Source organism: Hyaena hyaena, unplaced genomic scaffold (genome assembly GCF_003009895.1).
Source record: "Hyaena hyaena isolate Hyena2069 unplaced genomic scaffold, ASM300989v1 scaffold_36, whole genome shotgun sequence".
In the NCBI taxonomy this organism is placed as follows: Eukaryota; Metazoa; Chordata; class Mammalia; order Carnivora; family Hyaenidae; genus Hyaena; species Hyaena hyaena.
In genome coordinates, this window is record NW_024080668.1 from 2,990,759 (window position 1) to 3,213,075 (window position 222,317).

The 222,317-nt window shown below is 42.3% G+C and overlaps 3 protein-coding genes and 1 non-coding gene across 7 annotated transcripts in view; 3 read left to right on the forward strand and 1 right to left on the reverse strand.

The window, feature by feature from the left end:
- LAYN (layilin) overlaps positions 1-13,075 on the forward strand; it is a 20,437-nt gene extending 7,362 nt beyond the window's left edge. Inside the window, exons 4-8 of the mRNA XM_039229226.1 lie at positions 1,569-1,726; positions 6,154-6,186; positions 6,795-6,878; positions 9,441-9,537; positions 11,874-13,075. Coding sequence (XP_039085157.1) covers positions 1,569-1,726; positions 6,154-6,186; positions 6,795-6,878; positions 9,441-9,537; positions 11,874-12,237 — 736 coding nt within the window. The 3' untranslated portion in view covers positions 12,238-13,075. The remainder of the gene's footprint in view (positions 1-1,568; positions 1,727-6,153; positions 6,187-6,794; positions 6,879-9,440; positions 9,538-11,873) is intronic.
- A 40,777-nt stretch (positions 13,076-53,852) lies between these two features.
- On the forward strand, positions 53,853-176,325 carry SIK2 (salt inducible kinase 2). The gene is made up of 15 exons (XM_039229233.1): positions 53,853-54,015; positions 73,757-73,873; positions 76,186-76,249; positions 139,125-139,286; positions 152,802-152,926; positions 153,358-153,481; positions 154,794-155,014; positions 156,771-156,923; positions 163,200-163,364; positions 170,613-170,841; positions 171,320-171,604; positions 171,733-171,896; positions 172,860-172,991; positions 173,665-173,756; positions 174,635-176,325. The coding sequence occupies exons 1-15, from the start codon at positions 53,881-53,883 to the stop codon at positions 175,212-175,214; spliced, it is 2,748 nt and encodes a 915-aa protein (XP_039085164.1). The 5' UTR covers positions 53,853-53,880; the 3' UTR covers positions 175,215-176,325.
- Positions 176,326-177,566: 1,241 nt separating this feature from the next.
- PPP2R1B (protein phosphatase 2 scaffold subunit Abeta) lies at positions 177,567-210,587 on the reverse strand. 4 transcript variants are annotated; one of them, XM_039229235.1, is made up of 17 exons: positions 210,450-210,587; positions 209,558-209,648; positions 209,060-209,160; positions 205,245-205,477; positions 204,780-204,927; positions 200,062-200,217; positions 198,981-199,095; positions 198,524-198,594; positions 197,789-197,923; positions 196,851-197,024; positions 193,954-194,014; positions 189,805-189,959; positions 189,306-189,448; positions 188,837-188,928; positions 184,492-184,601; positions 178,315-178,395; positions 177,567-177,710 (listed from the first exon to the last, which is right to left on the reverse strand). In XM_039229235.1, the coding sequence occupies exons 1-17, from the start codon at positions 210,561-210,563 to the stop codon at positions 177,618-177,620; spliced, it is 2,073 nt and encodes a 690-aa protein (XP_039085166.1). In that variant the 5' UTR covers positions 210,564-210,587; the 3' UTR covers positions 177,567-177,617. The 4 variants fall into 4 exon arrangements, with proteins under 4 accessions (XP_039085166.1, XP_039085165.1, XP_039085167.1 ...); XM_039229234.1 differs by having other exon boundaries at positions 184,492-184,604; XM_039229236.1 differs by having other exon boundaries at positions 177,632-177,710; positions 178,315-178,415; positions 184,492-184,604.
- A 6,682-nt stretch (positions 210,588-217,269) lies between these two features.
- On the forward strand, positions 217,270-217,381 carry LOC120229933. Its single transcript, XR_005527879.1, has one exon. It is a non-coding gene; the product is annotated as a U6 spliceosomal RNA (small nuclear RNA).
- Positions 217,382-222,317: the final 4,936 nt, after the last annotated feature.

The window sequence follows — 222,317 nt, forward strand, 5'->3', positions numbered from 1 at the left end:
TGTGAGCTGGTCCTGGGCCAGAATTATACTCAATACCTGGGCTCAATATGCTCCCACTGTAATGGGTAGTCTTGACGATATTTCAAGTTTTTGAATACCAATGTCACCTTGTGTCCTGTGCCCAACATATTTTATAATATTTGGATATTCTCCTTCCTCCAGTGTATGGAACTCTATGAAATGGCCAGAGGCACCTTTGGAAGAGCAGGAAAATTATCCCCATGTGTACCAACCATGGCGTGATAGGGTGCTTCCTCCTGACAACCTGGCCTCTTCTTCTATCAGTGAATTCCAAGCCTGACACCTGGCTCAAGTCCACAAACTAGGTGCCAGGCATAAAATTCCATCCATTCCATCATCAGTAAGATGAAATAACATAAAGCCATAAGACCAGTGGGGAAGAGAACAAGACAAGTCAATTTAGGAGGTCTACCAACTGGGTTAGAAAATGGCCTGGAGGTAATGAATGGGGTACAGAGCCCAGCCCAAGTCAGGGCCCCCAACTAGCCAGGCACATCGTCCAAGTAGTGTTGCAAATTCAGTTGTTGTCCAGGCAAATTCAATCCAGGAGGCATAGCGAAGGACCTTCCCTTGGGTGGATGGCAACACGCCACTCAAGCAGAGCCGTACTGAGGTGCTATGAGATCTGTCTCTCAGCTGCCTCCTGATGAGGGGCTCTGACAAGATCCAGGCAAGGCAGCAGGGCCCAGCTAAGTGATCTGAGCATGGGGGCAAGATCGGGGCCCCAGAAGGAAGCAGCTTGGGTGGGTAAACATGTAGACTATGAAACCCAGCCCTGAGTCAGTGAGTGCTCACAGTATTTAGACTCTATGGAACCCAAGGCCCTAAAATGGCACCCATATATTCAACGGGGTGGCAGTGCCATTTAATTCCAAGTACCACTGGACAGTGGGGCTCAGGCTGCTAATGGAGCTAGGAAAACAAAGACAAGAAACGTGGCAACAGAGGCTGAAGGAGGGGCTCCTCCGCCTGATGAAGTGAAAACAAGATAAAAACTGAAATAGACTAGGTGGGCCCTCTGCTCTGTCCCCACCCCCTCACCTGCCTTGAGAGCCTCCCCATTTTGGAAAGTCAAGCTCAGATGCTTGAATTTTCCTTCTACTTCCTAGGGCTAGTAAGGCAGTTATGACAGTTGAAAAGCATAGAGAGATACGAATAAGGCAAGCTCTGGCTGAGATGAGCCAGGCCTCTTTTTAGTGCATCTGATTTCTACAACAAAGAGAAACGAAAGCCAGTTTGCAAAAAGCAAGCAGTAAGATCATCCCAGACAGGCCCTCCTAGCTGCTTTTTCTCATAATTACTTTGCAGACATCCTATGGTAATATATTCCTCCCTGCAAAGAGTCTGTGGCAAGTGTCAGATGATTGATTGTGACGTCCATCTTAGAAAGCACGTGGTTCTACTTATTGGCCACGCTTCAATTCCTCTCTTTCTGTGTTATTGTCTCCTGAAGCAGAATCCTAAAATCGTGGCTCAATGGAACTCGATGGGAAAAGTCTTAGGGCTTCTTTCTCCAATTGTCGCCGTTGTTGACCCTTTTCCCGCAGGAACTGGTATGTGGATGAGCCTTCGTGTGGCAGCGAGGTCTGCGTGGTCATGTACCATCAGCCATCGGCACCTGCTGGCATCGGGGGCCGCTACATGTTCCAGTGGAATGACGACCAGTGCAACATGAAGAACAATTTCATTTGCAAATATTCCGATGGTAATGAATCTTTTCCCGAGTCCTGTGGCTGAATCCCCATCTTCCCCTCTTACTTCATAAGCAGCTGCTAGTTCCCAGAATTTGCTATGTGTTCTCTGAGAAAGCTTGCTGGGGATGCCAGCAGTGTTGGACACTGGGGAAGGTAGTGACAGTTCGTCATGGAGGAGACTTCTAGCTAAAGAGAGGAGGATCTGATGCTAAGAGGAGGGATGAAGAAAAGAAAGGGTCTAATTTATGTCTTACAAAGTGAGAATCATGACCAGTTCAGGAAACAAAAAGCCGTCTAAGTGGACAGATTCTTATTCTTTCCACATGTGAGGTTGGCTGTAGGAGCTTGGAAAAAAGAAGAAATAGGAAAGGAAGCTGGCCATGGTTCCTGCAAGTCTTCCGACAGCCACGTGACATTACTTTCTGAAGCTTTAAAGAAACAGAATAATGGCCCGAGGAGGTAGATGAGGGAGTACACTGATTTCACTGGCCTTGGACAGATAGCGGGCACCTTGAGCAGCAGACTTAAACCACCCTCTACAGATGCCTTGCAAATTCACCTGGCATTGGCTTCCAGATCTGTTAAGGGTTCTGAACTGGCTTCAAGGCTGCAGTCTCCCTCTGCTGGGGTTTCCCAAACTCCCCCATTGTAACTGACTTAGGTCTAAACTTGATGTGACTTTTTTATCTGTCCCTGAAGGTTCTCAGATCCCTAAAGCCACAGCTCAGTCCCAGTCCTCCGCTTTCCTGGCAGGAATAGAATGACTGGTTACTTATATCTAGCTGAGGATTAAGTAGTCTTGTCATTCGAAAACGGTTTGAATTGAACTATGCTCTTACTGTGATTTTTGCCGCTAAAGGTGTTCTTCCTCCCTCTCCCCCACCTTCACCCCACCCCAGGGGGACTCTTCCCTGCAGAGGCCGGCCTTCCTGCCTCACAGAGCTGGCTCAGGCAGGGAGGTGGGGAGACCAGGGCTGGCTTAGCAAGTTGCCTCTTCAGAGCATTAAAAGCAAGGCACTTAGCACAAGCTGGCTTCCCATCACTTCTGTTGATTGTGTCCTATTGGCTCTGTGGTTTAAAACGTTGTACTTTTTAAACATTTTTTAAAAGACATATGCAATTTTAAAAGTTGTTTTCAGATCTTTTTATTTTTGAACTTTGAACCGTGTGTGTGTATATATATAATAGTCATAATATGATATTCATATACATACACACTATTCTTTGCTGCTTTTGCTATTACCTGAATGATACTGAGTCCTGGCAGGAAAAAAAAAAAAAAAAAAAAACATGTACAGGATTAAGGAGTAGAGTATAATGAAAGGATATTTACAGAAGGGTGGCAAAGAGCAAGAGACGGTGAGGTGCCCAGGGACTGGCCACAAGGGGGCGCTGTTACTACCCCTGAGCCTAAAGGAGCAAGTGGAGAGAATGGTTTTAGCAGAGCCCAGAGAGAGGCTGGGGTCATGGAAGAGAAGCCACCCACCAGGAGCTATAACGCAGCTACTGTCAAACTGTGGTGGTTGCAGGAAGGGAGCCTGGGGAATAAATCCTGGGACCTCTCTCTGCTCTCCTACCTCTGCCTCCCATCAGCTAAGCCCAAGCAGAAGTGAAAAGGCGAGAGTGTCCCAACAACACAGTGCATAGATGTCTGCTCCTGGGACACAGGACAGACTAGATCTGGCAGAGAGAGGTGAGCATGTGGAGAAAAACTAACACGTTGTCTTTATGTGGCCACCCATCTCCAGAATGAGTTCACACCCCTTAGCCATACGAGAAGCTGAATGATCAGCTCTCTTCACCTCACCCCCATTCCCCTCTGTACTCTGTGAAGTTGCCCAAAAGCTCTTGACTCTGTTCCTTGTGCTTGAAACACTCCTCCCCTTTCCCAGACAACTCATCCTCACCTTTGGGGTTCACGTTGAACATCACCTTCTCTCAGAATGGCTGAGGTCAACAGGTGATCGTGGATTGGATCCTGGAGGGTGATGACGGTTTTCTATAAAGCGCAGCATTAGGACAATTGGCAGAATTTGAATACGGTGCATAGATTAGGTAATAGACTATCAGCGTCAATATCTTGGTTCTGATCACTGTACTGTGATTACATAAGAGACTCCCCCCAGCTCCGCACACATCTTTTTAAATACATATTGAAGTACTTAGAAGTAAAGAGTAACCATGTCTGCAGCTAATTCTTAGGAGAAAAGTTATGCATATCTCTGTGTGTGTTTTAGATATAGATAAAAATACAGATATATAGATATAAATATAGAGAGATACAGAGAGACAGAATAATTAAATAAATGAAATATGATAAAATTGTAACTTTTGGGAGAAGGCTATATGGGCTTTCCTTGTAGTATCCTAGCCGATTTTCATAAATCTGAACTTTTCAAAATAAGAAGTTAGAAAAAATCTCCTTTGGGAAACTTTCCAAGGGCCCCTCAAAACTGAGTTAGATATTCCTCCTGGGGGGATCAGAGCACCTCACACAGTATTATAACTGCCTATTTATCAGTTTGTGCCTTTCACTACCTGGTTGACATGAGGTCTGGAAACATGCACTTCGGAGCAATGAATCCCTGCACTTGATGGGCTAGGGGATGGTCATCCAGGGCGGCCCCAACAGGAAGGCAAACTATCTATTATGCCAGAGTAGCAAGAGACTGGTTGAATAACATCTAAAACTAGACTTGACAGCATTGACGATGTAGCATGAGTGGCATGCTAGCCAGGGCTGAACTCTCGCTTACTTCTGAGGTCTGTGAAAGGCATAGGTGTATCCAGTGAAAATCAAAGACAAATCATCTGAGGCCCTGCATTGCAGATGCATCGCAGGGAGTGATGGAATGCTGCATTCTTGTGCCTCATTTAATGCAGTTTTGCACCATGGATGGAGCTATAGAGGGACAAGAAAATGAATAGGTCATGTGCTGTTCTTGAATACATATAATATAACATATGTATTATAATGTAATGTCAGAAGTTAGTATTCGTTAATATTATCCTGTATTTCCATATGCTATGCCCATCCCATAGAGCATAAGAGCCATGGAGGCTGGAACTATTCTCATTTGCTATTGCATCTCCACGACCTAGTAGAGTTTGTCTCCTTGCAATTTAAACTTTCATTTGAGTTTATTTGGTTCAAATCCCAGTTCAGCTACTCACTAGCTATGAGATTTGGACAAGTTATTTAATCTCCCTGTACCTCAGTCACCCGTAGTAAGAGCAACTACTTCATTAGACTGTTATCAGGGTAAGTTGTGTTTGTTTTTATAAAACACTTAGAACATGATGATGTTTCTATCATAAACAGGCACTATATAAGTGGGTCTTTTAAATAAGTAAATGGATTTGCATCACACACACACTTATTGGAAGATGATTAAAAGTTTCCTTTCTGAATGAAACTTCAGAATGGCCTTAAAGTCCTGCGAATTCCAAAATCACGCCCTTAAGGACCCCATCCCAGAGCATCTCATTAGCATGAGAGATTTACTGCCAGTACCTGGGGGTGACACACTCCCAGTCAAAGGTAAAAATATTCGTTGTAGATCTTCTGTGCAACCTGATCGTCCTGAGGCTCTTTGCGACACTTTGAATGACTCAGGTTCTAGGTCACCAGTATCTGCCTTGGGGCCAGCAATGGTCTGCTTACAACACCCCCTACAACCGCTTCCACTGCTTGAACATTGCGTTTGTTACTCTCTAAAACATCCCTAAGTGAGAGTTGTTAAAATGTCTTGGATTGCTTTCCTTGGGGGGGGGGGGGGGGGGGGGGGGGGGGGGGGGGGGGGGGAGGATGGCTTTAAAATAATCTAAGCCTGAGTGTAGCTGGGGAGGGGAGGGATTACCATTGAAACCAGATTAGCCATATGTTGACAAGAATTCAAGCTGAGTGATGGTACATAAAGGTTCATTATACCAGTCTTTCTACTCTTGTTTATATTTGGAAATTTCCATATTTAAAATTTTAAAATACTTTGGGGCACCTGGGTAACTCCGTCAGTTAAGCATCTGAATTTTGATTTCAGCCCAGGTTATAATCTCACAGTCATGAAGACCAGCCCCACCTCAGGCTCTGTGTTGACAAAGCGGAGCCTGCTTGGGATTCTCTCTCTCTCTCTCTCTCTCTCTCTGTCCCTCCCCTGCTCTTTCTGTCTCTCAAAAATAAATTCTAAAAAATAATAATAAAATAAATAAAACTTTAAAATACTTTAAAAAATACCCAAGTAAAGTTGGGGGAAGGCTAGCCTTGATGCAAAAGTGATTCTTTTGGCTTGCTAACCCAGTTCCTGGCATTGAGTAACATAAAATAAAGTTTATTGGAAGACTAAGTGAGTAAATAAGTGGACGCCATGATCTGGTCAATTTCATTCAGATGACATGGAAATTTACTTATTATTTTCATATTTGTTTCCTTCTGACACAGAGAGGCCAACAGCTCCTTCTACAAAGCCTGGAGGTAAGCTATCATCTGAGATGTGGGTTCATTTGGACTGTTTCACACGCCCCCTTTATGGGTTTAGAACCCTATGCCCTTTAGACCAGATTTTCCAACAGAAAGAGCACAGGTGTTAAATCATGCCTTTTGGAGTAGATGCACACTCTGCCCTGCCAGGTAATCATTAATCTCTCCCTGGCATTGCCTATTTCTCCCAAAGCTGAAAAGCAACAACCACAAATTCAGTTTGGGATGTGACTTGTCATTATTGACAATCTGAAAGGAATAATTCCATCTAATGAGAAAAGAAGTGAGCCAATCGGATAAATTATGCTCCTAGAAGTGAGTCGTGGGCTCTTCCCTTTGGCACCTCTGTATCTTATGTGCCTTGACGCCAGCTGCCTGCTGTCTGTTTCAGTACATGATTCTTGGCAGCAAATATCTCACCAGGAAGATGAAGACAATTGAACCTGTAAGCCAGCAAATTCAACCCTTTACTTTTCTATGCTTATAAACGGCCCAGTCAAACAGCTACTCTTTTTTTGGGATTCCTACCTACAACCTGGTTGGACCTCATATCTGGATTATGAGCACTTTCTCTGGGTTCTCAAGTCTGCGTCTGTCTCCAGGTGAAGGAACAGAGCCAGTGACACCCGTGCTTCCGGAAGACACGGGGAAAGAAGATGCCAAAGAGACTTTTAGAGAAAACAAAGGTATGGACGGAACTCTCGTGGGAAAAATAGATGACAGGACTCTCTGGATCACAAACTACCACGGTTACGTTACCTACTTTGTTCTTTCCTGCAGCTACTTAAAAAGTCAACTAGACAGGGCATCTGTGACTTTGCAGAAAGTGCATGAAGTTTTGGGTTTTGTTGGTGAAGCCACAGGGGAAAAGCAGACTAGCCAGGAGGTGAAATGCCTCCATGGGGATGAGGCTGGGGGGTGCCCAGCAATTGTGGGGTGGGGGTGGGGTACTGAGAGAATGACCGTGGAGGAACAAGAGGGAGAAAACCAGTCCTTGCGCGACATTCACTTGTGAAACAAATAGAGGAAAGGGACAAAAACATTTCCCAACTGGAATCATAAAAAGGATCGGAGAAAATGGGGTGATAAATTGGAGCGCTGATGGAATTTCAAACTCGGCTCTCACCTGGAGTCTCAGGAGGGAGATCTGGGTTTGCATTGCTAGGCAACCCTAAAAAAAATGCTTCATTGCTCTGTGCTTTAGTTTTAATGTTCCGCATGACAGAAGTAATGCCACGTTTCTCACCTATCCGCGAGCCTCCCTGTGTCCATCAGATGAAACCGGATGTTGTAATACTGTAGTTCAGTTCTGACACTAGCCACCCCAAGGTAGGACAGGGCCCACAGGTTAAGGGCACAATCCGCAGCTAGATTGTCCACACTTCAGACATCAGTCACAAGTTCAGGGGTCCCGAGGCCACCCCCACTTCTGATCAGCTGGCTACAAATCCGGAGGATGCCCACCACCCCTCAGGCTTGATAACTCTCTAGAACAACTCACGGAATTCAGGAAAATACTCTATCTATGACTGCATTTTATCGTAAAGGATACAAATCACCACCAACCAACTGAAGGAACAGATAGGGTACGGTCTGGGAGGGTCCTGTGTGGGGCCTCTGTGTCCTCTCCCTGGGGAATAAGGATGCCTCATCACCCTTCTGGCACATCACTGTGTTCATTACAGAGGCGTGATTGATTTGATCAGTGGCCATGAAGTTGAACCCACTCTCCACCCCTGTTTCTGTCCTGAGACCCCAGCAGCCCCCTTCCTGAGACATCTCATCAGCATAACCTCTGATACGGTCTGAGGGGCTCCTGAATAACAAAGTTACTCCTTTTTTTTTTTTTATAAGGTTTTTTTTTTTTTAATGTTTTATTTATTTCTAGGAGAGAGAGAGAGACAGTGTGAGCAGGGGAGGGTCAGAGAGAGAGGGAGTCACAAACTGAAACAGGCTTCAGACTCTGAGCTGGTAGTCAGCACAGAGCCCGACGCGGGGCTCGAACCCACGAACCGCGAGATCATAACCTAAGCGAAAGTTGGACGCTTAACCGACTAAGCTACCCAGGCGCCCCTAACAAAGTTACTCCTATTACCTGAGAAATTCCAAAGATTTGGGGCCTCCCTTCCAGAACCCAAGCAGGAAAGCCAGTCAAATGTTTTATTGTACAACAGATAAAATGTGTTAAAATGCTTTGAAAAAAGGACACGGTGCTCTCCAGAGGTGGGTGGCATTTTCATTGCTCATTGTTTATATGGTGGCATTGAAAGTGGGTTTTGGTTTGGGTTCTTTGTATGTGTGTGTGGTTATTAGGTTTGTGGCCTCACAGGAAAACAAAGCAACAGTGTCTAGAAGGTTGGGAACCTTGGACGAGTGGGAGTAAGGAAGGGGTCAGTCCCCAGTCCTTGATTCCTCCTCAAGCCCCACGACAGAAAATTATTTGGTTCTAAGTCTTAAAGGACAGGAAAGGTCAGGGTAGCAGGCCTCTGACTGTCCTCCACGGTCACTGCTCTTGGCCCCAACTGGATCCAATTAGCCTTAGTCAGGTTTGTTGGAAGGTTCCAGACTGATTCATGGGCTTCACATGACGTTCTCTTTCCTGGTGAAAGCACTGAGACTTCTTCTTCCCTCCCTCTTCCCTGCCCCATCTTGGGAACTACCATTTTTTTTAAAAATATTTTTATTTATTTCTAGGAGAGAGAGAGAGAGAGACAGCGTGAGCAGGGGAGGATCAGAGAGAGAGGGAGACACAGACTGAAACAGGCTCCAGGCTCTGAGCTGGCAGTCAGCACAGAGCCCGACGCGGGGCTCGAACCCACGAACCGCGAGATCATGACCTAAGCGAAAGTCGGACGCTTAACCGACTAAGCCACCCAGGCGCCCCGGGAACTACCATTTCTGCTCTGAGAGCCAAAGACATCAACCCTGCCCAACAGCCCCTGCTTTGTTAAGAGAGATGGAGGACAAGAAAAGAGAGAATCTCTTCTGGGAAAAAACAAAACAAAACAAAACTTAGTTTAAAAAATACCTTTCTGATATTTTGCAAGAGACTCCAACATTTTCTCTATTACTTAGGATAACAGGACAGGTAGAAAATGCTCACTTATTGGAACTAGACTTTGCTAACTGTATACTATTTCCTTCCAGGAATGCGCTCTTTGAAATACTCTGTGGATTATGCTTTTTTAAAGCCTATTTTGAAGCTCATAAAAACCACTAATGCTGATAATATGCGATTTTCTTTTCAGAAGCTGCCTTAAATCTTGCTTACATTCTAATCCCCAGCATCGTCCTTCTCCTCGTGATCATCACAGTTGTGTGTTGGCTTTGGATCTATAGAAGGAGGCAAGTAAAACCATCATTGTGTGAGCCTTTGTCTCTTCTGGACTCTTTGAGATTTGGGCATTGCTCTGTTTACTTCATTCAAAAGCCATAGTAGCGCCAGGAGAATCACCACTGCAGATGTGAGAGTAGATTCCCTGATGGGCTCAGGACATTCAGAAGGACTAAGCATTTGGGCTTGGTTGTGATTAGGAGAGTGATCTTATATTCTTTCATTTTCATGTGTGGAAGATTTTACATGACTTGGGGGAAACTGTGTTATTTGCCTCCTTTGTATCCACACATCACTCAGCAAAGTGCTTTCATGATTATATACACTCACTCCAAAAAGGTTTGTTAGTTGAGTGAAGGAATAAATGGTGACCCATCAAAAAATAACTATTCTGGGGCCTTCTGGCAAACATCTGAAATGGAATCACTTTATTCAAAATGAAATAGCTCAATCTTTTAAATTGACTTTTGTTTAACTGAATATACAATTATAGACTGTGACCAAATAGTTCCACTAAGTAGTATAGAGCACCTCTATTTATGAATCATGGGCCACCATTTCTGAGGCATCCACAGCTATTCTCAGTTGCTTTTGTATTCCCCATCATCAAGCCGTACCTAGAGGAAGGCCACTATGCCCATTTTACAACAGAAAAACTAAGGTCCAGCTTAAGATTCGACTCTCTTTGATGACCATTTAAGATGAATGAGTAAGTTATCAATGCACAGTTGACCCTGCAGCAACAAGGGATTGAACTGTGTGAGTCCACTTATACATGGTGTGGGTTTTTTTTTTTTTTTCAGTAAATACAGTATAGTACTATAAATGTACTTTTTCTTTATGATTTTCTTTTTTTAATGTCTATTTATTTATTTTTGAGAGAGAGAGAGAGAGATCATGAGCACATGCAGGGTAGGGGTACAGAGAGAGGGAGAAAGAGAAGCCCAAGTAGGCTCTATGCTGTCAGCACAGAGCCCGATGTGGGGCTTGAACCCACAAACTATGAGATTATGACCTAAACTGAAGTCAGACGCTTATTCAACTGAGCCACCCAGGCACCCCCGTGATTTTCTTAATAACCTTTTCTTTTCTCACTTTATTGTAAGGATACAATATATAACATGCAAAATATGTGTTAATCAACTATTTACTTATCATTAAGGCTTATGGTCAGCAGTAGGCTATTAATGGTTCAGTTTGGGGGGGTGTCAAAGTTACATGAAGATTTTCAGCTGTGTGGGAGGTTGGCACCCATAACCCCTTCATTGTTCAAGGGTCAACAGTAGAACTTGCTTCATTTAATAATACCGTCCTTATAGCATTATTAGCAGGATTAATTCATATACAGAATGGACATACAGTAAGCAGTCAAAAATATTAGCTCTATGATTATTTTTAGTAATTAATTCCCTTTGGTCTAAAAAGAGAATTCAATTAAAAATTACAAATATATTTTCCACCTGCTTACTCTGTAGTCTTTTTTTTTTTTTTTGGTTTTGGTTTTGGTTTTCTTGGCTTTTTTGTTTGTTTGTTTGTTTGTTTGTTTTAATTTCCCTTCCTTACTCTATCTATTTACCTCCTCACCAGGATTTGGGAATGGTGACTTTGAAGCTGGAGTCTGTCTCAAGGGGTTTATCCTTTTTTGTGCCACAGACCTCTGTAGCAGTCGGATGAAGCCTATGGACTCCTTCCCAGAACAATATCTTTAAATATATACAATAAAACATATTGGATTGCAAGGGAAGCAATTATACTGATATAACAGTTTAGCAAAATATTTCCAAAAAAGATTGTGATTCGGCAATACATGCATTTCTTTATCAATTCTTCCTTGTTTAGTAGTGGGTATAATTACCATAATTTTGAAACAGAGATGAGTGTAAAATATTTTCAGGCCTCTATGACAACTGTGATGTGATTTGAAAATAACCTGTGATTTCTGTTGGTGATCAAGTCAAAGATACTACTAATTCTACTCTAGTTTATTGCCTACATTCAGAATTGAAGGGCAGGCTCACTTTCACTTGGAAATGAGTTTTTTTTAATGTGATAGTTTCCCCCATCCAGTTCTAGCTGTAGACCCTCTGGGAGCTCTGAGGATCCCAGAATAACCACCTCTGCTCTATGCTCTTGCAGCAGTGAATGAGAGATCTGCACTCACTTTGAATACAACCCTTCCCTGTTTTGTTACCCATCCCCACCCCAAGCCCTGACCTGTAAGTGTCGGTAGATGAGAACAGCAGTGTAGTGATTGCCCAAGATGGCTTCCTCTGCCTCAACTGGAGTCACAGGGATGGTCTTAATCCCCTTTTCTAAAATACTCGGCCCTGCTTTTCTCCCCTCCTAGGAAACGGGAGCAGCCAGGCCCCAGCACGAAGGAGCAGCACACCATCTGGCCCTCTCCTCACCGGGAGAACAGCCCAGACCTAGAGGTTTACAACATCATACGAAAACAAAGTGAAGCCGATTTAGCTGAGACCCGGCCAGACCTGAAGAACATTTCATTCCGAGTGTGTTCGGGGGAAGCCACTCCCGATGACGTGTCTTGTGACTATGACAACATGGCTGTGAACCCATCCGAAAGTGGATTTGTGACTCTGGCGAGCGCGGAGAGTGGCTTTGTGACCAATGACATTTACGAGTTCTCCTCGGACCGAACGGGGAGGAGCAAGGAGTCTGGATGGGTGGAAAATGAAATATATGGTTATTAGGACACATGAAAAACACGTGAACAAATGGAAATGGGAAAGAAAAGAGGAGCAAAACTCTCCTATTTTCTGTGGGGAGAAGACTCAGAATGTCTATGAAAATGCTCCGTTCAAGGTCTTTGGGGGTAAGCGTGTGAGCCCCAATAGCCCCTGATGGATCCCCAAGTTTGGCCAGATGCCCAAACCCAGCTTCTCACCCAGATCAACCTTATGAGAAAGCACCTTACCTGCGGTCAGGCACAGAGTAGAAAATAAATATCAATCAATTGGTTATATCTGACTTTCAAGGGACAGTGCCTCCTTCCCTGGCAGGGAAGGTCAAGGCTGTAGGACTTGGGAAAGCCATGTCTGGCTTATATTACATGCACGGCCGCACATATGATCACAACGAGACAGAAATCTCAGAATCTTTTCAAAGCCCACGTACTCTGGCATCGGGCAGCCTGTGCGGGGACGAATCTTAGATCTGTTTTGTTTTGTTTTTCCAAAGAATCAAATCAAATCAAAAGCAGGAAGCAGAATGTTAGTCTGTCTGTGTCTACAGCCCTTCCTCTGCATGTAGCCTCAGGGGACCTCTTTTTCTTTCTCCTCACATCCAAACTTGGACATATCCAACGTGGAAATACTTTACAAACTAAAACTGGAATTTGAGTCTCGGCTTTTAGGCCTCTCTGTGTGCCCAGCCCTGATAGCGCTCTTGTTTTCCTCGTGTGTTTGTTTTACGGCAACAACAACATAGTTTGACTGATGATGGTAATGCTCCTTCCTTTGTGTTGTAGGGACCTTTTCTCAAATACATTTGGACTCAAATCCACAGAAGAGTTTCTCAGCCTAACATCAGCTGTTTACACTTTGACGGTCTGCGGGCTCTTATGTAATAACATCAGCAAACCCCTTCTAGCTTATTATTTGAATTTTTTTAATGTTTATTTTTAAGAGAGAGACAGAGACAGAGTGGGAGTGGGAGAAGGGCAGAGAGAAAGGGAGACACAGAGTCCGAAGCAGACTCCAGGCTCCAAGCTGTCAGCACAGAGCCCAACACGGGGCTCAAACCCATGAACCGTGAGATCATGCCCTGAGCGGCAGTCGGATGCTCAACCGACTGAGACACCCAGGTGCCCCATAACCTTTGATCATATATCTTACTTTTTTCATAATTTGTCACTTTGCCTCATGCATGGAGCCCCAAACTAGACAGAGTTAGCTGGCCTGAGTCCAAGCGGTATCACATGCAGTGAATTATAATCACTACCCAGTGACCCGCCATACTGGTATGACAGAGAGTAGAGTGGACAACAGAAGCGTCACTTATCCCTGCTCCCAGGAAGTGTATTTTGTGGACTTACAACATTTAAAGCAAAAGGAATGACCCCATGGTCTGAAGGACTGATACGTTGCTCCACCACATCGAAGCTCCCATTTTGCTTCAGATGTCCTGGGTTTATAATCTATCCCTTTGTCCTCCCTTATGTCACTCTACTGGGGCCCCCATTAGGCTGCACCCCCATCAGGATGGGAATCCACTCGCTCTGTCGGCATTATAGCTTCCACACCCCAGACAGCACCTTGCACAGAATAATCAATATTTGTTGACTGGACGAGCGATTCATGTTTCAGATTGTTGTAGAATAGTCTAAACAGGTCAGCTTAAAAGCTCACACTCCACCTGGGTGGGGGAGGTAATGGAGTTATTTTAGTTTGAAAAGCACCCTTATTGCCTGGAAGAAGGAAGCATGGTAACAAATAAGACACTGGTGAATTGTGTCAACAACTTTAAGTCACTGAAGCTGGTAACCAAAGGGTCATGGGACTCATTAGCGCAGCTGCAACTTTTTACCCAGGCCCTTTGTATTTGCCTTTACATTTCCCTGACTCTCCTTGAAAAACGTAGATGTGAGCCTTCCCCTCTGCTCTCCTGGTTTGGTCGCCTCTCAGCTAAGTCCTCCCTGTGCTGCGTACTCGGTATCCCAGTGATTATCTTAGCTGCGCCTCAGCCGGGCGAACTTGGGTTCGGTTACAAATCTGGCAAACCGTCCAGAGCTCCTTGCCCACGGTTTGTCTGCTCCCAGCCAACAAGGGACGTGCAGTGAGTCCAAGCAGCTGCCTAGGCTCTCGGTTCTGCGGGACTCACCCCAACTGGTGCACCAAACTTCGGCACCAGATTTAGCTTCTGCGGCAAGGAAATCATTTCTGAGTTTGGGTTGGACAGATGTCTCTTGGTGAGTACTTCGTGTGCAATGGCATGTGACCTTATGTCTTCCTCCGTTTGGGTTCATTTGGTGAGGCTCTGACTTCTAGGGAGGAACTAGAGACTAGGAAGTCATTTGGTTCAATAGGTGAAGTTCTGACTTTTGGGGAGGAATCAGTGCTCACAGAGGTTTTCTGGGCTTCCTTTGGTTTGGGTGTTACTGCAACTTTCGGTATCTTTGAAAAAAACAAACGGCTATGTTCTAACTGGGAAATGAGAAATGATCGTTTGATCCCCACATGCCATCCTTTGGGCTGTATTCTCCAAAATTGGGCAATCTTTTTTTTTTTTTTTTTTGCAACACCACTTGGCCACAATATCCATTAGACTTCTAAAAAAAATTACTAGGTAGTATATCTGTAAATTATAACCCCATCTTGCAATTACATTTGTTTTATAAAAAGATGATACTTAGAAATCGGGCCTTTAAGATTTTGTTCGCATCTTGTCTGTGTATTTGTGTATCCGTGTATATTGTAAATGTGAACTATTTTCTCTACCTCTAGATGGTATTGCTAAAATCAATTTGTAAGAGAGCTCTATCTAGTTGGTTTGAAGGCAAGCAGTTGTAAGAATTGGGCATTCCTAAAACTGAGAAGAATGGGAACTGTCCCAAACATTTTCCAAGGTTATGTGATCCGGGAAAATATTTGACATTAAAGCTAATTTCAGATTGTTGGTTCTATTAAAGTGGACCTGCCTTTAGAATTGTCAGCAGTAGATTTGGTACTTCTGTTCTGCCTGTGTTTACTGAAAGCCAGGGAGGTTCATGTTCTATTACAAAAATTGTCAGAAATGAAAAAGCGTATGGTATTTGTCTATCAGTGTTTTGTCGAGTTTCTATTTTGTTCATTTGGGTTTTTTTTTTTTTTTTTTAAAGAAAACCCTTAGTACTTTGCCTAATGGCTATTGAGGTTTTATGGGTAATCTAAGAACAAATAAACATAAATAACAAAAGTAACTCAGACCATGAGAAATAATAAGGGAAATAACTGCAAGAAAAGTGAGACTGGCTCTTTAAAGAGGGAAAACGTAGGACAAATCTTGATGTAAAAAGGAAAGTTGAGAAGATTTGTGAGAAGGGAATATTTGGAAAGGAATTTTTTGCATGGTCAAGACTCCTCAGGATTAAGGAGACTAATAGGTAAAATTTATTTGAGAATGATCAACACCTGGGGAAGAGAAGGAGCGTACGATGTCCAGCTGTGATACAATATCAATAGAAGCCTTAACTGATTCTCTGGGGAGTTCTGAAGCAGGCTCACCCTTCGGAATCATCCTAAATTAAGGCAAAAGGCCTGGACTTTTATAACAGTCGTTGGGTGTGACCAGCTGGGAAGAGGGCATGACCTTGGCAAGGCAGCGGTCGTGAGTCAAGACAATCCTTGCGATCTGAGAGTTAAGGACTGTTGGCTGCCTTCCTACAGCTGAGAGCCCTTCATTCCTGATGGAAATTCTGATCAGAACATTCTACATCAACATGGGAGATGACAGGGAGGGAAACAGAGACTGCGTAAGTGTTCTTAATTCATCTTTTGGGAATGCGTGAGTTTTAATGTCAGAAGCATACTGGTAAAAGATGGGAGTTTGAATTCCCCCCCCCCCATTAAAATGACTCTTTTCTTGGATTATTGGTCTAAGTTATAAACAAAGGTTTTTCTTTGTCTTTAATCTGCCTAGAAAAACAAAGTTTCTATTAAAGTTGAATCTTCTCAATATTAAAAGAGCGAAGTTTTGTTAATAACTATATAACCCTTTGCATTTGCCTTTAGAATCTTATTGCCACCTTGAATAAACAGATAACTATGTTTTGTGATCATCAACAATCTTATTTAGGTGTGTGCTTTAAAACCTTTGGATGTTTCAGAAATACTTCCCGAAATTCAACTTGTGACCACTCTAGTTACTTCCAGATGAAGATCTGGGTTAGAGGAATGGAATATTTCTGCACCCCATCAGAAATATTCCTTAGTTTCAGGTCGAAACTCCACACTCTGCAGCTCCAGGATTTGTGAGGTCTTGTACAGGCATTTATCTAGGGCCTTAGAGGAGATTGGTTGTAACCAAGTAGTACTTAACAAATTTCTTGAGACAAGCTCTCCCCCCTCAATAGTAGTTTCAGGTCCGTCAGAAGCTTGTTGGTCCAAGCAATGTTCTTTTTGATGTTCTCCTTGCTAACAGTGACTTGTGGATTCTTGTGGGACCCCCCTGAACAACAGCACGTCACCCTATAATGGTGTGTTGGTGAGTGCGGTTAATCATTTCTTCCATAAGATGCTCTGAGATAAGGATTCGTTACATTTCCAGCTGGCGTAAATGGCAGCATGGTGTCCAAATCCCCATTCCTTTGCTTTCTGAGGTCCTGTCCTGCCAGGAATATTGAGGTTGACATTTAGAGAGTTTGAGAGTCTGCCAACTGGGTGGTTTGATCTGCCTAATTGTTCCTTTGGGCAATCACACAAGATAATAGCTGATGGGTCACCACTGCATCTGGCTCTTCCTTGTCCCTCACCCATAAAGCTCCCATCTGTAAACATCTCAAGCTCTCGACCTCTGGGTATTAATTTTGTATCCTTCACTTTGCTGAATTCATTTATTGCTTCTAGTGTTTTTTGGTGGATATTTTAGGATTGTTTTATATATAGTATGTTTGCAAATAGTAACAATTTTACTTTTTCTTCACCAATATGGACACCTCTTACTTCTTGTCTTCTTGCTTATCTAGGACTTCCAGTATGATGTTGAATGAAAGTGGCAAGAGTGGAGGTGCCTCGATGGCTCCGTTGGTTAAGCGTCTGACTCTTGACTGTGGTTCAGGTCATGGTCTCATGTTGACAGAATCAAGCCGCACGTTGGGCTTTGCACTGGTGGTGCGGAGCCTGCTTGGGATTTTTCCCTCTCACTTTCCCTGCCCCTCCCCCAACTAACGTGTACTTGCTTCCCCCATCTCTCTCAAAATAAATAAACTACAAAAAGTGGCAGGAGTGAATATCTTTGTAATCTTCCAGATCTTAGAGGGAGAGCTGTGGGTTTTTTATATATGGCCTTTATTATTTTGAGGTACGTTCCCTTTTTTCCCCATCATGTTGAGAGTTTTTATCATGAATGAATATTGAATCCTGGCAAATGCTTTTTCTGCATATATTGAGGTGATTGGATTTTTATCCTTCGCTTTGTTGATGCAGTGCCAAGTGTTGATCGATTTGCAAATACTGAAACATCCTTGAATCCCAGGACTAGGTTCCACCCGATTGAGGTGAATGATCTTTTTTGAATGTATTGTGGCAGTGAGTTTATTAATATTTGGTGAGGACTTTTGCATCTATGTTCATCAGGGATCTTCGCCTGTAGTGTTGTGTGTGTGTGTGTGTGTGTGTGTGGTGGTTTTGTATGGTTTTGGCACCAGGCTAATGCTGGCCTCATAGAATCTATTTGAAAACTTCCCTTCATCTTGTTTTTTGCAATAGTTTGAGGAGAAGAGAATGTTTGGTAGAATTCACCTGTGAATCTGTCTGGTCCTAGACTTTTATTTTTGGGTAGTTGTTGTATTATCAATTCAGTTTTTTTTTTTCTTGTAAATTATCTGTTCAGGTTTTCTATTTCCTCCTGGTTCAATTTTGGAAGATTGCATGTTTCTAGGAACTGATGCACTTTCGATTGTCCAGTTTGTTGGCATATAATTGTTCATAGTACTCTCATAAAATCCATTTGTATTTCTGTGGTGTCCATTACTCTTTCTCTCTCACTTCAGATTCTATTTGGGTCCTTTCTTGTTTTTTCTTGATTCTAGATAAAGATGTCAATTTCATTTGTCTTTTCAGAGAACTAGCTCTTGGTTTCACTGATTTCTTTTTCCTATTACTTTTTTAGTCTCTATTTCATTATTTCTGCTCTGATCTTTACTTCCTTTACTTACCTTGGGCTTTGTTCTTTTTCTAGTTACTTTAGGTATAAGGGTAGATTTTTATTTTCTTCTTTACATAGGTCTGTATTGCTATATATTTCACTCTTAAAATTACTTTCTCTGTGTCCCAGAGATTGTGGACCATCCTGTTTTCATTTTCATTTGTTTCTATGTATTTTTTATTTTCTCTTTGATTACTTCATTTACCTATTGGTTGTTTTAGTCTCCACGTGTTTGTGTTTTTTCATGTTTATTCTTCCTGTGATTTCTAGTTTCATACTACTGTGGTTGGACAAGATGCATAGAGGGGTGCCTGAGTGGGTCAGTCGGTTAAGCATCCGACTTCGGCTCAGGTCATGATGTCATAGTCTGTGGGTTCAAGCCCCGTGTTGGGCTCTGTGCTATCGGCTCAGAGCCTGGAGCCTGTTTGGATTCTGTCTGTCTCTCTCTCTCTCTCTCTCTCTCTCTCTCTCTCTGCCCCTCCCCCATTCATGCTCTGTCTCAAAAATAAACAGTAACAAACTTTAAAAAAAAAATGCATAGAATGATTTTAATCTTAAACTTATTGAAGCTTGTTTTATAGCCTAATGTGTGATATATTCTCGAAAATGTTCCATTTTCACTTGAGAAGCATGTGTTTTCTGCTGTTTTGGGATGCAGTGTTCTAGATACGATATGTCCATGTGGTCCAGTGTGTCATTCAAAGGCATTGTTTCCGTACTGGTTATCTGTTTGTATGCTCTATTGATGTAAGTGGAGTATTAAAGTCCACTGCTATTATCAATTTCTCCTTTTATGTCTGTTACTATTTGCTTTATGTGCTGAGGTGCCCTAGTGTTAGTTATGTAGATATTTGTAATTATTTTACTTATTGTTGGGTTTATATTTCTATCTTTATGTAATACCCTTCTTTGTCTCCTGTTAGTCTTTGTTTTAAAGTCCATTTTGTCTGATAGAAGCATTGCTGCATTGCTACATGAATTTTTTTCTTTTTCGGTTTTTTTTTTTTTTTTTGCTTCCATTTGTGTTGTAACTGTTTTTCCATCACAACCCTTTCAGTCTGTGTCTTTAGATCTGAGGTAAGTCTTTGATAAATAGCATATAGGTGAGTCTTGCTTTTTTATCCATTCCACCACTATCTTTTGATTGGAGCCTTTAGGCCATTACATTTAAGGTAATTATTGATAGGTAGGTACTTCTTGCCCTTTTAAAATTTGTTTTCTGGTTGTTTTTGTAGTTCTTCTTTGTTCCTTTCTTGTCTTGCTCTCTTTGTGATTGCCCAATATCTATAGTGTTTTGTTTGGCTTTCTTTCTCTTTATTTTTTGTGTATCATAAGTTTTGACTTTGTGGTCACCATGAGGCTCATATATAACATCTGAAGTAAATAGCGGTCCATGCTAATTTGGTTATTTAAGTTCAAACACATTCTAAATAAAAGAAAGCATCCTTTCTTGTTTTTTTATTCCATTTTTTTAAATTTCCTTTTTTTATTCCATTCTCTACATTTATATATGTTACATTTTACATCTTTTTATTCATAGCTATTTTGTGTCTAATTATGGCCATTTCTTTTCCACTTGAAGTACTTTTAAGATTTCTTGTAAGGTTGGTATAGTGGTGATAAATAAACTCCTTTATCTTTTTGTGTCTGGGAAACTCATAATCTCTTTCAAATCCGAATGATAACCTTGCCAGGTACTGTTCTTGGTTGTAGGTTTTTCCTTGCAGCATTTTGACTATACCATACCACTCCCTTGTGACCTATTAAGTTTCTGTTGAAAAATCAGCTGATAGCCTTATAGGTTTTCCCTTGTAACTTTTTTTGTCTGGCCACTTTTTAAGATTCTCTCTTTATCTTTAGTCTTTGACATTTTTTTAAATCATGTGCCAATGTGTGGACCTCATTGGGCTTCTCTTGTTTGGAACTCTGTGCATCTTAGACTTGGATGTCTTTCTCTACCAAGGTTAGAGAAGTTCTCAGTTATTTCTTCAAATAAGTTTTCTTTTTTTCTTTTTTTTTTTTAAATTTTTTAATGTTTTATTTTATTTCTAGGAGAGAGAGAGAGAGACAGCATGAGCAGGGGAGGGTCAGAGAGAGAGGGAGTCACAGACTGAAACAGGCTCCAGGCTCCGAGCTGGCAGTCAGCACAGAGCCCGACGTGGGGCTCGAACCCACGAACCGCGAGATCATGACGTAAGCAAAAGTCGGACGCTTAACCGACTAAGCCACTCAGGCGCCCCTCTTCAAATAAGTTTTCTATACCTTTTCTCTCTTCTTTTTATAGGACCCCTATAATGTGAATGTTTGTTCTCTTGATGTTGTCCAAGAGCTCTCTTAATCTATCCTCATTTTTCTTTTAATTCTTTCCTCTTTTTTTTTTGCGTTCAGTTGTGTGCTTTCCATTACCCTATCTTCTAGATCACTGCTCTTCTGCATCTGCTAGTCTACTGTTGATTCCCTGAAGTGTGTTTATTTCAGTTACTGTATTCTTCAACTCCAGTTGGTTCTTTTGTCTTTATTCTATGTCTTCATTGATGGTGTCATTGACTTCTTCCACTCTTTTCTCTAACTCAGTGAGTATCTCTAGGATCATTACTTGAAATTTTTTATCAGGCATATTGTCTATCTCTGTTTCACTTTTTCTGGGATTTTTTTCTTGGTCTTTCTTTTGAAGCATACTCCTATGTCTCCCCAATTTCTGTGTTTGTTTCTATGGATTAGGTGAACTACTCCCTCAAAACCTGAGGGAGCAATTTTGTGTATGGTGTCCCCTATGCAGATGACTTGTGCTTGGTGGCCCAGTACACTTCTAATCTAATTGTGCTGCAGCAACAAGACCGTTTCTACCATAAATTAAACCGCATTTTCCATCTATCCTAGATTTACATCTCCCACACACACACACACACCCCAACAAATTGTGATATTCTGTGGAGCAACAGAGCAAACTTTCCAAAAGAGGGAGAGAGATTTCACTGAAATGCAGGAGGACATCTGACTATGAGCATTAAAAAGTCTTCATTCTTTCAAGAGGCTCACACAAAGGCCACATGACCCCTAGAGGGGGTAGGATTTGGAGCCCCCAGATGTGGTTAGGAGTCACTTGACCCCTTGCTTATAGAGGTGTTAGTTCTTAATACCACACGTGGCCTCCTGCTGGTTGGAAGTTTGGGTTAATAAGCTGTAACTGAGGCACCTGGGTGGCTCAGTCAGTTAAGCCTCTGACTTCGGCTCAGGTCATGATCTCACGATTCATGGGTTCAAGCCCCATGTAGGGCTCTGTGCTGACAGCTAGCTCAGAGCCTAGAGCCTGCTTCAGATTCTATCTCTCTCTCAGAAATAAATAAAACATTTAAAAAATCTTTTAAATAAGCTGTAACCCCCCTCTTCACCCCAGTGCATGAGTTTCAGCCATATCCCTTTGACCCCGAAAGAAGCTGGAAAATGAAACCGGGCAAAGAAGTTGCAAAATGAAACAGGGCAAAGAAGCTTGGTGGTGATTTATTTTTCTTCTAGAGTCTCTAGCAGCTTATTTTAATAGAGACTGAGTAGGGCACCTGGGTGGCTCAATTGGTTAAGAGGCCAGCTTCAGCTCAGATCATGATCTCACTGTCCGTGAGTTCAAGCCCCGCATCAGACTCTGTGCTAAGAGCTCAGAGCCTGGAGCCTGCTTCAGATGCTGTGTCTCCCTCTCTTTGCCCCATTCCACTCATGCTATTTCTCTCTGTTTCTCAAAAAATGAATTAAGAGACTGAGTTAAGTAGGTAAGATTAAAGCTGAGGCACTGCACCCCAAACCCTCACCCTATGCCACTGCATCCTCACAATTTGACCCCAGCCCTACCTACGAGGCTATGAACAAGAATCTTAAACAGTTGGAGTAGGCAGCAGTGCACAGTATGGCACTTGGCCGATAACTCACCTCAAATCACCTCTTCCCTAGACTCAAAAGACTCTGCCCTGTTGAGTAGGCTGGAAAGCTATCAGCAGTTTGGGAGATTTGGAGCTGCCTCTTTTGTGTGGGTGATAAAGAACATAGGGAATTCTACCTCTGAGGGTGGCCTCAAAATGCCCCGCACCTGGGTCATTGCCACAGCTTGCTTCCAGGGCAGGTACTACTCTCAGGCTGGGTTGAAATTTAAAAGGAATTCTAGATGTGGGGACCTTGTTTGGTCGCTGATACAAACAAATCAGAAAAGATACCTTGAGACAGTTGGAGAAACTTGAACATGGACTGAACATTAGATAAAATTTGTTTTATTAGAAGGGAAAAGGGCCAGTGATTTAGTAAAAGATAAAAGTCCTTATTGATTAAAGAGGTTTATACTAAAATGACCTGATTTCTGATATCTGTTTTAAAATGTGCTAGCTAGATAAAAGGTAGAGAGGATGAATGAAAACTAGATAGGCAAGCTGTTGATGATTTCTTAGTGAATGAGAGAGAGCTATGGAGGTTCATTGCATTCTATCTTTTTATTCTAGATATTAGATATTCTAGATATTTAATATTCTAGATATTAAACATTTAATTCTTAAAATTTAAATCCAAGTTAATTAACATAAGGTAATTTCAGGAATAGAATTTAGTGATTCATCACGTACATATAACACCCAGTGCTCATCCCCACAAGTGCCATCCTTAGTGCCCATCACCTTAACCCATCCCCCACCCGATACCCTGCCAGCAACCTTGTTTGTTCTCTGTATTTAAGAATTTCTTATGGTTTGTCTCCCTCTGTTTTTATCATAGTTTTGCTTCCTTCCCTCTATGTTCATCTGTTTTGTTTCTTAAATTCTACCTATGAGTGAAATCATATAATGTCTGTCTGCCTTACTTCACTTAGCCTAATACCCTATGGTTTCATCCATGTTGTTGCAAATGGAAGGATTTCGTTCTTTTTGATGACTTAGTAATATTCCATTGGATCTATATAGCACAGCTTTATCCATTCAGCAGCTGATGGACCTTTGAACTCTTTCTATACTTGGGCTATTGTCCATAGTGCCGCTGTAAACACTGGGGTGCATGTGCCCCTTCAGCATTCTCTCTACTTTTATATATGATGGTGAGTTTCCACTAAACACTTTCTTTAACAAAAAGGGAAAGGGAGGAAGAATCACAGATCTCCAGTCCTGATGAGGAAGGACGTTCTTGTGATGGAGGGTAAAGGAGAGTGGTGTAGAAACTCCACTGAGCTTCTCCTCACAGGAAATAATGATGAGATGGCATGAAGAGAACACTGGAACTAGCTTAACATTTGGCTGGCATCTACTGTGCACCAACGGCTGGTTTCTTGTTTATCATAATGAACAAGAAAGGATATTAACTCACGGAGTACTTAGTGGCAAGTACGGAGTACTGAGTCACAAGTACCTTCATGAACCTCTTTAGTCCTCATAATAACACTGGTAAGCTAGGTACTATGAATCCCCATGCTGACTATTCATCACTTGCCATACCTCACCCTCACCCCTCATTTTCTGCCCTATTCTCCCCTGCTCTGTGCCCTGCCAAGCCGACCACTGCATCCTACTCCTTTGCCAGCTGATTGTACATGCAATTTGGATAATGGGAAGCTCCAGCTGAGCTGTAGGCAAGGAGGAAGGAAAGGTCATGGTTTCTCTCGCCCACTCCCTTCCTGCTTTGATGTCTTATCTATAGCAGCAATTGTGCCCTGTGCAATGAAAGCTCCACAGCCAGAGCTGTGAGACGGTAAATCCACTCCTTTGCCTTGTCCCCTCAGCCCTAGGTGGTAACAGCCTCCCCCTGTGGCTAGTCTCTTGGTAGCTTCCCATTCCTTGTTAGCTTCTTTAACCCTAGATATATATATCTGCAAGTAGCACTCTCATTAAAGTCTCATTAATTTATGACCCTATGACCTAAATTGTTTCCTAATGAGACTCTTATTTGTAACCGTCTCCCATAGCCTTTGGGATTTTAAGAGTTCTATCAGTGGCATCATGTGATCAGACTTGTACATTAGAAAGCCCATCATGGCCATGGTGTAAAGAAGAAATTAGAGGAGGACCTAACCAGGGGAGAGTGTGACCATGTAGGAGATTAGGTCAGTAATACAGGCAAGAGATGATGAAGAGAACAGGGATTAAAAGAAGCCTATAAATTCCAAGGACATTAAGGAAGCCAAATGAATACTTGGCAATTGACCGGACATCTAAACATACAAAATGACAGTTACAGTCAGGAAAAAAGTAAAACAGGAAAAATGTAGTTACAGAAAAAGTATGGTGATCGATGTGTAACATCGAACACTACTTGAAGAGACCAGGCCCTCAAATTTCATCAATCAATTCCTGATGGTAGTTCCATCTATTTTGCAGAGATGCATGCATCAGCAATCATAGAACAGGACCAATGAATCCTGCAACTAACTCCCAATCCTGATGCCAGGATTACAATGCAGTCTTAGTAAACATAAGTAAACTGCTCACACAGATCTACTGACAGGAAGAGAAATACTCAGATCATGGGCCTTCTGGTCTGCGTGATCTTTATTCCTTAAGATAACCAGGTTAGTCTGGTTTATATTTAAGACCACCATTGTTTCATTCCTGTGACTCTATCTCCAGAGTGCATCCAGTCCACTGAGACCTGAAGGATCAGGTTTCTAGATATGCGAACAAAAGACCCCCACCTTTTTTCCATCCCAACCTATGTGTATTAGTTGTTCCATCTCCCTCAAGGACACCTTCTATCCCACTCCATTTTTTTCTGGTAACTTAAATTGGTCCCTTTTTTTTTTTTTTTTTTAATAACTGCAGCTTCCAGGTTATTTTCTTCACAAGGCCTTCTGTAATCTCTATTTATCAGCAACTAGTTCAATGCCTGGCCCATCACTTGTCTTCATTGTTGGGCCTAAAGTACCTTGAGATCACAATATTTGTCAGATTTGTTTTTACATCTTTCCAGAGTGGCAAGAACAACGCCTTGGACACAGACCAATAAAGACTTGTTAAATATATTAATGACAAAATATAACAAGTGTATTCTTTCTTACTGTATTTCAAGTGAAAATACAATAAATAATCACGATACCAAAGCCAAACAAATCCAAACGAACCTCCAGGAAACAAAAATGTGCTAATGCGCCAAGAGGTTTTAGAGTAAGTCCATATGGGGTTTTAAAAAACAACACAAGTGTTGTAGGACTTTATTGTGAATTGGATCTGCCAATATCAATGCTGAAGAAGCCAATCCTGAAGCCAAATACCAGCTTTTGTTTCCCAAACACTGATTAAAACAAATAGTTTTAAGTTGCCATAGCTTTTGGATCAACAGATCTTCCTTGACTTAGGATGGGATTACATCCCAATAAACTCATCGTAAATGGAAAATATTGTAAGTGGAAAATGCATTTTGTACACCTAACCTACTGAAGAGCCTAGCTTAGTGTAGCCTGTGTTAGATTGCTCAGGACCCATCAACCTAAAGTTCAACAAACTCCTCTAACACCAAGCCAATTTTATAATCCCATGTTGGCTATCTCATATAATCAAAGACTGTATTAAAAATGACCGAGAGAGGGGCGCCTGGGTGGCTTAGTCGGTTAAACGTCCGACTTTCACTTAGGTCATGATCTCGCGGTTCGTGGGTTCGAGCCCCGCGTCGGGCTCTGTGCTGACTTCCAGCTCAGAGCCTGGAGCCTGCTTCAGATTCTGTGTCTCCCTCTCTCTCTGGCCCTCCCCTGCTCATGCTGTCTCTCTCTCTCTCTCTCTCCTAGAAATAAATAAAACATTAAAAAAAAAATGACCAAGAGAATGGTTGTATGGGTAGGGAATGGTTGTCAGTAATCAGCTGCTTACCCCTGTGATTGTGTAGCTGACCTGGAGCTGCACAGCCTCACAATGAGGACTGTACAGCATAGGGATAGCCTGGGGAAAGAATTTCAAGGTTCAAAATTTGAAGGACCGTTTCTACTGAATGTGTCAATTTTGCTCACTTCTGCGTAAGTGTGAAGTCAAACGTAAGTTGAGCATCGTAAGTCCAAGATTGTATATACACACTTTTATATGTATATACTTCATATAGCAAATAACATGGAAACTCTGGCTCCCTTAATTGCTGTTGGACATTAAGGAACCTACCCTCGTTAGTGAGGACAGAAAACCGCAGCTTCCCAACCACAAAAGAGAACTTTCCTTGGTTCTATGCAGCCAACCCCAGTACCATCTTTGTGAGGGTTTATCATCTCCAGTAGCACATGCTTTAAAATTGAACACCAGCTCAAAGTGGCCTTCAAGTAGGGAACTAGTTAAAATTAGATTAGACTTGGGGTTGTTGTAGACACATGAAACGATGCTCAGCATCCCTCCTCATCAGGGAAATACAAATCAAAACCACACTGAGATACCACCTCACGCCAGTCAGAGTGGCTAAAATGAGAAAATCTGAGAACTCTAGAAGCTGGCGAGGATATGGAGAAACGGGCACCCTCCTACACTGTTGGTGGGAATGTAAACTGGTACAGCCCCTCTGGAAAACAGTGTGGAGGTTCCTCAGGAAACTAACAATAGAACTCCCCTATAACCCAGCAATAGCACTGCTAGGAATTTACCCAAGGGATACAGAAATGCTTATGCATAGGGGCACATGTACCCCAATGTTCATAGCAGCACTCTCCACAATAGCCAAAACATGGAAAGAGCCTAAGTGTCCATCAATGGATGAATGGATCAAGAAGATGTGGTTCATCTATACCATGGAATACTACATGGCAATGAGAAACAATGAAATCTGGCCATGTGTAGCCACATGGATGGACCTTGAGGGTGTTATGCTGAGCAAAATAAGTCAGGCAGAGAAGGACAAATATCATATGTTTGCACGTATAGGAGGATTAGGAGGGACTTAACTGAGGACCAAGGGGGAGAAGAAGGGGGGAAATGGTGGGGGAAAGGGAGAGAGGCAAACCATGAGAGACTCTTGACTGCTGACAAAAACTAAGGACTGATGGATGTGGGGAGGAGAGGGGATGGGCATGGAGGAGGCCACTTGTGGGGAGGAGCACTGGGTGTTATGTGGAAACCAATCTGACAATAAACTATTTGTAAAAAAAAAAAAAAAAAAAAAAACCATTTGAAAAAAACAACTTGGGGTTGTATGAAAGCATTGACCATATCTCTTGGGTACTGTGCATAGCCCTGATATATTATTATTATATTATGGAAACTTGAGAATATGTACAAAATGAGAAGGGTACAAAGATCTGAAGTACCTTTCACCCAGCTTCAACAGTTACCAGTTGTGAAAGGAGAGCTCATACACAAAGCCATTTAGGAAAGAATGTTTATGGGGTGCCTGCGTGGCTCAGTCAATTGAGTGTCCAACTTTTGATTTCAGCTCCAGTTATGATCTCCAGGTTTATGGGTCCAAGCCCCATATCAGGCTCCATGCTAACAGTGGGGAACCTGCTTAGAATCCTCCCTCTCTCCCTCCTCTGCTCTCTCTCTAAATAAGTAAATGATAAATCTTAAAAAAACATTTTGTTTTTGCAAGATTATACTTCAGAACCATTGAGCTCTCCAAAGAACACAGCAAGCCTCTAGAGAAAAAGTGAGAACCTGCTGAGATTAGTCAGTTGGCTCCTAACGTGGTTGCCCCTCTGTAAGAGTTGCCATTGGTTTATAGATAATATTGCAAAAATCAGAAATGAAGCTGTTTGCATTAGGTTGTTCACTTACACGAAGGGCTCAGGTGTTCATTTAGAGGCTAGTCTTAGTGTGTTTATCTTTTTTTAGTTTATTGAAGAATGCCAAGTGTTCAGAGGTGTTTTGGTTTGTGACTGTGGTCCATGATGTGCTAAATCAAAATGGAAGCAGGGCAAGTATCGTTCCTTCCTTGCTCTGCCCCTCCTTCTAGTCAGTTCCTGCCCTTTAAGCATAGACTTGACCATGTAATTCAGTAATTTTGTGATTGATATCATTAACTTGGTAAGGGTTTTTTTTTTCCTATTGGGTCAGTGTAATTTACATCAGAGATACAAGAGTTGTTGATGAACGTGAAAATATCCTAATTGTAGGTTGTTCTTAAAAATCGTAAACCCATACGATACTAATGTTTTGAGAATAAACTTCTGTCTAGAGGCTTCCTAAAGCCCCCTGGTTATACTTTGATCACATCAGAGTTAAAGTATTTGAATTTCTGTTACTGGCTTGTCCTTTCTAAGCTTGGGAACAAAAGGCATCCAGTTTGCCTCTACCAAGTTTCTTCTGCAGTAGCTGTGTGACTGGATGTCCTTCCTTCTCTGAGATCCCCCGAGTCTACCAGTATTCTAGTCTCTCAGGATGTGAGATGCTTTATTAACAATAAAACAGATTCCACTAGCCAGAGAGCAAGTGCAAGGTAAATTTTCTGGGAGTATTTTATAGATGTCATTTCCTCATAGGAAGTATAGTTCTTGCTTCTTGATGATGAGCTAATTATACCTGATGACCTAAGATTTGTTTTCAAGTGGTTGACATTTTTGGAATGGTCTCTGTTAAAAATTTTTATATCCCATCATGTCTCAGTAGGAAAAATAGATTTGTTTTGAACCTATATAAATGATGATATGGCCGTGAAAAAGTAAAAGGAAGAAATAAATCCACTTTGTATAATAACCATTGTTCTCTAGTTTTACAGACAAAGCCGGTGTTTGTTCCTATTTTTCTAGATTAATTTTTCATGTGATAATTTTGCATTGTATACAAATACTGAGTTCCTATGTTGTACATTGTGTATCAGGATGTACATGACTTCTGGGTATTTCTGATGTTATCAGCCGCTGATGATCACAGCCTAAGGTCATGATGTCTTCAGAAACTGCAAAATGGTGATGTTCTATTTCTGTCATGTCTTCTTTATCAATCTTCTTAGTCTTCCTCTCATCATATATATAGATGCACATACCTACGTATATATCATAGTTCATATAGATAACATTAGGGATGACAGAAAAAGTGCTTAATTCTTTTCTGTATCAGCTTTCAAATTAAAGACACCATTGCCTACATCCTCTATCTAAAGTAATCAATGACTTGACTTTATATCTTTGTCATGAATTCAAGCATCGATCCATTGAGTTATTATCATATTGACTTTCATATCTGATCCTCGTTGGCCAGTGAGAGCTCATCTAAGTTGACTACTGAATCCTTTTGACACGATCCTAGTACTCTTTGATGGCTTCCTTGCTTTTTGATGTCAAAAAGTGTTTCTGGCTTACCAGGAATATTTCCTGTTTCAGACCAGGAATCTGCCATTTCTCCAAGAAGCCCAGTCTCAGGTTGGTTTCCCCAGGAAAGACCTGAGTTGAATATTTATGTGCAAGAAATTTCCTGGGGACTGCCCTCCAAATCAACACCTGAAGGAGGGGTGTTGGCAAGTAGGGGTGACAGAAGTCGAACTGGGTAGAGGAAGGAATTGAGCTACAATGTACCTATGACCAGTATCCTGGAGAATATTGGGGATGGTTTTGCCTTTCAAGCTGTCCTGTTGAAGGCAAGAGAGCCAGATATCTCTAACTTACACTAACCAGGCATTGGATGTAGGCTGCCCCAGTGAGTAACACTGAGTAAAGTGTTTCCCTTCATTTTAAGACAGTGGTTCTCAGTTAAGGTAGTTTTACACACCACCCCCAACTAGGGGATATTTGCTAGTATCTGGAGATATTTTGGTTATCAAAACCAGGAGTGGGTGCTGTTGGTATCTAGTGGGTAGAAGCTGGGGATACTGCTAAACATCTTCTGATACTTAGGACAGCCCCCAACAACAAATGATTATTCAGTCCAAAATGGTGATAGTACGGAGGTTGAGAAATCTTGGTTTAGGGCAGTGCCTGGTTAGTGACTCAGCTGAGAACTGACCGCTAATGATGTCCTCAGCATCGTGGGGAATGAGGCCTTTTCCCCTCAAAGGGGGCTATGGGTGATATACACAGCACCCATTACACACTTTTATTACTTTTAAAGAAAACTAATATAAAGAGACCTTACTCTGGGTGCTAGGAGTGCTCACTGCTCCTGCGTTCATCTATTTCTAGGTGTGAGTGGGGGAGGGAGAGAGAGAAAGAGAAAGAGAGAATGAATCCCAAGCAGGCTCTGCACTGGCCATATAGAGCTTGATGTGGGGCTCAAACCCACAAAGCCATAAGATCATGACCTGAGCTGAAACCGAGTTGGATGCTTAACTGACTGAGCCAGCCAGGTGCCCCAGAAATAATATTATAATACACATAATTTATTCCTCCTGATATTTCCAATTCAAAATCAGAACTATGGATGTAACCCTTACATTTTGAGAGGCTTGGAAACTCCTTGATCCTATTAGAGTTCTGAAAGGTATCTTGATTAAGCCTTTTTTGAGTCTCATTAAGTTCACTCTTTGGGGGGGGGGGGGTTCTAGACCTGAAAGAGAACTTTACAAGAAAGTGTTCAAACATAATCCAGAACACTAGAATTAGAGGGAACTTGAGAGATTATCTGGTGACCAAAACTCTCATTTGCAAATGAGGAAAAAGGGGTCCAGCAAAGTTGAGTGAACTTCTTCCAAATTTCTTAACTACTTGGTGCCCTGGGCAGAACTCAGACAGGGCCACCTGTGCCCTGACATTGTTTGTTTTCTGACTTGTCTCCCTACTATCCACACTCTCATACTGCAGAACTGAGAAAATAGAGCAGAGAGGAACGGAAAGGAGGATGGTATTCACTTGGCATTTCACGCTGCCTCAGTGGAACGAGAACTCGGAGTGCAGATCTGCAGGAAGGAAGCACTGCTTACCCATCAAAAACATCGTTCAGATGTTTTTCCAAAGCACTGTTGGGTTGTGGTGTGCCTTCCACTTTCTCTCCTTCACTTTTGCCAGTGGCCGAGCAGTGATAGACCAGCCTGGCCAAAGTTGGGCTATCTTAGCAAAGGTAAAGAGTTCAGTTAATCAGCCTGCTCAGGAGCAGAATTAATGATGAAGTCTCATTAGTATCACACACAAAAATAAAGTTAGCCACACGGTAGAATGCCTCACTCCTGTTCAAATAAAGGATTTTTAAAGGGTTCTGTCAATCCCTCCTTAGGCCTACAAATCTTGTCCAGGTCAGTTGTTTGTGATTTCTTTCAGTGCTTCTTAAATGCTTCCATTGAAATACCGGGAGAGGAGTGCCAGCTACATCCATACACGTGCGTGTGTGTGTGTGTGTGTGCGCACACACACACACACACACACAGGAACCTATGTGTGTAAATGCACGGTTCTGGGAGAGTGGCCCCCACATACTTGAGGAAATTGGTCTCTAACATCCTGTTTATTTTTATTATTTTTAATGTTTTATTTATTTCTGAGAGAGAAAGAGACAGTGTGAGCAGGGGAGGGTCAGAGAGTGAGGGAGACACAGAATCTGAAGCAGGCTCCAGGCTCTGAGCTGTCAGCACAGAGCTCGACGTGGGGCTCGAACCCACGAACCGTGAGATCATGACCTGAGCCAAAGTCGGATGCTCAACCAACTGAGGCACCCAGGAGCCCCCATCCTGTTTATTTTAAATATTTGTTTAAATCTCACACTTTTTCATGTGTAAATAAAAGCTTAAAGGGGAAAATTTGTATTCCAGGAGATGTAGTACATTAAACAAAGACTTTGTGAAATCCTCACTCCTGCCAAGTCATGTCACATCTTCTCTCCCCATTTGAGAAACCCAGCTTGAGAAACTGATTTTTTACAATTGATTTTTCTGGTCTGGGGCAGAATTCATGCTCTTAAAAGTAGTTTAATATTTTAATTTGAATTTTATCTATTCAAGGATTATAGAGTATCTATTATATTTGCTTTTATTTTAGCAAAATCACTAGTTAAGCTGGGGTAATGAAGATTTTCACACAACTTTTATTTTACCAACAATGAAGTAAATGTAAGTGTATTCAAACTGCATAAAATGTTACTATATTTTCATCAAAAATGAAAACTAAATGTAAAGCTTAAAAATGTAGATTTTTATATTGTCAAACAATGACTCTTCTAAAATATTCACAAAACATCTAAAATTGAAAGGGTAGATAATATAGAAATTAAAATAACAGATAATATAGCTGCCTGGGTGGCTCAGTTAGTTAAGTGTCCGACTTTGGCTCAGGTCCTGATCTCGTGGTCTCTGAGTTTGAGCTCTACATGGGGCTCTGTGCTGACAGCTCAGAGCCTGGAGCCTGCTACAGATTGTGTCTCCCTCTCTCTCTCTCTCTCTGCCTCTCCCCCACTCTCACTCTCTCTCTTTCTCAAAAATAAACACTAAAACATTTTTTAAATAAGAAAACAGATAATAAGAAAATGTCAACATTTTAAATTAAACTTTTCAAATCTAATTCTTAAAAAATTAATATTATTAAGTGGCTTATAAAAAGATGATTCTGGAGCACCTGGGTGGCTCAGTCGGTTAAGTGTCTGACTTTGGCTCAGGCCATGCTGTCCTGGTTTGCGACTTCAAGCCCCGTATCGTTGTCTGTGCAAATGGCTCAGAGCCTGGAGCCTGCTTCAGATTCTGTGTCTCCCTCTCTCTCTCTGACCCTCCCTTGCTCACTCTCTTTCTCTCTCAAAAATAAACAAAAAATTTTAAGTAAAATGATTCCTCATTCAAAATGTATTGTCGTAGGGGCGCCTGGGTGGCTCAGTTGGTTAAGCATCTGACTTCGACTCAGGTCACGATCTCACGGTTTGCGAGCCTCGGGTCGGGCTCTGGGCTGACAGCTAGCTCAGAGCCTGGAGCCTGTCTTTGGATTCTGTAACTCTCTCTCTCTCTGACCCTCCCCTGCTCAGGCTGTCTCTATCTCTCTCTCAACAATAAATAAAACATTAAAAAAAATTTTTTAATGTATTGTCCTTGTAATTACCAACTCAAAGAATTGGTATCATGCGTCATAAATGTTTTAGTTAGAACTTTGTGTACACAATTTAAGAAGAATATGAATAACATTACAAAACATTGCTCACCCACCATACCCAACAGTTGTGAAACCACCATTAAAGAAGTAAAACAAATGGTACACTCAGCACTATTCCAGAACAATAACTGGATGTAGAAAAGTCTCTTCATTCTTAACAAAAGAAGACTTGAAGAATTGATTAATTTGTCTTGCCTCTTAACTAAGCACTTCCAGCAAAGGTCCCTAAACAGTAATTGTTATAAAAATGAGGTTATGGGCTGATGGCCGTGCTATGTCAATGCTGAATGCCCTCGTGAGAGGAGGCGCCTGTCTTCTTCAATAGTTCGTGAGTGTGAAGGCAGTCAGAAGCACCCAGTGTATGGATGCACATAGGATACAAGAGTGCATGTGACCTGTCCCCTTCTATTCTGCTCCAGAGAGAATGCAGAGTAAGAGGATCTATGAACAAAAAGTTTACTTACAAAGTTCTTTCCTAGATCTTACCTACGTATGCAGTGAACTTAGTCTACAAAGCAGTTATGATTATTACTACTTTACAAATGAAGAAACTGAGGCCCAAACTAAATTGAAGTGCCTCTCCAATGACTACCTAGCTATAATTTGGTGGGGTGAGACCAGAACCCAGGGCTGCTGGCTCCCCACCCAGAGTTTTGCTGACTCTAGTCCAGCTTCTTGATACTCAGACTTGATTCAATATTTATGTCAGGATTTTGTGATAAAACGGTATGTGAGTTTAAGAGAACAAAAGAACCATATTGTTTTGCCCTCTTCAGTGTTTAAGGATTTGGAGGCTCAGGAGTAGAGAAAAGAGAAGTCATTTTAATAGATGTTTTCTGAACTTGACTACTGAACTTCAGCCTCTTAGAAACAACATACCTGAAATGTTTCTGATCAAATAGTGATTACAGGCACAACAGTACAATTACTGTACTTAGTCTTCTGGGAAGCGGTCAGCATCTTCTTTCATCCTTTTGATTTGGATTCCCTTGGGCTACTAGATGGGATGGTTCCTGCTGTTATGTGGCAATTTGAGATGGCCAGCTAAGTAGCGTAATTGCTATTTACCATGAGGTATGCGCTATTTGGGGGTTGGAGACTGAACCTGACAGAAAATTAAATGTGATTTCTGCCCTCAGAGGTCTTCATTTTACTCTGACGAATAGATTTGACATGTAAACACAGGAAAGAAAAAAACACCAACTTCAGGAGAAATATGGGGGAGAGATACACCCAAAAAGGCATACCTCTGAGAGAATACCTAATACATGTAAGCTGATGATGAGGTGAAGAGAGTTAATAGATTCTTTTCTGTAAAGCAAAGGCTGCTGAGGCTGCCTCTCAAGCTGATCTCCCATTTCGGATATTCTTCCCCCAAAGTATTTGTACAAGTTTTTTGGCATCTGCCCAAAACCAAGTTCTTAGTGACATTCTGTCTTCTACACACACACACACACACACACACACACACACACACACACTAATATGTGTGTGTATGTGTGTATATATATATATATATATATATATACACACATACACACTTACTGTCAACTCTGCCCTCAAATGAAAAAATCAGGGCACTATAAAAACTATCAAATCTTTTACTAATTATCAAATTTAGTCTTTGGGTTTGGATGGATGGATGTTTACTTAGGAAGACATTTACAACAAGATGTGACTGACCAGTAGAGGGGGCATGAGCTTCACATTTGGTGTTCTTTGAAGAATTAAGAAACCAAAAAGAAGAATGAGATCATAAAGCAGGATAAATTGGGCATAGGGCAAATTTACAGCTGCTAAAAACATTTTGCAAACATTCCTTATCTTTGCATTCTTGCGTGGGCATGTGACGAGGTAACGTTACGCATGCTAGAGGAATGAACCCAGTGGTGCGTGGTGTTTCTTACTTAGCTCTTCTCCCTTCAAATTTGTTACTCGATATGTGACTTCATTTTAACACAGCTTATCCAAGAGGACACAGATGCACAAGTTCTCAATTGTCATGGCAAAATACTTAGAAGTTAGGTGACCTCTTACCCTCGCATATCTAGAGAATTGTTATCCTCAGCAGAACAGCTGCTCTTGGGTGATATAGTAGTGAGTAAACCAGTCTTTGTGACAAAGAGCTTAACCCAGTCAGTTGTTCACTGGGTCTAGGCCCTGGAGTCAAAGAGATGACTCTTCAAAATCTGGATTCTACCATGGGCTAGCTTGGTGGCCTTGAGCAAATTATGTTAACTCATTAAGATTTAGTTCTTTTGTAGAAAGATTATAGTAGAAACCCAAACTAGGACTGTTGTAGAGATTAATTATAACCTAATAATAAACCAAAACATTGCAGAGGAGTTGATATTATAATCCTCTTTCCACTCAAGTGCACAAAATGGGATTATCTTTGATTTATGACACACTCTGATCATTGGCCTAAGCATGACCCTCTTTTGTTCTCCTTTATGTATACTATGTACTTATTTGTTTTTTTTATTTTTTTTAATTTTTTTTAATGTTTTATTTATTTCTAGGAGAGAGAGAGAGACAGCGTGAGCAGGGGAGGGTCAGAGAGAGAGGGAGTCACAGACTGAAACAGGCTCCAGGCTCTGAGCTGGCAGTCAGCACAGAGCCCGACGCGGGGCTCGAACCCACGAACCGCAAGATCATGACCCAAGTGAAAGTCGGATGCTTAACCGACTAAGCCACCCAGGTGCCCCTACTATGTACTTATTTGTGTATTTGTTCATTATTGATAATACAAATACTTGTTAACCAGCCACCCAATACAAGAATTAGAACATTAACAATCATTTACACCCACCTCTGGGTTTCTTCTCAATCCATTCTTCTATTGCCCTTCCTTGAATCTTGCAGTTATGATTATAATTTATTTTTGAAATTACAGCATCATACATTGGTATTTCTAAAGATTGTTCAATTTTGTTTTTAACATGACTAAGTATTAAGCTATAAAATCTTTAGGAACTCCCTTTTTGAAAAAATATATTGTTTAGACTATTCATATTTTTGCTTATAGCTATTTATTTGGCCATCCAATATGCCCTTATGTGAAGTTACCACAATTTATCCATTTCTTTTTTTTTAATTTTTTTTTTTAAATTTCTGAGAGAGACAGAGAGACAGCATGAGCAGGGGAGGGTCAGAGAGAGAGAGATACAGAATTCGAAGCAGACCCCAGCCTCTGAGCTAGCTGTCAGCACAGAGCCCGACGTGGGGCTCAAACCCACGAACCGTGAGATCATGACCTGAGCCGAAGTCGGACGCTTAACCGACTGAGCCACCCAGGCGCCCCTATCCATTTCTTATCAGTAAGTGTTTGGCTTGTTTCAGGTATTTATCTTACTAAATAATATCTCCTATGGCACATGGAGTTTTTCTTTGGTGTCTACCTGGAAGTAGAATTGCTGAGTTATAGCATATGGAAATGTTTAATGTTTAGATAATGATAAACTTTCCAAAAATGGTCATCCTCATTTACACTCCCAAGAGTTTATATAAGACACCCTGTTGATGGACATTTGCTCTGATACTTGGCACTGTCATACTTCTTAATTTTGCCCACCAAATGGGTATAAGTTGGCATTTCACTGTGGTTTTAATTTCCCCAATCAATGAAGTTGACCATCTCATGATTTTATTGATCATATGTATCTTCACTTCTGAAATTCCTATTTGTATTCCTTACCTTTTTATTGGTTTATCATTTCCTTATTAATTTGAAGAAATCTTTATAAATTCTTGCTATTAATCCTTTGTTGGCCAATTAAATTATATTGCAAACACTTTCTTCCAATTGATGCCTTCCCTTTTCTTTTTGTAAGATTCTTTTGCTGTTCAGACCTTAATTTTAATATAGTCAGATTTATTGACCTTTTCTTCTACAGTTAGAGGCTTATTATGCATCTTTCATAAATGCTTCCCTACCCCAAAGTCAGAAAGATATTTATCTCTATTTTCTAATAAAACTTAACTTTTAATATTCAAGTCCTTAATTTATCTGGAGTTCATTTTTCACAAATGATATGAGGCAGGGATTTTTCCATATAGATAGTCACTTTTTATGAATCCATTTATTAGATAATTCCTCCATTCCCCATTGATCTGCCATGCTAGATCTATCATATATCAAAGTTCCATAACTGTATGGCTCTGTTTCTGAGTTTTCCATCTGCCCAAAGGTTTATTTTTCTACTTTTAAGCAAATACCATACTATGTTTATACTGTAGCTTCAAAATAAATCCTGTTGTTCTAGTAAAACAAATCTTTCCTCCCCACTCTTATTCTTTAGAAATGTCTGGACTTCTTGGCCCTTGAATCCTCCATATAAACTTTAGAATAAATGATAAGTTTCCATTAAAATCCTATTTGAAATTTGGGGGGATTATATTAAGCCTATAGACCAATGTGAGAATTAAAATATTTACAATCTTAAAGTATTTTCCATTGAAGAAATAAGAAATATCCTAAGATTTCTCTTCATTTATTTAGAACTTCTTTAGTAATCTCAAGTTTTACATTTTCTTCATGGAGATCCTGCACATCTTTGTAAAAACTCTTATCTGACATTTTAAAATGGGGCATATGTGGTGTCTTTGGTTATATTTTATGGTTATTTGGGCATACAGGAATTAACTGACTTTTAAATTCTCTTATTTCTACTTGCTCTGGGAGTACTTGATATTTTTATTTTTACTTAAATTGTTTTCAATGTTTATTTTTTGAGAGAGAGACAGAAAGGGAGACTCAGAATTGGAAGCAGGCTGCAGGCTCTGAGCTGTCAGTACAGAGCTCGATGCAGGGCTCAAACTCAGGAATCATGAGATCATGACCTGAGCCGAAGTCTGATGCTTAACTGACTGAGCCACCAGGCACCCCATTTTCTCTGAAACAATCATGCCATCAGCAAATAATGTCAGTTCTATTTTCTCCTTCCTAGTGCTTATGCCTCTACCTTCTTTTTCTCACCTTATTGCACTAGTTAAAACTGCCGATACAAGAATCAAACAGCAGTGTTGATATACAGCACCCTTGTCTCATTCCTGATTTTAAATTGAATGCTACTGCTGTTCGCTATGAAGTATAATGTGTGCCATAATATAATTATCTCTCATCAGATCAAGCAAATTCCTGATTTGCTAAGAATTTTTATCTTGTATTTATGCTCATTTTCTATGAAATATTTCTCCATATCTTTTAAGATACTGTGTTCTTTTTATCCTTGAAGCTGTTAATGTTCTAAGTTACACTTTACAGATTTTGTATAAATTTATTTGCATACTTCAGAAAACCCTACATGGCCTATCTTATTCTGTGTACTCTGTGGGACTTAGTTTGCAAATATTTTATTTAGGATTTCTACACTTAACGTTCCCAAGGAAATAATCTGTAACTTTCTTTCTTCATATTATACTTGTCTTGCTTGGGGATCAAGATTACATAGCCTTAGGGGCACGTGGGTGGCTCAGTCATTTAAGCGTCTGACTTCGGCTCAGGTCATGATCTCACAGTTTGTGGGTTGGAGCCCTGTGTCGGGCTCTGTGCTGACAGCTCAGAGCCTGGAGCCTCCGTCCAGATTCTGTATCTCCCTCTCTCTGACCCTCCCCTGCTCATGCTGTCTCTCTCTCTCTGAAATAAATAAATAAAAAACATTTAAAAAAAATTTTTAAAAGATTACATGGCCTTATAAATGAAATTGGGAATATTCCCTCTTTTTCCATCCTGGCACACTTTGTAATAAGATTAGTATGGTATGTCTCATAAAAGTTTAGTAGAACTTGTCTATAAAACCACCAGTCTCAATGTTTTGTGATATGATTTTTAAATTGTGTGGGACGCTCAGGTCATGATCTCGTGGTTTGGGAGTTCAGACTCCGTGTCGGGCTCTGTGCTGACAGCTGAGAGCCTGGAGCCTGCTTCAGATCCTGTGTCTCCCTCTCTGTCCTTCCCCTGCTCACACTTTGTGTGTGTGTCTCTCTCTCAAAACTAAACATTAAAAAAAATATATATGTAAATATAGATGGCTTTAATTTCTTAAGCACTATTAAGGATTTAATTCAATTGGTAGATTACATTTTTGTAAATATTTGTCCATATATCTATTTCAAATGTGTAGTGTGGAGATGCTATGAACCACATAATGGACATCTTTGCCCTTGATTTCATTTATGCTTCAGACTAAAGTTTTAAAGTTGTGATTAGAAGATGACAAGAGAGGAGCACCTTGGTGACTCAGTTGGTTAAGCATCTGGCTCTTGATTTCAGCTCCGGTCATCCCATGGTGTGTGGGATCAAGCCTCTAGTTGGGGTCTGCACTGACATCAGGGAGCCCTGCTTGGGATTCTTTCTCTCCCCCTCTCTCCCCTCCACTGCTCACACTCTCTCTTAGAAAATAAATAAATAAAACAAAGATGGCAAGAAAATACTAGTTTTTTAATAATTGCTTTTCTTTTTCTTGAGCACTCTTGCTACAGGCTTATCTATTTTATTAGTTTTTTTCAAAAAATCAAGTTTTGGTTCTGTTGAACTCATTGTATTGTATTTTTCTTTTCTAATTCATTAATCTTGGCTATTCCTCTCATCTACTTTCTTTAAATTTATTGTTTTACTCATTTTATCTTAAAAATGTTTAACCTAAAGACACCACGTGTTGATATTGTGTAGAACTTAAGTCTAGGCTATTGTAGACAAACTTTCTTCTTATCTTTTCCTCAGTCATTGCTAATTTTTGAAAGATGACACCAAATTTTATTTGGGTATTTGATTATCTTTACTTCATGCATCTCTATCAGCATCTCTTAAATTTGCTTCCTGAGGCACCTGGGTGGCTCGGTCGGTTAAGGGTCCAACTTCAGCTCAGGTCATGATCTCACGGTGTATAAGTCTGAGCCCTGCATTGGGCTCTGTGCTGATGGCTTGGAGCCTGGATCCTGCTTTTGACTTTGTGTTTCCTTCTCTCTCTGCCACTCAATCTCCTCTCTCTCTTTCTCTCTCCCCCAAAAATAAACATTAAAAATTTTTAAACAAATTGCTTCCTTATTCCAATAGTATTTTCAGTATGGGTCTTTGTATGACAACCCTATTGAGGCTTTATACACCTGAAAATATTTTTATTATACACAAACATTTAAGTGACAATTTGGCTGGGTATATATTTAGGCTCAAAACTCTTTAGTCTTTTCAATACTTTAAAAATATTACCATTGTCTTCTTGTTGCTCTCATAAAGTCTGAGATCCTGATGATTCTTGTTCCATTATAGTTGATCCACTCTCTGTCCTCCAGAAATGTTTAGAATTTTATCTTTGCCTGTAAAATCTTTTATTTTATTATAGTAATACCAGGGATAGTGTCTCCTTATCACTTTTGTTTGGCACTGCATAAATAGAAAGTCTTGCAACTTTAATTCTGGGAAATTTGTTTTCTTCAAATATTCTCTACTTTTTTCTCCTTGAAAGAAGACTTCAACTACCTCCGTTTTGACCTCAAACCTTCCAATTCATTAAGTTCTTCTTTCCAGCTTGTCTCTTAACCCAGGAAAAAGACCCTGCAGATAGAACATCTCCTGATGGGAACCCTCAAGCAATAAGGACCACCCAGAGCCACCAAGCCTCCCCCGCCGCCCCCCTTGCCATGATTGATCCCAAGACAATCAATGAACCACCTGACTTTTGCTGCCCACCTGCATATACTCACCAACTTTGGTTTTCCTGATGTAAACCTTTAAGTGTCTTCAGGACTTTGGAGATTGTCTTTGAGACTAGTCCACGGTCTTCCTGTCATTCGTTTCACTGCAGTAAAGTTCTTCCTTGTTTGACCACCTTTGGAGTTTGTCTGTGGAGAATGGCCAAACTTGATCTGCTTGGTATCCTCAGAGTCAGGTGTTCTTATATCCCTGCTCCCGCTACAACCTTTTGACACTTCTCTTATTTGTAAGTTTGAAGTTTGCATTGTAACTCACTCTTTTTTTAATTTATTCCTGAGAGAGAGAGAGAGAGAGAGAGAGAGAGACAGAGAGACAGAGAAGCCAAGCAAGCGAGCAGGGGACGGTCAGAGAGAGAGGGAGACACAGAATCCAAAACAGGCTCCAGGCACTGAGCTGGCTGTCAGCACAGAGCCCGACTCGGGGCTCGAACCCATGAACTGTGAGATCATGACCTGAGCCAAACCTGGATGTTTAACCAACGGAGCCACCCAGGCGCCCCAATCTTCTGTATCTCTTAAATTTTGTTGTATATATTCTTCTCTGCTTCCTTCTCGAAGAGCTGCTTAATCTGATTTTCCAGCTCACTAATTTGTTTTCAGCCATGTGTATTCTATCTCAAAGGTTATGTTATTTCTCCTATCTTTTTCATGCCTGGTATTTCCTCTTGACTTCAAGGATTTTCTTACTGATTATTGTGTTTGTTTTATATTTGTTAGGCATTGGATTTAACCTATTTACTTCTGGTGGCATCTGTAATGCAGGCTGTTGTTTTCTTTTGAAGTACTTGTGCTTCTAATGTCTCATTACTTTGGCCTGTGAGCATATATTTCTCTGATGGTATCAGCTATTCTTTCTGAGCACCTGGTGTGGGAAAAGACCAAAGGGCAAATCCCAGTCTGTGTCAACATCCAGTGAGATCAAGAAGAGGGGAAGGGATAACCCCAAGGGAGAGAGCTCCAAACACCAGAGTACCATCATTAATTGCTCCGTCTGGGTATCATGCCATCAAGCAACTCTTCAGGTCTGGGTTATACTTTTAGGCCCACTCTACCCTCCAACCCTCAAGGAGAAGCAGCCTTAGGAGGAAATACTCTTAGGGGTGCCTGGGTGACTCCGCTGGTTAAGCATCTGACTCTTGATTTTGGCTCAGGTCATGATCTCACAGTTTGTGAGTTCGAGCCCTGCATCGGGCTCTATGCTGACAGCTCAGAGCCTGGAGCCTGTTTCGGATTCTGGGTCTCCCTCTCCGTCTCTACCTCTCTTTCTCGCTTGCTTGCTTGTCTCTTTCTCTCAAAAATAAACATTAAAAAAAAAAAAAAGATGCCCTTAGATTCTAATTCGCCAGCCCTTGAGGATAGAGGAGGTTGTTGGGGAGTGTTCAGTAAATGCTCACGGTCAGTCAGTCCCCAACAGTTTTCCACACTCTGGCTTCTGTTACTGATGCCACTTAAACCAGCAATCTGAGGCCCTATTGCTACTTCCACAGGAGGGTCCTTCCCCAGGCTTCAGGTGTACACACAGACACACATGAGTACACATACATGCACACACACACACACACACACACACACAGGCTTCCCTGTGCCTGGGGATTTTTTCTGGTTTTTTTTTCCACCATTATTTCTTACTTTCATGCTGATTTTCCTCTACAGTTTATGGAGGCTGCTTTCAGGCAAACAGGCTTGAGCGATGGAATGTAGGAAGGGCCACAGTGACCACCTGGCTGAATCAGGCGACCCACCCAGGAATATCTATATTTCTATAGGCTCTAAACGACCAATGGGCTACTTACAGCTAGACACAGTTACTAAAAAAGGGACAATTCTATTTGTCGCCATATCTCCTCACTTTCCCTCCTTAAAAGCAGTGCCTCCCCCTGCCTCATGGCAGAAAGCCTCTCCTCTGCTGTCCTGCCTGCAGCTTCCTTGAGTGTAGGCAGTAAACTTCTATCTTCTTTGTTCTGCCACAGGTGAATTCTTTCACCTCCCGCATCACAGGCTTCCACCTGATCACTGCCCCGCATTTGGTGATCCCCATCTGATGAAGAGATACCCCATTTATTTTATTTTTTTTAATTTTTTAAAATGTTTTATTTATTTCTTGGAGAGAGAGAGAGAGAGACAGCATGAGCAGGGGAGGGTCAGGGAGAGAGGGAGTCACAGACTCTGAAACAGGCTCCAGGCTCTGAGCTGGCACAGAGCCCGACGCGGGGCTCGAACCCATGAACCGCGAGATCATGACCTAAGCGAAAGTCGAACGCTTAACCAACTAAGCCACCCAGGCGCCCCGAAGAATACCCCATTTAAGCACCACACAGTTCCCCCAAGATTGACCTTGGGGTCAGCATCCATCCTAAGGCAATTTCTGTCTTGGCTAATTTTGAGTTTTACATAGGTTTATACTAGACAGATTGTGAAACAAGTATCCTTGGGGACCTTAGCTGCCCCGGGACAGCCCAAGATTCAAAATCTCCATTACAGTGCTTACCTATATGAGCTTCTCCTCTCCATCATCAAAGGCCTCTGTGCTATTCCTTGCCGCCTTCTCATTCCATTAACTGATGCTTCTTTTTCCCTATGCAAATACCTAATTAACCCAATCATGAAGCTAATGGAAAACCCTTAGAATAGCAGAGAGAAAGGCCTAGAGACCATCTCTCCCGGTAACCAAAGTGCATTTTAATAGTGGTTTTGAGAAGGCTGTTGCATTTGTTTTGTTTAATCCAAAGGTTATTCCTTATTGGTTTTACAGAAGGGAAGTAGCAGGCTGCTGGAGGAGACATTTGAGGCGAATGTGATCTTTCAGCTTTCACATTTCATTGTGTAGAATCACACATCTGTGGAATATTATAATTCCTATGCTTTTTATTTTTTGAGAGAGAGTGGGGGAGGGGCAGAGAAGGAAGGACAGATTCCAACCCAAGCAGGCTCCATGCTGTCAGCCCAGAGCCCAATGCAGGGCTCGATCACATGAACTAGGATATCATGACCTGAGCCAAAATCCAGAGTTGGACACTTAACAGACTGAGCCACCCAGGCGCCCCTATAATTCTTGTGATTGCTTATAAGCTAACAAGTAGTTGTAAGTCAACTTGGACATTTCGAATCTAATGGATCAAAGCATACTCCATGATTCAGGATATACAGGACTTCATGTAATATCCCAATCTACACAGTCAGCCCGGGCCCCTAGCTGCCTCTGTAACTCTACACTTGTGACTTTCTTCAGCTTCTTTCAACCTCAAGATACTTCTAAATCTTTTTGCTTTTGCTCATAAAGCTTTCCCCACCTCTCATCCCCTGACTTCCTCCTACTCATTTTTCAGTTCTTACCTTAATTGTCACTTCCTTAGGGAAACTTCTTGACCCCCTACACCCCAATACTAGATCAGGACCTCATGTTATGCAATCCCATAGCAGGCAGTACTTTTCTCTTAAAACATTCATTATAATTGTAATTAACCAGTGAGGTATGTGGTGAAGGCGGGTATTGGTATAAGGTACTGGGAAGCAGGAAAGAAAGCATTTTTATTCCTTTTCTTTTTTAAACAAATAATTGTTGGAGGCTTGTTATGTTCCAGGCATTGTATTAAGTAACCAGGAATACAGTGGGGAAGGAGGCAGACCAGCCTGATTGACTTTAATCACCCATTCTTGAGGATAGTCTCTGGATCTTATCAGGACCTAGAACAGTATCTAACTCAAATAAACCAGCATAGACATGACTCCTCAAGATCTTTCATGCCCTCACTCTCATTTCCTTTATGCTCCAAACTCTTGAGCCCTCCATTTTCAAATCAGTTTCCACTCTCCTTCTTATTCTCATGTATTTCTCTATTCAGACTGCATGGTACTTGTTTTCAGTACTTTTCTTGCCTGATTCTCTACTCCCTTGTCTCTTTGACACCTGGCAAATTCCAGCTCTCTATCAACCTGACATCCAGGCTACCAAACCTTGTCAAACAAAGTCCCCGGGCACCTGGGTGGCTCAGTCGGTTCAGCAACTGACCGCTGATTTCAGCTCAGGTTGTGATCTCCTGGTTCATGAGTTTGAGCCCCATGTTGGGCTCTGGTGCTGACAATGCAGAGCCTGCTTGGGAGTCCCTCGCTTTGCCCTCCCCTGCTTGTATATGTGTGTTCTCTATCTCAAAATAAATAAAACAAATATAAAAAAGTCCCGTGACCATGTGAATTGGTATTTCTACCAATTCATGGTGCTCCTACCTCACTTGGACCTTCTCGAAGCTTCCTATAGCCCAGCAAGTTTGCTATATGTCCTAGTCAACTTCCTCCCTCATTCTCATAGCAGATTTTTCACACCTCCACACTTCATTTAAAGCTTCTATTCCTCCACTCTCACAGTCTGGGGATGATCTGCTTCCTACTTTCACAGATGAAACTGATGCCAAGGGCAAAGTTCCTGCACTGCAAACTACCCACTTACCTGCAGACAAAGCACTCTTGCTTTCTTTCCCACCCACATCTGAGTAAAGGAGGCATCTCTTTGCCCTTTATAGATGATCTCTCATCACCTTTATTTCTATCTCATTCTCTCTTCTGCTTCCAAAAATTCTTGTTTCTACCAATTAAAAATTAAAACCAGGGCCACCTGGGTGGCTCAGCTGGCTAAGTGTCTGACTTTGGCTCAGGTCATAATCTCAGGGTTCATTGGTTCAAGCCTGGCATTGGGCTTTGTGCTGACCGCTCAGAGCCTGGAATCTGCTTCAGATTCTGTGTCTCTCTCTCTCTTTGTCCCTCCCCCATTCATGTTCTGTTCTCTCTCTCTCTCTGTCTCTCTCTCTCTCTCAAAATAAATATTAACATTTTTTAAAATAAATAAATAAATAATAAAAAACCACAAAAAACAACTTCTCTTTACTCTCTATCCCCGTCGATCTTCATTCCTTCACAGACCACTTTCTTGAAAGAACAGTCTATACTCCTTCTTCTTCACCACTTCCCACTCAAGTTTGCCTTCCGCCCTCAGTACTGAAAACCTGTGCAAAAATCATCAATTATTTCTTCATGATTCAACTTAATGAATTCTTTTCATCTTTATCTTGCTTGACGTCTTTTCAGTGATTGAAAGTATTACCTCCTTCTTGAAATTCTTCTCCTGTGAGCTCTTTTATCCCTAGACCCTAAAGGTATTTTTCCCATTTCTATCTATTCCCATTTTTCTGAACTCTCCTTGGCAAGGAGAGGATGCTTCTCTTTATTTTCCCACTCTTGTGAGTGCTGAAAAATAAGATTTATTTGGAGGGCAGGGGTTGGGTGGGGGTAAGTTGGGATTTTTTTTTTTTTGGCTTGTTCTTGTATTTTCTCTTCAAACTAGTGAACTAAACAAATAAACCTATTCCTACATCTTGGAAACTAAAAATACATGAAACTCTAAAAATTATTTTTGTAGTTACACATACAAGAAATCTAGGCTCAACAAACACTTAAACAATGTAAAGTGATCTGATAAAACTAGGTTAAAATTAAGTCACCAAAATTGGATGGATAGTTAAAATGTACATAGGCTTTGCTCCCAAAATATACCCACAAAGCTAAAACAAAAGTCTACTAGAAAATAAGCTAATAAGGTTACAGTTTTTACAATATAACACACTTCCCAAAACTGAAGATGAGAAAAGAATGACTCTTTACTTACTTGTGATGTTTATTTCCTTAAGTGATGAGTCATAATGGTAAAAACTCAAAACCAGCCTTCCCATGAATCTGTGGGTGGATCCTTCTGAGCTGTGAGTAACCCACTCCAAACCAGCAGAATGCAGTAAGTAGCTGCAATGTCTTCTCCTTGACTCTTGATATCCCCATTGTGTGATACTCTCTGCATACTTGACTTCACGTATCAGTACAATCTCCAAATTTTCCACCTAGCTCTCTACACTGAGTTCCAGAATTATATATCCAGAGCACGTAAGTGGCATTGCAGAATGCCTAGCACAACTCCTTCTGTTCTGTACATGGGCATCATATATGCTAGTATCTGCAAATTTTGTAATAGTCTTTACAATATCTATCTATCTATCTATCTATCTATCTATCTATCTATCTGAGAAATAAGGACTAAATGTGTGAATGAAATAGATGATATGCTCCTTGAGGACTGGGTTCATATTTCATCCACCTCTGTATGTTCAATGTCTAGCAGAGTAAATGGCGCATGGTACGCTCTCAGTAATTGATTGCACCTGTTCACTCCTGTCAAAACCTTGGTAGCAATCTTCACTATCTCTCTTCTTCACCCCTCACATTTCATCACTGCCACAGTTGGAATCCATTGCTCCAGCAGCTTCCTAACAGTTGCAACTTAAGAATTTCTTTTTGGAGGGGTTTAGGAATTTAGGTCTGGCAGGGAGGAGAAGAGGGAGCCCTCCATGACTCAGTCTCCTATTTTTTTTGCTTTATCTGTGGACACTCTCATCACTGAGTCTCAAAGTTCACAATTGATGGCAGTTACATGAATATGTCATGCCTCTTCACACCTTCAGGACCATTGCTCATGATGTTTCCTCTTCATCTGCCCATCCAAGCATTTCCCACCTGGCAAAGTCATACTAAGGCTTTACAACTCTGCTCAAGTTTCATCATTTGGAAGCCTTTCCTGCAATCCCTTAAGGCTAATTGCCTCTTCTTTGAGATCTCTGTACAAACCTCTTCTCTTAGCTCTCACCATGTTACATTTTAAGTATTTGTTTATGTGCCTACCCTCTTCACAATAATCTTCTAAAGTAGGCACTATTATTAGCACTATTTAGCAGATGACAAACTGAGGCAGAGCAAGGTTAAGCAACTGTTCCAAGGTCACCGGCTACTAAGGAGTAGAGCCATGATTCACACTTAAGCTCAGATTTTAGAGCTCCCACTCTAAGGCGTAAAATTCCCAAGGATAGGGACAGTGCCTCACTCATGCCCGCGTCCCTAGTTCCTGCTATGGTGCCTGCCACGTGAATGTAATCAATGTCAAACTAAACTGCAGTTGTTGAGTTCTGCCAAAGAGTTTAGGAGTTTCAAAAAAGACTGAAATATCCTTACCCTCAAAGAAGTTCATGCCCTAGTAGGGTTAGGGAAGATTAGTAAAATAGTCCAATAAGAGAATATAATGAACTAGATGGAAAGTAACTGACAAGTGAGTAGCTTATACTTACAGACGTTGGTAGAATGTTGACAATCCTCTTGAGCATCTTATCCCAGCAGCACTGACCTGGAATCTTCCCGGAACTCACGGTTGTATGAAAAACCAAATCAAATGGATGTTGACCAGTAAATTGTTGGAAGTCAAACTGGAAGATGTCAGATAACCAACTCTAAGACTCTGTGCCCAGTTTACAGTTTACCATACCAGTCATGAACCTACTATGAGCCACACACTTGTAGTAGGAGTAGCGATGCAAAGAATAATTACTGCAGTAAAGATCTAGAAGGCATGCTGGTAGAACTGCAGATGGCTCCAAGAACTAAGATTAGGTAATATGGTCGATAGCCGAGTGAAGAATCAAAATGATTCTATTATCTGGAACAATGGGCAAAACCAACAAGATGACATTTGAACTATCAGAGTTTATATTTTTGAAAAATCAGTTGTCCGAGAAAATGGTAATAATAATTGTTATTTTAAAAGACTCGGAGGGGCGCCTGGGTGGCTTGGTCAGTTAAGTGTCTGACTTCGACTCAGGTTATGATCTTCCAGCTTGTGAATTTGAACCCTGTGTCAGGCTCTGTGCTGACAGCTCAGAGCCTGCAACCTGTTTCAGATTCTGTGTGTGTCTCTCTCTCCCCACCTCTCCCGCTCCTGCTCTCTGTTTCTGTCTCTCTCTCACACACAAAAATCAACATTAAAAAAAAAATTAAAGGACCCAGAAATTTCAGTTGGCCTTACTCTTAACTCTGGGCTGTAGCTGCTAAAAACAAAAGCAGCACTATCTTTGGCTGAACTAGTATGAGTACAGTGTCTGGATCAAAGGAGAGACAGGCCAATATTATACTTTGCTTAGACTATACCTTGGCTACTGTATTCAGTTTGGGGAACAATATTTTAGGAGACCTTGACAAACCAGAGTCCGGAGAAGCACAAGAAGAAAGGGTAGTGGGCTAGAAACATAATCAAGTAGACAGCGAATTTGGGAATGTTTTGCTTGGACAACTGAAGAAAGGACAGGATGATAGGTTTGTGTCTGCTTGTAATGTCTTGTACCAGAGAAAAGAACTAAAATTGGATATAAGTCAGAAGCAGCTTTGAAGCTAATAAGAGGACATATTTTCTCCTGAAATGAACTATTTCACATAGATTACATGTGAGACATGTAATCAAGCATGAAGCATGAAGCAGGAAACCACTGCTTGATGCCATCTGTCAAGTGTCTAGAGATTTCTGTATTAGAAGGGAAGATGGACTCTTGTGATACTCTGAGATCCCTTTCAAATTTAGGATCCTAAGAAAAACTATCATCTGGGAGGAGATAGAAAAATTTTGAAATTATTTTCAAAGTTTAGAGAGAATCACATGTTCTTCATTTAAACAAGATCCAATGCAGCTAAAACTAAACGTGAAAAATTCAAGCCAGAGCATGGTTATACCCATCCTTTAAAAGACCCAAAGGAAGCTTTGTTTAAATAGCATCCATCCTCTAGTTTTATTTTCATAATAGTATCTTAAACATAGTGGCACCCACATGTTCATTAACCTGATGGATTGATGCACATTTTGGGAATATCTGTATAACTATCAGAAGCTATTGTAATTGGCATAGGTGTGTAATTTGGATTTCTCCTGTACTTTCTGCCTTGTATAATATAAAAAGCAAAGCATTCATTTTAGCTTTGTAATCTCTTTTCTCTAAGCAAAGGCCTCCAAAAAAGTTTCCACCAGTTTTCAATTTTGAACTAAATCTGTATTCAGTCCTGAGCCTCCTGGTATGTAGACTTTTATTCAGTCCTAAAATAATAAAACCGTAAAATGCAGATCTTTTCATGATCAAGGCAACATGGTACATATCTTGTTTTTCAAGTTCATAGGCTACCAGGTCCAGCAAAGTATGTACAGTATTGTGACATGAAGGTTTTTTCCCCTCACATTTCAAATCACTCTTGCATTAACTCTTGGCTAAGTCCTCTCTACATTTTTGTTCTAAGTTCAGTACATTCTAGAATTCTCAGCCTCTCATCATCTTTCTTAAATCCTTATATATGTACATGCTTTTGCTTTTGGCATGTTATCTTAATTGTTTTGTTTTTTTTTTTTACTAACTCAATGGCAAATATAGTGGACTCCCAGCATTAACTGGGTATATTGCATTTTAAAGGTCAAGCAAGTAGGAAATCAGGTATCCAGAGTGCTGACCTCATTGATACTGAAACTAAAGATGAAGAAAGATGGGAATTGTATGAAATCTCTCGTTTTTTTCTCCCTTTTATCTTACATTCTTTTTCCTGATATGAAGTGGTAGTGGTGGCGTGTGTTTGTCTAGGGAGAGGAAAAGAGAAGAAGGAAAGAGAGAAAGAGGAGAGGAAAACAAGAGTTAGATAATATGAATAATAATTCCTAAAATGTGTATAGCTATCATTTAATTGAAGCAGAAGCACATAAGAGACACATAGGGACAAACCTGCAGAGGGAAAACTAGATCTCTTGAACGGAGGAAACGGAGCTGAATCGCAGATTCCAAGACTGCAATACTCTAAGTCCACAGTTTCTCCAGGGTTCTATTTACAGCCTACCGGTAATTTTTAGTGGTGCACCTGCTGCATTACAAGGGGGCAGGGTTTATTTTTGGCACAGCTCCTCCTCCTCCTTCTACCCTATCTCTGGCTTCTTTTCCTCTGACCTCTAGATACGCAGCATCCTCACACTGATCACTGGTTCACCAAAAACCTGTCGGGTACTCTCTGCTGTCTCTCCCTCCTCTTTCCAGCCCCAAATCAAGTCTTATTCCCAGACTGTGCAAGGAGGAAGTTGGCCTGGTCATCTCTTTAAAATAATCAGATGGAGGCGACTCTTCATTTCTGTTCCAAACATGTACTTTAAAGGAGGAGGTTGTTAGCTTTAGTTGGGTCTCTGTTTTCATTTTGTGGTTCTTAAGTAGCTTTTCATCAGGTTCCCAAAGGAACCCAATCCCAGAGCACTTATAACACGTTATTCTGACAAAATGTATACAGGAACTCTCTTGAACTAGGGTACATATGTGGGCTCCTCTTCTAGTTGGATAAACCCTCACACTACTCTCATCAATCCAGAAATCTACCTGATGGCCTTCGTCCTCACTTTTGCTAACAACATAACTCACAGTAGAATAAGGTATTGCTCGGACACCACTCAATACCCTATTGAAGGACAGAAGCACAGTGAGCAGGTGGGAGGCCTAAGTACCAATTGATCTTCCATGAAAAATATTAATCATATAAAATGTAGACATATACATTAATTTTCAGTTAAAAAATTAACAGAAGTTGCAAGAACAGTACAATATCTACCATATACCCTTTATCTAGATTTATCAGTTGAACGTTTTGCTACATGATCTCTCTTTGTTAAACCATTTGAGAGTAAGTTACATATATCAAAAATACTCCAGGGTGTGGCTCTTAATAAGGACACTCTTTTTCATAACCACAATTATAAAATTCAAAAGGCTTCATGAACATTTAAACAAAACTTTCAGCTAATATACAATCCATAGGGGCACCTGGGTGGCTCAGTCAGTTAAGCGTCCGTCTTCGGCTCCGGTCATGATCTCGCAGCCTGTAGTTTTGAGCACCACATCGGGCTCTGTGCTGACAGCTCCAAGCCTGGAGCCTGTTTTCCCGTTCTGTGTCTTTCTCGTTCTCTGCCCCTCCCCAGTTCATGCTCTGTCTCTGTCTCAAAAATAAATAAACGTAAAAAAAATATATAATCCATATTCAATTTTCTACATTTGTCCTGAAAACATTCTTTTACAGCACCTTTCTCCCAATCCAAAATTATTTGTTGCCCTTAGTGATCTCTTTAATCTCTTAAGTCTATAATGGGTTTTCAGCCTGTATCATTCATGACACTGACCTTTTTTTTTTTTGAGTATAGGCCAATGGATGAGTGGAATATTTAATTTGCATTTTTCTAATTGTTTCATTGTGATTAGATTCAGAACATGGATTTTTGGCTGAGATACTATGAGACACTGAATCTTTGTATCTTTTATCAGAAGGTACATGATGTCATTTTATCCCATAAGTGGTGACATTCACTTTGATCATTTGGTTAGGGTGGTGTCTATCAGATTTCTCCACTGTAAAGGTGCCATTTTGTCAGTTTGTAGTGAATAAGAAACCTGAGGATATTTTGAGAGTGTGTAAATATCCTTTCTCAGGGATTTTAACATCTATTTTGTGATTTAAAATCTTTTGAGAATTCTATGTCTGAATCAATTATTATAGTCGTTGTAAAATGGTGATTTCCTAATTTCATCATTTCTTCCAGTGTATTAACTGTCAAAGATATTTCTCTCCCCACCTTTATATTTAACAGTTTAAGAATAAATATGCACTTGTGTATCCTTTTTTGGATTATGACACAATGAATTTCATTTTTATCATTCTTCATTGGTGATGCTCAAACTGTCCCAGTTTTTGGTAAGCAGAGACGGAGTCAAGCCAGCTCATTTCCTTTTGACATGTGTTCACCATTCTTTGAAAATCTTGCTTTCTGGTGCAAGATCATCAGGGACATTTTATACTTTCCCTCTTTCTGCCCTCAAATCGGCCATTTCTTCAGAGTCTGGTTCCTTGTAGTAGAGATTGGCATTTAGAAAGCAAGATCTGGTGGCACATAATAAAGTTCAAAACATTAAGATAACACTGTTCTGTTTGCTTGGGCCGCCACATGGAAGACTGGTGTGCGGTGATTTGCAATCCAAACTCTACCATCATCTGCATGACCTTGGCAATTCCCTGCATTCTTTGGGGCTTGATTCATCACCTGAAAAGTAATTGGATTAGATAGATATTTCTTAACCTTCTCAGGATCACCAACAGGTTTGCGAATCGGACAAAAGCGACGGTCCCATCTCCCCAGAGATCCTCTCCAGGAAGCAGAAGTTTACATACATTTTAGGCGTGTTGAGACTCTGAAGCCCATTTGAGGCTGCAAATCCCTGGATTAAGTCATCTCTAGTGCCTTTTCAAACGCTGACATTCTGTGTCTATAAGCGACCCTGCTGCTGTCAGAATGATTCCTAAGAGACCTCAAAATGTGTGGAGGGATTTATACAGAAACAGACGAGAAAAGGATACAAAGAAAGGGGCCTGTGAGCAACGCGTTGCCCAGCCACAGTCCTTTCCCGGGGCCAAATGCGGTCACAGGTGAGCGGTTTTGGCGGGAAGGTCCCCAGGTACGTGGAGAACGCCGGGGCGGGGGATGGAGACCGCAGACCGGGTCCAGGTCGCTGCACCCCTCCGTTCCGCCCACCAGGGCTCGCTCTCGCCCTTCGGCTGGGCGCGGCCAGGGAGCTGGGCGGGCCAGGCGGCGACCCCGCCCCCGGCAGCCGCGAGGCGGCCGAGAACCCGGGGGCCCCGGCGTCCGGCACGAACGCGCCGTCCAGGCCCCGCCCTTCTTCCCTGGCTCCCTCCCTCCCTCCCTGCCGCCGACGTCGGCGGTGCTCCGGTCGCCATGGTGACCAATCGAGGCCCGGTCCCGCCCCCGCCTCCCAGCCCCGGCCCCCTGACGTCGGCGCACGTCAGCGGCGGCGCGCGCCTGGCTGGGCCCTGAGGAGCGGGAGGGAGCGAGCGAGGGAGCGAGCGGAGCGGCGTCGCCGGAGCCCAGCCGCGCCGCCGGCCCGCCAGCCCGCGCTCCAGTCCGCCGTGTCTAGCAGCGGGGCCCAGCATGGTCATGGCGGATGGCCCGAAGCACTTGCAGCGCGGGCCGGTCCGGGTGGGGTTCTACGACATCGAGGGCACGCTGGGCAAGGGCAACTTCGCGGTGGTGAAGCTGGGGCGGCACCGGATCACCAAGACGGAGGTGCGGCCCGGGGCTCGGCGGGAGCGTCCGAGACGAGGGTCCGGGAGAGGAGCTGTTGGCCGGGAGGGGCGGCTGCAGCGGGGGGTGAGGGTGGGGGGGCTGGGTCCCCAGCTGAGGCGAGGGGCCTGGGGTCGTGAGGACCCGGGAGGTGCAGGGGGTCGGTGAGCGCCGAAGAGCTCGGGCCCGGTCCCCCTTGAGCCGAGTGTCGTCCAGTCAGTCGGAAGCCCGACCAGCCGGGGCTTTGCCTTCCCTACGCCACCCCCGGTGGCCGCACGGAATTTCGCTCCGGGCCTCCCACCCGGGCCGTGACCTGGTCTGTGGCCTCCGCTCCGGAGCCCAAGTTCCGCGTCTTCCCTGCTTTCAGCTGGGGGTGGGGTGGGAGGGGAAGTCTGGGTGCTCCGGGGCCGCCTGCGCCCGCACTCCCGCGACGGGGCATCGCGCGGCCCCCCGCGACCGCGGCGCCCCTCCCTGCCCCGGCGAGGACCGGCCCCCCCTCTCCCCGGTGGCCGGCGGTGCCCGACCGGCCATTGTCCCTCTCGTCTCCCTCCTTTTGCCCGACAGTGTCTCCCTCCGAGCTGGTGTCAGGCTGGCTTGATCTCGCGCCCGAGGCATTTCCATCTAATACTCCAGACAATAGAGCTGGTGTGAAAACGGTCAGCCCTTGCGTTTGCCCGGTCGGCGGCTCGGGCTTTCTCCGCCTAGGTCGTCCCTCCACCAGGTGCGCGTTCGGGCTGCGGAGACGCGTTCCTGAAGCCGCCGCTCAGGCCGCCTCTCCACTCCCGAAGCCCTCAACTGCTTCCCGACGATGAATCCGGGCCCCCCCCCCCCGCACATTCTAATGCACCGCACATATCTTCTCACGAGTCTCTGTTCTTACCTAACCCGCCCCCCTTCCTTCCACTGCCTCAAGCTGCTCTCCTCAGGGTCTCTATTTTAAGACGTGCAAATTAAATACTTCGAGAAAACAGTAGAAACAAAGCCATTCTTTAGAATAAAACCTTGTGTTTTTCGCGTACTCTACCCTGCCTTATTCTAGTTGGGCTGGAGTTTCGTCCTTTTTCAGTATTTTTTTTTTTTTTTTTTTTTGCCTCCATGGTTTTCATCCTGCTTCGTTTTCCTCCCTGTTAGTGCAAATGCACTAGAGTTTGTGCGACAAATCTAGGACTTACACCTCACACCCCCCCCCCCCCCCGGAGAATGGCTAGGTAAGGTGAAGGACATTTGGAAACTTGGAGTGATTTTTTGCTGCTGCTGTTCTTGGAAGTTTTGCTTAATGTGAAGGAGTCCATTTCCAAAAAGTGGGGGCATATGGCGTTATGTCGTCTTCAGTTTTTGTCCTCCTCCCACCAGTCCTGAGGCATTCCGAATCCGACTTATTTTTTTAGTATTAGGACCAAGGTCACAGATTTACCATAGTCACCGCTTATACCAAGTTTGTAATGATGAACAAGGGGACTGTAGTGAGATTATTTAATCCGGATCCCAGCATTTCTAGAAATGAAGAAATCGATTCTATCCCTCCCAAAAACCATGGTCCAATGCCTTGCTCTTTCCCCATCAATTACGTTAAAAGAAGGCATTTTTAATTGTGTATTTTTATATGAGTCCTTGCTTGCTGACTCTAAAAATCAAAGAAATTGTGCATTAAGGAAAGCGCCTACAGAGCTTCTGAACATTTTTATGTGGTTGAATTCCAAACCCATTAGTTCGTAATTTTTTTTCTCATCAGCTTTTAACAGTAGTGGTTGCAAGAGCTAATTAATTCAGCTGTTATTTATTAGGTCAGGCTTAGATAATACGGTATCTGTTTAAGAACTGTTTTTGTGGAGCTGGTGGTGAGTGACACTCTTGAGGTTGACAGTTCAAACTGAGTCCCTTGTAAAGTGATCTGTCTGGTGGAGCTAGGGGGCACTGTGGAGCAGCCCGGTGGTTTGGCCATCACCTCTTAAGATCAACGCATTTGTAATTGAAGGCACAGATTGGATCCTGAAAGATCACTCGGATCCTTGTATACATGTGTAAAACAATTTAATTTAAAAGCACAATTTCTAATCCACAGAACCTGTCTCCCTTTGCTTTTTAAAAGAAGGTGGCCTTAGGGCACCTGGGTGACTCAGTCGGTTAAGCCTTGGACTCTTGGTTTCAGCTCACATCCTGACCTCACGGTTGGTGGGTTCCACCTTGTTCTGCACTGACAGTGGGGAGCATGCCCAGGATCCTGGCTATCCAACCGCCCCCCCCAGCCCCGTCTTGCTCTCTGCCCCTCCCCTGCTCATGTTCTGTCAATCTCTCTCTCAAAAAATAAATAAACTTTAAAAAGTTTGGGGGAAAAAGGTGCCCTTAATATATAAAAAGAAATCACGTGGATTTAAGATGGGCCCATGTTCCTGGTAATTTGGTGTGAGTGGGGATTTTAAAGTTGAGAGGAATGAGGGAAATAGCAAGGTAATTAATGAAGAGGAAAAGTTCTGAAGTTCTGGAGAGTTGCTCTGTGAACTTTCCTGGTAATTTGCATTAAGAATTGTTTAGCAACAGCACTGATACAGTTGTTTCTTAAAGCATACGATTAATAAGGATTTTTAAAGCAGTGTTTGTTATCTTTATTCATTCACTGGATAAATGTTTGTGTCTTCAGTCAATCCAACTACCTCAAATACTGTAAATAAGATGGCTAGTGGAAACCTTAAAGTTTTATTTAACATTATTTTAGATTCTCATTGCTGAACATACTACAGTAATTACAGGTGAGAGAATTTTTTAAAATATTTTTAATTATTTCTGAGAGAGAGAGAGAGACAGTGTGAACAGGGGAGGGTCAGAGAGAGAAGGAGACACAGAATCTGAAACAGGCTCCAGGCTCTGAGCTAGCTGTCAGCAGAGAGCCCGACGCGGGGCTCGAACCCACGAACCATGAGATCATGACCTGAGCCGAAGTCAGAGGCTTAACCGACTGAGCCACCCGGGTGCCCCTACGGGTGAGAGAAATTAAAGTGTGTAAAGAGCAATTTCAGATAAACATCATGATGGTACTCATTGCTTATAGAAATTTCTTCAATACAATATGTCTTAACATCAATGTAAGTTTATGTTCTGAAGATTAGAGGTCTTGTTTCCCAAGTTTGAACCCACGGCCAATTTTAGGGCTTAATTTAATGTCTGTGTGATGAAAAATCGGACCTTATTATTATTATTATTATTATTATTATTATTCTTTTAAATGTTTATGTGTTTTGAAAGAGAGAGAGAGAGGGGCAGGAAGAGGAGAGAATCCCAAGCAGGCTCAGCTCTGTGAGTGCAGAGCCCAAGGCAGGCCTCAATTTCAGGAACCCTGAGACCCATGACCTGACTGAAATCAAGTCTGGGATGCTTAACTGACTGAACCACCCAGGTGCCCCAAAGACCCTGTTATTTTTACTTGGTTCTTCTCTGTTGCTAGTTGGAAATCACTGAAGAATGATGTATTTTCTACAGAGCTTGGGAGATCCAAGACTGTTTGCCTTTTAGGCAAAGAAAAATCAGTACACAAAAAGAGATCTTCATTTTGGTCTAATCAAATAGCTTAACATTGTTTAAGAAATATAATTACATTCTCATCTGACGCTGTATTCTCATGTTAGATCTCTATGTAAATTTTGCACACAAAAGGGAAGGCAGGTGGTGGTAGAATCCAGCTTCCTAATAGAATACTTCAGAAAAGCTTTGTAGTGTTGGTTTGTGGTTTATGAATTAGAGTAGCTAATTTTATAAAATTAGCATAATGGGAAAAGAATAATAGCATTTAGACTGTTCAACTATTTTAGGCAATAGTGGTTGCTAGTTTGCTATGCTGTGAGTGTCCTTGAGTAATGTTTTATTTTATTAATACTGTGCTAGCAAGGAATTGTTTCCTTCTAATTGTATGGCTGGTTTTTTTGTTTTCTGTTAAAGAAATAGCCTTAGTGTAGAAAATATAAAAAAGTGTATAGTGCACAAAATGTACATGTGTAATTCTTCCACCAATGGGAGTAAATCATTCTTAGAGCATATTTCCCTCTAGTCTTTTTTTTTAATGTTTTTTTCCATAGATGAGATCATATGCTATATACACTTACATAAATTGTATCCTTTTTCCACTTATCATTATAACATATTTTGCTTAATATATCTAACTTCGTAAAATATTTTTAACAGCTGCATAGTGTTTCACCTAGTAGATGAATCCTGTCTTATTTAACAATTTTCTTATTAAACATTACATAATTTCCAGTTTTCACTTTGAGTAAATAATTTGCAGTGAATAATCTTTGCGTGTGTAACTCTGTGTCTGCATTTTTTTTTCTGGGGGAGGAGCTAGGGGTGAGGAGTGGAATTTGGAGGTAAATTCCTAGAAGGGAAATTACCAAGTGAGAAGGTATTATTTTCACATTAAAGAATAATATATATTATCAAATCTATCATATTTATTATTGAAAAAATTTTAAAGTGTAGATAAATGAAAAGAATTACCCATAATATCACCACCCGGAAATAACCATTAGTTATTTTCACATTTTTTCTGTGACAGATAATTAAGTTTCCCTCAATACCATACCTCTTGTGTTGCCCAGCTAAAGACCATGTGAGTGGGTAGTTCATGGATCTTAAAGCTCTTTTACAGAGGGTCTGAAAATTACCCTATTAAAATGGCATTTTGGTGTTGGACTGCTTACTTATCCTTAAGAGAACCTGGAATGTAAAACTGATAGCAAAGACATCTGAAAACTTTTTGCTCACTGAAAAGCTGTGTTTGTGCGTGTTGGGGCTTTTAAGTTTAGGCATAATTCTTTACTACTTTAAAATATATTTTTAGGGTTGCCTGGGTGGCTCAGTCGGTTAAGCGTCCGACTTCGGCTCAGGTCATGATCTCACAGTCTGTGGGTTCGAGCCCCGCTTTGGGGCTCTGCTGACAGCTCAGAGCCTGGACCCTGTTTCAGATTCTGGGTCTTCCTCGCTCTCTGCCCCTCCCCCACTCACGCTCTGTCTTTCTCAAAATAAAATAAAGACATAAAAAAAATTGTTTTTAAATATATTTTTAAAGCTTGCCAAATAGTTAAAGTATCAAAATTGCATTTTTCGATCAAGGGTAGAAACAAGAAGAGATAATATCACACTCTAATGGCAATGTTTCTTGAAAAAGAGAACTTAACCTTTTTTAATACATTTAAATTTTATATTTTGCTTTAAAGTTTTAAGACCCCTCTCAATAGTCTTGGTAATAATCTTGTGTTGTGAAATATTCCGTATTTAGCAGCAGTACTGTGTACAACAGAAGGACTTGTTACCAAATAATACAATCACTTTGTATTATTTATAATTTATATCTAGGCCTATGTATGGTCTTTATAATGTGTTGAAATGAAAATTATATTTGTCGTGGAATATATATGCCTTATTAGAAACTGTTCTTAAATTTCTTGGCACCCCGGACAAGTAATATTTGGCAAATTATTCTGCTAAATATTGCTCAAAATGATCTGTTCTTTTGAGGGAGTTGTTGGGGACAAACATCCAAAATAGGAGTTGTGTAAATTTTTATATTCTGTAGAAATTTTTAACTTTCACAGAGTTTAACGTGTTCTGATTTTAATTCCACTGGGAAATTCTATCTCAATATCCGGCAATTAAGAAAACATTTATTTGGAAATAACTGAAACTGACCTCTATTCCTGGATTTGTATGATGACATTTGACTGTGGGCCACTGCTGATGGCAGAGGCCGTTTCCTTGGGGCCAAGTGGATTCCAGAAATTCACTAGATCATTCTTTCCTATTTAGTGTACCTAGCACTTTCCCTACCTTCTACCTCCATAGTTTTAAAAGAAGTTTTTCTTAGGTATTTATATGCCTTTATACAGAATGTTTCTGGAGAATACTTTCCTACCCTTCAAAGAGAAATAGCCCATATATCCAGTTAGAGATTATCAAAAGAATGAAAGACAATTACATTTGGGGATTTCATCAGAAATTCATTTTAGGGGCGCCTGGGTGGCTGAGTCGGTTAAGCGTCCGACTTTCGCTTAGGTCATGATCTCGCGGTTCGTGGATTCGAGCCCCGCGTCGGGCTCTGTGCTGACTGCGAGCTCAGAGCCTGGAGCCTGTTTCAGTCTGTGACTCCCTCTCTCTCTGACCCTCCCCTGCTCACACTGTCTCTCTCTCTCTCTCCTAGAAATAAAAAAAAAAAATTCATTTTAAAAAGTATTTAAAAACACTTTAGTAGTTAACGTGATAAATCTTGCATGAATTAGACTGAAAAATGTTGCTAAAATTTGTTTTAAGTTCTTCTCTAAGAGAAGCATAGTATTTATGTGTTTCCCCCAGTAAACTAAGGAACACAAGTTCATTGTAGACATTGTTGAAAAAAGAAACATCTTTAATGCCACCATCCAGACCAGGAGGTCACAGCTGTTAATATTTGGTTCATACCCTCTTAGTTGTTCACATATATTTTATATGTTAGTAATGAAATTGATGTCATCTATACATATGTGGTGTTTTTTTTTTAACTTAATGTGTTAACATTCTTCCAAGTTTAAAAAAAAAAGTCTCAAGCATGGTTAATTAGTATCTTTACATGTGACTGTCTGTATTCAGTCAATTTCCTATTATTCAACATTTAGATCATTTCCCTCTCTTGCTGTTTCACTTTCTAGGATAATGTTTCAGAGGGCATTCCTATATATCTACATCTGTCTTTGTGCACTTATCTGATTATTCCCTCAGGCTAATCCCATGGTAATGTACTTCCTAGGTCAAGGAGTATGTCCTTATATCTGTATTTTAGGGCACGAGATGCCAAATTACCCTCTAGAAAAGTAGCACCTGTTAATTTTCACCAGGAAGAAGTCATATGCCAGGAATATTATTTTTTAAATCTTAGTTGATAGGGGGAAATAATATTTTTTATTTGAATTAACATTTCTGATTTAACATTTTTATTTGATTACATGGTTTTATTTATTTTTTTAATTTTATTTTTAATGTTTATTTTTGAGAAAGAGAGAGAGACAGAGCCTGAGTCGGGGAGGAGCAGAGAGGGAAACAGAATCCAAAGCAGGCTCCAGGCTCTAAACTGTCAGCACAGATTCCAAAATGGGGCTCCAACTCATGAACCTTGAGATCATGACCTAAGCCGAAGTCGGACAGATAACTGAGTCACCCAGGTGCCCCAATTACATGTTTTTTATCAGATGACTATATGTTATTTCTTTCATGAATTGCTTTTTTATTCTTTGGTCCATTTTTTTAAATTGAGTTGTCATTTTGTTGATTTGTTTAAATAATTTTTAAGATCGGAGAATACTTTTAATCATTTCTTTTATAGTCTTAATAATCCTTGGTTCAATTTCTATGCATCTAAAACTGTAGTGACATTTATCTTTCCTATAGTCTGTTTTCCTTACCCACCATTAGAAAAGTCAAATGAAATCTTCATGAGAATTTATTTCATTATATAAATTCTTACATTTTAAAGTCAAATTTTAAATTGGAAAAAGTCTAATTTATTTAAACTTACAAGATAGAGAACTCCATGTTAGTTTTACTACTGACTTTTACCGCTTTCAGAAACCCTTTCATTGTAGGACCGCTCCGTCATGTTGACTCGTCAGTCAAATGTTCTGATTCCACCCATGATTTGATATATGGGCTTGTAAAGTACATTTAATATTTAATTTCAAAGAGTTAACTATATGGTAAGAATAATGCTCTATGGTACTTCAGAAGGACTGTGTACACTTGGTGTATTAGGGGTAAATAACACTAAGGCAAATGTTACCCGACACAGTAAATATGTTAATCCCTTCTGATTTGTTATTAGAATAGCTCTTATTGTGTAACTTCCTTATAAATTCCCCTGAAGCTACTTTTGTATTTATGGTTTCTTTAAGTGCATAAGGTAAATATTTCTTTAATGAGAAGTGAAAAATAATTTTTGTTGAATTATCAGAAAGACAGAATAACATCACTATTAAATTGCATTTTGAAAAGTGAAAAGATATCTTTCATCCATCAGCTTCCACTGTTTCATTTCTGCTCTTGGATTTAATTCCTTGTCTTCGGTATATTTGTGTTTTACAGGCTATTACTTATATACACATTGTTTTTACTTTGTTGGAAACATTTTTCTGTAGACAGTCTTTAAATGTTTAAATTTTATAAAATAATATACTCATTTCATAGAGTATTTAGATGATAAAATGACTAATATTTCACGGATGGGTAAGTTAGCATATGTGATTAATATAACTTCATTTCATTTCATTTTTTCTGTTTTTCCCTATTAGAAAAGTATTCATGCCCATTGAAGAAAAATCTTACAAAAAGGTATAAAGCAGAAAAATAAAATAGTCCCCAGTTTTTTTTACCCACTGATAAAATTTTTGGCATATTTGTATCTAGTTTTGCCTGGTCTTTTTTATACATACTTCCTGTTGAGACTTCCCTTAAATACTAATTTTTTTCAAAAAAAAAGATTTTTTTAACATTTTTATTCATTTTTGAGAGACAGAGCACGAGTTGGGGAGGGACAGAGAGACAGACCGACAGACAGACAGAATCTGAAGCAGGCTCCAGGCTCTGAGTTGTTATTTCAGAACCCGACATGGGGCTCATACCCACAATCTGTGAGATCATGACCTAAGCCAAAATTGGATGCTTACCTACCTGAGCCACCCAGGCGCCCCTAATGTTTTTGTTTAGTATTTTAGTCTAAGTACTTCTCTATATTATTAAAAACTACTATAATAGCTGTATAACAGTCATAATATAAGCTTACTGTAACTCAAATAATTATTTCCCACTTGTTTCTATTTCTATATTACAAATAGTATTCTTTGAATATATTTACAGATAAATCTTTATCATCATTTCAGATTCAAAGAATTTCAAATAATTTCTCAGAAGTAGAATCCTTAAGCTAAATGCTATGGGTGATTTTTTTTCTTTATTGAAGTATAGTTAACATTCAGTGTTATATTACTTTCAGGTTTACCATATAATAATGATTCAATAATTTATGCATTACTCAGCATTCATCACAATAAGTATACTTTTTTCTTTCTTTTTTTTTTTTTAAATGTTTTATTTATTGCTAGGAGAGAGAGAGAGACAGCGTGAGCAGGGGAGGGTCAGAGAGAGAGGGAGTCACAGACTGAAACAGGCTCCAGGCTCTGAGCTGGCTGTCAGCACAGAGCCCGACACGGGGCTCGAACCCACGAACCGTGAGATCATGACCTAAGCGAAAGTCGGACGCTTAACCGACTAAGCCACCCAGGAGCCCCTACTTTTTTCTTTTGATTTTAACTTTTTTATTTGAGTCTAGTCGATACTCAATGAAGATACTCAGTGCTTCATTACTTTCAAGTATACAACTTAGTGATTTGACAGGTTTATACATTATTCTACATTTATCTTGTATAGCTTCCATCTGCCCCATTACAACATCATTACGGTATCATTAACTGTATTCCTTATACTGTGACTTTTATTTCTGTGATTTGTTCATTCCACAGCTGAAAGCCTGTTTCTCTCTCCCCTTTACCAATTTTGCCCAGTGCCCCACCCTCTTCCCCTCTGGCACCCATCAGTTTGTTCTCTGTAGGTCTGATTTTGCTTTTCATTTGTTTTTGGTTTTTTTTGATTCTGCTTGTGAGTGGAGTCGTATGATATTTGTCTTAGCCTTGACTTATCTCACTTAGCATGGTATCCTCTAGGTCCATCCATGTTGTTTAAAAGGGCATGATTTCATCTTTTTTTTTAATGTTTACTTTTTTTGAGAGAGATCAAACACCCAAATGGGGGAGGGGCACTGTCAGCACAGAGCTAGTCGCAGACCTCAGTCCCACAAACCATGAGATCATGACCTGAGCCAAAATCAAGAGTCAGATGTTTAACCCACTGAGCCACCCAGGTGCCCCAATTTCATCCTTTTTTATGGCTGCATAATCCCATTTTACACATGCACACATACACTACATCTTCTTTATCCTTCTATTAATGGACACTTACATTGCTTCCATATCTTGGCTATTGTAAATCATTTTGCAGTAAACATAGAGCTGCATATATCTTTTTGAATTCGTGTTTTTGTTTTCTTTGGGTAAATGCCATTAGTGGAATTACTAGATCCTATGGTATTTCTATATTTAATTTTTGAATAACCTCTATACTGTTTTCCACAGTGGCCTTGCCAGTTTATATTCCCACCAACAGTGCACGAAGGTTCCTTTTTTCTCCAGATCCTCACCAACACTTGTCATTTCTTATCTTTTTTATTTTAGCTCTTCTGACTGGTGTAAGGTGATAACTCGTTTTGATTTTGATTTGCATTTCCCTGACAATGAGTGATGTTGAGCATCTTTGCATCTGTATCTGTTGGCCATCTGGATGTTGCCTTTGGAACAATGTCTATTCAAGTCCTCTGCTTGCTTTTTAATTGCTTTTTTTTTTTTTTTTTGGTGTTCGGTTGTATGAATTTTTTATATAGTTTGGATATTAACCCTTTATCAGATATCTCATTTGCGAATATCTTCTCCCATTCAGTAGGTTGCTTTTTTTTGGATTGTTGATGGTTCCCCTTCCTGTGCAAAAGCATTTTATTTCGTGTAGTCCCAAAAGTTTATTTTTGCTTTTGTTTCCCCTACCAAAGGAGACCTATGTAGAAAAAAATGTTGTTATGGCTGATGCAGAGAAATTACTCCATGTGTTCTGGTTTCAGATCTCATACTTAGGACATAATTCATTTTGAATTTTATTTTTGTGTGTGATGTTAGAAAGCAATCCAGTTTCATTTTTTTTTTTTTTGCATGTAGCTGTCCAGTTTGCCTAACACCATTTGTTGAAAATTATCTTTTCGCCGTTGTATATTCTTGCCTCCTTTGTTGTAGAGTTATTGGGTGAATTTCTGGGTTCTTTGTTCTGCTCTGTTGGTCTATGTGTCTGTCTGTGTGCCAGTACCACACTATTTTGATTACTACAGCTTTGTAGTATATCTTAAAATCTGGGATTGTGATACCTCCACCTTTGTTTTCTTTTTTAAGATTGCTCTGGCTACTTGAGGTCTTCTTTGGTTCCATACAAATTTTAGTGTTTTTTGTTCTAGTCCTGTGAAAAATACTACTGGTATTTTAATAGGGATTGTATTAAATCTGTAGGTTGCTTTGGGTAATATAGACAGTTTAATATTGATTCTTCGAATCTATGAGTGGAATATCTTTCCATTTGTTTGTGTTGTCTTCAGTTTTTCTTTCATCAGTGTTTTGTACTTTTTGGAGTACAGGTCTTTCACCTCCATGGTTAAGGTTCTTCCTAGGTACAATTGGTAATGGGATTGTTTTCCTAATTTCTCCTGCTATTTCATCATTAACTATAGAAATGTAGTAGATTTCTGTATATTAATTTTATGTCCTACGACTTTCCTGAATTAGTATTAGTTCTAGTAGTTTTTTTGGTAAAGTCTTAAGAGATTTTTATGGCAAGTATGTCATCTGCAAATAAAGTTTTACTCCTTCCTTACCAATTTGGACGCCCTTTATTTCTTGTCTGATTACTGTGAATAGGACTTCCAGTACTATTTTGAGTAAAAGTGGTTAAGAGTGAACATGCTTGTCCTGTTCCTGATTTGGAGGAAAAGCTCCTAGTTTTTCACTATTGAGTGTGATGTTAGCTGTGGACTTTGTTATATTGAATTAGTTCCCTCTAAACTTATTTTGTTGAGTTTTTGTCATGAATGGAAGTTGTACTTTGTCAAATGCATTTTTTGCATCTTTTGAGATGATGATGTGGTTTTCATCCTTTCTCTTCTTAATGTGATGTATCACCTTGATTGATTTGCAAATATTGAACCACCTTTGCATCCTTAGAATATATCCCACTTGGTCATAGTGAATGATTTTTTAAAAATATTTATTTATTGGGGCGCCTGGATGGCTTAGTCGGTTAAGCGTCCGACTTTCGCTTAGGTCATGATCTCGCGGTTCGTGGGTTTGAGCCCCGCGTCGGGCTCTGTGCNCGGGCCTACGATAAGGCTCAGACCTGACTGCTGGCCCTGCTCACTAGATGTTAAGCACGAGCGAGCTGCTGGGTTCCTCTGAGCCACTGTATCTTCATTTAAGAGAAACGAAGTGAGGGGCGCCTGGGTGGCTTAGTCGGTTGAGCGTTCGACTTTCGCTTAGGTCATGATCTCGCGGTTCGTGGGTTCGAGCCCCGCGTCGGGCTCTGTGCTGACTGCCAGCTCAGAGCCTGGAGCCTGTTTCAGTCTGTGACTCCCTCTCTCTCTAACCCTACCCTGCTCACACTGTCTCTCTCTCTGTCCTAGAAATAAAATTTTAAAAAACAATTTATCTATTTTTGAGAGAGAGAATGCAAGCAGGGGAGGGACAGAGAGAGTCAGATGCTCTGAAGCAAGCTCTGTTCTGACAGCAGCGAGCCCCATGTGGGGCTCCAGCTCATGAACAATGAGACCGTGATCTGAGCTCAACAAAGTCAGATGCTCACCTGAGCCCTGGTGAATGATTTTTTTTTTAATGTATTGTTCAATTTGATTTGCTTATATTTTGTTGAATATTTTTACATCTAAGATATTGGCCTGTAGTTTTTGCATGTAGGTTTGCTTGTTTTCTGTATTGTCTTTTATCTGGTATTGGTATCAGGGTAATGTTGGCCTCTATGAATGAGTTTGGAAGTTTTCCTTCCTATTCTTTATTTTTTGGAATAATTTGAGAGGAATAGGTATTATTAACTCTTCTTTAAATATTTGGTAGAATTCACTTGTGAAGCCATCTGGTTCTGGGCTTTTGTTTTTTTTTGGAAGGTTTTTGTTGTTGTTTTACTGATTGAATTTCATTGCCATTTCATCAGTCTGTTGAATATTCTCTTTCTTCTTGATTCAGTTTTGGAAGGTTATATGTTTCTAGGAATTCATCCATTTCTTCTGAGTTGTCTAATCTGTTGGCATAAAACTTTTTGTAGTCTCTTATAATTCTTTGTATTTCTCTGATGGTGGTTGTTATTTCTCTTCCTTCATTTCTGATTTTGTTTATTTGAGCCCTCTCCTGCCCCTCTTTTTTTGAAGTCTGGCTAAAAGTTTGCCAGTTTTATTGGTCTTTTCAAAGAACCAGCTCCTTGTTTCACTTTTCTGTTCTGTTGTTATAGTCTCTATTTCATTTATTTCTGCTCTATATCATTATTATTATTATTTTACTTCTACTGGCTTTGTTCTTTTTCTGGCTTCTTTAGGTGTAAGTATAGGTTGTTTATTTGAGATTTTTTTGTCTTGAGGTAGACCTTCATTGCTATAATCCTTCCTTTTAGAATAGCTTTTGCTGCATCTGAAAGATTTTGGACCATCGTGTTTTCATTTTCATTTGTCTCCATGCATTTTTTTCATTTCCTCTTTGATGCGTTGTTGGACCCATTCATAGTTTAGTAACATGTTATTTAGCCTCCATGTATCTGTGTTCTTTCCTGTGTGTGTGTGTGTGTGTGTGTGTGTGTGTGTGAGAGAGAGAGAGAGAGAGAGAGAGAGAGAGATTTCTAATTTAATACCTCTGTGGTCAGAAAAGATGCATAATATGATTTCATTCTTTCTTAATTTGTTGAGACTTGCTTTGTGGTCCAACATGTTACCTGTTCTGGAGAATGTTCCATGTGCACTTGAAAAGAATGTGTATTCCACTGGCTTTGGATGAAATGTTCTGAATGTATCTGTTAGATCCCTCTGGCTTAATGTGCCATTCAAAGCCACTATTGTTGATTTTTCTGTTTGGATAATCTGTTGATTGATGTGTGTGTTAAAGTTTCTTTCTTTTAGTGTTTTACTATTGATTTCTTCCTTTATGTCAGTTAATAGTTGCTTCATGTATTTGGGTGCTTTCATGTTGGGTGCATATTTATTCTGTTGTATCCTATTTTTGGTTTGTTCCTTTCATAATTATGTACATCCTTCTTTGTGTCTTGTTAGTTTGTATTATAAAGTCTGTTTTGTATGGTATGATATAATTATTTGTACTTTCTTTTTGCTTTCATTTGCATGATAAATGTTTTTTCCATCCCTTCCCTTTTATTTTCATGTGTCTCTAGGTCTAAAGTGTGTCTCTTATAAACAGCATATAGATGGGTCTTGTTTTATGCTTTTAGTCACCCTGTGTCTTTTGATTGGAGTAATAGTCCATTTACATTTAAAGTAGTTATCAATAGGTAGGTACTTATTACCATTTGTTACTTGTTTTGTGGTTTTCGTAGTTTTTCTCTGTTTCTTCTTGTTTTGCTATCTGTCTTTGTGGTTTCTTTAGTATTATGCTTGAATTCCTTTCTCTTTATTTTTTGTCTATCTGTTACAGGTTTTTGATTTATGGTTACCATTAGATTCATAAAAAACATCTTATGCATATAGCAGTCTATATTAAGTTGATAGTTGCTTAATTTGAGCCCATTCTAACAGCACTAAATTTTTCTCTCCCCGCCCCACCTGCCTCACACACACATATTTTATGTATATGACATTCTATTTTACATCCTTTTATTTTGTGAATCCCTTGACTGATTTTTCTAAAGCCACTGTTCAGGTTGTTTCCAGAGTTAGTTGGGTAGATGTGCCTGTTATTTTGGTATATGCATGGGACAAGGTGAGCTCAGGATCCTTCTCCATCATCTTTCTAAAACTCCCTCAGGATGGATAATTTTTAAGGTTTGTGATAAAAATTGCCACATTACCTTTCAGAAAAATTATAATTTATTTTATAGTTATACCAGCAGTGTATAAAAGTGGCCATTTTATTGAACCTTAGCTTATAAGAGTGTTTACTATTTAATCTTTGTAAATAAAAGAGGAAAGGAGAAATTTTTTTGAGATATAATCTACAGAACTCATTAGGTATTTTATTGTTTTTAGTTAGTATTGCCTTATTTGAGGTTGAATATTCAGTGTGGTACTTTTACCTGGGATTTAGTTCGATAGCAGTCATCCTAGTTTATGTAAGCCCTCCAGAGTTGTATGGGGACCTTCCTTTTGTCCCCTAGCAGAAGGAATATACATTTTTCTATCTTTATATAAACTTGCTAAAGGTTTAATTATTTATATATTTTAATGTTTATTTTTTGAGAGAAAGAGAGTGCAAACGGGAGGGGCAGAGAGAGGGAGACGCAGAATCCAAAGCAGGCTCTAGGCCCTGAGCTGTCAGCACAGAGCCTGACGCAGGCCTTGAACTCACGAACCTCAAGATTGTGACCTGAGCCAAAATCAGTTGCTCAACCAACAGAAACACCCAGGTGCCCCAAGGTTTGTTTATTTATTTTTTTAAGATACTGATGCATCTGTAGGATTTGGATAATTAAATAACAACAAAAAAGGAATCCTTTAGTTTGCAGAGTCCCTTGCTTGATTTTGTTGTGACCACACAGATTTTGTCCTTGGTACTCTGTTCAGAACTAAGTAGAGAAGGGGTGCAGAGAGTAAGATCCCAGAATTCTAAGTTCATAGTTATCTTTAAACTGAACTATTGGAATACAACCTTTTTGTATGTTGAAACTTTCGTACACGTTGGGAAAATCCCCAAGTGCAGATTTTTTTTGTTGATAAAATTTGTTTTCCAAAACATGTTCTCTTTGTTCTCACAGATCTATTAAGTTCCTTGAGGGTAGGAGTAAGATCTCGTTCATTTTTGTATACTAAGCATTGTGCCAGACACACAATAGGTGCTCAGTGAATTTGTGACTAATAGGCTCTTTTAAAGAGTAAAAAGACTTGGGGCGCCTGGGTGGCTCAGTTGGTGAAGCATCAGACTGTGGCTCAGGTCATGATCCCATGGTCTGTGAGTCTGAGCTCTCTATCAGGTCCTGTGCTGACAGCTCAGAGCCTGGAGCCTGCTTCAGAATGTCTTCCTCTCTCTCTACCCCTCCCCTGCTCATGCTCCATCTTTTTGTCTCTCAAAAATAAATGTTCAAAATTTTTTTAAATAATAAAAGAGTAAAAAGACTGAACTTGGAGTTAGAAGGCTTGTGGGCTTTTTCCCCCCATTAATCAACTTGAGCTTTAGGACCTTTGTAGATTATGTGCCATCTTTTGAACCTCAGTTTAGTCAACTCATGAGTACACTGCTTTTTCCATTTACTTCACAAGGTTGAGAAATAAATGAGAGAAAATATATTAAAGTATCCTGTGAAATTAAAAAGTATCATATACTTGTGAAAGTCATCATCATCATTATTATATTTCTGGGAAGTACTTGGTAATGAGTCCCATTGTTAAAAAATTACCTGGAAGAATATGCCAGAGACTGCTAGCCAGACACCAAGAATCCAGTGTTTCCTCTTCTTCCTGGACCTATCACTGGACTGTGTCTTGGCCTCTCTTGCATTTAGATTTGGCTGTGTGACTGAGTTCTAACCGATGGAGTGAACAGAAATAATGTGTGCCACCTTAAGGGCCCAGCCCTTAAAAACCTATCATGAGGATATCCCTGAGCTTTTATTCTCCTTCTGTCTCCTTCTGTCTTCTGTCTTCAGGTTGGAATGGAGACAATCCTAGGGTAACTGTGAAAGCCTTTAAAGGTGGTAAAGCCTCCTTTAACCTGCATGGAGGCATCTGCACCCATCCAGTTCTGCTGCATGAGCAAGAAATAAATCTCCCAAACTGTTGTATTGGGATCTCTGTTCATTTATTGGTCTACTTGTCATAGCAGTAAGATGACTCCTAACAATTAAAAGGAGCATGCTAACACATGCTCTGCTTTTTCATTAGTGCTTTATGTTTTCATAATCCTTATAGCAACCTTACAAGGAAGGGATAACAGGTTAAAGCTATAAGTGTATAGATGTGGTCCATATACTTATAAAATTGAAGAAAGAATTATGTTTTTTCATTTGAGAATTTTTTGGTTAGAAAACTTAAATAATGAGATTTATGACTTATTTAAAAAAATTTTTAGGGGCGCCTGGGTGGCTCAGTCGGTTGAGCGTCCGACTTTGGCTCAGGTCATGGTCTCACAGTTCGTGGGTTCGAGCCCTGCATTGGCTCTGTGCTGACAGCTCAGAGCCTGGAGCCTGCTTCCGATTCTGTGTCCCCTCTCTCTCTGACCCTCCCCTGCATGCTCGTGCTCTCTCTCTCTCTCTCTTGCTCTCTCTCAGAAATAAATAAAACATTAAAAATTTTTTTGAGAGATAGAGACAGAGCATGAGCAGGGAAGGGGCAGAGTGAGAGGGAGACAGAATCGGAAGCAGGCTCCAGGCTCTGAGCTGTCACCACAGAGCCTCACAGGAGGCTTGAACTCACGAGCCTTGAGATCATGACCTGAGCCAAAGTTGGACGTTTAACCGACTGGGCCACCCAGGCATCCCTGAGATTTATGACTTATTATTAAAGTTTATTTAGATAACTTCTATATTTTTCAGTTGTTCATTGTTGGAGGCCAAGATTTCAAAAGAGTATAAGGTATTTTTTGGTTATATCTTGCTTTAATTGGAATTTAGTGTCTAAGTTTTTTTCTTTAACATTATAATGTTAAAGCTATCATAATCAGGGTATTTTTTTCTATTAGCTGGTTCTAACCCATTTTATTATAAAATTTTTTTGTTGGTGAGAGTACAGGTATCTAGACATGGTCTAAAACTTGCAGGACAAGACATTTTCCTTGAAATAAGCATGTGCGTGAAACTTCATATTACCTTCCTAAGGAATAATATTGGGGAAATTAAAATACACACTTACCCTTTTATCTGGCGGCATTTACCCTAAGTAACAGATAATATTGTACCAAAAGATTGAGAAGGAGAGGGTCACTTTAAATCTATTTAGGTTTGAGGTGGTCCACTAATGTTCCTAATATCAAGTACAATATTGATCAGTCTCCTTATCTAGCAAAGTTTAGCACCTTTTACTTTCTAGAATATTTTGATTATGAAAATAAATAATACGCCATCAAACATAATGAAAATAATCACAGAACTGGTGCACTTTACCGTCTTAGAGGAGGAACTGCCCCCTTTCTTCTTCAGCAATAAATTTAATTTGATACATTATATTTAGTAATCTGATTTCCCCTAGGAGGCTTGAGTTCTTCTCTGGGTTACAGTTAATTCAAATCAGGAAATAAGCTGTGGACAGCAAATTAGAAATAAAGAAGGGTAAGAAATAAACCTTATAGTAGAGCTTTAAAAGGTAGCAGCAAAGGAAAAAAGCAACTACAGGAAAGAAGAAAAAAGTAATTGTATAAGTAAGAGTCTGAAGGAATTAAGTGAATTGACAAGCTCAGGCCTGTTTTCTTGGATACCTTTTAGGAGTATTGAACTATTTATTACAGCACATATAACAATTGATATTAGTTAATTGCCTTAAAAAGTAACATAAAACTGAGTTATGTTCAGAATACTTTCTGGTAGAATGTGAAGTACATTTTAAAAAATTTTTTTCTAATGTTTATTTTTGAGAGAGAGTGTGCGCATGTTGCACGGGGGAGGGGCAGAGTGGAAGGGAGACACAGAATCCAAAGCAGGCTCCAGATACAGGGCTCAAACTCATGAACCGTGAGATCATGACCTTAGCCAAACCAGATGCTCAACCAACTGAGCCCCCCAGCAGCCACCCCAACTGCGTTTTAGAGTTTCTTCAGAACTTGTTAAAATCAAGTTTTGGGAGGTTTCCAGTGATCTGAAAATTTTAGTTAAATCAGAATGGCTTATTTCCTGACCAAATAGCTACTGTTTCTTAAAAATTAGTTCCTTGGTTGCATAGAAAAAAGTACGTGATTCTTGATTTCTGACTACCAAGTTACTCACCTTCAAATGCAGTTCCTTCAAATTATTAACCTTGGAGTGGTTTGAATTCTTATCTAGTTATGCTAGAAAGAGGCTACGTTTTTTAAAATCAGATTCTTGTAAGGAAGTGAAAAACTAGTGTAATTACTAACAGATGAGTTTTTGCACTTCAATTTTTTTTTTTAAATTTACTTACTTATTTTGAGAGACAGAGCATGAGTGGGGGAGGAGCAGAGAGAGAATCCTAAGCAGGCCCCACACTGTGAGCAAGAGGTGGTGGCGGCAATGCAGGGGCTTGAACTCACAATCAAGGGACCACGACTAGAGCTGAAATTAAGAGTCTGATGCTTAACTGACTGAGCCACCTAGGCACCCTTGTGCTTCAATTTTTAAGACAAAGTTTAATCCAGTTGGTATCTTTCATATAAATTGATTTTAATACTTTATATTTAGCTTTCTCCCTGCCCAGCCAAAACTATGTCTATATTCTTTGGAATCTATCGCTTGCTTTTCTAGAAAAATTGTTTCAATACAGCAGAAACTGCCTTCTACTTGGCTGATCATTTGTTTACAGGTACTTTGCAGTAAGATAACTGGTTGAAGCTGCTGAGATTTTATTTCTTCAGTTTATAAGTGGAGTGAAACATTACAGTTACACTAAAAGAGAAATATATTTTATTAAAGCAACTTTGCAGGGTTATTCTTCATGACACACTAAAGATACTCCTCAACAAAACCTACCACAGTCTCTCACATCTGGTAACTGTTCAGGAAACATTTGTTGAATGATGAATGAGCATTGAATTTGAACTAGTTTTCGTTGTCATAGCAACTCCTGTCAGGAGTCCTATATATTTTTAATTTTTTAAGTGTTTACTTATTTTTGAAGGAGCAGGTGTCCTATATTTAGAAGATACTTAACTAGAAAATATTAACCATCATCTACTAATTGTATTTATTTGTGTCCGAGATGCAGGTGGCAATAAAAATAATAGATAAGTCTCAGCTGGATGCGGTAAACCTTGAGAAAATCTACCGAGAAGTACAAATAATGAAAATGTTAGACCACCCTCATATCATCAAACTTTACCAGGTAGGACTTAACCTTATTCCTCTCTGTGCTTCTCACAACTTCTCTCTTTCGTATCATTTTTCTCTTTTGTGTTAGTTTTTTCAGTCTGTTTTAAAAAAGGGGATCATTATATGGTTTTATTAAGCCGAGTATAACCGTTTTCTATATTTAAATTAAAAATCAGGAAATAAAAAACTAGTAGCTTAATTTTAAGTTCTCTCTCAGACTGTAAGGCATTTAATTCAAAAGTTTGTAGTTTTGTGTTGATGGTACTAAAGCCTCTTGTCTTTTGGTGGCGGTACCATTAATGGGGATGTGGCAGTTTTGTTTATTTAAAAAAATACAGTTTATGTTTTATGAAATACCAAGGTTAAAACATATTATTTAGTGGCATACTTTTAATACTTAGAGCCAAATCTTATATTTTGTTTGGGTTATTTTGTCAGATAAAGTAAATGAGCCATTTAAAACAAAATCAACTTTATTGAAATACAATTTTGTAAAACAAACTATACCCATTTAAATTGTAAGCTGTGTTTTTTAAAAGGAAGATTTTCTCCGATTTTTAAAGAGTAATTCACATTGAGGAATGATAATGTAATACAAAACATTTTTTTAACATTTCTATTAATACGTAGAATTTTTACATTGGAAAACTATTTTTAAGCTAAATGTTACAATGTGCTAGCCTGTGACTTTGATCTCCACAGTCTGATGTGCGCACCCAGTGGTGTTCTGTACTCAGCCTGTACTGGCTTGTAAGATCTGACTGTTACATTTTCAGAAGTTTTACAAGGCAGTGACTATTGTGTTAATAACTCAAAATTGGCAATGGTGGGAGTATGTACACCACAGAAAGCTGTTTCCTTTTTTCCCCACAAGAGCTAATACTGGCCCATCACTGTGTGTACTCACATGGCTTAGCACAAGCTTCCCTTGGACATAATAAGAAAATATTAGAACATCTATGTGTATTTTTTTAATATTTATCTTCTTGTGTGCACTTTACAATGTATATAATGTGTTTATACAGTTACACAGCACAAGAGTGTAATTTGTATTTTTTTATGTTCACATAAACATATGCAGGTACATGTGTATATTTATATGTACATACGTATTTGGTGAGACAGCTTGTTATTGATAGAATTTGCAATTTAAAAGGTGTGGAAACCATTAGTGTTACCATTAGAATGAGAGACCATGATGTGTCATTCAAAACAATCCCCCAAATTTTGAAACTGCACATGGCTCCTTAGGTCTTATTTATATCACAGTATTCCTCCCTTTAAGCTTTTTTTTTTTTTTTAATTCTTAAAGAGGATACTTATAAGAAACTGATCACATCCTTAGAAGTCTGATGAACCATATGCTAAACTGAGGTTAAAACTACTGTGTGTCACATAATTCCATCTTCATTTGAGCTAAATAATTAAATTGACTTACTATTTGGCTTATTTAGCTGCAAATTGTAGATAGCTCTTTTCTGGCCTGATTGGGAACAGTCCTGAACCTACATGTTAGAGCAAAATTAGTTTTCAGCCTCGGAGTAGATGGCAGTTAAATTTTCACTGTTAGCATGTGCCAGTGCATTAAAAGAGAGTGTTACAGAGAATCTAAAATTCACTCATTTTGAACTTCTAAATTCATTTCCTTTTGGCTCATTATAGTTTGAAATATCAAGTTTGTAACACTGACACGCTTCCTTTTCCAACCTAGAGAAACTAAATAAAACTGTATGGCAGTGGAGTTATGAAGAAACTTTTGAACATTGTTTTTAAAATAACAGTAGTTTATAACAATATGACAGTATAGTAGGAGGAATATCCCATTGTGCCAGATTATCTAGGCTACAGGCCAGATAAACTGAGCTCTATTTTATTATTCCGCAGAGTCTACCAGATAGCACAGAGCTAGAAAAGTTTGTGAGAAGGTGATAAAAAGTTGTTCTTCAAAACTCCTGTTATCTATATTAATATTTCTTAAACTTGAACGTGCATAACAATCACATTTTTTATTTAAAAAAATTGTTAAAATGGAAATTTTGTGTCAGTAGGCCTGGGGTGGGGCCTGAGATACTGCCTTTCTCATAGATGTCCAGGCATGTGACTTCTGCTGGTCCAGGGGCCATCCTTGGAAACGAAAGAATCTAGGTTTTTCACAGAAGGGTTAGCATAAGGATATTGTCAGTCTTGTAAACTTTGCCATCTTCTGAATTATTCATAACTTGGGTAATTTTATTAGTAGTTTATTTAGTAACTCTATAGAATGTTGAATTGTAATAGAATTAAAATCCTTTCCTGTCAGACTAATATGGAATTATTTATCAATAGGTAATGGAGACCAAAAATATGTTGTACCTTGTGACAGAATATGCCAAAAATGGAGAGATTTTTGGTAAGCACTTTACTGTTCTTTACGTTTGGTACTAATTTGAATATGTCACTAATCTTCATGAATGGAGTATTTCCTGTTAATTTTCCTGCTGGTTTAAGAGTTGGTAGCTAGAAATTTTTAAGGATTAAAATATAGTAAATATTCAGTATAACAAAGATAATGGGATGTAACATATTCTCTTGTATTCTGGATGTTTATGGCATTGAAGTTGTTGCTTAATTCCGTCCCCTGCCTAAGAGAGAAGGAGAATCTCAGGAAGAAACTTGCAGTCATATTGGAAGGGGAATTTTCTTTCCTTTTTTCTTTTCTTTTACCTTCATTTTTTACCTTTCCTTCCAGGGACAGAATCAGTCAGCTAATACTTACTGAGTTCCTACTATGTCCCAGCATTGTTTTAGGCATAGAGGATATAGTGGTGACCTGAATAACTTGGTGCCCGCTTTGGTGGATTGTATGGTTTAGAAGCTGTATGAGCTGTACAGCAGTAGCTGTAAGACCCCAGGCAAGTCACTGCACCTCTCTGGGGCTTGGTTGCTTTATCTCTAATAAGGAGATTGTTTGATTTAATTGGGTTTTATGATCCATTCTGACCCTTAAAAAATTACAAATATTTTGTTCTAGTTTTCATCTGTTTTATTTTTACTCTGTAAAGGCAGCACACTGTAGGTAGCCTAAACATTTCTGGTTTTTAACCTGCACATTTAAGTCCAAAATGGTTTTTAAACAACCTTAGGAATTATTCACCTATAATAAATTGCATACATTTAATATGTACAATTTAATACGTTTTCACACACACACACACACACACACACACACAAACACACACACACACACACACACAAAAGAAACCATCACCACAGCTACGATATCCATAATTCCCAAAGTTCCTTTGTGCCCCTCTATGATTTCTCTTGCCCCACCTCACCATCCAGCAACTGCTGATCTGTTTTCTGTCACTGGACATTAGTTTGTGTCTTCTTGAGTTTTATATAAATGTGGTCATACAGTATACACTTTTTTGTCTGGCATCTTTCACTCGGTGTAAAATTTTAAGATTCATCCGTTTTATTGTGTATATCAACATATCATTTCTTTTTTATTGCTAAGTAGTTTATAAATCACTTTCTATTGTATAAATATATCCCAGTGTAACCATTCTTGGGTTAATAGACACTTGGGTTGGTTTTTGTTTTTGGCCATTAAACATGAATTGCTCTGAACATTCACATACATTCACGACTTCACATACAGTATGAGTCTTAAATATACTTTTGTTTTGTACCTTCTGGCCTTATGTTCTTGTCATACATTTTATTTATACCTTATTTTGTAAAACACAAAATACAGTGTTCTTTCATTTAAAAAGTCAATTATGTTTTAAAGAGATTTCAGTATTTCCTAGTGGACTGATTATTCCTACATCCCTGTATAGAGATGGGTGCTTTCATTTTCAATTCTTTGTACAGATACAGACCTTCATCCGGTGTCATTTGTCTTCTGTCGGAAGGATTTTCTTTGGCATTTCTTGTAATGTAGGTCTGTTGCTGATTATATCTTTCAGTTTTTGTATGTCTAAAACTCTTTGTCCGTTTTTGTAAGATATTTGTGCTGGGTATATATTTCTAACTTGGGTTTTTCTCTTTCAGTACTTGAAAGATGTCATTCCACTATATTCCTTTGTGCTTCATTTCTGACAAGAAGCCTGCTGTCTCTTTTCCTTTATTCTTCTGTGTGTGATGTGTCTCTGTTCTCTGGCTCTTTTACAGCCTTCTCATTACAGGTTTCAACAATTTGGTTGTGTGGTTTTCTTCATGCTTCTGTTTAGTGAGCTTCCTGGATCTGTGAATGTACAGCTTCCACCAAATTCTCCAAATTCAGAAAAGTTAGAGCCATTATATTCTTGACCAGTTTTTTGACTCACCCCGTATCGTCCTCTTAGAGATTCCAGTTACACATCTGTTAGACTGTTTGAAATTGTTCTACAGCTCACTGATGATGTTTTTCTGTTGTTTTTTTTTTTAATATTTTTTATTTATTTCTAGGAGAGAGAGAGAGAGAGACAGCGTGAGCAGGGGAGGGTCAGAGAGAGAGGGAGTCACAGACTGAAACAGGCTCCAGGCTCTGAGCTGGCAGTCAGCACTGAGCCCGATGCGGGGCTCGAACCCACAAACCACGAGATCATGACCTAAGCGAAAGTCGGACGCTTAACCGACTAAGCCACCCAGGCGCCCCGATGTTTTTCTGTTTTTAAGAAAATTCCCTTGTCTGCCTGTATTTCATCTTGGATAGTTGCTCTATTCTAGGTCTTCACATCATCGAATCTTCCACAATGTCTGATTTGTTATGAATCTTATCCAGTGTATTTTTCATCACAGACATTGCAGTTTTCTGCTCTGTAAACTTAAGGCCTTGTTTTTTTTTTTTTTCCTTTTTAGATCTACCGTGTCTTTAGTTGTCTTTTTTAACATCTGGAATATATTTTTAATAACTTATAATGTCCATGTCTCCTAATTCTCATATCTCTGTCAGCGCTGAATCAGTTTGGAAAGGTTAATGTTTCTCCCCCGTTTTGATCAGATTTTCCTGCTTCTTTACGTGCCTGGTAGTCTTTGATTGTGTCCGACATTGTCTGTTTTACCTTATTGGTTGCCACATATCTTTGTATTCCTATCCCTCTTCTTTATCTTTGACCTGGGACACAGTTAAGTTCTTGGGAAAAATTTATGTCATTTGAATCTTCCTTTTATGATTGGAGCAGTGCTCAGTGTAGGTATGATTATTCCCCACTTTGGAGTTCTCTATCCAGTACCCCATGAATTTGGGTTTTTGTTTTTTTTTTTTAACCTGGTCAGTAGAAACAAGCAGCGTTCCTGGTACCAGGCACTGTTCTCTCTAATCTTCATAGATGGTTCTTTTTCTGGCCTCTGGTAGTTTTCTCACATGCATGGGCCAAGCAGTACTCTCCTCCCCCGGATGCTCCCAGATCAAAACTGTGGGGTGCTCAGTGTGTATACCTCTCTCTTCTTTGGTGCTCTGTGTTTTGTTACCTCCATTCACCTCATTCTTCTGATACTCTCAGGTCTGTCTCCTTGCTCAGGGACTCTGCTGGGCACTGCCTCAGTTTCCCTCCCTACCCCGCGGCCTAGTCCCTCTTTTAAGGCATTAGCTGAGGGTATTCATAGGTCTCACCTCATTTATTTCCTGCTTCTCAGGGATCACTCTTCTTCTTTGCCTGATGTTCAGTGTGTTATAAACCAGTGTCTCATATATCTTTGTCTTTTATTTGTTGTGGGGGTCGTCTTGGTAAATCCAGTCCCTGTTCTTCCATCTTGGTCGAAAGCAGAAATCTCCAATCCTGTCAACATTTTCCTTAAGTTTAGCTATTTTAAAAGAAAGAATGATGTATATTTCTGTAGTTTTGAGCAATGTATTTAAAGTTGAATTCTAAATAAATAGTTCTGATTAAATCATTTTCTGATTGTATTTCAGCAAAGATAGCTTGCCTGTTTTAATTATTTCTTTCCTTTATTATGCTACTACTTATTGAGCTTCTTTAAATTCCTAAGGTATTTGTTTAGAAGCTCTTAACTGATGCTGCAATAGAAGGGTATGGGCTTTGAAGCCACGCAAATCCGGCTTACGGTATTGGCTACACCATATTAGTTGTTGCATTGCTTGGGCAAGTTTCTTTCCTTTTCTTTCTTTTCCTTTCTCCTTTTTTTCTGTCTTCTGTTCTTTTCCTTTTTATTTCTTTCTTATTCTGTCGTATATTGGCTCATCTATTCAGTTTAGTCAGTCAGTCACCGCAATGAAGAAAACAGACCGAAATCCCTGGTACGAACTCTACATTGTAATGTGGGGAGAGATGAAATACAAAGAAATTAAGTAGAATGTGTAGTATATTAGATGGTGATAGTGCTATGGAAACCGTAAAACAAGGAAAGGGGGTTGGGGAGTAGGGAAGTTGACTGCAGTGTTAAATAGAGTGACCAGGGAAGGCCATGCTGACATTTGAGCAGAGACTGGAAAGTACAGTCATAGATATGGGGGAAAGAGTGTTATCCAGGGAGAGGAAAGACCAAATGCAAGGGTCCTGAGGTAGCAGTGCGCACAAGGTGTAGTGGGGAGGCCAGTATGGCTGGAGATAGGCAAGCAAGAGAGAAGAGTAAGAGTGAGCCAGGAGGAAGAATAGTAGGAGATGAGATCAGAAAGGCAAATGGGAAGCAGGAGTAAGGCACTATAGGGGCTTTGTAGGCCATTATAAGGACTTTGGCAGAATTAGGGAACCATTAGAAGGGATTGAGCAAAGTGATTGGATCTAATTTTACTCTTTTTTTAAGTTTATGTATTTTGAGAGAGAGAGAGAAAACGCGAGAGGAGGAGGTGCAGAGAAAAAGGAGAGAGCAAGAATCCCACGGAGGCTCTGCACTGGCAGTGTGAGGCTTGAACCCACAAATCGTGAGATCGTGACCTGAGCTGAAGTCAGACACTTAACCAACTGAGCCACACAGGCTCTCCTAATTTGACATTTTAAAAGCACCAGTCTGGCTGCTGTGTTGAGAATGGATTGTAGAGAGTGAGAGTAGAAACACAGAGCAGGCTGTTGCAGTAGTCCACGTGAGAGATAATGTGGCTCAGCAGGGGAGTGGCACTACACGTAGTGCTCTGGATCGGATCCACAGTGTTTTGTGAGAAGAATCAGTAGGATTTCTTGATAGCTGGAGACCACCTAAATAGTGACTATGATTGGAGAAAAGACCAATGTCTTTTCCCTAAGGCACTCAACCATTAAAAGATTGGGGAAATAGCAGGAGCCAGCAAAGGAGACAAGAGAGTGTGGTGCCCTGGTAACCAAGTGAAGAAAATGTTCTCAGGAGGGTGGTGTGAATGAATATCTATGTCAGATCAAGAAAGATGAGGAATGATTGTTGACCATTGTATCTGGCAGTTGGTAAGAGCAGTTTTGGTGGAGTGAGTGGGTCAAAAGCTACATTGAAGGGTTTTTTGTTTTTTTTGTTTTTAAATATTTTTTTATTTATTTCTAGGAGAGAGAGAGACAGCGTGAGCAGGGGAGGGTCAGAGAGAGAGGGAGACACAGACTCTGAAATAGGCTCCAGGCTCCGAGCTAGCAGTCAGCACAGAACCTGACGCGGGGCTCGAACCCACAAGCTGCGAGATCATGACCTAAGCGAAAGTCAGACGCTTAACCGACTAAGCCACCCAGGCGCCTTACTATGTTGAAGGGTTTTAACAGCAAATAAGAAAAATGGAGAAAGCAGAATAGACTGCTCTTACAAAGAAACTGCAGAAAGGGAGACTAGAAATGAGGAAGTAGTTGAGCAGAGCCGTGGGGTCAAGAGGTTAAGTCTTTACCCAAAGGAATATTTTTAAAGCATTAAGCTATAGTTTTATGAGTAAACTAGAAATGGCTATTACATGTCAGGTGTCATTTCTGTGAAAATGGAATATTCTAAATTGTTCTTTCTTGCCAAGATTTTTGATGGTAAAGGTTTGGATCACATTGTTTTACAGAAACTGAAATCTAATTTTGGGAGTTTTAAATGTGCATAGTTTTTTAATACAAAATATCTAGGGTAAACATGCAAGATAAAACAGAGTAAACTGTAGCTTCAGGTAGGTGCAAGCACAGAAGAGACTGGTAGCCAGCCAGTTTCGGAGATATAGCCCATGAGGAAGTAAAACACAAGTGAAAAGTGCAGTCCATGGAACATTAATCAAGTAGTGAAAAATATGTATGAGGTATTTTTTTTAATGCTTATTTATTTAGAAAGAGAGAGAGCATGTACATGCGAGCAGGGGGAGAGGCAGAAAGAGAGGGAGAGAGAGAATCCCAAGCAGGCTCCATACTGTTAGTGCAGAGTCCGGCGTGGGGCTAGATCTCATGAACCATAAGACCATAACCTGAGCCAAAATCCAGAGTCAGACTGACTGAGCCATCCAGGTGCCCCAATTATGTATAAGATTTCAAGTGAGTTCTGAGCCAGAAATGTCTTAATTGGAGGTTTAGATGAAAAAGAATCACGTAAGTAGTATTAAACTATAAAGAACTATACATTAAAATTTATCTTCAATGTTTGTAATGTTGGACTTACTCTTTATACATTATAAGTATTCCTTTATTGCTTACTTTATGTTGGAGGGTGTTGTGTTCCTTTTTTTTATTTTTTACCTTAGTTTCATATTTAGTTGGCCAGCAAATCATACTCTGTGTTTTTGAAAAAGTGACTTGAAATTAAATCCTTCTGTTTCCACAGTCATCACCCTAATCTAGACTTTCATCACCTCATGTCTCAATTATGAAGACCTCATGTTTTACTACTCCCTATTTCTTTTCCAGTCAAGTGCATTTCTGATAAAATTCCTGTTTAATCTTCCCTAGATATTATTTTTATTATATTACTACTGTGTTCAGTTACCTTCACTTCCCATTGCTTTTTGGATAAAATCCAAACTCTTCCATCTGCAGATAGGGTATCTCCAGTAGGTAAATGGATGTGCCCAACTATTCCTTCTATAAATCTATGGATCACCCTTAGTAACCGACAGCCAAACTGCACATGACGCTGTCCACTTCAGTGGATAAACAAATTTTCTTCTTTCTTTGTTTTTATTTCCCATCCCTCTTGGTCTGTAATTTTCCAAGTTTTATTTTTAAAAAGTTAAAAATGTACCAATGTAAGAAGTCAAATAATTGTGCAGTTTGTTAGAAACAAGCTAAGTTTCCCATCCTCCTCCCCACCCCCATTTCCCTTCCTCAGAGAAAACCACTTTCACTTCTCTTAGCTGATTAGATTTGCCACCTTTTTCCTAAGTAAAATATGTTTATTGCTGCTGCTGGCTTTTTCTATTTTAGTCATAATCTTTTGAATACTTTTTGAATTCTTTCCTTAGTCCTATATGTAGGAGGTATATCTTTGAGAGGTGTGTGCAAGGACCAGTTGTGAGGGACCTTGAGTATTTGGATAAAGGGTTCAGATTATTTCTTACAGTGGGCATCTGAGAGTCAAAAGGTGGTGATGTGTGTAAGGACTTTTTTAAGGAAGATAAATCCCGCAGGGATGCATAGTCTGAATTAGAGGAGGAAGAAGGAGGCCATAAATTTAATAGACTCTTAATTGTCTAGAGGTAAGAGGCTGAATAAATGCCTAGATTAAAATGTTTGGGGGGGGGTGCCTGGGTGCTCATTCGATTAAGCATCTGACTCTTGGTTTTGGCTTAGGTCATGATCTCACGGTTTTGTGGGTTCAAGCCCCATGTTGGGCTCTGCGCTAGCAGCACGGAGCCTGTTTGGGATTCTCTCTGCCCCTCTCGCTTGCACTGTCTCTGTCTTTCTCAAAATAAATAAACTTTAAAAAAAGAAAACAGAATGTTATTTGTTGGAATCATGAGAAAAGATCTTAAGCAAAGGCATTTCCAATTCTGAAATAACAAGTAATATTTATTGAGCACTCCGTTTTTGTTGGGTACTATTTAGAATACTTTATATGATTTATTTGTTTAAATATCACAAAATCCTTGTAAGTTAGGCACTCAAAGACTCCGTACTGTGTCCAGAGTCACACAGCCAGTAAGTGGGAGGGCCTGGATTTGACCCTTGCAGTCCCAGAGCCTGTATGTTAATACTTTACCACCTCTCGAGTTCTTATTGACTGTTAAAAAGAAAACCTTGAGAGTCAGGATTTAAAGCAAACGTTATTGAAGAATATTTGTGATGTGGTTGACAGCAACAGAGAAGTCTGTTTCCCAACTAAAAAATTACAAATTAGATTTTAAAGGTGCTGTTGGAGGTAACATCAGGCATTTAGTTTGATATGACCTGTTGGCTGTTGAAGAAGATATGAAATATGAAAGCAAACACCATTCAAAAGAGAACTTAAATTCAACAGTAAGAAAACAACCACCCAGTTGAACGATGGGCAAAAGACTGGAATCAGACACTTTACAAAAGAAGATATATAAATGATCAAATAGGAAGCAAATGAAAAGTCATTCAACATTATTAGTCCTCAGAGAAATATAAATTGGAAACTATAATGAGGTAATATTACGTATCAACTAGAATGGTTAAAATTTAAAAGTCTGATAATACTAAATGCTAATAAGGATTTGAAGCGCCTAGTATTCTCATACACTGCTGGTGGGAGTGTAACATGGTACAACCATGTTCTTGAGAGAACCATTTTTCAGTTTCTTACCAAGTTAAATGTACATCTACCTCTTACCCAGCAATTCCACTCCTAAGTATTTACCTAAGGGAAATGAAAACAAATGTCCGTAAAATAACTTGTACAAGAATGGTTATGGCAACTTCTCTCAAGTGGGAACAACCCAAACATCCAGCAGCAGGAGGACGTATCCTGAACAAATTGTGGTGCAGCAATCGAATGGAAGACAGCACAGCAATAGAAAGGAACTAACTACTTCCACACGCAACACTATGAACATATCTTACTCACATGGTGCTGAAGGGAAGAAGCTAGACACAAGAGTACATCCGTACAGTTGGTTATCTTTATATCAAGCTCTAGAAGAGGCAACGCAAATACATGGTAATAGAAGTTGGAAAGTGGTTGTCGCTACTGTTTCTGGGGAGGGAGGAGAAGTGACCAGTGGCAAGAGGGAACGGTCTTGGGTGATGGAAATGTGTCGTTTTGAGTGATGGTAACACAGCTTCACTCATCACGTCTTTGCAGATAAATCTCCACCCTATACTCTTACTACTTCTGGGGTTGAGAGTTATCTGCATAGACATGATTGAGTGAAGCTGTAATTAATAATGAGATCTTAGAAGAAGGCTAAGAAAAAGATGTGAGTTTTAATTGTACCTTCTTTAGAAGGCAGTTGGGAGAAGTAGGATTGGTGAAGCAGAAGAACATCTTGGGAAGTAAGGACAGTTTCTGTCCCGATTAGACAAAGGAGAGAGAGCCTAGAGTGAAGGGGATGTGTATTTGATTATTATCAGATCACTAGTGACTTTGAAGAGAGTAATTTTCAATAAATGGGGAAATAAAATCAGATTTCAAGAATTTACAGACACATGGATAGTGAGGAGAGGAAGAAAAGTATAAAAAATTATCTTGTCTGCATAGGAGCACATGTACCCCAATGTTCATAGCAGCACTCTCCACAATAGCTAAAACATGGAAAGAGCCTAAGTGTCCATCAACAGATGAATGGATCAAGAAGATGTGGTTTATCTATACCATGGACTACTACATGGCAATGAGAAACAATGAAATCTGGCCATGTGTAGCAACATGGATGGACCTTGAGGGTGTTATGCTGAGCGAAATAAGTCAGGCAGAGAAGGACAAATATCATATGTTTGCACGTATAGGAGGATTAGGAGGAACTTGACGGAGGACCAAGGGGGAGAAGAAGGGCGGAAATGGTGGGGGAAAGGGAGAGAGGCAAACCATGAGAGACTCTTGAATGCTGACAAAAACTGAGGACTGATGGATGTGGGGGGGAGGAGGGGATGGGCATGGAGGAGGGCACTTGTGGGGATGAGCACTGAGTGTTATGTGGAAACTAATTTGACAATAAACTATTTGTAAAAAAAAAAAAAAATTATCTTCAAAGTAGGAGAGAGGAGAGAAGGAAGGATTTGAGGGATAATTAGAGTCTATAGAATACAGTACTAAATCATTGTTTTGTTTTGTGGTGGTGGTCTTGGTGTTTGAAGAAAGTAGAAAAGAATATAGGCAGGAAAGAAGAAATGGTTGGTGAAACAAGGTCCCAGGGTAGACAAGAGGTAATGGGGTCAGAAGCACAGAGGGATGAGCACTGGGTGTTATATGGAAACCAACTTGACAATAAACTGTTTAAGAAAAAAAAAAAACTACATATTTGCAAGCATTCACTCATTTAACAAAAATTTGTTCATTGGCTACTGTGTGCCAGGTATTATGTTATGAACTGGGTGAATAAATATGAGCAGCAGCATGTTGATTTCTAAAAAAAAAAAAAAAACAAACACGCACAGAGGGAATGGCTAGCTTAGAAGAGAAGAATCCCTCCTTCTCTGAGAAGGTAGTGCATAGGTGCAATCCCAGTGAGAATTAGAGCTTGTGCTGAGGAAATGGCTGAGGCTATAGCTTTAGGATGAAATGGGTGCAAGAGGAGTTTGTTAATACAGATTTAAGTCATTATGTAATGTAGCAGATGAAAAGTCAGGGAAAGAGAAGTATATTAGACACTGCAGTGTGGGGAAAGGTTTAGAGCAGCTGGTGGTGCTATATGATATTCAGGAGATAAATAAAAGGCATCCGTAATTAGCATTGAGGGAGTTCATGGTAGCCTCACAGTCATCAGTGCTTCCCAATGCAGGAGGAGAAGTAGACAGTAAGAATGAGCCAGGTTAGGGATTGGAATGATAGAAGGTCAAATCCGTATAGGAGTTGCTGTGGCCAGAGAGGTCAGGGTTGAAGTGGCTGACCAGGAGGTCCAAGTTCAGGAGGAAGATAAGTGAAGCAAACAACGGGTCTCATGAGCTCAGAGAAAAAGACAGTGGAACGACCGAAATGAAGAGAGTAAAGTTCTTTTGGGAAAAGATGTTGATATACAAAAACAAAACCTCTAACCTTGAGCCAGTACATAACTTCCCAGCAGCCTGCCACTTTCCAGTTCTCTTCTGCTCTTGGCACTGGTTGCCCTAACTGTGTCCTGCTAATTCCGGAAAGGCCTTAGGTCTTTGCACGCTCCTCATCTGCTCCTCCTTTGCATAGAGAGAGGTTTCCTGTGCCATCTGGTTTTCTTGTGCCATCTGACTAGGTTTACACCAAAAGAGTGATTCAGGTAGCATGCTGGGAATGCATCGACAGTGCATGATTCATGCATCATGAGGTTATGCTGTTTATGCCCTTTTTTTTGGTTTGGTTAATTAGATTGCACCTCATTCTATAAACAGTTGAAATAGCTTTAAAGGCGAATAATATAAAAACAATAATTCTAAACGATAATCAAGAATAGAGAACTGAAGGGCACCTGAGTGGCTCAGTTGGTTAACTGTACAACTCTTGTTTTTGGTTCGGGTCATGATCTCACAGTTGTGAGATCAAGTCCTGCATTGGGTTCCACACTGAGCTTGGAGCCTGCTTAATTTTCTCTCTCTCCCTCTGCCCCTCTCCCCAACTCATGTCCATGCTTTCTCTCTCTGTCTCTAGATAACAACAACAACAACAACGAATCAGAAAATGTTATATAAGAGTAGAAAGCACTCATGGGAGGTGGGAGGAGGAAACAAATATGTGGGCAGTAGGGCCCAAGAACTTCAGATTTGGCTCTAAGCTTTCTGGCTCTCAGAGTGAAAAAGAGGTACAGTCATTTACAGAATTTTATCTGAGAGAAAGAAAGGTATCTATTCCTCAGAGCAGAACTTTTCTTGGTAGTAAATTCTACAGTAAATTTTTTCTTTGGGGTTTCTTATAAGAGGTATGAAATAAGCCGTCTTTTTAAAACAAAAATTCGATTAAAACTATTAAAACTTTGCAGGGACTTCCATTGTTTTTGGAATAAAGTCCAGGATTCTTAACAAGGCCAACAAGTGTGATTACACTCCACACACCCTGGCTTTAAAAATAACAATGATTATTGCGACACCTGGGTGGCTCGGTTAGCTGTGCATCCAACTTCAGCTCAGGTCATGATCTCCCTGGTAATGGGTTTGAGCCCCGTGTCAGGCTCTGTGCTGACAGCTTGGAGCCTGGAGCCTGATTCAGCTTCTGTGTCTCCCTCTCTCTCTGCCCCTTCCCTGCTCACTCTCTCTCTCACAAATAAATAAACATTAAAAACTTTAAAGAAGGTAATAATAAAGTTTATCATTTCTTGAATACTTAAATGTGCTAGACACTAAGTCCTATATGCATTCTGTCGTCATTATGTCCTTTCGAAAACCTTATAAGATAGGGACTGTTAATATCTTCATTTTACAGGAAACAGAGTTGAGCAGTTTGCCTAGGTCACCAACCAAGAAAGTGGCATAACCAGAGCTTGAAGCCACAGTCTGACTTCAGAGCCAGAGCCCCACTGCACTAGCTGGTTTCGTGTGTTCTTAAAGTTCTTTGAACTTAAGCTTCTTCTGTCCTGGTGACTTTGCACATTACTGTTTCTCTGCCTGAAGGACTCTCTGCCCTCCCTTTATCTCCTCACGCATGTCATTTGATTGAATTGAAGGTAATGTCATTAAAACTCAAAAACCAGGCAAAGTATGTCATGGTTTTGTCCACTTTGGTGGAGATATATATATATATATATTTTTTTTTTCTTTCGTGCATATTGGAATGCTTTGAGCCCCTGTCTCCAGTACTTTGGAAACTGGCCAGTGGCCTTCCTACCAAATCAAATCTACTGACCAAAAAAAAAAATCTATAGGACTGATTTCCATATTGGTTCTCAAAATAGAAATGTGTAAATTTCCAAATCTGTGTTCATGTTCATCTAGAGCTTTAGAAAACCCTTTGTTCTTTACATATTCAAATCTTGCCTTTTATAAAGGCTTAGCTCAAGTTCCATTTCTTTAATAAAATCTTTCTCAATTAATTTTGTCTACATTGGTTTTCTCTTATGAGACCATCATAGTTCTTCTTCCTGTATAACTCATTTTTGAATTTATCTACGTATGCCCTTTCATCATTATTTAAAGTCTTTATGTGTATCTTTTTATCTCTACTAGTTTCAGAGCTGAGAATTTGGCACCACATAAACCTAAAAACCTGTTGAATGAATTTTGAGTGTGACGGTCTGTTTGGCCTCATATACCTTATTCATTCGGTGAGGCCAGTACAAGTACACTGCCAGGTTAGGCAGAGGTTCTTCTTTGTTCAGTGTCTGAAAGGAGTTTTCTGTTGGTTTACTCTTCAGGAGATAAACATGAATGAGGAAATACTAACTGAATCAAGAGAGAAAATTGGCTTCCTCTCATTACCACCCTGCAGTTACATTCTCTCTTCCAACTCCCACACCTCCCTAAAATAACCTTTTCAGAGTATAATGGTAAATAAGAGCATATAAATGTACTCTGAGTAATTTTTGTTATCCACTGCTCCTATAGCAGTATGCTTATCTCTGAAGGATACGATTTTCTTGACCTGACAACATGGAGGATGTGGTGGTAATTGAATTTGCTAAAGAGAGCCTTGAGTTATTTATAAAAAAGATTTGACTCTAAAAATTTTCCTTCAGAATCATAGGTATGATTAATGAAAGTTACCCAAGATTCTTGCATTCTTTAGAACTATTTCTCATGTTTGTCTGGGTGGTCACATGCAGCAAGTGGTGCAAAAATCATAGGGTGGTCACCTTGTCAGACAATTTGGGCACTGTTCAAACAATTAAACCGGTAGTCAGCAGATTCCGGCCTGGTAATTAAATTACCCAGGGCCTTTGTTTTCAGCTCTCTGCTCCTGGGTATGCTTGCTGTGTCTTTCCAGGCCAAGCATGTGCCTGAGGTTTATTGATTCATTTCCTGTCTTTCCCTTTCAGTGGTAACATACTAGGATGCTGGCTGTGGTGATTGAAAAGGAGCTTTGTTTTAGGCATAATACCTTTAGACACTTGGTTACTCAGAGAACCTAAGGGACCATTTTTGTGGCTTTTGGTCACTATCTTAACAGCATGAAGGCAATTTTAGGAAAGCTGTTCATTTGCCTTTCTTTATGAGTTTAAATAAGCTTTGAAAGTTTTAAGGGTTTTACCTGCTTGATAACACTAGTGTGACTCTAAGTTTTAAAAATTATTAGCCTGCGTCCCAGTTGCAGAACTGCCTAAATCTGTCACCACTTCTCCAGTGTCTTCTATTATTGCTTTAGTGTGGATAATTTCTCATAATTTCGCACTTGAGAAATTGAATTACTTGAATTCACTTGAATTACTTCAGCAGCCTCAGGTCTCTTTGCCTCAAGATTTGTCTTTTTTTTTTTTTAATCCATCTTCCATGTTGCTGTCAAAATGATCTTTTTAAAATGCAGATTTGATCCTTGTAGTTTTCTGCTTAAAATATTTCTGTGGTTCCCCATTGCCTTCAATATAAAATTAGAAGTTAGTATAGAATTGATGTGGACATGCAGCCCCTGTTGACATTTCCAGTCCCATCCCATGACCTGTTTTACGAGCTCCGCTAGGTGAACACAGTCTACTGCATCGATGTGCAGGTGACTGTCGCTGTCACGTGTGGGGCTGGTAGATGTCAGGGTAGAAAGAGTTAAATCGGTGTATGCTTCAGAAGAGGCATGCAGACATTGAGTCATGCAGCTATAATTAGACTGTCCTTGGGTATAAAATTCAGGACCTTTCTTTTTGAATTTTTTATTAGACACCTGTAACATAGTTACCTTTAAAGAGGTCAGATCTAATTGATTATTTGTAAACCTTTCTAGCTCGCTTCTAAGGGAGACTAGTAACTACATGAAAGAGCCAGCATGATTCATGATTCAGAAAGTTGTCATTGCTGTCCCCCTCACCTGTGTTTAAATTGGGTCAGACGTTAAAAGTCCAGAGTAAGATCTGTTTGCCAGTCCTTGATCTAACTTCTAGTATAAACATTCTGGAGCAAGCCATATAGCGTTTCTGAACCTCAGTGTCTTCTGAAAATGAGGGGGTGGTTCGAGTTAATTACCATGTGCTTGATACTGTGCATAGTGCCAGGGATTTAAAAGAAAAAGAGAAGTGGCTTGGCCGCTGCATGAGAAGAGTTCACAGTCGATTTTCCAGGTCTGAAAAACCGATGTCTGTAGATCTCGGGAAACAAAGTTTAGTTTCTGAACATGTGATGAACGAAATGAATTTGTCAGAGATGATTAAATAAATTGTTTTAAGGCTTCATATGTTTGGAAATAGAAGCATAACAGGCCTTAATTGAATAGACAGATTTCTGAAAAGCAGTCCAGTTTTCCTCTTAACTTCTGTTTTGATTTCAGCTATCTCCCGCTGATTATTGGCAGCCTGCCTTCAGTTATGGTTCAGAGCTGACATTCTGTGCTGTGAGCAGGGAGCTTCTCCCATGTCTGGCAGCTGCGGCGAGGCTCCGGTGATGGGGGAGAGAGAAGCATCAGCTATTCTGATCCTGGCCATACCATACCCAGCTGAATTCTATTAATGTGAGGCTTTTGGCAGTCTGTGTTTTCTGTTTCTTTCAGGGTGAATTTCTATTAAGAGAATCATTTTATTAAGGAATTTCAATAAGATTGAATTAATTCAGAGAAAGCTACTTCTTTGTTTGCGAAAGGAGAGAAGCAGAGGGAGATTTTATCTGCTAATTAAGGTGGTAAGAGAGATTTCCTATTTAGAATAAAAGGGGAAAATTGTAGTCCACATAGGGAATGGCTTTTTCTTCCCCTTTTGGATGATACTTTTTCTGCTTTCAGGAAGAGACCTCTGAGTGAGACCCCTGAGACCTTGTATTTCTGAAAACGCTTGCATTTTATCCTCATGCATTAGTAGATAGTCTGAATGTGCTATTATTCCATTGTCTACTTTTGTAAAAAAATGTTTATTCCTGTGGATGCAATACATTGTTTATTGAGAGTCATTTGTATATCACACACATTTCTTTATGCTCAGAACACATCAGTAAACATATAGTCCTTTCCTTCTTGGAGTTTATATTTGGTAAGAGTGTTTCAGGTTGGGGAGATTAAAACAGAATGTACTGTGTCCGTGTTTTACAGAAAGTGAGGAAGACAGGGAAGCCTGGATGGGGGTGACGAGGAGTTCTTTTTTAAAAGATGGTTAGAGGGGCGCCTGGGTGGCTCAGTTGGTTAAGCATCCAACTTCGGCTCGGGTCATGATCTCACGGTTCGTGGGTTCGAGCCCCGCATCGGGCTCTGTGCTCACAGCTAGCTCAGAGCTTGGAGTCTGTCTTCAGATTCTGTGACTCCCTTTTTCTCTGACCCTCCCCTGTTCACCCTGTCTCTAACTCTCTCTCAAAAATAAATAAAACATTTAAAAAAAATTGTTAAAAGACGGTCAGAGAAAGCCTCTGTGATACATACTCGAGCAGAAACCTGAAAAAAGATGTATTGGAGTAAATTTCCTGAGACCTTTATGTCTTGAGATCTAGCATGTCTACCATAATACTTAATAGTTTGTGTTGGAATAGAATTTTAAGTTGGAAATAATTCTCTTCAAAATAATGGACATTATTCCATTGTCTTGTAGTTTCCAGGACTGCTTTTGAAAAGCTTCAAGTGATCTGAATCCTGATCCTTTGTTGTAAATTACTGTTTTCTGTCTGCAAGCTTGTAAGATCTTCTCTATGTCCCCAGGGTTCTGAAATTTCACGCAGCGCCTTGGTGTGGGTCTGCCTTGCTGCATGGGGCTGGGCTGTTATTGCTGGGCCCTTTTAATCTGGAAGCTCGTACCCTTTGGTTCCAGGAAATTGCCTTGAATTACTTAGCTGATGGTTTCCTTCTCTAATTTTGTCTTCTTTTTCATGAATGCCTGTTATTCAGATATTGCCTCTCCTGGACTGGCCGTCTCATTTTTCCTCTCCTCTTCTCTTTCGTGTCTTTTTATTTTTGCTCTGCTTTCTGGCAGATTTCATAAACCGTTTACTCCAGCTTTTCTTTTGCTATCACATTTTTAATATCTGGGAGTTTATTTTGTTCTCTGTGTTCCTTTTAAAATAACATCATTTTGGGCACCTGGGTGACTCAGTTGAAGCATCCGACTTCAGCTCAAGTCATGATCTCTTGGTTCTTGAGTTCAAGCCCCACATTGGGCTCGGTGCTGACAGCTTTAGAGCCTAGAACCTGCTTTGGTTTCTGTGTCTCCCTGTCTCTCTGCCCCTCACCTGCTGGCTTGCTCTTTCTCTCAGAAATAAATGAGCATTTAAAATATTTTAAATAATGCCTATTATTTCATGATTCTCTGGTATCTTAGCTGAGAACAATAACTTCATTATATTTTCTTTATATAGTCTCTTTTTTCCTCAAGTTGATTTTTTTTTTTTTCCTGTTGGTATGGATATTTTGAGCTATATGTTTTATGTTTGGAGGTTTTTGTAGATGGCTTAACAGACATATTTGGTTGTGAATTCCTAGTTAAGAGTGAGAAGCTAAGGGGCACCTGAGTGGCTCAGTTGGTTAAGCATCCGACTTTGGCTCAGGTCATGATCTCAAAGTTGTGGGTTTGAGCCCCCCGTCGGGCTCTGTGCTGACAGCTAGCTCAGAGCCTGGAGCCTGCTTTGGATTTTTTGTCTCCCTCTCTCTCTGACCCTCCCCTGCTCACACTGCCTCTTTCTCTTTCTCAGAAATAAATAAAACATTAAAAAAAAAAAAAAAAAAAAGAGTGAGAAGCTAAGAAGCTGACTGGAAACTAAACCATTGGTAGGATGTCAGCTGTGAGTTTTACTGTAGGAGTGATCTGACTGTATTCTTTTATTTGAGATTCTCAGTTTTTATACCTTTATTCTTGAATAGATAGAGTCCCAAGAGTAGATTCTTCCAGTTGTCTACCCAGAAATTAGAGGCCTAAGTGCCATATTTTTGGCTTCAGAGGTAAGGAAGTCCGAGGCATGTCAATATCCACTATGCATATGTTTACTTAATCCCCCTGTTTTCGATGTGGTATCCCTGTACTCGACAGTACCTGGTCCTTAAGTCGAGAAACCTGTATTTTCAGAGAGACTGAGATTAAGCCTCCTCAAGAGACTAAGCCTCTAGGTTTCAAATGGAGTAGAAGTCAGGGCACTCTTCCAATTACATAGAATGAGAGATGAGACCTGAGGATTGAATTGCTTCTTAAAAACACCTTCAAGTGATCATGCTAATTTTAGCTTGACTAACACCAACTTTCAGAGTTCCTCGTGCCATAAGTTCCGAAATCCTTGGTGGATTCTGCTGGGTGAATCCTATTGATTCAAAGTGTTTTCCATTGCTGAGGCTTCAGGCTTCTCAAGTCGATTGTGGTGTATTTCAACAGTTAGATTTTTTGGTTTTCATGTTCTCTAATAGGTTCTTTTTCCTATTTCCTATTTTTCTTAGATGTGATATATTCCCTTATTTCTGGGAAGATACTAAACATACACATTTATCTCTAGATATTTTTTTCTCATCACCATGTTCTCCTTTAAATACTCGAACATAAGTATAATAACTTTCATGTTACTGTCTGGTAATTCCATCACTTCTCAATCTGTTTCTATTGTCTGTTTTTCTCCTGATTAATAGGATACACTTTCCTGCTACTTGGTATGTCTGATACTTTTTTTTTATTGGATGCTGGACATTGTGAACTTTGTCAAGTCTGCATTTTGTTTTCCTTTCAAGAGTGTTGAGCTTTGGTAAACCATTAAGTTAGTTACGGATAGTTGTTTGATAGTTTCAAGTTTTGTTAGGGTTGGTGTGAGAATATAGCTTTTAACTCTAGGGATAGGTTAGCCTCACTGCTGAGGTGTGATCTTTCTAAGGTCTCTACTGAATGTCTTGAATGATCAGTGAGAACTCTCCACTTTGACTAGTGGAAATTTGAGTAATTATCAGCCTGTTCTGAGCTCTGGAACCCTTTCAGCTCACAGCACCCCACTCATTCTTTACCCAGTGGTATAGAATTTCATCCCGTGTACATGTCTTAGTATTTACAAAAGATTTAATGACACCCCACGCAGATCAGTAAGCTTTTCTTCCTGCATAGCTCCCTCTCTCCAAAACTTTGCCCCATATCTCCCAGAAAGCTCAGTCTTCTGATTCCTTCTCCTCTTCTCAACAAGATAGCCATACTCTGCACGGGATCTCCTCTGTAAAGTCCAGAATGTGTGTCTGGACCGAAGGCCAGGAGATCAAAGCCTCGCCTCATTAGTTTCCCCTCACTCGGATCACAGTCCTGTGTTGCCTGTTGTCCAGTGTCTGCACTATTTTGACCAGTTTTCTAGTTTTAAATGAAGGGTACATCTGGTTCCTGTTACTACGCTATGGATAGAAGTAGAAGTCAACATACTTATTTTAAAATCCTCTTCTGATTGTATTTTAACTTTAGGAAAGAGTGTTCTTCATTTGTTGAGCCTGTATTCTGTCTTAAATGAGATTTACATTCCTCAGGAGTTTGTTCATTCTGTGATTGGATATGCATCTTTATGAATGAAATCCCTTGTTAGACTTTCTCCTGCCTCTGTCATTACACCCCACCCGGAAGAGGACTAAGACCTCTCTGCCATTGGAGTTTTCCTTGACTTTGAGTGAAAATAAAAGAGCATGTAGAAAGTATTTCTGAGCTAGATATCCTGCTGGCTGATCTGGGAACGGATGCTTCCTTTCTTTTTATGTGTCACCAGCCACCCAGGACACTATCCTGTCTCTTTAAGATCTTGTACACATTACTCCCTCCTGGCATCGTATGGCCTCTTTCAGCTGTGGTGTGCAGGGGTTGATCCAGGCTGATTTGACTTGGCTGTCCCCACTGTGATAGTCCACCTAATAACACTGTTGATTTTCCCTTGGTCCTTTTCTTTTCCTGTATTCTACCTTTGAGCACAAAACACTGGTAGCTCTCTTGGCCGTTTTATGTTTCTGTTACCCCTAAGATCCATATTGATTGTCTGTGATTGTCCTCTTTAATTTGATATAGTCTGTTGTACATCTCAGAATTATTCTTAGGTCGTAGCTCTTCAATTCCTTTTGTCTTGTGTGTCCACTAATTAACTTTCTGTCTTTTCCAGGATTTGATGTAGGAAGGGAAAACTAGCCAGTTCCCAGTATGCCATCTGGAATTGGGCAGAATGATCTCTTTTGACCCTATGTCCAACCATTTTGTAGGAGGTTTGCTTTTCGCTAAATATCAGGATGGTTGTTTTTTTTTTTAAGTGCTTAGCTTTGCTGTTGGTACACATGAAGTACTATAACATTTTCTCTTTGCTTTATCGCATTGTAGGCCATTTATTTGGCTCTTTATTCAAGAAACAATTATTGGGTTTCTCCCTAGGTATTTAAGGGGGAGGGTACTCTCTAAAGGGAGAATTAAAGATATAACTACAGTATGATATAGTATGTGGTAAGTGCTATTAGAAAGTACAAGAAAAATTCTGTAGAATTTCTGTAGAAAGTCAGAAAAAAATAAGCAGTTATTAACAAGCAGAGATAATATTCGTGGAGTGTAAAGTTACAAACTCACTGGCAGTATAGCATCTGGTAAAGGTCACCAGTGATCTAATGGCCAGATATTTTGCTTCTTAGCCCTCATTCTTATCTTCACTGCAGCAATTTGGCACTTAAAAGCACTCTCTTTTTCTTAGAAGTTCTCTTCTGTGACAGGTTTCCTTTCCTGCTTTTAAGACTTGTCTCTCTCTCTCATTTTCCTGTCTCCTGAGAGAAAGAGTTCTGTGCATTCTCCCACTCTGAGCACCTGTATTCCGAAAGCTTCACTGCCTTTAGGAAGATGATGCTGAAATCTTTGACCTTAGCCTTTACGTTAGCCTGAACTCCAGATTCTTACTTCTGCCTTGATATCTGGAAAATAAATTACAAAGCTGAGCACATTACCTTCTCTTCCTCTAAATAAGCTTTTCTTGGGGCGCCTGGGTGGCTCAGTCGGTTGAGCGTCCGACTTCGGCTCAGGTCATGATCTCACGGTTCGTGGGTTCGAGCCCCGCGTCGGGCTCTGTGCTGACAGCCAGCTCAGAGCCTGGAGCCTGTTTCAGATTCGGTGTCTCCCTCTCTCTCTGACCCTCCCCTGCTCACGCTCTCTCTCTCTCTCTCAGAAATAAATAAAATGTTTAAAAAATTTAAAAAAATAAATAAATAAATAAATAAATAAGCTTTTCTTGTGTCCAGAGTTTTGTCACCAGTTTGACCATGCTTCTTGCCATTGAGTATCTTTGACTCTTCCTTCAGGTTTATATCTAGTTAGTTGCCTAGTGTTACACATTTTTTCTTTGAAATATTTCTCACTTCTGCTCTTTATATTTCCTTTGGCTCCTCATTAATTCACTTTTAGCCTCTGATTAGCATTCCCGGTGCTCTCTTCCCTCCGGTACCTCCCTTATCCATCTCGCCTGTGTACAGTTGCCAATTTAATCCAAAGCTCATTCACTCACATTCTCATGGTTTTGTGTGTTGTACCATTATCAGCTCCTGTATCTTTCTCCTCCACTGTGATTTTCTCAGGGGCATTCTCTGTATCTCATTCAGTTTCTATATCATCACCCAGTAAAGTGTCTGGCACATTAACAGACACTCAGTAGTTGATTGAATATGACTTTCTTTGTTTTTAAGGTATATTATATTTTAAAATAATAGTCATTCACATCATAATGTATGAATAGATTTTATTTTTCAGTAACAACTATGATAATGGACTAGTAATTTTTGAATAATTTTATTGATTGACAAAAAGTAGACAAGTACCTTGTAAACCCCCCCCCCCAAAAAAACCCTATCAGCATTATAGTAAGACACATATCTAAGACATACATGTCTGCCGCAGTGTCAAGCAGATATAGAAAATACTAGTTTCCCAAAAGGAACTGAAGAAGAGGGAAACATTTTTCCTAACATATTGGCCACATGGCATATTTCTCATATTCTAAGTGACTGCTGTCAGCATTTCCCTGGCTGAGACGAGTTATTATCATTGATTTCAGAAAATTCACATTGTTTGGAATGAGAAAAGCTCTGCTACACGTTCACCTTTTAGTTTATTTCCGATCTGCTCTCCTAAGTGTACAGTATGTCTCCTGCTGAAGAACGTGAAGGAATCTGAAGAAGACAGCGGAGAGACTCAACTCTCAACGAGGCTTTGCTTCTCTGTGTGGGATGAGGAATTTGACTTACAAATCTAGCTCTGCTTTAGTGACGAGCACGCTTAAGAGCTTTCTGAACCTCCGTCGTTCATTTTAATTGGAATATGAATAGCATGGTTATAAAACATTAGAAATTCACAAAACCTGTTTTCCTTTTTCGTTCCTATCTAGTCACTCTTCACTTACATGGTTTTCCTCTTTTTTAAAAAGTTGAAGTATAACTTACGTACAAAATGCACACGTCTGGAGTTTATAGCTTGTTAAGTTTTCTGCATATATACCCTCCTAAGGTGGCCGTCTCTAAGATCAGGTTAAGAATGTTCCCATCACTCTAGAACCTCAGCCCAGTCAGTATCCCTACACGAGTAACCGTGAGTCTTGTCTCTGTCACCATAGGTCAGTTTTGCCTGCTTTTGAGTTTCAGGTAAATAGAGGAGTGCTCTTTGTGTCCACTTCTTCTCACTCATCCTTATGTCTTTGAGATTCATCCACCTTATTGCATGCATCAGTAGTTCCTTCTTTGTCATTGATATTACATATTTTTAAGCTTACCCTTTTTTACAAAAATATTTATTGAAGAAATTTTGGAAAATGTAAAAGGTAGGGGTGATGGCGAGGAGAAGGGAGATGATGACTTTTTAGTGCCCCAAGACAAATATTCCTAAGTTTTAGTTTGTTTCTTTCCACTATTCTTTGTATATGCACATAGTTTTCTGTGGTTTGACTCCTGATATTTAAGTAATTGTACGTCCATTTTTTATTACATAATATCTAAGTATTTTTGGAGTCACTGAGCAGAGCCATTCGTCCTTCTGCTTCACGCTGGCCGAAGACACCGATGGGCTGGAGTTTTCGTTTATTTGTTTAGTAGTTCAGTACATACTTGTTCAGCCACTGTTGTGCGTCAGGCACTGTTCCAGTCACTGTGGTACGTGCTAGGGGGTAGAGCAGCGGACAAGACAGGCCAAGTCCCTGCTCTGATGGAGGCCACGGCCTAGGGTGGGAGGAGAGGGATAGTAAACAAGTAAAAGTAACAAGAAATTCTCAGTTGCAGTAAGTGCTGTAAAGGGAATGCAGGGATATGGAGCTACAGGAACTCTCATATACTGTTGGTAGCGTGTAAATTAGACCTAGAAACTTCACTCTATTTCATGTACGTACACCACACCTGTAAAGAATGTCCTCAACGGTATTATTGTTATTAGTCCCAAAGTAGAAACACCAAAATGTTCACCAGCAGGATGGACAAATAAACTGTGGCATATTCATACAATAGGATATTCTTCAGCAAAGATTAACGTACTACACCCTTTGAATGACTCTTAAAAATGTTGCTGAGGAAAACACACAGAAGAACCCAGTCTATTTGTATAAAACCCCCAAATATGTAAAAAGAAAGCTTGGGGATACATACTTAGTACAATTATTCTTTAAAAAAAGATAAAGGGTGCCTGGGTGGGTCAGTTGGTTGAGCATCTGACTCTTCATTTCAGCTCAGGTCATGATCTCCCAGTTTATAAGATCGAGCTCCGCGTTGGACTCTGCACTGACAGTGTGGACCTTACCACATTCTCTCTCATAATTTTCTCTCTGCCCCTCCCCTGCTCACAAGTATGCTCTAAAAATAAATAAGGCTTTTTAAAAAAAATCGAAGAAGAAGAAGTGACTACCATGTAAGTCAGGATAGGATTGTCTCTGAGAAGAGGGAGGGGGCCATGATTAGGATGGGGAGAGTGGTGCCAGCGCTGATTTCTTATTTCTTGATCTTAGTGGTGGTTCTCTGGGTGATTAGAGTAATTCATTAAACTGCATGTTTCTGTTTTAGGGACTTCTGCATTTGTGTCTTATATTTAAACACAGCAGTGGGATGAGAGCATAAGTATAGTTTGTGTGTGTTATTTGACAGCTTTATTGAGGTACAGTTGACATACAGTAAGTTTCCTTATACCCTTTTGTAGTCCTTCCCTGTCTCACCTGTATCTCTCCATCCCCTCACCCCCAGGCAACCACTGACTCGCTCTGTCACTGTAGATGAGCTTCTAGAATTCTAGAATTGTATATAAATGGAATTCTGTACATAGTATGTACTCTCTCATTTTTGTGTGGTTACTTGCACTCAGTATAATTATTTTGAGATTCGTCCGTAAGGGTTGCATGTATCAGTAGTTGTTCCTTTTGAAGCTGAATTGTATTCCCATGTTTGGATAGGTCACAGTCTGTTTACTCATTCACCTGTTGATGGATGTTTGGCTTGTTTACAGTTTCTGGCTATTATAAATAAAATTGGTATAAACATTAATCTACCGATTTGTGTGTAGATTTATACTTTTCTCTTGGTTGAATACTTGGGAATGAAATGGCTGGAATCAAATGATAGAGGTATATTTAACTTCCTAAGAATTGTAAGTATACTTTTGTAACCCCCTCCCATATCTCAGGAAAATATTTTTAGCTGAGTAAATATACTCCAGTAAAATTATTTTAGGTCACTATGTAGTAATCCCTCAATTAAGTGTAATGTATTTGACCAGTTCTTTGCAAATGGACATTTAGATTGTTTCCATTATTATAGACATTATAATGAATGTCCTTGAAACTAAACCTTTGAACATGTTTTTAATTCTTTAAGGTAAATGACTAGAAATGAAATTTCGTGACCAAACATTCAATCTTTTGTTACAGATTGCTTTCTAGATGTATAACAGATTACATCTTCTTCAGTCAGATTTTTTCACTTGAATACTACAGTTATGTCAGATACAATTAGAACTATATGTTAAATAATCAAAATATTCCTTTTGTGTAATGAAGCATATTTTTGGAGGGGGGATTATAGGTGAAAATAAGTCTAGAGTCTTAAAAATGATTCATTCCATTTGTATCATGTAGAGAAATTTCTCTTTCTGAATCAAATGTAGCTATGAAAGAATTGCCTTTGGAACTAGAGAATCGATAAAGCTAACTGATAAATAAATTGGTATGAGATGAGAAAAATAAATTGCAAAACACTGTGTATGGTACGATTGCATTTAAGGTTTCAAATCATTACAATTTAACTGTTTACTATCTAAAGCAATTTATATAATACATGTTTTATATTGATAATGGTGTACTTATATGACAAATATATACAAACGGTGTTTATATTCCATTATAAATGCATATTTTCATAGACGGGGAGAAGGTTAGAAAATAGGAATTGAGCTGTCCAGTTGTACGTCTGAGGAGCGCGATTAGAGGGGACTGTTATTTGTACTTTGTTTCTGTGTTTGAAGTTTTTTTTTTCACAATGAGCATGCAAAGATTTTACTGTTGGTGAAAACAAGTATATTTTCATGTGGAGAAGTATGAGATAGCTATGCAGTTTAAGTTCAGAAGACATTTTAGAGTGTAGATCTTTTGGAGAGAGTCCAACTAGACGGGAGGCTGTGACAAGTATATCCTATTGCTGGAATTCATGTCTTGTTTACCAATTATAATCTCCCCGTCCGTGTTTGTGTTCTTGAATTGGTAGTCAGCAAAATGAATACTTTTTACTCTTCCCTGAATTCTGTCAGGCTACACATATTGTATAATTGATATGTTATGTAGCTTGTCAGTTCCAGCGTTCTAGCGCCTATTATATTTTAGTGTACTGCAACTGGTTAGGGGAGTGTCACGTAGTTCCGATCTTTTTTCTGTGCATTTGTCTCTCCATCTGTGAGTGCAGCATTTTGTTGATCCTTGCACATATTCCATGTATCTGTCTATACTGAGTTTGAATCTGCTAATCATGTACTACACACTTGAGCTGGTGACCACTGTGTTCTAAAATAATATGCTGTTATTACAAGTATGTAGCAAATTGTTTCCCAGATCAGGTAACTTCTATGAGGATAACCACAGGTAACCAAGTGAATGTATTTGAATGCTTGAAGTTGATCGCACTATGGGGGGAAGTCACTTAACTAGATACCAGGAGACCCCTGTGATTATCCTAGCTCCATTATGTATTTAAGTTCTATCATCTGCTGTATCCTCTACTCATAATTCTTGCTTCCTGAAGTAACCTAATAAGGAATGAGCATACACATTCATTCATGAGGCCTAAGCGATAGTGTATGAGAGAGTATTTTATAAATGACAAAGGACAATACAGATGCAGTTCTGACATCAGCATCTACTTTTGGGAGTCCTCGTGATGCCACAAGTGGTGGTAGCGGTGTCATGGTGATAGTGGGAGCAGAGAAGGCTTTTTATTTTTTAATTTTTTTAAATATTTACTCAGAGAGAAAGAGAGCATGCGCACGTATGGAGAGAGAGAGGGTGAGAGGAGAGAATCCCAAACAGGCTCCTTGCTGTCAGTGCAGAACCCAGCGCAGGGTTTGGTCTCATGAACCGTGAGATCAGGACCAGAGCTGAGACCAAGAGTTGCACACTTAACCAACTGAGCCACCCAGGCGCCCCTTGCTAGTACTTTTTTAACATCACTTTTTCATAGTTAAGAAGATCTTTTCTCCAGAATAGCTCTTTCATTAAAAAAAAAAAAAATTGACTCTTCTAGGAACACTTAGAAATCTTTGTACATCCAGGAATTGACCTAGGGAATGAAGACAGGCAGAAAAATATAATTCAGTGATTTACTAATAAATGCTAATTCAAGGCATATAGTATCTTCTCAGCATTAACTACAAACAGTTCATTTGTCTTGAAAGCTTTATTGCTTGACTGTAGATCCTTTCCCCATAAAACATTGGATTCGTAGATGTACATACCTTATGTCAATATGCTAATCAGCTATCACTTAATATCCTTAACTTAGATTCATTTTAAATCTTAGCTTTAGCAGTGAATTATCTATTTCACTCTGGCTTTTCTGGGCAACCAGATTTCAACTCTTGATTTGGTTAAACTATCTCTGTCATGAACTTCCTGAACAGGTAGAAGAAAGTCTCTGTTCGTTAAAGAAACACACGACAGTCAGTAGTTATATATTCTACTTGCTGTTCTTTAAGATCTTGAGGGAATTTTTACCTTTGTATTAAATTCAGTAAAAAAAGATCTTCTGAAATAGCATTCCCCTAAAAAGCAGAAATGGTTCTTGCTTATGATTTTGAAAATACTTGTTGTATACCTGTTACAGAAATTATAATATAGTACTCTAGTAGAATTATAAAATCTTTGTCATAATTATTAGTTTGGGGAAAGTAAAGACTAGGCATCAGTATCTAAAAATATTATAACCACTTCATTGATCTTAAATAATCATTTTCAGCCTCTTCCATTCTTTTCCATTCAGACCTCCAGTGACTCAAACATCAAAATACAGATTATTTTTATAGTTGTTTTATTTGACCGAGGTGCTTGTTTTTCCCTAGGTTATTATGTTTATAATAGGAAAAATGCTTCCCATAAAATTATATAATATAAATGAAAGTAAAAAAAAAACACTAAAAGAAAGGTTGTATCCAATAGAGCTAACACCAAAGTGAGCTCTACTTTTATGTTTACTTAATGTAAATATGTATAATATATATATAATATAATATAAGTGGTCTTTGTAGGTGTGACTCTTCTGGAAATGGTAGTGTTGCGTTACGAGTTTTGGCATAGAGGAAAAGTTGTGTTTTCTGTCTTTGATTTTGTACATACATTGATTTTTACTGCTTTTAGTGCACCTCTTTTGTTAACAGCGCTTCTGAGTTCAGGCTAGATTTATTATATTGTTAAGTCGCCTAAAGCTACATATTCTTCACTAAAACTTAATATTTCACCTACCTCATGCAAGGAAAATTGCTCTTTAATTCAGTGAAGTAAAATTAAATAAAAGTAATTGAAATTTGAGTTACTCATGTAGAGATCTGTAGGAATTAGATAGGCTTTAACTGAGTTCTTATGGGGAAGTCACTTGTTTTTAGTTTTAGATTTTAAAACGGCATTTAAAAATAATAAAAATAAATAAAAAATAAGGCACTTACTTCTTTTTAGTCTGGTTGATGTATATAAAGGTAACCACTTACCATGGATTCATTCAGTCATTCAACAGGCATGCCTTGAACACCTGTAATATGGCAGACACTTTAGTTTGATTAATTTGCTTCAGCATAGTAAGTTGTAATTTTGGCTTTGGCCATGGCAAGTATGTTACTCCAGCCAGGATGACTTTATAGGCTCTGTAGCTTTCTTTTTGTGAACTGATACTTTTATTATTTATGTGTTTAAGTATAGTTGACACACAGTGTTAGATTAGTTTTAGTTGTATTACATAGTGATGCAGTGAGTTTATATGTTGTGCTGTGCTCACCACAAGTGTGGCTGCCATCTATCATCATACAATGCCCTTAGAAGATCATTGAGTGTATTCCTTTTTTTTTCATTGAGTGTATTCCTTATGCTGTGCCTTTATTACTATGATTTATTCATTCCATAATGGGAAGCTTGTATCCAAACTCCACATATGAGTAAAATCATATAGTATTTGTTTTTTCAGCCTGACTTATTTCACTTAGCATGATACCCTCTATGTCATCCATGTTGTTGCAAATGGCACAGTCTCATCCTTTTTGATGCCTGCATAATATTCCAGTGTGTGGGGTGTGTGTGTGTGTGTGTGTATATATGACCTCTTTTTTGTCTATTCATCTGTTGATGGACAACTTAGGTTGCTTCCATGTTTGTCATAATTAATGGTACAATAAACACTGGAGTGCAAAGATCTTTTCAAATTAGTGTTTCCATTTTCTTTGGGCAGATACCCGATAGTGGAATTTCTGGATCACATGGGAATTCTATTTTTAATTTTTGGAGGAACCTCCATACCATTTTCCACAATGACTATACCAGTTTACCTTGCTGGTTGTACACAAGGGTTTCTTTTTTTCCACATGCTCGCCAATATTTGCTGTTCAGTGTGTTTTTGAGTTTAGCCATTCTGATAGGTGTAAGGTGATATCTCATTGTGGTTTTGATTTGTTTTTCCCTGGTGATTTGTAATGTTGAGCATCTCTTCATGTGCCTTTCTAACCATCTGTATAAATGTCTATTCAGGTCTCCTGCCTGCCTACTTTTTAATTGAATTGGTTTTCTGTTGTTGAGTTGTACGTGGTTGTTTTTTTTTTTTTAATAACTTTTGGATATTAACTCTTTATCAGCTATATCATTTGCAAATATCTTTTCCCATTCGGTAGGTTGCCTTTTTGTTTTGTTGATAGTTTCCTTCACTGTGTAAAAGCTTTTTATTTTGGTGTAGTCCCAGAAGTTTATTTTTGCTTTTGTTTCCCTTGCCGAAGAGACATATCTAGAAAAGTGATGCTACTGGCAATGTCAGAGAAACTACTGTGTTCTCTTCTAGGATTTTTCTGTTTTAGGTCCTCACATTTAGGACTTGAATCCATTTTGAGTTTATTTTTATGTGTGGTGTTAGTGGTCCGGTTTCATTCTTTTGCATGGAGCAGCCCTGTTTTCCCAGCACCATTTGAAGAGACCGTCTTTTCCCCCATTGTATATTCTTTACTGCTTTGTTGTAGATTAATTGATCATATAAACATGGGTTTATTCCTGGACGCTCTATTCTGTTTCATTGATCTGTGTGTCTGTTTTTGTGCCAGCAACATACTGTTTTGATCAGTACAGCTTTGTCGTGTATCTTGAAATACGGAATTGTGATACCTCAAGGTTTGTTCTTTCAAGTTTGCTTTAACTATTCGGGGTCTTTTATAGTTCCATACAAATCTTAGGATTATTTTTTCCAGTTCTGTGAAAAATGCTGTTGTTATTTTGATAGGGATTGCTTGTAGATTGCTTTGGTTAATGTGGACATTTTAACAACATTCTTCTAATCTGTGAACGAAGAATATCTTTCCATTTGTTTGTGTTATCTTCAGTTTCTTTCATCACTGCTTTATAGTTTTCAGAGTGCAGATCTTTCATTTCTTTGGTTAAGTTTATTCCTAGGTATTTCATTCTTTTTGGTGTAATAAATGGTGTTTTCTTTTTTTTTTTTTTTTTTTAAATATTTTTTATTTCTAGGAGAGAGAGACAGCGTGAGCAGGGGAGGGTCAGAGAGAGAGGGAGTCACAGGCTGAAACAGGCTCCAGGCTCAGAGCTGGCAGTCAGCACAGAGCCCGAAACGGGGCTCGAACCCACGAACCGTGAGATCATGACCTAAGCGAAAGTCGGACGCTTAACCGACTAAGCCACCCAGGTGCCCCATAAATGGTGTTTTCTTAATTTCTCTTTATGCTACTTTATTGTTAGTATATAGAAACACTACCAGTTTCTGGGTATTAGTTTTATATCTTTCAACCTTACTGACTTCATTTATTCTAGTAGTTTTTTGGTGGAGTATTTAGTATTTTTTATGTGCAGTATCATGTTATCTGTATGTAGTGACAGTTTACTGTACCAATATAACTGTCTCTAATTTTTTTTCATTTGATGGCTGTGGCTAGGATTTCTAGTACTATGTTGAATAAAAGTGGTGAGAATGGACATCTTTGTCATTTTCCTAATTTTAGAGGAACTACTGTTTTTCACCATTGAATCTAATGTTAGCTCTGAGTTGTTCATATATGGCCTTTGTTATTTTGAGGTATATGACTAGACTAATAATTTTGATGGAAATAATTTGCTACTCCAAAATCATTATGTAAATGGTACATAAGAGTAATTATTAGCTATACCAAGGAGCCAGTATCAGCTTTTCATACATGTATGTATCCCATATAACTTCATAATTGAAGATGACACCTAGGTGCCTCTAGGATCTCATCAAGGCACTTTCTTTAAAAATCTGTCAAATGTATTGAGTATATACTGAAAAACATATAGTAATAGAAGTGAAACATTTATATATGTGTACATACTTTTTTTTCATATATATAAAACAATATGTGTGTTTATACGTATATAAAGCACTATAATCAAATCCTGAGTTAACACAGAAAACACATGTAACTTTAAATCTTGTTGGATATACCATATCTATGGGAAATTGGTGGGTAGGGAGCTATGGTCAAAATTAATCACTTCTGACTTTTTAACATATTTACAGTCAGTGGGTCACTTTTATATGAGGGAGATGTGGGAGAGGACAAATGAAAGAAGTTGGTAGAGCACCAAAATCAAATCTCCTGGTTTGCAGTTCTGCCAAGAATCCTGGTGATAGACAGTATGTCATGGATATCATCTTGGGACTGCGTGCTCCCTTTGGCTCACTGCTCTACTTTTACACAAGTTATCATGGAAAATATGAACCACTTAGATGTCAATGAGAGTAATTTGGATTTCTGTAACAGCATCTAATACAAGTGCTTGGAGAGACAGAACCAACCAGATTCAGATGGCCTTGATTAGAAAGCTAACTTCTAAATTGTTGTTAATAATGCTAATAACAGCACCATCTATTGAATAATTACTTGTCCCAGGCCCTCTGCTACCCGTTTTGTATTTCTTGTCCCATTTAAAACATATGTGGGTGGGGGTGCCTGGGTGGCTTAGTCGGTTGAACGTCTGACTTTCGCTTAGGTCATGATCTCGTGGTTCGTGGGTTCGAGCCCCTTGTCGGGCTCTGTGCTGACTGCCAGCTCAGGGCCTGGAGCCTGTTTCAGTCTGTGACTCCCTCTCTCTCTGACCCTCCCCTGCTCACGCTGTCTCTCTCTCTCTCTCTCCTAGAAATAAATAATAAAAAACATTTTAAAACAAGTAAAAATAAAACATGTGGGTGGATGTGTTATCATTATCCTCTCATAGAGGAGGAAAAGAAGACTCCATGGTAAAATAAATTCACCTGTGATAACATAGTTAATAAATGGGAAAGATAGGATTCAAATTCAAATGAGGCTTGACTAAAAAACCCTTGCTCTTAACCATTACGATAGTGTTTCTAAAGCATGTTTCATAGACCACAGACATCAAAATTAAATTGGGTAACTATATGAAAAAATTTCTAGGTCCCATACCAGACCTGCTGAATTATATTTCTTGGGTTTAGGATCCAAGACTTGGCATTTTTAGCAAGCTTCCCAATGTGATTCTTAGGACACTAACACGTGAGACCCACTGTACATACTATGTTGCTACATAGTTTGAGTATGTAAAGATAAATAGTAAGGACTAATGGTTAGGAGGTGGAAAAATATTCTTGACATTAGGAATGATACGTATGAAATCATGGAAGTGTGAACAAGTTCCCTATGGACTGGCAGTATTTGTAATACTGGGAAGCATACGTTATCATACAGAGGACTTGGAGGACTTTGAAGTCTACATTAAAGTTTAGGACAGTGCTTTAGAAAAGAAGGAAGCTCCCAGTAGATTGAAGAGTTGGGTGCTACCTTTTCATGCTCCATTAACACTTTGCTAACGTCTGTATCATAATGCTGAAACATTCAGCTGTCTCCTTTGTTAAACTATGTTGTTGAAACTAGATATTCTAGATTTTTATTCATTCTCGTGTCCCAATTTCTTAGCCCCATCTCTGGTACACGGAGGTCCTTAATAAATGTCTGATTATCTCACTTTTTTCTTTTAAAACTCTTAGAAGGCTGAAACTTGGCGAGAGTCCTTTCTGGGCCAACTTTCAGCAATTTGAGAGCCTTGAACATCACCTTCCTGTCTAGACCCACAGATCCAAGGAGGAGCTTCAAGCTGTGACTTGGCTTCCATGAACCAATCATTGAAGTTGATTTTAACCCAGCTGAATCCTGCGTCTTCCCAGATGCTCCAAGAAGAAAATTTCCAGGAAGACCCAGCAGTCTCTGTTTCCTCCTCAGCAGTACTGGTAGAGGGCTCAGTAACTTGAACCTCAGCCCTGGGGCTGACTACCCTTTCCCTCCACCAGAAGGGCCCCTCCAAGAGCAGAACAGACAGGAGACCATTATCCAACTATAGAGATAATAGGAAAGGACATTGTTATTTCCTTTCTGAAAAGACAGTTTAGTTGGAGATCCTTCAGTCATAGTATATATCATAAAAATAACCTCAGACTTAAATTTCAGTGTTGTCATTTTTTTAATCATTCTGGAAGCCATAGAGTGAGAAAAGCAGCCTCTCATTTTTCCTCCTCAGCTCAGAAATGCTGAGTAACTTGACCCTCTGCTGTGGTACCATCCTTCCTCTGCCCCAGAATTGTTCCAACAGCAGGAGAAAACAGAAAATCCAACAAGAAGGGTGCTGGGAAAGAGAATCGGCATTCTCAGAGAAGAGGCTCCTAACATTGGTTTAACGGAGGCTTGTTCTCCTCACAGGATGGAGATCAGATTGAACACAGACATGAATGTGTACATTGCCTTGCACAGAAGCTTTCTAAGGACTTAAAGCAGTAAGAAATGGTCAGTTCTAGCAACAACTTATGCCAAAGAATCCTATCAGAACATAGATTTAATCCAATTTCAGCGGTGGTACCAGAATGTTCCGCCAGTAATTTTAGGACTGCTGTGGACAAGCTGGGAGGTGTCTTTGATGTGAGTTGTCTTTTTTCCTTCTCAGATCTGTCTTTCCTCTCCTGAGTTATCTGCGGTTTTGAAATCATGTATATAAACTTCTGATTTCACTTTGCTTTATTCCCTTTTTTTTTTTTTTTTTTTTTTTTTTTTTTAAGAATTCTAAAGTTAATTATAAGTTGAGATCCATGGTTAAAAATTTGGGACCAAAAAACCTGGGGAAAGCATATATAGAAATTGTTTCAGTAAAACATGATTATGATAATGTCTATGTTAGTAAATATCTGCTCTGTAAAATGATTTTATTATTTCCTCTTAAAGGAATTTCTGCTTTGTTATTTCAGCGATTTTCAGTACAAAATAAATATGTTTAAAGGGGAGAAAAAACTATTAGAAGCTCTAATTATGGGGTGAATTTTTATGGAAAAACAAAAAGGGAAAAAGAAACTTAGATGCCTGGTTTGGAGTAGCTGATTTTGTTTCCTGTGATAAACATTTTATTTGCTTGTTGAAATATCTGACTGATGTCTGATCTCCTTCCTACACTCCAGGTTTTTACTGTCTGCAGTAGAGAATGCTCCAAGATTTGAGTCTTTATTATTCAAACAGTATTTGGCCATTGTCAGCTTGTTTAGCCAGAATAGGTACTAACCACTTGCGCCTTTCCCTTTACATGTTTCTTGACTTAGTTGTTTGATTTTGTTGTTTAGTTCCCTGTTTATAGTTCTATCTATGTAAAAACCCAGTTACAAGTTATTTCAAATAAAAGGTAAATTCTTTAGTATTATGAGATGTTTAATCAATATAAAGGAACTTCTTTACACATTGTTTTACAATTCTAAGACCGGAATCTCCAGTAGCTTTTAAATTAGTTCCCCACACCTAAATGCAAGTGAGAACTGTACATTTTTCTGCTTGTCATCAGCTGCCTCTTCTCCTCAGTCTTAAACCATGTTTCACTAACCATGTCCATCTGTGGTGTCTTATTAAGAATCTGTATACCCATCAACTTCACATTTTTAGAGGAGTCGAGTAGAAAATCTTCATGGAGGATCTGACTTTGTTTTACATGAGGTGCAATTTGTCTCCCCAGGTAAGGACTGTTTTTATTTTTCACCATAGATACAGACCCTTTAGAAGATAATTATGAGTGTGAAGTCTGATTCCTCTGAGAAATACAAATTCCTCTGAGAAAAAATTTAATTAGACTATTTAAAACATTGTTCTGCAGCACAGCAAACTATTTGTTAGAATTATGAGTAAATCATTCATATTCATTCACACACACATATACACACACACACATACAAGACATATGATACATACGTGAGGGACAGAGAATTTGTAAAGATTTTTTTACTTAAATATTTAAATTTAAAAAAATGTTTTTCTTGCTTTGGTCACCTCATCTCCCAGTAAAATCTGACATCTTCTTTATATAGGTCAGGGGATATTAATAATTTCTTCATTTCCATTCTTTATATTAACTATTAAAATCTGTGTGGGCAGTCCGCTGCTTACTGTTTTGGCTGTGTATACTGGGGCTTCTGAAGGTGATGATGGTAGTGGTGACAGGGGTTACTGAAAGAACAGTGGCTGAAAATCCTCTCTGGACTCCCCTTGTGCTGGGTAGGTGAGGCAGAGATCACCTCTCTGTGGTCCCGCAGCAGCCTCTGCATCTCTCAGTGCGGTACTAGCCATTTATAATTGTGTGCTTCTGGGTCTGTGTCTCCTACTGGATTGAAGTTTACGGGGCCGGCAGGGGGACAACAAGTGTTTCTTATTTATGCTTGTATTTCTCGTACATGGCAGTCTTTAGCCCACAGCATATTGTAAACACTCTGTAAACGTTCATTAAGGAACTGAGAGAATTGACTCTCTAACATTGATGATTACTGTTTTGAACTAAAATTGTGCTTTTTATAGACCAAGACAGTCAGCCCAAAACATACTTGTATTGCTTTTAACCATTCTCTGCTATTAATAGTGTTAGTTGTTCATTTATTACAGAATGTGTTATTTTTCAGTTTACCAAGGTTTATTGACCTGAATGTATTCGTATGCAGATAATTGTGTTCAGCATATCAAATGCTGATAGGCCTTAACATAAGGATAACTTGTGGCTGTTAGAGGACTTGAAGCTCCTCTGTTGCATATTCTCCATACGTACAGCTCACCAGCTTCTTTCTTTCTTTTTTTTTAATGTTTATTTTTGAGAGAGAGAGAGCGCGCGTCAGCGGGGCAGGGCGGGGGGGGGGGGGCACAGAGAGAGAGAATTTGAAGCAGCCTCCAGGCTCTGAGCTGTCAGCACAGAGCCCGATGTGGACCTCAAACTCAACAGACTGCGAGGCCATGACCTGAGCTGAAGTCAGACACGTAACTGAGCCACCCAGGCACCCCCATTCACCAGTTTCTAGTTTGCCACTCCATGAAGATAACTGGCATAGCAGTCATGATTTGTTCTCTCTTTTTAGAGAAACTCCTTCATGGAAAGAAATGGACAAGTTATTCATAAGCAAACTAACCTTTTAGATTTGTTTCTGGTTTGTTAACATTTTGAAGTGTCTGATCTGAAATTTTGTTTTGCATTATGCCTTGCACATAGTACATGACCTTTCTGTTAGTGATTTTGGCATTCCAAATAAAATAATGAAGCTATGAAACTCTAACTTGAGTTGCTAGTAAGCTAGTTACCCAATTCAATTCCCATTCAGTTTTCTTAACTTCTCTCAGAAACTTCGATTCCTCTCTCAGTGTACTGCCACACACAGATTGTTTTTACACTCTAAACTAGGTGTTTAGCTAACTCAAGTTCCCCTTGAGAGAGAAATAGAACCTCTTTAAAAGACCTTTCCTATTATTTTAACCTGAAGATAAAAAAGGAAAGCTCAGTGTCCCTTTTATTTTCTAATGTCTTGAGAATAAAATTTATACAGATATTTATTGAACATCTATTACTTATGGGTCACTGTTCTTAGTGCTCTGGACTACAGATTGAATAAGATGTGGTTTTCTGCTTTCAGTTCTGTTGGAATAAATGAGACCTATTCAGGTAACAATGACAGACCTTAATGGGCAAGGCAGGATTTTTTAATGAGATGGCATTTTAGTTGGAACTTGAAGGACTATTAAAAGAACGTGTATCTGACCTACACCTTTGAATAGCATTTGGACTGCTGCTGCCCTTGCAAACTCCCATTTTGGCCGCATTCTATCTTTCTGTTTTGGAAAAGTATTGCTGACTTGTTAGTCCTTAAAGTGATTCTGCATGTATCTGCTGTGATCCATTTATATGCTGATTTTAGTAATTAGAACATGCTGCTATTTCTAAAAATCTGCTACTTCTTTGTGCTGCCTACTAGAGTGGAAGAGAATTTAGCTTAGGAGCTAAGCTTCAGATAAAAGTAATAACATGAACTAAAGTTCAGAATGAGAAAAATTATGAGGCTTATATGGAGAACAAAGCAGTTCAGGTTGACTGGAGCACATGAGGGAGGAAAGGTGGGTAGTAAGTAGATGTTAATATGAAGAGATAGGAAGGGTATAAAAGATGTGTTAGACCCATGTATCCTGGAATTTCTGTGTACTGACTAGACTAAGGAGTAATATGGGCTAATTCATGCCATGAGCATGAAAGAGGTACTGAAATACAGGAATGAAGTAGAGTTCTGGTTTAGAAAGATTAATTTGTGCTGGAATTGGGAGATCCCACAACCATGGTGATTACATTGACATGTGTTGCGGTAATCCAAGTGAGATGTAATCAGGGCTACTGTGGAGTAATAGCAGCCAAACTCAGTTGGGAAGGAGGAATGGAGGAAAGAGACCCCACGTGTGAGAGGCTGCGGAGCAAAAACATCAAGCCCTTGCATCTTTTTCCAGAAGCTTAGGAATAAATAAAAGGAAAAAATGTGTCACGAATGGATTTGAAAATCTAATGCTGGACCTTTTTGCCATGAGCAGAACATCTTTGATGTTAAGTGCCAATTTGATACTGCTGATGTGATCATTTTGTTCACTTGTTATTTACTTGTATAATCTTGTTCAGTTTTACTATTGCAGCCATTCTTTCATCCTTTGTCTGTTATTTGTGGTCCCTTTAATTTCGTAGTTTTAGTCTATTTTGACTTTTCCCTTTGCATATATGCTCATTTGTCCTAAGACAAAGCTTAAGTAGCAGAGAACCTATTCAATCTAACTCTGGTGAAGGGAAATACGGTATAAGGTTACAGAGATGTCTCATGGGTAAGAAAAGCTTAACTAAGAGGCTGGTAACTAGAAATCTAAAAGAGTATCTTTTCCTTCAAGGAGCTGTGCTGCACTTTCTAATGGCTTCTCTGCTTCTTGCTACGCATGACTGTATCCCTCTTCTCTCTATCCTAGCTGGCTTCCTCTGTTTTTGTTTTTTTTTTTCCCTTTTATAAAGGCTCCTATGAGTTCCCTGTTTTTATAGACTCTCTCAGTTCAGTTCGTCACAGCTAACTGGCAGCTTCCGTCTTTGTTTCTCAGGCCTAGTATTTCCCAAGAGGGGGAATCTGGTTCATTCAACTCACTCAGTCCAAGTGACAGTATCCTTCCTGATCCAGCAATCTTTCAGCTACAAATAGTAAGAACCTGACTCATATTGGCTAAGAAATGAGGAAATGTATGATCTCCTCCAGCAGGAAATCCAGAGGAAGGGCAGCTTGAAGAGTTGGTAGGTTGGAGACTCCACAGTGTCATAAAGAACCCTGTGTTCTCTGCATCCTTTCATGTAACCCCCGTGAGGGTTGGTGGTGACATGGCTACAGCCATTCCAGGTACCACATCCAGATATAACAACATCCAGAGAGGAAAGTGGGCATTTCTTCCTGTGGCCTTTTCTTAGGAGTGAGAAAATTTTTCCTAAGCTCTGTTCTGGAAATGAGCAGATGTCCCCTCATGTTTTCTTTGCCACATTTGCAATTAGAGATTTGTTTGCGTTAATAATCTCTGTTGGTAAGTAAGACAAGCCACCACAATATACCGTCCCAAACCCATCACTGGCAAGGGGGAATGGGATTATCCAGAGGTGAATGAGGCCCCTCTCTGGAGTTGGGATGGAAGTCATTTTCCCCATCTTTGGAGTTGGAACGGAAGTCTTATATCTGGAGAGTAGAAAGGAATGGCAGTGTTTTGATGAGAGCAAGAAACATCTTCTCTTCAAAGGTATAAACATGGATGTATAAGCTCTTCCTTTAAAATGCAAATCATTATGGGAATTTTACCTAAAGAAAATTAGAGTTGTGTCAGGATGAAAGTTTATTACAGTTATCTTTAAGTCAGATATATACCCCTTTCCCACTTACATTAGGGCCTGGAGAGGGAGATGTATACATAATATAAGACAAAGCCACTTTGTATTATGAGTGAAGACTCTCCCAAAAGGGCACGGTAGGCAGATATCCTAAAATATATGTGGTGTATATCTCCTTTGGATCCATTTTCTGAGTTCTTGCAGACACAGTCCTTCTTCAGAGCTTTTCAGTAAACAAATACATTGATTTCGTTAAACAATGCTTCTTATTACTGTTAGAAACAATATCGAGTCACGTAAGATTTTTGCAAAGTTTGGAATATAATTTGGAGAAAGTCCCTTGTTCACAGTGAGCATGTAAGATTATATATACCATGTAAGATTATAGTGCCAGTAAAGACATTTTTCCAAAGCCTGAACCAGAAAGATTTAATATCCAAGCTGTGTTATTTAATGTGATTTTCAAGATTAATTTTTAGTAGGAATGTCACATTTTTCGTGGCCTGTATCTTGCTGAATTTATGCATGCTGATTATTAAAATGAATCTAAAAATAGAGTATCTACTATGATAAACTCTTTGCTTGATACAGTATGCAAGCAAAAGATTCAAACTATAACATATGTTCATTGAAGAACAAGATTATTTATGGATCAAAAGGAAAACCAAAGTGGGTTAAAAACCAGAAAGGCCCTTCATTTCAAAGATAATACGCCAATACTTACATCTGCAGTGTGAGGTGGGTTTTCTTTCTCCTGCTTAGTGAGCTCTATTGGTAAGAAAGAGAACCCACAGAATATGGGAGACAGATGGGATCTGGCACAGGAAGGGTCACAAAGGCAACTGTATTCTTGTTGTTTTTACCTATGTCCCTAAGGGCCACTTTTGAAAATGGTATCAGATAATTCTATAGGCCATTATTTCCTACAGTGTGGCTCACACAAGTGTGCTTCCTTGACCTGCTTCTTGAAAAAAAGGAATCATTCTGTAGTCACAAGGTAGGAAATACCAAATCCTTCTCCAGGAGATTTACATTGCACATTAGTAAATTAAAGATTCTTAGAAGTTCTGTAGTATGCAAGCATCTCTACATGCAAGCATCATGTATTTTCCAAACTTTCTTACTCACCAAGTCTCTCTTTTTATATAATATCTATTAATACTTTATGGATCATACTGAGGAGCTGCTGAGGTCAGAGATGAGTGTTCATAAGCAGAGGAATAACCTTATGAAAGCAGTGTTTTTGTAGGAATAATGGAGTAGTATATAAGATAAATTGGAGACAGAAGAGACCGGAAGCATAAAGTCTTGCTTAGAAACTGCTGAAGTAATTTGGTGTGAAGAAGATGTTACAGATGGGATAATAATAGTGAACATTGATTGATGGATTTATTCAACAAGTATTTATTGGGACATAATTAATTATATGTATATAAATATAAGTATATTATATACTAAGCATTGTTTTAGGTCTAGAGAATATGGGGGGGCAGGGAGTTCAAAATCCTTGTCCTCATGGAGTTTATTTACACCATAAGAGAAATACAGTAAACAGATAGACGAAACGGCTAATGGTGAAGAGCGCTAAAAAGAGAAGTAAAGCACAGCGTGCAGGTAGAGTCGCTGGGCAGCGGCTAGAGGCAGACCCCCTATCCCATGAATAGTCTGCCTTCCACTCTCCATCCAGTATGTGCAAAATGAATAAGAAATAGAAATCAGAGTTTTTTCCCTTTAATCTGCTGATAAAGTGTTTGAGCTAGTTGTGCATAACCTTGTCCTTTTCATTGTTTTTCTATGAAACTGTTCTTGAAGGACTTTCAGTTTCTCAGGAAAATGATGTCTTTTTGTTATTTTTCACCATGGGAAAAAGATTGGGCAGCGTAAAACTGGGCACACTGCAGTGTAGGAGAGAGGAGGTAAGATTCCACATGTTCTTTTGGGGTTACTCCTGACAGAAATGAGATAGCAGGGTATCGTAAGCTGCCTTTTCTGCATTGAGTGATTCTGAGGGGCACAGTTGGAACAGGAGAACCCATTTCTTACTCATTATCTTGCCCTTAGGTTTCCCGTTTTCCTCCTTGGCTTGGGGCTTCAGAGTGCTTTCTAGGAGGGAAGAGACTCTTAGAAATTTACACATTTGAAATCTTATTCTAGATTCTGGTCTGGTATGTAAGGAGCTTGGAAGTCATCACTCCATCCTAGCAAGTAAAAAGCTGAACAAACTAAAAATTCCACAGTGCTTCTTTGGTTCATTGTAGAAGCGAAGTCACAGGGCAGACTGCTACCCTCAAAATTAGACAGACTGGCAAGTGCAGAGAATCCTGGCTTGCCAGAACAGAAGCCCACAAGCAGAAGCCTCTGCAGGAACCAGTCTGGGATAGGAAAAACTGAATGATGAATTGCTAGAACCTCAGTGTGGACAAGTCTGGTAGTTAAAAAAAAAAAAAAAAAAAAGTTAATGGGGCAAAAGGGATGCGAAGCACATTTTTGTAAGTCTGAGCTCCAGGAGCTCTGTCAGGTTCTCATAATGAAGATCAGGAAAAACAAAAGTCTCATTCTGCTCGTGGTGGAAGAGGGAAAAAGTAACCAGTTTGTAATATGCCAGCATATTCTGTTGTTCTTAACAAGGCCTGCGCTCAAGAAAAAAACTATTTTACAGAGCCTAACCTATTGAAATTTTATGGAACCTGACCAACCTGGGAGAAGAGAAATACCCAACTCTAGCCCACTGTAGCCATGCTGTCCCACCTGAGGGGGAGCTTGGGAGGGGGAACCAAGAAGCACATATGAAAAGACTGAGACCTAATCATACAACTGTAGAATACTTCTCTGTCCTCCATACCTCACCACCACACTACTAAAGGCTAGTTACCTCAGTTGCTTTACTGGGTAAACGGAGTTCCCCACTATTTACCAGAGTTCCTTTTACCCAGTATGTCAAGTCCAGCTTTCAACAAAAAATTACAAGGCATACTGAAAGGCAAAAAAAAAAAAAAAAAAATCATTTTAAGAGACCAGACTCAAGTATACAGAGATGTTAGAATTATCAAACTGGGAATTTAAAACTACTATGAAATACTAAGGACTGTAATGAAAAAGTAGACAATTTGTAAGGAGAGATGAGTAATATAAGCAGAAAGATGGAAATTCTGAGAAAGAATAAAAAAATGTTAGGACAGAGAAAAAAGAAAAGCTAGAGTTCAAAGACATTGTAACAAAATCAAGAATGTCTTTGAACTCATTGGACTACATATGGGTAAGGAAAGACTCTGAGCTTGAAGATATAGCAGAAGAAACTTAGAAAATTGAAAAGCAAAGAGAAAAAAGGGTGAAAAAAATGGAAGCAATATGTGAAAACTGTGGCAACTACAAAATACGTGTAATGGGGAAAGAGGGAGAATAAGGAACAGAAGCAATATTTGAAGCAATAATAACTGAGAATTTTGGGGCACCTGAGTGGCTTAGTCAGTAGGGCATCCATCTTTGGCTCAGGTCGTGATCTCACAGCTTGTGGGTTCAAGCCCTGCATTGGGCTCTGAGCTGATAGCTCAAAACCTGGAGCCTGCTTCGGATTCTGTGTTTCTTTGTCTCTCTACCCCTCCCCTCCTCATTCTCCTTCTCTCTCTCTCTCAAGAAATAATTAAAAATTTTTAACAATATTAATGGAGAATTTTGCCCATATTAATATTAGACAACAAACTACAGACCCTGGAAACTCATAGAACACCAAAATATTTTTGCATAAATACCAAAAATCCTATACCTGGGTATATCCTATTCAAACAGCATAAAATCAAAATAAAAAATCTTGAAAGAAGCCAGGACAAAGCAAAACTTCTTTACCTATAAAGGAGCAAAGATAAGAATTATATCCAGCTTCTTTTCAGAAACCAAGCAAGAAGGGAATAGAGTGAGATATTTAAGGTGTTGAGAGAAATTCATTTCTTCTGTTGCATCTGCTCTAATCTAGCTAAATAGATCAAGGTTAAATTAAATCTGACCCTTCACCCACAATCCACTGAACCCTGATTCTAAAATTGCAGACTTGGGAGAATGGTTGAAACAGGAAGAAAGGAATAGATCCAGCTACCTTAGGGATGTGATAGGATTTAGTGATGTACCCAGTGATGTTCTAAGGTAGGAGTACGTCAGGGATGGGATTAAATGATCAGAGTAAGGCCAGAGTGAGTGTGAGACTTCGAATCAATATTTAGAAATGGCACGGGACCACGACACCTATGGTTCTGTTTTTTCCTGAACTTTGGTGTTCCAAGTGCTGCTCTCTAAGTTATTAGACCACCATGAAGGGTCAGAACCTTGGAGAGTTCCAAACAGGGCAGGAGAAGCTTCAAAATATCAATGGAACTACTGCACTGGCATAAAGTAGACAGGATGAAGGCTCTTACAATTGATGACGCAAACTTCTTATTTGCTTTCTCTTAAAATCTCCAAGATTTAAAAGGCTGCCCTCTGTCTCCCTACAACCTCATGGAGTCTTGGTCGGGCTAGGGAATTCCAGTCGACCTTAGGAAACTGGCACAAAGCCATCATAGTTGAAATAGGATTTTTGTTACATTCTGATGTCAGAGTGACATACAGGTTCTTTTCAGACACTTGTGCCTTCTCCTAAGGATATAGCATTGCTTTTCTGTGTTATTTCCTGACCTAACATAAAATTGATTGAACTCTTTGGTGAGGTTGGGAAGGTAGATTTGCCTGAAAGTTGTTTTCTGGTAGGTACTTAATGTTTGTAACTGAAAGATAAACAAGATACACTGTATGCTAGAGATGGTTTATAAAAGCTGAAGTCAGTTCAGGCTGTGCCAGCTGCAACACATTTTTGTAATATAAATTCATTCAGATTAGCCTCCTTTACTTTCAGTAATCTGGTTTGTTTTTGTTTATTATTTGTTTTCAGGGCCCTAAAAAAAATCCAAACACTTTTATTTCCATGGTTATTCTCTTTCTTTTCAGTTTCAGGGCATGTTCATGGTCTTTGCATCAGATTAATACTTTTTTAAGTAGGCTCCAACACAGGAACTTGAACTCAAAACCCTGAGATCAAGAGTTGCATACTCTATCAACTGAGCCACCGGTTTAAAAATCTTTTTTTGTCTTAACCAGTCCACATTTATGATACTATATTAGGCTAAAAATAGGAACTTGAATGTGAATTTCAGGAAACACAAAACTAGTAAATCCTGGGAATAATAACAGCAACAAAGGGCAGAAAATCATAGGAAAATGAAATTTCTTACAGAGAATAGTCGTGACATAATTACATTCTAATTACACTATTCTATTAGTGTTCCAAGATGTATTCATTATCCTTTTCTACTACCTGAGAACAGGAGAGTTAGAGCAAAGTTCCTGAATAGGGAACTGATTTGCAGTGCCAAAGATGAATATAGTCTCTAAAAGTGTGTGATAACAAAGGATTGTCCAGGATGGAATTAGCATTCCAACCAATTTTGGAGACTAAAAGAAAGTTAGTTGTAGCATTAATAACAGTAATAAGTCTTGGTGAGAAAGATAACAGGATTGTACCAAAGGTTTGTGCCTCCTTCAGGAGGCATCCCTTGAAATACTTAACTAATTTATTAATGGTTGGTTATCTTAGTAAAAGTGTGTTACATTTTTAAATGATGAGGTAGACCCAGTTTGTGGTTGTGAACAGAGTGGACTGATTTAAACTTGTAATTCACACCACGTGAATTAAAACACTGATTTAAAGAAACTTTTCAGGTGGGCTGAGGAGAGGAGAGGATTTGTATCCTGAGTGTGAATTTGCAGCCATGAAATTACAAGTAAAAACTAGAGAGTATGACAGAATAGAGGAGAGCCAGATGTCAAAGATGACTATGAGAGAAATACTGGTGCCATTAATAAGAATGAGGAAGTTACATAGGAAACTAGTAAGTAATGAGTTCCATTTGGAGCATGTTGAATCTGGAGGATTGGGAAATACTAGCTGGTTGGAAATTTTATACATTCAGCATGTACTTATCAAAACCTAGATGTGTCTTTTTAAACTTTTGATGAGATTGAGAGATGAACAGGTTTCTTTCCTGCTCCCCTAAGCCCAATAATGCGCTTACAGTCCCAGATGGATTTTCTTAAGGAGATGTTTTAAAGCCAGTTACATAAGATGTAATAATTGGCTTTTTCTTTTTTTTAACCACCTCTGTATTACATCTTATAGTAATCACACATTGATGGTTTCCAAGCTCAGAGTTTTTACTGCTGTTTAAAAAAAAAAATAATTCTCCCTGTGAATGTACTTGAAAATAGTGCACTGCGTGATTTCAATGAGTAAATTGTATACTGTACTAATTATATCTCACTAACGCTATTTAAAAATTACTCTTCACTGCACACATTTCCAAGTAGATGTGAGGATTACTAGGGAAAGACCATAGTTCTATATCAGTGCTAGAACTTATGACATACAAATGAATTACATTGCATCTAAGGAAAAGAGAGAATGGATACCGCTTAATTTTTAGAAAGAAGTGTCAGTCTAGTTTTTAGAATATAGAAAAAAAACCATAGGTATTTTTTCTTTAGTCAGCAAACATTGAGCACTTGTCCACTGAGCCAGAATAGCCAGGAAATGCTTCTTTAAGGAGCTGAGTCTTGAGGGATGAGTAGGACTTGGTATAGTGAGGAGGGTGGAGATACCCAGAAGGAACAGCCTGCATGGCCTGTGTGGGGAATGACCCTTAGTTTGGAATTAACTAAAGTGAGACACAGGGTTGTAGGCAGGTTAAGAGAGAGAAAGATTCTTCCATGTAAATACGTGAAGATTCATCATATTGTTTCACAGCTTTATAGTATTCAATAGTAGGATTTTATACCATAAATTATTTAACTATTCCTCTATTAATGGATATTTTGGTTTTTACTTGGTTTAGTCTATTTCAAATAATGTTGCATTGAACATACTCGTACCTGTGTCCTCACAAACTGTCAGTGTAATTCTGCATCAAAGGCTAGGCCTTGATTTTAATAGGATTGACAAATTTGAGTATCTTAGGTGTGAGCTATGCCCAGTCATATTTCATTTATATTGTATAGTGTTTGAGTCCACTATTTTGATTACATCAAAGGCACCTTCAGTTTCAGTTCTTGTAGGGCCTTATTTGGTCATGGGAAGGAGTCTGAATGATCTGGGAAGCCATTGGTGGATTCTGGGCAGAGGACCGACAGGACATATAAAAAGGTTTTTGAATATCCTTCTGGCTGTCGTGTTAAGAACAGATGATAAGGAGGCAAGGATAGAAGTAGGAAAACCAGGTCTGAAGCTATTGTATAGCTCAGGCAGGGGGAAGTGGTGGCTTGGACTAGAAGGGGGGATGATGGAGGGGTCCTAGACATACACTGAAGTTTGAGTCGACAGGATTTGCTGATAGGTTAGAGGTGGAGAGTCTTAGGATTAACTAAGATCAGAGTGGCCTTTTCCTGAGTTGAGAAGATTGGGGAAGGTTCAGGCTTAGGAGAGATGATCAAGGATTCTGTGCTGGTTATGTTAAGTTTGAAATGTATATTAGAGGGGCGCCTGGGTGGCTCAGTCAGTTAAGCATCCGACTTCAACTCAGATCATCATCTCACGGTTCATGGGTTCCAGCCCCGGGTTGGGCTCTGTGCTGACAGCCCAGAGCCTGGAGCCTGTTTCAGATTCTCCCTCTCTCTCTGACCTTCCCCTGCTCACACTGTCTCTCTCTCTCAGAAATAAATAAAACATTAAAAAAATAATAAAATAAATGTATATTAGATATCCATGTGGAGGTGGTGAGTATGCAGATGAGCCTAGAGATCAAGGTGTCTAATATTTTATGAATGAATGATTGAAAGGTAAATCAGGAAGGAAGTTCAGAAAACAAAAGTTTGAAAGAGAACGGAATTACAGTTAACACAGTTAATTACAGTTAACTCCTTTATAATGACTCACATACATGGTCCTTTTTTCTCCGCTTCCAGGTAGGTCTCATATGGACTGGAATAGAAGTAACCTGGTAAGAGTTTGGAGAGATGAGGGGAAGTACATTTGTATATGTATATCTGTTCCTCTCAGAGCCTGACTGACACTCCTCAGAAAGTGGTTGATCTTAAAACTTCTGCATCGAGATATTCTAGCTTTATGGAGTTGCTGTGTTTCATCAGAATGGTTAAAAGAAAACCTTTTCATGTTGACTTCCATATAAAATTAGAAATGTTTTCTAATTTTACATAACTTTCATAGCACATACATATGTGTTTTTCATAACACATACAAAACTTTCTTAGACCACAAAATACATTTCCAAATCCTTCTCCACACTGTCAGTTCCCAAAATGTCTTTTCTACCTTTTGTCTGTGTGTTACGGGGATGCCCATATTTGATAGAGCTTCATTCCATTCATGGCTCAAACTGCAGCCTGATTATAGTAGTTTAAAATGCTGTGAATTAAGTCTGTCATTTATCCACATGATGAAATTTTCTTTAGGAGACATAAAGCCAGAAACTCCCTGCATGTGAGTGATAAATTCATGCTGGCACTTAGTGCTTAATTCTGTTGATTTCCTAAGGATTAAATCCAAAGGCATTGACAGATCTCACTGGATCTTTCCAATTTGTTTGGTTAACAGACATCCTTATTTATAAAGAAGCTTAGTAGTCCACAAATATTTGAGTAGGACATAAGGTATTCTCTTTGAACTGGTGGTAGGCTAGAGCATGACGGGCTTTAAATTAAAAATAGGGCCAGCTCGGAATTTCCCCAAGACTAAGTTTATCTCATCTGGGAGTTCCACCATTCTAGAAGGTATATGTTAAACTCCAATAGAATATTCTTTGTGCCTAGGATGTTTAATAAACCTTAGAGTAGCACTTTTTTAAGGGCACAGATTTATAAGGAATCTATTTTTTGTTAGCATTCTTGTACTAATTGGCTAAGTAGAGGCCAGATTTAGCATTTCTTAAATGCCTAGAAAGAAAAGGTTTACCTTTTTTTTTTTCTTCTGCTCAAAGAGGAAGGAAACCTATAGACAACAAACAACACCTATGAGGGATGCAAGGACTTTTAACATCTTTAAAGTCATAGAGCCATGTTCTGCCTTTGGTAGATGTGGAACTTTGAGATAAGGATGCAGATACTTTATAAACTCTGTAGATGAGACCACTAGTAGTTCAAATTCTGGCTTTAATGAAATCTAGAGATTAGTGAGAAATGTGCCAAACTGTATCTTAGAGTGTTTTATTTTTTATTTTTACTTTTTAAAACTTATTTTGAGAGAGAGAGAGAGAGAGATAAAGCAAGAAAGAGAGAATTTCAAGCAGGCTCTGTGCTGTGAGTGCCGAGCAAGACACTGGGCTCAATTTCACAGACCATAGATCGTGACCTGAGCCAAAATTAGGAGTTGGATGCTTAACTGACTTAGCCACCCAGATGCCCCTAGAATGTTTTATTTTAAACACGTTATGTGTCAGCAGTACGTGATGATAATGTGTTTGGTGTTCCTAAGAGTAATAATTTGAAAAACCCTTTCTAATCTTTTACCTCCTAACCACACCCGTAATGCAAGACTGTAGCCACTTAAACCACCTGGAGACATCATTGAATGTAAGAGTTGAATCTGCAAACCCAGCCCTATGAAGTCATGTCCTTTGTCGAGTATCAGTCTTTCAATGGCCACAAGAAGGAAACTTTGCTCAAGACTATACCTGTTCTGTGACTCAGGTTTATCACCACTGTGTTCTTAGCACTAGCACGTTTCACGAGCAGTGAAACAGGTGTTTGTGTGTGTTATTAACAAATGTTAATTTTTTTTTTTTTTTACAAATAGTTTATTGTCAAATTAGTTTCCACATAACACTCAGTGCTCATCCCCAAAGTGCCCTCCTCCATGCCCACCCCCCGTCTCCCCCACATCCATCAGTCCTCAGTTTTTGTCAGCATTCAAGAGTCTCTCATGGTTTGCCTCTCTCCCTTTCCCCCACCATTTCCGCCCTTCTTCTCCCCCTTGTTCCTCCGTCAAGTTCCTCCTAATCCTCCTATACGTGCAAACATATGATATTTGTCCTTCTCTGCCTGACTTATTTCGCTCAGCATAACACCCTCAAGGTCCATCCATGTTGCTACACAAATGTTAATTTATTAGCTACATGCTTAGAGTCCTCATTGTCCATTCTTGCGCTTAATTACAATTTTGCTGTTCCGAGTACTCTTGTTTTGGCACAATACTACTAGCGTTATGGAGTGTCAGATATTGTTTTCTAAAACTATCAGAGAAATCCAGGCCCTCCTGCCTATGTCCGGTCCTTGAATACTGCCCAAATAGAACCATTTACCTTTGATCTTTCCTGTGGGCTTCCTGGATCTGTCTGTTTTCTTCTGGTTTCTGGCAGTCATTCCCTACCTGGGATTCTGCGCTCTCTGCCTTGCTGCTAAATGAGTAACGGTTTCAGAGTCGCCACTCCAGTACATCTAACTTCTGTCCAGTCCTAAAGTAAGTGCCCTAGGGAATTTTGTGCCAGAAATTACAGGGGAAGAGATGAGTCAAAAATAAACCAAGGGGGAACGGTACACTTAAAAATGGTTAAGATGGTAAATTTTATGTTATGTGTATTTTACCTCAAAAAAAATTTTTAATAAACCAAGGGGAAAATTGAAGTGACATCCAGTAATATCCATTGATATATTAATACTGAATTAAAAAGCAACCCTAGAAGTTATTTTAAGTATGTTAAGTTATATTAGGTATATTTAGAAACTGAAGTCTAGAAAGATTAAGCGATTTGCGTAAGAGCTGAGAATAGAGCCCAGCATTTTCAGTGTTAGGCTGCGTCTTTTTGGAGTTATCTTCTTTAATTACTCCCTTGACTTAGGAGTTAGCCATAATTGACGCCCGTGTCTCTTTTATCTTCCATGGAACTGAACTGTGGTTTGTTCTTCAGAACCATGTCCAACCAGTTGTCCCCCTTTCACAGTGGTGAACCTTGAAATTGGAGGCAGTGGGTAAGTTTAGGTGCTAATAATGGGTACACTGTGATCAAGTGACCTCCTTCTCAAAAGAAACCAGACTAGCCTTTTTACAGTATCTTACATAATAGAGGCAGTAACTAATATAGTTTACATGAGCAGTTACCAACCAGTTGTTCTTCAGGGCCAATACTAAAGATGTCATCCAGATGTATAAAAAAATAATAATATAAGTGTTTAATAAAGAATGCAAAATGTCACATAAATTGGCAAAAGCATTCAAAAGATTTCTTTGTGGAAGTGTGCTTCATTTTATAGCTGAGCAAACCTCTCTTTTCTAATATTGGAAATTTTATCATTCATATTGCTGCTCCACAATTCGGTTATCTACATCAACAAGTATTTTTTTATTTTAAGTAAACTTCACACCACACTTGGGCTCACGAGTCACATGCTCTACTGACTGAGCCAGCCCGGCACCCCAACAAATATTTTTTTTATCTGCGGGTCAGCTGGGGTGGCTCTGTTTCAGACTGTAGGTTGAGTTCAAGTCTGCTCCACGTGTGTCTCATTTTGGGGCACGCTCTTGTCAGGGGAGATGATAGGGACACAAGAGATCAAGTCACACTACACACATTCCCCATGAGCAAGACCAAAAGCAGCAGGGCAGGGGTATACCTCAGCTGTACTGCTGGGAGGCATTGCAGAGCCACAGCAGAGGGTGTAGATACTTAATCTTGTTGCGGGGAAGGAGTGAAGGAATGGGAACAAAAATCTACTACAGAAACATTTCAACTTTGTAATGTCAGTTTGTTACTGAATTAACTATCCTCTTTGATTTCTGTATAGTTGAACAGACAGCTGGGGTCTTATTTTTTTCTTTTTTTCCAACTAACCCTTCCCTTTCACTGTTACTCTTTCTCCCCTATGACAAATGACTTCACAATATCAGTATTACTTGGTGGGAACCCCAGAAACATCAGTCAAGCCACTGGCTAGTAAACTAATGGGGTTTTCTGAACTTGCTTACCCAGGAAACTTGATTTGCTCTTTAACTTAATTGCAAGAACTTCATTGACATAATCATTCTTACTTTGTACAGCTTAATCTACATTCTTGAGTTCTCTCTATCTATGCCCATTTCTTTTTTTTTAACCTCTTGCCTTTTTTTTTTTTTTTTGTAATAGTTTGAGTACAGTTGACATACAATGTTACGTTAGTTTCAGGTGTGCCACAGTGATTCAACATCTCTATATTATGCTCATACAAGTGTAGCTACCATCTGTCACCAGGCAATGCTGTTACAATACCATTGAGTATATTCTCTATGCTGTACCTCTTATTCCTCTGACTTACCCATTCCACACCCAGAAGCCTCTATCTCACACTCCCTTTCACCCATTTTACCTATCTCCCCACCTCCCTCTCCATCTGTGCCCATTTCTGAATTAACCAATTCAGCCTGGCTTCGTTGTTTCCCACTGTCATGCTCCTGAAGAAATTAATGAAAAGAGAAATATATCTGCTGTTTGATTTATGAGTGAATGATGACAATGTCTTAATTCTCAAAAATTTGCTAAAAATATTTCTTTAGAGGGCATCTATCTGTAAATCAAAATATTGAAATTAACAGATACGCTTCCTTCATCATCAGCATCTTATTCTCCAAATTTGGCATTTCATTCCTAATTCCTAAAAATTACATGGTTTTGTAAATGATGACACGTTCTTTGAACTGTATTTCTTTCCTTCTTAAATAATTACATATCGAATTAGCTATCTGGATGTATTTATCTGTGTAAAAAATGTGTTAGAAGTGTGACCAGATTGCATTTATAAATATTATTATAACACTACCATAATTGAGTAAATAGCACACAACATCAGTAGTTCAGCTTAGAATGACTCATTTATCAGTCCAGTCATTTTCATTACTCAGAAATAATTCACAACAGACTTTGAGGTCTTGTAGAGATGATAAAAATAGGTGGATTGAAAATACCTGTTTAGGGAATTGTCTGGAATGTTGAATACCATCAGATGACATCATCACCTGGGCACTTTTCTGCGCTATTCAGTTGACATAATTTTTTAAATTACTGCCTAAAAAACCGTTCTAGGACAGTAAATGAAATGTTACTGTATACATTGAAAGCAGTAAGAAAACCCAGCTATCATTCCGAAATTATATTAACAAGAGTTTGTGTTTCAGACAGTGTCTCATCTCATGTCTGTAAGCCAGTATTGCCTCATGACATCTTTCTATTCTTGTCCTGAAGGGCTGATTAAAGTTTTTTTATTATTTAACCAAATTTTCTTTTTTTTTTTTTTTTTTTTTGTGGAATTCCGCCCAAGGGGAGAGGGTTGCCTTCCTCTCATTTTTTTTTTATTATGACTTTATTTTTTTTATTTTTATTTTTTTTTTTACAAATAGTTTATTGTCAAATTAGTTTCTACATAACACTCAGTGCTCATCCCCAAAGTGCCCTCCTCCATGCCCATCCCCCCCTCCCCCCCACATCCATCAGTCCTCAGTTTTTGTCAGCATTCAAGAGTCTCTCATGGTTTGCCTCTCTCCCTTTCCCCCACCATTTCCGCCCTTCTTCTCCCCCTTGTTCCTCCGTCAAGTTCCTCCTAATCCTCCTATACGTGCAAACATAGGATATTTGTCCTTCTCTGCCTGACTTATTTCGCTCAGCATAACACCCTCAAGGTCCATCCATGTTGCTACACATGGCCAGATTTCATTGTTTCTCGTTGCCATGTAGTATTCCATGGTATAGATAAACCACATCTTCTTGATCCATTCATCTGTTGATGGACACTTAGGCTCTTTCCATGTTTTAGCTATTGTGGAGAGTGCTGCTATGAACATTGGGGTACATGTGCTCCTATGCCTCAGCATTTCTGTATCCCTTTTAACCAAATTTTCTTATATGTATTATGAATTTGCACTAGGGACTGAGTTTTCTTGTGGCCTGCATATCAGCTATCAATCAAGACCATTCTCATAGCAATGCTTAAATTTTTTGTTTAAATTTTTGCTTAATGGAACTTACAGTTTATGAACATAGGGTTCACAGTTTCAGATTATTTTTGAGTACTTTTAAAATGTAAATTAGATCGGGTCTCTCACCTACTTAAAACCATTCAGTGGTTTACCAGTATTTTAAAATACAGACTCTGGCTCCTTAGGCTTCTAAATTCTTGCAGAGCCTGACTTCCACTTCTTCATTTCCACCATTGGCTTTCCCATCTTCCTCGTTCTTATGCTTTTTGCCTCACGGGTGGCCTCTTGGCTTCATGGGTGTGCTATAGCTGTTCCTCGAATGTTCTTCTCCCCAGTTGAAATAATACCTTCTCATAAAAGCCTCTCCAGAGGCCTCCCCCAGATACTTTCCAGCTCATCATCCTATTTCCCTAGCATGTATTATACTGTGTAATTATAATTTTTATGTGTCTATTTATTTATTGTTTCTTCCCCCCAAACAGAAGTTTCATGAGGGCAAAGGGTTGAGCATAGTGGCTGATGCAAAGAAGTCACTCAAGTCCTTGTTGAATGAATACATAAAAAGATGTCTCTTACACCTTAAACTCACACACAATTTAAGCATTCTTCCTTAATATGATTCCATGAGGGAGAAAGCATTGTGCTTTGATGCTGACCTGAAGAGAATCAGTACAGTTAAGGGTCCACATGGTTGAATCCTACTGTGCTCATTATTCTTTTCTAGTTAATTTTATTCTGATTCATAACTGAAGGGTGTGTGTGCGCGCACTTTTAAAGATCTATACACGTACAGAAAGTGGACTAAAAGTTGTGTTATTTCTACATGTTTATTTTTACAAGTCTTCTTGGTTGATTTGCCTTATTAAACATTTGAAAACTGGAAATATAAGTTTTCTCTAATGCATATTTCATACTGTAACTACTAGACTCTTATTGGGCACTGCAGACAGCATATTGTCATGAAACAGCATAAAGACATTGCTGTGTGTGGACTGAATGAAGCCAATGGGATAAATGTGGAAATAAAACATTTTTAAAAGGTTCTTTGCCATTAAGTTACAATTCATGCGTGGAGCAGTTTATGGTATAAGCGTTCCACAAAGAACAAAACTTGGGGTTTGTTACTAAGAAATCAGAGCAGTTGAAGGCTTAAATAATTTGTCCAAGGTCATACAGCAGTAAAAAGTAAACAGCATTCAAAATCAGGCTTCTCTGTCTCCAGCACTTATTTATAATATATTCTGAAATCTCTGTAGGTCCAAAGAAATCAGAACTTTATTTTATTAGAGATATGAAAAATTTGTTTAGGCCTCTGTTTGATACCCATTGCCGTCATCAGTATTGCAGACTGTTTGCTTCTATGTGGGGTTATAAGTAATTTTAGAGAAGTTTGATCGATTTACTTTGAATTTGGGTGCAGAAGTTAATTGTAAATAATCTTTAAAATTTTAAACTCTGTAACTGAAACCTACTCTTATTTCTCAGAAGACTGTGGTTTGTCTGCTTCAGTAGTTCCACTGGTCTTGAAGAACTGACTCAGACCCTAACAGATGCAAACAGTCTAATGTAGGGAAGTTGCTGAAAGCACAATGAAATTGCCAGAGTATATATCACCAGCAACAATTTCCTTTAATTTTTGTCAAACCCATAATTTGAAATGATTATATTCTTAAGCAAACAAAGCAAAATGTTTAAAAATCTGTAGTTTTGTATTCATGTCATCTCAACGTTAAAAGTTTAATTTTAATATTAGAAGTAATATTGTAATCTAATATTTAAAATTAATATAGCCAGTGTCAACCTAATTCAATATAGATCATACACCGAGTACATTTTCTGTTAGTGTTTACAGTGTAAGGTGGTACGTACGTTAATGTGCAAAAACCTTTTTCAGGTTTTTATTTTGTTTGATGTGCCTTCCTTTCCTAGTTCTATTTTATCCAAGAATTATTGGTTAGAACCAGCACAGCCTACGTTGACAAAGATCAGAGTCCTGATTTCCAGTGAGATAAAGTTGTATTTTACAGTGAAATTTTGTACTAATTAGAGAAAAGACATGTTCGAGAGATGAATAGAGATTTGAATATGGAAAATGAAAATAATCTTCAAAATATTTTGAAGGAAACAAACAAATCTGATTATCTTATTGGAGCATTTGGGTTCATAGTGGTCATATTCCTGAAAACACTTTTTCTCTTCAAATTTAGTAATTAGAAATGTGGATTCTTAGCAGATTTATGGGTTAGAAACCTCTGACCAGGATTTAATTATTTGAGGTGGGCTGTTTTTTTGAGGCTGGTTAAGCCAAAAATATTAAATTGTTATTAACCCTTTTACTTCCAGATTACAAATTGGTGAAATTATAAATTAAGTCCTTTTAATACAACATTATATATTTAATTGTATAGCTTACTAATCTTTTGTACTACTACTCAGATCCAGCTTTAATGAATGCTAATAGTTTCTGACTACAGAATTTTAAGCTTAAAGATAGTGATCTAAAAATTCAGACATCCCTGAAATTTAAAGAAACTCAACTGGCTGTCTTTCTTCACCCTGATAAGATGCTAGGAAAGCTGCCCCTTATCCCTGTGGGAAGAGATGGGATGGGATGCCAGTCGGCAGGCAGGGGGGACGGTGGGTGGTGGGAGTGGAGTGGGTGGGAGTGGTAATGATAGTTTTAGTGACTTAGAAGGTGGTAATGAAGTTCATTTAAAAAAAAAAAAAGATGAACTCAGTCATAACACTATAGTAGCAGAAAGAAAATCTGTGTAGATACACAATTGAGTAATTGTTGGAAGGTCAAATGTGCTTTGCAAATATGGAGGTGATTTTTATAAAAATTCTAATCGATTAATGAAATCCCCCAAGACAGAGTTCTTAATCTTCATTAAACTTGAGATTTTATAGACCCCTCCCTTTGAAAATGCATACAAAATTGTATGTGTGTGTTTCATGTCAGTATAGTTTTCACTAGCTTCTCAATAGAATCTATGACCAGCCAGAATGTTAAGATGTCCCTTTGCTGGAGTGACTAAAGAGGCACCCTTGAGATTGAGAAGAGTGAGAAGAGTGTGAAAAGGAACTAACATTATCCAACTAAGAATAAAGCAGATCAAAGGTGATCTGCAAGGAGGTGATAGTTTAGGTTAATTCTGTGAGGAATGGTGTATAGAAAAAGAAAGGCAAAGAGCGAGAATTAGACTGTGGTAGTTTTATGTGGTTAGAAAAGTCAGTTAGTGAAAGAAATGGAGAAAAACTATAAACAGAGAATCAATAGGGAGAGATGTTTATTTTGGAAACCAGTTAAGTGTAAAATATAATTGAAAGGTCATAAAAGATAAGAATTGAGGAAAGGTAATTGGCTTTGGCCTAGAGAAGTTGCTGGTGACTTTAAAGCTATGCCAGTGGAGTGTGAAGCAAATCATAATACACGGGGCTTTCAGTAGTTGGGAAAGGAAGGTAGCCTTAGTCAATCGCTGATGATATAACAAAATAATAACAATAGTAGCAATCACGGTTGATATAATAGCAGCTACCATTATTGAACTTGTACATGCCAGGCACCATGAAGAGGGGTTTTTTTCTTTTTTAAATTGCTTTTCCCATTTAATCTTCATATGACCTTGTGAGGTGTTCTATTATTTTATTATTATTATCCCCATTTTTGGATTAGCAAATGGAGGTGGATGTGGGAAGTTAAGTAGTTCTCTCAAGGCCACATAGCAAGTGTGAAGACAGTATTTGAACCAAGGCAGCCTGACTCCTGAGCCTTTATTCTTAGCACTGTACTATTAAATACTAGAAGTACCTGCCATGATGTAAAAGGAATATGGAAGATTTGTGTACTGCTATAAAATGAAAAAGAAAAGGGATAAATGTTTTTGTGTAAGAAGTGGGGCAAATATTTGCACATATCAAATGCAACAGAAAGGGCAATAAAAATTAATAAAAAATAGTTACCTTTAGGCAGAGGAAGGGAACGGAATGGAAACAAGACTTCTTGGACTCTATCCTACTATATCATTTTAAATATCAGTAAGTATTTTTACATGTTCAAAGATAAATCAAAAAGGAGAAATATACCACAAAGAGACAGCTTTTCAAATACCTTTAAAATATAGTATTTGTACTATGCATCCTTATGACAATACAATCTCAAGATAAAAAGAAAGGCAAAGAAATTTTAACTTTTAAATTTCCTCTATTAGCTTCGTTGTTAGTAATAATACCTAATATTAGTGTAGGTATTTTAAAATTATTTCATGTATGATGTAGGATAAATCAGGTAATTAATGTTAAGAAACAGGATCTTTTTGGGGTGCCTGGGTGGCTCAGTCAGTTGGGCGTCTGACTTTGGCTCAGGTCATGATCACACGGTTTGTGGGTTTAAGCCCCGTGTCGGGCTCTGTGCTGACGGCTAGGTCAGAGCCTGGAGCCTGCTTCGGGTTCTGTATCTCCATCTCTCTGACCCTCCCCTGCTCACACTGTCTCTCTCTGTCTCAGAAACAAATAAAAAACATTAAAAAAAAAAAAAAGAAGAAGAAGAAACAGGATCTTTTTGGCTGCCTGCGTGGCTCAGTTGGTTGAGCATCTGACTCTTGATTTTAGCTCAGATCGTGATCCCAGGGTTGCAGTATTGAGCCCTGTGTCCGGTGGGCCCTGCACTGAGCATGGAGCCTGCTTAAGACTTTGTCTCTCTCCCTCTGCCTTTCTTCCCTGCTTGTGCTTGCTCTCCCTAAAATTTTTTTTTTAAAAATCTTTTAAAGAAGTAGGGTCTTTTATAGAAGAAAAAAAAAGAAATATACATATAAAATCAAAGAAAAGTAATTCTTATCAAGGTAAATTTGAAATGAAGCGAAGTCAGTTTTTTTTTTCTACTGAAAAGTACTTATTTCTAGCTCTGTCCCTGAAAAGTTTTAGAAATAATACCAACTCCTCTATAAAAAGCACCCTGAGCACCCAGATGTACTATTCCCCAGTAAAAAGAACAAGGCTTCTTGGAAAAATTACTGATTCCAGGTTTGGGACAGGAAGTATTCAAGTTACGCATGAGACATTTTTATTACGCCAGAAAGTAAAAAGGCAATGAATATATCTGTGGTCATGTTAAAAAAAACCACCGCCTCCCCCACCCCCGTTCTCACTGGTCAAAGATTAAAAAACTTTAGCATCAAAAGGAATAATACTGTAGTTAATTGAAACAAATTGAGTATATAAGAATAAAAAAAGAATCCATACAACCATTATAATACTTAAGAGAATCATAAAATAGAAGGGGGAAAAAAGCTTAGAAAACAAACCTACAAATCTTAATAGTTCTCATTGGAGGTAGCTAGTGTTCCAGCCTCCTACTCTGAAAACTGGTACTTGAGGAGGAAGAATTAAGCATTCATCCTTCCTGACCTATTTTGTAGTTCAGGATAACTAAACAGTCCTAACTGACAACAGAAGAATTCTATCTAACAGATGTGGCAGGAATAAAATAATTAGAAAGTCACAGTTTTGCAACCCCTAATGAGGTAACTGGTTCAGGTTCAAACACTAGTGAGTTAGGGCTGTGGTTCTCAAAGAGCAGCCCCCATTCCAGTATCTTAGGCATCATCTGGTTACTTCTCAAAAATACACAAATTCTTGGGCCCTTTCCAGCATCTACCGTATCCGAGACTCTAGAGATAGATCCCAGCAATCTGGCTTAAGGTCTCTAAGGGTTCTCATGTACCCTGGAGCTCACGAACCATATTAGGAAAAAGAATGACGAGACTCTTTAATTGAAAGATCAAGCAGTCACCCCCAGAACTCAGCGATCAGTCTTAGCACTCCTAAAAGCGGAACCAGATATTATATTCCTCCAAGTTCATGCACCTATGACATATTCTTGCCACTCTCCAAAAAAATTAAACCTGAATCTATTCTGTACTTGAATTCCAAATTATAGGAAATACAGGAAATAGAAGACTAAGTTAAGCAATATCATGAGGAAACAAAAGACAAATCTAGAATATAGGATGACTGACCTAGTTTCTTCAGCAAGTTAATGGCATAAGAAAAAGGGGGTTGGGGGGAGAAAGACTGTTCTAGAAAAAAAAGGATTCCAAAGACAAAATACAGAATGTACATCTCTTTTTGGATCCTGATTCCAGTAAGAAGTGAAGGGATTCAGACTGTGAATTAAATAATATTAAGGAATTGTTAATTTTGTTAGATGTGATGGTATTCTGGTTATGTAAGAAAATGTTACATTTTTTAGAGATACGAAAGTATTGAAGGTGAAACAAAATGATGCCAAGATTTGCTTTAGGTTGCTATGGAAAAAAATAAAAGATGAAGCAAGTATAGCAAAATGTTGACAACTTTTAAATCTGGGGGGTTCATTATACCGTTTTCTCTACTTTCATGTATGTTTGAAATTTTCTTAATAAAAAATAGAAAATTTAAAACTATATCTACAAAAATATTAGGATGTATTTATTCCTGTGCTAGTCTTTTTCACAGTGTTTTATAATTGCCTATTCACTTGTCTATACCAGTATTTCTCAAATTATCAGTATTGAGAGACCAGTTTTTTAATTATCTAATTTGTCACAGACCATGACTTTTGTAAAATATGATAAAAATCATTACCATGAAAGCAAAAATGGGAGAAAAGATATACATAATATAACCTTAAAAAGGTTTATTATTAAAGTCCACATAGAAAGTTAATTTTACTTAATCAGGACAAATGTGAAATAGGAAAAAATAATTGTTTAAATTATATCCATTCACCAAAAATACACATATAGGCAATTAGTGTGGAGAATTGCTATTACACTTACAATTTTGTTCTGTAACTGGGGCGCCAGGGTGGCTCAGTCAGTTAAACATCTGACGTCAACTCAGGTTATGATCTCACAGTTCGTGAGTTCAAGTGGAGTTCAAGTGAGCCCAAGCATAGATGCTGACAACGTGGAGCCTGGAGTTCTGTCTCCCCCTCTCTCTCTGCCCCTCCCACACCCCTGCTCACCTCTGTCTCTCTCAGAAATAAACAAACATTAAAAAATTTTTAATAAAATAACAGTTTTGTTCTGTAATTATAATTAGGCCTTAAGTTTTCAATGTAAAACATGAGTGTGCTTTTTGCATGTTACCTCAAGGACCTTGAGCTTGGATTGATAACAGTGCCCTTCCCTGAGGAGGATGAGGTATACCTAAACTGATGTTATTTCAGCCACAGGTTTTTACCTCTGTTACTTCTGTTACTGATTTCTCAGCAAAAGATAAGAGTTTTCAGTTTTCACTGCAGAAGTCCTACAGAATGAGAAAGGTCATGGATATGATGCAGTACTTGCTGAGATTTTCACTTGCGGGGTGAACATACCAGCCTCTCTAAACAGGACGCCTCTTAATCTCTGGGAAAATGAGTGTTCTCATTTTTCTCACAGTGTGTTACAGGTTTATTGACCTGTGGTGATCCTGGCTTTTACATGGTGATTTTAGATTCAGGCAGACCATGCCTTTCTCACTCCCACCCCCACACTGTACCTTTCCTGCCTGGCTTCAGAGCTTTTCTTCCCCCTTGGCCATGGTAGTATTAATGTGAACTGATCGCTTCAAAAACCAGTCTATTCTCGAGATTGTCTTGTTTCCCAGGACTCATTTTGTAGGCAATAGTTTGTCATTGTTCCCATATGCTTCTCTTTGTTCACCTTGGACCTGTTGGGTTTCTCTGTGTTGCCAGAATCACAAACATTTTTTCCATTAACTCAAATTGACTCCTCATTTTCAACAGAAAGAAATTTTATCTATCTGAAGAAACCATTTATTTGTCTGTGGGAAAAAAAAAACTGTCTCTTTAGAGATAGAGTTTAAGTAGCATTTGGTGTGGCATTTCAGGAAAGATAATGCTTACTAGCCAGAAGATAATCCCGTACAGAAAACATGTTGCGTTTCCCTCAGTCAGGTGTATTTGCCCAAGGCACGGACCTTTCGTTAACGGCTTTCCCAGTTGATCCAGCATAGAAATGAGGTTCTGGTTTACTCTTATGAGCAGAAAGCACATTGTCTGCTTGCCAGTTTACTTAGACATAGTCACTCTGATGACAGTTTGGACATTTTGACTGAAAATCCTACATATTTCTTAAGTGAGCTGTTTTTCCCTTTAAATCATGAATGGCTGTTAGGCAGGCTCTGTAAAAGGGCAGAAGGAAGATGTGATGAGCTGATCATAGCAGATACAGAAGCATATACAAAATGTCTGCTTCCATTTTTTTTTTTTTAATTTGGGTATAGTTGACACATGTTACATTAGTTTCAGGTGTATAACTTAGTGACTTGACAAGTTGCTATGTTATGCTGTGCTCACAAGTGTCGCTACCATCTGTCCCATTACATCACTATGTTAATATCATTGACTATATTCATTATGCTGTGCCTTTTATTCCTGTGACTTATTCATTCCAGCCTATCTCCCTCTCCCCTTCACCCATTCTGCCCAACTCCATACTCCCAACCCCTCTGGCAACCGTCAGTTTGTTCTCTGCATTTATAGGTCTGATTCTGCTGCCTTATTTATTTATTTATTTATTTATTTATTTATTTATTTTTGGTGCGACAGCCAATGTCAGAAATTACTGCCTCTTCTCACTTTTATGATTTTTATGGTTTTTGATCTCACATTTAGGTCTGTCTGCTTACATTTAAAGCCTCTAACATGTATAGTACTAATACTCTATATTTTTACAACACTAATGGTGATGCCATCTAAGATCAGACTTTAATCAGCTAAGTAGTTTTAAAAACTGCACGTCTGATGTTTTGTGCATAGTATTAAAGCAGTGTGGAGAGTACAAAAGAGAACGGTATGGTTCCTATCCTCAGAAAGTGTAAGTGAAGGTATCTTATTTTCTAACACACAGTATGTTAGAATTAGGCTGTGTGTGTGTGTGTGTGTGTGTGTGTGTGTGTGTATACACCCAGACATGTATACACACTGAGGTGTTTATGGTATATGTACAGGTAACTAAAGTATGAGACTATTGTAAGTGGTAAGGAGTTCAGACTAGAGATCATTTCTACTTGAAGTGATGACTATTTAAGGGCAAGGTGGCATATGAGCAGGGTTTCGAAAGGATAGTTGGGATTTAAGCAAAGGTCTAGTAAAGAAGCTTGATACGGTTTGAAAAAACAACAGTCAAAGGTTCCAGATCAGCTATTCACTTACCAGTTGTATGAATTCAGCCAGATTACTTAATCCCTCTGATCTTCAGCTTCCTCAACGGTAAGATGAAAATTAGCGTAATCGTTCTCCTAGAGTGCTTTTAGGAACATTAACTGAGATGCATTTTATATGAACGTTTTATAAATTGTAAAATGCTGTACAAATGTTAGTTTTACAGTAAATACTGAGGATGTCAAGAGCCAAAGCCCTGGAATCGAAGTATCAGTAAACCACGTAGCCTAGAACACACAGTGTATGAAGATGACTGAATGTTGATTTATCACTACAATTCCTAACTTGGGAAAACAATCTTAAATCTTAGAATAACTTTTCAAGATTCCCACTGACCCTCTCCTGCAAAAGATCACTTTAGAAGACTTCAAGATTTTCAAGTGAAAATTGAAGGAGCTGTAATGTTTAGTTTTATTGAGTTCATGTAGACATACACAGAATTAATCCTCAGGTAAACTGCTTTAGTAAAGATTATAACACTGCATAGAGATAGCTGATGTATCTTGCAAAGTGTGTGCGGAAAGAACATGGCTAGCATATTTGATTTAGAGAACAAGTCTTGGGCAGATCAGAAGTGCTCCGCTGAACAAAACAGGCTGTGCATTATTTAAGCTACTTCCAGGGATCACTGTATCTTATGTTACAGGTGGCTTTTACAGTAACTGCTTCTGAAGTGATTGTTGAAAAGAAAGATATCCCTTGTCTGCTGACATGTCAAAAAATGGATTCATGCGTGTTTTTTACATATATTTTTTTAATGTGGTTAGGAAAAATATTCAATAAATTTGTAAACAAAAGAGCAGAGGAAATACTTGGGGATAAAACAGCATTGGGAATTAGACTGTGAATATTATGTCACTTGCATGTTGTCTGGTCTTGGGCTCTCTCTCCATTTGTCTGGATTCCAGTGAAATATGATTGGAATTACTTTTCTCAAGGCAGAGAACTTGGAAAACAGCATGGTACTTGAACACTCTTAACTCATTTTAAAAGCTTTTGAATACGTGAAGGGGATTATGAGTACACTTACCTTGATGAGCACTAAGTAATATACAGAATTGTTAAATCACTGTATTGTATACCTGAAACTAATAAAACACTGTATATTAACTATACTGGAATTAAAGTAATTAAAAAGCTGGCTTTTTGAGGAGGAAAAAGTCCTGACTACTGATAGTGGGGATTTTTGTTGGTTTTGTTTTTGGTTTTTGTGAATAATCCTAAAATGTCTCCTGTATTCCAGACTACCTTGCTAATCATGGCCGGTTGAATGAGTCCGAGGCCAGGCGCAAATTCTGGCAGATCCTGTCCGCTGTTGATTATTGTCATGGTCGGAAGATCGTGCACCGTGATCTCAAGGCCGAAAACCTCCTGCTGGATAGCAACATGAACATCAAACTAGCAGGTAGCTGGGATGCGCTGGCTCAAGCGTGACTGGACACGGGCCCCTGCACATGTGTGTGCCCATGCGCACGCGTGGGCGGAGGCTCAAGAGCATTTCTACCAATGTCGTCATGCTTTCTCAAAGTGTGTTTTACTCATTTCATGACTGCTATGCGTAATGAAAAGTAAGCTAAATACATTCGTTATTAATATACAGAGCGGCAGGATGGCACCCAGGATCTGATTCGTGGCCAGGTCCCTTGGTGCTCTCTGCTGGAGGAGGTGTGGGAGTAAGTCAGGGGGCTCCACTGGAGGGGGTGTGGGTGTGTGTCAAGGGGTGCGGGAGTGTGTTGGGGCTCTGCTGGAGGAAGTGTGGGAGTGCATCAGGGGTGCGGGAGTGTGTCGGGGGCTCTGCTGGAGGAGGTGTAGGTATGGGAGTGTGTCGGGGTGCAGGAGTGTATCAGGGTGCTCTGTTGGAGGGGGTGCAGGAGTGCGTCAGGGGATGTGGGAGTGCATCAGGGGTGCGGGAGTGTGTCGGGCTCTGCTGGAGGAGGCACGGGTGCGGGAGTGTATCAGGGTGCTCTGCTGGAGGGGGTGCGGGAGTGTGTCAGGGGGATCCGCTGGAGAAGGTGCAGGTGCGGGAGTGTGTCAGGGATCTGCTGGAGGAAGTGCAGGTGTGGGAGTGTGTCAGGGGGCGCGGGAGTGTGTCAGGCGGCTCCGCTGTGCAGGAATATGTCGAGGTGCGGGAGTGTGTCAGGGGGCTGCTGGCCTGGACAGAGAAGCAGCACGGGTTGCTGGTGCTCAGCCCTTCCCTCCTGCTTACCGCTAGAGGCTGCAGAGTGGTCACAGACAGAGAAAAGACAGTGTAGAGGTCAGCTGCCTTGTTCTGATACAGTAAGGCTTTGATTTATAATATGGAGGCTAAGGGTAAAGATTGTTCTACTGTTCCTCCTACCTTTTTCACAATTATAAAAAGTTTAAAATTTTATAGTCAAGTCTCTTTATCCACATGGTCAAAAATTTAATAAATATTTATGTGTCAGGTATTTTGCTATGCTAGGTACTGGGAATACAAATCCTCTGTTTCTAGAAGGCTAATGGAAAGATTAAAATAATTAAAATAAATATGTTGCCCAAAAATATATGTACAAAATGCAGTAGGAATTGAGGTGAAAGAACAGCAGTCTACCTGAGAAGTCAGTGAAGCTTCAGAGAGAAGGCACTCTTTGAACTTGGGCTTGAGAGAGGAGTTAGAAGCTTGCCAGGAGGATAAACAGAAGTGGGATATGCACACAGGCAGGCAGACTGTGTAAATACCACAGATAAAAGAGAGAGAGAGATGGAGATTGACGTGGGGAACCGTGGCTCGGTATTGGTGAGATGTGGAATCTGCAGGCCCAGGGAGTCGATCCAGGGAGAACAGGAGGCAAAGAGCAGAGTATGCAGGGTCCTGGATGCCATGAGGGATGTCCGAGTGTGCTCTGTTGATGATAGGGACAGTGACCTATTGAAAACTGTAGGCTGGGCTGGGAGCGCGGGTGGGACTGGGGTACTATGATTAGATCTGCATTTTGGAAAGAGGTCTCTTTCTGGCAGCGGAGTGACGGATGGGTAGGAGGTGTGGGTAAGACTGAAGATAGGAAGATTCCTAAGGAATCGTAGGCAGTGGTCCAATTAAGAAAGAGAATGTGGGTCTGGGCTAGAGGTTGTAGGTGTGGGAGGGAGATTGATTTCACTTAGGGTTTTGAAGAAGATAAGGGGCTTGGAGCAAAAGCTCAGCAAAGTTGCAGGTGGTGGGTGGTGCTTGTTGCAGGATAGTTAAAGAGGGCACAGGGACATCCGGAAGAGAGGAGCTGGCTGGGAAGTTACTGTGACTTCCTAGGTGGGACACTCCCTGGACTCCTAAGCTTAGGGAGAAAACAGCCGCCTTTGTTTGCGGCATTGTGGTATAAACTAGAACTCAAAAGCCTCTGATTTGTGCACGTAACTGGTTTGTTTCTATGCCGTTTCCCATTAGTTTTTGCCTTGGGCATGTGGGGAAAGCAAATAATTAATTTTTACTTACTTTACTTTAATTTCAATAATTAATTTTAAATGCCAGTGTTACATATGGTTCAGAGAGGTAATGGATTTTTCCATTCTGCAGGCTATGACTTTTTTCCTAATGAGATTGACTGAATAAGTCAGTGGCGGGGGGGGGGGGGGGGGGGGGAGCGGTTGTTGTTAATTTGTTACATTCCCATTATATATATAAAGATTTGTATTGATTTGTCTTTTTTGTTTTGAAAATGCAACCTGCAGTATTGGTATTTCCGTAGTTTTTTATGTGTGTTCACTTCTCCCATTTGTGGTTTTTGTTTTGGTTTCTCTTTCTTTTGGCCCTTTGATTTGTCTCCATCACTTCACCCCTTCTTGCCATTCTTCTGTAGTCCACATCCCTGGAAGGTTTTGTTTACTTCTTGAACACATCTGCTCCCCTCGAATTGTCCTCCTCAAACAAGTCTCTTGTTTTTCGAAGTCCTTAACTCGGCAGAAAGAAAAAGGAAACCTCTGTTTCACCATCATATTCCTTTATCACTAAAACAAAAATTCACACACACACACACACACACACATGCACATACACACACACACACACAAATACCTCCAAGGAAGTTCTGGGAGTCTTTTTAGGCAGAGAAAGGTTAGCGGTATGAGTCATATGCTATAGAAATTACAGAGTGCTCTGTCACTAACATCTCAAAAGAAAATGTCAAAGTAGAACACCAGGAAAACCTGCAAACATAATACACAGAGCACTCCTTTAAGGTCATAAACCAAGTTTTGCCAGGTTATAATATGTCTCCTTTAATTCTAGCCTATAATATTGGTAGGTAAGCTCAGTATTTCTAATGTCATTCATTATGTGGTATTCACAGCTTGGTCTCTTCAACCTCAGAATCTGTGCTTCCACCACGATATCATGTTATAGTTTCCAAGCATTATTGGTCAGGTTTTCCTCAAGAGGTACTCACCGAATTGGGGGTTTTAGCGTTCAGAATTTATGCATGTAGTGTCAATTGATTCCATACCTCACCCACGGGTGAGGTGCACACACACACACACGCAGTACATCTAAGCACCCACATGTCTTCTTGCCCACATTTTTTTTCTGTCATTCCTACCACCCTTTACCCCAGATTTTAGTAAATCTTTATGAAGCATCTACTGTGTGTGAATCCCGGAAATGCAGGTACAACCACGGCAATGCAGCAAACTCCGTTCTCACCTCAAGGAGTTAACTGAGAACCAGAGCTTATCTAAGTCTAACACAAGGAGATAACTGTACAGGCCACGAGGCTAGAGGAAAGGCTAACTCTGCCTGGAAGAAGCAGGGAAATTATTAGCTAAGACTTGATTAAAAAGGCATCTGGTGGGATAGGGGGAGAGACCAGCAAAGGGGGTAAGATAGGGATGGCAGCTCCAGGCAGGTAGGTCAGCATATGTGAAGGCAGGCAGGCCAGAGAGTTCACTTGTGTAGCCAAGGTGTAGACAGAACTAGCGGAATCGAAGTGCCAGAGACACATGATGGGGAAAGAGCCTGGACGGGTAGGCAGACTCAGATCATGAAGACTTTCACATGCCATCAAAAGTTTTGATGTGTTTCAGTGCCCTTAAAGAATTTCTCCAGGATGTTTATTTTTATCCATAGATTCTATAACTTTTTTATAGTCCTGCTTTCCTTTAAAAACATCATCTTGTGATCTCTGAGGATTCTTCTTGAATTTTAAAGAATTCCGGCACATGTAGGAAAGATGGGACTCCATGGAAAAATGCAAAATTATTCCCGCAAATTGTACTCGGTTTATTCTTCTTATGAAGATCTCTTTAATTGCTAAATGGCTTGAATAATTGAACTGTTTTAGCTATCTTCTTTGTTGCACTGAGAAAGTGCAAATCAGAACTAGGCATAAATCACAATTTTTGTCTCTGTTCATAAGAGAAAATGCGTAGAAGTATTGAATGTGGTTCATTTTAATAAATACACAAATAGGACTTTGAAATCAGTTTCTAATTTATGCTCTTCCAGTGAGTAAAGACTTGAGCTACTGATGAGCCACGGGTCCATCCTTACCCATGTGTGTTCATTGCCTCAATTATGAGACCTCCAGCCTTTGCAAAATACCAGGCAGAATGCAAAGGAATATTGGCTTTCGTTAGTTGTGTAGCTGTGGTAGTTTCCTCCTAGCTATTTTGGTAAAGACTATTGAGGCACCAAGTTGACGATAAATAGATGAAGGACATTTTGTTTTATTCTTCACCTTTCCTAATCTGAAATGTTTATAATAAATACTTAAAGATAAAAATGTATGAATTACTTGGGGGAAGTTTTCAGAAAATATCACAATTCAAACAAGGCTTCACATACAGAATGTGGAGTGTGCTATCAGACATGACTGGTGCAAATTCAGGCTGTGCCACTTAGTGGCTGTGTGACCTTGGGCTGATTATTTAACCTCATTGTGCTGTGTTTCCATATATATTCAACAGATTAATCTGTTTCTCAGGAGTAATGCGAGAATTTGTGATAACGTTACAGACCAGGGATAGCACATAAGGGCATGGTCTCTAGAACCAGACCACCTGTCTTTGAACTGTGGTTCTGCCACTCACTAGATGGGTGACCTTGGACACATTACCTAATGTCTCTGCCCTCGGTTTCCTTATCTGTGAAGAGGGCATGATAGAAGTTCATATCTCATAGTGGTTACTAGTTAATATTTGCAAAGTACTTAAAACAGTGCCTGGTACATAGTTAATGCTGTTGAAGTGTTAAATAAATTATTAATTCAAGTTCCTGGCACCATGTAAACACTCACTAAAAGGTAGCTATTATTTGTATTCAGTATATAACTGATTCCATTTGAAAACAAGTCCTGAAAATTTTGATAGCCCTATAATCGCCCCACCATGTTTTTTTGTTTTTTTAATCACCAGGGCCTTAAAGCTTTATTAATACAAATCGCAGAGGAATAAGACAAGTTTATCGCTTGTAGTCTAAATTGTCTCTGCTCCATACAAATTATTTTTCTGAGAAGGACCTTAAATGTAATTAGCAATGTGTAATAGCCTGATGGATCGTACGTGTGCATCACAAGTCACTTGTCTCCAGCCCCTGAGGAAGGCTTCCCTTCTGAATAGATCCGTGATCTCTGAGTAACCCCTCATCTCTCAGTATTGCTTCTAACAATCTTCCTGTTTACTAGAAGACCTTGAGACAGGGTTTCTGTATATATAATTCCAGCTTTGTGTCCTGAAACCAAAAAAGGGTGGGAGAGGCTGAGATAGGGTTTAATAGTAAAATGTTTATAAAAAGTCTTCTATTGGTATCACTCTGCCACTGGTGTGATGTAAAAAGAGCTTTGCATCACCAAGCACAGTGATACCTCGTCTTTATCCATTAAGCCCACTTAGCACTAGCAGCACATGAAGCCTGGACTGCGGAAGACCGTTCAAAGGGCTGTTGGGTTTTGTTTTGCTTTTCCCCTTTTTTCCTCCCTTCATGCTCTCCACCCCACTTGGGGCTAAGGAAGACCATCTGTTTGCTTGTTAGCTCCCTGAACTCTCTCACTGGACACATGTCTCACACTGGTCAGCAGGGTCACATTTCACCTCAACTGTGCTGATCATTCTCTCGGTGCCCCTCCGGTCAGGTGGAAAGGGAGTGACTGATGTTTGGAAGGAAGCTGTGTAGCTGGCTTTCTCTTGCTGGGGGTGAGGGGGTGGGCCAGCAAAGCACACCGTGACGTCAGCATTCGGTCAGTATTCCGTTTACTGAATGTGTCAGCTTTGTCTCTACCCCCGTCCTACCTTTCATTTGTCAGCTTTCATTTCCTCATAATCGTCTTCTCTGCTCCTATCGTCATAATTACAAAAGAGGTGTATCTCTCCAGCGAGACGGGGTATCTGAATTCTGGTAATTTTAGAAACAAGAATAAAATTAACCCTAAAGCCATCTGCTACTCTGTAGGAGAATTTTTTTAATTATAAATTAGACATTATAACACACTGTTGGAGATTAAAAATTGCCTTGGTTGAGTTGATTCCTAGAACTCACTTACTTTTTCTTAGCTTGAAGACTGGTTTTAAGTGGGGTTTTTTTCCCTTTTCAGAAACAATTAATTTACCTAATGACTTCTATTTAGTCTTTTTGTCATTTACATAAAAATTCTGAAAGTACTCAACAATTTTAATCATTTTGCAACAATAAACGGTGACAAACTGTTTAACATCTTCTATATCTTTTTCACAACCTTCATTTTATTGTTTCCTGGCTCCTTGAAGAGTGGTCTGGGGACCAGCAGCATGAGCGTCCCTTTGGAGCTTGTTAGAAATGCAGACTATCCAGCCCAGCCCTGGACCTGCCGAATCAGCACCTGGCCCTCAGCAGGTTGTCCGGGTGGCTCATATGTCCACTTATGCTCGATCTGTTTCACGACAGCAAGCACAACAGAACCTCTCCTGCTTGGTTCCCACCAGACAGCAATCATCAGCATCCAATTTGCTTATTCTATGCATGGCCTTGTTATTCCTGAAACACTGGCCCTCTGAGAAGGATATTTGGGCACAGAGACCTTATGTCAGTTAGTGATGACAGTCATAATCAGCATTTGTCGTCAGTAAGATAACAGGTCAGTCACTTTGATAATATAAAGCAGACAATCAGAGCAGTTCTAGTACTGTTTTCAAATATATCCATAGTCTGTTACTGGTTAGTTAGATAAAAGGTTATTAGAGCACTCCACTTTTGAGGCCAAGTTCATTTCCATGAGAGTCCGTCAAAAGTAATTGCGTTTGTTCTGTGGTTAAACAGTCTTCTCCAAACCCTCTCTTCTGTAGACGTTTTAGACCTCACAGAAACGAGGGAGAGAATATGGGTATATGAGGAGATCTCAAACCATTGTTAAGAGTAAGACCCCTGGAGAACATGCCATAGTGTTATAGGGGTCTGGGCATGTATCCTCTCACACAAAAGGGCAAGAGATCTCTTCAACACATCATGCATTCTTAAAAAAGAAAATGGATTCCTGAGATGCCTGGGTGGCTCAATTGGTTAAGCATCTGACTTGAGCTCAGATCATGATCTCGCTGTTTGTGGGTTTGAGCCTGATCTCTGCTGTCAGCACAGAACCTCCTTTGGATCTTCTGTCCCCTTCTCTCACTGCCCCTCCCCTACTTATGCTCTCTCGCTCACTCGCTCTCAAAAACAAATAAGCATTAAATAATTTTATTTATTTTTTAGAATATTGTGTGATTGGTGTATCACATTTTATTTTTTTACAAATAGTTTATAGCATTAAATAATTTTAAACAAAGAATATGAATATACCTAAAACATGTAGGTATATGTTTCTGACATTTACTTTGTAAACATCTTAATTATTTGCAGTCACTTATTAAGGATCCTGTTGACATAACATCTAATATTATTGAGAAGAGAAAGCCCTCACTTGTCAAGTTCTGTTGGCAGAGGGATCAATTAGAAAATCTCTTGTCTCTACTAACGTAAAGGATTTTTCCTAGGTTTAAGACAGCCTTACCTCCAATTGTGAGTTGGATTAAACGTCTCTGATTAGCAAAATTCTTGGAACATCTGTGATATAGTAAAAAAGAAGACCTGGCTTGCAGTTTGAAAAACACCTGTATTTGAATACTGTCTAAGCCACTCATAGCTATAGATATTTGGGCAAATCATTTAGCTACTTTGAGCTTCAGTTTCCTTGTTTGTAAGGCAAGGACAGTCACATTTCATAGAGCTATCATCACAATGAGATGAAATAACATATTATAAAAATGCCAAGTGTGTAGTGCCTAATCCAGTGTAGGCTTGACATAAATGTTTTTTGGATTTGATTATAACTCCTAGGCCATGCTGAAGGACTGGTTGTCATTTGTTTCTCAAATTTCTAATGATTTCATAATTGAACTTTCTTAAACTTAAAAAGCTGAGATTCTTTGAGAAAGATGTGGCTTTTTTCCTACTTGTTCAAGAAACGTTGAAAATTCTGATTGATCTGACAAACTCCAGGTGTGTTATGAGGAGGAGTTCAGTCACTCCCCCACACAAGTGACAGATTACTGCAGAGCAAAGAAACTTGTTCTATCTTCAAAATTTTGTAAGAGTTGCTCAATCATGTATGCGTAAAAATCGTTTCAAAATAACACTAGACTGAACCCTGGATTACAGTGAGAAGTATTGGTATCAATTCATGAGTTGTTTGGGTTTTTTTTTAAATCCATATAGAAAGGAACAAGAATAGATATGGGAAGTATACATGGATTTTAGCATTCATACATACATTGCCTAACACTCTCTGCTGACACAGACTAGAAGCAACTGACATCCCAGCTACAGTGAGTACATGTAGGTCCTAGTCTTCGTTTCTTCCTTCCTTCCTTCCTTCCGTCCGTCCATCCATCCTTGTTTTAAGCGAGAAAGAGTCCACAAGCAGGGAAGGAGCAGAGAGAGAATTCCAAGCAGGCTCCAGACTGTTAGCGCAGAGCCTGATGCAAGGCTCAAATCGAACAATGAGATCATGACCTGAGCCAAAATAAAGAGTCAGACGTTCAACCAACTGAGCCACCCAGGTACCCAGGTCTTGGTTTCTAGATACCATTCCTCTAAAAGGAACCAGAGCTACTTGGAAAAATGGTTGATTCCAGAGTAGAGGCAGGGAAAATACAAAAGAAGCCTGGAACATCTTCTGGTGCCAGAGATAAGGAAATATTTGAAATAAAATGAAATTTTAAAAAGATGGGGATGTGTTGAAAGGATACAGAAGCCAACCTGAATTAGCTTCTCATGGCCAAAGTGAAGAATTTGGCATCAAAATAACAAGAGTATTTAATTATAACACACACACAGAAATAAATGCTCATGACAAATACAATGATAATATTAGAAATCATGAATAAATAATTTGATGAATAAATAAAAGAAGGGACAACTCCTCCTTAAAGAATTGTAATTACTAAGTATAGAGGGAATGAGGGAAATGAAAATTCACCATTAGAACACTGCAGTGGTCATTGCTACAGTCAAGATCTACCAGTGAGGGCACCTGCATGGATCAGTCCGTTAAGCTCAGTTTATTAATTATAAAAGGAAAATAGTAACTTTGTAATGGGGAAACCCATCAGAAAGCACCCTAAGAGATCAAGGTTAATAACCCCACTGCTAATTAGATGTGCTACCATGCATCTCCTGATACGATGCACTGAGAAGAGCACTCTACCTCTTGATGTTCTCCCCACAAATCCATAATCTGAACCCAGTCATGAGAAAACACCAGGCAAACCAGACTGAGGGACAGTCTACAAAATATGTGACTTGTACGATTCTTGGTAAGGGAAGATTAAAGAATAGTTAAAATTAGAGAAGCCTAGGAAGGCGCAGCCACTAAATGCATCATGGAATCCTGAACTGGAAGGGCACAATAATAGAAAAAATAGATGCAGTCTTAAATAAGGTCTGTGATTTAGCCATTAGCACTGACTCAATTGTACTGAGCCAAAACTTTCTTAGTTTTGATAATTTTACTAATACAATTATATAAAACATTAGCATTAGGGGAGGTTGGATGAAGGGCATAGGGAATTCTCCTTTATTGTTGCAGCTTTTCTGAAAATCTAAAATTATTTTAGAGTTGAAAGTTAAATAATATCAGTGTGAATCCAGCATTCCATGGTATACGAACTTTGGTGGAGAAACAGGAATCAAAATGTCTGAGAGACGTAGAAGCCATCATTGTAGATCAGAGGTAGAGTGTACACGAAACTAGACAGGTGTTTCCATTCTAGCAAGGGCCACCGTGGGTCTGGAGCCTGCATAAAGAGAAGAAGGCCCACGTTACTGTTTTCATAATGGTTTCCAAAAGTCCGATGATAATGTGGGGTCGTTTATTATTCTCTGCTGTTGGGAGACTCTTCAGTCAGCACAGTGTTTGACACATAATATGAATTCATATGTTTAATGAATGAATGAATGAATGAATGAATGAATTTGGTTGCTGGGATGAAACACTGGTCCATTCCATTTGAATAAAAGGTGATAAGCAAATCCTGCCCAGCTATGCCTTTTTCGTATTTCATCATTCTTGTTCACTCCTCGTTGCACTTAGATGCTTTTAGGCAGAAAGCTGCAGGCTGTGAATGAAGCAAATTAGCCAAGTTCCTGTGAAGAAGTAAAAAGGCTTTTATTTTTAAGTGTCTTTCCATTGCCCCTTCTTAAACTTGACAGTTATTAACTTGCTCAAAAATAGCTACATATCATGGTGCCAGGGAGGGACATAAAGGTGGTGGTTAACAGTGAGGGCTTTGTAGTCAGACTTGGTTTCTATTCTAATTCTTCAACCTTTAGCGAAGTGCCTGACTTGCTACCCTCATTTTTTCCTACAATATGGATGTCCCATTGGATTATTAAGAAGCCATCTTCTGGGGCACCTGGGTGGCTCAGTCACTTGAGCATCTGACTCTTGGGTTAATTAATTAGATCACAAGCTAAGTGGATTTGATTGGAATCTTCCTGACTCCAAAGTCTTTCTGAACCCATACCTCAGATGATTGCAGAAACCATGTTTTGGTGCTTTGCCAGGGTTATAGAAGACATCTGCACATATGCTACCGTAATAGCTTTAGTGAACCTGATTGTCTTTTGGGGTTTCTTTTAACAATGCCCCAGGCTCAAGTTCTGTTTTCTTCATTTCCCCACAGGAAATGGAAGTGAACATCTGCGTAGTGCCACTCTCCATATAAGTTAGGGGACACTTTCTTTGTCTTGAATGTGTAAAGCTGTGGTCGAGACTGGGCTCCCATAGGCACAGTGATGCTCTCCCAGCCCTTGCTCTGGCCTTGCCTATGAAGGGTACCAGTGAGAGAGCCTTGGCAGGTAGGCGGCTGGGCCCCGTCACTCCTTTGAGAGGACGCATTCCACCAGAGCCCAGGGAAGGTCAGATTGAAGTTCTATAATGGCTCTTCGAGGTGTTAAAACTTGACATTGATGTTTAGAGAGTATCCTCAACTTACATGAGCCTAAAACTCCTCCTCTCATTACTGTTTAAAGTACAGCAGTTATTGGACCTACTTCAGGATCTCCAAACACATGTCCTCGAGCTTCTTGTCTTTAAATATGTGAGTGAATGGGGCGCCTGGGTGGCTTAGTCGGTTAAGCGTCCGACTTTCGCTTAGGTCATGATCTCGCGGTTCGTGGGTCCGAGCCCCGCGTCGGGCTCTGTGCTGACTTCCAGCTCAGAGCCTGAAGCCTATTTCAGAGTCTGTGTCTCCCTCTCTCTCTGACCCTCCCCTGCTCACGCTGTCTCTCTCTCTCTCTCCTAGAAATAAATAAAAATATTAAAAAAAATTTTTAGAAAAAAAATATGTGTGTGAAGTTAACATTTCCCTCTTTAAATGTTAGTGGAATGTCTAGTCCTTGACTCGTTTGCGAGTATGGTTTTTCTAGGAAATTAGAAACATACATCAGTAAGGACATAAGGGTGATGTTGTGGTATGAGAGGTCAGTCGTAGAGGTGGAATCGAGAGGGTCAGGCCTCTCTGATGGTCCTACGGGAAGGCAGAGTGTAGGACTGGCCTGTGGTCCCATTATGAAGGGAGCGGTTCTCCCAGCCTCATTCATGCTCTGGGATGCCAGTGTGATTCCACCAGGTCTGCACGGTGCCTCAGGCTCTTCCCTGCGTGCACCCTCATTTGTCTTCTGAGCCCTCGGGGTCCTCTCCACTTTTCTGCCCTTCCTGTGTATTTTCTCAGAACCTTTCTTTCGGAAAGGCGGTAGTTGGTAACGATGGCTTCATGAAAGGAGAAGGGAGCTGACATTTGATACCTACCATGCTCCAGGCACTTTACATGTTTAATCTCATTTAATCCTCACAGCACCCTGTCTGGGTAGGTAGATTATCATTACATTTATAGATAAATTTAGGTTCAGGGAAGTTAAATCATCTACCAAGGGGACTTGAAGCTAGGAAAGCGGGAAAACTGGAAGTCTGCTCTCGTTCTCTCTAACTTGAGAGATTGTGCTCTGCTGTGAGGCTGTGGTGTTGGGGATTGTGACTGTTGTTAACTGTCACTACCGCTTGCCACCAGTTTTCATGTCAGTGAGCTAAGAGAACGCTTCGCCTACAGTATACACGTGTGTTGTAGTCTCAAGGTGTGAACAGAGTGTAAGTTGATGTTAACTCACCAAATCCTCACAAAAATTTGCCAACTACAGATGTTTATCATTTCAGCTTTACAGATGGGGAAACTGAGGTTCACAGAGATTGATTGATTCAGAGTCACACAGCCAGTGAGTCTGACATTGGAGATTTGGTCCAGTACTCTTGGGGACACCATTTAGAGCTCCCTGTCCCTGCAGCACCATGTACCAGCTGGGAGTAGAGCCAGTTTCTGTCACTGAGGCAGTGTTCTCCAGGCAGGGTTCATACAACGTAAGACAGTATTCCTTTTACTTGTAAAATAACAGGAATTTGTTTCCGCAGTAAGAACACGAGATTATGTGAAGGCTTAGCCAAAGGGCACAAGCTTGCATTTAAACCAAAACTCACTGAAAAATTGCCTTTTCCTGCATATCAAAGGCATCTGAGTGTTTCCAGGGAGGCTGCTGTAGATTAAAGATGTAGATTCCATGTGACTAATGTCATAAAGGGAAGGCATTCACTGTTTTGAGGTATAATGCCACTGCCTTCCATGAGTAAGTGAAGAAGTGATAGGTGGCCTGTGGCTGGCTGGGCCAGAGAGGCATCACGTGGTAATGAGCTATTCAGATACATATCTGCCTCAATCAGAATGTATGGGCCAACTCTTACAGAACTGTAACCCCAGAAACACGGTACTCAGTTGCCTTAAGAGGTTATAAGTCTTGCTACCCTGGGTAATGGCGGCAAGAGCAGCCAGCCACTTGGTTGGGTTTAGGTAGACATCTTAAAGTTTTACCCATTTGTTTCATTCCTTAAAGACTATAAAAGATAAAGAGCTCATGAGGCACCTGGCTGGCTTGGTCAGTAGAGCATGTGACTCTTGATCTCAGGGTCATGAATTCAAGCCCCATGCTGAGCATAGAACTTAATAAAAAAAAAAAAATTTTTTTTAACAATAAAAAAAAAAAAAAAGACGAAGAGGAAGATAAAGGGCTCTAACTCATGGCGTAATTGAGATTCTAAGATTTTCTAATTCAAGTTGGTTGTCCACACCAATGGATTTTCTTTCAGCCTTAAAAATACATGACCTAAAGTCTTTTTCCAGCCTCTCACTCATTGTCTTGGAGAAGAAAACTTGATTCATTTATACATTCATTCGGCAAATATTTATTGAATGCTTGATATTTGCTGGTCACTGTGCTCTGGACACATGACAGATCGATGCTGTTCCTCACAGAGCGAATAGTAGTGCTATCATTGATACAGCATAGTGTAAAATTTGTTACAAGAAGCTCAGTATAGTTTGAGAACACAGATGAAAGTAACATTTATTTCCATTCCAATAGATTTCGGTTTTGGAAATTTCTTTAAAAGTGGTGAACTGCTGGCAACATGGTGTGGCAGCCCTCCTTATGCGGCCCCTGAAGTCTTTGAAGGGCAGCAGTATGAAGGACCGCAGCTGGACATCTGGGTACTTGTTTGCTTTGCTGTGTTCAGTGCATCTGTATGATGACCGTTGGTGCTTTGGCCCATCGTGGAAGCTCTTGGTGCCTAACACATAGGCCATAACTCATGTTTTCCCTGTCCACTGGCCTCTAATTAGAGCATTTTGAATTAGATTCTAGGAAAGAATTTCTAGGGGCAGATGTTCTTACTTTAATAGCAGCAATAAATTTAAGTGATAATCAAAAGGAGTTAAATTCAGATCTTTGAGTATTTATTATAGGATATTTTATTGCGGTAGTCCGAATTTTAGGTTTTTTTTTCCAATTCTGAGACAATAGTAAATCCAAATGGGAGTTTTTCAACCCATATGATTTTAAGGGCCCCTGGGATGTATAGGAAAACAAAGAGCGTTTCAAGTTCTCCATGGAAAAGTGACTGCACTGTCTTCTTCCCTAGAGTATGGGAGTGGTTCTTTACGTCCTTGTCTGCGGAGCTCTGCCTTTTGATGGACCTACTCTTCCAATTTTGAGGCAGAGGGTTTTAGAAGGAAGATTCCGGATTCCGTATTTCATGTCCGAAGGTAACAAACCCATTTGTCTTATAATTGTGCTCCGAATGAAATGCCTGGGCAAGGCTTCTCTCGTTCTAAGAGTTTGGTACCAAACAGAGTGACTGAGTCACTTCAGAAGCCATAGAAATCAGCAGCCCCCTCCCCGTAGGTGAGCGACACTCCAGCCTTCCTACTTGTCACTGAAAACGGAAAGTTTCCAAGGTTAAGAACAGCAAGACTCCACATGTGCTCTGGGTCTATAAATGTCCCAGGTTTATTTTAGACTCAGAGAAGCACTTTTTAGACAGAGTCATAGCTACTTCACTCTGAGTATGAAATGCATTTTCCTGTATCTTGCTGTGAAAAGTTGCAAAATTGAGTTTTTTAATTGAAGTAAAAACTGGCAAAGCTGTCGAGTTGAGAGGAGACACCATGACCCCTTCCCGTCTTGGACTGGCTTGTTTCGTGCAGCCAACTTGGCCGTTGGCGCAGCTCTGTCTACTCCATAGCTTTGGGTGACCATCCCTGACTCTGTCACTCCTAGGGATGGTAGAAACAAAGCTCTAGTGCATAAAAGCATAGACTGCCTGGTTTTAATCAAGGCAAGTGATGTCACTTCTCTGTGCTTCCTCAGTCTTTAAAATGGAAATAATAGTGGTTCCTCGTAAGAGCGCTGTGAAGATCAATTGAATTAATCTGTGCAAAGCATCTTCCGTGGTGTCTGGCGCCTAGTGAAGAAGGGTATAAGGCCAGCTGACGCAGGATGGTAGAGAGGATGGTGACAGCTCCGAGAATTAGCTCGTGCCCAAGTCACAGCAGTGCAGTTTCTGAAATGTAATTACAAGTAAATAATGCTTCACGTGCGTTTCTCTCAGCTGCACCGACAGGGAAAGGAGATCAACTGTCCACCAGAGAACTCTCACCTCACTCACTTACCCTGAATGTATCCGCCTCAGAAGTGACTCAGGATCCATTTGTGTGCTCATTCTAGGAAGAAGGCTTGTTTTTGTCTTCAGCAGAATCTAAGTCTGTGTCTAGGTCTTTTCAGTTGAGAAATTCATTAGAAGGGTTCATTTAGCACAGAATTGGACAGACCTACACCCTCCGGTTTTTCTTACGTAGTCATTCACATGATGGTTACTTTTGTGTCAGCACTCACCACGTGAACCTGACAATACAACTGACTTTCATGTATTCATTTATTCATTCGACCTTCTGCTTTCCAGAGGGCACTGTGAAGGATACAGAAATTAATGCCATTGTACAAAGTCACATGACTCAAGCCAGTACTCTGAAACGCAAGGTGATTTACGTGACTTTTGTAACATTGTGTTTTCTGTAGATTGTGAGCACCTTATTCGAAGGATGTTGGTCCTAGACCCGTCCAAACGGCTAACCATAGCTCAAATCAAGGAGCATAAATGGATGCTTGTAGAAGTTCCTGTACAGAGACCTGTTCTCTATCCACAAGGGCAAGAAAATGAGCCATCCATTGGGGAATTTAATGAACAGGTTCTGCGATTGATGCACAGCCTTGGAATAGATCAGCAGAAAACCATTGAGGTAAAGTGATGAGAGATCTGACTGAAGATATTTTAGGATTCTTTTGTGCTCATAACTTGAGAGTTTGTGGTCACACCCACCATCCTGGTCTTTCAGCATGCCAGTCCCTTCACCTAGGCATGTCCAGCTTTCCCTGAGGATTACAATCAGGCTATTTCATATTTGCTTTTTTATTTAATATATAAATTCCTCCCTTTGCCCCATCTGCCAGAAAATTCAAGAGGTAGTTTATATAAGTTTGAGAAAAGACAAAGATGGGAACTTAACAAATACAAAGTAGAAAATTTCTTCTAAGATGAAGAGTGGAGTTTTATCCAAGTCATAAGCTAGTCTATGTGGAGTATAAAAGTGCATACAGATAGGGAGCGAGGCTGAGGGCTGACCAGGAGGCCACAAGAGTAGGCATCAGGTGCAGGATTTAGGTTGTGAACTGGAGAAACTGAGGAGGCAGAAACAGGTGGATTCCAGATTTGAGGGTTCTCTGGGTCATAGAACCGAGAGTCATGAACCTGGGAAGTCCCTCATCGCTTTGATTTCTGCCCTTAAGCAGGTAGCAGATCCATAGAGAAACACATTTTTATTACCTGCACGACAGTAAAAAAAACAAACAGTGCTTTTGTGGAGGAAGCACAGCAAGAAAGAACACAAAATACCTCTTGTGAATGTCAAGTGCTCCAAACCATGCTGCCATTAAGTGAAGCCAGACGGGCTTTCCCGCCTGGCTCTTCATGTGCTCAGCGATGTGTTTGTGTTCTTGTCCGCGAGGTAGATCTCGAATGGCAGCTGTGAGTGCAGTCCCGCAGGCCTGAGATTTTTGTCAGGGGTGCTCTGCCCCTGAGGTGGCCTGCACAGAGCCCGTGCCAGCTGTCCGGTGGGGTGAAAAGCCAGAGGAGCGGTTCTTTCTCCATCCCGTTAGTGTCTTGGGGAAGCTGGCTGCCGAGGGGTGTGAAAAATTGGGAAGCAACTTTATTTTCAAGTTTTCAAGAGGGTGGGACTGCAAAAACAAGAGGAAAAAATTACCTAACAACGGAGACACAGTGTCTCTCAATCTACCATCCAAATGTTACTCTCCCAGCCCAAAATAATCACAAGGAATTTCCCCAAAGACTTTAATCATTCACTTCAGAGTTTGCAATAGTTTGGACTTGTGTTGAAGTTACGGAATTAGAGCCTCTGGGCTCAGGTTTATAGCCGACTTTACACCATAGTTACAACTAGGAGACGGGACCGTATGACGCCATTGCAGACCTCCTACATGATAAAGCTGTGGTATTTTTTTCTGAATGCAGAAAAATAAATGGAGCCTGTTTATGTAAAAGCGCCAGTCATTTAAAAGTATCACCCTTTATGTAATCAATACTAGAACTTGAAACTCTCTTTGATTTAAAAAGATTTTTTAGTCTTTATTTTTGAGAGAGAGAGAGGGAGAGATCATGAGCAGGGGAGGGGCAGAGAGAGAGGGAGACACAGAATCTGAAGCAGGCTCCAGGCTCTAAGCTGTCAGCACAGAGCCCAACACGGAGCTCGAACTCACAGACCAAAGTTCATAACCTGAGCTGCAGTCGGACACCCAACCAACTGAGCCACCCAGGTGCCCCTCATTTTAAATTCTGGAACACCTTTTATTCTGAGACACACTCTATTCATTACTTGATGTTTAAGAACACATGGCTTCTTCCCTCCTTTTTCAGAAAGATGTAGATCGTTAGATTGGTTTTCATGCTTCTCTAACTTCAGCACTTGGTTTCTCTTTCAGTCTTTGCAGAACAAGAGCTATAACCACTTTGCTGCCATCTATTACTTGCTGGTGGAGCGTCTGAAATCACACAGGAGCAGCTTTCCCGTGGAGCAGAGACTCGATGCCCGCCAGCGTCGGCCCAGCACCGTGGCCGAACAAACAGTTGCCAAGGTAACACCATATTAGCCAATGGTCTCATCTTGCGGGTGCCCGTTCCCATGTTTGACACATTTTTCATCTTGTAGCACAACAAAGGGTTGGGATTTATCCTCTGCCCTGTTTTTCTGTAAAGTTTCTGCCTGTCATTTACTAGATTCTCAAATGTTTTAGCACCTTCCTGTTTCTAAGGATTAATTTTATTTCAAACAGTTTTTTTTAAGAGACTTCTCATTTTTTAATCATTGACTTCTGGTGAGAATTAATGTAATTGGCCTGTATACTCGATTCCATTTAACAGATTTTTATTAAAATCTGTACAAAATTCTGTTATTAGGCACAATAGGGGATAGGATGTACAAAACCCAGGCATAGCCTCACAGGCCTTACAGCATTAAAGCAAAGTAAGACAGCATCATAAATAACCATCATTCAAAACAGAGATGAACGCAAGAGAACTGAGGACAGAGGGGAGAGCCAACACTTCTGAATGGAAAGGCTGCGTGGAAGAGACGGCACTCTTGCGGATGTGGGACCCTCAGGCATGTGGGGCTGGGGGCGGGGCAGTAGTGGGAGGCCCGGTGTGGAGGCCTCAGAAGCAGCTCGAGCACAAGTACTCAAGTGCACAAGGGCAGGGTGGGCTCCCAATAGCACCCCGGAACTGAAGCCCACCAGGGAGATGAAGAGGTTGTAGCCACGCTGTGAAGGGCTTCCAATGCCAAGGTGAAGAGTTTACCTACGATTCAGGAAACTATAAGGAATGATGGGAGACTTCAGCAGGAAAGTGATAAAATCATATCCCGGCTTTGATCTAATTAGTCGGTGACATCGGGAAAGAAAGATTGGCCAGGAAGGGAAGAACTTTGGAGAGAGCACTTAGGAGGCAAGTAGTAAACACCACAGGCTTGGCCTACAGCGTGCTGGTTGGGGCTCTGGACGTACTCGGCAGTGGTTTGCAGAGACAGCGAAACACGGTGGTGAGAGCAGGTGCTCTGGGCAAACCTCAGACCAGGCCACCTCCTGCTTCCTGACCTTCAGAAAGTTACGTAAGGTCTTTCTGTGCCTCAGTTCCCCAAACTATAAAATGGGGATAATATAGAATGTTCTGATGTTTAAGTTAGTTGATAGTGGTACAGCACTTAGAACGTGTTCTGTAAATGTTTATTATATAAAGTAATACTTGTTGGTGGGGAAGGGACAGCCATGACTTGGAAATGATCCCATTCTCAAGCCCGAGGCTGGAGCAGTAAGGGGTGGCACAGACCCTGTCGCTTGAGAGGAAGAGGTCCGGATTCCAGGAGAGAGGCCAAGGGCTGAGGGGAGCTGGGAAATCAGCCACATAGGGTTTGAGGAGAGGAGTGGTTCACTCAGACCATCCACTAGGGCTCCCACGGGCTTCTGTGAGTGCCTGCTTTGTTCAGAGGGCAAGTAAGAGCAGACATTCTTCGTCTGGCAGTGTAACAAAGCTTAGAAGATTTCATACAGTTTTATATTGGCTTCTACCAAACATGTGGGGGGGAAACCTAACAAAATTAAGATCTTCTTGAGCTGAGTAGGCACACGGTGTATACACTGTTATACATACTTTAATATATAAAATAACGTGAATATTGATAACTAATGTAACATATGGATTAAGTTCCAAATATTTGGGTCAGATTCTCTCGGAGCACTTGATATCCTTCAAAGTTTCAGAGTTGAATGGTACTGCTTTCAAGACAGGAGGGGGATAAAATGATAAAATACTTCGCAGGGGGAGTAACGGGTGCAGTGGTGCCCCCGCCCCCCTGGGAAGTGCTGCCAGGCAGCAGGACCGGAAGCAGGAAAGCCCCAGGTCTCTTCGTTCTTGCTCACGTCGTACAGACCAAGGCATGGGGTTATGTAAATGATTGGCCCTGAGCACATACACATCACTGCACATGATTGCCTTTCTTATCGAAGCTTGGAGCAGATTCCTTAGGAGAGCTGAAATTACGTTTGACTTGGCTGAGAGTTCAGATCTATAACATAGCTTCTTGGGTTTGATAATTTTTTTATTACCAAACACCACATGAGTTACTTTCGTTTTAAGCGTTGACCCAAGTTGTCATAGAAAGCTACTTACTGAGACTTAAAAATGTAACTAATTCAAGTAGAAGTCTTCAGTGTCCAGTCATAGGCTTGTCCCAAGTGCCTTCTGGACCCTGAGCAGCAGGCACTGGAACTGAACAAGATGCTCTCTTCCCTGAGAGATTTCACATTCTTGTGGTTTCTTGAACTTGTTAAAAAATAGATTTCCCTGGGCTCAATGTTTTAGTAGAGCCTTTTCCCTTTAATTCTTTGTTCTACTATTGTTTTAACGAAGTGGCAGATCGGAGGAGCGCCTGGGTGGCTCAGTTGGTTAAGCAGCCGACTTTGGCTCAGGTCATGATCTCACAGTTCATGGGTTTGAGCCCCACATCGGGCTCTGTGCTGAAAGCTCAGAGCCTGGAGCCTGCTTCAGATTCTGTATCTCCCTCTCTCTCTCTGCCCCTTAACCCCCTTCAAAATTAAATAAACATTAAAATTTTTTTAAAAATAAAGAAGTGGCAAATCACTTGTAGTTGGTGTAACAATAAGAAATTAAGCAACATGATCCCATGCAGAGATTGCATGAACCATGGAGTCACAGACCTTGGGTTCCATACCAAGTGGAGTGGCTTCAGCAAGTCAGCATCTCTGAGCTCCAGGGTCCTTAAGTATAAACCAGAAATAGCAGTACCTCCTATATAAGTTTGCTACAAAGATACAATTAGTTAACATCTACTTGTAGCTCAGTTCAACAAATTGAGTACTTCTGTGCCAGGAAACAGTCCCTTCATGTAAAGAATTTATGGTATAGTGATAAAGTACCCATTATTGTGATTAGAAAATAGCCAGCTTCCTACCTTAGGATGATTCAGAGTACTTCTGTCTGCCATATGCTCTGCAAGAAATGTTAGTGTCCAGTTAGTCCAGATACAGACACCGATTTAGAAACCATGTATGTCATGCCTTTCTCTCAGGAATCCTAACTAATAGTCCTTCACTCCAGGTTTCTGTCAACTGTGAGCAGATGAGAAAGAAACACTGATTACTGGTTAGAGGCTGCCCTCCACAACTGTAAGAAAAAGCATCTTCTAGTTGGCCAGGGCCACCATAACAAAGACCACAGGCTGAGGGGCTTAAATAGCAAAAATTTATTTTCGCCCTAGTCTGGAGGCTGGAAGTCCAAGGTCAAGGAGCCATCCGGACTGATTTCTGGTGAGAACTCTCTGCTGCTTTCTCAGTGTGTCCTCCTCACACAGCTTTTGTTCTGCATATGCAGAGAGAGAGAAAGAGAGATCCCTGGTGTCTCATCCTCATCTTAGAGGGACAGGAGTCCTTTCGGATTCAGAGCCCACCCTTATGACCTCATATAACTTTACCCCCCCAAAAGGCTCTCAGTCCAAATGCAGTTGTGTTGGGGGTTAGGGCTGTAACATATGGATTCAGGGACGGGGGGAGGGCTGGGGGTTTAGAAGTGTGACAGAGCACACAATTTGTCTATAACCGGCATATTCCTATTAGAGCAGTAAAGATTTTCCCATAGGAGAAACATTTTCATTTTAACGATTCTAAAAAAGCACAAAATCAGAAGAAGAGATTCAAGACAATAAACACATACAGTCTAAAAAGTCATTTCAGTTAGTTGGACGTGATCATTGTCTGTTGCCACTCTTGAAGAAACTGGTAGTGTCTGCTTCCTTGGGACATTAGTCATCCATCTATTTATTATAATGACATCTTCTTTATGACAGTGCCGAGCATACCATTTGAATATTTACCCTCTACCTTGTTCCAAAAAGATTTCTTTAATTCCTTCAATGATTTCAAAAATGCTAAAAAGTAGACCACTAAAACCTACCATCCTGTGTCCTGTGAAGTGGTTGTCACACCGAAATGGGTTATTCCTCTGTCCACACCACGTCCACTGTAGGTTGCTGTAGTCCAGGTCAGACATGACAGTTGTCAAAGAGAATGTGTTACGCTTGATCTGGCACAGCATGACCCTGCCATTTAAGAAGTCACAGCTCCTAGGAGGTAGTGACTGAGAAGGAACAACGCTTCCTGCTTACTGTGTTAGTGCCTCAGTTCCGGCAGTGTCTTTAAGTAATGCTTTGCCCTGATAGCTTAGGCTACTCTCATACACCAGGAGCAACCTAATACATTTGGGAAGTAGGAATCAAAATTCAACTTTATCCTTTGTTGGGGAAAAAAAAAATGATGATAAGAGTAAGAAGACTGCATGAAATCTACTTTATTAGAAAGTTTACATTTTACATTGTGACACAGGGCCGAAAAAAAATTAAAACGACTAACGTTTGAAAGGAAAAAAAAGATTTGTTTAGCCTCAAAAGTGGCCTAGGATATAAGCACAAGGACTGATGATATTAGAAAAGCTGTTTTTGTTATCATGCTCAGGACGGTATACAATGTGGTGGGTTTTCCTGTTTTTACCTACGCTTTGCTATTGCTATTTTTTTGATGTTTGTTTTTTTGAGAGACAAAGTGCAAGTGAGAGAGGGGCAGAGAGAGAGAGGGAGACACAGAATCCGAAGCAGGCTCCAGTCTCTGAGCTGTCAGCACAGAGCCCGACGTGGGGCTCGAACCCACAAGCTGTGAGATCGTGACCTGAGCTGAAGTTGGACGACTAGCCGACTGAGCCCCCCAGGCACCCCAGCTATTGCTATCATATCTACTGATGTTAATGTTGGAATGAACCAAATATAAAACATTCTAAATATGTTCAAAGTATATTCAAATATAAGGTATATTTCTAACGCATCCCCCATCATCAAAAACCATCAACCTAAAATTTTAACAGAGAACCATTAGATAATATCTGAGAACAAAATGGTATTTATTTGCAGGCCAACTCCTATATTAAATTCTTATAACTGTTTTTACAACTTTGGAAGGAAGGAGAAAGGCAGAACTGACATTATGGACCGAAGGACACGTTACCTCTTACAGTCCTGGTGTCACTGTGAACTAGCGATTGTGCCCTTTTCTGCAGGTGAAGAAAATGGGATTCAGAGAGGTTAGGTAACCTGATTATGTTCACACAGTGAGTGAAGGAGCCAGGAATCAAATCCAGGCCTCTGGAGGAGAGAAGCTAAAATCATACCATATTGTTCCTTTTTATTTGCTTGAATTTAAAACTCACCACCCTAAGTCCCTTTAAGTGTGTAAAAGAAAAAATAGGCCGTTCCTCTGCCTTTTAGACACTCGGGTGATGAGTGTTCCCTTAACTGTTTGGCAGTGTCTGTTGTATTCAAAAGGCATCAAATAAATTATTCCACTAATTTTAAAGAGATGGCAGGGTAGGATTATCCAGTAGTTTCATCTTTAAAATCAATCCGTGCCATTGTCATAAAGAAAGATTCTCTGGGGGTGCCTGGGTGGCTCAGTCGGTTCAGAGTCCAACTCGATTTCAGCTCGGGGTCATGGGATAGAGAACCCCGTGTCGGGCTCCATGCTGAGTGTGGAAACTGCCTGAGATTATCTCTCTCTCTAAAATAAAAAAAAAAAGATCCTCTGTTATACGATGGATAAGAGTTCGTAATGCTTGTTTACATAGAGTTCTTAACAGAGGAGACATGAAAATGGGCTTAAAACCATCCAGAGCTTTCTACAGTAGGTTGACTTTAGGAAAATAAGTTGCTCAGCAAGCAGCACCTCTCCTTCCCCTGGGCCAGCAGCCTGTGCTCAGGCTGCGCACCTCCTTGGAAGGAGGACAGTCCTGTCCCCTCTGAGTAGCTGCCACTTCCCTTTTCTTCCTCTGTACACATAGCCTTGTCAGGAAATGGTAACCACCTCACCCCACCTATGTGTGTGTGCGTGTGTGTGTGTGTGCGCGCACGCGTGCCTACCCCTGGGTCAGTTTTGAGCCCCTGGACACAGGCTTCTCTCTTCTGTGTAACTGGTGTGTGGTGACGTGTTCAGGATGGAGACCGTATGAGTTTGCTGAGTAAGAAGCAACGCCTTCTTAGGGTCTGTGCCGAGACCAGCTTCCTTTCATCTGTGTGACAGGCACCTCTCTGAAGAACGGGGATGGAACGCATAGAATAACTGATCCCTGAGACTGCGGCAAATCAGGATCTGTACCACGTCCCGGTCTCCTCACATTTTTTCTGGGATTCCAGCTACTTATTCTTTAATTGTACCAGGAAGAGGTATCTTATTCCAAAAATTTTGTGTATTTGTAGAGAGAGTATTAATGTTCCCAAACTGTTCTTGCCATATTTTCAGGCCCAAACTGTGGGGCTCCCGGTGACCGTGCATTCACCGAACGTGCGGCTGATGCGCTCTGCCCTCCTCCCACCAGCATCCAACATGGAGGCCTTTTCCTTCCCAGCGTCCAGCTGTCAGGCGGAGGCAGCGTTCATGGAAGAAGAATGTGTCGACACACCAAAGGTACGAACGTGTTTGAAAGACTCTGAGCTCGCAGTTTGGCTGGGACTTGAGTTTGGTCCCCAAGTGTTGTACTTGGGCTCTGGTGACCTTTGTCATTTCCTCAAATCACTCAGGAGTGTCATTTCTTGCAGAAACCTGAGAAAAATATCTGGGCTGAACTTGGCTCTCGTTGTTGTCTTTTCATAGCTGTTGCATAACTTGTCAGACCTTCTATGTACTTTCCAAATCCTTCTTTCTCTTTCCTTAGGCAGTCCCTTCCCTCTTTAGGTTTCTAGATCCCTCATAGGTGTGGGATTTTTTTTTTTTTTTAACAAATTGTAATTCTGAAAACAGAAATATAATTAATGTGCTGCATTGAGCTTCGTCTGTGTTATTATTACCTCTTTTCTGCTGCATGTGCTGTAGCTGCAAAATAATGGGCCGTCTTTTTTGGTCCAACATTTTTTTTGTTCTGTTTGAATACGCTTAAATGAGGTAAGTTTATCCCTTATGTGCTGCATGAAGTTGGCTTTTAATATATAGAAGTTGACAGCTTCTTTCTTGCATTTGACGGATGCTTACTTTTTTTTAAGTTTATTTATTCTGAGAGAGAGAATCCCAAGCAGGCTTCACACGGTCAGTGCAGAGCCCCATGTGGGGCTCGAACTCACAAACCATGAGATCATGCCCTGAGCCAAAACCAACAGTCAGACGCTTAACCAACTGAGCCACCCAGATGCCCCTTATTTAACTTCTAATACGTGTTTTGTATACTGAGCATCAAGTGATATCCAGAGGATCGTATTAATGGGCAGATCTTAGAACATAGATGTTGGAGTATGTTTTAAATAGACTGTACTTTCCCAGCTGTGTGAACTTGGGCAGGGTGACTAACATCTCTGAACCTCTGTTCTCCATAAAATGAGAACCCTTACCCTTATGAGATCCTTGTGAGGATTAATTGAGATACTGTGTGTGAGATTCTATGCATACTGTAAAAACTCAATTATTATTTGTTCCCTATCTTTTTAGCCTCTTTAGGTAATAAAAAGATAACTCAGACATGAATTATGCCTCCACATTCATAGTCTAGCAGAAGAAACCTGATGCATAACTAAAGACAAGGTACCAGGTGCTGAATACATTAATAAAACGTAATCGTTCCCTTCAAGATCTAAATCAAAGTGCTGCGCAGTGGGAAAAAGTTAGGGGAGTTGCTTTTAGCAGGTTTGACCAGGACAGTCTAGGTTAACTGTGAGCAGGGAATTGAGGGGTGGGATGGAATAGAGCTGGATGGCATCTTGGTGGAGGGAAAAGTCTGAGCAAGCAAATGTCAGGAAAGCTTAGGTCCATGTAAGACCAATAGCTCAGTGTGTCTCTGAGGAAAAGCACGTATGAAGGGGAGCTGTATGAAATAAAGACCAATAACTTAGCTTTGAGTGTCAAGCCCGAGAATGTAGGCTTTTTCTCTAGGCTGAATCCATACTGTGCTTCAGAAATGAGCCTGGAAGGTATCTATCTAGCCTGCATTGGATGGGGACAGGGACAGTGGAAGCTTAGAGCAGGTGTCCAGCGGGGAGATGATGAGGGCCAGGACTGTTAGTGCTCAAGAAACTGCAGAAGAGGGGATGGTATGAGTGAGATTGTGCAGCAAAAATTGATAGAGTTTCAGGGTCCAGAAAAAAGAAGTCCAAACTCCTAACAGCATTTTGAGCCCCGGTGTTTGGGAGGGTAAGTGCCACTTGCAGAAATCCAGGTCTCTGGAGGTAGAGCTGATTCAGAAGTTAGGTGATGTGTATAGCTAAACCGTAATCAAGGCAGCTGGAGGCGAGGCTGTGCGAGCAGGTGTTCACTGCTGACCGTGAGGAGTTAGAGTCGGTGTTTCTGAGGATGAGGCCACTTCCTGCGGACAGCATGTTTCCTCTGTCGGTGGTTGCCTAGGATGTCCAGTAACTTCGTCAGCTCCTATGTCCTCACCTAGAAATTTAGCCATACGTTGGGACAACGTAATTTATTTTTAAGATCTAATTCCCTTGAAAAAATTAAAAAGCAGCCTGCTAAAAGCTTATCTGTGAGGGCATCAGGCCTGAAACACAGATTGGGCACTGTCTGCTGTAGTATATAGGGCAAGCTATTTTTAAAGCTTGTGATTGTTCCCGTAACTAGGAAACAGACAGGAAATGAATGATTTTGTGAAAGATAAAGACAGTAGCTAGATGGTGTATTTGCATTTGTAGGAAGAGCAGTGCTGCCCTGGCACTTAGCCAGGCCAGAGACACCCCCTGGTCTTCTCTGTGGACCGTTTCGTTTATGTCAGCAAAAATGCTTGTCCCCTGTTCCCTCCCTAGGACCTCTTTTTTGGTGACCCATCAGTGAGTGCACACACACAAAGCTGTCAGAGCTACGGCTCCGTTGTGGTTCCTATTACTTCCTACTCATTTACTGGGACGCCCATTTTTTGTCTTCTAACAGATGCTTCAGAAATGCATGTATTGTCCATTCGTTCCTACTCCCAGTTGCTGGCAGATCCCGTCCCTCACAGAGATTTCACCTGTCCCCTTGTCCCAGAAGTCCTAAAACCGTCAGGAAAGTCCCTTCGGGAGTCAGCACTGAAACATTGGTTTGGGGCTCCTGCAAAAACCACCACCTTTCTGAGACCGTCCCCCAAATCTGAGCAGTAACAGAGAGCCCCAGGTGACACATAGGTCATTGAGGGACAGGTGCACAAACCCTGTAGGTCAGTCTTTCTCTTCTGTGGGTTTCTTTGAGGATAATCCGTTTCTTTCCAGTTTTATTGAGAAATAATAGACCTGCATCGCTGTGGACGCTCAAGGTGCACAGCATGGTGGCGGGACACACATGTGTGGGTAAATGATCACCACAGTGGGGTCAGCTGACTTCCGTCTTTTCATTCAGACACACAGAAAGAAAAGAAAAAATAGAAAAATTACCCTTTTCATGAGAACTCTTGGGATTTCCTCAGTCCCTTAAAACCTGCCCGACCACCCTGCAGCGGTGTTGGCTGTGGTCCTCGCGCTGTGCGTCACACCTCTGGTACTTACTTATCTTACAGCTGCAAGTTTGTGCCTTTTGACCCCCTTCCTCCAGACACCGTCCCCCCTCCCTGCTCTCCCTCTGGGAACCACAGGTCTTATCTCTGTCTCTGTGAGTTTGGTTTTGTTCTTTTGGCTTTTTGGTTTTTCAATTCCACATCTGAGTGAGATCATCTCGTATTGTCTTGGTCTGACTTCACCTACTGTAATGCCTGCAGGCTCCATCCGTGTGGTTGCACATGGTAGGAGCTCCTTGGTTTTTCATGACTGAATAATGTTCTAGCATTATTATTCTTATGTGTGTATATATGACAACTTCTTCACTCATCTGTTGATGTACACTTATGCTGTTTCCATACCCTGGCTGCTGAATGACGCTGCTGTGAACGCAGAAGTGCAAACGCCTCTCTGAGTTAGTGCTTTCATTTCCTTTCTCTGTGGGAATAATGAGTTTTACACACACACACACACACACACACGTTTTAGTCCCTTTTAACATTGTAGTAGAGATTACAACAAAGGATTTCCCAGGCTCTTTCCTAGCTGAGTGGCCACGCGAGGAATATGCAAGTGTCCCAGGTCTGTTTACTCTTACCTGAGTGTAGGTCTGAAAAGGACATGCCTCTAAGGCTTTGTAAAGGGGAGACGATTACCTTTTGAGTTCTCAACCTAAACTATTGATTTATAATTGAAAAAATAAAACCAGTCAAAATCATACATGGAAAATTCAGAGAGAGATAAAAAAATTATTCATAATCCTGTTATGCAAAGATAGGCGTATTCTGGCATCTTTTCTAAACGTGGATTATAGATGGGTGGGTGGGTGAGTGGAGGATGTCTTGGTAGACTTGTTAGAACAAAATTGTATTGTTATATATGATTCTGTATCTTGTTTTTAGGTAATATAACATCATGAACATTTTTCCCATATCATGCACTCTGAAAACAGAACAGTGGCCTAATATATTGGATTAGGTATACTCTTATTTAACTTCTATTTTGGGACATCAGGTACTTACTTTTGCAACCTCAAATGTGCTTCAGGGGAGTGTCTTTGTGTCTAAATCTTTGACTGTACTTCTAATTATTTCCTTAAGATAAATTGCTAGAACTGGGGTTATCCACTTCTTTCTTCCTGGTTATTTGTTTAATTTGTCTCAAGATGATAAATAAGATTTTAAAAGAAAATGGTGAAGTTCTGTTCTGATGCTTTTAAAAATTTTTACTGTTAAACAGTTTTTTCTTTTGATCAGGAAATCCTATAATAGATATGATATTTTAGTTCATCCCCCCCCAAGCAGCCATCTTACATGTGAGAGAAACTGAGCTTTACAGAAGTTGAACAACCTGCCAGTAAGTGACTGAGCTGAGGTTTGAGCCTGTGCTGCGCAGTATGCGCCCAGCTGGCCAGGCACTGAGGGTGCGCGTGAGATAGGACAGGCTCCAAGTCACCTGGCCAATACTGTGCACTGACTGGTCTCCTGTCGTAGTCTGCTCAGGCCATCATAACAAAATACCACAGGCCAGGGGGCTTAGACAACAGAAATGTATTTTCTCACAGCTCTGGAGGCTGGAAGTTGAAGACCAGGGTTCTGACCAATTTTATTTCCAGTCTCTTCTAGAAAACTACCTTCTCTCTCTGTCCTCCCTGGCTTTTCCTCTGTGCTTACGTGGGGAGAGTGTGCGCGCAAGCAAGAGCTCGCACGTGGGAGCTTTCTGGCATCTTTTCTTGTAAGGACACTAATGCCACCAGGTCAGGGCCCCACCCTTATGACTGCCCTAGAGGCTGCATCTGCAAATACCACCACCACAGTGGGGGTTAGGGCTCCCATATGTGAATTTGGCGGGGGTGGGTGCAGTTGAGACACAACCATTCAGCACATAACAGTCTACCAGTCATTTGTGCTAGAATCTTGTGTTTATGCTGGACTTGGGTGTTACCAGTTAATGGTAGACTTTCTGAGGGTTTGACTCCTACGTGCGTACTCCCTGTTGCAATGAGGCCTCTTACTAGACGTGATCAGTTGAGCTTTAAGGAAAGACAAAAACAGTGTATTGGAAAATGTCCATTTCACCCATGTGTTTCGAAGTCCTGTAATTTATAGTTAGCCTAGATTATTTCCTAGACTAAAGACCTTCTAATAGCTTAAGTCACCTAAGTAGATCACCCCAACATTTCATTCACAAAGTCCTAGGGCTGAATTTGTTGTATCAAGACCCCTGGTAATTGGCAGGCAAGGGTGGCGTGGTTATCACCCATTTCAGGAAATGAAGGAGCTGAAGGTGTTCACACCTGTGAACTATGTGTGAGTGCTCCCCGGCCCCTCCCCAGCAGTGCTTTCTGATTGAGCACCATCAAACAGCATCTGAAAAATCCAGACCAGGATGAAATTGAATTCAGCAAATGTTTTTAAATGAAAGACCTCATTCCTGTTGTAGTCTAGGTGAGGAGATAATTTATAAGCAGACAGTTTAAGAAAAGAACATAAATTTAGGTGAACTGCAAGGCCTTTTGAGTGCTCCAAAAAAGATGACTTTTCTCTATTAAGGAAAAAGACAACCTGATTGCAAGGCTATACTGCAAGAAATGTCTGGTAAAATTTTGACAGGCTTATAGAAGTATAAAGATGCTCAGTTAGATATTTACTTAAGTCTTTATTGCTTTATTCATTTCTAAATCATCCTTGGCTATTCTTAGAAAACTGTATTCGTAGATAGTTAAGGAACCTAGAGGTAGACATTCCCAAAGAGCCATTCTTTCCTACAAGGAAACTACTGAGTGTGTCAAAAAAAAAGGGGGGGGGGGACACTTACCAAGGGAAGGGCCAAGGGGAGCTTAAGAGTCACTGGGCAGATGTCAGAGTTTTTTGTTTCTGGTGCCTTGTGGGGACGGTTGGTCTTAGCGTAGGAAGAATGCATTTACCACTCTTCCTTTTGTCACTTTAAAACCCTGTCACACGTTAGCCACCTTGTCCAAGTAACGGCTACAGCCCCAGAGCAGTTTTTATGGAATAACTGTCCCCTCCCCCAAGCAAACAAAGATCTGAGTCACCCACAGAGTCTCCCTCTCCAAATAAAGGGCCTTGCAGTGGCTTCAGATTGGTTGCCATAAGAGGAAAGTTTTCCCTGTGTCTGGCAATGGGGAGTCCCACGTCACCTCTCACATACATGAGCTTCTCGGCCTTCCAAAGAGAACAATAGCTCTACCCAGCGGGTTCCAGGCGCAGGCACCACGTAGAGCGCAGCGGCCTGTAACTGGTTGCTCCTGAGCAGCTATTCAGAGGGGAAAACGGATTGATTTCCACGGGGGAATAGTCACGGTAATGAAGTAAATAATTGCCTCCTCACTGGGGCTTTTACCGCCCGAGAGCTGGCAGCCACGGTCCCCTCTGTCTGCCGGTTCCACCTGCCGCGAGGTGGTTTGCTGGGCTGCCGAGGAGGGCCGAGTCCTCGTGGGCGTGGGGGCCGGGCCAAGCTCACCCCCGTGGGGTAGGAGCTCCAGCTGCTGTGTGCATTTGCTGCCCTGGTGCTCATTAACCTCTGCTGGAATTTCGGGGCTCTGACTCATTTGTTATTCTATAAGGGAAGACTTTGGCTGGTGGCCATTTCAGGTTTTTTTTTCTCGATCCTTTTTGTGATATCAGTCTGTCTTTAAAGAATTCTTTTTTCCACTCCCCAGGCACAGAGAACCAATTAAAGACTAAATCAAATGGGCAGGTACTTAAATTATGAACATAAAAGTATGTCTAGAACCTTCCAGAATGTTTTGTGGTTGACAATTAAAAGAATGGAAGGGACTACTCTTTTTTCTTAGTGAGACATGCAGGTTTCTTGCTTTTTGTTTTTTATCTCATCCTCCCCCTCATCGTTTCCCTTATTTAAAAAAAAAAATAACTGGTAGGCCTCAAGCTAATATACCCTTATTCATCTGGAAACCACTAAAAAAATTGTTTATTGTAATACAGATGACTAACAGAAACCTGGGAGGCAGTGCCAGTTCGGGCCATAAAGGGCTTCTGTCTCTGAGCTCTGCAGCTGACGTGCCCTGGCTTCTCATGTATGTGTTGTCATGAGCAACAGATCTGTGCATTTTTAATATTTTACTCAATTTCTAGTGCCCCAAGTCTTGACATTTTTTCCTCTGTGGGTTTTCTGTTGTTGTTTTTTGATGTCTCAGCAGAGCAGCAACTGATGGTTTCCTCTCACTGACATTTAGGTAAACGGCTGCCTGCTGGACCCTGTTCCTCCCGTCCTCGTGAGGAAGGGGTGCCAGTCGTTGCCCAGCAACATGATGGAGACATCCATCGATGAGGGGCTGGAGACGGAGGGGGAGGCCGAGGAAGACCCCAGCCAGGCCTTCGACACGTTCCAGTCCACGCGCGGCGGGCAGAGACGGCACACTCTGTCAGAAGTGACCAACCAGCTGGTCGTGGTGCCTGGCTCAGGTAGGGGACAGTAAGCACCAGCGCGCCTTCCTAGCCTGAGCCCTGCTTCAGTCTCCAGAAAAGTGCAGCGACCCCGCTGCTCAGGATGCTGCCTGCGCCTCACTCACTTGGGGACCCCGCGCAGCAGGCTGTAGGACTAGGCCCGCTCAGCGGCCACTGAAGTTTGAAGTGTGGTATGTGCGAGCTGGTGCCCGCAGTTGCCGAGACCCGTGTGAGTGCGGTGTGGCCCCTCGAGGACCCTGGCTTTGGGGTGGCAGAGATCTCACGGGCACAAGTTTTAGGGTGTTCATGCCACCAAATTCGAAGCTGATTAAATTAACATGTAAGAAGTTTCTGGAAGAGTGTGGAGATTGGAGATGAAGAAAGCTGTAGCTGTGCAGACTCCAGCTAGTTATACTTTGTATCCCATGTTCAAAGAAGGCGCTGCTTGCTGCAGGCCATACATCTTTTTGGTTTGTTGTTGTTTTTTCTCTTAAAGGGAAAATTTTCTCCATGAGTGACAACCCATCCCTTGACAGTGTGGACTCTGAGTATGAGATGGGGTCTGTTCAGAGGGACCTGAACTTTCTGGAAGACAACCCTTCCCTGAAGGACATCATGTTAGCCAATCAGCCGTCCCCCCGCATGACCTCTCCCTTCATCAGCCTGAGACCTGCCAACCCAGCCATGCAGGCTTTGAGCTCCCAGAAGCGAGAGGCTCACAACAGGTCACCAGTGAGCTTCAGAGAGGGCCGCAGGGCGTCGGATACCTCCCTCACCCAAGGTGACTGGGGCTCGTAAAACTCTTCTGTGGCAGGACCTGAGGGGGTTTGTGGCCACGGTGTCACATGTCTGATCACTAGAAGGCTTTGCATTGTATTTAAACTGGCCGTTGTTCGTTCTTTCTTTCAGGAATTGTGGCATTTAGACAGCATCTTCAGAATCTGGCCAGAACCAAAGGAATCCTCGAGTTGAACAAAGTGCAGCTGCTGTATGAGCAGCTAGGGCCAGAGGCAGACCAGGACTTGGCACCAGCGGCGCCCCAGCTCCAGGACCTTGCTGGCAGCTGCCCTCAGGTGGGTGCCTCGGGCCCTTGCCACGGGGACTCACCTTGTCCTGAGATGTGTCATTTCATTTAGAGGCTTGATTCCAGGCCTGAAGCAGACAGGCCATTCTGAACTGTCTCAGAGCCTAAAACTTTTCCTTATTGCTGCCACCTGCCACTGACAGACTAGACCCGTCCCCCGCTGGCCCCCGGTGATTACTGCCCTAAGGAGGGGTCGATACTCTCAGCTGTGTTTGGTCCATATGGCAGATTTTATATGCATTGACTTCTTACAGTGTCCTTTGAACTCCTCTCCCCCTACACGCACGCGCGCGCACACACACACACAAGCTCACACAAATGTGAAGCTTATGGCCATTACTTTTTTTTTAAGTTTATTTATTTATTTTGAGAGCGAGTGTGGGCAGGGGAGGGGCTGAGAGAGAGGGAGAGAGAATCCCAAGCCTAGTACCTACAGCCTCATGCTGTCAGCATAGAGCTCCATGCAGGGCTCGAACTCCAGATCCCTGAGATCATGACTTGAGCTGAAACCAAGAATCTGATGCTTAACTGAACCACTCAGGCACTCTTACCATTACTTTTGATACCACTTTATTCAATATTTTAAGTGGATTATTTGCTAAAAATACCAAAAAATACTGCTGTTTACCCAATAAATTTTACTTTGAGCCTATTTTCAGTGCATCAAGGATATTACAGCATTTGATGGCCACAAGAATGTAATGGCCTCCTGGTGATATCAAGCGCCTTTGCCGCGGCACTGACGAGGCCATCGTTTACTGCAGATGATACATGTACACCTTTTTTGGCCAAGAGATTAACCCTCAGCCTTCTAGTTATGTAAAAAGCTTTAAGTATTAAGTCTTACAGAGTTGGAGTTCCGCTTGGACATTTGCCAAGGTGCTTAAACACAGAACTGAAACTTTCTCCCACATGGAGAATTGAAAAGGTTTCCATCCCCCTTGCTCCTCAGGAGGAAGTTTCTCCTGACAGTGGTCTCCGCTGTCCCCAGCAGCAGAAAACGGTCTCCGCTGTCCCCAGCAGTGTGCGTCCTCAGCTGTCCCCGCGGCAGAGCCTGGAAGCCCAGTACCTACACAGACTGCAGGTGGGACATTACCCTCGTTACCACCTCGCCATGCTCGTCCAGAATCTGTGTTCCGGCACAGCAGAAACCTGTTTCGCTTGGTGACTTTATGGGAGATGCTGTATTCTCTGTAGGCTGGTAGATGGACTCTGGATTTGTAGTTTCTAGAAACCCGCTCAGACGTAGCCTCATGCTTGTAGTGGCAGCAGGAAAGGGTCGTGCTGCCGGTAGGGGTGCGAAGCCGGGTTTCTTTGCTCCTGGTGTTCTGGATCACAGTGAATAAATAAAACGAAAATCTCAAGCAAAAAAAATGTTAATATCAGCTCTCTGCATGAATGCCTGAAAATCTCTAAAATTGGTACACAAAGATCCCAGGCACTATGGCCTTGGCTGTCAACCTTTAACTCCGCTTTCTCATTATTTTAAATTTCCACGAGCCTTAGGGTTCTAGAGGACTCTTAGAAAAGGAAAAGCGAGGTCGGTCTGTGGAGCAGAGACACGCAGGCCTGCTGGGCCAGGGCCGTGGGCCGCACGGCTCCCCCGGGGCCTCAGGGAAGGAGGGTTCGTGCCCTTACCCTGCGCAGACTCTGGGGGGCACAGCTGGCTTCGTCCTCCGGGCAAACGTCCGCTGTGCTCACTGCAGCCTGGACGTCGTCACAGTGTCCTGCTCCTAATTCTTTTCCTGCTCTTCCAGAAGCCCAGCCTTCTGTCCAAAGCCCAGAACACCTGTCAGCTTTATTGTAAAGAAGCCCCGCGGAGCCTGGAACAGCAGCTGCAGGAACACAGGTGAGAGAGTGAGGTCACTGGGGGTGGTGTCGCCACTGCCCCCCCAGCCATGTGTTGTACCCCTCCCCCCCTTGTCAGCATTTGCCTCTGCTAAGTAGGACACAGGTTTCAAGATGTGATCACTTTTTTTTTAAATTTTTTTTAAATGTTTACTTGTTTTTTGAGAGAGAGAGAGAGACAGAGCATGAACAGGGAAGGGGCAGAAAGAGAAGGAGACACAGAGTATGAAGCAGGTTCCAGGCTCTAAGCTCCAAGCTGTCAGCACAGGGCCTGATGCGGGGCTCGAACTCATGAACTGTGAGGTCATGACATGAGCTGAAGTCTGACGCTGAACCCACTGAGCCACCTGCTCCCGCCTCCGGAATCCTGGCAGGGGGGACAGCTGGCTGAAGCCTGCTGTTTCCTTTCCCTTTCTGGTTAGGAATAGACCTAAGCTTTCAGAATCTGTGACCTAAAGCAGTTTGAGTGGGTTATACTCCATCGGCCTGGGTGCTACTCTGTGTCCTCACTCCTGACCAGGAGTCCCCCTAATCAGTCAACCTACAGCCGCCCCCAGAGGCCAGGGGTCGCCCCCCCCCCCCACCCCCGCCACCCAGGATTTGAAACACCCCAGGTGGGAAATCCGCCTCTGGCTTCACAGGGAGTAAAGCTCAGTCTTAGAGAAGAAGAGAGCATGCACTTCAGCACTGAGGGGTCAGAATCTGGGGACAGAAAATACGAGGTAGAAGAACCCAGACAGTGGGTTCCTACGGGGGTTTCTCCTGCCGCAGACAAGAGAAGCGGGAGGGACGGAAGCGAATGACCGATCCCGGGTTTACGGTAAAGTTGCCATCCCCGAGGAAGGCTTAAACTTCTGTCTTTTGCTGTTGCCCCTTTAGACTCCACCAGAAGCGACTCTTCCTGCAGAAGCAGTCGCAGCTGCAGGCCTACTTCAATCAGATGCAGATAGCCGAGGGCCCCTTCCCGCCGCCGCTGCCCCGCCAGGAGGCGGCCGCGCCGCCGCCGCCCGCGCCCTTCGGCCTGGCGCAGCCGCTCGGCCCGGTCCTGGAGCCCGGCCCCGAGCGGATGCAGTTCAGCCCCTTCCTGGGCCAGTACGAGGACCTGCGGCTGCCGCCCCTGCCCTCCTCGCCCGGGCCCCGGGCCCCGGCGCTGCCCCCGCCGCCGCCGCCCCCCCCGCCGGGAGCCGCCCCCGCCCCCCTCCGCTTCCCCTACCAGACTTGCGAGCTGCCCGGGGCCGCGTCCCCCGAGCCGGACTACGCCCCGCACTGCCCGTACCCCATGGAGGGGCCCGCGCCGGGCAGCCTCGAGGCCCAGGACTGTCCCCGGGGGGGCTCAGGACTGCAGGAGGCCGCCTCCAGCTACGACCCCCTGGCCCTCGCCGAGTTCCCCGGACTCTTCGATTGTGAGATGCTGGAGGCCGTGGACCCACAGCACGGCGGCTTCGTCCTGGTAAATTAGCGCCGGCGCAGGATGGGAGGCCGGTCGGCGCGGGAAGAATGTGGATTTCTATTTTTATTCCAGCCTTCTAAGTGTCCAGCTTTCTTTCCTGCCCCCTCCCAAATGGAGACAAATCCCGTCGCCCAACTGGAATGAGAGGGCCCCCCGGTGCTTCCTCCTGGCGGCGCCCCCACCTGCTGCGGGGGGCGGGGGTTCCTGGAACACGGCGGAGCCCAAGCCCGTGCCCTTCCCTTCGGTCGAGTGGAGCAGCGCTGCTGGGACGCACCGACGGCCGTTTTCGTGGGAGGACACGCAGAGCTAGGTTTTGTGTGGAGCCACACGAGTTGGTTATTGGGGGAAACCCTCGGGGACAGCTGTGTGCCGTCAGAGATGGGCAGAACAAAACAAACGCAAAATGCAATATAGTTTTCACTGAAGCCGGGCAACAGCCTGTTGAGTTCAGGCAAGTGAAGAGTATGTAGTGGGATTTGATGCAGAGGAAGGAAAGCTGCGCTTGGCCACTGAATCCTAAGTTTGAAGCTGCTGATGCAGGTTGTCTCCAAGACCACTGCAAAGCAGCGGGACCAGAGCTTTGTCTCCGGGCCGCTGCGTGACAGCCGGGACTGAGCCCTGAGACTGGCAGTCGTCTCCACCCGGAGCTCCTACGCGGTTACCTGTAGAACCACACAACCCGCCTGCAGTGGAGCTTGGGGACCGCCGGCCCCGGGCCAGGAGAGGCCGGGCTCTTCCGCAGTCTCCTGTGCAGACTGCTGCGGGGCGGCCCGGCTTCAGACGGCCTAGCGGCTCCTTTAAAATGTAACTACTTTGACTTTACGCTCTATGTTGCTAGTAGTTTATGGAGCTTTGTATATTTGGACAGTTTCATATAGGGCTTAGGAATTTTAAGGACAAGAAAAATGAACTTTGACCTCCCGTGTGAAGTGGTAGTGCTGTGCCTTTTTCCCCAGACCATGCTTTAATTATTTCATTTCTGTAGAAACCTACAGTTTTCCATTTATGTCAATGCTAAATCCAAAGTCCCTTCGGAGTTTGTTTTCCACCATGTGGGAATCGCGTCCTTAATTTCCTTAAAAGTTTTAACTAGTAATGAAATGTTCAAGTATTACAGCAATATTCAGAACCACAGCTGTGTGAACCAGCCAGCAGACCACCTGCCAGACACGTTCGAGGACTAGTGACACGTAACCTTCCCCCTTACACCTCACTCAGCAGAGTAAGGAAACGCTAGATGCACCAGCTAGTCATCGTATCCCTGGAAGGAACAGGTAGCCACCCGGCGGTACAATCCCAGTGTTCCTGACAGGCGGGCGTTTGTCCTGTAGGACAGACGGCCTGCATTCGCCGCAGTGGACCGCGCTGAGCACAAAGCAGAGAGACACTACACTGATGCTGCGTCTAGAAACACCTCTAAGTTGCCTTTCCTCGTTGTAGTCCGTCGGGGCGGGTACGGAGACGCTCTGCGGGAGTGAGGGTCTGGGGTAGCAAGAGAGGGTGCTGGGCAGGACTGTTTTTGTGACTTAACAACTGAGGAGAATACAGGGGGGATGAATTCTGCTCCTCCTGTGGATGATTTACTCCTCCTTGTGCTTAAGATTCACAGTTTCGGGAGATAGAGAACATGATTTCATTGAAGCTAAGCTTTCGTTACAATCTCTAACCCGTTTTCAGTCTCTGCAAAATAAGCCAGTTATGAAACAGGGTTTGATTTGTTTAAATGATATTTTTCCAAAATTTTCAGAAGCACTGTAATATTTGTGAAAAGAAAAGGCCTTCCAGCCTGAGACTGGGGTCCGCAGGGGCAGCACTTACAGGTGGACACAGAGGCCGCAGGGCTGGGGAACCTTGGAGCCGTGGCCGACCGGGAGGCCGGGGGGGGCGAGGGGGGGGCGGGGGCGTCCCAGCAGCTGCCGCCGCCGCCGGAAGGCGCTCCCCGGTGAAGAGCGTGACCTGGCCCTGCTGGACCCGTGTCGTAAGCTCCTATTTGCTTTTGTCAAGCAGAAATGAATCAATTCCAGAACGATCATCCTGACTGAAATGTATGCTGGTGAGCGACTGGTGTTGGTCAGTTGAGTGTTTTCGCAGCCCCACGTGATCTGTCCCCTAACTAGTGACCTCTGACCTCTGTACACTTCCAAGCAGTTTTCACACACACTAAAATGACACTAAGAAGGCTTCATACCGCTATTCTTATGAGGCTACTTGGAAATAATGACTTTCTTTCCGGTCTGTTTCACAGTAGCAGTGTGTACACTACTGTATAGTAATCGTTAGCTTTACTGTCTTGTAAACCAGACTTCTCTGAAGAGACTTTGGCAACATGGACATGAGGTAAAATTTTCATTCGGCAAAAAGTGCAATACGTGTGGTACTTTATTCTCTATGTTCTTTTTTAATCCAGGGGTATTAGTGTCTGCTTTGGGAGAAGTGCGCCAGGCCTGCAATTTCCAGCTGCGCAGGGGTGTCTCTGCGATTTACACGCACCTGGTACGCTGGTCCCTGTAAGGCAAGTACAGCGTGTTACCGCAGCAGCAGGGCTACATGCCCGTTAGGGTCCCTGGGGCGCTGCCCTGCCCGGCGGCGCCCCTTTTCCCCTCTTCTCTGGCTGGAGCCCACGGAGGAAGACCCTGTATCACACTCTGCCCCCTCCTCGGAAAGAGAACGGCAGACTCCCTCTGTTCCCCAGAAATGGAGCCCTGCTTGGCTGCTTCCTGAGTCCGGCGCGAACGGGCCGCTCCCCACCCCCTGTCCCCCTCTCCGGCTCCGTCCCCACGCTGTCATCAGCACCTGCGGGGGGGGGGGGGGGGGCGGTGTGCGTGGCCAGGGTGTGCCTGGAGGGCCAAGCAGAAACCGCGGGGACAGGGCGGGCAGCTCAGGGCTCCGGCCACATCAAATGAGTGGCTTCCGGCACGGGGAGCTCCAGCCCGTGGTTCTTAAGTACTGGGTTCCCCGCGCCAGACAGGACTGTCGGCTCACGGTTAAGAGTTTCTGTCCACCGTTAACACCTAGGCCCCCTTTTGGTTTAAAGGACATCCTACTCCAGATCTCTCACATTCCTCCTCTAGAGACCGGTGTGGCCTCAGCCCCGTGCGGGGGCGCTTACCTTGGCGGCGGCTGTACCCCCAAACCGGGCCGCCTCTACTGCCTCCTGGGAAGCCGCCCAAGCCGCTCGCTCTCTGTGTGCCTAGACATCAAAGGTAAAAACTGGAGAACAGGTAGTAAGTTGGAGTCATTATAGAGGCAGGGATCTTTGATCACTGTGTTGCTTCTGGAAATTTTTACAGACTTCTGTCTTCAGAGGGAGGGGTGGAAGACAACGGCAGTATCAGCTGCCTGTTTCTAAACCAGACAAAACCCTTTTTCACGTACGAGCTCTCTGCCAGGCGCAGTGCCGTGGTCGTGCGGNGCGCGAACGGGCCGCTCCCCACCCCCTGTCCCCCTCTCCGGCTCCGTCCCCACGCTGTCATCAGCACCTGCGGGGGGGGGGGGGGGGGGGGGGGGGGGGGGGGGGGTCCGTTAGGCTGGTGTCCTGTCCCTGCCACACACAGCCATCCGCTCACACCCCCACCCCTTCCTCTGCTCGCATGCCTGAGAGTGTTTGTACATTAATCCACACACGTTTCACCAGACTGCTCTTCCCTTCCGCACGACCAGTCAGTCAAGTTAGCTGGCCACCCGGCTGAGGACACGAAGGCTCTAGAAAGTTTAGGGGGCCTGACTGATCGGGAGGGGCCGGGACAAGCTGTGGGGTGTTCCAGCCCCTCGCAACCCGATTTTCCCCTTGGCAGCTGCCTGGCTTGGGGGGCGCCTCCCAGAGCCTTGCACGGACCCCACAGCCGGCCGCCAGCCAGCGTGGTTGGTCTCTCCTGGTTGCACAACTGTCCCTTCCTGGAGGAGTAGCCCTGACGGGCGGCGCTGCGTTGGGGGCTCAGCCCCAGGAACGGAGGCCCTTGGGGACGAATCTGAAAAGCCTCCCCTGAGGAGGGGCGTTATTTCTTTACGTTAAGGTCTATTAGACACAAGGGCTGATTAGACACTTTTACGGGTTAAAAAAGGCTAACCTACTCTGCTTGACTACTCTGTCTCGTCCGAGGCGGAGTGGGGGGTGGAGGGGAGCTGTAACCAGGGAAGTCCAAACTAGCACCCTGCAAACGCACCGCCCCGGACGGTGGGAGCCGGCCCCTGGCTGGTGACAGAAATCTGCCTGGGCCGGGGTCTCGGACGGGAAAAGCAGCATCAAGAAAAGGTTTGCTTCTCTGTGGGGACTGCAATTTAATAAAAGCGATTGAGATATTTGCACTTTGTGGAAAGGGCAAGATTATTTGCTTATTTCTGGAAGGAAGAGGGTGGTCTTTGGTTTGTGAAAGTTACTTTTGATAAAAATCAAACTGTAGTTATTTTTTCTGTGTTATTTTCAATTACTAAGAAAAATGGTGAGTTCAATAGTTTTGGTATTTTGAGTGCAAATCATAATAGCTCCAATGTGAAAAAAAATCAAAATGTAACCTTCAATGTTAGAAAATTGCCGAAAATGCAGTTTAATAAATGATCTTTGTTATCAAATAGTAATTTAAAGGGGGTAATTTTCTGCAAAGAAAATGTACTGTTTTTATGTTTCCAACATAAAATTGAATTAAAATAAAAACAACTGGTTTTCTAAGAGCCTGGGTGATCTGAATGTCAGGCGGAGGAGATGGGGCCTTTATCTCATCGGGCCTTGGGCAGAATTTATTTAAAGTATGGAAGGTGGCTGCGTTCCCTGAGCTCTGGTGCCCATTTCAGGCTCCAGGAAGGGACAGCGGATAATATGTTCTCACTGACGTCAGCAGGGTAAATAATACCTTGCTTGTGGCCGCCAAGTCCGTGGCCGCCACTGCCGGACGCTGCCCTGCCGGGGACAGGCTGACGCGGCCCGCACTACCTGCTGCTCCCGGAGCCCACGCGCCAGAGGCCGCCAGAGGTGGCAGGCGCATCCGGCTCCGCAGGTTCAAGCCCCAGAGCAAGGGGTGGCCCGCCGGGGAGGGGGCAGCAAGGCCCTGCAGCGTATTCACAGCAGCGGGTCCCTCGCCCCCCCCCCCCCCCCCCCCCCCCCCCCCCCCCCCCCCCCCCCCCCCCCCCCCCCCCCCCCCCCCGCTGGCGAGCACACCCCTTAGCCCTTCCCGGGGGCAGGCGCGTCCCTGTGCCGCAGCGCATCAGGCCGGCCCGGGGCGAATCGGAAGCACGAAAGCCTGCTTTCTGGCAGCAAGTTCAACGGGGGTTTGGTTTCACTCAAACCATCGCAGTTGAGCCCAGGCTGCGGCCCCGAACTCCCCCAGGGGACCGCCCCGGCTGTGGGGGTGCAGGGGTGGCCCCGCCCCCTGCGCTGTGGGCTCAGTCCTGCCCCTGGAAGGCTGTTACCCCTGTTGGGCAACCCAGGAACTGAGTGACCCTGAGTTTCAATTGCCTTTTTTCTTTTTTTAAGGAAAACAATTTCAGCAATGGTGTTTTGCAAACTTATCCCTTTTCCCACCGAATTTTGCCAAAAACCACCTCGGAGTACAGGCCAACGTGACAGACCTGCCAGCAGAGTGGCCGACACCAGGCAGCCAGGCCCCTGACTGACACGTCCTCCAGGCGTTCCCTCTGTGGCCTTTGTGAGCCAAAGTCCTGGCCCAGGTGGAGGAGGGCGGAGCCCCAGACCCCCGTCTCTGCCGGGCCCAGCGGGGGCAGGACTCGCCCACACGGCCTGCGCCTCCCGCGCCGGCACCCCTCACCGCACCCGCACGCCGTCGGCGCGGGGCCGGGCCCTGCCCAGGCCGGAAGGCCTCACGGCCCTGCTCCTTCACAGAGACACAGTCACCCTCCCCGTGGGGGAGGCTTGCAGAGCTGCTGACTCCGTCTCTCCTCCTCGCTCCTCGAAGAGGAGGAGGAAAGAAAGGGGCCTGAGACGCGCGAAGGGGGCTGGGCGGCCGGCGCTGCCGCTCAGGCCTGAGCCCGTCGCTGTGCCAGGGCCGCGGTGCAGCTGGGCACGCGACCCTGCTGAGCGGACGGAAAAGCCCCCAAGGCCCTTCGTAGAAGCCTCGGCCGCCGCCTCAGCCTGAGACCCACAGGAGCTGCCCCGCAGTCCCCAGAGAAGCCCAAATGGTGGGCAGGGTCGCTGTGCCAGCAGACAGGCCCGGGGAGCGAAGGGCCCGGCCCGGACAAGAGGGCCTCGCTTGCCCCCGGCCGCCCGCTGGAGCCCCCACTGCCCGCCAAGAGGGCCCTGCAGACAGCGCGGCGCCCCCCAGGGACAGCGGCCGGTGCCAGGACGGCGTGGGAGGCACCACTCCCAGCCCCACCGGGGCCCTGAGCGCAGCACAGCAGAGGCTCGTTGTGCCCAGCGCTAACGGGGAACACACGCCAGCTGATTCAACTCCTAGCTTTACTGTGAGGGTCCAGGGCAGCCTGGCCTCGCCCTGCCCTCCAAGCAGAAAGCCCCTCGACGGCTCGTCCTCTACCCGCCCCGCTCTCGCCGAACTGCTGACCCCCCCAAAACCAGGCTCCGACATGGCCATGGGACACCTGGGAGATGGCTGCCCTGTTCTGAGCACCTACTCCAGGTGGTGAGCCGAGAACTCTTGCCTGGATTCTTCCATTCTCAGGAGTTCTGGGCAGCACCAGCCGCAGGTGCCGCAACCGGAACAGCATCCGCAGGAATCCACATCCCACCCAGGAGGGGGCTTCTGTCATCCACCGGCGACTTTCAGGCCCACCCCTGGGCAGAGGGGCAGAGGTCCCCAGGCTCCCGCGGTGGGGATGGTGGCGGGTGGGGGCCAGAGCCTGAGGGCACTGCTCCACCCCGCCTCTGGCTGCGTCCTCCTCACTCAGGCCTCCGGTAGCCTCTCGGGGCCTCTTCTATCCAGGCACCCAGAGCCGAGCCCCTGAGATGGCCCGGCGGGGGCGGGGGGGGGGGGCCGGGGACAGGCACCAGGCCAGCCCCAGGAGCCCAGCGGCCGGGCTGCCCAGCGGCCCCACCTCGGGCTGGCGGGAGCTACCCGGTTCGAGCACGAAGGACAGACACATGCCAGAGGCCAGAAGTCCTCGGGGCCCAGAGAGAATCAGGAAAGCCGGGAAAACCACAAGAGGCAAGCAGGGCGGAAGGGGAAAGGGGTGCTGGACGCAGGGGAGCAGAGGGAGAGGCGGCTTTGGCCCGTCAGCGCCTGCAACCACTATTTACGGACGCCTCCCCGGGCTGGAGTCTCCAGACCGGGCTGCGTGGAGGCCGAGTGTCCCTCACAGCTGCTCCTTCCTGCAATAACACGACTGACATCACTGTTGTCAGGGAAATGGTGTTTTGATTAAAATCATGTGACAGTTACTCTGTGATTCAATAAACAAATCCTCTGTTAACCCTTGCCTGACGGAGGGCATCCCTGTCACCGCAGGGCAAAGGCAGAGCGGCCAGAAGGGCGGCCCCGCCTGACGGGACGGGGACAGCCCATCCACCACCACCGCCACCAGGCGGCTGAGGCGCCAGGGGCCGGCGGGGAGCTCGAGGCAGCCACGCGGCTCCCGGGCAGGTCCCGCGTGGGGGACATGTGTGACGTCCGGGGCAGACGCGGCCCAGCAGACGCGGGGCCGAGCGGGCACCCTGCGGCCAAAGGAACCGGCTCTGGCCTCGGGCTCCCGTCCGCTGGCCCAGGAGGCAGGGGCGGCACGGACGGCGAGGGAAGGGTTAAGAACGGTTTCTGGCTCGCACTGGATGACTTCCTGGATCACTCACTTGGCCGCCGGCCCCTGACACGCAGGGCTCTGCCTGGCAACGCTCAGTTCCTTCCATCTCACCCTCAGGTCATTTTCCTTCAGAGAGTCTAAGGCAGGGGCGGCGGGGGATTTTTCTGGGTTACATGATCTGCAGCCTCAGCGGCCTCCGCTGCCGGGAGACCCCCACGGAGACAGGATCAGGACTGGGGGGAGGAACCTGAAAAATGGAGCGAACGGCACCTCCCGTCCGGGGCCGTGAAGACCGAGGCAGCGTCCGCACGGCGGGCAGGGCCCGGAGCTCCAGGGACGGCAGCGCGCGGCCAGCACGGGGCTGAGCGGGTCTGCCACGGGAGGCGCGGTCACCCAGCACGACCCGCGGTGCCGCCGCCACAGGGACAGCTGGGGGGGGGAGGCGGGGGAGACCACCCGAACAGGCACGCCCGGCAGCTCTGGCCCCGGGATAACAGCGCAGGCCCACAGGAAGGAGAGAACATTCCAGGGCAAAGGACCACAGTTGGGGGCCTGAACAACAGGAGAAAGTTCTCATGGCCTCAGTCGACTCGGAACAAGGGCAAAGCCAGGGAGACTTAGAAGACGGGCTTTCGGCGTCACAATGTCCCCTGGGCGAGCCCAGCACCACAGGCCCGAGACGCCGATGTCTCTGCCAAACCCAGGCCACGCAGCCCCAGGCGGGCGAGGCCTCCTCCCCAAAGCGCGGGGTGTGCGCCGCGCGGGCCACTCACGCAGGGTCTCCCCTCAACCCGGCGAGCGTAGCCCCGTCCTCGGCATTCTGACACACGTTCCCTCCAGCTGCCCCGGTTGTAAGAATTAACAGACACAACGTACAAAATACGTGCTCCTCGCCTGCTGGTGTCCGTAAGGCTTCGGTCACCAGGAGTCTCTCTGTAGTTACGTTGGGGGGGGGGGGGGCCAAGTTTTATGTGCGTTTTCAACTGCGTGGGGAAGGGGGGTCAGGTCAGTGCCCTGACCGCTGTGTTGAAGTTCAAGGTCAACTGGATCTGTAAGCCAAACAACACCCTCCTAACAAGCAGCCCCAGGGCTGTGGCCGCCACCAGCTCCAATGAATGAGCGCTTACTTTCCAGTGGAAAACCTCCGCACACCCTCCCCAGACGGGCATCAAGTGCGGCCTGGGGCCCCTACACAGTAAAAGGGACAGAACCTGTGCTGTCCCTGAATGGAGACAACTGCCAGAGAGAAGCCACAGCAAGTGCGGACGGTCCGCAGTCTCGGAGGTGAGCGGAAGCACCCCATCTCCAGGGCGACCCCGCCAACCAGCCGGCCTGCGCGAGCCTCGCTGCCTCTGCCGGGGAGGACAGCCCGGAGCCCCCCGGCCGCAGGAGCCACAGCTCCGGAAGCCCACCCCGGCCCTCCGAACGCAGGACGCGGAGGAGGGCGACAGGCTTCACCAACACACTGCCGTCGGCTGACCCCTCTGGCTCGTGGGGAGAGGATCCAAGGCAGCTCTGCGTCGCCTGCCTCAGCACCAGGCCGGGGCCACCCGCCCGCGCACCTGCAGCCCGGGCGCCGCGCACGTACCTTCCCCGGGTCCTCTCGGGCTCTCGGCAAGTGGATCTTGTCAGCCCCAGGAGCGCCGGGCTCCTCGCCGTCCTTCGCAGGGAAACCCGGCTTCCTCAGCCTCTGCGCCACTGCTAGGGACACAGACGGCAGTCCTGTAAGCGGCCCTGGGCCCTGGCCGCCTGCACCTCCCAGCCAGGACGCCCCCCCCACCCCCCGCCCCAGCACTGCAGCGGGCGGGGGCGGGGGGACCCTGGCGCGCGAGAGCATATGGGGCCCCAGGCACAGGAAGCACCCCAGAACCTTACAGACAGTACCCGTCCCTCAAGGGCCACGCAGAGCGCCACCACACTGGGCCTTAGGGTGTCCCCGCCCCATCTTGGTCACCGCCTGCAGAGCCCCGGCCGCATGGCAAAGACCTGGCTCCTCTCAGAACTGGTAACATCAGTTTCAGAGAAGTGGAGAAAGGACTTGGCTTTGCTACCCAGTGAGTAATTAAACTTCATTCTCCAGAAGATTCCCATCCCAACTGAACATTATGTAATTTCCTGGACACAGGAGGCTCTCGGAGGCGAGCAGGCAATGGTGGAACCACCATAGGCACCAAAAGTCCTGGAGACGCACGAGCGACAGAGAGAGGGGCGAGGCCCTAGGCGGCGGAGGCTCCGCGAGTCCCAGGGCGACGGTCCCCTACGCGCACCACGCCCACTCATCCTTAAACTGAGAACACGGCTCCCGCGCTCTGGTCTCTAGGCAGAGGCGGTGGAGGAGCTTCAAGAGCAGAGCATCACACGACTCTCAGCCGAAGGTGAGAAGGGCCCCGCGCCCAGCGAGTTTGGCGGCCCTGCGCCCCCCCCCACCCCCACCCCATCCCTGTGGGGCCACCAGCACGCGAGTGCCAGGAAAGCACCGACTTTCCACCCCGCGGCCCGGCGGTGACGGGTGACACCGCACCGAGGCGCACCGCTCTTGCTCCCCTCTGCGTCAGGAATGACATATCCAACTCCCCCGAAGGTCTGTGCGAGTGTCCTGGGGCCCGATCGTGTTGCCGTCTGTGTTGATCGGGACAAGCTGTCCGGCCAAGACCCCCAGCGCCTCACAGCCCAGGGCCGAGCCACGGCACCTCCACGAGCCGAGGGCCGTGACTGCAACAAGCCCTTGTCGAAACCACACACGGCACGGTCTGTCCTTCCGAAACGGGACACGGCTTCAGGCTGCTGTCCTCGCGGCAGCACGGACGGACGGGATCTGGTCCCTTGAACCTGCGTGGGGAGGCGCACAGACGTGGGGAGAGACGTGCGGGCGCGTCCCAGGGTGGAGGGGGCAGTTTGGCTGGCATTAGCCTCTGCTCCACTCTGTCTCTGCTCCACTTTCATCATTAACGGAACAGACGCGAACGGTGTAGGATGAAGGACACTTGGGGCAATCGTGCAAACCCCAGCGGGGCCGCTGGTGAAGCAGGGGCCTGGGGAAGGTGGCCCAACCCTGTGTAAGAGTTGTACGATCCTTCCCGTGCCAGCGCGGGAATGAGACGCAGTCTGTCTGGTACCTTCGAGGACACGTTCCTCACACACAACACATCAGAGGACAGATTTTAGAAATTCAGTGAACATGTTTTTATTGAGCACCTACTATGTACGCCAGACACTGACCTAGGTGCCGGTGATACAGCAGAAGACAAAAAAACAGACAAAATTCTCTGCCCTTCCAGAGCTTCTGGAGCTGACATTCTAATGAAATCAAGACAGGAAAAGTAATCAACGGACATTATGACCAGTTATGAGCCAGAGAACAGCTTCCCTGAGTAACAGAAGGGATTCTCTATTGCTTAAATCAGAAAGTCAATCAAGTCCCTAAGGGTCACCCAAAATGACAGAGCCCTGCCTAGCTCCCAGACCCATGCTTGAGAAAGCAAGGGCTCCTGTCTCCTTTAGACCAGTCTTGGAGGGAGAGGCCAAAGTTCAGGGCCCCTAAGAGTACACACCACATCTAAAAGGCATTTAAAAGTCTGTCCCCAAACCAACGGCATTCCCAACCAAAGCGCGAAGCAATAGCTGTGGAGTCTGTTTTAAGCATGAAACAGCCTCTCAAATATGCAACTCACCGAAGCGGAACACAGCCCGGAGAGAATAACAAACAAAAAACTATGAAACTAAAATTAAATGTTTACAGCATCAACATTAAGACGTTAAAATGAGCATGCAGGAACATTTTTTTGCCCAGGAATAGATCTGATCCTTGCCCAAAAGGTAACAAAATAGAAACGTCCCAGAAGGTAGGCTGGCAGTTGCGAACGCAGGCAGTAACGTCTGAGTCAGGTTCTGTGTCTCTAGGATATGACAAACCCGGAAGCATTTGGTCCAACGTAACGGTCTCGCGTGCAGAGCTTTACAGTGAGTCTTCGCCCTCACAGAGCAGAACAGGGCTCGCTGGGTTTACAAGAGCTTGTGAGTGAAAGAAAACAATTCAACAACCAAAATGGAAACAAGCAAACCACACAGCAACGTCCAAGAAGCAAAACACAAGCTACAGTGAAGCTTCATTAATTAACTAAAATTCATCGGAACAATGCGAGTGTGAGTAGATGAAAAATATACATAAATCCAAAAGAAAAAGTAGTTATATTCTCCGTGAAAAACATACTTAAAATATTTCAGGGATCAAGAGTAAAACGAATACATCTAAAAGAAAGGGGTAGCTTCTAACAATCCCCATGGAAGGTATTTTAGTAAAACTAAAAAGAGTGACCAGTAATTGGCATATCAACTGCTAAAGGGTGCTTTTTAAAATGATTCAAGTAGTTCAGATACAACGGGCTTCCTTATAGACTATTAATTTCCGCCAGCAAATCCTTTGGCTTAGCTCATCATCTTAAATTCCAGGAGAAATTAATGAGGTTTTACCATAAAGCAGAAAAACAAACATTGCAAACGCTAAGTCTCCAGCATAGCCCGCACCAAGACGCCAGTAAGGAAGCTTCGGTCTGGAGCCCCAGCGGCACGAGGCAGCAAGGGCCAGATGTCAGCAGCTGGAGGCGGAGCCAGGCAGGGGGCAGGAAACCCTTCCAGAAGCCCACCAGTGGTTGCCCTGCTCAGCAGACACATAAAACAGCAATCTTAAAATGAAGCAGTACAACGACTGCTTATTAGGAGGCACTAAGTTTTAAGTCTCCTGGTGGGGAGACCAGGAGAGGAGGTGGGGGGAGGGAAGGAGGGAGGAGGCGATGTCTGAAGGCAGTCCCGGTGCTGAGCCACTGAAATTCAGTGAGGTCCCAACACCGCACGTCAGCAGCAAGACACACCTGTATTTCAGGTTTCCAAAGGACATGATTACAGCCAAAAGCAAGCACATAAAACCAAAAACAACCAACACGTGAACCCCGAGCTGCCATACTCCCGATTCACATGAGCCACTAATGCCGATCGCCAGTGGCCAGGAAAATGTGGCACCCACTACACGACCTCTCGGCGCAGCTCCCAAAGAGAGTGTTCATACAATAAGTTATCCCACATCATGTGTATCTAATGTGGAATCGTGGAGAGACACACACAGACAGATAACATGTAAACACCAAGAACACCGCTCCACTCCCTGTCTGGGTCCAAACCCATCCAGGCTTGGTGGGAGACGGTAAGAGGCCAGCGCCTGACTAAACATAAACAGCGAGGAGGCGTGAGCCCCGATGGTGCTGGATAATCATTAGGAGACAATCAACATATGACTGACCAAGTGTCAGGGACTGGTCACAAACAAGAATTAAATAAATTATCCCAAAACTGAAGACAAGTGAAAAACAATCCCATTTCATCTTCAGAAAGGATCAAGTCACTGAAATTCGATCTCTTGTAAGTTGCTGCCATTTGCTTGGATGAGGTCTTGAAGGTTTTCCACGCTCTCTCCACCCAGCATAAGAGCACATTGACTAGAAATCTGTGGTAAGGATTTAGTAAAGTCTTGTCCCTCCTGTTCCTCATTATGCCAATGCAAGCACTGGAAAATTCCAAACAAAATCAAGTTAGTGGCACAGAAAGTTCATGAAGTACCTATGTGAATATTCACTACGACAACAACGACCCAAAAGCATGAGACGGTGAATTTCTCCCCATGGCCAGTTTCTTTACTCTGCCAGGCTCACCAAGTTCAACTTTAAAAACTGATTAAAATCCGAAAGACAAACTGTTCTTACCAGTGAGAATCCTAGTCCTACCCAGCCAGACCCCTGGGACTAAGAGAAGGGCTCGCTCAGCGGGGGCCAAGAAGGTCCCACCCACAGAGGGCCACTCCCATATACACGACCCCCCTGCCTCACTCACGCCGCCCCCAACGCCGAAGCCCGAGCTGCAGGACAGGAAACAGCAAGACCCACCACTTATGGCTTCCTGTGCGAAGTACTTGACGTCCATGTCTTCATCCTGGCCTAACTTCTGTAGTACTGGCTTCACTTCCTCCCGCAAAGCACTGAAATCCAACAGGATTGTCTGTGAAAGGCCGTCCTCCGAGCCAGATAAATGCTCTCGGATATACATGTTCTATGACAATTTGTCAAGTTTAAAATTTTTTAAAAATTAATTTTTTAGGTAATTTCTAGGTACTAGGTCCTAGGTACTAATTTCTAAAATCCCCAATAGCTTCAGACAGTGATGGGCACCTATACAGAGCTTCAACGTAAAAGTCAGAGTGAACACCTCAGCCACGGTTTTTCAATTATTATTATCTTTACCCAAACCCCTATCTCGGGTCAAGTGAAAATCAGTGAACCTAATTTTTGCTCTAACTCGCCACTACAGGGTAAATCTTTAACTCTATTTTAAGCCAGAGTAATACTCAAGTCTTACTCAGTATCCAGAATGGGTCCAATTTTCTGAAGAGATTTGGCTACATTGAAACGGACATTCGCCACTTGGTCCCCTGCCATTTTCAGCACAACGGGCAGCATGTGCTTCGTGGTGATTTCCTGACCGCAGGCTTCTGACAGCGCCTAGAAAAAGAATTAAGACAGTGCAGTTAAAATACTTCCTCATGTTTTTAAATCTCCCCAAATATGAGATGACAAATTAGTATTTACTAAGAAAGTCATTGACCAGCAGGAAAAGGTTGCTAGTTTGAGCCTCCGAATGCGGGATCCAAATAAGCATTCGACGACTCAGAACTAACCCGGAATTCCCGGCTGACCAGGCTCCCGCACATTTTACCAAGAATTTGAAAATGGACATTTTCTCTCATCAACCATCCAAATTAAGTGGCCTAAGAAACAGATGATTTGGAATTCAGAAAGACAGCCCCAGATACCTGCTTTACCGCCTGGGCTGAGCAATAATCCTGTGGAAGACTCACGTTAATGCAGAATAAAGTGGTCATTCTGTGCAAGTAATTGGGATCATTCGCCATGACCAGCACTCTGGGAACGATGGTGCTCTGGGCCCACTCGGTTCCAAACTTCTGAACGAGCTTCATGAGGTTGTTGGTGGCGGCTTCGCGGATGGCATACACTGGCGGAAGAGGTGCAGAGCACACGGTCACGAAGCTTATGGCAGGAGCACAGCCCCGTTCGCTCACACCGTCAGCAAAAGGGACCAGAAATCAAACTCCCCACACTCCCCACTTAGTCATTCTACACTGGCAAACATGCTCAGACGTGACTGTGACATACGGACTCCGTCTCAGCATCGTTTAACAACGTGTAGTATGTCCAAGCAGAGGACGCAGGTGCTCATTATAGTGCCTCCTATGTGCCAGGTGATCCGGAAAGAACACAGAGGCTCCCTCCCCTCAAAGATCACACGCTCCATCAGAGATGTGAAAGCTAACACGGGCCAAGAAGTCTCGTGGTGGCACACTGACGATGACGAAGAATGCAGTTGTGTAGCAAAGGTCCTGAGGGCTGTACAAGAGTTGAGAGAAGAAAGAAACGGGAGATTTGGGAAGCTTCAGGAAAGAGAGGCCTTGCCCTGGACCTCGAAGACTGAAGAGGATTTGTGTCAGGAGGAGAGGAGGGAGGAATTCCTGGAAGGCACCAACGGATCCAGGGTACGGAGGCAGCTAAGTGCCCTAAGCAAGCCTGCAAGGTCAGAGTCAAGGTGGACCCAGAACACAGAGTACCTGGAGAGCTCAACTGAGATCTTGTAAGAAAACCACTGAGTTCTCAAGGCAAAGTTGTGACCTGATGACCAATGTGGTATTGAAGCAAGACTATTCCAGCAACAGCAAGAACAGCTGGGGAGACGAGGCCAGCAAGGAGGTCGCGTATAGGCCACGGTGGCCACCTGCATGACACCAAATGGAAACCTCTGGCAACCTGTCTCTTCCCTTAAAATGCTGATGTTGAGACATGTCAAACGTCTTCTGTGGATAACTGTGCCTGCTTTAACGTCTAAGACATCACCGTAAGATCACTTCTCAAGGACGTCGTAAATCCAGACGCCCAAAGCCCGAGCTACTACCTCCTCAACAACTTGCTACTGTGCACAGCACTGGACGGCGTCAGGCCTGGTGCTACTTCACTTCCCAGGGCCTGAAGGACCCCAACCCGGGGCTCAGGTAACAAGTCCAGGGCAGGGAGCACGGACTCCTTACTCTACTTCTGTCTCTAGGTAGGCCCAGCCCTCCTGGGTCATGGGATAGGCAAGGCCAGCCAGCCAAGCCGCAGCCCCTGTCCTGGCAGATTCACATAAGGCCTCCGGCCAGCAAACACCCAACTCTTCCGAGTCCGCAGATCCTGAGGCAGTGCCACTGTGGCCACCAGGAAGGACCGCACAGCCAAGAAAGTACAGAATTTATTACCAGCACGAAACCTGACCACAGTCTACAGGAGGAACAACCTGGCAGTGACAGCCAGAGCGCTCACGGAGCGCCCTCAAGCCAACTCTTCTGCCCGCACCCTGAGACCCGAATGGTCTCCCTCCACATTCAGAGGCTTCGTGTTTGGCACAACCTCCTCCCCGCTGCTCCCCCTACGCGGAACCACCCAGAGCATCTGTGTCCTCCTATCTAATTCTGTTGTTTACTTTGCGGGAGATCTTTTCCATCATCACGCAAAGGGACCTCGCAGCCAGAGTAAGCAGAGGTGGCACACGGGCTCAGCCCGGGCCCAGACCTCAGCTGCACTCCCCTGGACCTGGCCGGATGCCCGCTACGGCCCTGGCTCCTCTCAGCCTGGCGCCACAAGAGTGCAAGCCATTCCAGAGTTCTGCCGGCCGGCTCTCCCTCTCCCCTCAAGGTCTGACGGACGTGCATGGTCCCTCTGAATGCCTACCACCCTCCGCGTGCTCACTCTGATGCTTTCCCCCCTCTCCTGTACGAAATCCATTCCCCTTCTAAATCCCTCCTTCTCATCCATACTGTCCACTCAACCTCAGGAAAAGTGGTGACCCCTTTCTTCCTTGTAGGACTCTGGATTTTTCACAATATTCTTGTAGTAGTTTAGCAAGCAGGAAAACAACTTCAAAAATCTGACTGGTCAGTGATCACTACACAGCAGTGAGTCTAAGACGCAGGACAAACGCTAACAACAAAACCCCCTGTGATGAACTGCATACAGAACCACTACGAGCTGACGGGTCACTGATCCAGAGAGCGCTTGCGACGCCAAGTCCAGCACGCCTGCCGCCAGGGCAGGAGAAAGGAACAGGGTCTCTCTTACTCCCAAACCGGGAGGAGAAAAATCTGAGCAGCCAAGAAGGAGTAAGAGACTTGCACACACAGTACCATCTTACATGGAAGAGATGGCACGAATTCAATTCTCTATGGAACATCAGGACTTTAAAGTTCCTCAGAATCGGGGCACCCGGGGGGCTCAGTCGGTTAAGCGTCCTCGGCTCAGGTCATGATCTCACAGTTCATGGGTTCGAGCCCCGTGTCAGACTCTGCTGACAGCTCGGAGCTTAGAGCCTGGAGCCTGCTTCAGTTCCTATGTCTCCCTCTCTGTCTGCCCTTATGCTGGTGCTCGTTCTCGCTCTCTCGCTCTCTCTCAAAAGTAAACAAACATTTAAAAACTTAAAACAAACAAAAGTTGTTCAGAATTTATCTAGAATGCAAGCTTTCAAAAAAAAAGTACAGAATGACCCGCTGGGATGTGTCCTTCCACTAACATTAAACATGGATCAGAAATAAACATCTTCTTTCAAAAAGGAGAGAAATTTCTTTCCTATGATTTACCAAACTTAAGTTTCATTTAAAAAGGAAAAAAAAATGGCCAAAGGTAACCTTAGAGGACAAGACAAGAAAGAAGTCTTCACATCTAGGTTGAAAACACTGAAATTACTTGCATATATACGCTTTCACAAGATTCGCACATTTCCTTCACACCGTCCTCTTCTCTCTTAACCATATAATCTCCCACAAGATCAAAATATGCCCGTAGTGAAACCGCTTCCACGTACGAGTGGCCACAAGCACCCCCCCTCCTCCCGTCCAGGCAGAGGCGCGGCCGATGAGCAGAGCAGAGCCTCGCTCCGTGCGTGCAGGCCGTGTGAGATGCTGTGGTAGTGACACAGAACGCGGGTCACGTCCACCCGACTGTGGAAGCGCAGCTCACGCAGGACCTTATCCAAGCCCCGGGGCCCTCCTGTGAACAGGCAGCAGGCCACACTGACGCTGCCGGGCCTGGACACGGGGCCTGGCGGAGAATCTCACGGGGAAAGAGGGTGCCTTCCCCTCTCCGCCCCCCGCCCCGCTGCCTGGCAGACCAGAGGGGATACGTGGACCCGAGGCCTTGGCAAAGAGTCAGCACGTAAGGTGGTTTTACAGAAAACAACCACTGCCTTGATATCTCGGTAAGCAGCAACACCAGCTTTCAGGGAGTGTGTGGCACTGGGAGAAAAGGATTCTGTGATGCTGAACAAGGTCATAAATACAAAGAGAAGAGAAGTTATTTCAAAACCTACTCTCTCAAACAGGTGTTCCCTCTGAGCCGCCTGAGCTCGAGCCAGCAGCCGCCAGGGCACAGTCAGCCTGCCTTCCCCCACAACCAGACACCCGGGCGCCCCCTCCTCAGGCGCAGCTGACGGCTTCCACTCTGAGACCCCCTTCCTGCGCCACGGAGTTCCTCCTTCCCTCTGTCACCTCAAAGAAGACAGGCAGCCACTTGCTCCCCCTGGGCCTTTCCTCAGATGCCAATCCCTATCCCACTCAGTCTGCAGGAGCCGAACACAACATGCCGTGTGTGAGTAGGAGCCCTGGGGACAAAGGAAGGAGTCTATGTTTAAAAAAAGGTCATTTGAAAACAACGTAAGAGAATGGCTAGGAAACAGGGCAGAGATTGCTTAATGAAGAAAATAAAATTTAAGGCAAAAGAAACTGACACAAAATAAAAACATCAAGCTCATGCTCAAGGGGAGCTTCTAATCGAAGCCTTTCTTCGTCCCTACAGAGGTAATGTTAAATGTCTGGTCAGATTAGGATTCCTTTCTAAAAAGGCAATCTATGAAAAACGGATGTACAGAAACACACGGGCCTTCCAAAATAATCTGTGTTGAGCTTACTCACCATGGTCCACCAGCCAGGCCATACATAAAGAATTCAGCTTTTCGTCAAAGAACTCCACACCCTATGGATACAGAAGATTCCATTAATACATATCTCCAAAGTTCAGAAATCAAGATGGTCTATTTACATTACATCAAAATGACCTGAGAGCTAAAAAGCAGGTTTCCAAATAAGCCGAACGCATGAGCCACAGCCAGAAAAGGAAGAGCATGGAACCTGAATTACAAATATTGAGACTATTTTATTAGCGCTCACAAAGGAAGAAAACCATGCGCGAGACGGCCCAAGCCCCGCTACGTGCGACAGAAGAGGGGGGCCAGGAGCCAGACCCCACGCTGCACACGGGCTGGAAGGGCGCATGGTGGATGGTGGGCCGAGCAGCGTGTGGATCACTTGTGGAAAACGGGCTACGGGAAAATACCTGTCCATGGTAACGGTTCTCTTTTTGTATCCCTGCCTGGTTAATAGCATAATAAATCCTTAAGGATGAAGAAATGGACATCAAGAAAGAGAGAGACCCCCAGTTAAGACAGAATTTGGGATGATGGGAGAAAGCAGAAGAGGGAGAAGGGGGCGGGCCCAGGACTCGGGGGACATGGCCCCAGCACACAGTGCCCGGCGGCGCCACCCTGGCGGCCCGGTTCTGTCCTCCCTGGCAGCCAGCAGCCGGACACACACGGCCCCGTGGGCCCCGGCGGCACGCGGGACGGTGCCAGGCGAGATCTGCCTTCCCCGTGCCGCCTGTGCAGGGCCTGCACGCACATGTAGAGGTGGTGCTCTCTCTGGTGGCTAAGAAGTTACTGACCAGTGACTGCGTACTATAAACAGACAAAACATAGAGCTGCAGTGCTTTGGAAATAGTGACTGAACAAAATAGCTTTATGGTCACAGACTGTGAACAGGTTTTAGCATCCACTTCGATGACCACGTCAGCTTTCAAAGGGATCTTTTTCACTGCAGGTAATGGATTTTTCTTGAGTCTTAATTATTGTGGCTTCACTTTACATTCACCATGGTCAACAAGCCAGGCCACACGTAAAGTCTTACAAGAATCTTGTAAATTGACTGCCTGATATAAAAATCTTTACAGATAAAAAGAAAAATAACAAGAAAACATGACTAACAAGAAGGCGTTGTGGACAAGGCTCACGGCGGCTGCACGTGTTCCCTGCCAGAGGCCTGAGAGGGTCACAGCAGACCTCGCTCCGGGTCCACCACACCCACCACCTGCCCCGCTTCCGCCCTCCCCTACACACAGCTCCCCAGCCTCCGTCTGCAGGTCTGACGGGAGCGGACGCTAAAACAAACCATACTAACACCGTCCCGCTCGCACCCACGGACAGTAGCTCCAGTCTCCAGCAAACAGGCACTGCTGCTCTCCACTCCAGACAGGTGACAGGTGACCCATGTCACCAGTGAAGAAGAGGGATGACCCCCAGCAGCACGTGGGAGGGACAGAGGAAAAACAGATTTACCTGCACACAGACACCTCTAGCATCCGTCTGGAAGAACCAGACACTTCAAATTTTTTAAAAAACATACGATGCCACAGACATGCACAGGGCGCGCTCTGTAAACTAAAAATGCCCAAATCAGCAATCCATGCCCAGTGGTCTGAGAAAAGAGAACTTACGCATCCCACCCGCTGTGATCTGACAGTAATGGATCTGGGGGAGAGGGGACACAAACTGCAGTAACGTTAGCCGCGAGTGGACAGGTATTAGTAGCTTTCTCAGAAAATATTCAGGTATTCGTTCGTTCAACACTCAACAAAGGGTAAGTGCTTAATTGCTGCCAGAGACAGGCAGGCTCTGGGAGAAAAACACTGAACACAGCTGCTGCTCTAAAAGCGATCACTTGTAGGGAATGGGGCAGAGAGAAAGAGAATCCCAAGTGGGTTCACACTCAGCACAGAACCAGATGCAGGGCTCAATCCTACAAGCCTGGGACCGTGACCTGAGCTGAAATTAAGAGTCGGACACAACCGACTGGCCACTGAGGCACCTCCCCTCCCAACTAGACTTTAACCGACAGTTATAATACCCTGTAAGTGCTAACAGCAGAGTAAGGGAATATCAAACTTGAAGCTATCCATGGCAGTTAATGAGAGAGAGGAAAGGATGTGTCTATAAAACCCAGTACTGAAATTTTAAACGTGTTTTTAATGTTTATTTTGAGAGAGAGAAAAAGTGGGGAGAGGGGCAGAGAGATAGGAAAGAGAGAATCCCAAGCAGGTTCCACACTGTTAGCACGGAGCTCGACGGAAGGCTTGATCTCACAAACCACGAGATCAAGACCTGAGCTGAAATCAAGAGTCAGGCACTCAACTGACTGAGCCACCCAGGCACCTCTGAAATTTTAATTACTATGATTATCAGAGTAAAACTAACCATGTAACATCAACAGTGATAATGTCATAACGTGGTCTCTGGCCAAAATACTAGCACTATAACCAGCATATTCCTTCCCTGTATGAGGATTCCTCAATTCCCCTTAACCAGAATGTAGGAAAAACAGTAACCGGGGACATTTTGCTCAGACCAGGGGAAAACAGGGAAGCTGCCTGCAGCCAAAGTCACGGCTGACATATCTTGAAACCACACACTCCGTTTTCTTCTCCGTTACGAATTCTTTCAGACACAGAGAAACAAATACCACGCTCTCAGTTCTATCTACCAAATTGTTATTCTTCTATGGCTTTGTTTTGGGGGGCAAGGAGGTGAAAGGTGTTTCTGTAGTGCCTTCTTGGAGGAAGTTCATGCGCTACGGGCAACCAGGCCAGACTTTCATGCATCTACACGAACACAATCCGATAAGCTATGTGGGGCTCCCAAGAGCCACAGTCAATGTGCCCAACGAGCTGACACTACCCATCCTTGGTGAGCAAACGTACTCACCAGCTGGCCCGCCAGCAGGGGCATATACTCGATGATGGCCAGCCGCACCCTCCACTTGGCATCTTCAGCCAGCTCCACGATGGCAGGAAGGAGAGACTGCGAGAGCTGACGGATCCCGATCACTTCGTTCACACAATCCAAGTTAGAGATGATGTTCAAACGAACTTCCGGACACTGCAAGAACACATATGAGCATCAAGGTCTCTGCCCAATGTTCTCCTACTGTCACGATGAGGGTAACCACTGACAAACTTTTTTTTTTAATAAGAAAATACTGACTCAGGTGAGAAAAAGTATAGCCTTAAAAGAAATACTCAATACTCAAACAATTCAAAGCACATAAATGTAACTGATCTCTACCAGAACTTTCAATGAAAAGTCAATAAGGACAGTAATCAATTACATGCATTCAAATCCCAGATTTGCCACTGCTGAGACTCTGGGAGAGTTATTTTAGCTCTCTGCCTCAGTTTCCTCATCTATAAAATAGGGATAATAATTAGATGGACCTCATAAGATTGTTTTGAGGATTACACGTAATGATACAGGCAAAGCATTTATGATGAAACCTAACAGACTATATTAGTCACCAGATGTTAGCTATCATTAGAATTTTGATATATTGTATTTAACTTACAATGGTTAAAATGAAGATACACTGGCTTTAAAGAGAGGACACCAGTGTGTATCAGCAGGAATCAGGCAGAGAGGGCCTACAAACATTTTCAGGTCTGTATCAATGGCTCCTTGTGCTCATTTTCTGCAGAACATAGAACTCCATACCCAAACACAGGAATTGTCACTGGTTTAAAATAAACTACCTTTTTTTTTTTTTTTATCCCTTCATCCCTGTTTCAGGTTCTATTTTAGTGAAACTCCAAACCAAAACCAAACCAAATCAGACTATCAAAGGCAAGAGAATTTTTAGATACACTCACCTCATCCTTTAACTGAGCTAAAAAAAGAGGTAGAAGGTGTTCGATGGTATTCTCTTTTCCCAAAATGGTAGACAATCCCATAATTACAGAAGCTAGAGCCGATTTGACATGTTGATTTGTATCAGATACTAATTCCTAAAATAAAATCAAAATTAAAAGCCTTCTTTTTTGGCAAGACAACAGAGGCTTCCATACCATCGCCCAAAGAATTTAAAGAGACAGCACTACTTCAATATTGATTAGCTGATGCATTTCTTCAGGCCATCTGTTAAATAACACAAACCTATGCACCAAAGAGCATTTACAATTACAAACACTAGTAAGTAATGAATAGCAATGTCATGTTAACGTAACTGTCCCAATTATTCCCTATCCACCTTTAAACTCAAAAAAGGTTTAACATATATGATTTTTTTTTAAGTTTACTCATTTATTTTTGAGACAAAGCGCATGTGCACAAACTGGGGAGGAACAGAGAGAGAGACAGACAGACCGAAAGAGAATCCCAAGCAGGCTCTGCACTGTCAGCGCAGAGCCCAATGCGAGGCTCAAACTCACGAACCGTGAGATCATGACCTGACATGAAATCAAGCTTCAGTCATAACCGACTGAGCCACCCAGGCGCCCCTCAAAAAGCTTTAAGGTAAAACAAAGAAACAGAAAAACTGAGGTAAAGTTTGCCTGTATCATATATATAGGGCAGAGCGAAACAAAAACTAATCTAGCTAGGTTTACCTTTATATAGGGCAGAATCTGATTCATAATTATGGTCTCTCTACCTTCAGTGGGCAAGTTCTCACAAAGTTCTAAAAGATAAATAGAAAAAAAATATTGCTTACATACAGCCATTTACAAGACACCAGGTGTCTCACAGTTGCAAATTAAATCAAAGCCTATGTTTAAGCAAATAAGCTCCAAGGAGAGAAAAGAGCTCTTATTCTGAATGTACTTTTTGTCAACCTATATGCCAAATACGACAATCCTAAAAAGGCATCTTTTTACAGCAACAAGATACAATGGTTATTTGGTTTTAAATATAAAAGGAGTAGCTCTGTCTCACAACAAGACATTTCTACATCTGCAGTTGTTTCCTAGGTAAAGACACACAACAACAAACATACAAAAGTCATGGGCATTAAAAACTGCACCAAAACGAAGGCTATGTCCTGCGACACAAAATGAACTCCTTAACCTTTCACTTTGTGGGCGGCAGCTGCTCGGACTTCAGCTTCACAGTCTTTAAGTAGGTTCTGAAAGGCGGGGATGAGGTCATTTAGGGTGATTTTAGGACCCACAGCTTTCTGGAGCTATAAAACAAATTATACTGGTTTTAATGGTTTATACTGTTGTTTTTTTTTTTAATAGTTTATTGTCAAGTTGGTTTCCATATAACACCCAGTGCTCATCCCAAAGTGCCCTCCTCCATGCCCATCACTCCCCTTCCCTCCCCCGACCCCCATCAGCCCTCAGTTTGTTCTCAGCATTCAAGAGTCTCTCATGATTTGCCTCCCTCCCTCTCCCCCACTATTTTTCCCCTTCTTCTCCCCAACAGTCCTCCGTTAAGTTCCTCCGAATCCTCCTATACGGGCATACATATGGTATTTATCCTTCTCTGCCTGACTTATTTCCCTCAGCATAACACCCTCAAGTTCCATCCATGTTGCTACACGTGGCCAGATTTCATTGTTTCTCATTGCCATGTAGTATTCCATTGTATAGATGAACCACATCTTCTTGATCCATTCGTCCGTGGATGGACACTTAGGCTCTTCCCATGTTTTGGCTATCGTTGAGAGCGCTGCTATGAACATTGGGGTACATGTGCCCCTATGCATCAGCACTCCTGTGTCCCTTGGGTAAATTCCTAGCTGTGCTATTGCTGGGTCCTAGGGGAGTTCTAGTGTTCATTTTTTGAGGAACCTCCACACTGGTTTCCAGAGGAGCTGCACCAGTTTCCATTCCCACCAACAGTGTAGGAGGGTACCCATTTCTCCGCATCCTTGCCAGCATCTAGAGTCTCCTGATTTGCTCATTTTAGCCACTCTGACCAGGGTGAAGTGGTATCTCAGTGTGGTTTTGATTTGTTGTTTATACTGATTTTAACACTAACAAGTTAATTAACAGGAGCCAAACAAAACAGTGTAACCTTCAAGTATGTTCTTGCTACAGGCACTTCCCATTCAGAAGAACTCATTCAAAAACATCTGGTACACAACAGAAGAGAAGGGTTTCTTTCTCTGAGTACTTAAAAACTGTCACTACAATAACCCTACCTCTGAAAACTTGTCAGCCACCATGTAGCGAACCCTCCAAGATTTATCTTCCGCTGCCTGCCGGAGTGCGGGCATCACCAGAGCCTCCAGGTCCTCCTGGGACAGTAACTGGGCGATGCTGACACAAGCTTCCACAGCTAGGAGGCGCACGGAATCCTACAGGAACACAACTTCTTTCTGTTAGTCAGACAATATCTACGGAGAGCCACAGGCAGCACGTGTGGTCTGAGGCAGCGCTGCAGGCTTCATTTAAAAGAAGGAAAAAAAGGGCCCCTGGGTGGCTCAGTCAGTTAAGGGGCTGACTTCGGCTCAGGTCATGATCTCACGGTCTGTGAGCTCGAGACCCCTGGTGGGGCTCTGTGCTGACAGCTCGGCAGCTGGAGCCTGCTCCCAATTCTGTGTCTCCCTCTCTCTCTGCCCCTCTGCTCACACGGTCTCTCTCGGTTTCTCAAAAATAAATAAACTTTAAAAAACAAAAAGAAAAGAAGAAAAAAAACGCCACTGCATACAGCTTCATGTCTTGAAACAGCGGCTCCCTTTGCCTGGAAAAGTGTATCAAAATCCATAAAGGGAGAAACAACCTTGTTCTCGGAATGGCAGGACGGCTCAGTTGGCTGAGCATCTGACTTCAGCTCAGGCCATGATTTCACGGTTTGTGAGTTCAAGCCCTGCATCAGGCTCCCTGCTATCAACACAGAGCCCACTTTGGATCCTCTGTCCCTCCCCCAACTCATGCTCTTTCTCAAAAACAAATAAACATTTAAAAACAAAAAACAAAAACCTTGTTCTAAAGTGAATAGTAATTATCTTGGCTAGAGTGCAGAGTTTTTATTAAGGAAAACGAAATAAAAACGTAAAAATTAAATTAAAAAAGAACATTTTATTTTTTATTTTTTTTTTAATTTTTTTTTTAAATGTTTTTTATTTATTTCTAGGAGAAAGAGAGAGAGACAGCGTGAGCAGGGGAGGGTCAGAGAGAGAGGGAGTCACAGACTGAAACAGGCTCCAGGCTCTGAGCTGGCAGTCAGCACAGGCGCCCCAAAAAAGAACATTTTAATGATGTCTTCAAGGCCTTCCTGTAATAAGCTGTTGAAGGATAAAAATGAAAGCTGTACTTGACCTAGCTGTTTAATAGATCAGAACAAAGACAAGAGAATAAGGCTAGGGGAAACACTCAGGAAGCTCAGTTTTCAAAATACTCAGTTTGGGGAGGCAGTAATAGTTTATGCAGGAGAGGATGACTTGGAAAGAAACACACAAAAAATAAATTAAAAGAGTAATGAACAACAACAACAACAACAACAACAAAACCCCACTGGCTTTAAATGTTGAAAATCAGAGACAATAACTTTGAGGTATCCAAGCCTAGAAAAATGCAGCAAAAAATTTAGAAAGCTATGAGATTAATGACCTCAGTTCCCCAAATGTAAACTGCCAAGTGTCCATGTGATACCTATGTGTCTTTTTAGCAAGTATTTAGCAATACACAATTAGACACATCAATGAGAAATCAGAAACTGAGATTACAGATTTGAAAGGCATAACAAATAGAAACTAAAAATACACAAACATAAGCACCTAGGAGCGACCAAAACGCCGAATAGCACATGCGCATAGGCTATTACGTATTTTATAAATATTACACATACTTTTCAAAATACTACAAATTTTAAAAATCATTGATGAACAATAATTTACTAATATGCCCAAAATACTCCCTCCTCCACCCAGATGAACAAGCTAAAAAAAGGCAGAACTAGGTTCTTGGTAGTGGCTATACAAGTAATTTTGGAATCTAAAAGCAATGCTATATCAAGGGACTACTATCATCTATGGAGATATTTACCAATAAATATTTGTTAATCAGTGACTTTTCTCCCCTCTACCTGCTCCTCCTCCTGGCCTCTTCTCCGTCTCAGCCATGACACCGCCACCCACCCGGTTTGGGCTGAAGCCAAAGATCAAGGTCTTCTTGACTGCTCTTCCCTCCTCCCAGCCGTAGTCCTGGTGACTCTGCTTCCAAACCAAGTCCGGATTCTCCCCACCGTCACTGTGCCACCTTCGTTCACCATCCTGTCTTGCCTAGATTATGGCAAAAGTCTCCTAACTGGTCTTCCGGTTTCTAAACCCCACCTCCCGACCCCCTTATCATTAAGCTTTCACCCAGAAACCAGAATGCCGGGATGTTCTTTTTAAAACATCAATTACACCAAGCCACGCCACCCCTGCTTAAAATCTAGGTGTATTCTCACTGCACCTAGAAAAAAAATTCAAACTCCAGACCCTGACTTAAAGGGCCCCCTCATGATCTGGCCTCTGCCTATCTTCTCCAGAAGATCTCACCAGAGTCCCTATCACCCAGCATGTTCCAACCTTCCTAGGCCCCCTCTCCTGCACTTCTCTTCTCCTGGGGCTCTGGTACTCCAGAACAGGGTATGGCTGCCATTTTTCTTGTGTGTCTCAGTTTACACCACCTCTGCAGAGTCCTACTCTGACAAACCAGTCCAGAGGAATGCCCTGTAATCAGTCCCCGTTACATCACCCGACTTTATTTTCACCCTCGCATTTATCATGCTTACCGACCTGTTTATAATGGTTGAACACTGTAGCCCAGCCCTGGGACAGTGCCTGATATGTAGCAGGTACTCAGTAACTACCTTTTCAAAGAATGAATAAGCCAGAAGCCACAATTCTACCAGTGGTCAGATGGATTATACACACATGTATCTTACGATTAAGCACTTATTATTTTTTCTAATATACCACAACTAGAAATTACATGCCTCTTAACGAAGTATACAATCCCACACATGAAGTGGTCTTACTACCCCAAAAATACCAAACCTAAATCCCATCAAGCCTCTAGATCACGGAAGGGGCAAACACTGGCCCCATCCAGAACTGCAGCTACTTTATGTAAATAAAGTTTTACCGCACCACCACCACCACACACATCAGTTTACATACAGAGCTTTTGTGCTACAAGAGCACAGTTGAGTAGTTACAACAGAGACTGGCTCACAAGGCTGAAAATATTTACTATCTGGCCCTTTACAGGCAAAGTTTGCAAAGCCTCCTCCCCCACACTAGATTCAACTATCAAGCTGCAGGAAATACAGGGGATCAAAAAAAATGTTAAATTATACCATGGGAAGCAAAAATCAATAAAACCCTAAATGAGGACTTCAACCTCCGCTGTCCAACGTGGTAACCACCACCCACATGTGGCTCCTGAGTCCATGAAATATGGTAATGTTCCATGTTCAAATGGTCATTATTTTGGATGGTGTGTTAAGTAAATTATTAAAATTAATTTCCTGTTTTTTAGTTTTTAAAATGTGATCACTGGAAAACTTAAAAATTAACAGGTAACTTACATTCTATTTGTTGAACAGTGTGGTTTTAAATTATAAAGTTCCCTAAAAGTACAAAGAGAAGTAGCAGCTGGTAACCACAAAAGTCAAGCAAGTGTTATCTGGGGGGGACAGGGGTGGGCGTGCGAGGGAGGGAGCTCGGGGGCCTTCCAGCTCCGGGTGGCTGTCCAAGTTCTGCTTCCTAACCTTCTTATCATTCGGAGTTGTGTATTTTGTGCTCTCTTCTATGTGTTATTTCAGTAAGTTTTTAAAATTATTTTAAAGTAAATTTACCATCTTTCAATCTGAGGCTCATCAAGAGGTCCCCCACGTGTGAAGTGATTCCAGGGAGACACCAGGCAAGTTACAACCCCACACGCATTCTTCTAGGCTCCAGAAACTCTGGGGGTGGATCCTCTAACCATAAGGCAGTCAGCCCAGCTTAGCTGTGACGGCTGTGAACTTGGAGCCAAACTGCCTAGATTCTAACCCCATTTACGCGACTGCTAACTACGCCACCCCAAAAAAGCTACTTCAATCTTCAGAGTCTGTTCCCTAATACATAATGTGGGCTATCTACCTCACAGGGCAACTGCTACCCAAGTACTTCTTTTACGTAAATCCCTTAGAACAGGCTAAGAAAAATCACACAGTTACTACACGTGCTCCTTATTGTTACTATCTCTACCAAAAAGATCTAGATCCTTGGACTTAAAACTGCTATTATGCAAAGTCCCCCTATACACTCCTCCAGAGGAGAGAGGCTCAGGCAGCCTTCCTAACACACATTTATCTCAAAGTCAAAAATTCCAGACAACATGACCCCACTGTGACCAGATGCGATGCACGAAAGTGTGTTAGCCATTAACACAGCTTTGGTCTTTCCTTCTTAGGGGATTCCCATCTCCTGTCTGACTCTTCTTGTAACCACTGCTAGTGCAAGACAAAATCACCCTCTGGTTGAAAAAGAAAGAGAAAGGCACCGAGGGACGCCTGGGTGGCTCAGTCAGTTAAGTGTCTGACTTCGGCTCAGGTCATGATCTCACAGTTTTTGAGTTCAAGCCCCGCGTTGGGCTCTATGCTGACAGCTCAGAACCTGGAGCCACCTTCAGATTCTGTGTCTCCCCCTCTCTCTACCCGTCCTCCGCTCATGCTCTGACTCTCTCTGTCTCTCAATAGTAAATAAAAACATTAATTAAAAAAAAAAAAAGCACCGAGATGAGTCATATTAAACTTTATCTAGCCCAAAATTAAGTATTAATTTTACAAAAAGGATCCTAACATACAACCAAAACTCCCAAAGGAATCCTTACAACATTAGAGAAAAGGAAATGTATGTACCTCAGATACTAACGACCAACTTACCTGCTCGTCTGAAGCTAGGTTAGTGAACAACGGAACAATTTCACTTTTCACACTGTCTAATTCCAGAACTTTTGCAAATTCACCCAGTTTGGAAGCAGCAGCCCGTCGTACCATGGGAGTGTCATCTGAGCACAACGAACGGAAGTGCCTGGAGCAAATGGTAATGAAGGTATTTCCTGTCAAGTACCACTGAATTAAATACCACCGAAACACACACACACACACACGCACGCACGCACACGCATGCAGCCATGTTAGAGGTTTTCTTCTACAAACATCAGTGATTAGGCTTCTAATCCTGGAAGTAACACATCTAAAACCAATGGTACATTCAACTGAATGATAAAAAGTCAGGTTATCACTGGTGTCCTGCTATCAGCCACTCACAGGCAAGCAGGCACCATGTAACGGTCAGCCAGGAGTTCCCAACAACCCCAAGTAACTAAAGCAAACACCGTATCTTACTGTCTAATTTCTGCTCTGATGGCATCTGAAGCCCTGGGATAGCAAACGCTGAACAAGCCACACGCAGATGTGCGAGAAGTGAACCAGTCCCCGCTCGCCAGGCGCTTCACCAGAGGGACAAAGTGCACTTCCAGGGCCACAGGAGTGTGTTCCTGGGAGATCTGCCGCAGCGACTCCACGGCCTTGTCTCGAACCACCGTCTCTTCTACAGTCGCCAGACTTTCCAAAGGAGGCTGAACAGGCCAAAAAGGAAAGATCGGAGAGGAAAACGTATTGAATCAGGATAGATACAGATTATCGCCTTTTACGGTGACTGAAGGGAGGTGGCACATGTAACCAGAATGCTCGCTACATCACGCCAAATGGTTACTTTCAGTTCACACAGTGATAACATATGGTGTGTCCAACCTGAAGACACGACTCCTGTAGGACGGCCAAGGTCTCACGTCCCAGATGGCAATTCCCAGATGGTGTCTACAAACCACACGGTGGAGACTCGACACAATGTTAATATTGCTGTGAGCTCAATGACTAGGTTTAAAAGGTACGTAGCCAGATTCTGATAAGACCACGTTTACTTCTTCAGGAGAAACTGCAAACACACAAGCAACACCGGGCGGCACAATTACAGATGGCCTCTCATCAGGCCACCGAGTCCGCGCAGCCTTTGGACTACTATCCTAAGCACCCCTGGGAAGGCGAGCAGCGCCGTGCACCCGCTCCACACCACTGACTCACCTTACACCTAAGAGGCTAAGTACAAAACCGCTCTTTCAGAAAACATGCCGCCTCTAGGAGCCAGACGGACAGCAGGAGTTGGGGACAGAGCATGAGGAGCACAGAGATGTAGGAATCCTCGTTTGCAGCTTTTGAAACAGGAGAGACCAAAAGGCTTGGCCTGGACTAGGATCAGGAAGTGGACACGTCCCGGCCCAGTGAAAAGTGCAAGAGGCCTGTGCTCTGAGCCTCTCCCCTTCTGGGTCTGCATTTGGTCGAGGCATATTCAGCATACGCCACGAGCTGCAAACATTCAAGGCAAAATCCCCAACACGGGACTCACCAAGAGACTGAAACAAAATTAAGACTCAAAGAAAAGAACCTTCTACTGATAATACATTTCAAAAAATGTTTAATTACACAAAGTAGAAAGTACTTCGCTTTCCTAAGAGGTATTCCAGAAGCCCTTTAAAAGGATACTCTTTCGTACTTGCAAAGGCCTTTCACAATCTACCCCTGCCTTCTCGGAGCTCGTCTCATCCAGTGCCACTGGTCCCCATCACTACCACAGGAGAAGACCAAGTCCTGAGAATCAAAGAGGAGTTGTCTCTGGATTGTAACTCTGCTTCTCCACGCCCTCGCCTACTGTCCCCCTCACCACTTCTGTGCACCCCAGCACCACAACCTGTTTCACGCTTCCAAACCCGAGTCAACGAGTGATTACTGCTGTATTTTAGTACTGAGGACAGAGGAAAAACAAGGCCCTTAGATGGGTCCCTCGCTCTAGTGGACTTTACACTGTAGTGCAGGGAGACAACTTCAGCGCTCTGTCAAGAAGCAGAACAGGATGACGTGACAAGGGGTGACTCAGAGGCAATTTCAGGTTGGGTGTTCAGGAAAGGCCTCTGTGAGAAGATGCACTGAAGATGATATCTGAATGACAAGGAACCAGCCACCAGAAGCTCAAAAGAACATTAGAGAGAACAACTCAGGGCAATAACCTTAAGGTAATAATAAGCTTGGTTTATTCAAAGGAGAGAAAGAAGATCCCTATAAACAGAATGAGGTTATGAGAAAAAGGTATGGTAGGAGATCAATTCAGATATAGCTTGTAACTAAGCTTACAAAACCTAAAGTAGAAATTTGGATTGTCTTGCTTTATTTTGAGAGTACACGCAGACAGGGGAGGGGCAGAGAGAGGGGGAAAGAGAGAACCTCAAGCAGGCACCAAGCTGCCAGTGCAGAGCCCAATGTGGGGCTCGATCTCATGAACCATAAGATCATGACCTGAGCCGAGATCAAGAGTTAGACACAACCGACTGAGCTACCCAGGTGCCCTAGAATGTGGATTTTCTAAGAGCTGTGGCAGGAAGCAATCCATGTGCCAGGTGAGGAGTGGACTACAGGGCAGGCTGGGAGGCGGGAGTATAGGACTAATGGTCAGGATGTTACCGCAGTAAAATCTAGAATAAAGACTGTGAGGTCTGGAAAGACGAGAGATGAGCTAGGTGGTAGTGGGGAAGAAGGAAAGTGAACTGATTTAGAATGTAGTTCGAATCTACAGGAATTACTAATGGACTGAAAATGGGGAATGAGTGAAAGAGAATTTTTAAGAATGTCTTCTCAGTTTTGGCCCTGTGCAAATGGGTGGGCAGTGATACCATTTACAGAAATGGAACCACTAAATGACAGGCATATTTTGGGAAGAAAATGGAGTTCTGTTTCAGACACGTTAACTTTTTTTTTTTTTTTTTTTTAAGTAGGCTCCATGCCCAGCAGGGAGCCCAACTCAGGGCTTGACCTCCAGAACCTGAGCTTAAGACCTGGGCTAAGATCGAGTTGGATGCTTAACCAAATGAGCCACCGAGACATGTTAAATTTGAAATGCCTGCTTGACATCCAAATGGAAAAACCACAGGCAGATATGTAGAGAAATATAAGCAGATATTTCTATCTCTGTATCTAGAATTCAATGGAAAGGTCAGAGGCAGAAAGAGAAATCACAAGTCAACATCATGCAGACAGTATCTGAGCCATGAAGCATACATCTCTATCTTGTCCAACTGCTGTCACCCTTCAAAACCCAATTCAGACATTATCCCCCAAGAGGTTTTCTCTCATCACCCTGGGTTAATTCCTTTCTCCTTTCTGTTATTTAAGTATCTCGTATGTGCTCCTATTTTTCCATCTACACTGTACAGTAATTATTTGTTGACACGTAAGGGCAGAGACCTCATTCCATTCACACTGGTCTTTAACACCAACGCTGTAACTTTAGTGCCTGATACAGTAGGCTCTCAGTAAATGTCAACCAAACTGAACTGAACTCATCAAATCTACAAAGTCAGTCAGAAGCAAAACATAGGCTTACAATCAAAGATAAAAAGCTAATAAACATTTCCAGGGCACCTGACTGGTTCAGTCCATAGAGTATATAGTTCTTGATCTCAGGGCTAGAAGTTCAAACTGGGTATATGATCCACCCTGGGTATAGGGATTACTTAAAGAAATAAAAGCTTAAAAAAAAAGAAGAAGAAGAAGAAAAAGCTAATAAATATTTCCAAATCCATTACACTGCTACATGAGAATTAAGAGCTCCAATTTCAGGGGTTGGGGAGAGGACCCATGAAAATAATCGAATCCTTTTTCTCCCAATCTCTAAACTGTCAAGTCCACAGAAAGTTCTTATCCTTGCAGTCAGATAAAGGGTTGAGTCCAAAGTGCCTACATTATCTTTCTCTCAATAGCCAACACCAGAGCTATCTACAAAAAAAGACCTGCATTAAAAATGCTGTAGTGTGGGGCACCTGAGTGGCTCAGTCGGTTAAGCGTCCGGCTTTGGCTCAGGTCATGATCTCGTGGTTTGTGGGTTCAAGCCCCACGTTGGGCTCTGTGCTGTCAGCTCAGAGCCTGGAGCCTGTTTCAGATTCTGTGTCTCCCTCTCTCTCTGACCCTCCGCTGCTCACGTTCTCTCTCTCTCAGAAGTAAATAAAACATTAAAAAAAATTTTTTTTTAATGCTGTAGTGTCCCTATCATCAAACAGTGTATCATTTAAACTGGACAAGTTCTGGAAGAATGGTAGGCAAAATATACTCACCAGCAGACAGTGGGCAAAGTCAGGACCTCCCACCAGACCAGTGAAATTTCCCAGTTGTTCAGCAAGAGCTAACAGTACCTCATCTTCGTCGTAAATTGTATCTGGAAATGACAATGACCCGGTACTCATCAACAAAGAGAGCAGGACCCGGAGCTGGACACTCACACAGAACTAGGAATAGACACGATATTTACCTAGTGAGGCCTGTCACAGTCCTAACAGCATTCCGGATGTGTTTTACACAATGCATTAGAAACCGACAACCCCGTATGAATGACTTTCCCACGAGCTAAACAGTTAAATGTTTGAATACGTCTGCCCACATTACACTATGCCCTGTCTTATTTCCTCACAGGGTGCATCAGGCCCTACTTAGTACTTAGCAGTACGGGTAACACAGTCTAAAAAAGAGTCAAAGTTTCGAAAGCCACTAGAAAATTTGAAAGCCATGGAAAACGGAAATGGCCATGCCTTTCTTTAAACACAACATCCACATACCTGTAAGGAACGGCAGCAGTTCTGTTCGCGTCCTTTCCACCCCAAGTGCTAGAGCGATTGTGGATAACTTCTTAATACTGTTAAGGCGGAGCTTTAAAGAGAGACCGTGGAAGGAATAAACAGTCGTGACTTAGAGCAAAACAAGAACGCTACAAACAGGCGAGAGAACGACACACGGTGACAATAAGGAAAGCCTTCAACTTAGGTTTGATTTATGAGGGATTTCGGCCGCAATGGAACACGCCCTCGTTTTAGCCAAAGGAAGGTTACTTAAGAGCAGCACTCAAAGGGCCCCTTAGAGAAAGGAAAGAGAACACCGCATCCGGGGAAGGGAGACAGTTCCAAACTGAGAGCCCACTGGCCCTGGAGAAGCAGGTGAAACGGCTGCAGACGACCACGGCCGCTCCACAGAAAAGTTACAGCAGAGCTGACGCTCCAACTCCTCTAGGTTGATAAGTCACCCCACTCGGTCCCCAACAAGCCCAGCCACTTTCCTGGCCGAGAGGAAGGCTTTCATTCACCTGCAGCTCCCAGGACCCGGCATCCCCCCCCCCCCGCCTCCTCCCTGCCCAGGACGGGACGCGCGTCCCCCCCCCACTCCACACCGCCCGGAAGAGGCGCCCAGGCGGGAAGCCGGTGCCCCCCACAACCGCCGGGACCGGGGCGACGCCTAGGGCGCTGGGAGGGGGAGTGCCGCCCGGGTCCAGGGGAAGGTGTGGTCGGGCCACCGCAGCCCCTCACGGGTCTTTCCCCTCCTCCCCGTCAAATCTCTGCTCCGAAGCCGGCTCTTCCGGTCCCGGGCCTCCTCCTCCGCCGCGGAGCCGGCCTGCCTCCTCCCCTACCACACACACCCCGCCGGGCTCGCCTCCCGTCCTCGGCCCGATTTCAGTACCTGCACATCCTCGTTGCGGAGCTCGTCGATTAAAACCGCGATCGGGTATAGCGAATCGTCTCCATCTCCTCCCGCTGCCCCCGGGCCGGTCCCGGGCCCCGCTGCGCCCGCCATGTTCTTTCTCCTCCGGCTGGTCGCCGCAGCCAGCCCCGCGCCCGGGCCCCGCCCCGCGCCCGGGCCCCGCCCCGCGCCCGGGCCCCGCCCCGCGCCCGGGCCCCGCCCCGCGCCCGGGCCCCGCCCCGCGCCCGGGCCCCGCCCCGCGCCCGGGCCCCGCCCCGCGCCCGGGCCCCGCCCCGCGCCCGGGCAGGCAGAGCTAAGGCCGGCGCTCCAGCTCCTCCGAAGTTGGGGAGCGGAGTCCCGGCCCCACTGGCAGAGGCCCCTGCGTGGACCCCGTTGCGGCAGCTGCAGGTCTGCACTCCAGAAGAAGGGTGCGCTGAGGAAGCGAATGGAGCCCCCGCATCCTTTACGCAGCCGAAAGAAACAGGGACAGGAATTCATTCCGCTCATGGTGGGCTGACGAGGTCGAGGACCTACGTGAGTGATGCGAGCGAGCCCTGCTCCCCGGACTCACGGACCCAAGAGGATGCCCCAGGGCAGGAGGAAATCAGATTTAGCGCCTCCCCTGCCTTCGTCCTGGCTCTGAGCCACCGGGTCTCCGGCCCGAATTTCCCCGCTAGCCTCAAGCTCACGCAGCACCCCTCCACCTCTTCCTCTGGCCTGCGAGCCAGGGTTGTATCTGGCTCCTGCTCCGTAAGACAAATACCGCGGGCGGCGAGAGAAAATGAACGCTGCTGTCCAAACTCCCCAGTCAATATTTTTTCCGCTTTTTCCATGCAAGCTGTTAAAAACATGCTGCTCTCTTGTTTTTGTGTTCCTTTTCAGTTTCGTACTGGAATGGTGCCTTCTGTTGTTTTTTTTTTTTTTTATTCTTCCTCCCTCTTTTAAGTCTTTAGCGTGCTACAAGTACAACAATCACGCAAAACTAGGACAAGCTTTAATCCTTCCAGATTGGGTGCAGTGGCTGCTCTGCTGTCAGAGAAGGGCTAAACTGGCATCCCTAGAACTCCACTGAGTCCTCAGGGCCAGCAGTAGGAGGAGGGGAGGTGCTGGAGTCCTTTCTTACAAAACTTACTGGAGAGTTTTCATTTACCCTTCTAAGGGCACCCAGAACTAGATGTCCCCTGTTTTTTGTTTTGGGCTACAATGTAAGGAGCTTAGAGTGATGAACTACACATGGCGATCATAAGCTCTGAAATGGTAATTCTATGTGTCTGATTAACAAAAACAAAGTTATTAATAAACACAATTTAGGAGACTGAAAAAAATAGTCAACCCAGTAGATGGAGCTTTTGATAGATCCGAGTCTGGAATTAATGGACTTGAACAGTCTCTCTCGAATTAAGTCTGGATGTATTCTGTAGGGCTCGGTTTTCAATTTGGTTTTCGTGTTGGTAACATTTTTGAGACTGATATGAGCATATTCTGGATTATCTGAAGGACCACTTTCTAACCAGTATGGCCACACTACTTCTATCCTCACATTTGCATGTGTGTCTCAGTGCTTCTGCCATTCTAGGATAATTCACTGTTGCAGCATTTCTAACAGAAAACTACTGAGAGCAGCAGAGTGCCATGGGTCACTTGGTGGCACCGGCACTTTGAACTCAACAGAAACTGAGCTCTCCCAGGCAAGACCACTGTCACAATATGAGGGATAATTCAGTCTCGCTTGTATTTAAATTGTAAATCTGTCTTGGTTTTCTAGCATATAAGAACTATAAATAAAAGAACATTATATTCTTACTTTATATTTGCAAGTTTAAGTAACATTGTAATAAAAATAAGTTGCCTGAGAGTTTTCGCGATTTTCTTTTCCTTTAAAAATGGATCCAAATACCACTCAAGGTTGAGGAAAAAAAAGAGCTAGGAGGTTTCTGGATTTTGCACTTTACCAGTTAGAAGATCAGAGGGGTTTCCTACTGGCGTGGGGAGGAGAAATCGGCTGCCTTATACTTGCTGTAAAAAGTCTTCAGAAATGGCAGAGGAAGCAAATACAGACAGAAACGCATCAAGTCAAGTCCCACACATATCATCATCCATACGTTTGCTCAAGCTTAGATGAGCCTCACTCTGCTGAACGAAAATTAGCACTAATTACTGCTATTTTGTTTAAAACTCAGATATGCTTTCCTTACCCAAGCTCAATGAATGGGATACCTACGGAGTAACTATGATTAAATATGAAATTACAAGCTGAAAAAATAGGCCCTAGAAAATTGCCTGGTTTGAGAGGCATCAATTCTGGACTTCAATTCCCACCTCTGCCTCTGACTCACTGTGACCCAGGTCTTCCCATGCCTCGATTCCACCTCCCACCCCCGCACCCCCAATAAAATGGAGTTAACTGCCTCTGGTTCCTTCTCTACTTACTGTGATGAGGTGAGAAAGGAGCAGGTAGTAAACATGGAGATGCTAATAAATCCTTCAATAAAGAAATTGATTAAAACAGACTGCAGCAGAAAAGAGGCTGTTTCAGAAACTGGGCCAAATGAAAACTGGAACAAAATCTAAGTCTTTTGGGGAGCATGGTCCACGGGCCATCTGAGTCACCTGCTGTGTGTTGAAAAATGCAGGTTCCTGGCCTCCACCCCCAGATCCACTGAGTCAGAATCTCTGAGAGTCGGGCAGGGCATTTTACTGTGCACACGCTAATATTTCAAAGTCATTGATTTAAAAACATCTGCAACAGTAATTTCCATGTCAACAATCTGCTGTTCAGGAAGAGTATGAAGAGAGTTTTTGGAGGCCACCACTTGTCCAGCAAAAGCCAGTGACAGCTAAAACTGCTTATCAAGAAGCAAGTCTGTCCCTATTTGGCTACAGCTTTTGCCAGATTAAACCGATCCCTCTCTTGCTGGGCTCCTGGAATTCAGCTGCGTTACCCACACAGCACGGTGGCACTCAGCTGCTTCAACACCCCCTCCTCTCTACTGTTCCTCTGGTCTCCTCCACACAACCCCCACCCTCCACCAACACACACAAGACACTAATGACGGGAGCGCCACAAGAAATAGCTGAGATTAGGCTGTGGGTTTAAAGCAACACTCAGTAAACAGTGTGACATTCTCAGTATGAAAGCACAGAGTTCTGACAGCCACGTGCAGCTCACTCATCTAGTGATTCAAGGGAAGACAGGGACAGACTTGCCCCACTCCCGTCAGACAAAGCATCAAGAATACGGAGAAACACAAGCAGATGGGATCAACAGACATCAACTCTGGTGCTTGTAAGAGCTCCCAGTGTCACAGCAGAAAAGGTCAGTGCCAATGCTGAAGAAGTCTGAATGACATCACTGTCATGCTCTCTGGCCTCTTGACTCACATTTACAAAATCGCTTCTTCCTCACCATCCATGGGGCTTTACAAAGTAAATGTTCATCCAAGCTCAATGATTCTAGAGCCACCCCGCTGGAAGAGAAGGCCAAATGCAAGAGGGAGAGACCTGTAAGCAGGTGGTCCTCGTAAGGTAGACCCAGAAGCATCATCCCATTGAAAAGGCCATCAAGAAGTGGTACATGAAAAAAAAAATTTTAATTAAAAAAATAACAAACTGGTAAATGGTCCAGTTCATGTACAGAAAACCTGAGGTACATGCAGGCATTTTCCAACAATCTCATTCAGCAGGATGACCCTGAGAAACTGATTCCTGGGTCTGTACTTAACCTGGGTCTGTGCTTAATTCAATGCAAAGCAGTAATTATCACCATAGCATTAATGGTACTGTGGGGCTCAATCCCACCAACTGGGAGATTATGATCTGAGCCGAAATCATGAGTTGGACATTTGACTGACTAAGCCACCCAGGTACCCCATACAAAGACTGTCTTAATCCTGTGGGACTCCAATATTTTCACCTCAAAATTTTAATTATATTTTTACAAGGCTGGGAATACTTGACAAGGAGGAAGAAGCTTTGGCTGGAGCCACACAGTGAATCACGATGAACGCAGAAGCTAGGACACTCATAACCAGGTGTTATTACTACTCCTTGCTTCGTCGTCTATCTCCATGCAACAGTTCATCACTAGCTGTATAACTAGTATTGGATTTCCGGAGCACAACTTCTCCAGAATTCTTGGGAAGAGCAAATCAAAGACATGGGGCAGCCAGTTCTGATTCAGGGCAGAATACAGACTGGCTAAGAGTACTTCCTGGAGCCAGGATGCTCTGGAATGACATCCAAGCTCTGCCAATTACTAGTTGTGTGACTTTGAACAAATAACTTGCCCTCTCTGAATCTTGGCTTCGGCATAAGGCTATAAAGCTTACCTCGTGGTTAAGATTAAATAATTCATATATAGTGCTTCAATTAGTACCTGACTGACATGAGTCAACCCTCAAGTATTAGCCATTATAATAGTTATCTACTGAAGAAGTAGAAGCAGGAAGGCAAACATTCCAATCAATTGAGCTTTGGGAACTAAGAGGACCAGTTTGAGGGGATGAAGACAGTATATGATTTAGAGTCAGAATACCTGACTCAAGGTCTTCCAAAGGCTTTCTCATCGGTACAATATGGGCAACTCACTCTGTCTGTTCTTGGGAGGAGTAAGATCCATAACACAAAGTACTTTGTCAATGAAAATCACTTCGCAAATGTAAAATGTTATGTTCTTGATTACCAAGGGCTCACTGAACTGGTTGGTGCCCACACCAAACAAAAGCAGAGAACATCTGGAGACCTGCGCTCAAAGTGCACCAGCCCCCGATTTGCTAAGAACAGCAGCCAGAATGAGTAGTTCTCCAAACGCAAGGGCAGACCTAGGCTATGACAAACCTAGAGCTCACAAAGGCACGGCGACCTTTCTCAAAAGTCTCGGGCATTCGCGTTCTATTATGGGACAAGGGGACTTTCTTAGGACAGACCCCTTGTTATCTTGTCAGATGCTACACACAGCTCACCAAAAACTCTGTTACAGTGTTAAATGCAAAAGCAAGGTACGCAGTGTTATTGAAGTTGCAGGGTGTAACCTAAGTTAAAAATGTTAGAAAATAATAGATTGCTCCTTAACACGTAGTATTAAAATATCTTAAGAGAGTGCGCGTCAGAATGGTGTATATAGTATCTGACCATTTGTTGCAAGTAGAATGCAGACATACATGCTTGTATAAGTATTAAAAATAAAAGGCTCTAGAGGAAAATATGACTAATCACATTGGTTGGTTAATGGGAAGAACACTGGGTACCGAGGGAACAGAATGGGAGATTTTTCGATGTTCAGTCTATCCATTTGTCCTTTTTTTTTTTTTCTATATACTGTGTACTATATACAGATTTTACACCAATTTCAACCATTTTTCTGCCAACGTCTTTTATCTCTTTCAGGACCAGTCTATAATACCAATATCCAAGATACTCAGGTTTTTTGAATTCTGAACAATGAGAATGATTACATGTTCAAACAACCCGTTTGGTTCTTGGTTAGTTCCCACATCCTAGACTAGACTCTGCCTCCCTGGCCGGCCTTTCCCGTGGCATTCATAAATATGTGTAATAGCCCTTTCCTGCCAGCTATCCTTGGTCTAGCTCTGCTATGTCCACGAATTCCAGATTTCCTTCTTCTTTATTTTTATAAGCCTTTATCACCCGTCTTGTACTGGACCCAGCCAACCTAAGTAGTAGCTTTCAGCATCTGGGCACAGTCTCCCCAAGTTCCAACTAGACAGAGGTTTGATTTAGTAAAGGCAGAGATTACTTCAAATATTCCTTGTCCCCCGAAAGCTTTTCCCTATAGGGTCCTCTGAAGATGGTATTTTCTCCCACATCCTTTTCTTTTTTTTTTTTTTTTTTAAATATTTTTTAATGTTTTATTTATTTCTAGGAGAGAGAGAGAGAGACAGCGTGAGCAGGGGAGGGTCAGAGAGAGAGGGAGTCACAGACTGAAACAGGCTCCAGGCTCTGAGCTGGCAGTCAGCACAGAGCCCGACGCGGGGCTCGAACCCACGAACCGCGAGATCATGACCCAAGCGAAAGTCGGACGCTTAACCGACTAAGCCACCCAGGCGCCCCATCCCACATCCTTTTCTGATCTTCCCAGCAGAACTATTAGGAAAAAGGTCACAGGAGTAAGAACAAACCCGTGCCAAATCCCCCAGACACGTCACTCACCTCTCAGCAGAAGTTCAGCTGGTACTGTAATCAGAAACCGGAATTTCCACTAACTTCTAGGACTTTAGGAAATCAGCTCCCTGTCTGATCTAGCTGAGTGATTAATATTAGCTGGACCACACAGTGCTCTAAAAAGAACCCCTAGAAAGACAGACTCTGTTATCTGTACACTCACTCAAACTCCAGGCTATGGTTCTGGAGGCAGATTAAGAAGGTGGTAAAAAGACCGAACCTCTGACTTACCTCCGCCCATCTAATCATTCCAGATACCTAAACATAATATCCAAAAAAGGGGCTCAAGGGCTGTTGACTTCAAAGAGGCCTTGAGATAGGGAGTGTAACGTCATGGTTAAGAGAGGATGTGGAGTCAGATTGCTTAGGTTTGAATCCCAGGTCTGCAACTTCCCATCTAGGTGATCTCGGGCAAGACATGTAATATCTCTTGGCGTCAGTTTAAGAAGAGGTATTAACAGTTATCAACCTCATAAGGTTGTTGTAAGGATTATGCAAGAAAAAAAGCAACTGGAAACATTCCTGACGTATAGTCAATGCTTAATGTATGTTAGCTATTATTCATAATATTTCTCTGCAGGGCAAATCTGACAACCTAGAGGGTAGAAGTAAAAAGAAAACAAAAGACTCCCAAACCACCATGCTCCCTGCACCAGCACCTAGACTAAAACCAGAACAACACAGAGAAGATGAACATGGCCCCTGCACATGCGAATGAGGACTCTCAAATCCATGAAGTATTCCATAATTAAAAATAAAGAAACTCCCCATCAAGTTTGAGCTCAAAAGAGGGTATCTATCAGGCATCACACGGATAAAGAAAGCAAGCTCCTATATCAAAGAACTGATCTTGTCTGGTCCCCAAGGCCTGTCTGCCTAGCTGAATACCCCATACTTTTAAATGTCAATGTTCTGCAAATGTTTGCTTTTCATCTAATGACCTGCACAGGAGGAGCAATCAAAGGTATTCTAAGGCCTTTACAGGGGCTCAGCCCCTGCTATGTGCTATTACTTTCTTTTGAGCTGCCGTATGGATAATGTGTTAGCATCTGACGGAGGGGAGCACCCTTTGGGTTGCCTTTGACAAGATCAGTAAGTGAGCAGAGGCAGAGTTAGGACTGTGTGTTGGATGAGGTCTGCTCAGTTTGGAGCCCTGACAATGGGCAAACAGCTGGTAATTACACCTCAAAGTAGCTGCTTCCCCCTCTCAAGCAAACACATAGCTTTTATTACCTATGAATCCTACCAAAGCCATGTTAAAGAGTACTGACATTCACTGTGAAGAACTGACCTTTGGATGACCCATCCCCCATAAATTATGGGTATGGTTTTCTCCAGGAAACTTTTGCCATTACAGCAATGTAACCATGCATTCTAAAGAAACGTGGCTCAGGGCCGCCTGGGTGGCTCAGTCAGTTAAGCTTCTGACTTCAGCTTAAGTCATGAGAGGTCCCTGGGTTCGAGCTCCATGTCAGGCTCTGTGCTGACCCCTTGGAGCCTGGAGGCTGCTTCAGATCCTGTGTCTACCTCTCTCTCTGCCCCTCCCCCGCTTGCACTGTCTCTGTCTCTCTCTCTCCCTCAAAAATAAATAAGCATTTAGAAAATTTTAAGTAAAAAAATGTATCTCGGATATTTCCATTTACACTGGAATTTATATACCAAAGAATACAGCTAATACTGAAACAAATTAGCTTCCTGGAAGAAAAAGAAGCAGTGAAATTTTCAGTGAGAATGGGCTGCCCCCTGCTGGACATTTAGAGAAGTCTCTATGAGGGCACTGCGGCCTGACTGCCTCAGCAAGTTTTCAGAACTAATGATACTTGGAAGTAAAACAACAACAAAACAAAACAAAACACAAAAACAAACCATGGCAGCAAATTTAAACTTTGGTGTTGTTTTTTAGACTATCTCCAGTAATCACAGACTGTAGAGACACAATTATAGAAAAGGCCCAAGGAGAGGGGAAAGGGCTGAATTTTAAAAAGCACTGAAGATTCTTTTATAAATGCAGCACTGGAAAACCAGCCTCCTTTTGCTACAGAACCCCACAAATATGTCACGGGTAAGAAAAAAAAATGAGAATACATTCCCAGAAATACCAGGGAGACTGAGACACGAAATGTTGATCGAGGCAAGAAAGCAGCAAGACCAACTGCTGAATGAGACATGGCGTTTTCTTGTTGGTTGAGTGGGCACATTTCAGGTCATTTCTCTCAAAATGAGATTAACCTTTGCTCTCAGGCCTGTGTGTGCATGTGGAGGTGGGGGGAGGGCTCCCGAGAGAAGCTTTGCCGAAGACCAGGGACAGAGTAACAAAGGGAAGCCTTCACTATACATGCCCCAGAGTGTAGCATTCGAAATCTCCAAAGCAGGTTCGCCCAGCGTGCCCTGCGCAGGGCTAAGTACCCACCCGCACGTTTTTCATTCCGCTCACCAGGGCCACACAGGTCCATCTCTGGGTAGGCTGCGCAGTGCCCATCAGCAGGGTCTGAACTTAACGGGCCAGGCGGTCTTCCTCAAGGTCGAGTCTGCCTGCTCAAGCACTCTCTTCCACATCCATCAATAAAATGGCACTTGAATGGGTCTGAAATTGCCAAAATTAGGCATTGCTCTTTTCCAGATGTGTTCCCATCCAAATGTGCTGAGGGGATCAATGGGCAGAGAACTGCAGTCAATTATTAACATCCATTAGTGTACATCAGTACCCTATTAGTTAATTGTTTCCCAGAAAGCAGGGCCCAGAGAGAATGGGTAACGGGGCAGGTAAAATTTGATAGTCAGGAAAAACAGAGGAAACATGGGGGCAGGCGGGGAGTGGGGTGGGGGTGGGTGGGAAAGGCACACAAGAAGCGTAGATGCCAGCCTGTGTAGCCAGAGACTGTAACCAGAAAAGAACACCAAACATTTTGTCTACTCAATTATCTTTCATCTTTGTTGGGACCGTTGGCCTTCCAGCCTCTAATGATTGCGATGGATATTTGAAAACCACATAAAAAGTTTTGTTTTTTTAAATCAATGCCAGGGCCCAACCGTAGCCAGTAACTCAGAATTCCTTGGGGGGCTCAAGCAGACAGGGACCATTTTCTAAATGGTCCACCAGGCGAGCCTCTCGTGCAGCTGTGGCTGACCACTGCTCTGTAGGACCATCTTCTCCAGCACGGAGCGTGATGCCGCGGGGGCAGCTAGCAAACAGACCAAAAAGCACACCCTTCTCACTTGGCAATTTGAGATTCAAGAATTAAAATGGTCAGTACAGGGCAATGGCACCAGTTCTGCAGGCCAGTGAAGGTCAAAGTTATTTTAACTCACGCATCAGAGCTATCAAAAGTCCATTGTCTGTACTTCTATCTCCAGGCAGGTAAGGATGGAATAAACAGCCCAGAAACTAGAAGTAAAACCAAGAGTAAACAAAAAGCCCTACCACTCGTAAGTAGTTTATGAAGATACCTAAAGTCCATGTAAAACATTTAAATGTTCAGGGCGCCTGGGTGGCTTAGTCGGTTAAGCGTCCGACTTTTGCTTAGGTCATGATCTCACAGTTCATGGGTTCGAGCCCCGCGTCAGGCTCTGTGCTGACTGCCAGCTCAGAGCCTGGAGCCTGTTTCAGTCTGTGACTCCCTCTCTCTCTGACCCTCGTCTGCTCACACTCTCTCTCTCCTAGAAATAAATAAAAAACATTTAAAATTTTTTTTAAAAAAACATTTAAATGTTCCTACTCGGGTAAAATGCTATTTAATTCCTAGATTAATCACTAATTATTCTAAGAAGTTACAGTAGAAACCACCAGTCTGTATCACTACAATTCTGCAATCTCCTACTCCTTATCTAAATTTTCTTCATTTTATCAAGTCTTTTAGTCATGATCTGTTCCAAAGTCAGGTCTAGGTTGAACTGCACAGGTGAAGAGAGCCAAAACAGCCTTCAGTTTAAAAATACAAAAATCATTCACAGGAGGGGTGGCCCTGGGTGGTTCAGTCCATTAAGCATCCAACTCTTGATTTCAGCTCAGGTCATGATCTCATTGAGGTTGAGGAGTTCCAGCCCTGCTTGGGATTCTCTCTCTCCCTCTTTCTCTGCCGCTCTCCTGCTTGCTTTCTCTCTCTCAAAATAAAATAAAAATTAAAAACAAATAAAAATTCAAATTAAAAAATCACTCACTACTTGATATTATTGAATTTCTTTTGTTTCTAAGTTTATTTTGAGGGGCGCCTGGGTGGCTCAGTTGATTAGGCATCCAACTTCAGCTCAGGTCTTGATCTCCCTGTCTGTGAGTTCAAGCCCCACATTGGGCTCTGTGTTGGCACCTCAGAGGTTGGAGCCTGCCTCGGATTCTGTGTCTCCCTCTCTCTCTGCCCCTCTACAGCCACAATCTCTCTCTCTCACACACACACACACACACACACTCTCTCTCTCTCTCTCTCTCAATAAATAAGCATTAAAAAATTTTGGTTGGGGGGACACCTGGGTGGCTCAGTCGGTTAAGCGTCCGACTTCAGCTCAGGTCATGATCTCGTGGTTCATGGGTTCGAGCCCCGTGTTGGGCTCTGTGCAAACAGCCAGCTCAGAGCCTGGAGCCTGTTTCAGATTCTGCGTCTCCCTCTCTCTCTGACCCTCCCTGCTCGCTCTCTCTCTCAAAAATAAATAAGACATTAAAAAAAAACTTTTTCAAGTTTATATTGAGAGAGACAGAGCATGAGTAAAGGAGGGGCAGAGAGAGAGAGAGAGAGAGAGGGAGAGAGAGGGAGGCAGAGGGGGAATCCCAAGCAGGCTCCACTCAATTCCAAGAGCTTGATGCTGGGCTCAAACCCACTAAACTGGGAGATCATGACCTGAGCCAAAATCAAGAGTCAGATGATTAACCTACAGAGCCACCCAGGTGTCCTGATACTATTGAATTTGAATGCATCCCTACAAAGCCATCCTGCAGTTAGACTTCCTTTTCCTCGCAGGGCTGAGAGGAACGGAGCACTTCCCCACACCTGGCAGGGAAGCTTTCTGCCCTAAATTCATTCAGGAGATCTCCTGAGTCAAGCCTGACCTTCCAAAATCAAATAGACACATTCAATAAAGGTACCAAATCTCTTTTTAGAAAGTACTCTGAGGAATCTGCCTTTGTGTGTGTACTTCAGGAGAATTCCTAAAATATGCACAATACTGAGCCTCATTTACATCTCCCAAACTGCCCTTTGAGTAACAGAGGGCTTACTAACTTGCTCTATTCTCAAATGGCCTAAAAATCAGCCAAATTGAAAGCAAAAGCTGTGTATTAGTTGCAGGTTTCTTTTGACCCTTCTAGTCGATGAACATGGACATTACCAAAATGTTCGGGGAACCGTGTTGAGCCCTGAGAATACTTGGGAGTGTGATACGGTCTTTGCCACTCAATGTGCCAACAATGTTCTTGAGAAAAAGGTTTACAAAGATAACATGCTGTTAGTAAAGGCACTGGGTACCCATGAGGGGTTAGGAAAGGAAGTAATCCTTAAGCTAGAACAGCCTCACAGCAGAGAGGGAGACTCAAGCTGGCCTTAAAAGATTAACAGAGAGGAGGAAGACATTCTAGACAGACAGACAGAAAGAAGAAATTAATTAAGGCTATGGACTTCTCCCTTCTAGAACTGTATTAATAGAGCACAGTTCTCTAAAAGGACTTGAAAGAAATGAAACAAACTAAATTTTGTGGGCATT

Coding starts and splice junctions, on each gene's coding strand:
- PPP2R1B (XM_039229234.1), bottom strand. CDS start 210,563: ATGGCGGGCGCAGCGGGGCCCGGGACCGGCCCGGGGGCAGCGGGAGGA. Junction 184,605..188,836: donor CGCACAGGAAGCCATAAGTG/GTGGGTCTTGCT, acceptor CTGTGTCCCTAG/CAGTGGCGCAGAGGCTGAGG. Junction 178,396..184,491: donor CCCGAGAGGACCCGGGGAAG/GTACGTGCGCGG, acceptor TTTGATGTCTAG/GCACACAGAGAGCGAGCGGC.
- SIK2 (XM_039229233.1), top strand. CDS start 53,881: ATGGTCATGGCGGATGGCCCGAAGCACTTGCAGCGCGGGCCGGTCCGG. Junction 163,365..170,612: donor AATGTGTCGACACACCAAAG/GTACGAACGTGT, acceptor ACTGACATTTAG/GTAAACGGCTGCCTGCTGGA. Junction 173,757..174,634: donor CAGCAGCTGCAGGAACACAG/GTGAGAGAGTGA, acceptor TTGCCCCTTTAG/ACTCCACCAGAAGCGACTCT.